Source organism: Fundulus heteroclitus, chromosome 13 (assembly GCF_011125445.2).
Source record: "Fundulus heteroclitus isolate FHET01 chromosome 13, MU-UCD_Fhet_4.1, whole genome shotgun sequence".
Lineage (NCBI taxonomy): Eukaryota > Metazoa > Chordata > Actinopteri > Cyprinodontiformes > Fundulidae > Fundulus > Fundulus heteroclitus.
The window spans coordinates 23,775,916-24,014,939 of record NC_046373.1 but is presented as its reverse complement, the minus strand read 5'-3'; the positions used below and the strand labels follow the sequence as shown (position 1 = coordinate 24,014,939).

Below are 239,024 nucleotides of genomic sequence, written 5' to 3'. Positions count from 1 at the left end.
AGACAGAACTAAAAATAAATAAATAATGTGAAGCTCTAAAGATAATATTTCAGATGGGCTATGGTATGACGTCACACCGCAGCTTTCTGTGTTGTTCTCCAGTCTCTCGTCTATGGAGCCGGGTCGGACCGTGCGTGTAAAAGCATACGTACGTGAACAGCTGCCACTCAGGGCGTAGCCCCTCCCTGTCCTAAAATACCACCATCAGAGAAGCACAGTCTTGGAGCAACATGGCGGAGAGCACTCTAGCAGATCGACACCTTCTCTTGCTAACAGCATTATGAAGTTATGATTTACATACTTCTTCACTACAAATGTTCTTCCGAAAGCTGATGCTGTTTTCCTGTCTTTTGGTCCCTTACAAATAGGAGCATATAGCAGGCGACGTATGAGAAGGGAAAGGAGGGGCTGAGTTGTTGAAATATCAGTCATTGCTCCTTTAACTAATTTAAATGAAAATTCAGATCAGGGTCTTGCAAAAGTATTTGCTGTTCTTGGCATTTTTCATGTTTTGTTGCTTCACAACCTGAAATAAAAACATCTGCTTCCGTGTGATCGTATTTAGCGCCATCCATCTTTCCCTCGACTCGTATCAGTTTCCCAGTCCCTGCTGCTAAAAAGCACCAGACAGAGTGTTCTCCTTTGTGGCAGAAAAGTTAAATTAGTCTCCTCTGACCAGAGCGCCTTCCTCGTGTGAGTGTGTGCGTGGTTGTTTGTCCTGTCCGTCTCTGAGTTGCCCTGTTATAGACTGCAGATCCATCCAGAGTGCACCCCGCCTCTTGCCCAACGACCGCTGCAGACAGGCACCTGCCCCCCTCACTCCCCCCCCCCCCTTCCCCCCTGCAACCTTCCATGGATAAGAGAGCAAAGAAAATGGATGGGGGGATGTTGACTTAAGCCAAAAGAAAAATATTGTGTTAAACATGCTGTAATTGTAAAAAAAAAAAAAGTGCACACAAATCTATGTGACCATAATGGATAACTTCAAAACATTTTTTCACCTTTTGAAAGATCATCTAACTTCTGCAGTTCTACTAAAGGACAACCAGATCTGGAAAACATACAAAAAGGTGCAAAAAGCAGAAACAACACATCTTATGCAAGCATTTTCTTGCAGAATTAAGATCCTGATATTTTTTTTTTTATCTGTGAAAGAAAAGCCACCTTCCACCCCACTTCTTTGTCCCGTCATATGGAGAACCAGAAGATCGTAGTAACATGTGGAACACGTGTTTTGGACAGCGAAGACAGATGGTTTGAGAGGGGTGGGTAAAGGAAGGCACATACGTCAAGCAAGAGAATCCATCTCTTTAAAGAGGAGGTCTCATTCCAGCTATCTTAAACCTACAGTTCAGCTAACCCACCCAGTTTCAACCTAATTTACACCTTCATGCATATGGCCAAGATGTCTCTCAGCAATCCAGGCTAACGAGGGACCTAACGAGTCCCGTTGTTAAGGAAGCCTGCTCTGCACGTGCCTAACAGCACACATCCAGCTATAAAGCTTGGAACTGATCTCACTCTTGTTTTGAATTGAAAAAAGCCTTTTATAATTTTTTCCCTAACTTGCTTTTATTGTGTTTATATTTTCCTACATTTTAATCCTGTAAAGCACTTTACATTGTCCTTGTACTGATAGTGTGCTATACAAATAAATGTGCCTTGCCTGTGGAAGCAGAGCAAGACGTCTTCACCGTAAAGCTGAAGTCTATTATTTTATATCTCTTCAGGATATGAAACACAGCCAGTAATTGATAGAAACTCCTGCAGCTTTATGAGCGTTGCCGTCAGCATCGTGGCTGCCGACCTGACCAGCCCGGCATTCATAATGTCGCCGTTGTTCCACAGTTTCTCCAGTGACTGATAACTGTCCTCACTGCGTCATTCTAAATACATAATAGTTTTGTTCTCATCTCCTCGCTGATGCCTTTCAACCATGAGACCCTATTGACATTTTGCAGTACATGACTTTCACTAAAGGATATGGATGAGGAAATGTCAGGACATTCATAGCAGGACTCCTGGACTTGCTTTCAGGTTAGTTGCTTTCAATTCAACTCTGCACACGTCACATTAAAGCTGGAAAACCTTTTGAAATGATCCGTCTTATTCCAAGTTGTATTTTGGGATATACATCACTACATTCATACATATCATACTTGCCGGTAGAAAGGAGTGTATTACAGCCTGTTAACAAAAAATATGATGAGAATAACATTAAAGCAAAAAGAGCTCTGGTATCGGGAAAAGTATCGGTATCGGCAGATGGCCAAATTCTGGTATCAAGATCGGATCGGAGGTAAAAAAATGTGGCATGGTGCACTTCTAATTATAAGGAAGTATAAGAACAGAATATCCTTTTGTTTTATGCTATTTCTAAGAGAGAAAGAGCCAAAAAAATCGGAATCACACTCATGCACCAACAGTGGTGCCCATATGCGCGCGCCCATATTTTACACACGCATACAGACGCATTGAGAACAGAAAACGGCGCAATGCTGACCCACTAACCCAAAGGCTCTGGTCTGGACACAGTAATGATATCTTTCCAAAAATGTATATAGCAGGTGCACGAGTTGTAGATGAGGGTATGTACGGATTCATGACAGGATCCCATCGTTTAACAAAGGTAGGCCTTTTAGAGTCGTAGCGAAGATGTGATTTACTCCACTATCTGATAAAAGTCCCACATTTTATGAGTTCATACATTATATGTAGGAGGATCTGGTTTCAACAATCGAACTGTTGTACATTTCAGGGCTGCTGTGAATACATACAACAGGTATTTCTCTGCCTTTGCTTCCATCCCTGTGGAGACTGCTCCCAGTGCTGCCACCGTTGGGGATTGTGGGATATCATGCTTAAAGATTATTTTGAGAGCATCAAATATCTCTTTCCAAAACAATCTGAGTTTAGGGCACTGGCAGAAAATATGAGTATGATGGGCAACATCTGTGCCTCAGTCCCTCCAACACGAGCTGGACCGTGTTGGCCCCATTTTAGCTGGTAATTGTGGCGTTCTGGAAAGTCTAGTTATTATTTTCCATGTGTTTGAGTTTGGGCCCAAGTGTGCCTCAGTGGACTTTAAATTCCAGGTATCCATTAAAATAGCTTCATTTATTTCTGCCTCCCATCTTTCCTTTATTGCCAGGGAGCTGTTTATCCATATATGAGAACATATGATATATCAATTATTTTGACACCTTAATTTTTCATTTGAATTTCTATGCAAAACTTGAATCCATTTGTCTTAATTAAAATGCTTTTTTTGTTCACTTCTCTTTAAGAAATTGTCCCAGATGTTGGAGGGATTATAATACTGCCACCTGGCTTCATTTAAAATCTTTTACCTTCAAATATTTGTTTTTGACCAGCAGATGGCAGCATAATACTTGAATTGAATTGGGTACATGATTGTTTGTTTCTCATCAGCAACGTACTACTTGATTTCTTAGCTTCTGACTTTAGGGTTATTTTCAATTTCATTAGATTCTTTTCAAATTTTGTCTTTTTGCAGTATTTTATTTATTTAACCAGGAAAAAGTCTCATTGAGATAAAAAAAAAAAAAATCGCTTTTACAAGAGCGTCCCGGCCAAGACAGGCAGCAGGCTTACAACATTCATCCACACATACACAATAAACAATTACAAACCAGTGAAAGTATCAAATGTCAGAAGCAACAGATTTTACAACAATATAATTAAAAACAATCAGTTAAAACAACTGCATGTTAATGTGACAGCGTCTGTGTCATTTAAAAGTATTTTCTGAGATCCTATAGAGACCAGCAGCCTCTGTTTTAATTTTTTTTTTTTTTTTTGTTGAAGGTTCCATTCAGAAGGAGCAACAAGCAGAAAACGCTCCTCTCCCAGCTCAGATCGGACCTTCTGAACTGACGATAAAAAAAGGTCGGTGGAGATTTAGTGATGGTGGCTGCATGGAACTGTGTTAAAGTGTTACGATTGCAATTAGCGTCACCTCTAAATGTTCTTAGAAAGCCTCCTTTACAGCCCTGACTACAGGATTCTGTTTCTGGACTTAGAAACTAGACAAAGACCCCAGTGGGCCCAGAAATGGACTGCTTATGCCCCTTCCATCAGCGAAAAGGTACAGGACAGTCAAAGCACCGGCCTCCTGTCAAACATAGACAGCATAGACTTTTATCATCTGGGTCAGGTTTGAACACCTATTTGATATCTCTTCTTGGGTTTGTTCTGCTTTGCGTTGTTTGCTGTTAACTGCTCTGGATCTAGACTGTTTTGGTAACTATAATGAAAATAAAGCTTATCTTTAGTTCTACTCTGCCTTTTGGAAAAAGTCGGTTTGAAAACTTTGGATTCCTCCTTCACATTGTTTCTCCTTTAAGCATTCATGCTATAATAACTAGTTGCCTAATATTTCTAAAAGAATCCTCAAAATCCAGCCTAGAACCCCCAAACTTTTGCAAGCGACCTCATAAAGCATTGAAACTGCTGCGAGAATTTAGCATTAGCAAAAGCCTGAAGATGATCTCAAGGATGAAACAGAGATTGATGGACTGGATTACACTAGGAAGGGTCTTTAGCCTGATTCCAAGTTAAATGATATCACAGGTTTATTTCAGAACAGCATATTGTTTATTTCTCTGGAGAGATAAAAACATTTATTTGACTGAACCGAAAATTGGATGGGGAGAAAACATTTCCATAAGCCATCAGGAATTTATACTTACGTGCTGACGTTGCCAGCTGAATATCAATCATATTGCAGGATGTAGCAAATCAAGATTAGGGAATGTGGTCGTGGCGGTCTACATAGGTAATACACATTGCTTAGTCTTTTCACTTTCATGTGGATGCATGCAAAAATTCAGAGGCTCTGTGACCTAACGGTACTTCTTATGAACCCGTTTTAGGGGAAAGATTTTAATGCTTTGCTCCAAACGGGAAAATGCTTGGAGGATATTTAAAAAATGCTTGGGACACATGGAAAAGTCTTGGGTTTGAAGTAATCCTGAATGGATTACAGAAGTCTCTTATGGAATTACAGGAAAGTATTCCCAAATCTTTCTGAAGCTTCTCTTCATGCCTGCTAAGAAGTCATGTTGGATTGCTTTAAATTAGATGACCTCTGAAATAACCCTGGTCAGATCTAGCAGTGTTTTAACCACCAAGAGAATATTAGCATAGCTTACGATTACGTCTTTTTTTTAAGAGACTTTTGCTGTAAAAGCCCAAAACTCATTGTACATTTGGCTACCTGTGAGGATTAAACACTTCCTTTAACTCTAGACCTTGATGGATCCCACTTTAAAACTCCTGCAACTTTAACATTTAAAGAATGTTTTTGCCTCCCTTTTGGAGAGCTCGCATTGTTTCCTGTACTGATTCCTCTTCCTTTGTTGCCTCACTAAAATCACTTGATGTCATTTGGATGCCCACCAAGAACTATTCCCTCATTGAAAATGCTCAAAACCCTGTTGGGTCATTTGGAAGACAGCCTAAAACCATTTAAAGAGCTAACGAGCTCAATAAAAGACTAATGCAATGCATAGTTGAGGACTATTGAAGCTAAGTCAATAAGTTTAAAGGGTTTCCTGGTGACGGACTGGCGGCCTGTGCAGGGTGTAGCCTGCATCTCACCCAATGGCCGCTGCAGCCACCCTGCGACCCTGCAAGGACAAGCAGGTGTAGATGGTACATAGATTGGTTTTCTGGAGATTTCTAACATTTTTGCAAATATGCAGCCACTTTACAGGATGCCAGAATGTATTTCAAAAGGGACATATCATCCAAAATCCATTTTTTTAGCCCTTAAATACATTTCGTTGTGTGCTTAGAGTCTCTAGGAATGCAGAAAATCTGAATGTAGTCTGTCCAGGTGCTGCATAGGTATCTTTATATTGTTTTTGGCTCGTATTTTTCAAGCTGTTCAGTTTTCTCTGTTTTCTAAAACCTTTTGAACACTGACATCACAGCAAATGTCACAGACCAAAACTGAACGATGAGCTGAAGACTGGCTGAGCATACAGGGCAACTTAGACCGTCTGGAGTCATAACTTCTCCTGGAAGCAAAGCAGAGATTCTGATGCAACATAGAGTCTCCCTATTTTTTACAGAGTAAGATTTCAAAAGGCTGACAGGATTACGACTGATAACGACTGGAAAACTATGTGACATGTACTTCACTCTCGATAAACCAGACCGCCTCGGTCCGTTTTTCAGTCTTTTGGTCATTTGTTGTAAGTCATGATGGACCTGGTAAAATGGCCCTAATAATGGCCCTTACAACAGAGCAGCTTCTGTGTGTGTGGTTCAGAGTTGTCATCATAGGGGTTAGTCTACAGAACAGAGGGGGTGACATGTTTTCATTCCACTGCAGAAAACCCCCCGGTATGTTAAGAAAACTGCATAAAGTTCTGGGTAATTACTGTGATAATTATCCATCCATCCATCCATCCATACATCTGCTTATCCGGGGTCGGATAACTTGATGTATTCTCTACTCTGCAGCTCTACTCTGAGTCCTCCCTGGATGACTGAGCTCCTCAGCCTATCTCTAAGGGAGAGCCCAGACACACTATGGAGAAAAGTAAAAGTAAAAAGGCTGCTAGTATCCGGGATCTCGTTCTTTCGGTCACGACCCAAAGCTCATGACCATAGATGAGGGTAGGAACGTAGATCGACCGGTAAATCGAGAACTTTGCCTTTTGGCTCAGCTCTCTCTTCACCACAACGGACCGGTACTGTGATAATTAGTTATTGTGATATCAAAGCCCAGTCTGTAAATGTGATATTGCACTTTATTACATCATGCAGAAGCGCTCGAAATGCTATTAGATGTTCACTAGTATTTTAAGTACTATTCATTCAGGCTATCTGTGCCTGTAATATATGTGGTGAAACTAGTTTTTTAAAGATATCTTGCTAAAAAAAAGTTTTAGAAGGCGAACAGGTGATAAGGCAGCAAAGACATTAAGAAACTGCAACTAAGTAGTTCTGGTGCCAAAACAGCAGGTGTCAGCCAGAAGCACCCTTTTCAATGACATCTTTATGTTTAGATGGAAATAATATTTTTTATAGATTTTCCTGTAACTGGGTAGACTACCGATTAACTGGGATCTATCTTCGCATTAAGAAAGCAGAGAGACATGACTATGTTTAAATTATTTGCTTATTTATCACAAGTTATCACAAGTAATGTCTTTATTGTCCTCATTGTCTAAGTCTATTGCAACATTTAACAATACTATTGCATATGTAATTTTTCCTTAATATTATGTGGCCCTAAATTGCATGAAAGAACATCATGAAGCGGGCAAGAACAGACTGGAAGTGATAGTTTTTATTTTCATATATCAACTAAATATTCTGCTGTGATCTGCAAAAAAATAAAATAAAAAAAAATGGATCAATCGCCAGAGTTGTCAAGCATGATTGACAAGGATACATAGCTCTGACATGGCTGCATATAAAACATGATACAGTGTAGGTTTTTAATAAAAAAAATAAAAAGTGAGATGTGCTGCAGCGAATGCAGCTCCCAGTTCACTTCCTCACAAGTCACAAAGTAAAGACCTACTCGCCGTGTTTGCTCTTCCTAGACAGTTTACTCTATTAACAGTGGATTTGCTGTCTTCTTTGTGACTACTCTACTGACGTCACATAAATAAGCCGGCAACACAAAACACAGCACCGATGTTCGGGAATGGAAACCAGCAAACGAGAAACATTAAAATGGATAATACATTATTTTTTTCTTCTGAAGACGATTATTATCCTATTCAGAGCTAGTTTCAGCCTCAGCTTCATTTTAGTATATATCAAACGTCTTGGATCATTAGAACCACATTCTGGCTCAGACAAATAGGGCCGAAGCTCTTGCAGCAGTAAAGCTTCCTCCATCAGAGCCGTGTTCCTCAGGGAAAGAGTCTGTGCGATTAGATAAAAGTACTTCGGAGCTCATTTTTTTAAATCTCTTATGTCGTTTGTCCACCATAGTGTTTACTAAAGTCAACAAATCACACTGAATCCCAAATCTTTGGGTCAGTCCTGGTTTTCGGTTACTCTTACTGTCTCCTGTCTGGCCTTACATCCCTGAATGATCCAGAAGTTCAGTACATAGGAATCTTAGATTGTTTAGATTCCCAACTTTTAAGAGCTGTTTTGTTTTTAATCATTGTTGAACAGAAAATACACCGTAAGCCAAGTACTTAAATTAGAGCTATTATTTCCTCTCTACTTGTTCTACTACCTGCTGTCAGTCAGACATGGTCTTTCTAATCCTTGTAGGCTTTGCATATACCAGTCATCCATACTTTTATTTATAGCAAAGTCTGGACATAATTACCACATTGTTTGCTTGAAGCAAGCTGGTCCCGGTTTTAAATCCTGGTGGAGGCCTTTCTTCATAGAGTTTATATATTCTTCCAATGCATAAATAGGTTTTCTAACATTTTGTGTTTAGTGCACTTTGGCTTCCTCACAAAGTCTAAAGGGATCCACCTTAGGTGACTGGCCAATCTAAATTGTCCTTAGGTGTGAGCATACATGTACACACATGGTTATCTGTCCCAACATGCCTGGTTATAGACTGGCGGCTTGCCCAGGGTGTACCTCACCCACTGACAATAGACACTAGTCCCCAACGGGAGCCTGCAAGGATCAGTAGAAATCAGATGGAAAAGCAGAACAGAGTTTGACATTCAAGTGTCTTCCCCCTGTGCTCCACGTGGTGATGCTGTGAGTGCATGTTCAGTTGTGACATAACGTCACAGCCTTCATGTCTTTGCTCTCTCCTGGCTCTCTCGCCGAATGTTTGCACGTTTAGCGGTCGGGATTTGAGAGCCACCAAATAAACACATTTATATTCAGGGACAAAAGTGCATCGCCATATAAAAATAAATTCTGTCTGTCTGTTTGAATGTGAGCTCCATCTCTAAGTCTGTCTTTATTTAAGATGAAAAGTCCTATTTTTTTTTTTACCTTCTATTTTCTGCTGGGATGCATGCAAACTACTGTTTTACTTTTTCACCACTTTTAGATTAAATCGTCCCGAGATTTTAAACGGTGGAATATCTCACTTGACATTTCTGTTTATGCTCATTTCCTTCAGATTGCTGGCTGGCTGTGTTTGTTGCTTGTCATGCAGCCAAAGCAAACACACTAAAGAGAGGCTCCTTTTGGAAAATTAAAAGAACCACTCAGGTACTTTTCCAAATTTGTACCGATTTAACCGAAGTCAGCTTTATTCTACACAATCACAGTCTGATTTCCAGCTCTGAATAGCCTAGATCTTAGGTTCTACACTGAGGCTTGTTACACAGCACTACTGTTTTAAAAAACATTACTCCTTTTGTTTTTTTAGTAATCCTATTAGCTTTTTCTAGAAATGCAATACTTTTACTTGGGATCCCAATCCTTGTTTAAGACATGTTTGTAATTGGTCTCAGAGTACCTGAGTAAACCAAACTCCTAATGCTTATTGTACATTTACTTTCTGAATGTATGTCTTCTACACCCACGGTGAGCAATGCAGCTATTATTTGCACTGCCGTTAGTAAATTAATGGCCATGGGTATCAAAGCTGTATTACAGGAAGTGCCGATTCTTTTGTTGATCTAATGAATCTGGGCTTTTCTTAACAATCTAGTGTTGTTCAGTTTTAAAAAAAAATTAAAATATATCAGCTACAGTGAAATTCTGATTGAAACAAACTCTGCTGGTTACTTCACCTTATTGTACATACGTGACCTGCTATCATTCACACTGTGCTCAGAGAGCTTCCAGCAACTCAGAGATCATCTGAATCACTCATTCTTAAAGTTGATGATGGCGACAGCATAGGATTAACTTTATGAAGCTGGTGAACCTTTTCTTCAGGTTTCCTTCCCACAAAATGATGGGGAACTGAAAAGTGTTACATTAAATTTTCAATTCATTTCAATTGTATGTACATAGCGGCAATTCATGATACATGACATCTCAAGGCACTTTACAAAATCAAATTCAATCAAATCACAGATCGGTGAAAAAGTTTCCTCTCTAAGGAAATCCAGCAGACTGCATCAAGTCTTGACAAGCAGCATTCACTCCTCCTGAAAGAGCGTAGAGCCACAGCAGACAGTCGTCTGCATTGTCAATGGTTTTTGCAGCAATCCCTCATACAAGCAACAGTGGAGAGGAAATCTCCTCTTTAACAGGAAGGAAAAACCTCCAGCAGAACCAGGTTTGGTGTGAACAGTCATCTGCCTCGACCAACTGGGGGTTAGAGAAGACAGAGCAGAGACACAAAAAAGAGACAAAAAGCACAGAAGCACACATTGACCCAGGAATCCTTTCTACGCTATATGGTAATAGCAGATGATCTGTCTTCCCTGGACGATGCCATAGCTAACAGAACGCCAGACCAGGTGTACCTACTATGAAGAGAAAAATGACAGAGAACAAAAAGGTAAAAGATGAAATAATAACAAACAAGTGAAATTGGAGAACAGTAGGAGAACTCAGCAGAGTGAGAAAAATAGATTGTGATGTCCTCCAGCAACCTAAGCCTATAGCAGCATAACTACAGAGATAGCTCAGGGTAACCTAAGCCACACTAACTATAAGCATTTACATGCCGACATGCTAACATTGGCTTAGCATGAGACCCAAACACGTCAATCGGATTGCCAGATGGAGATCCCTCCAGAGAACTCTTCTCCGCTGCTCTAGTCCAATAGAGGCATGATTCACACCACTGCATCCAATGATGTATGGCTGGGATGTAGCTGCTCAGCCAAGGAGACCCATTCCATGAAGCTCTTGACATACTGTCCTTGTGCTAAATTGAAGGCCACATGAAGCTTGGAGGTCTGTAGCAATTGACTGCAACCTCTTTACCCCCGCTCTGTTAGTATACGTGGCCTACCACTTCGTGGCTGTCATTCCCGAATGCTTCCACTTTGTTATAATACCAGTTGACCGTGGAAGACTTAGATGCAAGGAAATTTCACAACTGGGCTTGTTGCATAGGTGACATCTTATCACAGTACCATCCCTGAATTTACTGAGCTCCTCCGACTGACCCATTCTTTCCCAAATGTTTGTTGAAACAGTCTTCATGTCTAAAACCTGACTTTGATTATTTGGATGGGTGAATACTTCTGGCAATATAGTGTAGGCCTAAATGTTGCTTTCACAAATAAACTGACACTTTTGCATCAAGAATGTTATTGGTGAGTGATGTATTGAGACACAAGTACTCTAATGTTAGTAGACCATGTGATACTGATGAAAATTATAATTGATCTCAACATATTGTTGTATCGAAGAGCCAATCTTAATTAGACATATCTGACATATTTTTGGGGGTGTTTATTTGTTCAGTAAAGGCTTTTTAGCAGCTGTCTGACTTCCGTTAAGTACTTTGACCCGCTAGAATGAAGAACGATGCAACTGCTTCCAGAAAAAGGTGAGTGAATACTTATGTGTCTTTTATTGAAACAGAAAAGACAAGACATACCAAGGCTACTAGGGAATTTGCTGTCTGTATGAGTTGTAATAAAGTGTTCAGACACTTCTTTAACGGGCACGAAAACGGCCGACTCATACATACCCGTTTGTGACAGAACCAAGCCTCTGATGATCATCTATCTTGGAGTTATGTTGTTTCTTGTCTTGTAACCAGTAAAAATACATCAGTCGGCTACTAACAGTTGGAGATCAGAATCTGTTGTTTTTCATGCAAGCAGGACTTGCTAATTTAGCTTTTGGTTGCTGTAGACTCCCTCCTTCCAGGGACCAGAATGACACTGATATCTTGTTACTGCATCAGACAGTGCCAGTCAGAGAAGGGGTTCAGGTCAGAGATAAAGGAGGCTGATGTAACCCCCGCAAACACTGAGACATAAATCCCCCCTTCCGGCAGAACCTGGTGCTTTGGTCTCTTTTGTGGAACCCAAACAAAGTGACTCATTCTGGTTTAGAAACAGCTTGTTAATTAAGGCTTTTAAGACATGTAAATTTTTATGTGAGCTTCTTCACAGTCAGAAATCTGCTTCCTCACAGTAGACAGCATTGCTCCTGGACTCTATGTTGCATCATTTGGTGCAGAGCGTGTTCAGCCTAACTGTAGCAGACAGGGATACCTCATTAACAGTACTGCATCATCGCAGCTGTGTTATTACTTAAGCTGCTCTGGGGGAGCTTGTCCAGCCAGCTGAGTGAGCCAGATAAAACTAAAACCTGTGTCAGAATGCTTGTTGGGTTTAGTGTTAAAGGCAGAATGAAAAACAAAAACTGTCAAGTCATTGTTGCTTAACTGGAGTTTATTTATATCTCATATCTCAAAACACAAGCTTGTTTTCTGTTTTAGAGAATGAGAAATCACAAGCTTATTTTAAGGGTATATAGCCATGTTATATACTTAAAAAAAGACCAAAAACGGTTTGATCGTGATAAGATAAGGTTATATACACCAAGCCTACATCCTGATAATGTTTTGATGGTCCTTTGTGTGGATAAATATAGCTCCAGTACACAGGAGCGATTAGCAGATATAAACAGATGTGGCGCCATCTAGCAACAGTATCGCAGAACTATCACAATGCCAGTTTACTTAATTAATAAATCAAAGTTAAATGATGCTGGACCAAGCCTGACCATCTGAAATGCCTCGCAGTAAAGCGGCAGCTCGGCGTGATCGAAGACAAACTATTATTAATTAAATAAAACGATCTAACAGCAACTTTAAAAGCCTCATGTCAGAACATTCACTCACGTCAATCAACTCTGTGGTCACGTCTGAGTCTTGGTGGGTTTAGCGTCAACTTGAGTGAACAACGGCGTTCATATTGTATACCCAACGACATTCCAGTCTTATCCCTCTTGGAATCATATTTTTTTGCATTTTTTTCCCCACTAGATCTTGGAACATTTGTCATTGTTTCGCCTGGAGAAACAATGCCGCTTCCTTGTTTTAACCCCTGTTGTGCATGTGCAGCATGTACTTCTGTTAAAATCATAAATAAACACGAAAGGCTTTATTTACTAACACCAAAACACAAAAATAACACTAAAATAACAACTAATATGCCAGCAGGATGTAATAATCATTCATAAAAACTTTATATGCAACCAGAATGAGCTACTAACGTATATATATAAAAGGTCAAATAACATGGCTATGCACCTTTAATGTTGTATGCATTTCTACATACAGTTGAAACCATGTGTACAAACATTTAAAAAATATACAACCATATTTCCTCTTTGTCAGTAAATTGGATACAATCTTTTCCATATTTATGTCAATTATTGTTATTTAACCTATTTCTATTTCAAATGTTATTTCCAGATGTCTGAAGGTGCCACGCCCCTCTGTTCAGGCAGATGCTAACCCAGCCACTATGGCAATCTCTAACCATCATACCATGCAGTAAGGAGACAGGTTCTGTGTCTGAGAGATAAACAGGTTTTAGTGGGAAATGTTCTTATCTGCCCTAGAGTAATACTCATTGTAAAGAGGGTGAAAAGCTGATGAGTGAGTCCCATTATCCACAGTAACACAAGTCCTGTACCAACATGGGCAGGATGGCCACTCAGTAGGGAAAAAGCCATTACTCCAAAAGCAAAAATAAAAATGAAATTACAGTTTTCAAATGCCCTCTGAGATGCAGAGTTAAATTTTCTGGAGACATCTCTTGTGGTCTGACAAAAATAAAGTGAAAATGTTCGGCCCTAATAACCGTTGGTACATTTGTAGCAGAAAGGGGAAAGCTTGCAAGCCTGACAATATTCTCCCAACTCTGTGGAGTGTGGTGGTGGCAATTATGCTGTGTGGGTGTTTTGCTTCAGGAAGGACTGGTGCAGTTTACCAGTTAGATGGCAGCAGGAGGATAGAAGCATTATGTGAAAATACTGAAGCAATTTTTCAAGAATTTAACCACAAAGGTAAAACATTAGCAAATATGGATCTTCCAAATGGACAATGAGTCTAAACATACCACCAAGTTAGTCAGAAAGTGGTTTAAAAACAATAGTCTATCTCAAAGCCCCGATCCCAGGCACATAGAAAATTTGTGGGCGGAGCTGAAAGGTGTGCGAGGTGGCCCAAAAACCTGATCTGGTTTTACCAGCTCTGTCTAGGTAATAGGATAAAATTTCAGCAAACTTTTTGGTAGCTTGTGAAAGGATACCCAAAACATTTAACCCAAATCATGCTGTTTAAAGGGAACGGTACTAACTACTAAGGAAACTACTAACAAAGGGAGTAAAGCCTTCTTTAAAATAACCTTTCTTTTCTGGCTTTTAGTAACTAGAAATATGTTTGGTAACTGTCATTAAACAGGAACATTTGGATCATTTATTGTCAGACATTAGGAAAACAGGTTATGTGTCCTTTTACACAAATTATCTGGTTTCAACTGTATGATACGAAAACATACCATTAGGTGCCAAATGCATTTCTTTTCCTTCATACCTTAAAAATTGTTAACACAGAGGATCCTTGTTTGAATTGTTTTTTTCTACAACTGACCAACACTTTTAATGGTCCATCAAAGCTTATCTGTATTAAAGGGACATTACAGGTAGGGGGATACAGAGGACGGAAATACATCTGTTCATTCTCTGATACGCACACACGCTCAGACAGAGAAGCGCACATACATGCCAGTGGTGTGGGGGTCCACTAGGCCCGCAGGTACTGTAGCCTTGGTTACCTAATTCAGAGACATCGGCTAACGAGGCTCACCACAAGCATGGCTAACCTTTAATATAAGTGGCGAAGAGGTGGATGTGGTGCATGATAGCTGGCCCCGCTATTTTCTCAGAGTCTTGCATGGGCCCGGGGCCGCTCATGCAGGTGGAGACGACGTGAATCTCTTATAACTTTATTTAACACAATGCAAAGTTGCTGTCTTCAGTCAGAAGGCAGACCGCAAACCGAAAAATAACCAGTGACCGCGGAAACCAGGAGTTCTTAGCAGACACCAACAAAAATGGCGGCCCCTGTAGTTCTGGCTGTGAAACTTGTCCATACGTTTTCTGAAATTCTGTCGCTTAATGTGACTACTCCTTATTCCAGTATATTCACTGTGTAAAAAACGCTGGATTTTATACGTGGATCTCTTTAGTAATCAGCCAGTGGTGTGTAACTGGGCACAACATACCTGTGTTTTTCAGGTCATCTTAATCTTGCTACCCAGCTGTGCAGTTTCTTCAAAAATGTCCAAACTGAAATCATTGACATTGCAGAGGTAAGAAGTTCATACATACAGTATATGCTCACAATAAAATTGAGATTGGAGCATAGTCAACCTTTACCCTGCCTTTACGTTGCCATTCTTGGCTAAGAGCATAAACAAAAGAAATAAACACTGGCCTCATTTTTTTATCTGAACTTAAAAGCACTTTTTATCCAAAGTGAAACGGCAGATTCCCTTCACAGTTGGACATTTCTGGACCATCTGTGAAGAAACACTCCTGCAGACTACAGTGAGCAGGAGGCTGAAGTGTCTGTCAGAGCGAATAGATGCAAGGTGTCTCAAAAAAGTCTGACATTCTTATCTGGATAATGTACTGTCAAACCTGACAGATAATTTTTTAATCTTTTAATTTCCTCAGATTTGAGACACTTCTGTTATAATGTGCCACAGAACACAGTTTAGATCCAAAATCCTCTGTACTACATTAGATCAGAGATTGTAATGTCAACAATGCAGACGACTGTGCCTATGGCTCTACACTCTTTCAGAAGTAAATGCTGCTTGTCAAGACTTTCAATTCGATTCAATTTTATTTATATAGCGCCAGTACATGAAACATGTCATCTCAAGGCACTTTCCAAAGTCAAATTCAATCAGATTATACAGATTGGGTCAGATTATACAGACTGGTCAAAAAAATGTTTCCTAACTAAGGAAATCCAGTAGCTTGTATCAAGTCCTGACAAGCAGCCTTAACTCCTGAAGAAGCGTAGAGCTACAGGGAGAGTCGTCTGCATTGTACATGGCTTTGCAGCAATCCCTCATAATGAGCAGGCATGAAGCGACAGTGGAAAGAAAAATTCCCCTTTAACGGGAAGAAAAAAACTCCAGCAGAACCAGACTCAGTGTGAACGGTCATCTGTCTTGACCGACTGGGGATTAGAGAAGACAAAGCAGCGACACAATAGAGACAAAAAAGCACAGAATGAGTTTCTCAGTAGGGGTGGTAGAGAGTTCCAGAGGCAGGTGGTGAGACTAAGAGCTTCATTTGAAATTATTGCTGCTAGGCCTTCAGTTTAGCTCAAGGACAGTATACCAAGAGCTTTATGGAATGGGTCTCCTTGGCTGAACAGCTACATCCAAGCCGTACATCATTAGATGCAGTGGTGTAAATCACGCTGCTACTGGACTCTAGAGCAGTGGAGGAGAGTTCTCTGGAGGGATGAATAGCGCTCCTCCATCAGGCAATCCAATTGACTTGTTTGGGATCTGCTGTGTCGGCAGAACCCAGCTGACCGTTTGTCCAGTTTTGAGGTCTAAGTCACGGGGATAAAAGGTGCCTATCAGCTGCCAAAACGTAGGAATTTTATCCAGGGCTTTGCATGCTTTCAGAGAATTTACGTTGATTGATGATCATATATTTTAATCGCTAGAGATTTTAACATTTTTGTATGTTGTGAGACCAAGCCATTAACTTGAGACTTTTATGAACTTGATCAGCTCCTTTAATTTGATTAAGTGAGTGGTTCCACCCATGAAAAGGGTCACACTGACTTTTGGGTTGGATGGACGTGTAAGTGTTATATGTGACTCAGGAATATGCCAGTTTTATTTCCGTTTAATCTTTCCACTTGGGCCGTGTGTTATTGCGTGATCCCGCCGCCAGCGGGATCACGCTGCTCCTAAATGATCTTAACACTCTTTTTAATGCCATTTTAAATCTAAATGTTGTAAAGCAGGTACAGAGGCGTGGCTCAATGATCATACAAGAGTGCTTAGGTGCACCTGCCGCCGTGCTAAAAAAAAAAATGGAAGGACAGCAAGCTTCACATTTCTATAGAGATTCTAAGAAACTCGAGCTGAGCATCAGGCTGCTGTTAAAAGCACTCATACTCAGTTTATTTCAAAGTTTGTGTCTGATAACAGCGGCAAGCCTCGAGCTCTTTTTAACACACTGAAATATCTCCTGAGTCTAAGTGATTCATCTTACCTGCTTCCTTTTGTTTCATTTGTGAAACGTTTTTAAAGTTTTTTAGTGATAAAGTGCGTGCCGTCAGGTCCTCACCCTCTCATTCCACCCTTGTCAGAGGTAGTCAGGAAGCTGAAGTCTCCATTTAGGCCAGGCAACAGCCTTCCTCTGCGACCATTAAAGGAGGGCTTTGCTGCTGTAGGCTGGATCCCTGCTGCCTTTAAACATGCAGTGGTCCAGCCTTTTTAAAAGAGCAATTTAGATCCCAATGGTCTATCAAGCTTTAGGCCTATTTCTAGGTTGCCTTTTCTTTATAAAATGGTGGTTTATTTCCAACTTCAGGAGCAATCTACAGCTACATGTGGTTACTGAAAAAATATCTGTCTGGTTTTAAATGTTCACTACACAGAAACAAAGCTTCTTAAGAGTTTTTAATCATTTGCTCTCCACTGCAGATTTGAGAGGTTTTGCTGTTTTAGACACGATGGACTATGATATTATCATGTCTGGATAGTCTGTTGGTGTTAAGGGCATCATCCTTAATTGGTTTCACTCCTAATTGTTTATCAGAGATTTTTTGTGTCCAGTTGGGTCTGTTTTCCTCCTTCTAGGCCCTTTGGATTGGGGGGTACCTCAAGGTTCTAGCTTAGGACCCATATCCTTCTCACTGCACACGCTTCCTTTGGTCTCTATTCAAAGGGAAATTGGTATTTCATTATTTTGCAGATGAGCTACAAATGCATCTCCCGTTAAGAGCTAGTGGAAGCCAGTCAGAATGGAAACTGGCAAACTGTTTAAACGACATTTAAGATTGGAAAAACAAACTTCTTACATTTAAATGAAAATAAGACTGAGGTGGTTGTTTTTTTGGGAAAAACTGGCTTGTTATCAGAATGCAGCAGTATAATTGGTCCTTTGAGTTTAATTGTACTGCTGTCAGAAATTTGAGTGTTTTTTTTATAAGTTTGGAATTTAATAAACAGGTCAGTGCAGTGTTTCAGTCTAGCTTTTATCACTTGAGGTTAATAAGTAAAATCAAACCTTTTTACCTTATAGTGGCCTTGAAAAGGTGTTACATGCTTTTATTACTTCCAGGCAGACTCCCTTCTACCTCGTCTGCAGCCAGTCCAAACCGCTGCTCGGCTAATAAGCACCAGGAGCACATCATCTCCATTTTGTCCTCCCTGCACGATTTAAGATTGATTCTAAGATTAGAAATTTGTTTTTTTAAATGTTTAGGCGGTCGGGCACCTCCTTATTTTTACAGAGCTTTTAAACAAGCATGTTCCTAGAAGAAGTTTGAGATCAGAACTCCTGCTGCTTATAAATGTTCCTTGGACTCATTTAGTGACTCAAGAACAATATTCATCCGACCGTAACGAAGTTTAATACCTTAAGTCCCTTTTAAAAATGTATCTTTATAACTTGGCTTTTAAGTCCAGTTGAGCAGAAATTTTAGGGTTATTAATCTTTTATTTCCTTTTTTCAGCATTTTTCATTGGCCATTTGTTGTTTATGTTTGTTCTCCTAAATTTATGGACCTGTACTACGGTCACCTTTGAAGTGTAACGTTTTCTATAAATTAAGGTTTGATTGCTTTATTGGACGGAGTACTGTATATATCCCCTACAGACCAGGAAATGCCATGTGATGCCCCAAGGTGAGCTGGAAAGTGTCCCTGGGGAGTGAGTTGACCGGGTGACCTGAGAAATCAATGGATGGATGGAGGATTTCTGTACAATTTCTGTACAGGTAAAAAATAAAAATAAAAAAAACACAAAAGGTTATCCGATATCAGAATTTATTTGAGAAAACACTGATCTTACATGTGAACAAATAGTTTTGAGTTAAATGTATACAAGTTGTCATGCAGGTCATTTTGAGCTCCAGAAAGGCAACATCATATGGTGCAGACTTTTATTTCCCCCGAAAATAAAGAAATCGAAACAACCTTAAAGAACAATCTCCAGCATCACAGTCAGGTGTTTATATTTTCCATATATTAGATTTGAGTATACTTGCCTCTAGATGAGCAAACGTGTGAACAACTGATTATATTCCCATTCTCAAATATATTTCAGAACTAAATTGCAAATGCTGGCAAGCAGACTTAAACACTTTGGAAACCGATGCTTTGGAGGTACGTGGGTCGTTGTTTGGGTGAAGATCCGTCTGTAATCAGCTTGTGATGAGAAACCATGACTGATAAACTGGAAAAGCCTGAATCTAGCAGCCGGCACTTTAAACTGACTACAGAATCTTTGACATGAAATTAAAATATATCCTCCAAATGCTGCAGACGTAATGCTGTTCAAGAGTAAAAAAGATGCATTAGAAAGAAATATAATAATTTAAAAGATTAATTTGAGCCAATTAAGTAATTTTAACTCACAAATGATCAAAACGATGAGTGTTACGTTTACTGAAAGCATTAATTAGCCATTTGCAGCAATGGATTTTATCAGAAATCTTCCCTTGATCATCTACTTGGCCTCGATATTTATTTTTTCAGATATCAAAGAAAGCAGCATTTATCTGGGTCTGTGTTAATACGGGGGTAAATACGCTAATCTGGATCTCTGACTGCTCGGTTATAACACTTCAGTGTGATCTCATAACTCTTTTCCTCTGTTTTTGTCAGCAAAAACAGTTTTCAAGTCTTGGCTTTGAACAAATGGACTCTTCTTTTTTTTTCAGAAAGTGACCTTTTCTTGAAATTTCATTCCTCAAGAGTCAGATAAAACGGATCTGCCTTTTTTTTCCTGACTTTTTTTTGACGTGGTTCTGTGGAAAGCTATGCCGTCGCTGGACTCAAAGCAATCCAGCGGTCCCATACTCAGTTCATCTCAAGTCTGCATTTGTCCAATTCCCTGCTCTTTAAATATTTGCAATTGAAATCCAGGCCCCGTTCCAAGGTGCAGTGACTGGGGACATTAGATCAAAGCTATCATAAGAAAACTGCATTAATCAGGATTTTTTCCAGGCCACCTTGGGCCTTGGGAACTCCTTTTGAATCATTAACACCTTTCGCCCTGCTTCTGGAATGCTTCTCAGACGATTTCCCGTCTGAACTGGTTTTGATCCACATTTGCTGTGAAGAGAAAGTCTCCACAAGGAATCCTGCCCTGCAAAGAAACAGGTTTGTCTCAGTTGTGCCTCAGAGAGGCAACAAATGGCCTTCCGTCAGCAGCATGACAATAAGTACAACTGAAAGGCTGTGATAAGGAATCACGAGGACTGAAGTCTCGCTTGTCTTTTTGGGCCATCGGTGCTTATGTTGTCCCTTTGCACGGCCCCGGCCGCTGCTTCAGTGTTTTCCTCTGTGGGGGGGTATTGCAGCCATGTCCTGGTGGCGCCGTGTCCACCTGCAGTCTCAGTAGCTGTATTTCTGCACCTCTGTCACTGCAGACGTAGCTGTATTTGGCAGAAAAAGCGGTTTTGGTGGGATCTGCGGCTTTAGGGACACCGTTCTCCGGACGACTGCCGCGCGCTGCGCGTGTGGCCCTTCGCTGTAACTGTGCTGCCGCGTCAGACAGGCGCTGGCGACGGACGCCCGCTGGCCCTCGTTGTTGCTGCTGCTGGTGTTTGCATTAGCCGCCGAAGTTGAACCCGGGTGGCGGTTGCTGCTGCTGTTGTTGTTAGTGTTCATCCTGGCCAGAAAGTGCGCGTGCGTCCCCCGTTGGTTGAAGCTGTGATGGCGGGGAACAGCGCCACCGGCTGCGCCCATCTTGATGAGGGAGTGGCGCTGAGACTGGTGGCGCGTCACCGGGACCCCGCCCCCTCCGGGCCGCTCCGGGATCACCTGCTGTTGGAGCGGCGTGGAGGCAGAGGAGGAGGACGAAGAAGGGATGGAGGTGGAGGAGGTGGGGTTGTTTGAAGAGGAGGATGAAGACGAGGACGTGGCAGAGGATGAGGTGGAGTTTTGAGGCGGTGGATCCAGGCGTTTGGGGACGCCGTCCCTCGGCAGTGTGGAGGTGCTGTAATAGGAAGTCGGTTCTGTCTCCGGGATCTGCTGCTGGTGATGGTGGCTGCTGCTGCTGCTGCTGTTGTTGTTGTGATGGTTGCTGTGGTGATGGCTGTGGTTGTAGTGGTGTGTTCGTGTCTGGCTGTGTTGAGTGTGATGATGGTGCGTGTGATGGCCATTATGGTGCACTCCTCCAGAGGAGGACGGTCCGGGGAACAGCGAGGACGAGGAGGTCGACGTGAGGACCTTGATTCCACCGGTTCCTGACGCGCTAACCTCATGGATGTGTTTGAGCAGCTCATCCAGCGCCGACACATCCACCACTGTCTGGGGGAGGGACTGCTGGGAGTGGTGGTGATGTGGAACGCCGCCCCCTCCTCCTGCCGTGGCCGCCGCTCGCTCGTCATTTGGGATTTTTCTCTCCTCAAGGAGGTGCAGCGAAGTGGATGAGGCGCCCGCTCCATGGGCCGCCCCGTTGCTCAAGCTGCCACCATTGTGATGAGAAAAGGGAAACACTTGCTGACTCAAAGAATTGCCGACAACAGCCATGAAGCCCTGACTGGATTTGGAGCAGCTGGGCCCTGACTTGGGGTTGTTATCCTTGGCGTTGTTGCAGTTCTGGTTCTTCTCGAACTGATGGTGCCGCAGCGCCTTCATGTTTCTGAAGGGCAGCTCTGGGGTGGAGTCAGGCGTCGGCAGGCCGGAGAGTTCGCCATCACCCTGCGAAAGAGACTAAATGGAGGTTAGACCCATACATCTCAATACATACTCAGCTAAAAAAGGGATCATTTTTATTTGAAAAAGAAGCTTTAATTCATCCCAACCTAAAGATATGGGACAAATGCTGCCCCATGTAGGATTTTCAGAATCAGAATTAGAAATACTTTAATAATCCCATAGGGAAATAAACAGGGAGTGCAGTATTTAAAAAAACAAATAAAAAAACAAACAAAAAAAAAACTGGATGATTCTGTACTTTAAGGGACATGTGAGCATTCTACCTGCAGCTTTCAATAATATAATCCAATTTTGAAGATCATATTAGGTCATTTAGGGACAAGCTATAGCTACTTTGCTTATTGAGAAGTTGGCAACAATGCACAGAATCTCTTGCGGTGTGAGAGCTGCTTGCAAAATAAGTGAATGCCATTGAATGTAGAGCTCTCCTTCCACAGTGGCACTACTGTAATGCACTTGTATCTACAGCGCAACTCTCAATGTGTTAATCTAGTGATAATTTTATTCTGAAGTGAAGTTGCACACTTTAAACAAGTCTTATGCCACTGTAAATATGCATAAATTGTAGTTTGCAAATTTGTTCAGATACTTTGCAAACTGCAAACATTTTCTGCACCAACAAGGTAAAGTTTCCCATTAGGATCCTACGTTGTTAAGGGAAGTTCAATGCTTTTGATGTAGTGCATCAACTGTTGCTGTGTTTATTGAAGGGGAGGGAAACTCCTAAGTGCATCTGCTTATCTTTTAACATACTGTATTATCCCAAATAATATGTGATTATTAAAGTTCTCAATCAATGCAGACAAAATGCAAAGACTGCAGAAGATTTTTGGGAAGATTTGCAGGTACAATTGTGGAAAAGCCATCTCTCTTCACTCGGTGCCGCCTCCCAAGATCTCCTACCTGTGAGAGATTGAGGTCAGGGTCTCCCAGCTGCAGGCCCTGAGTTCCAGGGGTGTGAAGGTGGGGTTCGGCCCGCCCGTTGGGGATGAAGGAGCTGTACATTTTCGGCGTCGACACGTCCAGTTTGTCATCCTGGGGAAAGACGAAATAAGGGTGAATTTTAGTGGTTGTGCGCAGTTTAATGAGGGACTTGTTTAACTGTATATTTCAGCAAATAGGTCAGAGTTTAGCAGCAGCTCAGAGACGGTTTCTCGCTGAAGGACATTTGGAAAAATTATGGAATAATAATGAAACAGTCAGCTGTAATGACTGAATAAAACACCAAGGTGAATCTTATTATGCGTTTCCTCAGGGTGAGGAGGAGGAGGAGGAAAAGGGAGGCGATGAATATTAATGTCCCTTCTAAAAATTCAGGCAGTTATGTTGCCGCCTTCTCAGCTGCATCCTAGAGCCTAAAAAATCGGATTGAAATGTAATCGAGCAGCAGCGATGAGTGCATTTAAGTCTGTCAACCTTGCGTTTTCATTTAACTTCAGTCTCGAAGCATCTGCGACTTAATTTATATTAATGTGCAATTCAGCATCTATATAGCATCCTATAAGTTAAGTTTGTGGAATACTGCTACCTTAATTTGGAATAAAATCAATCAAGGACATTTCAGAATGTGAAGATTAACAAGATCATCTCCCTCTTTTCCACAAAATGTGGTCCACAAGGATACTTATCTTTTATTTTTAGGTTTATGAGTTTAAAATGCTGAAAGCTACCAGTGCTTCATTATTTAAACACATTCCATTTTCAAATAATAATCTTTATTTGTTATTTCAGCTTTTTCTTTTTGGAGATTTTTCATGGCTCTAGCGGCTCGCTTTTTAACACAATAGGCTGACAGAAAAGGGTGTGGACGAGGGGGAGAGACATGCGGCAAAGGACCGCAGGTCGGAGTCGAACCCGGGTCGACCGCGTCGAGGACTAAGGCTTCGGTACATGGGTCGTGCTACCCGCTGCGCCACCAGCGCACCAGTTATTGCAGCTTTTGTACATTCAAATTAATTTTTTCCTCTGCATTTACCCTATTCCTTTCAGGGAGCAGTAGGCTGCCACTGCGATGGACCCGGGGACCATTCTGGGGTTAAAGGACTTGCTCAGGCACCCAGAGTGGCAGCCTGTGGGATTTGAACCTGGGAACTTGCAGCCTTCCCAAGATGCAATAGGCCTGCTCTAACCACTAGGTCACCACTCCGGTGAGAATTCAAGGAGAAAAACAAGTTTTTAAGACCTTCTGCGTCAGTGTTTTACGTGACTAACCTTCGGCTGCCCGTCCAGCAGCCCGTTCAGCTTGGCGAGCGAGCGCAGCGACAGGGCGTGCGGCAGTGATGCTTCGGGGTCCTTCCCCAGCCTTCTCGCTCGGTGAGCTGCGCTTCGGCTGCAGTAACACGACACCAGGAAACCCGACAGGATGGCCCCCAGAAAGAATGCCACAAACACGCAGGCGATCAGCAGGGTGTAGTGGACGTTGGCGCTGGCACGCTGGTCCAGTTCAGGCGGACGACGGACGCCTTAAAGGTGATCGGAGAAAGGAGAACGGAAAGGGGTCTTTTAGGCTTCGAACTATATGTAAATCTAATTCAAAGCATGCATTCGGAAAATATATCTAATATTCAAGTCATGGTGATTTTGAGGGCTTTTTGTAGAACCACTGTCTTCACCTCCTTATGATAATGTCAATTTTTCATTTCAATTTTATTTCTACAGCACCAATTCACAACACATGTCCTCTCAAGACACTTTACAATTGCAGATAATGACCCACTCACTACATTACATTTGGCTTTTTTTCTTGGTAATTTACAACAGTAGTAGCAGTGCTTTAAGCGGAAAAAACAAGTGCTGGTACTCATCTGTTTTTTTTTTTTTCTGGTGGCGGGCGGAGGGTGGGGTGTTATATCATAGTTATAGTAATCATAATATCTGTATATTTAAAATAAAAATGTTTAAAGCATATTATATATAAGCAATACAAAAATATTTGCTCCAGAAAGAGATGGACATCTCTCCAGTCTCCCTTCTATGAGTCCAATGTATAATTGAGTAGTGAAAAAAAAGTTACCTAAGCTACAGGTGATACTTTGACAAGTTGATGAATGAAAAAAAAGGTTGACAGCAGAAATGTTACAGCACTGAGAAGTAATTATAGCAACAGCAGTAGCAATAATACAAAAAAGAAAGGATACACTCTCAGTATTTTCTAGGGCATAATTATTTACCACATTTTTCAGACCATAAGGCACACCGGATTGTAAGGTGCACTAAATATTCTTCCCAAGGGTGTAATATCACTCCACCCCTTCATCTAAACAGTTCTCTCCTGAGAGAGAGCTATCTGTCTCTGTCTGGAGAACAGAGTAGTTTGGCCCGCCCTATGTCCAGCTATTCGGCTCAAATAGTCAATCACATGGCAGCAACTAATCACCTTTGTCATTTCAACTTTGTACCTTCCGATGAAATGTGTCTTCTGCATTCAACCCATGTCTTAGGGAGCAGTGGGCTGCCACTGTGCGGGGCCTGGGGAGCATTCTGTGGCTAAGGGTCTAGCCTCTCAGTACCAACTGATCATTGTTTAAACACAACTGCCTACTTCAGGGTCATTGCTGACCATGTCCATCCTTTTAAGACTACAAATGGCCACCTCAAGCAGCATAATGCCCCACGTGACAAAGCTGAAATCTAGCAATGCCTTCTTGAACATGATAAAGACTTGTTGACCCTGGTGAACCTATGCCACAAAGAATTAAATGGTAAATGGCTTGTACTTGTGTAGCGCTTTAACTAGTCTTGACGACCTCCAAAGCGCTTCACACTACAGTTCAGTCATTCACCCATTCACACCCTGACGGTGGTGAGCTATGTTAGCAGCCACAGCTGCCCTGGGGCAGACTGACAGAGGCGAGGCTGCCATACACCGGCGCCACCGGGCCCTCTGACCACTGCCAGCAGGCAATGCGGGTGAAGTGTCTTGACCAAGGACACAACGACAGAGTCGGATCGAACCGGCAACCCACCAGTTGCCAGACAAGCTCCCTAACCTCTGTGTCACGTTGCCCATTAAGGCGACAGGGCACAATGTCAAACTAGGTACGAGCAAGGTGTCCTTATTAAAGTGGCAAATAAGAGTACATTGACTGTCTGGCCCAGTCCTGAACAAGTAAACTGTTGACCACACAACCCCACACAGATCCGTTGCCCCGCAAACTTCAAGATAACTCAAGATGTTTAGTTCATCCTTCACTGATCTCATGCCGTTGCCTTAAAAAATGGACTTGCTCAGTTTAAATGGGTGGTCATAATATTATGACTGATCGCACATATTTGTTCAGTAGTCGTGTGTGTGTGTGTGTGTGTGTCTGTGTTAGTGTCAGTGTATGAGAGAGTGTGTATGTTTGTCTGTAAACAGAGTTAAATTAAATGCAAAACTTGATTCCCTGCCAGCGGGCAAAGGCTTCTTTGGATGGATGAGCAAATATTATGCTGATGGTAAGTTGACAAGAGAGTTTAAGAGGAGGAGAAAAGAAAAAAAAACAGATGGACGAGAGGTAAAACCAAGGTGAGATGGGTGGAAGAAAGAAACGAGCGAACGACCGAGACGAGGATTAGACGTAATGAGAAAGAGGTGCTTCACAGGTGAGAAATCTGGATGACAGAGGGGCGAAAAAAAAAAAAAAGACAAGGAGGACACGAAGGTGGGATCTGAAGGAGGGAGAAAAGGAGAAGAAAGAAAAGGTAAGTGATGAGATGATTGGAGAGCGGGAGGCAGCGGGGCCGACAAAAGGATGAAGGGAGGAGAACAGAAGGCGGGGGAAGGTGTAGACGAGCGGAGATGAAAGAGGGAGTTTATTGTTTGGCAGTGTTCACCTCATCAGGTTCAGATACGCCATCAAAGCCTCTTTGATACAATGACTCATCAGTCTGTCCAGCAGTGACGCGCACACCAACAAACACGCGCGGCTCCGGATGGAGCGACAGGGCATCAATTCTGCTGCGATCAATACTTGGATTACATACCGTTGAGATTTTTTTTTAAAGGCAAAATAAAAAACAATAAATTATAGGTTTATGGGTGACAGAGTAGGAGCGGTGTCTTGCACAGCCTTTGGCCAAAAAAACACCTGTAACGTGTCCAGAAAGGGTTCCTAGTGCACCAGAAGCTACACTCTAACAAATAGAGTGATCAATCACAGGGGCTGATTACCTCTGGTACGGCTCCGTTGTGTCATTTTTCAAGCCCACTAGATGCGGAAGAAAGCGTGCTTCAGGAGTGCGACTAATACGTCTAATAGATTAAAGTTTTGCGGCGTAAAGGGCGATATTTATCAGTGCCATTTCAGACAAAACTTTCAAAGTTGTTGATCAGTTCAGATGTGTAATGCACTTATTTTAGTACCTGTGTTTTTGGTATTTGTACGGGTCTTCCAGTTTGTGGCTTACAAAACTGGATAAACTAATAGTCCTATTAAACCAGGGCATACTGACAACAGCTTCAACAATTAAGCTGTTTTTTCCCCCCTGCATTTAACATTCAATGTTCGACACGGCCAATAACTAAATTCAGATTTCTGTCAGTTATGTCCAAAACTGTGATTAAACCTCTATTTTGAAGTTTTTTTTTTAAAGCATCCTGTTAAATATAAAGTTTAAAATACATCTCATAGTTGTTCTTTGCTGAATAAACCAGCTATGTAAACTTCTGGGACCTGTATCTGCTACTGTGAAGCATTTCTTGGTCATTTCTGAATAATGTTGCTGTTCTTTAGCCACTCTAGCTGATGAATACCATGCCTTTCTCCATGTCTTTTCTTGTAATAACCTCTGTTTTTGTTTCTGAAAGCTTGACTGATTACCAACTTACATTAGCATCGTCCTGCCTCACAGTCCCAGCGACAGTCTCCCAGCAGACAGCTGTCCAGCCAGAAATTGATTGCTTGATTCGTCTTTCTGACACCCATTTGTCATCAAACATGGCCATTTCTAAATATCGTGACCTGGTATTTTAGACAAAAGTGTCTGACGTTCTGGTTCAATTTTCCACAAGGTAACTCAGTATTTTTTTTTTTTTTTTTGTGTGTCCTGTCTGGGAATGTAGCATTGAGAATTGTTGTCTTAGTGCCAAAGGGAGATTTTACTTTCACAAGTGGAGCCTTACTGTTTTCGTCAATGTCAAATGGGGCATAGATTTAGATATGCAAAAAGCTTTATTAGATTTTATGCCGGGACTATTTCATGTTCAAAGAGAAGAGAAACAGATGAGACAGAATGCTAAATGGGAGAAAAGATGAAAGAAAAAGAGGGGAGGAAAGGGAGAGAGCAAGAACCATTTCCACATAAAAACATTTATTTCACTCGCTTTTGAGTAAATGCTCTAATGTAGAACTTTTTTATCACAGACATCTCCCTTTATGAAATGTAAAACAGTAAAAAAAAAAAATAAAATAAAAAAAAAAAAAATATATATATATATATATATATATATATATATATATATATATATATATATATATATATATATATATACACATACATACATACATACACACACACATAAATACATATATGTTTACTATGCCTCTTTTAGATGTGCACCTCCTGCACATAAAGGGCTCATCAGTAATATTCTCAGGGTGTCTTGAGTACAGTAAGAGCTCTTCAACTGTGACGTTTCATACCGACCATGCTTGAATTTGTACCTGATTTCTCTACTCTAAAGCTTCAGTAGGCAACTTTTGTAAAAAAAAAAAACAAATAATAAAATAAAACAAATTACATATTTGTTTTATTTTACATATTTGTTTTATTTTATTTCACTATGTCCTTACAGTATAATGTGAGACAGATAATCTGCCAGTGGTCCTACACCTCTCTCAGTCAGAAGCAGACAATCAAGAATTGTTGGCAAATATCATGTTTTTAAAACCATCCATCCTCACATTCAAATACTTCAGCTGTGGTCTGAATTCTTCAACAGAGAAGATCAAGAGACCCCCATGGTAACCCATTATCAGCAGCCTCTGAGACCGTGTCTTTTTCATGCCGATTAGATGTAGCCTTTCCCAACCTACCCCTACCATCTCCCACAGTGTTCCACTCCATTCCCTTCGCCATTGTTTGTACTTTAATGGTGGAGATACTATTACCTAGGGCAAGAAACTTTTCGATTCCCAAATTTCTTTAAAAAAATCTCAGCTACAGTTGGGCTCACAAAACACTATAAGCGAGCACACGGCAAACACTTTGATATCTAAAATAAAGTCCGTTGAAACTTCACAGTCAGCAGCCGCTTGCCGCTTTGCTGTGTCCTTTGTTTCCACACTAAGAAGGAACCGAGCCATCGGTCAGATGAAGTCTGTGGGCAAATCCCTCTTCATTACTGGCAGAAGACTTTTCCCACTGACGCTAATACATTCCCACGAAAAAATAAAGTTTAATCAGGACAAGGTTCTGATAATGGGGGCCGGTGACTTGTGTGGGTTAATAAACACAACAACTGCACATTTAGACTTGTCCACTAACAGCTTTGGCATCCTTCATTTGGACTACAAAAAAATAAGCTACAACTGAACAAAATGGTGGGATTGCTTTACTTAGATGTTCCGCAAACAGAGCTGTGACGTAACAGCTACGAAAATGCAACAGAAAACAGAAAAGTCTGAACGGCCTGAGAAATGTGACCCAAAAAGAATCTAAAAGATATCTAAACAACACTTTGGAAAACTAAATTCAGCAACGGTACTTCCAGAGGCCCCAAGAACACACGAAAAAAGTTATTTATGGGCTGAAAAAGCAGATTTTGCATGTCATGCAATCTGAAAAACTAAACTATGAAAATCATATTTTTTAAGTAACAGTTTTTTAAGCGAAGAACTTGTTAGGGTGAAATTTAGAGATCATTTCTTTATAATATTTCTGATATAATCTCAAGAGTTTGATGTGCTCAGTAAAGCCCTTTAAAATGTACTAGATAAAATGCTACTGTGTTTAAAATAAACTCCTGTTCCTTTTGACTATCCTAACAATATGAGAAACTTTACTTGTAAGTATGTCCCTGTTTAGACTTGGCAGGAACAGGCATCCAGAGGCCAGCTGGTAGAAATTAGTGTGGCCATTTTTCTAAGCAGTTAAGTTTTTGCATTGAAAAGAAACATATTTAGTGGAGTTAAAGTTCCAGCTAAATCCCTGTTAGAGATAAATTGCCCAGACTGAGTTCATGTCCCTGAAACCCTGATCAAAGAGGCCAAAAATACTCCAGAAACAAAAAAGCTAATTCCATGCCCTTCACTTTTTGCCATTAGGGGATTTTATTCCCCGCTCCCCGATGGTGTGGGACTCAAAGTGGCAACCATCTGAAACCTCAAAGCCGGAGTGGCCTCTAAGCTTCTGAGGCTTTGCTTTGATACAAGAAGCCATGGAAAACACGAGTCTTTTTACGTAAAAGTACTCTTGAAATAGAGCAAGCAGTCATTACACATTGGGGCAAGAATTAACATACTCAATGTGCACAGGCACAAACACACATCCCATGTGTTTAAAAGAGACAATTTCATGTTCGCTATTTGCACTCTTTCATCTCCGTCCTTCAGTCTGACAGTTAAAAATAGGATGATGGAAACACACAGAGAGAAATATTATGCTAATTACAGCCCAACGTGGAAATGTTTCATTCTATGCCCCGTATTTCTTTTTTTTCCCCCTCTTCTGTCAATTTGAGCATTTCACTTTCTTTGCTGTCAGCCTAAAATGTTCAAGTTTCTGGCATCTGGGGTGAAAACTTCAGGGCGATATCCTGACTTCTCCCCTTTTTCTGTCACTGTTCTTTCTCATTCTAGGATTTACAGTATTCTGTAAGACTTCCCCTTCGGTGCTTTCTCAACCTACATCTCCTCCATCTTTCATCTTTCTTCCTCACATTCACTTTTTGCTACCTCCCATCTCTGCAGCCCACTGCTTGTTACCACCCCGCCGTCTGCTCTTTCTTTTAGCTTCAGCTGAAATCAATAGAGTCTGTCTGGGAAGGTCTAATTAAATCAATCATACAAATGAACCATATAACTAGATTCAATGAAAAGCCATGAGGAGAATTATTAAAAAGGATAAAAGCTTCAATAAAGACAGGTTCAATAAGCTGTAAAGTAGATTTCTACCAGAAGGCAGTGCAAAGTGTTTTGCATGAGACAAGGACATTAACACAATATCTGGGAGTAGGTGGGTCACAATGTGGGAAAATGTTCATTCAAAAAGATAGTCAAGTTTTGTTTATGCGGTGAGATCATTCATTAGGAACCTTAGGCATCATATTCCTCATTGCACACTTCCACAAATCTGGATTTCATGACAGAGGAGCCATTGCTAAAAGGTTATAAGATGTCTACAGAGGTGATTTTGTCAGAACATACCGAAAATAAAACTTTTGGCATCATTGCAAAATGCAAAAGACGATCCTGCACATCACCATGGACCCACCATCCCTGCAGGGAAATACGGTGGTGGCAGCACCTAGCTGGATGATGCTTTTCTCAGCACGGTCAGTAAAGCTTGTGGAGTATGGATCCCCAGAGCAAACGGGTCAAAGGCTGCATAAGACATCAGCCTGGGGCAAATACTCAAGCTTCCAGTAGACAAGGATCCTAAACAGAGACCCAGAGCTACGATGGATTGGTTTAGATCAAAGCCTATACATGTGTAAGAAGGTCCTAGTCAAAGTCTAGATCTGACTGAGAATCCATAGCAATGGTTGAAAAATGATCTCAACAGACCTTTTCCATCCCATCTGACTGAGCTTCCGCTCTTCTGTAGAGATGAATGGGCAACAACTCCCAACCTTTTAGAAGCACAAAGCTGGTAGAGACAAACCCAAAAATATTTGCTTTAAATTCAGCAAAAGTTGATTCTATAAAGCCATGACTGAGGGGCCCTGAACACAGATGCTCATCGCACTGCTCTCAAAACCACTTTTCCTCCATTGTGTTGAACTCTCACATAAAAAAAAACAACAAAATACTTGGAAGCTTGAGGTTATTCCATGACATAATGTGAAAAAGTTCATGCAGTATGAATACTTTTGCCAGACACTGTACATCGGTGCATAAAATACCGGTCGGGTCACTTTAAATCAGAAATAAAAAACGGCATTTTATTGATGTAGCATAAGTTTTGCAACGTTATATCGGGGGGGAAAAAAGAAAGAGAAGAAAAAGAAATCAAAAGAAAAGTATGACTTTAAGGCCAAAACAGATCCTCTGAACTCTGGAGTCAAAGCTTCAAATGGCTCTCTTATTTGCATGCTCTCCTGCCCACTGGCCTCCCATTGGTATTCACACGAAGCCAGACGCCGGTGACAGAATCCGTACAGAGCGAGGCAGCGAGCAACAAGGATGCCGACACAAAAACGAAGCGACGCCGGGATGAAGGCGATTGAGGGAAACACAGCTAGGAATCAAAACAAAGGAGCGAAGAACAATAAAAAAAAAAAAAATGTGGGAATAGGTGTGACGAAGAAACAGGAGAGAGCTTGTCAAGTCTGACTTTGTTCTTTTCCTCTGAGAGTGGTGGTCTCTCTTTCACGCACACACAATCCTGTCCCCTTTAAAGGTCGCACAATTCACACCTGAAACACTGCAGGTGTGTGTCAGGGGGGGGGGGGGGTGGGTGTGTGGATTAAGAGCGAAGCATTTTACTCTGCCGACGCCTCAACGTTGCTGCTCCTCAGCTCTCTAGCACTCTTTAGATTTTCATTTAGTCTCCAGTGTTCATTATTTAAATGAATGAAGTGTCACATTTATGAGCCGCTTCAGGGTGTTCAGCAGGCTGTCGCGTGGGCGGGAGGTAAACAAAGAGCTTTGGCACTCCGCAGCGATCTTCAGACAGCGGTGAAATAGAAGGTGTCACTGTTGTTTCTGTTCAACAGACCTGGGCTGCTGATGCAGAAAGGCAGACACTTCTACGGCGGAGAAATGATTTAAGCACCGATCACCTCGATGACGTGCCTAATAAACTGAGAACCGGGCGTTTTAGACAGCCGACTGATCCCTGTGCTTTTTGCACAAAACCTGCAAAAGAAGGCATGCGCAGAAAAGGCGATTAAGCAGCGGGGGTTAAACCATTCGCTCAATGTTTTACTTTTCTTTTAACCACAAAAACTGTTTTTTTTCTGTGCATTTTCAATGTTCATACAATTTAACTGCCTCTAGGTAAGTTCAAGCATTTGCCCTTTGAAACCCAAGCGTTCCCATGTTATTTCCATTTGTAGTTAAGTATTTTTGATTTTGGTCATAAATACCCTGAAATCTTACGTCTAGTTTTTGTGTTGCTGCTTTTTACTTTCTGCAGACTTTGTTTCTATTGACCCATTGTTCTCAGGTTTAGCTGTCTGTATATAAATATGCAAGATTATGACATCCTATCAAAGAAAATAACCAAGCAATGGCCAGATGAAATAGCTTTTCTTTCTGTTACATAACCACAGTAAAGACGACTATGAGGTCATTTTATAAAACTCCTTTAATTTATTAAAGCAGGTAGGGAATGTGGATCCTAATTTATACTCAGTTGGTATGAAATGTCTCATGGAAAAAGGGTCCTTCTCATATGCAGTTTTACAGATATGAAACAATAAAAATTGCAAATGAACTAAAAGGCGAAACGGCCAGGGAGACAATATATACACTGTGGGTAACAATGTTCATGGCAATTTATGAAACTGTCATAGAAGCAGTTTCTATATGTATATCAAGCAAACAAATTCTGAAGCTGAAGTTGTTTTCTTGAACTATCAAAAACACAGATTTGTTTTTTCAATGTTTATTTTTGCTTTGAGGCAGGGCAGCTTGAAGTCCACTGTAGCAGCAGCCTGTGTATCTCTTTGCTATTTGTTTTCTGAAGCTAACAGCTACTATCAAATTAGTTGCTTCATTCATTGAGTGCTCTCCCTCAACTCACAGATGAGGCTGCCTTGTTGGAGTAACTTTTTCTATGTAACACTGCTTTCAGTTTTATTTCAGGACAAAATGATAAACTGAACATGTTATATGAACCCTTTTAAATGAAGGTAAGAGACAATACTGATGACAATACTGATGCACATGGTTGTGTCCTTTCAGCTTTTCCTGTAATTAGGGCTTCCCTTAGCAAGTCAACCCAATTAATACAGACTCGGGAGCGGTTCTACGGTGGATGCCTTTTCTGACATAACAGGGATTCAAACCCTTGTGTCAAAGATGCAGACTTTACTCGGAAGAGACGGAAATCACTAATGTACATTCAAAACTACTTTTTTCAGTACTAGGGTATGAGTCTTTTTAGGTGTGAATCAACCCCAGAACAAACGCAAATGACCCTGTGAAGATAAAAAGCCCTCTGCTGACACAGGCTCCAAAATCAACATAAAATGTCATATTACAGTTTAAAAATGCACTCAGGTACAAAGATCTTAATGGTTAGAGGAGCGCCCTTTGCTCTGATCAGCGTAAAAATGGAAGTGTTTGGCCTCAATGACCAATGTTGCATTTCGAAGAAAAAGGGTCGGAGATCGGAAGCTTTAAGAACATCATCCCATTTTTTGCTTCAGAAGGGACTGGTGCACATCAGAGAAAAAAAGATGGAAAAGAACGTTATGTGCAAATATTAAAGCAACATCTCCAGACGTCAGCCAGTTAAAGTTAAAGTTTGCGCACAAATAAGTCTGGGAATGGGAAAAAAGTCCTAAGCACTCGGCCAAATTAGTTAGATTAGGTCAACGTTTTGATGCAAACATTAAAAAGCCCTGATCTCGGCCCCATAAGAGATCTGTGGGTGAAACTGAAAAGGCTTGCAGGAGTGAGGCCCCTGACTCAGCTCCACTCATTCTGTCAGACACTAGGTGTGTATGTAAACTTCTGACTTTTAAGAAAGTTTCAATAAATGCCAAAACGATTTTTTTCTTATTCTATAGTCTCTTGTTCCAGCATTTAGAAAACAGAGATAATTTTGGTAATCCACGCTGACATGTAACAGGAAGTTTAGTCAGTAGAAAGACAAAAAAACATTTCAGTGTCTTTTTTCTGCAGCGTATGCAGACGTTTGGTTTCAACATAGATTTAATTCAGTCTGATCAAGTTCAGCAGACTCAAAAGTCATCGTACAAAATGACGCTGCCCTCACACTGTATTTGGGACATGTTAAAACTACATGAAAATGCATAATTTTTCTGTATAAATACACTCAGCAAACATCGAATTTGGCAAAGTGATTTTTTATGCAATAATTGGACAGAGCTGGCGCTATGTAACAGAACATGTGTAATGTGTCATTGCAATGATTGAATGCCCAGTTTTTCTCTCTCATGCTCTTCCAGTCTTCTGCAAGAGCAGGACTATTCAACAACATTTGTAACAAAATGTGCACAACTTGTAGTAACTCTACATACATTAAACTAAGTAAACTGCTGCCAGTGACACCGCTGCTTATTATGGAATATGCTGCGTAAATGTATTTCAACGTTTGCTGACAACTGACATGAATTAATCCAGTGCATCGATGCCAGGACTGATTTTACTGCAAGTTCAGGGTACCCCAAAAGCCAAAGAAGTAAAACTATCACAAATGAATTTAGCCCCCCCAGAAAAGCCAAACTATAATATTAATGAAAATAAAATAAAATAAACAACATTTCCTGGTACACGGCCAGAGTGTAAACAGGTTGTCAGTAAAATCAATGTTTTCAGGAAACAAATCTTTGTCTAAAAGTAACTTCATGTTTTCATATTTCATTAATATGTGCTAATGCATCATGGAAAGCATGCTGATTTGGTTTAAAATTACTCAATGTCAGGATATATATTTAGCGTCAATTGAAGTTAATTTTATTTATATAGCACCAATTCACAACACGAGTCATCTCAAGGGATTTACAGATTAAGTGCTTCCAATTTGAAAACGTTCAAATACAGTTTCAGAGTATCGGACTTGCTGCAGGAATCACACAGATTGCCAGTCCCTTTAACTGCTGAGCAGAAACTGATTTTATTGTTCCAAACAGAGAGAGATTTGTATTACTCTGGTATTTAATGTGTGTAGTTTAATGATACATTAAGCACCAATGTGGTGATAATGATTATAGCCATGATTGGAATGAGGATGGGGTGGGATGTGTCTCTAAATGCTCACTAAGTGGCGTTAATGGACTGTTCACTCGACCTTTTAATGGTGATATTATATGTGATGATACTGATGCACTATAAGCGCATCCATAATATATGTTTTTTTCACGTTCATATTGAGCTTTTGTCCTTTTACCAGCAACATATGGGAATGGCTCCATGACAATTTGGGAGCACCGAAAAAAGGAATTACACTAGTTAAGCAATTGTATATAGCATTATATTATATATAAAAACTAGATAGGATAGACGGTAATGCTTTGCGTTTCCTAGCACAGTTTTGGTACATTAGGATGATGTTCAGGTAACTTGTTCATTATGTCCAGCATTTCCAATTTTTTTAAATTTTATTTTCCATTACAAAATACACCATTCTGTATACATGGTACTTTGATCTTTGGGATGTTTTATATGTGTATGGTATTATTCGAATAATTAAAACATGATACATTTCTCTAAATAAAAGTCCATTGATGTAATCTGGTCACATGCAGAATAAATTACTTAAATTAATTTGGATGAAAAAAAATTAGAAGCTACTTTATACATAATCTAAATTTAGTTCATTTACTAATTACATAAACTGGAAATAAAATCTCAACAGTTATTCTATGAAGTGGGAACTTTATTATTTGTTGGCCTCCTTAATCACACAGTCATCCAATAAACTGATAACATGGTTGGTGTTCCTGTCATATCTCTCTCTGAACCAGAGTGGCCAAAAGGAAATTTCACCTCAGTAACAAGCAGTGACAATAAAGCATCTTTGAATAAAGGATAGGGTTAGAGCTAGGGTCAGGCCATAGAAAGGCTTGAAGATGAATGGAAGTCTGTGGAAGACAAGGCACAGTCCTCACTGTGTACATTACACAAGGATGTGTGTGTGTGTGTGTGTGTGTGTGTGTGTGTGTGTGTGTGTGTGTGTGAGTGAGTGAGTGAATGAGTGAGTGACAGAGAGAGAGAGAGAGAGAAAGAGATAATTAGCTAAATTAATTAGTAAGCAGGGTCCTATCCCATATCAACCTTTCCATGCATTTGGCATAACAAGGTGAGTAAATTTTTATCAGTGCAGACAGAGCATATGTATAGGATGGCATGAGATTAGTCTTATTATCAGGTCCTTCATTTGAAATTTGCATAGTATTTTATCATAAAATCTGTCGCAGTGGTGCATGTGTCTGATAAATGAGCGTCTGACTTGAACTCAGGCCACTACAATTTGCAGCATATATCTTACAAAACAAAAATAATGCCACGCTGGGGTACCTGGATCAAACTGTGGAGGCTACAGTATGGCTGGTAGATGCATAGAAACTAAATACTGGAGTGTTAAAGTCGCCTATCTTAAGAATATATAGAAAGGTACGGCATTGAAAGCAATAATGTGACGCGGGAATTAAACGCATGCAAGGAAACGGTGTGCAGGCTGAATCTGACCGGTGATGGGGCTCTCTTCAATATCAATTACTGTTTGAATGCCAACATCCGGATGACAGGGGCTTCAGTGAACATCAGCAGCAGCATCTCCATTTAGCAGATCTGAATACCGTGATGTACCGCTGGGATGAGATTGAGAGATTGCCAAACTGAATGTTCAGCTGGCAGTCCAACGGAGACGAGATGATGAATCATGTTGACATGAAGTTGAATCTCAGAGGAAGGTTTCAAGCATATCATGAAATGGGAAAAAAAAAAAAAAAAAATTGGGCCAATTGAGAGAAGAGGCTCAGACCAAGATGTACGCTGCTGCTAAAAAACAAACACTTAACTTGCTTTATAGTCCGGTACTGCCAACCATCAATCGAACTTCTCCAGGTTCTCAAATCTCCTTGAATTAGTAACAGGCAATCATATAAAAACCATTTACCATGATACTTGTCCTTTGTATGAGTCACAAGAGGTTCCATCGAATTAAATAAAGTGCCAGTCTCAAGTACTGTAGTTTATATTTATATTTTAGCATAAAACAAATCAGATAATCCCAGTTTCTTTATTATGGTGAAATGAGCAGCATCTTATGTCGTACACAACAATGTTAGTAGAGACGTTTAGAAATATTCAATAGTTGGTTTGCATCCAGCAAATAAAACAACCATGGATATTACTTATATGGCAAACTAAATCCTTAGAGCATTATTGCGCAGAAAGCTAAAGTCACTTTGCTTTATACTAAAACCTAGCCACAAAAAACATGGAAATGTCATTCATACACAGAAACAAGGTTTCGTCATATAAAAGGAAGTTGTATGGACTATATTTCACTGATTAATTAAACTAATCGTAATATTTATACTAACCTTACACAGACCTACTACTACTACTATATTTTTTGTCCATTACCAAATTATAGAGCTAATTTAGGCCTTAACACTGTTGTCTCTCAGTACAAGAATTTTGATCTCAAAATTTCTCATAGAAGTCCTCTCTTCTTCTATGTGGAGTTTGTGTGTCTATCAACTCTAGGTACTGTGGCTCCTTCCTTCATCTAAAATAAATATTGGAAGGATCAAACCATAATGGAAGATAGATACAGTACGTCTAAAAAGATAGCTAAACATCATAATTAGGATGCATGAAAAGATTTATGTCCACACATGACAAAAAAGTACACATACTGACTCACATAATAGTGCCCACTTATACAATCATATGCTTTTTATAAAGAGCATTCAGCCAGGTCACAAAGATCAGCTGAGTGCAAGTAGCTTTCGGGTAGATCAACTGCTTAGCGTGTTAATCTGTTTAATTTAGTATGTATATTTTCCAGCTAAAATCAATATTTATTGCCAAATTATTCACTGTTTATTCATCATGGGAAAAAAAAAAAATCAACATTTTTTTTGTTTCACCACTGATGTAATTCTAGAATAAAGAACTTATAGCCAAACGGCACCAACAGGGATAAACAAAAGATGCTCTAGAACCTTTAACACTTTAAAGATACAGATAAAACTGAGACAATATAAAGTTATGTTGAATTCTATTAATTTCTATAGCTCCCAAGTAATCCTATCTCAAGGACAAATTATTCTGATTCTCATTGAGCATCTCTATTACGTATGTAAAGAGGAAATATGACAATAATGTATAATTTCACATCTATTTCAAATCAATGCAAAAATTAATTTGAAACTTAAAGAAGAATAAACAACAGCCGGCACCCAGTGAAATTGTGACTTAAGTTTATTGTTTATTTACTAATATTTACTCACCACTGATTAAATAACAAAGATGTACAACACTAATTTATTAACTGTCAGAGCCAAAGGGGGTTTAAACAAAGAAAACCTCATTCAAAATAGCAGCTAATTAACTAATTAAGATTTGAGTATTGAAGCTTAACTTGAAGCCTGAACCACTTGTACCATTTCAGTGTTGCCAACATCAGTACTTCCACAGCAGAATTAAAGAAGTGCCTAACTTCAGTGGTGTTTAGTTCTCTCAGGGAACCAGCTTGGATCTGGGCCTCTTATAAAACTAGAGCAACATAAAAAAGCACAATGCATATGAAAAAAAAGGCATCAAATGCAATTGAATCTTAAAATGGTGGTCAGTCTTCTCTCTATCACTTCCACTTCCAGGGCAACTTTTCCTCTTCTTCTTTCTCTCAACTCATCTTCTCAGAGGGATGCGCTACAGGAGGGACTGATCAGCCAATCAGAAGTGGTAAAGTGGAAACCACATCACATTAGACCGCCAAAAGTACCTCAGAGTTAAAAAAAAAATAACAAAAAGCCAACAAATCGCTTCAGCCATAATTTCTAGATTATAGTTAAATTAAAAAAGATTTCTAAAGTCGTCCTATTGAATAGAAGGCGAGTTTCCATTCAAAGTTTCCATAACAACAACTAATTTTGCAATGTATGTGTAAATATACATTATTTAAAATAATTCTGGACTTCTAACCTAAACCATCAGGTCATTAACCCCCATAAAACCTTTCATGCGCCTTCTATTGGCAGAACTTGCACTATTTACATGAAAGCTGCCCGTCTTTATGTAGAACATAAATGTCCTTGTAGGCCAATCGTGAACTAGAGTTAGGTCCCACATAATCTCTGGGAAAAAATGAACCAAAACGCAACTCCATTTAGATAAAGCAGGGACGTGCTTTTTGACCAATGTGGTAGAAGTTTTCAAACTGCTGGTTCTACAAGTGTATAATATTTATAACTAAGAAAGTCAGAAATATCCCCTTCATCACTCAAAGCCAGCTGGAGGCTCATTAGCAACAAACAGCCGCCTGAAATCCATCCAGTGAAGCTGCTTATACCCTTCGCCTCATTTTGCTCAGCGCAGGGAGAAGATGAAGACAATTAGCGTCAATACGGCCGCTTTTGGCTGCTTTCTAACACCTCTCATCCCTGCCTGTTCTGCATGAGCCACAGAACGCACTCAGTCCATTTGTAAGAGCTCCAGCTCATTAAAAAACACTTTAACACGCTTTGATGGCTCTTTTGCCTGCTCATACACGCACATTCATAGAAGGAAAAATCGCTCACCAAGCCATTGGCAAGCGCATTATCACACATATTTTCGACTTCCACATGATACAGGCAACATCTTTTGTTTCACCTTATTGTGTGTGGAAGTACATCAGAAACACTCATGCAGAATAATTGCGCTCTCTGTGTCTTTGTTATCCACACAGTAATTAGGATATTTTCTGTTACAGAGTGTGGAGAGAGAACAGTGCGTACAACTTTGGGTTTTACCACAAAGGTATAGCCTTCATCAGCTGGCGCCTTTCTAAACTACATAAAGTCACTCCTATACTTTACCTTCATGAAAGTAAAGTATAAGCAAGCGAAAAGGCTGGAAAACTGACTTCAAATTAAAGGGAACAAAACCTGGAAATTAAGTAGGTGAAACTTCTTGTGCCTCCTTTCCAAACTTGGAAATGTAATAGCCTTGTGGTCTTTTAAATCAAAATGTATTCAAAAGAGTAGTGCTTTTAAGGCAATTCGATAGTAATGACAGTAGTTGTCTTGCAATCCAAAGGTTGTGGTTTTGACTCCATCTGCCTCCTGCCACGCATAGATGTGCTCCTGGGCTAGGCATTTATACCCACATTTTTTGTATCCTGTGTATCGGTGTAAATGTTTGCGGATGAATGCAGCTCAAGTGTTACAAACATTTAGGGGTCGGTATGACAAGAAAAGCACAATAGAATTCAGTCCATTTCCCATCTGTGCTTTTTTTTTAAAATAAATTAGCTGTTATTTCACCGTTCTTTAGCCAGCATTTCAACAAAATGGCCCTTGATGTTTGCCATTACAAACATTAGATGGTACAAGTTTAAGTGCTTGATGAGCAGTTTTAAAAGCATGAAAAGTGCTGTTCTATGAGCGTCATTTTGTTTATCGTGGTTCCTGAAAAAGTCCTTTTTATTCTTTTTTTCCCTTTGTAGGTAATTCTGTGACCCCCAGCAGTCAAAACATCCCATACAGTAACACTGCACCAGCTCTGCTGCATTTGCTGTTCAAAAGTTTACTTTACATTTAATACTGACACACAGTATTACTAAAAGATAGTTTCAACAGTATCATTAAGGCAGCATTTGTAAGTTCATCACCTTGTAAGTGGTGGTGGATGAAGTGCCTTGTTTTTAGCATCATTATCCTTTAAATCTACTTTTAAATATTCTTTCTTGAGCTTAACACATTATCAAGGAAAATTAGATGAAGCTGGGCTTGGTACTTGGGGACTAATTATAGAATCAGTATAAGAGAATAAGTATAAGAGAAAAAGTAAAATTATTCAAAAACATAAAATAAAAAAAGTGGCCTGGACAAGATTTTTAATTATTTCACTATATATATATATATATATATATATATATATATATATATATATATATATATATATATATATATATATATATATATATATATATATATATATATGTTTAATATAAGTTGCAAAATAGTAATCACAAACGTCTTGCATGATGATCATAAATAATAAACATGCAGTGTCATTTTTTTACATGATCATTTAATTCAAAGCATGTGCAATACTTTCTGAACAATTCAATTAACCTAAAAGCATTTTTAGAAAAGCAGGTAAAGCATCCTGCGGTTGCTGTCCTGCAGCAGAATGAGGGATTGCTGCAAAGTCAATGACTTGAGGCAACCCGCCTTGCTTAGATAGACAGTTGTGTTTTACAAAAGATGATTATATAACTCACTAAATAGATGGAGTTGGGGGAAGATGTGAATTGGATCCTGAATGTTTTCGGAATAGTTGTATTTAGAAGATGTGAATTTCAAGTAAAATGGATCTTAATTTCCTAATTGCACATGAATTGAATCCATTTGTACTGTAAAGAGATTTGAAATAATGTCTCTCTGTGTGTGAAATGTTCCTTCTTCATGTAGTGCATGTGTCTGTGTAAAAGGTTTCAGTACATAAACTGCAATTATATATAAAATGGCTGCATCAATGAAGGCCTGTTGCATCAAAAACACAACAACACCTTTTAGTTTCATGACTAAAGCTTAATCCACAAACTTAGGCATTGAGATGTTGATGGCTACTTTTCAAAATGGATATGTGGCATTTTGGAAGCAGCTCTTTTAGGCTGAGTGAGGTGAAAAGAAGAAGCCTCACCCCTGTTTGCTGAAAAAGAGCTTTTTGTTTAGTTGTTCCCTTTCCTGTGGCAACAAGAGGGATCTAATGGAGATGTGCTGACCTCTTTTCACTGAGCTGCATCTTTTTGTCACTTAGATATACACTGGTGAATGCAGCTCATGCCTTCATCACACACACACACAACACACACACACCTGGCATTTTCTGCTCAGTTATCAACACTGGCTATGAAGGTGTCAGACACACAGACAGAACATTGAAGTTGGTTTTGCTTTTTGTTGTTTTTCTGCATCTGCGTGTTCAACTTTATATCGATGCTTGGTTGCTTTGCTGCAAAACAGTTTCATATATGTTGAGCCCAGAGCATCATGACCGTGACGTGTGAGAAACCGCACATTCGATGAGTTGTTAGTTCAACTGCTGAGCCTCTGTGCAGTGTGCCTCTGAGCAAGGCAAGGATTCCCAGCAAACAGCAGTGTGTGAGAATCATGTAAGTCCTGATGAAAGATGATGGTGATGAACCTTTAACGTTATGGCCCCAGTAGGGACATTAGCTATAGCTAATGTCCCTACTGTATACAGAAAAAAACAGAGACTAAACAACAAAAACACTAAAACCTACACTATAATACAACAACAAACATTCAGCAGTCTGTATGCACAAAATGCTAGCTGTAGTATTTAAATAGATCTTGGCATTTCAATCTCCTATTAAACATCAGAAGCATAACTTCCCCATGTAACCTATGCTCAGGGCAACAGATAATGTCTTGGTGCCAAAATTTAGCTTGTCTGTATAATGCATGGTACAAGTCAGACAACCAATGCTTTTAATGGCATAGCAAAGAATTCCTCTTATTTTTGTATCCTGATGAAAGACAGTTAAAGTGATGAAGCAATGGTAAGAATCGATTCCATAATAATCATTTTGGCCATTTTAAATGTAATAAAGTCAATGACGCAACAATCTGTAAATAGTGTAAGAAAGTGTACGAGCTACTAACATAATAAACATTTGGCCAACAGTATAATAGTTTTTAATTTATTGGGTGGCCACTATGTTAACAGCATAACATTAAGAAAAGACTTAACTGTAACAAGCGTCGCTCACAAAACAATGTTTTGTTTCTTCCTAAATTCTAGCAAATACAAAAAAGTGATCCAACTACCAAATGTACTTGACAGTCCTTAGAAATGTATTTGCACATAACATTATAAGTGTAGAATTCTTAGCTAATAAACAATATTCTGAATAAAGATTTTGAACAACACAAAATTAAGGGTTGAAAGTGCTGCATAGTAAATGCAAGCTAAAGATGTCAGTTTGAAGAAAAGTGACATCTGAAAAGTCAAAATATCATTAAACTATCTAAAGTCAAAAATATCCATTAATATATCATCAATCATACTGTTACCATACCGGGTTCGAAGATAGGTTCAAATTCTTTGGAAAACAATTTATTTTAATGTTGACATTGATTTATTTAAAATGGAATACATCAGAACTCTTTGTCTGACCTAGATGAGACTTGGACACTTTGTGATGTGGATTAATATTACATACAAGCATTTTAAAACAAACCATAACAGCTCAAACTAAACAGCAGTATAATCCCCATGGTGGCATTGTGAGAGGCTTTGGTGTAAAACCAATGCCAAAGCTCAAGTATTCATAGATATTTCTTATATAATTGCTCCTCATCATCAGTGAAGAATATTTACTAACTCAGCCCACTTCTAAAAACCTTTTGGTGCCCTAGGATTTATATTAACCCTCCTTAGGTCTGTGTTTTGACGGCACATCAAAGACTGTATGCACTAAACTGCTGATTATAATCCTTTGATCATAAGAATGTGCATAAGATATGCTAAATATGTGATGAATAAAATGGCAGGTTATTTTTTTTTTGGTCAAGGCTAAAAAATGCAATTATTTAAGCAGGAAAACAAACAGCAGACTAATGATCAACTAGTGAGTGTGAGTGCTTATCGTTTAATTAGTAACGCTCATTGATTCATGAAAAACAAAGTGCCACATATATCCTAAAGTAAAAATATAAAGGGTAACCATCTGTAGCAGACCTAGATGCTGCTTAAAGAAAGACATTTTAATATCTTAAAGTAACTGTTCCAGACATTTTCTCTTACATGATTCCTAGACTCAGTAAATGCTGTAATAAATGTCACGGCTACCATTTCTGTATTGTGATTAGTAAATTAATGCTTCAATTAAACAGCATTTGAGCGGCTTTAAATGTCAGCTTCTCACATTCATGTAATTACAAACAGAAGAAGCCGTTGTGCTGAAAATGAGTCACACCATCAACTCCCTCGAGGCAACAGAAATCCCCCCAAACCAGTGGAAAGAGCCGCTCTGAGATCAACAGCAGCAGAGTGAGGTTGAAAAACAGCCAGACGCTGTTGGAATAAATAAAGACTGGGAGCAACACACACTGACTTTGCCCTTCATGCATTGTAGGAGTTGTCTTAAAGTTAAACAGCTTCAAATGCCTGTAAAAGTTTTAAAGCGTGGCAACGTTAATGTATCAATGTCACATTAAAAAGCACCAACAGAGTGGTTGTTTTCGAACATCTGATATGAATACTTAATCTTGAAGACAAAGGGGAAATTATAGTTTTGCAGGCCGTTGGGCAAATGTAGCAATAATATATATATATATATATCTTCCGCTTAACCGGGGTTCGGTTCGCGGGGGTAGCAGCTTCAGTAGGGAGCCCCAGACGTCCCTCTCCCCGGCCACTTGGGCCAGCTTCTCTGGGGGAATCCCAAGGCATTCGCAGGCCAGCCGAGAGACAGCGTGTCCTGGGTCTTCCCCTGGGTCTCCTCCCGGTGGGACGTGCCCGGAACACCTCACCAGGGAGGCGTCCAGGAGGCATCCTGACCAGATGCCCGAGCCACCTCAACTGGCTCCTCTCGACGTGGAGGAGCAGCGGCTCTACTCTGAGTCCTCCCCGGATGACTGAGCTCCTCACCCTATCTCTAAGGGAGAGCCCAGACACACTACGGAGAAAACTCATTTTGGCCACTTGATCCACCTGGATCTCGTTCACTCATCTCTGTCAGCAGTGTTGTAGTCAAGTCACTATGCCTCGAGTCCGAGTCCAGGTTCGATTCACCAGTGTTCAAGTCCGAGTCAAGTCCAAGTCATTAAAAAAGAAATCCGAGTCGAGTCCGAGTCGAGTCCACTACTCATCCGAGTCAAGTCCGAGTCGAGTCACTATTGACGTGTGATGTATGACATGAAGCTGTAACATTCCATTGCACTAATAACTCTTTCGCTGTAGTTACCCTTGGTTTTACTCGGTAAAACTACCGCTTTTTCCAAGTCTAAGACGTCGCCTAACCATGGTTTTTAAACATTGTTGTTATGGAACGCGCAACAGCGACTCGAGGTACGCTGATAGGCCGCATATGAAGGATGTTAAAGCCGCAAGCGGCGTCGATCGGCCCTCGCAGCCAAGTGCACTCTGGCCTATCGCGCACCGCCGCGGTGCCGGCCGGCGGGCGGGGTTCGCACACCGCCGCGGCTCCGGGCGGCCGGCGGGGTTCGCGCACCGCCGGCCGGCCGGAGCCGCCCGCCCGCCGGCCGCCTGGAGCCGCGGCGGGGTTCGCGCACCACCGGCCGCCCGCCACCGCAGATGCTGTTACGCATTTTCCTCGCCCGTCCACCGGGCGATTCCCACAAACGCGTTCGGCAGCTTTCCCCCATGACTCACAACAAATCTGGTGTGGATCGGTCGATGCAGCGAGGAGATACAGCCGTTGGATAATGATAATGCATTTGGCCACCGGACCGGACTAAATTGTTCGGCGGGCCGGAAAATTTATACCGATTCCTGGACGGTGACTACAAACAGAAAAAAACGTCTGATGACGCCAAGAACGCCGAGCCGAAGAAAAACATCGACTTACCTTTCTATCAACTTGGCCAGTTTCCCAGTCTTTCCGAGCCCTCGACACTCAAGCCATCGTTTGAGCTGAATGTTGGTATGTTGTTCCACAGTTCTACCAGTAAAATGGGCGCCTGGACATCCTTTTGTGAAAGTTTAACAGCTGTAAAGTCGGTCATATCCTTGTATCTGTTGCATGTGTAATGGCTGGCTGCTACGTGCGCTCTCACACTGTTTGCCCTTCATTAGCGGCAAGGGGCGTTGCTCATGAGATGGTGACGTCACGTGCGCGGTACGACATTTAGATATTAAAATCATACACCAAATAATATTGTAATGACATATTAAAATTATAGCCTAATGATATTAAAAAAAGTCGAGTCTTTTTCTCAATTTCCGAGTCAGAATGATCTGAATGTAGGAGTCCGAGTCCAAGTTCGAGTCATCAGTGCTCAAGTCCAAGTCAAGTCACGAGTCTCTAAATTTAGCTAATGACTCGGACTCGAGTTCGAGTCTCGGACTCGAGTACTACAACACTGTCTGTCAGTCATGACCCAAAGCTCATGACCATAGATGAGGGTAGGAACGTAGATAGGCCGGTAAATGGAGAGCATCGCCTTTTGGCTCAGCTCTCTCTTTACCACAACGGACCAGTACAGCGGCCACTTCACAGCAGACGCTGCACCTATCTGTGAGTCAATCTCCAGCTCCATCTTTCCCTCATTTGTGAACAAGACCCCAAGATACTTTAACTCCTCCACTAGGGGCAGCACATCCTCCCCAACCCAGAGAAGGCAGGGAGGATGTCATTTGGGCAGGTAGAAATTTTATATTCATCAAGTAAACCTGAGATGTCCTCTAAAGTAATTGGATCAAACACATTCAGATACTGGGAAGGTGGAGAGATGGAAAAAAAAGTTTTGACACCTTGAAGGACACATGCTCCCTCTTCCATTGTCGACTTTTAACACCAAAAAAAAATTCTGAAGTCATCATAGTTGGCTTTTGAGAACACAGGTAAAATTAAAGAGTTTATTGTTTCAAATAGCACCTTTAAATTGTTCATATTTAAGGTAATAAGATTTGAGAAATATTTCATTCTGGCCGTTTTTAACAGTTCATTCAAATAAATAAGTTCCCTGACGTGGAGCCCGTGAACATAGAGCTTAATGGATTTCCACAAGAGTTAAAATTTGCCACACTCTTTTTTTGAAAATTTATACATATAACTAATCCCTGATTACATTGCTATTGTTTGTCCATAGATGTGCACTATTGGTTTCATTAGTGGAGAAAAAATACTTGTAGGCTATAAGAAAACAACACTGTCCCTACTGTGAAACATGGAGAAGGCTCGGTTATGTTCTGACGGAGCTTTGCTGCATCTGGTGCTGGGTGTCTCAAATCTGTGCAGAGTTCAATCACATCGCAAGACTATCAAGGCATTCTGGAGAAATAGTGTCATCTAACAGCATAGTGGGCCAAAACACACACTCTAAAAACACCCCAGAAATAGCTATATGACTATTCTGAAGTGGCCTCCTGTGAGCCTTGATCTGAATCCTATTGAACATTTACAGAAGGAGCTGAAACACGGCGTCTGCAGAAGGCACCCTTCAAACATGAGACAACCGGAGCAGTTTGCTCACCAGGAGTGGGCCAAAATACCTGTCGACAGGTGCGGAGGTCTCATTGACAGTTACTGAAATTGTTGGACCGCAGTGATTGCCTCACAAGGTTGGCCAACAATATATTAGGTTACAGGTACCATACTTTTTCTCCAGGCCTGGTTAATTAGTTTACTTTTTTTTAAAATGATTCTGTTGATGATTTTCATGGATTCATTTTCAGCGTTTTTATTTTTATTTATTATAACTTTGGTCAGGTTCAAGTTATTTGAGTGACCATTGACAGTCTTTCTTTCATTAACAGAAGGATAGGAACAATTTGGTCCAGGTCTGTAAATAGTTTGTCGTCAAGGAGAATGCATGGCTAATTAATCAGGAGGCATCCAGCTGAACAAGAGGAACGAATGAAGATGCAACGAAAGGGGTGTGCTTGGACATGAGAGATGGGTGGCAGAGACGTTGGTGAATAATGCATTTTATGGTTCATTCTCTTTGTACTTTGAAGTTGGATTTTCCAAGTTCCTTGTTTAAGAAACAACTAAACCGTTGCTAATAGTAGCTCGAACAAAAACCAATGACAAGCCCTACTGTTTTCCAAATTGCAACTGCAACACTCAACTCAGACGTAGCATCATCACTCAGACATCCGAGGCATATCGAACTGAGATTAGGAGCTGATTTGCACAAAACAGGTATACCGCTGTTTTCTTCTGCTGTTGTTTGCCCCACGGATGGCATGGTGTTTTTGTTTGGACCGGCTCCACAGCAGTGTTTCTGAATATAGCTGGACGTACTGGCAGGCTAAAAAATACCGTGCATATAACAAAATAATGGATCAAATGCAAAACTTGCATCCTGATGCTCTCACCACCCATCAGTAAGAACAACAGCTTGTTTTTGTTGAGAATGAATCTATGTTGTCAGACAGACACTGCAGAGCTGAGTGTAACACCGGGGGGATTTTTACTCCCTCAACAACTGAAGGCAGACACTACTTCATGGGTATCCTCTGGACATGAAAAAAACTGTTTCATTTAATTCTGTGTTTTTATGTATAACAACAAATGAATTACAATGCAGTACATGTCACTACAGGGAGTAAGAGAGGTCTAAGTTGCGGCATGTCTTTGGCCATGAGGCAGGTTTAATAGAGAGCAATTATGAAACATTTGACCTTTTTATGTTTATAGAAATATATCTGGGGGTCCAAACTGATTGAAAACTTAAGAACTCCCCTAAGATCACAAACCTGTTGATTTTGTGTGTGTGCAGACCCAAAGGTTCGAAAATTGTTAACGCTGTGAAAGATTAAAATGTAAAAAGGGGAAATGACAGGATATCCAGTTTCCAGCTCATATCCTCCAACCTCGTCTTCCTTCCTCACAGCATTAACTTCTCTGTACAGCACCTCAGAAGCAGAAAGTCAAGCTTCTTACTTCGAAGCGGCAGGAACTGGTTTTTATTTCACTTTAGAAACTAAATCTCCACATTGCTATTTCCATCATTCCGTGTTTATTTTACAATTAGAAATTGTGATCTAGTTCTAATGATCCATTTTATTAGTACTGATTTTGCTATTATTTAGTTATTGCTTCTTTGCTTCCAGTTGGGCTCATTTTGGTGTTGATAGGAATATAGATGATCAATTAAATATGTCACACACATAAAAAGTCTTCAGTCACAGAATGAAGCTGTGATTTTCCTGCTAAATCCATTACACAGCTTTAATACCAGTTTCAATATTTCTGCAGTACTGAATAAATATTGCTAAATTGGAGCACACGTCCACTAGTCACTGTTTTTAACCGCTGTAGTGTGGAAAAACCCCAGGAAGTTTGGGTTTAGTTCCAACAGAAGAGCATCTTTTTAAATCATATTTGTCTCTCTTGCTGCCGAAGAGCCTAACTGCAAAGTAATGACCTCGACCGGTAGCAACACGGCTGTGAGTCAGATCTCATCACCAACCATCAGTCTGAAATCCCTGCAGCTATAAAGACAAAAGAGAAGGAAACCGAGGGTTGTTGTTGAGAAGAGTATGTATTTTTAGCCAAGTGTTTCACCTGAAACCTTCATCTAACTGAATGAAATAACACTGGATACAGATGTGTGGAACCGCAGTAGCCTCAGATCACGGACGCACTCAGCCTAACATCCTCAACTTCCCGAGATGTCAACTTAAACGACTTTAATTGGGAATTATGAAGCCAGGCACTCTTTAGCTCACCAGCAGGATAAACTTAATTTACTGGATCGTCTGCACAACAACAAGTAATTTAAAGGTCACAGACTGCATTTATGTCATCCCAGAACCATTACAATTTACATTGGTACCACTCATTATGCACAATGTCAGCTCTCATCCGATAATTAAAAAAAAAAAAAAACAGCCCTGTGAAAGTACAGGGCCAATTTGTGTCCATTCAGAGCCTAAGACAAACCTATGGGGGTTGCCTTGTCAGTGCATTAAATAAGCAATCTACTGCAAAAACCTCATTAAGGGAATAGTTGCCCGGCAAATGATGTCATTACTGTAACGGTAACCAGTCTAGCGTACTGCAGATGAATAGTGGTGCACATTGGCTAAAACGGTCGCTCATTGTGTCTGGAGCCCTTCACACCCAGCTGCCCGACACCATAGAGTTAAACCCTCAGAGACCATCATGCAGAAAGTACCAGCTGACAGTTTTACAAAAAAAAAATACTAAAACTCTATTTAGTTTTGATTAATCACTGCAATTTTCACAATGGAAATACTAAAAAAAAAAAAAGAGCAAAGTAGAGAACATGGGTAATGTTGTGTGATGAGGCACCTGGCAGTTCTTATTGTGCTATAGTGCAATTAACTCCCCGGGTAAGCCCACAGGCCGCACAAAATCTAAAACTTAAATGACATAGTTTATTAAAACACAATTAAAACAAGTCAAGCAATTAATCCCAGCAAATGCACATTTTATCATAAAGCTATGGTTTCGTTCAAAGTACTGCAATAGATCTGATATATAACTGCAATCAAAACTGGGTTAATCTTTTCACCGGAAGGTGGAAATTTGTCTGCAAAGTCTTAATTATGCAAAAGATTTAAGGCATAAAGCTGCTGTTTCCTAATTTAGGCTGTGGATGGTGGCGGACTTTCACTTTATTCCACTGTGATTATGTGTTTGAGGAGATAAAGCAAAAAAAATTATAAATAAATTAGACGACTCCAGAATGTGTGACATCTGAGCAGCTTATAGGTTGAAATCCCTTTTTTTTTTTAAGGCAACATCGAGACAAATCTGCTCTTAGAACATATAAGAACAGGTGATATCAAACTTTTTTATTTGTATGCTTTTAAATGCTGCTAAATATAAAATTCAACATAAATTATAAATCAAAACATTCATACATCATTGATACATTTATCATGGTAAAAATCCTCGAAATAGTCACAATTATTAGCTTTCCATTCCAATTTCCTATTTCTATTTTTAGTATAAGACTGCAACGTAAAAACACTATAACATCTATTTGGAAGATGTTGAATAATAAATTTGAATGAAAAAAAACTAAAGGAAAAGGTTTAATTAAATACTCTCTAGGTAGTTAAAGCACAGGCGTGGACACATTTGCTGGCACCACTTGTAAAAGCAGAAAAAAAGATAAAACAGGGGCTGTATTCATAGAGAAATACATACCAACAGCAATGGAAATGAACAACTGTTCCTCTGGGGACTGAATTTATATATCACTTTTCTAGTCATACTGACCACTCACAGTGCTTTAGTTCATAGCAACTACCAATAGCACTCATTAACATGCACACATTCATACACCAATATGCAGATCAGTGGGCAACTTGGGGTTAAGTGAATTGCATGTGACAAAGGGAAAATGGAATCCATCCACGACCTTCTGATGCCAAGACGACTGCCACCCACTGAGCCACAGTCGCCCTCTGCAATCATCTCTGAACATCAGTTTTTTTTCCACTGAATACATAAAAAAAAGCATCAAATTAAACTTTAGATTTCTCTAAAGTTTCCAGTGCGAGATTACATGACTGCAATACAAGATGAATTTATTTTAAAGTTTTATTATCATCTTCGTAATGTTAATGCTATACAAAATGGAAGCGGCATTGTCATACCCACACTTAGGAGTGAATAAATTAATAGTTTAATAGGAATAAAAGGACACTCTTTCCTGTTTGCTCAAGTTGTTCATGCGTCATGCTCATTGGGGGAATCGTTGCATCATGTCGTCCGTCTTTGGTGGATCACACAGTTTTGCTTGTGCAGAGTTACGGTACTTTATGCCCTGAACATTATTAAAGCTAATAAGAATATCTAAAAGCATTATTGTACTAAAATCAGTAATGTTACAAAATGGAAACATGAGGTTTCCCGTTAGGACTTGAAAGTTCTAAATATGCCCAGATAATCTTTTGATCCTACACAAAGTAGAAATAAACGCTGTAATAAACATTAATGTAATACCTAATGAAACAGATATTTGTAGTGTACATCATTCTACATGTGCAATTTGCTGCTATGATGACTTCAATTGTTTTCCAAAACCTATCTACTTTTAAAGGCCAGGAAACAAATGCCAGCTGCCATGTTTGCAACCTTCATAAGATATGTTACTTTTAATAAGGGCAAAAATAAAGCCTCTTTTAAAAAGTTGTTGCCATTTCAAGCTTACCATTTTATTTGAAATCTTTCAGAGATTTGAAATAAAAATCACGGATAGTTTCAGTTGCTCCCTGGCTCTCAGTGCTCCACTTCACTAGTCCTTTACTAAAAGTATGATTTTCATTCTTGTCAACTAACACAGCCTCATTTCAATGCCAGGTGGGTGCAATTAAGTTAAGTGGTAGAATACAAAGCGAGCCGCTCTCTATGCTCTGACGGCTACAGGTCTAACCTTTGCTTTCATGGACAGCCGTGAGTATAGCTCGAGAGATGCTGCCTCTGACTGACTCAGGTTTGCTCACTTATAGAAATAAAAACCTTCATACATGGACATCACAATGTCAAATCGAGGCAGTGATTGAATTTGAAGAGACTGATAGAGAACATCATTCAGACCTGAATAAGGTCTGTAATTCAAAATGTTTTCAATACGTGGCGATAAAGAAAGACTAATCACTGATCGCTTTCATTTCCCTGATTCATTGTGCTCACAGCCGGACGACCTTGCTCTCCCTCACCTTCGTCCTCTTCATCAGCGCAGGTTTAACTGCTGACACTACGCAGCCTCTCGGGCTCAAGTGTTCCTGAAAAAAAACGAACTCGGCTCGAGTCAAGTAGACCACAAAGCAGAGATTTCTTTCTGGCTGTCCCCTCTCTGGCTTTAATCACAGGAATGCACCGTATAGACCCATAATGGGATTCACTGTGTGGGTTCGGCTGCTGCTCGGTGAATGACAATGATTCTGCTGGTTTACGAGAAGGACTCTTGACAGTCAGGTAGCAGCTGAGCTGAAGCAATGAATACAGAGCAGGTAGCGGGGAGAGGCTGGGCTTTGATCTGCTGGACTGTAAAGTGGAGGAAGGTAATAATGTCAAACTGAGCAATGTGTTACTGTACATTAACATGAGCCAACCAAGCGACAAAACGGGATTTCTTCCGTTTGTGTCTAAGCTTGTTAGTAAAGAGATCAAGCTGAGACAAGGGAGTTCTTGGGCCTCTTTCCGCTGGTTCTGGGTTTTGGCGGCTTTTACCAGAAGTTCTTCCTAGAGCTAATATGTAGAAAACGTAGGCGTAGAAGCATAGATCAAATGGTGCTTTTCGATAAACGGTCCACACTTGACCTTATCCAGATTCAATAAAACTCTTTACAGCACATTAATCTCCACCGCTGAGTCATGACAAACCTACACAAGTCTGAAGCTAAAAGTGCCGTTCCACTTCATGGAAACTGTGACCTTAAGTTTACACCACAAACAAGGGAATTAGAGTTTGTAATTTCTTCAGAGATTCAGTTCCCTTTGACATTAAATCACTGCATCATATCAGCAAGTAAACAACTAGAGTCTTAGACCATTATGCAATTATTAGGCATTATGCACTGACTACCTGCTATTACCATGAAGGTCTTAGACTGATGGACTCACAACTTGTCTCAAAATGTTATGAGTAATAGCATAGCCTGATATTCAAAAGGAATTCAACGCATTTAAAAGTGAAAAAAGGACATGTTTTACTTTACCATAGGCAGAGTCAGCGGCTGACTCCTGGTTTCGTGTTGTTGCCAGCACATCAGCTGTATGAAAGATAACAGAATAACAGTCAAATTTCATTGTGCCGTAAAGGCTCTGGGTCAAATCACAAAATGCTAACCCATCCTACTTTTATTTTGTACCCATGCACTTAAGCTAATTACTTTTGTGAATTATAGGAAATAATTATCAGGAAACTGCTCGATAGTGTTTCGTTACACTTGCAAACTTCTATATATTTTATAGTGAAAGTGATAGACCAACACAAAGTAGAGCTTAACTGTTAGGCGGAAAAAAATAGAATACATAATTACATTTTTTAAAGAATACAAATCAGTGTGAAAAGCACCCCTGAGTCAATACCTTGTAGAACCTTTTGCTGCAATTGAAGTTGCAGGACCGTTGGTCTCAATTAACCAAGAAAATTGTAAATCCCTTTTCCTTCCACAGCTACATTAGGTTGTTCTGCCACATAAAAGCCCAGTGCAATACACTACACTGTGATTATAATGTGACAAGACTGAAAAAGTAAAACGGGTATGAGTAGTTTTGCAAAACACTGTATGAGAGATTTGGACTTGTAACCTGCTGGGTATACAAAAAGCTGCAATAATGACCAACAACCTGCGGCAGTGGTGTCCAAATATTATGCACTGCAGGCCAAAGTCGGCAAGACAAAAGTACACAGGCGCAATACTGGTCTTTCTTTTTTCCTTTTATTAACAAAGGATTTATTGTGAATATTCTATTTTTTTAGCTGCTCACCAAAATTTTTAACACAAAATATTTTATTATAACAAAGTCTGATTTTTAAAAAAAGGAAAAAAAAATCCTAGGATATCACAATTCTGTCTTAATTAAAGTGTCTGCCTAAGTTTCAAAACTTTGTGTCAAAAGTTTTCTATTTTGTTGGTTGAGAATTTGTGTGTGTGTGTTCACAGCAACAGAAATGAGAGGTTCTGGTCTAAAACGTCTTGCTGTAGTTAAGTTTAGAAGATGGGTATTTGTTTTTGTCTGTTTTTGAGTAAAAAGTTGCTGGATGTTTGTGGCCCTACTGGCTGTGAAAATACAATTAAAGTGAAGAAACACTGCTAATAAAAGAAAGATACACTGTGTCATCACATTCTATTTAAGACAATAGAATAAGATAGACGATACATTTTTCAGTGAAAATAGTTTCCTAAAAATATTAGATTTGCTGGCGGGGCATATTTGTACCACTGTTTAACTGCAGTCACATATTTATGACATAATTATTCCAAAGGCTACAAATAGTGCCTGCAAAGCGCTTTGGATACCCTTACCCTGCAGTGACACATCACTTATTTGTTCATTTTAATCCAATGCAATATTTGTTTCATACAGAAGTGTCCCGATTTTGACTGGACAGAAGAGATATTCAGAACAGGTTCAACCAAAATGGAACATCTTTTGTCACAAACCCAAAATACGGTCACAATAAAAAAATATATATATATACATACATACACACACACACGTCTATACATATATGTATGTATCTATATATATATATATATATCTATATATCTATATCTATATATATATATATATATATATATATATATATATATCTATATATATATATATATATATATATATATATATATATATATATATATATATATATATATATATATATATATATATCTGACAAAAATACATACATACAAAAATCAAACATAATCTCTGAAGCATGAATGGAAATTTCCGCATTTGTTAAAACCAATAGGCATGACAATGGAGATTAAAACCAAGAAACCAAACACAGCTATTATCAAACAAAATGGCTGCCAACAAGCTGTATCAGAATGCTGCTTTAAAATAAAATATAGTCAACTCTTTAAACAAAGGAGGGGGAGGATTGCGTTAAACAGAAATAATAATAAAAAAAAAACAGTGGGGGCTTGCAAAAACATTTTACTCGTAGAGTGAAGACAAATGGATAAACGGCTTTTTAAATCATGAGAGACTTGAATATTTTTGTCTTTAACCGAGAGAAATCAGGCCAGTGCCTGACTGCTCTACAGACAGTGGTTTTGCCCTCAGGCACTGGAAGAGCATGGGGTCCCCATGGGGGAGCTGGAGAAATAACTGGCAAGGTCTCATAATGCCGCTCCTTCTCTTGGGCTGCTGCCTCCAAGACCAAATTCTGAGTAAGCAGGAGATGATGACCGTTACGCTTACAGCAGTGTGGTGTCCCAGTGCATAGTGAGCATGGTAGACAGAATATGAGGAATTTTACACTAAATGTGTATCTTTGGATCCCACCACTGCCTCAGTGTTTTTCTTAGAAGTAAAAACTGAACAGGGAACTATACTGCCCAGTCTGGGTTGAACTCCATGACTGGATTGTAACGTCCACTGAAACACACCCCAGGCTGTATTTTAACAATCCATAACCTTTACACCTCTACAGCTCATATCAGAACTCCTAAAACTGCTTTTATGGCTTTAAAAGAGCAGATTTATCTTACCGTGGCAGTTATCGGGGTAAAGCGAGTGGTCGCCCTCTATGTCCTGTTCGAACCCAGCCCTGCAGAGTGAAAAAAAACACAAGAGAAAACAGCATTTAGAACAAACTATCATAGAACATCTTGACCCAAACACAACATTAAAACCTGGCCTCTTCATCTTGGTGGAGGCTGTCAGTTAAAGCTTATCAGAAATTGTATCAGTGACTGAGCATCTATAAAAAGAAGATAGGGCTTTTAATTAGTTTTTCACCCATACCTCATGTCCAAGTTATTATTTAGTTTAAAGGACAAAGAATTTCAGAGGTCGAGAAAGGTGAAGCGGCAAACATCTTCACCTCCTTTTTGTCCTCCAATTAAAGTGAAAAAGGTGAAACTCGTCCAGACAGGAGACAGGCTGTGACAAGAGGTGAGCATGAAAAACATTCACACTCATCGTCAGCGGCAGTAAAGTGAAGCGGCCTATATCTGAGTGCAGCGGCAGTAAATGAAGCCATTTACCGTCGTCTGAGTGTCTCTGTCTCTGGGTCTGAGTCCCTGTTGTTTACTGTGTCTGCCTTTCTCACCGCTGACACTTCCATCTGACCTTCAAATCAATTTTTAAAGGAACTACAAATCAGGATTTCACAGCTACGGGGCGCAAAATTACTTCCGTAAAACAGAAGGTATCCAAGACCGGAGGCTTTGTGTTATTTTTACCGCTCGTCCATTTGAGGCAAAATAAATAATATCTTATAAAAGATAAAATTCATCTAATTATTCACAGACAGAAAAGTAAGACCTTAATCCGTGTCACTTTTCCTCCAACATTAATCCATTCCACAAATGATTGATTGGGTCAAAGTAAAAGAACAATGGGTCCTGGTGTTGCAACTGTAATCCTTTCTCATGTTTTTGCACTGGAATCTTATTTTATTTAGATGTTTGACCAAGAAATGTCTTGAAGTGGCAGTATGGCTGTCTTAAATTGGTCTACAGTCAGCATCCAACATAATGTAAAGTGTTTAATGAATTAATAAAAATTTCGCCAAAAATGGGGTCCTTAACCTGGTTTCACAATATTACAACATCAGCAATTGTGATATTGTCGCAGAAATATTGCAACAATGATGATTCTACTGTTGTTGTCAACCCACATGTTCTCTCTTTCAAACTTTGTGATTTCCTCTCAAAATCTACTGTCATGTAAAAAAAAAAGGAAAAACAGGAAACTCCATGACAGCCTGCATGTTTTTCCAACATATATTAATTTTAACCTTCACACGATTGAAAAAGCCTAGAAACATAAATCACTACAAACGGTAGAAAATGTGGCAGAAAATAAGTTAGTACACTGCAACTTTTATTTTAACTTAAAAAAGTTAATTGTTCATTGTTTAAACCGCAGACAGTTTGTTTTGCTCCTGACTGTGGAAGTGAGAGAGAACGTCATGGTGAGGTTCAAAGAGCTGTCTGAGGTCTTTAGAAAGCAATTTTTTTGGAATCAGCTAATGAGTTTTGTAAGGGTTTTTAAAAAAGCTACTCTACTGTACAGAAGATAGTCTACAAGTGGAGGACATTCAAAACAAAAACCAGTACGTCCAGGTCCGGCTCTCCACCAAATTCAACTTACTGCCCGTTTTTTACTACCGCTGACGTAAGCGCATGCCTCCATAGTGACAAAGAGAACGCACAGGTTTTACTTTAAGAGAAGTTATGTTTATATTTCCTAATATGAATGTCCTCAAGCAAAGGCCTTAAACAGTTGAATTAGTAGTTCAGTCTGATTTCCCCCATCCTCCAGGTGGACAAAGCCATCATCTGTTGGTATGAAGTGTCTGGAGGTGCTGGGTTGGTTTCTAAAAGGCATATCTAGGAAAGGAAATGTACCTTGTTTGTCAAACAGCTGTGATTTGTCGCAGTCATTAACCAGTCCACTTGGAACATACCTGTACAGGCCATTATGCATTAATATAAAAGAAAGCAATTGTTAAAAAGTCTTGCTTTATTCTATTAAACTGTGCACTATTACCGCTGTAGTATTCTCCCTTCCCATCGCTTTAATGTTCATAAAGATTCATAAATCTGTCCTAACCCTACCTCTATCTTCGCTAATTTTGGAGCCGCATTTAATTTCTCTCACCATCACCTTGTTTTCTTTTTACGCCTCTGCAGATTACGTGGTGTGATGCCGAAATCAAAAGTCTGTGGCTCAGCAGTCCGCACAGCCTGACCTAGGGTGAGTGCAAATGCCCATCCGCTCCCCAAATGTTCTGCTAAACAGAACTGAGTGCCTGGCTGGGAGTTGTCTGGATGTCGTTCAATATGCTGGGGATGTCTGCATGTACCGAAGACAACTTGGTTTTTCATTATTTTACTCATCATCCTTTTAGAATTACTGCCATTTAGTGTATTTCTTCATACGCGTTTATTGCCTGGTTAGAATATAGACAAGTATTCATTTGGTGGTGGTGTGCTTCATCAGAAATAATTTACAGAGCAATATTTAAGTCCTTCTTCTGGGATCATTTCAAGCAAAACAATGCACTTTGGGTTAAAATGTCATTTTGCAGTTATACAACCTATCAGAGACACTGCTGTTCCCCTCGCCACCATTTTGACACTTCTTGTGGCGGTAATGAACATCTGTCTGTGGTGTGTCGAGGTCTCTGGGCAACTCTGCACATTGAAAACATATGCAAATAGGTGCAATAACACTAGGAGCAGCAATAATATACCCAGGGGATATTGAGAGCAGGAATTTAGCACAAAATGCATCACTTTAAGGTAAATGCATGCAAAAAAAGTGAACAGAAAGCAAAGACCAAAATAACCACCCATTTCTTTTTCTGAAAATCTCTTGGATTAATGATTTTTTTTTTTTTTGTATTGTATTAAGTATCATATGAGTTGGATTTGCCTCCAAAGGCTTGAAATGTACTAAGATTTCAGTAAAATGAGATCTGATAATGAAAAAAAAAAAGTTAAACATGATTTTTGGGCTCGTATTAGAGGACCTGGAATCTGTCTTTGGATTCCTGTGTCTCAATTGTCTGTTCTATTTTTTTGGCTTATTTAGTTATTTTTTTCCCCTTCAAAACTCTTGGTGCTCTTCTTCGTCTCCTAATGATTTAAGGACCCCATATGCATCTGAGTGTGATTGGACCCACCTGTAAAATGGTAGGTTTGTTGTTAGAAATGGATACAGTCTGTCCTGCTGATAGTCAAGTAGATCATTGAATCATTCAGAAAGTGTGATTTACATTTTAGTAAATCACACTTAATTTGAAAATTTCTTATTCACTTTTAGTTTTATATACACAAAATCATACACACCAGCAGTGAACTTTAAACCTACAAGTTTGAAAGGTTAGCCATTTGCATATGAAATCCTCAGCAGTTCTTAGTGCCCTTACTGGACACCTCATTTTGTTCACTTAGAAAAGGCTCAGCATGTGAACCAGAAGGCTAGTCTGGAGTAAAATGTTTTGGTCAAACTTAAGGATGAAGATAAACATGATCCGGGGCCTTGTAGAAAGTTTGCGAAGGCACAAAAAAAAAAAAAAGTATGCCGCAATTTTTAAACGCCCAATTCAGCACGTACTAAAATCAACGATGCGTGAAAGTGTGCGGCAGCCACGCAAACTTCTTTAATACACAATACAATAAAAAAACAAAGTGTTAGGCTCACCAACATCCCCTGAAATATAACTCCATTCAGTTTTATTTAACCCCAGGAGCATCGAACCTGCAGTTTTTTTTTTTTCACGAGTTTGAGTTTTTATGTTATAAAACAGTACAAAGAAATAGAAACGCATTCAGCCTCCTACAATAACGCAACACACCTCAAAATGAAGAAAAGAAGCTCAATCAGACGTAAACTGTGACTATTCATCGGTTTTTGTCACACGGGGATGTAAATGCTCATCGGCCTGCATGCCGAGGAAATGCATGCGAGTCATCTAACAAGGTTTTTCATTCTCATTGAAAAATAAAACGGGGCACAATAATTCTTAACAAAAGAGGTGAGATGTTTTCTAAGGTAGGTAGACACAATCACACATGCCCATAAATAGCTGCACAAAGTTGCACGTAATTGTGGAACAGTAGCAGCGTTGGTGCAGCTGGACGACATCGCTGCTGGAGGAATGCAGAGGGAGCTTGTGTTCAGAGATCCAACTAACCTGCTGGCACATGACGATGAGTGGCTCTTTAACCGAATCAGATCGCCATTATACAATCCCAATAATTATAATTATTCTAATTATAATAATTGTGTCTGGAACATAATAAGACCAGGCTATGTGTGCACTTGCTGACTCGTATTTTATATGCAACATCCTGACTCGTCTTAAAGATTTAAAGTCCTTCACAAAGACTGTGTGGGGACCGACTTCCTCATCGAAGTTTGGGAGGCATATCTACCACCCTACAACGATTTGGTGTAGCTACATTACAATGATCAGCGTTAAATTATAACGGAGCTCAATGCAGCAGCCAGACAGCGGCGTTTGAATTTGATGAACACAGCGCAACAAAGCGGCTGCGATCAGACAGACTTTAGATTTTCAGCCATTTTCTTTAAGGAGTTGCTCATGTTACTTAAGAAGCTGCTGGTTTGCTGTAATTCACTACAACATATCCCAAACGCATCTCTGAATGACTGGCACAGCTCCGTTGCCATGGTTATCTGGACACGTCATGGTTGCCTTCTGGGTATATATACTGATTTGCATATGTAATTAGGGGCGGGGCGGCACTAGGGACATGTGTGGGTGCGTTCAATTCCACGCAAATTGCGATTTATCAAGCCGTCGCATGCGGTTACCCGTCTTCGCCCAGTTTTGTACAACTGAATTTTTTTGTGCGCCTACCGCCAATATTTTGCATGAGCTGTGCACTCCTTCATCCATGAGGCCCCTGGTGTTGAAGTGAGGGCTTACAACACACTTGGCTAAGAAAAGATGGCAATGACAGAAAATTCAATTAAGCTGTAATAGTGTGAATTTACTCCTCATATTTCCTTTTATTGTGCTCTTCTTAACTGTTTATACTGTATTTGCATGATGGTACAAACCTCCATCACACAAGCCTTAAGTAAATGATGTAAAAGAAAAGCAGGGGAAGTGGTAGAACACTAACTGCACGTTTAATGAAATGTAAAAGCATCATTTTGATTTCCTCTTCTCATGCACTCCACTTTATATCTCTGTACCTCATATTTGCTAACTCGTCCACCCCCTCAGGCACTCAATATTTATCTCCCTCATTGCTCGTTCTCTCTCTTTCCCTTCCATTGCCGCCCTTCAGCTTGAGCTTCATTTCCACCAGCGTGGGCTGAGCTGTGAGTGAGGAGAAAAGGAGAGAACAGGAGGAGGTCGATGCAACGGTGAGCCGCTATATATCCCAACCGCTCTCAGGCACCTGAACGCCTCGCTCATCTAGCGGGGAGCGACTCGGAGGAGGGGATGAAAATAGACTCGGTTGGAAGAGACAGCCAAGTTCTCAGACGCCGGCGTCGCCGCATTGTGATTTCACGTTCTCGGCGTCGAGGCTCTGCGGTGGAGGCGTTAACGCATTTTGAAAGACTGTGAAATATAATTGCGATGTATGCATGGCAGCGGGAGCTTTCTGTTAAATGAACATTCACAGGTTGTGTGTACTTCAAAAGGGCTGAAAGTTATTGAGACTTTGTCGAACAGCTTGAGGTCTACAGACATGACGAACAACTTGATTTGACACAGAGCAGCTAAAGCCTTTCGAATCAAATGACCCGAAGCAAGTGCAGGCCAAATACGGGCAACAAAAAAACTTCAAAAAACATGAATGTTCGGTAACCAAGAGTTTAAAGCAATTGGCAGACAGATCATGAGATAAAAACAAAGGGAAGGCAGAGTACGTTTAATTTGTTAGATTTTGTGAAATATGGTTCAGTTAGGAAGAGCTTTGTTAAAGACTGCACAACAACCATGTGTACAACAGATGCTTACATGCATGGAAATTGAGTTGTTTCTCAAAGGGTTAGAAAATAGGACTAGCATGACTTTTGGAGACGTCTCTACAGGGCAGAGGTCTTTGATTGTCCTTGCTCTGACTAGATGTTGGCTGAAAAACTAGTTGTCGTTCCATGAAAGTGAGGATGCTAAAATATATTCATAACTGCTTATATGACAGTGATTGGTCATAACATGGAGACAGAGCCCCACTCCCAAAAACCTGAAGCAGCACTTTAAAAGGTAGAATATTAAAATGGGGAGAGCTTCTCGGTATGACATTAGGAGAGGTTATTAAATACGCAGAGCAAAGAGTTTTGGGCTATGTGAGCTATGTGAAGGTGATGGAGAAATATTATGACTAAAAGAATCCTCATAATTCCCCTACGTTTGGGTGAATTATGAGTTTTTTTTCCCCCTCCTTTGGGTTGTGTTTTGTTCCATATAATACGAAAAGATATTACCTGTTTATGATTAACTCAGAAAGACTTTAATAATTTTGGAACGAAAGCACAGAGGGATTTAATATGAAAAGTAATTGCTAAGTTGGCAGATTTAGTAACGAGCAGCGGCGCCTATAAATTGTGAATTTATATAGCCTGACATTGGTTTTGGGACATTTGTGAGCCCCCATTCAGTATTGGTTAGTGTTTAAAAAAAAAATCCACTGAAAAATAAAACCCATACACGGATTATAATATTTATTATGGTCTCTCTGCAGCTTTTCTAATAAAATAGGGCAACAAATCTTAAAACAATCCATCACAGATTGTCATTTTGAAACGCAGGCGTTATGGCTTCAGACATTTCATACATTTTAATTTTAATACATGCAATTCTTTTAGGTCCAGTTTGAATTAACTCATTCATTAGAGAGTAACGACAAGTCTAAACATTTACAACAATCAATGCACTGACTATTCTAGAGGCTGTAACTATTCTATAATATGTTTACATCCGTTTTAAAACCAAAACATGATAGGTTCCAATTTTACCTAATGCTTATAGTTCATACTGGCAGTCAAGGCACTTCTTTGCATATTATTCCTGATTTCATGGAGCGCCTCCTTTCTAAGACCGTTCAGTTTTTGTGTCTGCATTTTCTGTCTCTCCAGCCGACGTTATGTAAGCTGTTAGACTCTTCCTCTTCAGCTCTTTCTATTCTTACTTCATCATCCTTCCCTCCGTGTCTTTCTTCTCCCTGGAGGAAATCTTTTACTTATCAGCAGAATTTCGCCAAGCTAAACTCACTTCAGCTCACAGACAGTCAAGCAAAACTCCGAGCCATAACTCTGCCCGTGGAGGCTGTTCTATATTTATCCTTCAATCAGCCTCACCGAGGTCAAGCCTTGCTGGGTTTCTATACTTGGTGTGATTTGATAAGACCTCAAGTCATCATTTGATAAGATGTGGTTTTACATTAAAAATCTCTGTTTATCTGTGGCATGTTTACTTAATCACTGAGATTGACACCAAAACTTCAAACACGCTTTATAGTCTGGCTCAGGTGCTTCGTGTCTGAAACGAAATTAGAGAAACATGCTTTTCTGTCTCGAGCTTGTAAACCCAATTAACGTTATATAATGTTGATGCCAAGTGTTTTTTTTTTTTTAAATCAAACTGTTTATATCGGAAAGTAATTGAAGTGTGAACACACATCCTCTTTAAACCATGTACTTTACAGATGTACTACAGGCACAGCATAGTTTTTGAATGAGTAGCAGGTACAGTGTAAACGGGGTCAGGATGCATTACATGCGTGACTTTTTCTAATTTACCCTGAGCCGAATTCATATGTTCAGACCAGGACATTTACTACACCTTCCTAACAGCAAGAGCATAACGGGCTGCCTTAGATGGACTCAAAATTATAATTTTAATGTTTTAACTGAAGCAGTTAACAAATAACCACATTAGGTCAAACATTGTATGTTCTTCAAAGTGGGAGGACTTAGTCATTCTCACCTGGATGAGTAAAATTTGATTGTAATCATAAATATTCCCTTTGCCCAGATGGGGATGCTGGAGATGCAGGACAGCATTGCAAAAACTGAACTAAAAATAAGTAATATCTTCTTACAATTTGTGTATCTGTCCTTGATTTGAGCAGGTAAATAATTGATCTGCTAATGGAATAAGATTGTTGCACTTAAAATAGGAACAACTCATCTCCATCGTCGTATTTCAAGTGCAGGATGTCTAATTATCTTATTTTAGGGATAGAAATTCTCATTCCATTGGCAAATAATATCATTTACCTGCTCAAATCAAGGACAAAACCCCAAATTTTAAGAACATTTTACTTATTTTAAGGTCTGTTTTTGCAGTGAGGGACCTGTGCCTAGAACAGAGTCTCAAGAGTTCGTCTATGAAGTTTGAGAGTTTGATGTTGAGTGAGGCAGACCGGAGGCAGGACGAGTGGGCTGCTGTGACTTATATTGCTGTGATGTGATGCTAATAGAGCATAATCACTGAACTTGGACAAACTTTCTTTCACTGCTTTGCAGAGTGCGCAAGACAAAAGAAAAAAAAGGAAAAACAGAGCCTGTAACACTCAGCTTCTTCACTTTGTCAGACGAGCTGTAATGGCTTATGAGGTTTATTACAGGGAATAACATTCGCCGGCAAATTACACAGAAGTCTGAGACTTTAGAAGCATGTCAGGTGATTTTAGTCGGGGAGCAGTCACTCTCACCTGGGAAGTCATTTGCGTTGATGTTTGCTGCCGCTTTACCCACACTCTTTCAGCTGTGTGCTTTCTTTATATCCGACTTGTGAAATAAAGCTTTCATCTTATCTTTCGACATGCAGCTCTGTGATTGGTGTCATCTTGTTTTAGCGTTACAATGTTGCTTTCTGATTTCAGTGTTTGTCACCTCAAAAATAGCTGTGGTTTAATGATTCCATTTTATGTAGGCGTTTTTTTTTGTTTAAACCAAAAAGCCAAAAACAGTAAACACCTAACCAGAAAAGTTGAATATTTTCACTTTCTTTAACAAAATAAAAAGCGCTTTTATAAAATTTCATAAGTGATGCATGGTCATTTGGACTTTTTTTTTTTAATGATACATTAAAACATTGTCAGGAGAAATATCAGATTTTTGGAAATTCCTGTGCAAATCAAAGTTTATTTAGTAGTGTTAATACCTCTCTTCCACATACAAAACACGTGTTTGGTTAGAACCCAAATATATATATTTTTTTCTTATAGTGAGATAATCTTAAATGTTACTTTTGTTCACTCATTATTGGTGATAGTCCCATCCAACCACTGCTTAGCTGCACTGTGTTTCAGTGGTGTTGGCGATTTAAAGGTATAGTGGATAATCTTTTTCGGCTTTGAGTTCCGGGAGAGAGGAGGGGGGCAATTTTACCTTATCTATTGGTTTTCCCAATAGATAAGATGGTACGATGTATCCGGTTAGCTTCGGAGTTAGCTGGTCAATTGTAGCTCCGCTGCTCTCACCGTACACTTTGAAAATGGCTGAGAGTCGCAGCGAACAAACTGTCTTACAGGTTTACGAGAAGAAGAAGACGTCAAAGAAAAAAATAAGACCAGATTGTATTTGGGAGATTTTTTTTCACACGGTCCCCCAGAAGAGCAGGTAGGATGGTGTTGTCCGCAATTATTAAAAAAAAACAAACACATGCCCGTTTCTTATCCCACATTTCCAGAAAAATCATCCACTCCACCTAAAAATTCAGAATCATTTTCCTACATCTGATTCTGTAGTATCGGTAATGTGATCTCTCGAGCAAAGCCAGATGGCCGCAGAATTGTTGGACATGCAGAGACAGGTGTGGCTTGAATGTTGTAACTCAAAGACATCACATATGCACCACTGCTACAAAGTTTACATAAATGCTAAAATAATGCTGTGCCTACAATATAAAACTTAATCGCGTATACCATGCAGATGTTTTGTCTGCACTGATGAAGACTCATACACCTGGGAATTATGAATGCTTAGAGCAATCAGCATGGTAGGTCCCAGACTGTGTATTTAATATTGAACTGTACAGTGTGTCTTTAGGCAGTAACACACTGTAAATGATGTCATTCTTCTCAATATGCATGAATATACATAAGGTGGTGCACAATAAATGATATGCATTCTTCATAGGAAAAACGGGACTGAATATTTTACTGATTTCTTTACATTAAGATTCACTTAAAATGCAATTTTGCGATAATGTGACCTTCACTGTTCCGATACACGACTGAGAAACGACCAAGTATCCTACATCTCACACATCTGCAACTGTTTTTCACTACAAACCACAACTGACATTATTTCATTTTTTTATTTTATTTTTTTTACATCTTTCTTTTATGCTAACAGAATAAAACTCTGCAATGTTTACTCTACCTTGGAGTATATCAAACCTGATTCATTCATATGCATTACTTGGCTATAGAATTATATAAGAAAAGAAGACAAAGTAAATTTCAGGTAGTCAGCCCAGGATTATATTTGTTTTTGCTCAGATCTCGTATTGCAGATTATACATGTTTCATAAGGTTCTCTGTAAAGCGGTTCAGACTTGGACTCGGTGTTAAATTCATGTGGACACAGATGAAATGACTAATCTTAGTTAAAATGTAATTTAAATGTTAGGTTCTCTTTCAATAAAGCTTTCTTCTTCGAGTCCAACGTTTTTTTAACAACCGCATTTCTTGAACATGAGGATTCATCAATAGTCTTTCAGGTTTAGTTATTTTTTTCTATACATTCTGTGTTTGCTTGATGCAGACTTTTAACTGAATCTGCCTCAACCACAAACAGTGCATTTAGAAATTATTGTTTGGTAGTGAGACGCTACCTACTGCATCAGTAGTAGTTATCTGATAAAACGTATATGGCAGTTAATTGATTTATCCTATTTGCTTTGGAAAATAAGATCGTGTTTTTTTTTTCTTTTAAGAAATTCAAAGTCCAAACTCATTTAAAGACACTATGTTGACTTACCTAAAAAAAATGCTCAGATAATTGAAAACGGAACCCTAATCTATAATTGCTGAGACAAAAGCAAAATCAAAAGCTCAGAATGAAAACAAACTGGCTTTCCTGAATCATCTGTCTATATCTGTCTTCCTTTTATTTCCTCATCCCTCAAGTGTCTGACACAGATATTGCTCTTGTTTTGCAATTTTCCGTTTCCTCTGTTTTGCCCCCTCTTCTTCCTTTCCACATCTTGCATCACAGCTTCGCTTCCCCCATCAGTTTCCTTCCTCGTCTCTTTTTTTCATCTCTACCTGCTCAACGTGTCCATTTTAATCTTCCTGCAGCGTCGCCTCTCCGCCCCATCCCCGGGCCTGTCTGTATTAAAAACTCTGAGCTGTGCGTCTTTTGTGCTGCCGCAGAACATATTGTTTGTTTCCTCGTGTCTGTGGGCAGAGGGGCGATTCTCTGAAGTTAGCAGAAAACCGTGTTTCGACTTGATTCGGCAAGCTTTTTTTTTTTCCAGATGAATTGAAATGTCTCATTTCAAAGGCGAATGAAGCAGACCAAAACAAAACTGTCTGCCAGCTTTTCCATCAGCGCCATCGTTTCAGCAGAGGTTCATCAGGCCCGAAGGGAAGGATTGATGAGGTTTTTAGAAATACTGTGGACATCATTTTCTCCCAGCCTTTGTTTCTCTCTACTGTTTCACAAATCTTTCTGAACACATTTACTCCTTTAAAACCAATCCGTCAACAACAAGAAACAAAAACCCTCCTCTCATTGGAGGAGGAAGAAACAAGTTTTAAGATCTGATTTAGCTGCCAAAAAGTTAAGGATTATGAGACTATGAGCGAGAAAATAAAACTTTTAGTGTTTAGTGTAGTTCAATGTTTTCCACTTTTCCGTAACTTGCAATAATTCATCATGTTTTTCTTAGTCCTTGAGGTCAGAAATAAATGTGTGATAACTATTTTAAAATACTGGAAACATTACAATAACAACATGTTATAAAAAGATTAAAACACAAATGTTGCCAGAAGGCTCCCTGCATATATCAATTTAGTTTAATTTAATTTTATATTTCTACATATTTCAGATATTTCAAATCTCTTTTTTATGAATTGCTGTTTTTTCCCCCTTTTTTTCTCCCCTATTCTAATCAAACGCTGCAGCACCAGACAATAGCCCTGATGAAGACCATTTTTAGTCCAAACTCAATGGTTAATTTAGCTTATTTTTCTTTTTAATCATCGAAAACTAAAGGGTTTTTTAAACAAACTACTATTGCTTTGTTTCATTTTGTCAGAAACAGATTGATCCCTCCCCACCTCGAGCTTGAATTGCAAATGAATATCTCATTTGTGTACGTGGACTGAATGCTATGAACATGGCTAATAAATGCGCAAGCATGTTCACTAACTAGGAGTATGGATTTATGGATTGACCTTTATTTCTCCGCTGACCACAGATAAGCTCTGAAGCATCAAGTTGTTATAATAGCTCCCTAGAGACATTCAAACTTTTCTACGCCAGCGTGTTTAAAAACTCGTTTCCTGTCATAATGACAAGATCTCATTAGAAACGCCAATCATATATCATTTCTGTAGTATCCTAATACTGTATGATAATCGCCTCGACAGGATATATTCAGGGAGCGAGAAACATGGCCTCCGCAACTGCAGTCCTTACCAACTCTAAAGAAAATATGATGACTTAAAGCATATTAGAGTCATTGGAAGATAGAAGCAATGAAGAAGAGCTTTAATTATTCAAAAATGATCTTAACCTAATAAGTGACTTGTACGGAGAGCTCCCGTCTCGTTCCGAGTATGTGCCCATAAAAAAGTCGATCAGTTAAAAGACAGACAACCCCCCCCCCCCCTCCCCCCCTCCTCGCATCGATCCATGTAAGGAGAAGGATCAAGAAGACGCGGGCAAACACAAAGAGCCGTCAGATGAGCAGCCAGATCAATACTGGGATTATGTATGCCTGCTGGAATATTTGTGTTTGACATTGATTATGTTCAGTTTTGATAGAAATATTGCTGCGATCAGACAGGCATGATGTATATACAAGGCAAGGAGAGAAAACCTCAAGATGTGCGCCGCTGTAGATCTTATAGGACACAAAATGACTCAAAGTGGTTCAATAAAACTCAATTTCCAACCTTTGTTCCAGCGGACAGCTTTGCTCTTAAATGGCATGAAAATGTGACATGAATATTTAAGGCATGGACGTTTTACTATATGCAGCCTGAAATATGTCAACAGAAATTTCTACAATATGCTGCTGTTATGTTTTGACATAATATGATAAAAAAAAGAAGCTATCCTAGAATAAAAAGCGAGGTCACAATAATGTGGTTCTTCGTGCGAGGGGACAAGCTGACCCTGTCAAATTATCTTGGGCCCTTGACAGCTCGGTCTTCGGAGATATGGGCGTCAGTCGCAAGCGTAGACACTGTCTAGACGAAAAGATGGTGAGAATATATGTTTAGAAATCAGCCACCATGATGAATCTCTGCTGAAATCAGCCTTCAACAGAAAGAAAGGTTTCACAGAGGAACATTTAGATATCTTTAAATCTTCTAAATACAGCTTTACAATAAATAAGAAATACAACGCAGTATGAATCAGCGGTAACAATATAGTTATTCCAATATATTTCACCAAACAGCTGTGGTCATTAGAGTTTTAAAACAAAAATGATTGAACCTTTAAAGTAGAGCTTCACAATTTTAGGAAAACAACATTACAATATTATCAGAAATTGCTATAGCTGCTTTTGTAACAATCAATCCACATTTTCCTCTGTACTTTCTCTTCCATCATCACAATATTCCCCACCACTCTCCCTAAATGTTCTGATCTCAGTCACTATGATATATATCAGCCTTGGGTGTAAAAAAAAAAAAAAAAGGGTTATTGGAAAGCAGAGCTTCAATGCATCTAAGCAATCCTTTAAAGTTATATTGCACACATTGATGACGCACGACTACTGTGAATGTAGAAAGCGTTTTTTTGGTTGGTGAATTTCACTTAATATTTAGTTATTATGCTTTTACTCAATTCATTTTAAACTTTCCTGGAGCAGTTTTTTTTTCCAGAACCTAGAAAAAACGAGATTAGACAACTTCAAGATAATATCAAATAAACTGTTTTTCCTTCTTTTGCAAAATCACCGGAGCCAACGTTATTAGCACACATACACAACTCCTATAAAATAACAGAGTAACTGAAGTGTTTCTTAATGCATACTTTGCTTTTTTTCAGTAGGTCAGAGTGTCTATGAGCGTAATTAGTGACCCATGACCATCTGCTTCCCTGGAGTATGATTATAACATAACATGTAGGGCCAGGTCTAGTTTTTTTTTTTTTTTTTTTTTTTTTTTTTAAATGGGAAAACACAAGAGAAACATCCCATTCAGGCAGGGCAGATGTGTGTTGACTCAGAAATCAGGATCCAGAATGTAACTTCTTGCTTAAACTTGTCTATATATATATATCTATATATATATGCAGAAATAAAGTTTAAAACGGCTGGAACTGTGTCTAACAGGGCTGTACGAGGACCCAGGTTTGTCCTGAGACCACATACAGAAACAGGGATGGTAAGGGAGATTAACAACAAGCCCAAGTTCAATGTTTGCCTTTTTTGAGAAAAAGGACTATTATGAAAAAAAGAGTACCATTATGTTACTGCAGTAAGACCATCTATGTCAGCCTGAGGCTTTTTATACATCTTTACCAGGGGTTTAAATGAATGAGGAGGATGGTGTGTGTTGAAATACAGAAAACTAAAGTAGCTTTGCGGGCAATGTTACTGCCACATCTGGTGCAGAGTTCTCTAGGAGAATGAAAAAAAAAAAACATCTTTGAAATACAGTATAAAAAATTTTAAAGGAGCAAAAATGTGTTTCAATAAATTCTACAAACGGACTCAGCAAAATTTAATGGGTATATTTTATAAACTATGAACAAATAAGGAAAATACGTACAGACTATAATTCAGGTTAAAAAATTTGAATATAATGAGATGCATTAAAAACACGTTTTCCAGAAGAGAGAAGCTAGTAATGTAGTTTCTAAAGGGGCTTTAAAACTGATATACATTTAATTGCATCATGCCAAATAAATACAGTGCATTGCTTGAATTCATTATCTTATTAGAATATACTGTATGTGTATACTGTAAAGATAGTCTGCCCTATTTAGAGACACTTTAGCAACTAAAGTCACCCCCCTTGTAGCCAAAAATATTTTTAAAGCAAAGATGATTATATCCAGAAGGCTAGGCCTTAAATCTGACAGAGCAGTTCAGTGATGCAGGGAAAGCTACCGGGCAAAATGCTGTAGACAATAAGAAGCGTTGTCACACAGGTCATCCTCCTTTCAAATCAGCCTCCTCACATTACTATTGTACAATTGTAACCCAGAAGGGACAAATCAGGCACTGACCCTGGTGAGTAGTAAATAAGGTGGATATGATTTAATTAGAGGCCAGTTTATGTGGTTAGACTGCAAAGTAAATTACACATTTAACCTATAAAGTTAGGAAAACGTGGAACTCCATGAATTCCCTGGTCCAATCTAAAAGAGACACTGAAATTTAGTCCTGAATACATTTGGCTTCTTAATGAAGCTTTTTAAAGTCCGTTCACTGATGCATCGGGCTGAGAAACAAATCTGATTTCCCCCTTCTTTGTGGATTTTAGGAAAAGATCGGGTTGATCACACCCAGCAAAAGGTGCCAGTGTATGATTCACAACCCAGTGAGTCCATTCAAGGTAATAAACTTGTAATGTGCATACCATTATGTATTTTAAGTCAGATATTGAGATACATGGACTATTAAATGGATTTAGTTTGTCTGCGTCTGAGTTTAGTGTTAATGAGTTAAACCAGCAGAGACACTCCTTTAAGTGCTTCTGCAGATTCCCAAACACTAGCAGCTTGAATCTGTATTCATACTAAGAGATTCTAGCCTTAACAGAAAACCCCGGTGCTTTCACATCGACTTCATCAATATTGTCAAGCAGTATGAGGTTTTGAAATGCATGCAGATATGCACAAACAAGCTGCAGGCGGCTAGTAACTTGTGAAATCCAGTGTTTGTGCCACCTCTCGATCAATACATCCTAAGTGTCAGGTAACTCGGGCTCACTATACAGCACTCCATGACATCGATCTGTGGCTATGGGTTATCTCTCCGTTCTGCCACTCCCCCGCAAATCGAACTTATATTATTTTCATAAACATCGCCAGAACAAAGGCTCGTTTTAGACCTCAGGGAGCAAGGAAGCACCTGCAGTGTCCTCGCAAGTAAATATAATCGGTCACAAACGCAGTGAGGTGATCAGAAACACCAGAAGCAAACAAAAATATAAAAAAAACAAAAACACCAAGCTCATAATAAAGCCTTGTTATTATGTGGTTAAAATGTACTGCATTCAAAACTGTCGTTAGCTATGATAACTCGAAGCACAATGAAGCAACCAGGAAGAAAAATGTCCTATGGTTGTATATGGGAAAAAAATATAAGCAGAAAATTAGTAACATTGCAAATTACGATTCAAAAAGCTAAAGAAAGACTCCACATTATGATATTACTTTGTGGGAGCAAAAGCCATTTTCCTTTAGACTTTAGGTCTGAGTTGATCGCTGTAGCTGTCATAGTCTGGAGAGTTTCCCCTCAGTATCTATGTTCAGCTGCACCAGCAACTTTTGCCTGCTCTGAAATCAAGACGCCTCTTTTAGAGGCGGCGCAGGAACGATGTCGGTCTCATCTGTAGATCAGCAGCACAGATCAGTGATCAAAAACCAGCCGCACATAAATGGCTGGAACGCCAGCCATCTGCCGGCGACGGGAAGCTGAGGAAGCGAATTCTCAGCACCTGGTGCGGCGTCGACTGAGAGAAACTGTGTCCTCAGATGATCACAGTTTCAAGTCTGGGAGATTCTGTTCTGTGAGGGGAGCTCAACACGTCGCTTTGGGTAACTTCGCTGAGGTGCAAGGCACATCTATGTCTGCTCCATGAAAAATAATACTGTAAGGCTTTGTAACAAAGTAAAGTTGGTGGTAAGGTTTTTTTCCACTGCAGAAAGCCTAATTAACCAAATTTGCATTTAATTCCAGTGAGAACATACAAGTTAAGTTCTGAAAATTGGGTTGGATTAGTGGTTCTCAAACTCAGCCGTGTGATGTTTTTGTCCTGAAAATGAAGTGTAACACCAGTAAAGAGCTCAATCAGAACATCATACATAAATCCTGCTAAATGGCACAACAGCACTATCTGCTGTTTGGTCTGCGCCTCCAGTCAATAGTATGAGTAGCAAGGGATTATGGGTAATCCTCAGAGCAATGGATTCACTGCCATGACATAATGTAGCTATGAATATCTGTGGACAAAAAAACGTAAATAAACAGAAAGAGTAAAACTTAATATAACAGTATTTTGTCTTGATTTTTGCAATGTTTTCAACTAATCCATGTTATGTATTGATGATGAGGTTTATGGCTAGCTAAAAGTAACAGGTGTTGTCTTTCCAGGGAGAGAACAATTAAGGAACATTGTAATAGATTTGATTTTAATAGCAACATTTAGAAAATATTTTAAATATTTTGCAGATAAAGGGGCCTCCAATAAAAAGGACACATTCCTGAACTTTGTATGGTATTTAACATTTGGTTGGAAAATACAAACAAATGTTCCAGTCAGCTTCTCTGTTTTACTTATTTACAATTCTTCCTGGTTGAAAGTTCTCTGACAAAACTTAAAATTGCAAAACTATTAGCATGAAAGAAACTAGTGGGACCTTTTCCCTGGTTCAGTGAAAATTCCCGTACTTTAATTATAAGTTAATAAAACTCTCTTTGACCGAACAGAGCTAAAGAGTTTGTGCAAGAGTCCCTGAAAGTGAAAGTAGCTACGGTTACATGGACAAAAGTAATCAGAATAAAGGGCCGTCTGGAATTAAAAAAAAAAAAAAGCGTCATGTAAAAAAGCCAATCGGAATATGATAATCGGATTAAGATCAATCCGAATGAGAGGGGTGGTTATGCTGATTGATAATCCGATCAATGTGCGTCTAAATCAGGCTCAAGTCATTCCAAATGTAGCAAACTGACCCGAGTGCACATGTGTGCCTCACGTAAACGTGACATATTTCCACGTTGGAGAGTGGCGGCTATACGTTGGGAGGCAAAAGTGTCGGGGCTCCCAATACAACCTTTCTGTTCGAAAAATTAAAGAAGCTCCAAATTGTTGCTTACACAATAATGTTTCAACCGTAATTAGAACATTATGCAAATCTAGTCTGGGTGCTCAGAAGACAAACAAACTCGTATAATACGGCTTTGTTTACCATTTTCGTGGTTTAGCAAAGACGGAACTTCTTCTTCTGTGTTTTTTTTTAGGGGAATTTGATAACTGCGCGTGTCAGAGTGGTTCTATTCTGAATAAAGCCAGGTGCATATACACACACATTATGATCGGATTAATTGTTTGTGTGCCCATATAAATGGTGCAATCCGATTATTTAATCCAGATACATTTTAATCCGATCATATAATTTTGTGCATGTAAACATAATGTGGGAGGTTTCACATCAGTATATGAAAAACAAATCACAAGCTTCTATTGTGCATATATTTTTTTCTAGAAAGATGGATCTTATAAGAAGGCCACTTAATTTGAAGGATATTTAATAATAATATAAAAAAATCTAAAGCAAAAGAAGTAAGCATGTAAGACTGACAAAAGGACAAATTGCTTGTCTGAAAGTTGGATGATTACTGCACTTAAAGAGTTTGTTTGTGACTCAATAGATCTTGACTTCAAGTGATGTATGCTAACATAATTCCCAGAAATCCTTTTCAACATTTGCCCCCTTTGCACTTTCACATTCATCTTTTCACTCTGGCATCATAGATTTACAACTTTTAGATGTATGACCCTTCAGCTGCCACGGCTGACGGATGAGCATGGCCTTATTGGCCATCAGATAGCAGGACATAAGGGAAAGGCAGAGTGACACAGTAAGAGAAAGATAATAAGGAACTGGAACATACTTGAAGCCTGGTGCCATGTTGGCACAGGTCCCGGTACGAAGCCAGATGCAGTAAGGATCACGGGAGGCCAGACAGGCCCTGGAGGGAGAGATGAAAGGGGAAAAAGAGGGTAATTTATCGTTATTAGAAGGTCCAGTGGGTTCCATTTGCTTTTTTTCCGTGGTGTGAAATTCACAGACAATGGCAGAAATTAAAGTAGTTCATGAAAGATTTAGAACTCCCTGCTTTCCAATAGCACTGATCCAATTCCTTTATTATCACATAATGATTTCTTCCTTCGCTGTTTGTTTTCATTGATTCGGCTCATCTAAAATGTTTAGATCTGTAAGTTAATAGTGGAAGCCAAATTGTGTTTGTAATCTCCATTCAAAGGACCAAGTTTAGGATGTGATAAAAACAGGGCATACACACAAAAAGAGAACAGAGGCACTGATCCAGGAGTACTTTCTATGTAGGAGAAACACAACAACGTAATGCCAGCACTAGTTCCTTCAGTGGCTTCATCTCGGAGAGAAACAGTTAAAAAGATGAACTCTGAGTCGGTTTTCTCATCATGATCTACTATGAATCATAGTTCACTTAGTAATGCTTTGATGGAAACAAATAGTTTCTTCAGTTTAAGCTCCTCCCTTCAGGTAGGAGATACGCCCTACCAAGGTGTTGATCCAACAGACTGAAAAACTCTTTTGTCCCTACAGTCACTGTTTTTTTAAACAAACTGTAGGGTCAAGACTTTTAATCAGGTCCTGATGTAAGGTCACTGTCTAATTGCTGCTCGTTATGTTTAATTTTAACTTTAACGTCAGCTTGTATCGTTAATCTTTACTTCAAGTCTTAGCCCCAGTCTTTTATCTTTTGCAAATGTATGTTTTAGATTGATTTCCTTTAACTTTTCTAAGTTGCGTCTCATCTTTGTGTCTTGTCTATTGTCCATATTGTTTGTGAGATTATGAGATGCTGCAACTACTATTTACTTACTGCAAACAAATTGCCCTTTGGGGACCTAAGAAAGTAAAGTCTAAATTAAATTAAATAATTTGGAGGGACTTCAAATGACAAAAAAAACTGTGTTTTAATTTCTTAATTTAAAAATATAATCTAAAATGTTTCTGGTGAAATACAGGCTGAGCCTCTAAAGCTGTCACTTTAACATAAAAGCTGAACTTCCAAATGGCCTTTTGAAGGTTGTCACAAAATATCCTCACAAGGCAGAAAACTAAAGACAGGTTCAAAAGCATACTCGCATTCGATATCAAGCACACATTCATAACAGAGCATCTAAAAGTCGAGCGTCTTTTGTTTAGAGACAGGGAGCTGTCATGCTGTCTCTTCATGTGTTTTTTGAAACACACACACAGGCAAACATGCCTGTGACAGCAGCTGCCATCAGGTAGCCGCTTCAAATTCAAGAAAACCCTCGGCAGCACAAACATCGGCCGCCGTCCCCGACCACATCGCACGCACGCACGCGTTCACACGTCAAGCCTCCAACGCCTTCATCCATTACCAGTCCAGTTTTATTTGCGCTCTGCCTATCACTCACGCACCAACACACAGCGGCACGACTCACGATCAAAAACACCGAGCCGACACGGGGGCCAGCTGAAGCAGTTGTGTAAGTGTTTACCAGTGCTGTCACAGAGTCGCACCGCAGGTCATTCTGAATACAGAAAGCAAGTCCCGGCAACCAGGTAGTGAGGTCAAGGCGAAATGTTTGAGTGCAAGAATGTGTGATTCCTGGGACTGAAAAAATAAATATTGTGAAAGGGAAAAAAGCTCTTTAAGTGTGTTTTTTTTTTAAAGTGAAACAAAATGTGATCTGAATGTGATCTTTTTCTCCTTGAGTTAAAGGATACTTGGTAAGCTGGCGTTGCTCTACAATTATATTTCTAAAACAGGACATCAGGAAATATGTTCCTGTTGTACACTAATCAGGTAGAACATTGTGTTCACCTGCCTCTAATATTGTGTTGGTCCCCCTTTTGTTTCCAGAACAGCCCTGAAGTGCCAAGGCACGGTCTCTATTAACCCCTGAAGGTGTGCCTTGGTCTTAGGCACCGAGACGTTAACAATCGATCATCAATCTTAGAAGTTGATGGATTTGATATTTGATTTTTTTTTTCACGACACCAGCATAGTATGACGTGGAAGATTTGGAGGACAACTCAACATTGTTGTACCCCTCAAACTATTCCCAAACCATTTTTGCTTTGGAGCAAGGGACGTATTGCCGACGCAGGAGGTTGCAGTCATTAAGGATTTGCCCAAAGCATAACACTACCTCCTCCTTCAGATTGCCTTCTTCCTATAGTACGAGCAGCTAGCTTTTCACTATTTCTAATGCTCACATGTCCATCGTCGGTCTTTTTGGTAGTGCTCATGGGTTCGCATGGGTAGTCTGTCTAGTCTGGTCCTAAGCAGCCCGACACAGTATAAACTACAATGCACTGTGTACTCTGACACCTCTCTCTCAGCCAAGAAAAAGGGCCCATTTTAACTCTCCACCTGTAAATGCATTTGGCATAAGATCCTCCTTCCACAAAAGGTTATAATAGGTGTAATGTTTGGTTGAAACAAGCTAAATGTAACCAAATGTACTTCAGCAACTATTTTCTAAATTAAATGTAACACAGGCAGGCAGGCATCATTTGCACTCAACTTTCTCTGTCGGTTTTCCCAAGTCTGACTTAGTTAGGTGTAAAACCCCCAGTGAAACTACCTCATGTGTCTGACTAGGAGCAAACAGTGTGTGTCTTTGCGTGATGGAGTTACAGCTGGTGGAAGCCTCTCTTTGCCACTGCAGCTGTTGCCACACCAGACTGGCTGGCTTTCATTCATCCTGCTCCGTGATTAAAATGAGCCTGATTAACGCCAGGGTGTGTGTGGGTGTGTGTGTATGTGTGTGTGAGAGTGTGTGTGTACACGTGCATCCCTCTCAAGTGATGAATGTGCTCTAATTTGGGCAGTGAGCTCTGTTCTTTTCAGCCCTAATGAAGTCTATAAATACAGTCCTTTTATTTTCATAAATTACGATTCAGATCCCCCCCATTATTACCCCCGAAAACACATGTGTTTCTACAATATTTATTATGTTACCAAATTGGGCTCGCTATTTTAATATTTTAATAGATTCCCCCATTTTGTAGTTCACAAACTTTGCCAAACTCATACCCACTATCCTCGTTTCAATTTAATATTTCAAAAACGTTTTGATAGGGATGCCCTTTTACTGGCATTAAAAAAAAAATAATTGGTTTAAATTCTGCTTTCTTACTTTTTACATGCTCCGTGTTCGGTGCAGCGGCTGAGTGGTACTCGGATAACACAGCTGGTAAAGGCAACAAACAATGCATGGTGGTCCTTATCCAACTCCAGTCCCAGGACCCTCCTGTCCTCCTGACCTTGAACGTTGCACCTGAGCGCACAAACAAACAGGAAACAGAGCGTTGCTCTCAAACTTGGACACAATTCTCATCACCTGCGGTATGCAGGCTCAAAAAGAGAAGAGCAGTACTTGGAGGGGTTATAGACGTCAATGTCCTCCAGGAGTTTAGATCCAAAGCTGTCATTGGGATGTGTGCTAGCCAGAACCTTCAGCACACGGCCATCGTCTGAGCCCAGGAACATCACTGTTCTGTCCTTAAGGGGACCGGCTGAAACATCAACCACAATCTGGGTCAGCTTGGACCTGAAACAAAGAAGGAAAAGAAAGGCTCTGTGAAGGCTCTAAATAAAGTCGCATGTAGTCCTGAAATTATAAGAACTTACAACAATGGCTGAACCTCAAAGTCCAAAAGTTGTGGAGAAACATTTAAATCATCTTTTTTTAATTAATTTATAGAATTTATTTTATGCTGGGATTATTTCTCTACTTTTCCTCTAAACTTGCGTTACAGTAACTTTCCAGTAGTTATTTTATGTAACTTTTTTTCAAAGGGAAGCCCACAGGAGTAGTTTGTAATTCTAATTTTGTCCATATTTCCTGATATTCCTGAAACAATGGGCCATAAAATCCAAGACGCTAAAGCTACTAAATTACAAATGCTGCAGAAACATTCCCGCTATGTGGAATTTTATTTTACTTTTAGTTAATATGTGAAGCCCACTTTTAATTTGACGAACTGTTAAATGTGTTGACAATCAATCTCTTTAAAATCACAAGCTGTGTTTCCATTGACCATCAAACTGCACAGATTGTAATTTGTAAAATAAATTTGCTTAATGGAAACGCGCTCTTAGCTTCCTCGATAAAATGTTGTTGCGCTATGATTTTTTTAATGGGTTATCACATGAACAAATTTACTAATGTGTAATTTTAATAACATTTCTTATTTAATAGAAATACCGCGACTGCATAATTGTGTTTTTTCGACATTAGCAGATTGTCAGTAAAGTTTTGCCACTTTGTAATGGAAGTTTATTTTATCATGTCAAAGATTTAAGTAAGTATAAGTTTTACCTGCTTGACACTCGTCTAAAAAGAGATAACAGGAAGGCAGGACATTTTACAACAAACTTGCCCTATTTTATCCTTTTTTTAAGTGTCTACTTCTAATCATTAAGGACTTTGTTGGATTGTGACACATTGGTCGCCTTCTAGAAATATGAGGGTGAAAATGAGGTTTGTCGTTCTTTAGCTATTTCTAATCAGAACATTCCGTTATAGTCACTAATTGTAAGTGTGGTAATTTATGACGAAAATACTGAAACTTTCCAGAGATATGCTAAATTCAAGATGAACAGCTCCGAATTGTCCTCCTTTGGCCACGATACACAGCTGACTACATGCGACCAGACAATAGGATCCTCTGCTTTTGGCATGTTATTTAAATAAAAGGTTAAATTGCAGCAAAATTTGGTTCCAAACCTCTACCTATTTAAACCTATTGTTAACATTGAAACATCTAAACTGGCCCACGCAAAGTAACAGATGGAGCAAATATCTTCAATCACATTCAGATGTTTTACATTATAATAAAAAAAAATCGGTCTCACAATGATACAAGATTAAACATTCTCCAGGGTTTAGAAACCTGCACCAATTCTTACAAAAAAAAATAAAAAATCATTAGCTAGTTGCCAAGAAAAACAATCATCAGTTGGACTCATTCTGCTGTGTTTTTATCATCACTTATCCTTGTTCTACATAAAACTCACATCAAAACGAAAACAAATTAAGCCTCGCGCCTTACTCTAGAGCTCCAGCGGGCTCAGACTGTCGAACTGACTAACGTTATATAAAAAGGAGTCAGCAGATCGGCGCTGCCCTTCGGATATCTGCATCATCATTATCTGGGTCAGCTCGGACCTCTCCAGCAGAGAGGCTAATTCGAACATGGAATTAAGGATCTCATTCTCATTTCAGACTGGTAATTAGAATCCATCAGAAACTCATTTGAAATCTGCAGCCGCAGATTAAAAAGGTCATAGAATCTCCGAGCTGCCGAGTCGGAGGGAGCTAGAGCAAAAACTTACTGTGAGCCAGCGACTAATCACGGCTGATGCTGATGATTATCCTCGAGCCTTTAGGTCGGGATGGTGAATTCACCGTCCCACACCGTGGCTGTAATTTTCTAACCTGCCTCTTATGGGTACACTTCACACTCTCCTCTTTCCTGTTGACCTTTCTGAATTATATTTTTATTGTCCTGGGCTTCCTGGGGCACTTGGTTTCAGATGTTCTCTTAGTGAACTACTCTCGCACGGCTACATTACATCTGACAATAATTACATGAACATATCTATGTGTGGATGCCAATTTCTGCCAAAAAGAAAAACTGGAAGAACAAGAAAAAGAGCATGAAGGTAAGGGGGTTTAGGCAGGTGTCATCTGTGGGTGTAAGCCAGTCAATACCAGCTTATCTTGCGAAGCAGATTCCTTCCCTTCCTTTATCTACGACAGCTGTAACCGTTTCTACGTTTTCTTTCTGACAGCAAACGACAAACCCAACTCTTGCCGCCCACATGTACGACTTGCCTATTGTTGTTGATTTGGACCAGGAGTGCTAACTAAAGGTCTAAAAAGAATACATTTTTCCCCAAGCCCGACATGCAAATTTAATCAAACATTACAGAAGATCTAGAGTAGAAAGTAATGGCTCCTGTATTTCCAACATGGCGCTCCTTGCACTCTTAGCGGGGGATGATATTGTAAAGCCTAATCAGTCACTTTCTCCGCCACTGTGATTCAGCCTCTAGACCTGATTCGCCCCAACCTGCGTTTCATGGCTCCAGTAAGAAGGCGTGAAGCTGTTTTCACCTGCTTGACGTTCGTGTGAAGCAGGGCCGGTCGTTGACAGAGGGTACCGCCTCGTCCATCAGAGGATATGACTTGATGAAGGTCAGCATCTCATCTGGGAATTGAACCGAAGATTTGTAGTCCGAAGCTGGACCATCGCCTGCACAAGTGCCAGGCCTGGGGAGAAAAGAAAAAAATAAAACTATTGACAATCTAATATGTCATTTACTTCTAGGGGCCACTGTTGCTCAGTCGGTAATCGTCCTCCAATTGGAAGGTTGTGGGTTTGATTTCAGCTTCCCCTGACATGTGTTAATGTGCCCCTGGGCAAGGCACCTAACCCCAAGTTGCTTACCAATATGCGTATCGGTGTATGAATGATTGTGCTAGTGAGTGTGTCTGGGTGAATGCTGTATAGATTCAGTCCATCCACACAACATTTTAGCTTCCTAGGTTTAGGTTTATGCTCCTAATTTGCATAATTATCCCTTACCTTGGTCTGGGAACCTGCTCGTCTGGCACTGGAGTCCAGGAAGAGTCGCTTGTTCGCTGCTCTTTGAACTTCCCGTTAAAGACTTTCTCGATGTCGTCCATATAGAAGGCACAAACTGCTGAGCCCGGGATACTGGGAGAGACACAGGGAATAAGGAAGGGAGGCATAACATCATTGTGTCCCAATTTTTAGTAAACTAAAAAGAAAAAAAGAGAGAATTTTGAAATTAAATCATGAATTACAGGAAGCTTAGACAACAAACACAACAACAAAAAATATGGGGTAAAACACAAGATGAACTGAACAAGTGGTAACTACACAAGACTCTCTGGACTTACAGTACCAGTGAAATGTTAACATATAGCTCACAGCTGTGTTTATTAAAGAAAATCCTAAATATTCCACTAATATATGGATAAATGTCCTTTACCCAAGTGCAGAGAAACCACAAACCTTTTGCAGCTATCAGCAAGCTTCTGGCATTAATCTGGCTGGACATTTGACAACTTTCCACGTAGCATTGGTACGGTTCATATTAACCGAATCAGGCTTTGAAGCATATTCTATATATTTTCAATTGATATGAGGTTAGAGACACTCTCAAAACTTAATGTTATTCTGTTTTATCTGTTTAATAAAAAAATATTTTATTAGCAAAGTTAGGTTTATCACCTTATGGGAACTCCCATTTGATTTGAAGAGAAGGTGAACAGTTTTTATTCCAAAATAAAGAAGAAGGACTTTGTGCAATGCATCAGTACCTCTAGCAGTACAACCAAGTGGAAGCTTTATCTTTACTAAACATACTTCTTGTCATCGTCTCATCAGGCCATAAACGTATTGTTTTTACCACAGGCGTTTGGCTCGTCTCTCTGGGCAGCGGCGATTTACAGTCAAGCCTAAAGGAGCTGATTTTGAAGCAGGCGCTTGATTCTTGGTCAGCTCCCAGTTGGCTCATGTCGACCACAAAAACCTTGCAATAATCCAACTTTGTCGCAACGTGACGGCCAGAAAAGCTCTGCAGCATTTTTGACTCACAACAGAATCCATTTAGCAATTTCAATTGTATGTTATCATAATGGCAACGAAAACAGACACTAACACTGGAGGCACATTTAGAGAGGACAGACCCCTGCATCAGTTTGCCATCGTAAACACAAGAATTTTATCAAATAAGCAGCAAGCTAATGAGGTCAGTCTTTCAGATTATTATAAGTACTTTAAAAATGGAAAGAAAAGAAAGAGCACAGAGGAATGAAATAGGTAAATGGATTAATTAATCGAAAATGGCAAGGGAAGAGAGAATCCAAGAAAAGCCTATTTATATATACTGTGAAGATAGCTATGTAAGATTGAACCTGAGAAGACCCTTTTTGACATGTTATTATCCCTGACCCAAATCTTAACAGGGACCCAATTTCTTCATGAAATCTTAAAGCCCCGTGAGTAAGAACCTGGGCACCACACCTTCCTAGTTTTTAAATGATGTCCTCATTTCCATAAATGTCTGCTGAAAAAAGGTGTCTTTGCTTTCCAACAATAACCACACACCTCCCTTGGAACAAAGATTTCCACGTCCACAATTGGTCCTGATTTTCCAAATGACCTCCTTAACAGTTTGAACACCTTTACTTTTTAACAGCCATAAAAAGCTACGCTAATTTCCTTTCATTTAAAGCAAGGATGTAATAAAAATATCAATTATAGTTCCGACATGCTTCACTCTTCTAAAACGTTTTCCTGCATATTTCTCCATAAATTCTCCAATTTGTAAATTAACTGTCCACTTTCTAAAATGCATTCACTTGAATATCCACTGTGCACATCTAAGAGCTTCCTCGAACTAATTTTAGAAATGCTAACACCCATTAATACACGTGATTTTTCCTCATGAGAAAATACATTAAAACTGCATATCGACACAAAATACCCAATACACTATAAAATCACCTAACAACTGCCTTTGTGAGATTACCTGTTGGACTGAGTGGTGAACACCCCAACGACAGCCGGCCTCTGGTTGATCTGCAGCACATTGGTGAGAGACTGAAGAACGTCAAAGTAGAAGAAGGAGTCTCCGGGAACTGAACAGTTCAGCCGTGCCTGAAAAAACACAAACTGGGTTTAGTGCTTGGCTGTACATATTAAACAACAGGATTGTGTTCTCTCCTGCTGAATCCTGCAGTGATACTTTACTAAAAATCAATGCAGCTTACAAGCTGTAAAATACACTACCCTCTTAAGAGTATTACACAGTATTTTTTTTTATTTAGATATATTAAAATCTGTGTCCACAGTAGCTGAAAGTGCACCAGCACAACTTGGAAATATATTACCTGACAGTTGTAATATTTGGTTTAATATGCAACGCTGCAGGATCCGATTTTCTTAACAGTGACAGATATTTTGTTCCAATCTTACCTTTTGCAGGTAAAACTCAAAAGCCTGCTTCAACATGTGATTATAACGTGTATTTAAGTCTACCACCATGTTCCAAAAAAGGAAGCTCCTAAATCGGCAATAGCCTAATTATCACATCTTAGATGTTTTCTTGCAGTGAAGTTTGTTTTAGTGCTAACGTCAACATGTTTCCTTTTGATTCAGATATAAATCGTTAATAATTTGTTTTGCAAAAACTGGAAATGTCATTATAAAGGGTCAAGAGAAACTGCACGATAAGCAGAACAGTGTGCATGAACTATAATACATGTATACCATGCAGACACTTATATAATACCCTATATTGCTGGATTGTGGCTGACAAAAATGACACAAAAGACATCAGGAATAAAGTTTCATTTGACAGTTCAATTAAGGTTATCTAAATCAGCTCTCTGATCCTACCACTGATCGGATACTTGGGATTGGATCAAGACATCCCTAACTTTGCTCAAGGAAATCACCTTCAGGAAGGAAGTCCAGTATCTTTCCAGAACTCTGGGTGATCCTCCGTTATCATTCTTGCAGACACGCGCAACTCGAGAAAACACAACCTGTGGAAATTTGATGAAAGAGGATTTTAGAGTGGAAGCCATACATTTTTTTCCCCGCAGCTCATCGGTTTTATTAAAAGGCTTTAAGAAATAAAAGTATCTTTTTGGAGTAAAGACACACACCAAGCTACTTTTTAAAAAAAGATTTACAGAAATATGAACACATCCTTTAGGGTTTGTGTCTGCTTCATTGTTTTAAAAAGTTTTAACAAACTTGGTGCCTGTTGCTGGAGAATTTTCTCACACACATACCTTGCCCAGGGCTGTGTATTCCACCGCGATCTCGCTCAGGAAAAAGTAGACATAGTTACCATAGTCGATGGCATGCAGGAAATGAGGCTCTGCAGAGAGAAAGGAATAACAATCACCTGTTTTATCTATTTTTGAGGTGCTCTATTCTCTTTTTTCCCCTCTAACATTTAACTACCTTCTATGTTGTTAAAACTATCCCTGAAATGATCAGGATGGAAAAGGCTTGTTCACTTGATTTTACTTTCCAAATGCTGACAGTTTGACTTCTGCCAGAACGCTTTTCAGAAACTCAGAGACAAGAAAAATATCTTAGAATGTTAAGGAGATAAATCCAACTGTGGCATTCGCCATCCTACTGTCTCTTCTAAACAGGGAACAGATCTGGTATTCCTGCAATCCTCCAGGGCAAAGCTGTGCTCCAAGGGTGGATGGACAGTTTCAAATACACATATGTTATGTTGATCTCTTTCTCTGGTAAGTGGACTAATAAGGGGGCAAATATTAACTTTGCTATAAATGAAAACATTTTTCTCTATAAATTAAAACTACAGATTTTGCTGTTCCCTGTAGTTTTGGACTTAAAAGCTTCTAAAAGTGCTCACACTAAACATACCACACATTTGAAGTGTTTTGACAGTTAAACCATTTTCCCTCATTTACTTCCTTTGAGGCTGAAATAAAACATTTGGTACATTAAATCTCAGAGCCTTGGCTTTGGTTTCAGCAGGTTTACATCATGAGGTGCGTGCTGGGAAGATCTGCGAGCACGCCGCGAGGGAACACACAAAGCATCCGCAGAAGTCTGTGTCAAAGACTTCAGGGAGTCATTGCCTACAGAGAATATTTCACACAACTGGTAACCATTGCAATTTATTCTCTTAAAAGCAATGAATCATCTTTAAAGTTTTTTTTTTTGTACTGATGCAAACTTATTAAAATTAGAACCAAGGCTTGGATTTAAATTGTAGCATTAAGTCTATAAATGGTTCTTGCTGTGACTAAAGCGGTGTTGCAGAATGGGGCGGTGCCTAAATGTGATGAAGTTGTTAAATATCAAACATAGCAAATTGCAGATGGTGAAGATAACTCCGGCCGTGCCGCGATCAAAGCCATATTCCTGCAAAATACCTCGGAGCCATTTGGAGTCGTATTTGACGGTCCTGAGTACTGGCCGGCCCTCGCCCAGGCTTCTGTAGATGACGGCATCGCTTGCTAGAAAGTCTGTCATGGTGGCCGAGTAGAAATCTCCCCCTGAAAGCAACAGGAAACTCACTTATTACTACTTTAGAAAAAATAAATACATTTAAATCCCATCTATAGCAGATATCTGGATGTCCTGAAAATAGATGAAACGTGAACACGGTGTCTTATTGTATTAATAATCCTTGAACCTTTTAAATTTTTTTTTATTTAAAACCAAAGCCCCATTTTGGGGATATTATGCAAGAGACCAACATGTTTTGTACAAATTATTTACCAATTAAAATGTTGGTGTCTACTTGGATGTGAGCCAATCTTGGTCAATACTTCTGCTGCAAAGGTTATATCTCTGTACTTGCTTTGCACTTGTAAAGACAAAACATTTTGGCCCATATTTTTTTAAACATATCTTAAGCTCAATCAGACAGGATGAAAAATATCAATTTGTCTCGGATTCTCAATCAGATTTAGGTCTGAAATGGCAAATAAATTAGACAACATGCTGTGATATAAACTATTCAGCTGTGCAGCTTTGGTTGTATGTTCAGGGTTCGTCTAGATGCCCAATTCTCAGTTTTTTTTTTTGCAGCCTAGCAGGTTTCCTTCCAGGCTTAGCCCAATAGGTCTCACCATCATATTTCAATAGATGTCTTGTTGATACTCCTTCTGTGGTATAGTGGGCACATTCTGTGTCACTGATACATGCTTGGCCCGGGTTCGACTCCCGGTAGTGTCAGGAGGGGCATGCAATGTAAAAGCTTAGCCAAGTCCATGTGCAAGTTGTAATCACTTGCTGTGGTGACCCCTGAGTAAGGGGTCAGCCAAATTAACTCACAGATGTCCAGCTGATCAATCCTTCTACTCGAGCTGTGAATTCCTGCAGACTTTGAGAAGAAAAAGCTGCTTTTATACTGACATTGCACTGCTCAGAGGGGGGTGGCTGTTTACCAATTAGGTTGCTTCTGAATGCAACTGATTGTACAAAATGTTATTTAGGTGTATCAGAGCCACTCTTTTTTAGACTTTTATTAGTTGGGAGTTTAGAAAATTGCATTTTTTCCTTTTGTTTTACAACTATAAACAACTTTCTGTTGGTCTATTACCTAATATCCCAATAAAATATATTTGAATATGACACTGCAACATGTAAAAACGTAAGAAATTGAGTAGGTAGCAATAGCTTTGCAAAGCACTACTTTTATTGCACCATCCTTCGGTTACTTGTCACTACATGTTATGCATATTAATCTTGCAGCTCTTGGGAGGAAATAATGTTAAGAACAACTTTTTGCGTCGTTGTTTAGTATCCTTGGTTTACTGTTAACCTACCAGCAAACAGTCCAACGTTGGACTGAATGGACTCAAACGGACAGCGAGCCTGACCGACCACTTCTTCCCCAACCTGCTCCAAGGAGGTCATCTGGAAACAAGAGAAGCCGAATCCAATTAATGGTTATCCGTCTCTAAAACAGATTAAATAACTCACAAGAAACATTTTAAATGAACAAAAATCTGTTGAAGCTTCATCTTTTTGTGAAGAATCTTCAGAAATATTCACAGCATGTCAGGAAAGAGGATAATAACGCTGCTAATCAGCCGCTGTCAGTCAGTGTTTAGCTGCAAGCCACTTTATGTTGCTCTTCCTGTGCTAATAATCCACACATCATGTGCTTGATCCTTTCATAATGCACTGAGACCGACGTTAACGGCACGCACGAACACATTTCAAAAACAAAAGGTGACCATTTAAAATGCATGACAAAGCACATCAGTTTGTAATGAATCCCATTTATTTATGTAGCAAACACCGCTGAAAGAAAAATCCATTAGGAATCTCAACATCTGTTTGCTGAGAGAGGACAAGTTGGTGTATTTAAGATTGTGCCCCTGACAACACTCTGGTTTACACGTTTAAGTTCATTATCATGCTGGTAGTGTCGGGGTTGACCTGATAGAGTTTAGATGTCATCTCTGCATCTTCCTGGCTGCTGCACCGACAGCAGTGTTTTCTGGGTGTGTTAGCTGAATCTCTAACAGAGAGTTTAGCCTTCCGAGAAGCCTCATAAATACACCTGTCTGCTATTCTCTCCCCAGGGAAACTGAATCGCTTTCCAGCTGCAAATGCTGAACTCTCTGACATGTCTGCCAACCTACTTTCCCGTTTTCGATTCTGAATCCGGCTTTCGGTTACTATACATTCAGTTTTATGAATCAGATCAGGACCTTTTTCCCCTTCATGCTTACCTTTACAATTAACAATTTTTTTTTTTTTTTTACAATCCCCTAATAATTTAAGCTGACTGAACCTAAAATCAAGTTCAATATGTAATCAATGCCACTTTTTTCCTTTTTCTTTGGCATTTATCTCCAAAGTCTCGCCTCAGGAGCCACAAACAAAGAAAATTTACCCTAAATTCCACCAGTATTATTGCTCATCGTCTGCCACTGTTGCAGCACTTGGAGACAATGGTGTTGATGAATTAAAAATCCTCCACAGGAGTAGGGCAGGCCAGACGAGCTTGCATTTATAATGACTTATTGGCCTGCATGAATAACTCTTAAAGGGTTTTGCATCATCATGGCCTCAAAACAAGCAAATTACATAAAGTTATCTGTACTTGCATAAAAGGGTTTTAAAATCTCCTGATTGTTGATTTGGCACAGCATAATCAGATTTTCAAACATACAAGCAGCATATTATGCTTGGAGATCATCAAGAGAAACACGGCATCCTTGTTTTCCTAAGTTCCAAACGTCTACTTTTAGATCCAAACCTTTTCAAAACTGAAATAAAAGCTCTCTGTCTTGAGGTGAACATGTTTTTTTTTTCTCCTCCACAGCCAGAGATTTCAAAAGCACATGGAGCTTCTGCTAAACAGGGTCATAAGCTGTCAATCAAACCTCCAGCGCTGCGGCAGAAGGGTAAAAAAAGAAACAGCCGCTCCTGAGTGGCACCTGAGAGGGTGGGATTTATGAAAGTTTGTTTGCTTTTGACGAGGCAGACAATTATAACAGGGGAGGAAAACGCCGTCAGAATCAAAGTCACTGTGTCCCTGAGATAGATTTCCGGCTTTATTATCTAAAACACAGGGGGGCAAACTGGGCTTGTAACTCAGTAACTGAGAGGGTAATTTATGAGTGAAAAACAATAAACTGACATAGTGTACACAAAGAGTGATATAAAATATACAAATGCCAGTAACAGCAACATTCTTACTCATTAAAGTAATAAGTATATAGAAAGAATGAAGTCGGGACTTGTAAAGAAATCTCTCTAAATTGGCAACCCGGACTAATCTAAACTCTCCATTTGTGCAGTCTGGGAAGTCGGTTACAGTCGCAGTGTTAACCAGATAGTCCAACAGATGAAAAAAAAAACAGCCTATTTTTTTTCACAACTGGTTGCACGATAACTTTTTAGGGGCATCATAACAAAGGGGGTGGACAGGTATGAACATATACATTTTCAGTACTTTATTTTAATTTGATTTTTAATAGATATTTTCCTCCTATCACTTCACCTTCTTAAGACTATGTATGCAGATCCATCACATAAAATATTATCAAAAAACTTCAGCTACAGGGTGGGATATAATAGGATAATAGGATTATAAAAACATGTATTATTATTATTATTATTATTATTATTATTATTATTATTATTATTATTATTATTATCTAATGTTAGCCCTCTCCAAATAAAATTCAAAGGGTTGCTTCTTGTGATCAGCACACATTAAGTATACTGGCTTAACGACAAATTATAAGCTTTCAAATATAAAAAAGTGCAATAAGGGAGTTCACAGTAACCCCATGATAGTGAGGATAGCTGTCATAGTTACCTTGTGTTCGGAATGACTCCAAAGGTGATTCCTGCTGCCTGCATTTTAAAGGCTCACACAAACTTGTGCGTACTTGAGTCTCGTTTACCCTGAGTCTTAAAGGTCAAACTGTCCCAAAAGATATCAACTCCCCCTTTCCTTCTCTGATCTATAACCCTTTTCGGGGGGTATTTGTTTCTGATGTAGCTTTAACAGGTGTACCTGGTTTGAGCCACTTAATGTGGAAGTTTCATTTGCAGAAATGTTGGATATTTTATAAAGAGATAATTAATACTAAGGCTACATTCTGTTTTTGTGCAACTCAAACGTGACTTTGACAACACAGTGTACATGGAGCTTCTCAGAAAGCACTGGAAGCTATTGCAGCTGTAAACCCCTGCTTGGTACATCACTGCTACTCGTCTACCCCCTTTGGGATTTCTTGTCTGATAATCTATTTGGCCGCAGAAGCAAATAAACATCAGAAAATAAATAGAAATAAATAGTTATTAAGACTTCTGTTAGCCTTTTCTGACAACTCGATATTTCTTAAGACCCTCAAACACCCAGGAGTTATTTCCCACCATTTCAGCCTGGAAACTATCAATATTTATTGAGCTGGGAAAGCGCTCTCACAGACTGAGCGAAAATGTGTAAAAAACACCTGTGGGGTTCTTCAAATGCACTTCTTATATTATTATTATTAAAGGAAAAGAAAAAAGTGATGACCGCATATACGGCAAGTCAGAGACATTTACCTTGTAGTTGCGGCAGGTTGGGTTGAAGGCATTTGTACCACAAGCGAACAGAGTCTCATCATTTCGAGGCACCAGAACTTTGACATAGTTATAGCACTCGTCCTGAAACACAAAGATTATGGCAATGAAATGAAACCATAAAGTCAAACTTTTTAAAACAGACGAAGAGTGAAATCTGAACGAGGTAGACAGAAGTCGAGCGTGGCGGCTGAACTCACGCTGTTCTTTCCCCTGACTGTACACTTGCTGACATCTTTGGATTTCCACGTCAGCTTCTGAAACACAAGGCGTGTGCACACTTAACATTATATTACGCTTTTACAGGAGCTTTGTCTGTTGAAGTCAGATGATTAGAAATAAAAGCAGCCACTTTGTTGAGCCGGACGAAGATGAGTCATATGTGACTGAAGAGCTGTTTGTACAAACACTTCAGGTCAATCAGGGGAGCAGCTGTTGAGGCTACGGCTCAGATAAACGAGAGAAAGGTTCGGACCACAAGTCTGTTATTAGTTTTAAAGTTTTCCGCTCTGAAGAGATCTTTCCGGAGAGGCAGAGGTGTGACGGGCATAGATGAAAATGTCACCTGTTTTCTGTAGTCCCATATATGGAAAATAATGGAAACATAGCGTAACGAGCAAATTCCGAACAAGGACATTTATTTTTGCAGTGAGAATAAATGAGAAAATAAAAATGCTCATGGCTTGGAAACTGACAGAGCACCATCCTGCACATTTATTTAGGTAGAGCTGTTTTAGAACTGCAGCTGGCAAACCAAGAACAGCATGCCTATTAAACAGATAATTGTAGGCTGGCTACCTCAGCAGACAGCCCAACAAATTAACCAGCTAATTTCGCTTTACATACTTATGTTACTTTGTAAACAACAGCATAAAGGTTGCACAGTAAAAGAAACATATTCCAAATTTAGATGGATTTTTTTTTATTTAGTCTATGCATCTATCAAATCAATCAGTAAATAAATTTACAAACCAATATATCTTATTTAAGTAGGAATTACTGTTGCTTCTGATTTTAAAAAAAGTCGAATGCGTTAAGATTTCGGTTTTTCCTGTAATTTATTAAGTGCAAAAAACAGTTTTTGTGGTCAATAAATGTTAAATGTAATATTCAACTTTAAAAGTACAATGAATGAAATCTTATCTATGGAACACCGTTTGACAAAATCCAGTTAAAAAATTAAACAAAACAATATGCTCGGCATGCTTATTATATTAGTGGTTCAAGCTTAAGAACAAATTTATTTTGTTCACATTCACAACTGCTAATTGTAACGACTTTGTCATTTTTAGCAAAAAGAACAATTCTCATAAAGCCAGATTATGTTTTCCTCATGGAAAGTTTGTCATCGTAAAGTTTTATGGGGAACACTGTGGTGACACAGTCAATATAAAAAAAAATCTTTTAGAAGTAGGGACATTTCTAACTTGTTGCTATATCAACTTTCAAATGTAAATATACTACGTCTAGGTCTGACAAAATTTTACCTTAAGAAAAGCCAGTGAGAAGCTAAACAAATATGTTATCGCAAAGATTTTAAATATAGGGAAATCATGAATTCCCAATTTAACAAGAACAACCTTTCTGTGAAGTTAAAAGTGCATGCACTCAGAGATACAGAGCAGGAGACCGTGCAGTCCTCGGACGCACCACTGGGATCGAATCATTGATAACGAGTGTAACATCTCACATCAAAGAGCTGCTGTAAGCCCACCGTCCCACAACACACTAGAAGGCCTATTACTGTCAGAAGCCACCCTGTAACCTTTTCCCTTTGATGAGGAGGAGGTGCGGAGATCAAAGAAAGCATGCCCTTTGTGGTGCCTCAAATATTACAAGCCGCTATAGTTTTGTTTTGCCGCCCTGATATTTAATAGATCTATTGTGCAATAAGGAAAAGGGTTCTTTGCTGCATTGTCAGCTGTCGGTTCCAATGCTGCTCCCCTTGCTCTGAGGGAGACAGTCTTACGTGAGACTAAGATGCAGAAGGATGGCGAACCAGAGATATGAAGCTCACTGACATGTTCTGAAGCAATCACAAGCCTACTAATCATTGTGTGGATGTGTAGGTATGCATGCATGCATATAATGATCTTTACTGAGAAATTAAACTGGAGTTTTCTAGACCTAAAAGTATCTTTTTAAAGAATACTAGTTGTTCCATGAACACTGACTGACAACACAGATTTTGAAATAAAAAGCTGAGCACAACAAAGTTAGATCTGAGGTGGGTAGTAGCTAGTTACATTTACTCAGTTACATTTGCTTGAGTAACATTTTGAGCAAAATTTACTTTCGGGAGTAGTTTTACTGCACTCACGTATCAGGCATCGCTACTCTTGAGTACAATTTTTGGCAACTCTACCCACCTCTGACATTGATATATCATTTTTGCTTCCACAATGTAAATTATCTTGCCCATTTTTTAAGGTTTCATTTCAGTCTTTTTAAGGCATGAAAAAACAACTTCCAGTTAATCTTTAAGTGCATCGGCATCTAAATATTCCTTTAAACTCATAGAATTGATTTGCCCATAAATATTTTTAATTGTTGTGTACCATATACCTACAAAACACTTACACACGTCTCTTTTTACGCAAACTACTCAACATAGTATATTTTACCTCAAATATATTTTAGTAGCAGTAGCTTTGTGGTTTATGCAACTTTTCTCCATAAGAGTACTGCATTTTTCGGGTTATATGGCATACTTAAAATCCTTAAATTTTCTCAAAAATTGATGGTGTGCCTTATAGTCCAATGCGCCATATATATTACAAGCATTGTACTGGTGCTTACAGACCAATTTTATGTGGTACGTTGCGCTTAAAAATCTGTTAAATGTGTTGCGTTCAGTGGATATTCGGAGCATTATGGTACAGAGTCACTGCTTGATCGGACCCCTGAGCTGTCTACAACACTGCCTGACTGTAATGTCTAAACTAAAAGTGCATTCATCTAAGGCAGCCCGCACCAGGATTATGCTCTAGCAACAAGAAACCTAGTAAGTTAGTTCAATATAAACATTACGTTTATTTTGGCCTGATGTTACAAACAGGGCAGTGTAGTCCAACAACTCTGTCCTCCCGACAGAGACGGATAGCTCTTCCTCTCAGGAGAGAGATGTGTACATGGAGGGGCACGCTGCAGAAAGGGATCTAAAAGTAAGCAAATATTTCTGGAAATGAGTATATTTTTCCTTGATTTGAGCAGCTAAATCATTTTCAAATGGAATGAGTATTTTTACCCCTAAGATAAGATAATTAGATATCCTGCACTTAAAATAAGATGGAGATGAATTGTTCTTATTTTAAGTGCACAAATCTTAATCCATTGGCAAATAGTCTTATTTAACTTCTCAAATCAAGGAAAATGTGCTCATTTCAAGAAAATTTGACTCACTTTTAGTTTCCTTTTTGCAGTGCGGAGTGATATTATACACTTCAGAAAAATGTTTAAAGCGCCTTATAACCCGGTGGACCTTATGATCCGAAAAAAAACGGTAGATAAACTTAAAAACAGGACACAGATATTAATTTCCACTAAAAATTTCAAACACTTTAGTTCTTTTAAAGCTCATATAAGGCTTTTTTCCAACACTTTTACCTGACACTGAAGCAGAATATCATCACTCTCCAAACGGCTAAGCTTTTTCATAGTATGAAAAATCACATGAAACAACATGAATAAACATGAAAAAACTGTATACAGTGGTGTTAATTCTTCAGGGTTTTGTTGCCGTGTTTCCGAATCTCATTTATTCTTCCCCGAGGAGACAATTATATTCTATTAAATAAATTTAGGACATATACTGAAAAGGGTTAAAAAATGAGTCACAAATAGGAAAAAGGGAAAAGCGTCATACCCATTTTACAACTGTAAGCCAAGGTATTCACGCACTTTATTCTCATAAAAGCAGTTTTTTGTAAGCACCTGCTTAACTAATTCAAAAAAAAAAAAAAAAGGGGGTGACATGCAGCAGCTCCGGGGCAGACAGAAGTATACAGTCAAAGTAATTTTGACATCCAGAATATTCGATGCAGACATGTTTGTGGTCTCTTGGAGCAACAGATCCAAAAATAAACTGTTTATCGTATAAATTTACTCACCAGCTGTGGAACAAACTGCTCTGATGCCGTCGTGAGGTTCACAGCAAACACATGATCCCTGAGGAGTTCAAAGCGTAGAGTCAGGCCCCGCCGCACACGCTAACATTTCAGAAGATGAATTCTGATGAAAGTGCTGCTTCAAACACATCGCATCTAAATACAGCCACATCTGTAAGGCTGTTTTATGTTCACCTTTACTTTGTCATGTGTAAAGCTACTTCACAACACGCCTGATTATGAACGGCGGTCAAAGCCAAGAATCACACGTAGGATTGGGGGGTATTTGATGATAAAGATCAAGAAGGATTAAAATGTGTTTCTGGTTTAACATGATCTGTCCATATCTGTTCTTTGCTCCATATCATTGTCCTTTAGCTTCATTAACTAGATTTATGTAGTAAGAGTGCACTTTAGATGAGGGTTGTGGCTGCTGTTTGCCCTTTAATTTAAAATTCACATTTTTAATCAGGCAAAACAGAGACAGAGTGTACTTCAAGTCCTTCATATTAAAAGTCAATTGCACTTAGCACAGGGTGGTAAATAGCACAAACAAAATGTTTTTAGCCCAAATGCTCTGTTCTAGAACTTTTCTTTAGGGGGTGGGGTTTTACTAAAAAGCCACAGACAGGTCAAACCAAAGTAGACAAAAGCACTTATCAAACTTTTAAAAAGGGGATTTTATTATAGTAGGCAATTAAATTATTATTGTATTGTTCTACTGATGGGTCTTTATCAAGACGGTCAAAACCTTGACACTTGACACTTTGTATAGATTTTTTTTTAAGAAAAAAAAAAAAAAACTGAGAACATGTAAGTGGAAAATAAGTAATCATCCAATTAGAGTTGGCAACCATCAGCTGATTAACCAATTGCTTAACCTTAGCCAGGGAAGTTTAACCTCTAAACAAATGATATGATTGGCAAACATCAAAATCAAATCTGCCGAATATGCACACCTATAGGAATACACACTTACCAGTAAATTTTTAACTAGCATGAAGGCCGATTGTTTGTTTTTTTTCTAACCAACTAACCTTGCAGCAATGTAAAGGATGTGATTGATCCGCAACATTCTCTGGAAGTCCAGACCCAGGCGTAAGGTGTCGTTGTCCTGTAGCAGACCCTGAAAGCCTGGATATTTGTCCGATTCTGCAAACAATTGAATATTTAGAAAAGCTACTTTCGTGAATTTGGAATGTCAACTTATTTCTTTTAAACAGACCAAACAAAATATACCTTTGTGTAAAACTCAGCATTCATACATTGTATGTTCTCTAAAAAAAAAAAAACAATCTATCCCAACGGATTGAAGCTGGATATTTACAGACACTGTACAAAGAAGGTAAAAAATATATATTTGTATGGTCTGTTATTAACTTTTCTAGTTTTAGATCAGCTGTGGTAATGAAAAAAAACATTTTTTTTTTAAATGAGCAATATTTTTTATTCACATTCTTTAAATTGAGAATTCTATATTTAAACAACATTCATACCAGAACAGTCCTTCGGTCCGTTTGTTTGGTCCGGCCCAAAAACGGACTTTATTTATTTCATTTGTCTCAGTTTGCTTTCACGTTGTACTTTTAGAACGTGAACTATAACTTGTAACAGAGCCACGTGTATGACCATCGTTGCTCTCATTGGACAGAAATGGCTAGGGTGGGATGTAGCTCAGATCTGGAAATGGGGGGAAAACTATTATGTTCTGCATATTTGTGCAGTTGTTGCAGCTGTTATTGCCTAATTGTATAGGGACATATTCATCCTAGCTATTCATCTTAGTTTTTAATAATAAAATTTCAAAATTTTAGAAAAGTAATGAAAAATATCTTCATTATTCTGGCTTTTAACAATAAGAAATTATTTCATTAATCCGAGGTGAAATAAAACAAGAAATATTTAAAATAAGGAAGTAAAAAACGAAAGATTAGGCTATTTTTTTACACGATGTATAAAAATATTTCAATGATGCATAATAACTATGAAAAACAGAGAGAAAATTTGCAGCATTAAAACTTTGTGATGGGTCAATTTATCACACTGCAAAAAGTGAACTAAAAGTAAAATGTTTTTGAAATTAGTGTATTTTTCCTTTACTTGTGAAGCTAAATTAGACCATTTCCCAATGGAATGAGTATTTATACTCCTAAAATAAGATAACTAGATCCTGCACTTGAAATAAGATGATGTAGATGAATTGTTCTTATTTCAAATGCAAAAATCCATTGGCAGATCATCTTAGTTAGCTGCTCAAATCAAGGACACATACATTTCAAGAAAGTTTGACTTACTTTTAGTTCCCTTTTTGCAGTGCAAGAGCAAAATGTACTCAAAGGGATTCACTCACGCTCCAAGCTGACAGAATGGAGGGGTTCCAGGTCTTTGGGGAAGGATGTGGTCGAGGCTGACACAGACAGAAAACACGAACGAAGCATTGGCAATGTCAGCAACAACGGCAGCCGCCATAGCCACAGCCACCCGGTCAGGGCCATTTTCATAGGGGACCTTGAGAATGAAGGAAGGTGGAGGCGGGTGGTGTCAGTGGGTCATCGCGAACATCCGCTGTGAGTGGACAGAGAGAGAAAAGAGGTTAAGGCTCTAAAAATGAAGGTGGAAAGCTTAAGAGTCCAGGGTTTTTCTCTCCTGGAGTCATGCGTTTCATCTGTAGCTGTAAATTAGAAGAAATTATCATTCAGCACTGCATTAACCCACAAGACCGCAGCGCACAACGTGCAGTCATTTACAAGCGGTAGCACACTGATGGCGTGTTAGTGCCACCACACAGAAAACACACATCTATCACGATAAAAGCAGCTCTACAGTTTCAAGGAGTTGGTTCAGAGCAGATCAGAGAATCAGATCAATCATTTACACATTCAGTGTTTTCACAGAATCAAAGCTTTGAGCCGTTTGTCACATTCAGCACAAGTGTGGGGGTTTATTTAGATAACTTCCGTTGAGCTGTGCTTCCGGTTTATTTTTGTTTTGCTTGTTTTAGGGGGAGAACTTCAAAATCGAATGTTAAGACCTCAATTATTTCACTTTGTGTTGAACTCCTCTGAACTGAAGTCGTATTTTAAAGAGAGACTTTAATTTATTCTGCTTTCTGTCTGCAAGTAATTAACACTCCTCCAAACCCTAAGGCAAGGTCAGATTATCGCATTGCATCACCGTAACCCCAGAGAAATAAATTAGTGGAATTATGAAGGTTTTCTTGGTTTCAGACTTCTTATTTTAATCTGGTTTTATAATTTTATTAATAATTTCTGTTCTAAAATGTATTATTAATATACATTTGGAATGACTTTAGTCATTCGTGTTACACCCAATGCATAACATTGAGTTTAAAACATCTACTTCTGGCTCCTCTAATATTCATTTCTGTTCGACTTTTTCGCCTCCTTTCTTCCTTTTTTATCATCACACGGAGTGACAAAGGAGAGCATGAAGGTGGCACGCTTTTCTCTCGTCCCCTCTTCCATCATCCTCCTTGTGTCATCTCCTCAATCTCTTGATTTGTTCTGTCGTATGAAGTGACAAATGAAAAGAAAATAGGTGAACCCAGACGTGGCAAAAAAAACAACAACTACTTCTTTCTCCTTACCATCCTCTAAGGAAATGCACCAAAAAATAAAAATAAAAGAAATGAGGAGTCGGTCTAATGACTTATCTATTTCTCCTCCCATTTTGATCTGAAAACATCACCAGCTACGTTTCGTCTGCACGTTTCTTTCTCTCTTTTCATCTCAAACTACAGACAGTCCCGGCTTTTGTTGGCGTCATCCCCTGGATTTATTTGATGCGAGCTGTACGGGAAAAGGGAAGGGGGAGAGCAATGATGGGCAAAGCGTCAGAAAACACACATTAAGTTGGTAACGGGGAGTGATGCAGTAATTCTACCTTAAAACCATGAGATTGACCAAGATTATCTTTGGAACGGAAGAAATTTGCTATTTTGTTCAGTAAAGGATATTGCTTTGAAAAAGCCCCAGGCACACAGCTGATATCTTGTTTCAAGCCGTGTACCTTTGATAAAACAGTTTCTGTGATGTGATGATTGCTGGAAATCTTGTACTGGAGGTTCGTGGCTCCGCAGCGTTTGAACAAACTGCTGGTGGTAATAACTGTCTTTCACTCCGTCTTTTGACAGTTTAGCAGAGCAGACCATGCAGCCCGCTTTCCTTTTTTCCTCTCCAGTTGGCATTTATTGGTTTTGTATACGAGACAATTTAAGCAATTACAGCTTCAGACCGAATTCCATTTAGAGAAAGCTCATTCAGTTACCATTGGTGGATTTTCCTCTTTCTAATGAGGCCAGCCAGCTACGTTGTGTTAAGGTATGAGCTGGTAAATGGCAAACAGCCTGATAGCTGTGTGAAGTAATTTAAAAGCTTGAAATAGCAGAAAAAATGGTGTGTCCTTTAAAAAAAGTCCCAAAATAATGAACACCCAATAAAAGTGACTCTTACAAAATGTCAGCTAAAAAGAGCACGTGTTCAATCTATTGTAAAAAAGAAAAAAGAAAAAAAAGTTGTTCATTGGATTTAAATCTGAAATTAAATTAGTCAGCTAAAACTACACATTTTACAACTGTAAATCTGTAACATGGCCTGTGAGCTAATTCCATCTGGCCCATGAAGTATTAAATTGCTCATAAGTCAAAAGCAGTCCAACACAGTAATTAGCTCGCTTGCTCACATCAGATAATTAGGGCCTATCTTGGACACTGGTGCACTGTAGCGATGTCCCGGTCTGTTCCCCAGTATTGCCGGTCATGGCATTTTTAGACGATCATTATTGGAGCCCAACCTTGACTCCTGATACCTGTTGCTAGAGTACAGCCTCTTATTTCTATGTCACTCATAAGTCACATAGGTGCAAACTTTTTTTTTTTACACCACCATATTTTCATGTGCACAGTTTGTTACACTTTTTGCTGCACAAAATATTCTGGGTTTTCCCTATTAAAGGTATAGGGGATGATTTTTCCAGAAATATAGGTAGTAAACGTCTGGGTCACTCTTTGAATAACTGTGAATGTGCAAGACCATCCTACATGCTCACACCCCCCTCCCATCATGTGGAAGAATCTCCCAAATACACTCCAGTCTTATTTCAGCCACTATACATTTAATGTAAGCTTTTTAAAACTCTTCACATTAAGAGATAATTATGCTGCAATTACAGCAGGAGGACACTGAACATGTGTTAAAATACTGGTCTGTGTTTGAGTCCAATGTAGCATGCCACACTGTGTCTGGTCATCTTTTGCTGCTTAATGCTATGCCATTCAAATTCTAATAGATTGTGCCATAAAAACATGGAAGAGGCTCGTCTGAAGACAAGCTACTATACACAGCACTGGCATCAGATTAATTAGTCAAAAAACTACTGCTGCCGGGACAAATGTGTTCAGATTTTGGTACTTCAAAGGAATCGTCTGACATGTAAGGACCCTTTAAAATATGGAGTCGAATATTTCTGATCCTGGCTCTTCCTGAGAGTAACGCAACTGCATCTTAGTAAGTCAGTGCAATACAAGAGAAGAGGGAAACCTGCAAGTGTAGCGAATAGAAAATACACAACTGTAAATAAATGAGACTGAGACAAACCTGGAGAATTTCTTACACCTTCAACGAAAAAGGAGTAAATAAGGCAACATATGCTCTCTGTTGGATGAGTCATATTTGTCAATAAAAATAGCCCCTTAAATCAGCGTGTAGGTCCCTATTTGTGTGGGTGTGTGTTTTATTCCTTAAATCATTAATTTGATGCTCTGAGCTAAATCAGCCATGATGTCAATTCTCATTCAACGAGACAAGGCCGAGACAAAGTATGTGCACTAACGAATGGCTAGTCACTCACTCAGTCATGCTTTTACAGCTCAGAGCTCACCTTGGAGAAAAGCCGGCTTTATTTAGTCCTTGCTCATGACATTCTGTCTAAAGCTGCGTCCCATTTCTCAAATGTAATTTACACCTGGATGTGTACTGCTGGATGGGATGGACTCTTGGAACGATTTCTTGACAGCTGAGGCATTACAATGTGTGGAAGGCCTGAAGGTACATACGCCTTTTGGAGTCTAAGATATAACATAGACTCCAAAAGCATGTCTACTTTTGCCACCTATATACAAATGCCTCAATAAGTTTGGTTCTGTTGATTTGACAACAAATGTCAAAGATGAGTCACTTGTCATTTAGGAAACCTGAATAATTTGGACAAAATGAAACACATAAAAGTTACATAGGCTAGTGCGCAGCTAGAACATTAAACCTTTGATTAAAAGATTTAATGTTCTAGTTGTGTAGCTTAGCTGTCCAGTTAGTTTCCTGGACCAGAAGTGATCTATCGTGCTTTGAATACAATAAAAACATTAATGCAACTGGAGAAAACACTCCATTCTCTTCTGATGGTGAACGGACACTATACTGCAAACACAGAAAGTGTACAATTTGTTTCAATTACACAGAAAGGCAACAAATAACTAAATACAAAAACTCAGAGTTAATACAGCAAAAGCCTCCACTTACAGGAACACCTATGTGATTCACTGCTTAACATTAGAAATAAACACATTGCCATCACCCTGGCAATTATTCCTACCATAAAGCTTCATTATTTTTGATCCAGACAGTTTTATGTACACATCTAATAGGTCTTTACTGCAACTGCCCTTTTTTCAGCTATATCTTTAACATAATACCAAAGAAAGCACAATGCTGCTCCAGTACATGCCATTTCAATATTCAGGACTGCTGCTATGCAAATTCAGTTAGCTATCCTTAAAAACTCCCTAAAATCCATCAAAGGATCCAAAAAAGCTGCAGCCAAATTACTCTCTTCTGTATGTGCCTCTCAAGATAAGCTTCCATGTACATTCTACAGTAGATTATCCTGTTAAAGCTGCTTTAAGGTGCTGCCAGTCATGTTTTGTTTTTTGACTGATCTGCTTTAGCACGTTCAGTTACAAAATTAGTTGTTTTTTAATGGTACTTTAAAAAAAGCACAGAACTGAGTTGAGGGTTAGCCTTGACTTGTTTGTGTTTATTTTAAAAGTGGATACACAGTATATGCATACAAATGCTTGTTGCAACCTTAACCTCTCATAGGCTTTTAGACACCTGAATAAGGGCTTGAAATTCTTTCTCTTCAAACATGAAAGTTTGATCAGTTGTAAACCTCATTAACAGGTCTGCCAGGAAAAAGAAAAATATTTGTTTGAAGAGAAACGGCAATTTTTTAGTTGTCGAAAAGCCAATGTTTAGACTAAAAATCTCTGGTCTTAAGAGGTTAAAAGATAGAGCACCATGATAATATCAGTAACATTTTAAATTACTGTCAATGCATGTTTGAGGGGGAGGGAGGATTATTTGAAAGTGGGGTTGTGTGGTGAGGTTATCAGCAATAATCATCTTACCTGCAGCTCTCTGAACAGTTGTGATAAACCCAAAACAGTTCAATGAGGCAATACCATGCTAGTCTACTGTCTGCTACCAGCTATGCTGACAGTGAAACACAGAGACTTAGGCCTAGACCACAAGTAGCAGGATATCTGAGAAAACAAATACATTTTCATGCGGTTAGGCTTTTCATCCACACTAAAAACAAATAATTCTAAAAACTATGACCACAGTGGAGATTTCTAAAAACCTGCGGTCAGCTGTTTCATGCCAACTATCCCTCACAATAGAGAGCCCAACACCGTTCAACATCACCTTTTTTTTTGAAGGATTCTGACTGGCTGACACAGGCAAGGTAAGTTTATTTATAAAGCACTTTTCAGTAAGAAGACAGTTCAAAGTGCTGACAAAGGTTTTAGCTTAGCTTACCCACTATGCGTATGGCATGTTTAAAACAACGCTCAGTGGAGTGTGCAGGCTTGTGTGGATGAAAATGTTTCTAAAAACAATCCTGTGTTGTTGTTGTTTTTTTTAAACGATGCGGGGGAGATATTTGTTTTCATAAAGACCCGGCCGGCTATGTGTGCGCAAGGCTTTAATCAAAGGAAAAAGGTACATAGTCTTTAAAAAAAGTGCACATTTTACACAGGTTCTATAAAAAACTATATTGTAGTTTTAATGTTATTGGTAAAAGCACTGTAAAACACCATTTGTCAGTCTAATTTTTGACTTGCATGTCAAAAATTAGATGCAAGAGTTAACAGGAACCACTACCTGTCTTTGTTAAAGTTATTGTTAGAAGATTTCAGAAATCCACTTTGCCTATCCACAAACTCTGAATAACTATTGCATGACACCTTCTTCCAGTTTAAGTGGGGGAGTCGTGGCCGAGTGGTTAGAGCAGCGCGCTTGCACTCAGAGAAGGATGCAAGTACCCGGTCCCTGCACTCTGGGTCCCTGAACAAGACCCTTAACCCCTGATTGCTCCCCAGACACCGCACAGTGGCAGCCCACTGCTCCCCAAGGGGATGGGTTAAGATGCAGAAGTGAATTTCTCCATTGTGAGATCAATAAAGTTAAATTATTATTCAATTATTATTATTTATTATTATTAATCCAATGTGGCCATTTAGAAAATCCTCTGCTGCAGGCAAGATATTAGATACTTGTACTTCTCTGCTGGATGCAGAGACTGGCCCTTTAACTGGAGAAAACAGACCACCCTCTTTAAGAAGAGAACTAAGATTGTCTCTACTAGTTTGTTTCTGTTCCAATCCTCAGCTTTGGTCATGAACTACTGAAAGTCACCAAAAACACAAAATCTCAGAGACAAGCGACTCGAATGAGCTTCCCCCATTGGTTGATCAGATTCAACTTTAGCGAAAGCTTTATGACCCTCATCACATGGGGAGCGCTGGGTGAAAGGGAGTCAGCTGTGTTAGCCATAGAAAAACGGCTCACAAAAACCAAAAAACTAGAATCTAAAGCTTGCCTGACCGAGCATTAATTAATTTTACACAGTATATATTGGTACTTTTAAGGCAAAAACCATAACTATGGCTAACAGCTTACACAGAGTAAGCATACAACTAACTGGGGTCTGAATTAGGGAGGAATTATGACAAAATGCATTCAGTTTTTCTTTTATATAGCCTTAGTCCTCCCATTATGATTCAGCCCCAGGCTGAAACCTGTTTATCTTTTCAAACAAAAGTTGATATTAACAACAAAGAAAAGCTCTTTAAAGAAGTAACTTACTTACCATCTTCAGGCTACACAATGAATAAATGTCACATAGTAAGCGATGGATCTGACAGGATTTTCAATTTAATTACTACTACCTTTCTAATTCTGCTCTTCTGTTTGGCGCTTATGCATGAAAAAATGTCACAGTGCTACAGTTTACAGTAGTTACAGCCCATTTAAAAACAAATCTATGTTTTTTTTTTCGTTTTTTATAGATGTCTTTAAATTCCATTTCCTGTTTAACCTCGTTTTCCATTTCTCATCAGTTTATTACAAGCATCTCACACTTTGGTTCTCCCAGCCTTTTCTTTTATTTGGTGGTTCAACCTTTGAACAATTTTGGTTTTCTTCCGTTGAAAAGAACACGAGCGTGACACTGAGGCAGAGGATTTATTTTTGAAAACCTTTTGTCAATCAACCAGGACCCATTTGGATAATTGAAACATCTTGTTCTCCTTCTCCTCGCTGCATGTTTTCTGCAGTCTGAACATGAGCGTCTATCTGGCAGGGACGATCTGTCATCTGAACAGCAGAGCTAATGTGCCACACAGGGTTCAAACAAGAGCACCCGTCTTTGCAGTGACATATGGTGATTTATAGAAAAGGCCAATATCGAGATTTGATCATAAATCTGATCTGGTTTGGCTGCCGTAGTCCACCCACTGAAGAGAGTTTGATCGATTACACATTTACTACAGGATTAATCAATAGAACACTGCTTCCTCAGGGAGTTAAGACATTAAGCTGGACAAGTTTAACCCTTTACTTCCCACCTTTCTGCCGCAGCACACCAGCAAGAACTCACACAGAATGGTTTAATACAGTTAACGTTTCATATATATGTAGATTAGGCTCTTGAGAGCATAAGCATTCTTGGGAAAGTTGGCAAAAACACCCTAGTTGGCAGAAGAAGCCAAGAAACTACATCAGATACTTTTGTGTATGCTGGTAAAGACATGGATAGGCTACAAAATGACATTTACATTGACCTCTAAAGATGCACAGTATATCTAATACTTTATTCTTTTGCCCTCTAATATGTTTGATTTGCCACCACAAAGCTTTGTATTCAGTCCAGTTGCAACGGCGGCACACATTTTCCTTTAGATCAGTCATTCAATTCAAATAAGTCGGCTTTGAAGGCAAGGGAGTATTTTTACTGCCAGCAGGCGTGTAGATAGCGGACAGTTCTTTTGGATAGAGGCAATCCACTCGACCTTGACATTAGTAGGATCAACTTAGATCCTTTTTCTATCATTCAAATTTATGGCTTTCCACATTTTTCCCAACTTTCTACTGCAGTCAGTGGTAGCAGTAATGTTTGATCTTTGAGTTGTATGATTTAGTTAAATAATCTCTGTGCAGAAGCTGAATCAGGTGTCTCTTAGATGTTTCACTGAGACTCGTGGCAGGTTTATTAGCTGTATAAGCTTAACTGCCAACAAGTTTCATGGGTTTATAGACAATTACCATTTAAAATGATGAAGAGATAGCACATATGCTCCTGGGAAACATGCTATACCAGAGAGGTGGTATTTAAAATATAGCACCAAAGACACATAACAAAAGGCCAAAGGTACAACTTCAGTCTGGATGAAAGGAAAAAGCTAAATATTTGTTCTGAGGAAATACTGCATTACATTAGCAAAGAAGAACACTTCTCAGGGAATACAAGGATGCACAGACTGCTTTAAATTTGAGGGGAGAAATTGATCAAACCTTTAAACAACAATTGAAAAGCAAGTTGGACAAATATAACCAACACATATTAAAATACCAATAATCAAAGGCTTCTCCACAACACATCCAAAAAGAAGCATCAATATGTGCATGTCTGAAGGGTCTCTATATTGCTTATGAACAAGTAGAAACTATGCAATTAAATTTAATTATAGAGACATTACACCAATTCCCAATTCATTATCTAATTACGTAGACATAAAATCAAAGCGATCCAAACCAATAGCATTGATAGATTCAAGTCCTATTACATACTACCATATACAAATTAGATCATTGAACAGTTAATTTATTTCAGTAACTCAATTCAAGTTAAACGAATCATAAAGACTAATTAGAAACTGATGCTTTCAAAACTTTGTTTCTGTTGATTATGATGATTTTCTGCTTACAGCTAATGGAAACGACAGGTAAAATTGTGATACTACAGAAAATGTTTGATACCCAAAAATGGGCTCAATAAAAAGCAGTGGTGGAAAGAGTACTAAAACAATGCATTCAAGTCAAAGTACAGTTACTTTGATAAAATGTACTTAAATACAAGTAAAGTTACTAGTGTAAAATGTCACTCAAGAAACTAAAGTAATTAATTTTCCTTTAATTAACAGCTAGTTACTTTTTTATGCTCCCATGCATTTCACAAAAGGAATGATAGATATTGATATCAAACTGTTTTTAATTAATGGAGCCCCTTTATAAAATTTAACTCTAGTTGATGTGTTTTTGCTAGCACCTCTAATGTCCGATTGATGTGCCTCCATGTCGGAATCTGACCTCAAGCTGAAGGACCACTGCTGTTACTGTTACTGTTTCTTTCTTTTTTCCTTTTTATTACTCGGTAACAGATGAGATTTTAAATGTAACTGACTAAAATACCTAAATCATACTCAAATACAAAAAAAAAAAAATCAGTGTAGATCAATTATACTTAATAAAGTAAAGCAAGTAAATGCAACTAGTTACTTTCCAATCCCGATGAAAAGTATCTGTAATACCCACTTAAAGACAGTTTTTTCAAAATGTACTTTTAATCTGATAAGAGAGCTTCATCAGAACACATATTCTAATTTATTTAATGTGACTGTATGGTACAATTCGCTACAAGCTGTAATAAAATGCTGTCGTGGTCAGTTTATACTGTCAACAGGTTTTTAATTAAAGACACAATAGCAAGAAGTAACCTCTGATAGATCCAGGCTAGGCAGGACCAGCACAAACACACACAATTTGTCCCAAGAGAGCTACATCTCTGTGTAAGTGGTGGGCTATCAGTGTAGCAATATGTGACTAAGGCCAGCAGTTTAATGCATTCCACAATAAAATCTGGATTGCAGCACAGAGTTTATAGTTTTTCCCAAGGCAGTTTCCAGTGGTTAACTAGGATTAGTGCAAGAGCCAGTTCTTTACTGCCTTTGCAAAATAACCAGTTTGAGTTTCCACAAAGAAGAAGCCAGCTTGGAGCAATGGAATTACAACAATAAACTATTTTTTCAAGTAAATGTTTTATTTAATTTTGCATGTGAAATGTCCAAATACTGACTAGTCAATCAACAACCATTGCCAGTAGCATTGCAAATGACTTAAACACAGCTTATAGAAAATATTTAACTAACTGTTGATATTTAGTGTCAAATAGTGGCCTACAAAATAAATGGTAATAATATAACAATAGCATGGTGTTATTCCAATACTAATATGGCTTTATTTTCATTACGATCAGTGTTTTTATAGTTCATCTTAACTTAGGAAGATCAAAAGCAAAAATAATTGGGGGTGTTTTAAACATGGTGCTCACATCATTTAGATTTGGTGGTGGTTCCTCATGAACCTGTCCGAGATGGTACCAGTTGTTTTAGTGCCAGAGCCAGCCTTTCCAATGGTGGAAAATGAAAGAATACTTTACAATACAAAACAAGCACCAGTTCCAAGCAAGCATGATAATTAAATGTTAAACTACTGCATAAAATCTGCTTGAACAAAAATTATATATGTTCAGTTCTCACATCAAAGGTCGACTATACCTTTAAATTAATAGTAACCTGTGTATGGATTGTGTGCTGGTGTAGGGGTGGGTGAGCGTATGCGTAGAATTAAGCATGTTTTGAGTGTGTGTATATGAGAGAGTTTATCAGCTGGAGGTGCATAGTTGTTAGTGTGCCAAGAGTGGTAGAAGGCCCAAGAACACCAAAGGACAGTTTGGACTTGGCTCCACAAAGCTGTGGCAGTCCCAGGCAGATATATACGAGGCATTACCCCAGAGCAGCTGTCTCACACAGAAGCAGGTTGTCGGTGAAGCACCGGAGCAGAAGCCACGTGCCCCCAAACCAGTCAAAGCCATTTCCACCTGCGCAGGTCAGGCCCAAACACCCCGGCCACCCAACACCAGGAGGGGAGCCTTCCTCAGAGACCTTAACACAGCGAGCAGGCACCAGCCTGCCGTGGCATCCAGAACTCAGAAGGATAAAGGCAGAGAAGGCACATTACCATCCTAGAGTGTTTTTATTCAGATTTTTTTTTTTTTTTTGTGGTGTACACAAAGAAACAAAATCATTATTATACCTTAAAAAACAAAATACAACAGGAAGAGAAACAACTTTAAAGAAAGCTTACTAAATAGTGAATTATGTGACAAACTAAATGCAAACCCTGATCAGCTCTGATTTGGAAAAGGATCCTAAAAACAGTGGTTTGGATGACAATAACAGTATAAAAAAAAGACTAAACTGGAAGGAAAGGTGCTGAAAATGGAGCTATCCATGGTGCTGACACAGACATATCTCATACAAAGAAAGCACAGAGAAATAAACAGATGGACATTTTCCTTCCTTTCATATCATGATCTAATTGCAATGCTAAAGAGGATTACAGTATTTCTTCTAAACTAAATGTGTTGTTATAAACTAGATATCCAGTAATTGAGTTGTTCAGGGTGTTTGTGTAGTTATCTTGACATATTTTTTAAACAAAACTGCCAGTAGGAACAACTATTTAGCCTAAAGGGGCAACCTAACAATAAGTGTGTCTTTGTGACTGCAGTGGTGGGTTCATATTTATATTTCGGTGGGGGTGAAATAGGTCTTGCAAGTATTTATTTCACAATGATTGCAGAAAATCTGATATGCTAAATCTTCAAGATGTAAAAGTTAAGTTTAACTCAAATTCTCAGTTTTACTAAAATAAAACCCATTGAACACAACAGCCTTGGATAAGAAAATACTAATGAAATTGACTGAAGCACAATTTTCAGCCACTCAAGTTTGTGAGTTTGTGTGTGTGTGTGTGTGTGTGTGTGTGTGTGTGTGTGTGTGTGTGCGTGTGTGTGTGTGTGTGTGTGTGATTAAGACGGATGAAACAAAAATATCTATTCTCCTTTAGGATTCAACAAAACTGTTGTATCTGATACATTGCATGAAGACAAAATGTTCATGCAACGCTGGGCACAACAATACACTTCAAAGATGTAGTTTTTAAGCATCATATGGAAGGCTCAATAGGCTCTTAAGATAAACCCAAATTATTATAATGAAACTCATCCTTACATAGGAAACCATGAGCAACCATTAGGCAAGGTCCCTAACAGCCTGCTGTCAGTGGCTGAAAAGAATTTGAAGGGGAAAAATGGCAACAACATGACCATTATCTGAACTAAACCTGATTTTTACTGCCATACTTCAAAATACTGAGTCAATTTATAATTTCCTAGTGACTGTCATTATAAGTGCTTTTCCATCATCCATCTAAAGAAATGTTCAATAACAATAGAACAAATCCTCAATGTGGCTTTTGTAACTGACTCAGGTTTTTAACTGCTGTGTCAACTAAACAAAGTTGCAACAAGGAACAAGAAAGAATTTATGAAATAGATGTGGGGCATTTGATTTTATACTATTCACTAAAACGTCAACAAAACAAAGAAAATGGTTAAATAGCTGTTGCACTGGTACCAAACATCTGATAAGAAAACTAAAACTACTTTCTACATTATTATATGAAAGTGACACTAGCACATTTACCATCATTTAACACATTTCTTGAGGCACTATTCAATTGCAAGTATCAGGTCAGTGTCGTGACTGTTTAAAAAAAAAAAGAAGCCACAATCAGTATCACAGTTTCCTGACTAAACTCAATCCCCAATATCAGTTGTGTGTGATTTTGTCAGCTGCAGCCCAGCAAGAAATGTGGTTGCAAAGTGAGAGGCCCAACTGTGAAAATCACAGCCAATTATCATAAGCATGGCTTGCTAAAATTATATTATAGGGTGTGCATTTTGTTTCAGGTTCACGCTCAGAGTTAGGGTCCTCTAATTCGATCCGTGAGTAAATTTGTTCTGACGCAAGACCACACTCATAGCTGTTGTATGCACTCACTTCTAAAACAAACCAAAACATGGTGCAAAACCCTTTTCAGTGTAATAAAAAAAGTTAATTAAAACGGGTGGGAGTCATTTTGTAAAATGGACCTGGCTATTGAGGTACCCGCTTGATGCACAGAGATGCTGGACACAGTTCATTCTCACCAGTCACCCAGCAAGACCATTTCAATATGGTTCAAGTAGTTTCAGTGAAACACAAGCATATCACACCTCTGAGAAAAAGTCAAGGCTGATTCATGACAAATCATGGTTATTCATGTTCAGTTAATGCGAAAGTTTCAGAAAAATACAATCTCTGATTACCGTTTTCCTGTACCACTTCACAATTAGCTGCAATGTCTCCTCCAATTATGGTCCATGAACACTTAGGAAACGCAGGCGACTGCCTGCCCTTCAATCACTGTGACATGTTCTTGATCTAATTATTCTGGGTCTTTTTCTAAGTTTTTCACACTTCACATTGACATTTGTAGTTAAAGACAAACTTTATTAGCTGCTGCAGCTCACGGTTAGAATTCTGATGCCCAAAGCAAAGCTCTGAGTTTAAAAAGCTAATTTTGCAGGTTTTGCCTGTAGATGATTAACTGGAACTATACTGAAACGTGGATAAAGCTGAACTACAAACAAGTCATATTAAAAATAAGAGCAAATTTGCAAGCGCTTTCTAACATTTGATGAAACTGTTCTGTAGAGAAAAAAAGCTTTTAGCTAGAGCAACAACTTTATTTTAAATCAGTTTCTGTGTTGTGAAAACTCGTTTCAAGATGAAATATTTGTTGCACTTCAGGAAACGGACAGTGACACATCCAGAAAGTCTTTAGTGCGCGAGTTAAGCAGGACACAATCACAGCACTACTATAGACCATGCAAAACTAAAGGGTACAGCACCTTTTAAACTACAGACTGTTCCAAGTATACAAATTGGTTTAAATGAACCATCAGACTCAAAAGTCTCGCAGATTTACCATTTTCTTCCAATTAAACAATTGCAGAAGTAAATCATACCACCTTTTAAACTTAGAAACGCCATTTCAGTACAAATAAATGAAGTATCTTAAGAATTTTACCCATTAGCATATAGTTACATTTAATGTCAGATATTTCCATCCTCCAATTGTTAAAGCATCAGAACCAATCACTAGAAACATGTTGATCTGTTTAAAAGTCTGCCGTCATAATTTTTTTTACAACTGCGACATTCTTTGTAAACAATTCTCTGCCCTTCGAGACACTAGACATGCTTTCATTTAGCTAATTGACAGAAATCATTCTGTGGCAGCTTCCTGTTTGTGCGGCAGATGAACAGCGCTTCACCTCTGCGGCCCGGTGGCTCCGGATTAACTGTTATTGGGAGAACATCAGAGCAACTCTGAGGTTTCAATGAGATTGGTGTCAGACGGGTCGCAGCGGCTGCAGCAGCGGTGATTATAGTGAAGGCTGATAAGCGATAATGAGATTAGGGTCTGCAACGTGATCTCCTGATTTGGTCATTTACAGCAACCTCAGAGGAGGATGGGTGACATGCTGTAGCTTTAGCCAGTTTAGAGAGAACAAAAAATTATTTACCCCCCCACACACACACACACACACACACACACACACACACACACACACACACACACACAAAAACTCATGATGCACTTGGCAGAACTTTACTTTTTATTTGCTAAAGATCTCTGGTGAATCTGTGATCTCTAGATTACTTTCCATATCTTCAGGTCTTTTTAAATATATATTTTTTATTTTTGGTAAACCCGATATGTCTGGGCCGAATACATTTTATATCTGTTTCGATGATTCAACAATTTGAATGTGTTGTGTCGTTCTTATGCATGTCTAAGCCATGCCTGTGTATGTTATTTTGAGTCGATTTGAAGAAAAAGAAAAAGTTGTGTTACTCTGATCTATTTTTTATTTTGGCCAAATTTCTGTAATGGTTCGAATATTCCCTTCACACATAGTTCAATCCCTCAATTCTTATTATTTTTTTTAGAACAGCTGACAATAATACCTAAAACAATACACTGATATTAACTCATAACTTATAATGAACATTAACATACTTTAACTCATTAAGATGGGCTTCATGATTCATCAGAATACATCAATATGCGAAGACACTTTTTGCTTTGAACATGCGAAACAAGTGAAATGGAGTTCCATCTTTAATCCCTAGAAGTCAATGTTTTTTTTATATATATTTGCCATGATGCATCTTTAGGTCATAAACTAAATCTATTTCATAGAGTTTTGTTTTTTTCTTAAGCTTTCCTTTTAGTTATTCTAAGCACATTATAGGAAAAAGCCTGTGTTTTGTTGTAACTTTATGATTACAATTGTCTGCAGGAATAAGCTTGAATCTAAATGACCATTTAATGTTTTGTTCCTATTTTTTGCCATTTGTTTGCATCTTTCTGAACCTGGGGGTTTTCTGAAAACTTCTTTAATGAAACTAAACTGTATTTGCGTTTTGTTCATGTACAGCACTTTGAATCGTCTTGTTAGTGAAAAATTATTTATAAATAAACTTGCCTTGCCTACTTTCCCCTTAAGACTCTATAACCAATTAGTGTAAATATGATTTAAAATTTTAAAGCAGCAGCTTTAGTGTACAGTAAATCACTGACCTTTACCTCACTGTTGTGAATGTTTTATTGCAAATATTTTGCTCATTCCTGGATCAAATGGTAAAAGCGTAGAAATGCCGCATCGGGCCCCAATTAACTGTGGAGAGTGCCTTTCAACTGAAAGGTATTCTCACATAGGGTCCATCAGTGAGCACATTTATTCATCTGGTTCTAGAGCTCAGTCTGTAACAAACCACACGCTACAACTTCAAAAAGGTAAAACTGAACATTTATGATTATCCTTCCAGCAGCTGCTAGTCTGATCACTGTTCTTGTAGATTTTTAACCTCAGGACTTCACAGTTTTTATTTGCTCAATCAATCAGATTGATCTTGGCTAAGTTTATTCTTCAAGGTGATGCTGTTTGGTTCCCCCCTTCATTGTTGAACTCATTTGAGCCTTTTCATTCCCGACTTTTTCAGGTAAAAAAAGGGAGCCATAGGATCTTTTGTCTATACAATGCATCTTTTTGTACATCTTTTATGTAATTAAGATTAGTTTCATCTGCTCTGAGACCGGATCATTTAAAGCATTTTTTTCCCATAATCAATTCATAGTCAACTATAAGAAAATGGGGTTATTTGGCTGCAATAATCCTTGTTTACCAGAAGGAGGTATAGTTACTTTGGTGGTAACCAGCGTCAACAGGTTTCTTCAGGTTTATGATGTACATTCAGACTGCTGTTTATTAATGCTAGTAGCACTGATGACTAATATAAGATGTTAAAAGCATATCTGGAATGTTTTAGTCTCTGCTTTGAAATAGTAAAAGCCTGCTTTAAAGTGGCTCTTCTGTCACACACACAGTGTGACACGCATAAATAAATACTAAACAATGCTTGCTCACAGAATCCTAGAAAGAATTTAAGCACTGTTTTTTTTATATATACACTTCTCCAACCAATAAATGGAATCTGCTACAACTGGTATTGGCAAGTCCAGGCTTTATAAAATTGGGGACCAGAAAGCGGCCACAAAATGCTGTGTGGTGCATCTGTAAATTACCCAAATGGATACAAAATGAAAGCATGTCTTCTTGAAATTGTAAGAGATGAGAAGAAATAAGAGCTATGAATCAGCAAATGAGAGACATGATCCAAAACCTGTTCAGGGGCATCTTCAGTCTAAGTCAGCATCCATCTAAACAGGCTTTTATTTTGTCATTCCTAACATAGTAAGACATTTTTTTCTATTTAGATCTTACTCAAAACAATGTTCATCGTTGACCTGCATCAGGTTTCCTTGGGTTTCCCCAAGTCTAGCTGTGTGTGGGACATTTGAGTGTGTGCTGGGTTGATGCCTCATATCCATGTTTGTGTGCTGGCTGGCCTTGAGTGGGCGCCCCGAGTGCCAGACTGAGAAAGTGGAATCAGTTTTCATCCTGACAGGCAATCCACCAGGTTCTGCCGCTGTGCGCCTGTGTGTGTGGTTGTGTTTTTATGCATCAGGCTGAAGGACAAATTCTAACAAAAAGACTTCACGGGTGCCAGAGTAACTGAAAGACTCCCTAAATGAAACCGAAACCATAATCGGACTGAGGAACTGATAGAAAGGGGGAAAAAAAGAGAATTGTTGCAGTCTTTTTCTTTCCTCCCCCGGGGCTTCTTACTGTTTGCTTTAAAAGTTTACTGTATTAATGAGTAAACTATAGATTGGGCACAAAACTAATCCAGGCTGTAATCAATCTGCAGGCCTCGGTTTGGGGAGGCGCAGCAACACATTTAGCTCTGTGAAATCCCGATTTCATGCAGCTTGAAATCAGCTCTTATGCTTCCCGTGGTTCACTGCAGGCTGAGAAGACCCCTGCCAACCAATTCCTGGCCTCACTACAGATTTGCTTTCTGTGTTTCTCCACACTAAAAGTCTTTAAGGAAATATATAAATACAAAGAAAGCAGGGATTGATCTGCAGTCTGGTGTATTAATGGAAATTAAGGAAGTCTGCGACAGACCAAAAATCTTAACCTAATTCTAAAGAAACGGCTCTTGTGTGTCACAGATGTCGTTATTCCTTTCCTGAGCCATCACATTTATTGTGTTTTGACCTAATCTTTAGGCATTTAACCACATAAGGTCTTGAAAAACTTGTCAGCAACCGAACGTAAGCGCAAATCCATCAAAACGGAAAACACAGCTTTATGTAGCAAGTGATTAATTGAAGAGTGTTGCAGATGGGATATCAGTATCTTATGTTTTGCAATCTGCGCCGGCAGATTTGCAAACGGGGTGCGCACATTTTCAAACAATATCTTTGTTCAGAGAACAGGATGGTGTGCCAATGTCTACATGAATTTACAGGCCACCCACAGCTGAGGAAATCAACTTCATTCCAGTCAATGCCTTGTGTTGAACAATGCCAAACTATGTAGTCGAGAAAAAAAAAAAACACCAGAACATGGCTGAAAGGCCACAGAGGAACGGATTTGTTTTTAAGTCAGGTGCTGAGGGTGGGATTGAAAAAGCCTGACAGCATCTCTTCTTTGTCATTTCTCACCTTCAAGCTACATCAGCGGTATATGTTATTTACGTACTTGTTCTGCCACCCAACGCTGTTTGTTGCCTACATTAATCACAAGAATTCATCGTAAACTGCTGTCACACTCTTTAAATAGACACATATTTTGGAAAATCTAAAATTGCTTTAAAATGAACTATACCACTAAGGAAGCACTGAATGTGGCATAAAACTAAACCCAATCAAAATAATGTTTTCAGATGTTACACTGGTGAGCTAAATTTACTCAAATCTTTCCAACTAGAAGAAAGAAAACATTTTCAAAACGTTTTGGAAGTTTTAAGCATTTTTGTAAGCCTAAATTGATCATGCACACCCAACTATAACAATAAAAAAGCGATTCATCCAAGGAGTTTTGAACTGAATTTGTCAAAATCCCTAAAATCTAAGCCCAAAATTAAATCAATTTATAAATTGATCTATCGTGCAATATGCACTTTGGCAACATATCTTACAGTTTGAACAACAATCTAACAATGTTACCCTTTTAGATTATATGGATGATCTAAAATAACTTGTCCTTTATCTGTGCACGAAATGTAAAACTGCTGCAAAAAATAACAATGCAACAGTGAAATGTTCAGAAGCAGGGACTTTCATTTTTTTTTTTCAGTCAATCCAAAAAAAAGGTTAAAAAAGCAACTGGACTTGTATTTTGAGGCTGAAGAAGTTTTGCTTTCCATCCAGGAAGCTTTCAAAATGTCTGGAGTAGTGTGGAGTTCTTTATAGAGTTTTATAGACCTGCTGGAAAGGCCTCGTTAGAGCTTAGATTCACATGTAGATTCACCTGGAACTGATCGCCTCAGTTCCAGGTGAATCTATATGTAAATCTATGCTTCCTGGATGGGAAATAAGACGTCTTCAGCTTCAGAATAGAAGTCCAGTAGTTTTTTTGTTTTTTTTTTTACTTTTTTTTGGATTCAGTGGCAGAAAAGGTACATGCAGTAAATAAACAGGCTGTATCTAACAGTTTCCTCGTGCCCATTTGTGAATGAGTATTTATCTGTATTTATCTGAAACTTGAAAAATCTAAAACAGTCGGTGGTGCTTCTTTATATGTTTGATTTACCCATAAAACTATCCAGCAGCTAAACATGCCATCTTTTAGTTTCTGCATTTATTGTAGATTTTTTCTCTCTTTTTTAAACACAACAAGTGTTATCTTATCCACTGTTTTGCCAAATAGGGAAGGGACACTTTTAATTTTTTTTTTTTGTATTTTTCCTTTTTTGCCCCAATTAACAAAGTCAATGTATTGTCATATTGTGATTAATATTCAATTAAATTAGACATTTATTTATATAAGATAAAAACAAAAACTCAGCTGACCAAAGTGCTTCACAATAGTTATTGCCTCACAGATGAGAACAAAATTAGAATAAAATAAAACTAAATGGAATAAATTAAATTAACTGTAAAAAAGTGACAAACCAAGATAGGCTCCATTGCTCCTTTATGATTTCAGTTATAATAATGTTCCAGTACTGCGATTAATAAAGTTCATAATTTTTAACTTGAAGGCCAGGGAAAAGAGATACATTAACAGTCTGGACAAAAACAAAATATTATTTTCTCTCAATTAGAAAGAATCCTTTGCCCTCAAAAACATTTGCAGAGCTACTGATAATGTAATCGAGGATCAAGTATTTTCCATAGTATTAGTTTCAAGATTGAAATTTTAGTTTAGTGACAACCCTACATCAGACACCGCAAATATTAAGGAAAATTTGAAATATTCTGTAACATGTTCCATGTAGAAAATAAGTCGTTTTAGGCTCTCAGGGGGTTGAATGAACAAGAAGCAGTGATTGAGTGCTGCATCAGACTGCCTGCCTTCAACACCCTCTCCTTGCTCCATTTCCGTTTTTGTAGTGTTTCTTATGAACAATTTCATTGGCACGCCATTGTGCTGCCACATAAGCGATGACTGCACTGATTGTGACATTTGGATGTTTTTTTTTTAACCCCCATTTTTGAACAAGGTCCCGTCAAGCCGAAACATTTTAAAAAGCACGTGTGCGAGTGAATGTAGCTGTTAGTTCTGTTAGAGGTTGCCAGATGTCTTTTTTCTCTGGATGCGACGGGTGAATGGAGTAAAATCAGGAAGGCAGAATAACAGAAACTGAGGGTCAGCTGGAGAATGTGTTAATGAAAGAGTTTAATGGGAAAAGAGGGAATTTACATGAAAATAAAGACAAAACAAATCCTAAATGTGATGATGCATGAACAGAGATTCAAAGATTAATAAGAGGTGGAAAGAGAGAAAAAGTGATTATATTACAGTTAGGATGAAAGATGAAGAAAAAGATGCAAAACCCCCCATCCAAATTAAAAGAAATAATATAATTACAGATCATGAAGAGTCAAACTAGATTAAATGAAAAAGAAGCGTAGGCAGGATGAGGAAGTGTAGAAAAAGTGACGGAAAGGTGTTAACTTTAGAAAACAGATGGAGAAAACGGGGAAGAGTTGACTAAAAGCCAAAAATACACAATTGAGTAATACATTACAAAGGTCCACTTTCATTTTAATTCATTTTAAATATCTTCTTCTGGTATATCTTATTAGAGTTCAAATTCTCAGTTGCAATACTGTTACTGCAACGCTTTTCTTTAAATAAATAATCTTTTAAAGCAAAACATATCAGAAGCAGACTGACTGAATCAGACTTGAAAATGTATACCATTAAAAAAAAAAAAAAAAAAAAAAAAAGGGCGGAAGAAATCTGCGGCCAGCCACTGGTTAATGTTTTGCTTTAGAGGCCACACGTCTGTTCAAACACTGCAGAGAAAAAGTGATCATCCAATTTTTACAGTGCTGTTATGGTTCGTCTGCCAGCCGCTACTTTATGTCTTCTTGTTGTTGTTGCAATTTAACACAGTTAGATCAAATAGATTGCCTCCAAAATGTTTCAGCTTAAAAAAAAAATGTGCAGCAGGAAAAAAAACAACATCTTGAATGAACTCTTCAATTTGGTTCATTTACACCTTTGATACTTCTGAACTACGTTTCTATAAAAGCCGAAACAAATGCCAGTGTAGAGTTCTTGCTCACAAAGTTTTCCCTGGGCAGCTCAAATGACTTGAGTATAAAAATTACTCACTGCAAAAACAACTAAATGAATGCTTCCTTTGATTCATAAGATGGTATAGTGTTCAGGGGTCAACAGGTTTAATGCGGACTGATAAATGCGGTCACTAAACGTACCTCTGTTTAGGTCTGAGATAACGAGACGCAAACGACAAAAAGGGACCTACAATCCCATACGTTTGGAAAAATATCCAACAAGAGAGACGCAAACATACTGCTCAGCAGTGATTCTCAACATTCGTGACACCTCCATAAAGACAGATTTTTCCACCTACCACCAGAGACAAAACAGAATGTTAACAAGAGGGAAAATCAAAGGCATCTCACTGGCCCCTAACCACAAAATCCAAGATGGCTGTGTGGAATAAGTAAACTAAGCAAAAGGTGGCGAAGCCAACATAACGGCCAATCTGCACTGTATGCCGCAAAACGTTCCACATACACTACTACCCAGTCTCATTTATTGAATGTCATGTGTGACTAATAATTGCCCTGAGAAACGCAAACCGAGTATTTTATTGCTGCAGGGTTTCTGAACACACTCGTGTAAAATCAAAAGTCTGCTTACGGTAAAGGCATACTATGCAACATTTTTCAGTTAATTAATGTGCTCCATACCGTTTTGGATGATTAAATGAGTCATTTCAGGTCGAAAAAAGGTTTTCTCGGCCGCCCTGGTGGTCTGTGGGGGAAATACCGTACTAGCAATTGCAGGAGCACTCGGCCCGCACCCAGAGGCTCAGAAGTCTGGTGCATCGCGAGAGTCGGTCTTGCTTTACGGCGAGAACTGCTACACGCCCCCAGTGAAAGGCGTGCTCGTTGGTAGCGCAGTGGCGATATTTGTGCAGTTATCATGGCGGAACCAGCGAGAAAACAGCGAAAGCCCATGTTGGAGCAGGCAAGAAAGAGGAAAAGGGCTCTGGACAGAGAGAGGAGTCGTACACGGGTGAACATCAGGCAAGCTTTTTCAAAATGGCGAGAGCTAAAAGAAAAAGAAGGCTGCAAGGCTGACGCGGACCTCGCGTTTCTGCTGATGCGATTGTAAGTAACATTGGAATGGTTTCTCTCTCTCTGTGTGCATGTTCATACTTTCACTGTGTTAGTCATTGTTTGTGCTGCCGTTTTTTCGACTTTTCGTTGCGTTCGCCTGTCTGCTAAGCTCAAAACAACCGCGCCTGGCTTGACGGAGAAACCAGGATCATCTTTACGACAGTGCACTTTTACTTTCACCCTGTGGGGGGAGCCTCGCTGGAAAATCAACCCCGGTTGCATAGTATACCTTTAAACAGACAAAATAAAGGCGTTTCAGCCCGTAACAGCTGGTGAACGTAACACCTGCATGATTGAAATGTGAGTTCATGCGAAGTTCATCAGGAAGAAGCTGCACGGACGCAACAGAGAGAGGAGGAACAACAAATCCGTTTTGCAAGGTTAGAACCACAAGCAACCCTGATGCTGCATAGCAGTATTTCAACAGATGCTGCCTAAAGGGATTCAGGGGAAGGATGCGAACCACAATCTATGACAAAAGCAGCACTTTAAAAGATAATGTGCGAGCGAGAAAATAAGGAAAACTGACGAAGCAGCAAAAGGAGGACTTATCAAATGACGCTACACACACATTCTCTGTCTCTCTCTCTCTCTCACACACACACACACACACACACTCACACACACACGCTGAGCAGATGTTCTTTGAGTTGCAGTTTTGTTCCATTTGTGTGTCTGATTGTAATGAGACACTGGTGGAAAAAATAAATCAGTCCGTGTTCATTTCAAAGTGTGATGCCATTGCTGCAGCTGTGAGATTCAGTCGTTCATTAACAGTAGCTGATCTTTTTTCATAATATTCTTTTAGCGTCACAATGAAAAGAACACATTTAGCAAAATGCAACAGAGTAATGTTTTAGTGATACCAGATCACTTACACTGGTAAAACCGAGTACTGAGTCATGATGAAAAACTGTCCAATTGTCCTTGTGAATCGATGCCAAGTTGTTGTTTTTTTTTTTTTTTACATTGAAGCACAATCACCTCAGAGTAGCCGTTCCACAGGAAAAATGCATAACAGCAAAGGCACGGCACAGCAGAGATTCCCTGCACATTATTTATGTAGCAACCTGCCAAAATAAAACCACAATTAGAATTCATTGATTTCCTGTTTTTGGAGTGGAGCACTATGGCCTCTCCTTCTGTTCTCTTGCTCTGAAGTGCATTAAAAGAGACAAGGCCACAGCTACACTTATTCTGCAATCCCATTACATCTTTTACACTTGAGGACCACGGCCTCACCACTGTAATCTAGCACCTTAAATACCAACTTTACATTTGGAAAAAGGAAAAGTGAAATAATCACCCTACTTCAGCTGAATAACCAGTAGAATGCCTTTTTAGTATTGAGCTCAAAGCAAAAGAGAGTTCAGAGAGAAATCGCGTAGTTTGTTGGTATAACAGGTGCCAGATAAAAGGACGCCATTAGACCTCAATGCAACTGTCCAGTAATTGTCTCCCAAACTCAGGACCATGACTGCACTCCTTACCTTCTGTTTTTTTGCCCCTTTCCTGCAGTTCTTTTTCTTTTATGACTCATTTTTTAAAACATGATGTTTAAATTGTATCAATATTATAAACCAAACTCTGTTGTAAAACACAAAAGCAGCTTACAGAAGTGTGTGACACTTAGTTCTAATAATCTGTGTATGGATAAAAGAATCATTCGTTGTTTGAAATTTATCAGTTTTTGGTATTTTTGGTGTCCAACTACAATCATAAATTTAAAGGAGAAAACTCTATATGGTATTTTAACTGATTTGGGGAAATTTACATTTTCAACGCACATCTATGAATGTATACATTTGAACACTATCAGTTTGACATGCTTTGTTCCGGCTGGTTGACAATTAAACCAGTGTTGTAGTTTAAATGAATCGTAAACTCACGGAAGACACAACGCTAGCAAAAGGTTGACGGTACTTACAGTGTGAAAGTGTGCTGTGTCACACAGGTGGCGTGACAGTGATGTGAACAACAAGGCAGGAGGCGGGGGTGGACCCCCTCAGTTGTTCTGCAAAAAACAAGAAAAAAGAACGTTTGGATTTGTATTAGTTTCTTTTCATCCTCAAACAGCAGATCAGGAACAAATGGTGTTCATATTTACACAAAACAGATCATTTCACTATTTTTTTCATATCTTGTGTTCCCCTTTGCTGAATTAGCCCACAGGTTTGTTGTGACGATGCTTTGAGATAAAATTATAGAGTTGTAAATAAAATCAATACACATCCCTCTGTTTTTAATTTTTTATTTCCCCAATGAATAAAATGAGGCATAATTACTTAATTGCCTCTCATTGTGAGATGACCACATTGCTCTGTGTATGGGGAAAAGAAAACACCTTTCAGATAAAGAGGTTTGAGTGTCAGAGTGCAACATAAATGATCTGGTCACCACCAGATTCTAAGATTATTTCAGTTTTACTCATATTTATACACAGCAGCCATCACATTATTACTTGTTTAACCAAAAGTGAAAGTGTGAAACTTCTCTGTGAAATACTGAGTCCACTACATGATTCTACAGCTTACAGAATGACCTTTATGTCTTGGAATAATTGTTTTCTTTATTACACCATCAGTCTTTCATATTGCTGTGGGGGAATTCTGGCTCTCTCTTCACTACAAGATTGCTTGCACGACCAACCTTTAGGCAGTCCCGCTTCACATTTGACTCTGGAATACTTTTGTACACAATGGAGATATTGGTTCAAGACTGCAGGGTCCTTAGGTTGTGTGGCTGCAGAAAAGTCCAAATTAACAACTCTCCACCCTGTGATGGTATATAGTGTTTCTGCTGATGTGCTGCATTTGACTTTCATCTAAATGGCAATAAAGTCAAACACCTCCACTTTAGTCTCATCAGCCAAGGATATTGTTTCAGAGCTCTTGTGGTTGATTCGGATGCAACTTTGCAAACCTCAGACAAGATGCAATGTCTTGAGCATAGAGGCTTGCTCCTGGCAACCATTTTCTACAAATTATAGTGGTTAAATGTTTCTAACTGCATGGTTACAAAATGTATTTAGCATGCCAACTTGGGATGAATTTGCTGGGATGTTAATTTCTGAGGAGATTTAAAACAATCTTAAATGTTTCCCATTTGTGAAAAATTATTTACCCTTTGAAATTATGACTTCAGATCATTTTTTAACACAACCCTCCGACCATCACCACAATATGTATATCCTCATGTAATGATATAAGTATGTACAAATCAGATTAAAAGAGGCTTCAAGTTACAGATAGAAAGGATTGTCCTACGTTGCCACCAGGCATGAATCTTCATGTTCTGGAACTAATCAGATTTCTCTGCTTGGAGGATTGGAGATCAAGTCTCTGGAGAATTGAAATCTCATCTGGTGGCAGATTTCCAGAGAGAAGGAAATCTAATCAGAAGGTGTTTGGTAAGAAGCCAATCTTAGAGCTGGCTTTCATTCCTGAAGAAGCAAGCGGAAGAGCCAAGGTGTGATCGACACACGTAAATTGGATTAACATGCAGGGAGGAGGAGATTAGTGACCAAGATGTTCTCCACCTTCGTTGAATCGTCTAGAGGTATGCAAAGCTTCCATGTGCTTAAAAACAGCAGCACTCCAACTACAGGTTGCTCAAACCACCACAATTGGCAAAGACTCCTGGATAGGTGTTAAAACGTACTGAGGGAGCCCAGCAGGGCGGAGCCTCATCAGTCCGAGCCGCCTGCCCAAGGTGTTGACTCAGCGATGCCAAAGCTGGGAGTGAGGGACAGAAAGGACGCATGTTTGACTGATAAAGTGATGCTAGCAGCTTCATTGCCAATGTGGGCTAACATTCATAGCTGTAACAAACACTAAACACTGTCGATTCTGACTGACCTACCACAGGGCAAATGACGCAATCAGATGCTTTATACCAGAACGCAAGGCAAGTCAGATTTATCTGTACAGCACATTTCGGGACAAGGGCAATGCAAAGTGTGAGGGCTACAGTGACAAAAGCATGCACCGTTTGAACCAATAGGAAAATTCAACTGCAATAGCCACTGTTCAACCCAAAGAGGGCAGCACTAAGACTCTTAAGACAAACATTAACTAACAAGTTCACATAAATCTGTAAAAAAAAAAAAAAAAAAAAAAAAACTTGCACAGTAACATTAAAGTCGCACCTTTAGGCCCAAATTAAACAGTTTATCTGCATAAAGGTTGATTTTGGGGAGAGTAAAACTTTACTCTACAATTTGACAACATTGAGGTATTTGAGGGAAAAATAAAGGTGGACCGAGCTCTAACTTCATGTCAGCGTACACATCTTTCAGCAGCCACAAAACGTGTAGCCCGCCATGCATTTAACTGAATTACTCTGATGTTATCTTTACTTTCCATGTAAAGATCAGATCTTGGAAAAAAATATGTCCAAAAAACGACATCCAAACAATTTCTGTAGCATCAAATCAGCCCAAACTCCATACATCTTGTAAAAATGCATTTGCAAGTTGGAGTAATCTCTGTTGACAAGTTGATCTTCTCAGCAGCTGCTTACACTGCATTGAGACATTTAAACACATTTTATTCTCAAATATGGGTATAGTCTTATATTTAAAACAAATCTTGACATCAACATTGACCATTTTCAAGTGGTTATATTGTCATATACAATCAAAGCGTTCCAAATACGTACTGAACAGTGACTTTAGCGATCCCTACTGCCTACACCTTTAGGCCCACTTGGTTTAGTTCAGATAAACTCACAACATTAAGTTAAAAAAGAAATCACATCAAAAACACTGTTTTCATTAAACGTGTTCCAATATAATTTTATAAAATAGAGCACATAGCTGCTCTGTGCTTTTCAAATTTAACAGCTGGTGTGTAACTCAGTGGGACACACACTGGCTTATGGTAATACAAAATGTCAAATAAAAGTCTGCAAATCAAACAATTTCAGCTAATAATTCCCACTGTCCCCCTGATTTGGAATACAAGGGGATACGATAGTGATCACGCAGTGAGTATTGTTTGACATTTTGTTCTTGGAAACAAAAATGGTGGTCGGTTCCAAGCAGACTCTGGTGATTCCAGTTCTGCGGCTCTGCCAAAACACTTTGTGATGGCAGATATATGCTGGCAAGGAGTCAAAAGTTAAAGTTCTAATAAATCCACCTGCTGTTGCTTCAGCTGCTCAAGAGCTGACTGTTTTTAACCAACTTGCGAAGTTGGTTCCATTACAAAGCAAGCGGCAACCAGATATGTGTCCAAAATATTTCTGCGCAGCAGTCTTAATAAGTGAGAGAAGAGATTAAGTAAAAAACAAACTGAAGTTGAAATATTTTAGATATCCTAAAGTATCTGAATCCAGGTAACAAATATATAAATAAATAATGAAATTGAGTAGGTTCTTCTTTGTTGAAACGTTACATTTGTTCTCCAAGAGGCTTCGCCTGACTGAAGTGTCAGTCTTATAAGCAGTAAGGTTGCATATTGGATCAACAAAGTTTAACTGTGACAATCAGAACTGGTGGTATTTTATATAAATCTCCTTAAACATACACAGTGGGAAATACCTAATCTGTCTATTTATCTCCAACTTTAAAGAATTAAAAACCAGAAGAAGCTCCTTAATGTGTTTCTCTCGCAAATCATAGTACATACTACAAGTGAAAGGTGTTGATCAGCAGCTCCTCGTCACCCTAAATAGGCTGTAGTTGATAATTGAATCTATGAAAGAATGAGTTGTGAACTGTAGAAAGTAAAGACAAGTCATCTTTTTTAACTCCATGTATCACGTGTTACAGTAGTTAAACTGTTTAGCTCAAAATAGTCTTCAAAATATCACATTCTTTTTTTAGAAGAGTAAGGTCACTTATCTTTCACATTTACTACCATGCAGGTCACATATCAAAGTTTAGTAACTTTGGTAAAGCGCAGATATAAAAATGTAATACTAAATCAAAATATTTTGTGTTTTTTATCGTTTTATACTACTGCATAGGAAACTTAAAGAGAAAGAAAGCCGGTAATTATGCGGGCTACACCCTGATAAATGGTGGCAGCCATGCTGGTTTGTCATTCTTGAAGAAGATCCTCTGTTGGGGCATGGTCTTTGGTTTCCATAGATACGATAATGATGCTTTGTGTCTTCACCTCTTTGAGGTTTGCTGTTATGTTTGTTCTCCTGTTTGAGCCTCACTCAGTAAACATATTAAACCTCTCAACAACAAATCTGATCTTTATCGCCCGCCTTACGCACCAACAGAAAATACACAACAAGGCAAATGGGCCGAGTCAGATTTTCATCTGTTTGTCCTGCTCTAATCCCATATGTGATCTTTCCATGGGTTAATCCCCTGTGCCTCCATCCGTCTGCTGTTGTGGATTTACTTTCATCACTACACAGACATTTACTCAACTTCTTTATCTATCCTTCTCCTCCTCTGCAGTTTAACCCTCCACCTCCTCCGTGTTCTCTTCAATTTCACAGCACTTTTTTTTTCTTTTTCTTCTTTTTGTCTCTCATTGCCCGTCTTTCAGTTTTATGACTTTATGTAATCACTGCAAATCCCAAAAGCCTAAAAGCTTTAATGGCAGGAGCACTGCGCTTGTGCCACCATATCATTCTGAATAACACACCAAGCAGCAAATAAGATTTACCAAAGAGAGCGTCTCTGCTGTTCCAATAAAAATACGTCAAAGGGTCCTTAATAGCGTTCAAACTCACCAGGAGTGCAGCTGTGGTTTATTGTTCCTGTAATGGGCCCTAAACCTGTCTATAGACTTCATTCATCATCACGCTGCTTGAACACAACATTCAGATCTCTGTTATAGGGAATCTTTGAAAAGACAACGTAACGTCGATGTTTGCAGCTAAAAACAACCGCGGTTGATGGAGTTATACGAAATGACACATTTTCATTAAGAATTACAAACAAGGGAAAAATATCATTCAGAGGCTAGAATCATGATAAAAGTTGAACTAAAGATTACATTAATTTTATGTGCCTTTAGATTCTCATAATCCCATCAGCGAGGACATTTTAATTAAATAAACTTTGAGTAACGTACACCTTCAGCATAAATAGTATTTGTGCCTGAATTGCTTGGTTTTAATCGCTGTCCTTTTAAGGTTCTAAACCAGTAAAAACTCTGCACTGATTGTCCAGCACTAATGTTGGAAGGTGGCAGGGTTGTAGGTATAACTGTGTTTGTTTAGCATTCCTTCATTTCTGCGTTGCAGGTACCCGATGGGCGGATCACGGCTCACCTGTGTTCAATCTGCTGCTGGTTGGTCGACGCCCGAGTGTCAACTAATGTGCAACCTCAAACCCTCAGACTTTCCCAATGAGGTTTTTGCCTACATATCATTTGATTCTGCTAACCAACTTTTTTGATTCCACCAATGTTACCTTCCAAGCCACCCTGGGAAACTAGTCTGAACCACCCAACCAACGTCTCATCCACAGACCTGCCATTCCCGGACCTCTCCAGAGCTCTCTCTGATTACAATAAACTTGTTAAATGTAAGTGCTTCCTAAGGGTTTCTCTGCATGTGGGTCAGAAAGCTTCTTTCTAACATGACAGTAGGGTTTTTATTCAGGATGTGAAAATCATGTCATTAAGCAGATATTATCCAAATCACACCATGGGTAAACAAAAAGCAAACAAAGAAATACCTGGAGGGAGACTATGTTTATCAGGTGCATGTTCCCTGAGAGATAGAGACTTACTTTGGAGTAAACTCTTTTTACATGTATCACACTGCTGAAAAAGTCATGTGATAGCTACTTTAAATAAACTAAAAATATATTTACAGATGGCACATAAGATCAGTGCACCTCGAAAGTAGGTACTAAATAGATTTGAGGTAGTATAACGGCAAATTGATTTTAGGGACCATAAACAAGAGTGTTGCCCTCTTGAGGCTTTGAGTTGCAGAAGGGAAGATCGCATTGTTTGTGATTGTGCACCAGCTCAGATTACGCATCCTTCGTGGAGTCTTTAAATGGTTTCCTGGAAGGGACGCCATCTGGGTACTCTGTTCTTGCCTGGCCAGCCAGACTGACTTACGCCGAAAACACAGCACATCGGTCTGGAAAGCAGCGGGTAGAGCCCAATTTCAAATGCGGGACCAGGGCATGACTAACAGTGTTGGTGAAAACAGGTTAGAACCAATCGCATAACTATGGATGTGACGCAGACTTTGTTAGTTAGCATCTGTTTTAGGCCTTAGAGCAGCCCGTTGTTGAGGTTGTAAAGATAAATCCAGCTCATTCAGGACATAATATAGGGCATTATTAAAACATTGCTCTGTTGCCACCATCTTGACTGTTATGGTTACAGAAAAGCACTGCTGCCTTATGGGTAGTTATGGCGCTAAGAGTGACGCATTGTAAATGTGTGCATATATTAAGAATTGTGGTGTTATTTCTTGGACACTCAAATGAAGGGTTAGGCCAAATTGTCAACAGATCACCCCCAGGCAGGTAATTGTATCCAGTGCCAGGGAAGGCTTGAGGGGAAGGAATGTCTCACATATATTAAGAAATATAAAGAGAGCAGTTCATACAATAGAGAAATGGTCATATAATTGGGGATTCAAATTATGGGTAAGTAAATCCTGTTATATGATTTTCACTAATAAATTTAATATTGATATAGGAGAAAAAAAACTACATGATCAGCCTTTAAAAAGAGTAGTAGAATTCAAATATTTAGGATTATGGCTAGATAGTTCATATACAAGGAAAACACACATTGAGCAGTTAGAAACAAAATCAAGAAAGTAATAAACCTCATTAAAAGCAATGGCTGGGAATTATTGGGGGGCTGATAAGCAGTCACTGCTGAATATTTAGAGGGCTCTTATGAGATCAGCAATAGACTATGGATGTATGGTATATGGAGCAGCAGCAAAATTAACATTACAATTAGCAGAGCTGGTAAATCAAAATGAGTGGCATGGGTAAACTAGGACCTTATGGAGATGGACCCCTTCAAGAAATCTTTAACTTACCCCTTCCAGTAGAGCTTTGCTCAGGTTTGAAGGGAAGTTTGGAACATGGATTTTTTTTTTTTTTTTTTTTTCCAGCTTTGCCACCTTATAACTTTTATTCCACATGTGACCTCTGGAAGCTCTGGCCTGAAAATCATAGGTGCAGGTTGGGGAAGCAATCAGAGAACTGAAGGTAGAACCACAAGATCTCCCCAAGCCAGTCACCATGTCCTATGCAGAGGGTGTAGTGTCTGAGGACTTGAATAGATGTGTGTCCATCATCATGGACCAATCTCAATACAAGCAAGGGAGAAAGAAAAGAAGTGCAGAAGGAAGAGTCGCTGGCTTAGACATAGCAAGCCTTCTATCATTGCCCTGATTTCCTGTTCTTGTTATATAGGAAAATACCTTTTTCTGTGATAAACATTTGTTTTACTTGTTTATTCTTCTTAGTTTTTCACATTTGGGTTGTTTTCTATGCTCCTCTTCTCCAATTATTTTTTCAGAGGTCATTTCTTTTTGTTTTGTTTTCAGATTTATATATAAACTATGTACTTTATGTTGTTTTCTTTCTATGTGTGTCTTAAAGCATCTCAGGGATTACTGGTGAACCTGGTCCCAGTCCTTTTGTTCGGTTCTCCATTATTTAAAGGTCATCATCACCATCTCCGATGTTATCTGTCCAAAACAACTGTCCAAATCACAGCCTAAGTCTTGTCCAACGTTTCCATGGTGATATCGAAATGGAAACTAATGAGCTGGATCCTTGTTGGGTCATAAAGTATTAAATCATTCCCGACGCTTCTCTCTTCCCGTCCCAATCTGTTTGAATTCTCTCATCATTTCCTTAATTAGACTCGGTCATATTTTTCTTCTCCAATAATCCCTCCTTTCTATTCTCTACTTTTCACATCCTTGTCCATGTCATCTTCAGCTATAATGAAAAGTCAACTTGAACCTCTTTATTACCCCCCCCCCATAAAAAAATATATCACACTGATCTCCAACTACTACTCTCTTCCTTTGTTTGCCATTTTGTGAATCAATGTGAAGTTTAGATTTTTTTTCTACTTTATCATATATATATATATATATATATATATATATATATATATATATATATATATATATATATATATATATATATATACAGCCCAACAATACTTTCTCATGCATTTTCACTCAGTCTTTTCTAATTAACTTCCTCTTTTCATTTAAGCTAGTCTCTTGAACCATTTTGATCACATTTTTTAAATGCAGAACTTGTCTCCATAAAGTTTTCTAACTATCGCCTTCTAAACCTTTTTCCCATCGACTGTATACTAATGTTAGATGGTAAACGGAAATCTAATCATGTTTTGTTTTTGGTTTTTTTGTATCTTATCTTTCTTTGCTACAGTTTGCCTCTGTACTTGAATCCTGTAGAGAAAAAAGGCAATACAAAAAAAATGATTTCTGAAACTTGTATTTTAAACGAGGACTAAAAGCAGCACTTATGAATAATCATAGAAATACCCAGTAACAGGCTCATTATGTCACGGTGTGTCAGTTTCGGTTTATGTTTGGAATTTTAGCTGGGTAAAATAATAGGCCTCGCTTATTTATGTGCATGAACCTAACGTCACCCCTGACTTAGACTTTTTTTTTATTCTCTACTCCCTTCCCATCTCCTTCTCATCCGTTCATATTCTTTAATTTCTGAAAATCGTTTTCTTGTCAGCTCATCTTTTCGAACCGTTTTAATTTTCTTCACTCTGATGAATTCATTAATTCAGTTTCTTTCTTTCCTTATTACGCCAAACTCTGATGGATCTTCATACTGTCTCAATCAGTCCATCTCGTCAAAATCCATCTGTTAATGAACAGCTCACAATTCCAATCATCCATCCCAACTTTCATGTACTATTTCCAAATGTCTTTGAAAAGGATGTATTTTAAGAAAGAAACTGCATTACAGTCACTTAAACTACTGCATTTGAAATCAAACAGAATTTTTTTGTAAATAGCCTCTCAGATGAATAAATGAGATGGTCAATGCACCGATTACAGCTCTAACGTGTTGATTCAGATCCTAGCGGACTATAAAGCAAGATTTTCAGAATGAGTTTGTCCCAGTCATTACCAATAGTGTGCAGGTTTCCAGACAGTAAACCATCTTGCTTACAAAATGTGAAACGTTATATTGATGTTTTCTGATAAATCTCAAATGGTTGAAAGCAGTGTGACAAAGAAATAAAAAAAAAAAAAAAAAAAAAATGCGTTTGCTTATGTTCGATCACAAAAATAGTTCTTGCTGATGAGAATTTATTGAAGACTTGGACTTGCTTGCATAAGGTCTACACATATGTTCAACTCACTGTACAAGGCAAACAACACTGACAAGAAAAGCAAGAATTATTCAGAGTATACTGGCTTTTGACAGTGGATGACATAAATGTGTGCAGTGATTGTGGTTATACCCCTATGTGGAGGTAAAACTTTACTTAATCTGTGCCTCAGGTTAATACAGATCCCTGCTGCTCAGGCCATCTTTGTTCCTGCAAACTTTTCCAACCTAACAATGAGTATTTAAAACTTTTCAATTATTCCTAAAAAAGCACTTTTTTGTTCTCCTGGCAGTAAAAAGAAAACAAATCTCCAAGTTAATCAATTTTAGCTCTCAGACAGCCCCAAATATCTAATTTTATCCTCCTGTTTTGGTATTAGCCCATAACTTGGTAAATATTTAAATGGACATACTACAAATGTAGTTCTTTTTTTTATTTTATATGAAATCAACCCACTTGAGTCAAGCACAGAAACCTTAAACTGTTCTTTTTTTCTGCTATGGAAGGTCTATAAAAGGTCTATTCACGAGGAGTGAATGCTGCAAGCCGATGACTCGATGCAATTCTGAATCATAAGCTGAACTTGACTACACTGATTGAGAACAAGGATCAAATTGAATATATGAAATCAACTTGGAATCCATCTGTATGATTGAAATTTAAATGCCGTTTTTTTTTTTTTTAAACTGCCTTGAGACAACTTGAGTTGGGAATTGACGCAATATAAATAAAATTTATTTCATTGAAAAGAACTCTTATATCTGTTTTCCTCCGATTACACATACAGTGTGTTGTTTCATATTTTCCCCTCAGTGTGTTGATTTCCTTCTGGTTGCTTTCTGCTCCCTATATTCTGAAGTCTTAAAAAAACCTAATTATTGCAGTGCTGGCATTAGCCCATCCATGGCATAAGTATCTTTTTAAAAGAACGAGTGTGTTGTAGTCAGAGATTCACCTAAGAGTGAATATAAAGCTTACAACAATAAACCTTGACCACATCTCTAAATCACAGTCCTCAATTCTAAATAAAATCTTTCAGAATATAAATCATCATCAGACCAACAATAGTATATCATTAAATCAAAGATAGAAGTCTGCTACTAAAATGTAGCTAACACCATATACTGATTGGCCATCTTTCGAAAACAGGCGGCAAAGCAGGGGGCAACTCATTTATTGTGTAGCTAAATTACAGGTAAATGTATCAGTACATTGTTTCTATACTTGAGAATTCAAAGACTTTTCCAGACAAGAAAGTGACATTGCTTAAGAAATGTCTGGTTGACGTGTTTGGCGATATCACAGCTCTGGATGAAAAACGTATTATCTGAAAAAATAAATCTTTAATAGCTGCGGCTACACTAAAAAATTTTTTTTTTCTTATTTTGAAAGAAAAAAAGACTCTGATCTCAAGCGCTCTTGGATGATGACAGGCACCTAAATTTAAAAAAAGCTGACGCAGGCACATTTACTTGCTGGATGCCGAAATATGCGGAGTCACACACTTCCATCTCACACACACCATCAAAGCACACAGAAGCAAGATATTGTTCTCCATAGATCCTAATGCTTCATCCACTAGCAGTTCATGCTTTAAAGCCAAAGAAAAAAAACAGTCAGTCAGACTTTTAATACTACAAAACAACACAACCAGAAAGAAAACTAACAGGGATTACAAGAGAGAACTTCAGGATTTTAGAAAACATTATGATAGCATCAGATCAAATTATACAGAACTATAAACAGATTTACAGTCAATTATAAACCAATTGAAGGATGTGTTCATTTCAAAATCTTTAGCTCGCTGCAAATGCAATGGAGAACCAATTTAAGCTATGAGATGGAATGGTCTAATTTGGATGGAGTCTGATTCACAAGTAGACCAGCACTGCTTCTGGAAATGATTTGAAGTTGGCATTTCTAAAAGGAGAAGTAGAGGAGTTGAGGAATAAAGTGGGCGGCAGGACTCTGAGAGTCCAGCAGTCAGTGAAAACAGCAGTCTTGGCTTTCCGAGTCTTTTCTGATTTCTGGATCATTTGTCTCAGCTCATCTAAAATAGCCACCTTGTTCAGCTTCCTTACACCTTTTCCATTTCTATAGCCACTTCTGCAAGTTCTATATAGCTAGATGGATAGATAGTTTAGACCCTGGAGATTATTTTCTGTACAGCATCAGTATTTTTGCTTTGGCCAAAGTGTGACATTTATTTTGTAGAAACAGTTTTGAATAATCTTAATATAGTCTTATTTTAAGATTAAAATGATAAAAATGTAATAAATTTAAAGCATAAAACTTAATTACAGAGTTCCCTCCTCTTTCTGCAGACTGCACCCCCGTGCTTTCTGGGTTAAGGACAACTATCTTTCTTCTTTTCTTTTGTAAACTGATGGTATTGTAATAATGCCCCCACTGCAGCTGTAGTACCGCCAACAGGGTTTATTAGAAATAATATTAGCTGCTATTTCCTGAGGCTGCAGCTCACGCCTCTAACAGAACTATGTGTGCTCGACTTCTGAATTTGCGGCTAACAACAACACCCGCACACACACCCCGCTTCCTGGTCCTAGTCCTCCCGCTTCTGATCTCCCCGCCCACATGGCATCACAGACCTATCACATGTAGTGCGGGAGCCAACAGCGTCAGACAGGGAAAACCCACAACACACACACACACACACACACACACACACACAACAATAAGGGTCGCAATGCAACTCATAAATACATAACGATAAGGAACCCCAGCAGAACCAAAACACAACATCGTTACAGTATGATTCTGGGATGTGGTGGGAGGGTGTGGCTAATATCCTAAAGTTTCTACAAAATGCAGAAGCATTAACTAAAGACAATAAATCAGAAAGCTGCCAGATGGAAACCAGCCCCGGTCATTCACGTAACAGAGCTTGGGCATATAGAATGCGTTCACTCACATCTACAACAGTGAGGGAATTTCTGGACATACTTTTTAAGGGTTGCATTTTGGGTTTTGATAAGGTCCGAGGGGTTAAACTGAGCACCTGCTCCTTTTCATGATTTAACCTAAATGAGAAACTGGGTCTAAATTTGGTTTTCTCATAAGATACTAAGCTAATTCCACAGACTTGTGTGTGTGTGTTTTTTTTTTTTTTTTTTTAAGAAAACGTTTCAGAATATGCAGCAACTTCAAGTAAAACTTTCCAAGAGGATGACAACACTGGCACCAAAAGCAGGATGTCTTGCACAGCACAAAAAAACAACAAAACAAACAAACAAAACTGAAACAGAAGGGTCACCACACTATGGAAACAATAAGCCTCAAGAATTCAAAGAACACACAAGACTTAAAAGATTAATTCGGCTCAGCTGATTGGACAGCATGTCACAGAACAGATGGACGACGACTCAAAACAGACTGAAAGCAGATCAGGAGATTCTCAAGATAAAACTACCAGAATATCCTGCAACTGTCAAATCAGTCATGTCATCTCAACCTGCACGGTGTGCATACGCTTCTATTTGATCCGTCACAAAATGAAAGTCATAGCTATGAAATTAAAGAGCCAATTATGCTAAAATGTGGATTTGTCTGGAGGTCATTATGATAAATATAGTCTTGATTATTCTTAAAAGGCTGTTTGAATCCTTGTCCAAGATTACCCTCTGATTTTTTAAAAACACTGTGTCAATTAACTGAGACCAAAGTAATGTATTTGTCCATAAACAAAGAGTGTCTCAGTAATCCTGTAAGTTCAATGTTTCAACTACATCAGGAATGATTGGAGAGGAAAATATATTCCTAAACATTTTATGATACTTCTAGGCTATCAGACAAATTTCCTGCAAGTTTCAGTAGTTAACATTTTATACTCTTTATAGACCTTTTTAAATCCATTTTTATTAAAGTGTGAATATTACATAAAGTAAAACTAGACTATCAATATTACAAATTCTCTCTTGATCAGCAATAATCTTTTTTCATAATATTTTTTTTTACCCAGGATAACTAACTTCAGAGCCATCTTACAAGATTACTGACAAATCACCGTTTTCAAGACAATTTAAGGCCTAGCACTGAGCATTTGCATGCCCTACAGATGATTACAGTCTAAAATTGAGTTTAATACAGTTTAGGTTTTAGACATTTTAGACATCCTACGGAAACTCTGTTCAGGGTCCCTCACAAGTTGAGAAAAAACATTATCCAACAACATTTTCAGTTTAAAATGGTGCTTCCTGGTGGGTTCAGCAGTTAAAGGTTTATATTGAAACAAAGATTCAGACGACATTCGGAGAGGGGTGGACTGACTATATAACCAGCTTCACTCCCTTAAAGCCGAGGGTTGTGGGTTAGAGGTTAAAGAATTTAGGTTATTTGTAACAGAATAGCTTGCCACCATTACAGGAGGAGGCAGGGCCACGGAGGTAGATAATTGGTGTAAAAGCTTTGAGGATTATTGTGGTCTTTATAGCAGTCAAGGGTCAAGAGGGCAGGACCCAGATGAACTTCTTGATGGCAACATACAAGTGTGCTTAATCGCTCTGCAATAGGTTGTCATTCCAACGTAAAAGACAGATGGGCAGGAGATGTCAGTACAGGCCCAATGCCTTTCGACTAGATTGGAAATAGCAATCAAGAAACAAGACTAAGAATTGCAACAAAAAGACCTTCTACAAGTGAAGCTAAACAATGTCAGTTATTTAATCAGTTGACACAAGTTGCCAACATTTCTAATATTGAATAAATCAAGTACCTCCAAGGGTGGGCGATGTATTGAATATATTCATTGCATCAGAAGTTTTTTTTCCATGTACAATGTTTAAAATGGCTATCCTAACCATTGAGTATACATTGTCACAGCAGTATTAAGGTTATGCTGTCTTAATGAAGCTGGCTGTGTCTAATTCACTGTGAGTTTTGTTTCTCCTACAAGCTGCAAAGGAATCATTGATCATTCATTCCAAAGCATGCATCAAACCATAGCAGCAAAAGGTAGCAGTACCTCAGATTTATTCCACCAACTGAAAAGTTGTCCACGGCAAAATGAAGAATGTTATGAGTGCTGCCTGTCAATGTCTCCTCACATAACAAAGAAAAGGTTAAATCAACCACCTGGGAAGCAGAGGACACTGACGTCTTCGTTTACTAAAGCTGTCCCGTGCAAAGGGAAAAAAAAGCACAAAGCGGAGGGGAAACACAGATGCAGAATCTCTGGAAACCTTTTGCATATTTTGCATTAATTAGACTTGTTCTCCATCTCTTTGGCTTCTTTGATTACAACTTAGCATTGTTTCCAAATAAAAATTGGCATGACACATGTGTATCCGCCCTCTTTGTTATGAAGGCCCTAAAAAGTTCTGTTGCAACCGATTACCTTCAAAACTCACAATTGGTGAAAGTCCACTTGATGTGACACCTAGATTGCACACATCTGTCAGTATAAACGCCGAATTTCTAAAAAGTTTTGCACAATGATTTTTATTTTTATTTTGACCCATTTGTTGTTTGCTTCACAAAACAAAACACATCTTTGAAGTTGTAGGCATGTTCTGTAATTAAAATGGTACAAACTCTAAAACAATCAATTTTAATTCCAAGTTGTGAGACAACAAAACATGAAAAAACCAAGAAGGTGGATAACTTTGCAAGGCACTGTATTTTTTTGTTGCCATGATCTTGTTTGGTAAAGGTCTAGTGTTTGAAACAGCATAAGACGTAGGCCTACATTCACATTTGGGGAAAATAAAAAAAAACTTCTGTGAACAATTGAAATCTAAAACACTTAAATTAATTCAGATTTTTGTATGAGAGCAGACACAATATGGTTGAAAATAGCATTTTGTTCTGGAGGTTACTTAACATTATATATATTGTGTATCGTGACATAGTAAAAAAAAAAACATTGCATTTTTGAGGGACGTGGTAGCTCTGGGACATAATGCAAATTAGTAACCCCATTTCACCCCCATGTATCTCAACTTACTTCCATTTCGTACCTCTAAACCAGGGGTGGGTGGATAGTTCAGTATTAGGAGCCAGAAAAATAAATCCAGCAGCATTGCAACGAGCTGCACGAAACAAAATGTCCACACTTTTTAATGACTAAGATGCCTTAAAACATATACCTATACAGTTTTTAACATTTTCATATCACATTCCTTATTCCTTAACTGATCACTTAAAGCAGCACAGCGTACGTTTTGACCAAAGAAAAAGCTTAATTTGAGATATCTTAAATGATTTTTCAGGTCAATATACAGCACTTGGAGCATATTGATGCTCTGTGTAGGCTGCCCTTCTCAAAAACCTCCCTATGTAACTTGAGAGGGTCTGATCAGTCGGTGAATGCGACCTAGAGCAATGCTTTGGGTCGCATGACCCATTCTTGGTCACAACAAAACAAAACAGATATGGCATTTAACTCATCAGGCATATTTTTGCCTCTCTGGTGTAGGATTTAATCTAGAGGGGTGAATGTAGCCTTGTCTTTACAAGTAACTCAATAACTTCTCCAGCTGCTGGTCCAAAGTGGTCTGCTATCAGATTCCAAAACACGGAGGGAGACTGTCTGATGTTGATGACTGGATAAAATATTTGAACACAGGCTGAAGTTTTTGTTGTTGTTGTTGTTTTTTAAATAAAACATATTTCAAAATAAAATACCCCAAAAAGTGCAGTTAAAATGAGAACCATAAGGGATCAGCCAAGTTGCTGTGAGGTGCACAGGTCAGGGAAAAGAGCCACATGTGGCTTGTGAGTCATTACTGCGGCTGCTCTAAACAAGCAACATATAAGTTGAATTCGCTTGGTAATTCAGTGATTTTATACTAAATAGCTATGAAAAGGTCCAAATGTTGTTGTGTGTAATCTAATTTAAGCGTGTATTATTTTCTGAAGATTTTATATTGCTCCCTGATTTTGGTTCTGTGGTTCATTTGGGCCACTCAACCTTTAGCAAAATGAGCTGGATCAAATAAAAATATATATATAAATATAACTATGAAATATCCTCTGACTTGGAGATATCATTTATGCCATATAATCCTATTTCCTTTACAGCAGTGTGTCTGAAAACATCAAACACGGAAAACCTATAAAGATGGTGGGGTTGGGAAAAGCTACCCGCATCAGAAGTATGTTTTTTTCTGCTGAAAACCTAAAAATGCTAACATGGGGATCCATTTAGGGTGACAAGAAGCTACTGACCCAAAGACTTCACAATCTATTTAATTCACAGAAAACTCAAGATCAAAAACATTTGAGCAAATAATTCAGTATTAAACATGCTAACAGTACTAACAGTTGTATCTTTGCTCAGTATGCATATTGCATCTGTTTTCCATTGTCTCCTCCACCTACTGGCACAAGCAGCATCCATCAAAAAAAAACTTAGAAGTCTCACATCCATGTTTGCCGAACACAAGACGTTCATTCAGAAAAAAAGTAGACTCTTCATCTTTCTCTCATTCTTTGAATCAAAGGCGGCCTTTTTTCACTCAACTGTCTGTCACTCATTGTGGTAAATAATAACAGTGACTAAGTGAACAGCTCGGCCTGAAGCGGGGTTTAAATCTCTGTTAAACCTCCCGGTTTGATCCGATTCCAACTGAACGGTGCCGTCACTGCTGAGCATTCTCCCCTTCTGTTGCTTAGTCTTCTGTGGATGTCTAGCAGCGGCGAGTTGATCAGTCACAAAGGAGACGGCAGCACCTGAGCGCAACTGCCAGCACAGCATTGTCAGTTTTAGCCACTGATGTATTTAAGTTTTTAAATGCAATCAAATTATTTTCCCTTGAGTGAAAAAAAATGGTGCCATATCATATCAAATCATAACAGCCAGAAAACAATCCAGTTTTATTGTTTATGGCTTTTTCTACTTTGGAGTTCTTGCTATTTTTACTGAAACTTACATAAAAAAAACAGCAACATTTTAGTTTAGAAGTGGAACTCCTAATTTCTTGTCATCAAAATAAAAAAGGGGAAACACACACACACACACACACATTTGTAGGTATAGGTGGGTTTCCATTCTAAAGACAGTTAAGTCTTGCCGTTCATATGGTTTAATGTATAAAGGCACCAATTGGGCAAAAAGCAGCATGGGAGAAATTTGCCCAAAGCCTCAATGATTAGCAATCGGCTGTTAGAATATTTTAAAAAACGATATCAATTTGTATTTTCTATTCTTTAGAATAGGAGAAACGTCTAAAACTGAAACTACAAAGCTAGTTCAAAATCTGAGCATATTGACCATGAATATATTCACAAACTTCATCAAGTTTAATAAACACCTGCCAGTCTTGTTATTCTTCCATTTTTGCTGTTTTCAAAAGGGCTATAACTACTAAAGAAGCCAAAGCATATTCTTTCATTTCTTCTAGTAATTAGAGGCTAAAAACAAAACATTGGAACTGGCAGGTCAGACCACAACATTTGTAATAGATTTAGTTTAATTTATGTAATACTTATCTGCACCATCATATAGTCCGTTCATTGTTGCAATACATTCTGCTGCTACATATACTTTCACTATTTGTATTGTCTCACACATAACCTTTCTGTACATAGAAAATGTCTTTAGTTTGCTGCGACGTTCCAACAAAGGAAAAATGCAGATATTTATAATATTTCTCTTTTGTCTTCTGTTTTCACTCAGAGCCTTACAGCGACTGCGGCTTGATGGGTTGATTAGTCGTCTGGCAAAGGTTGAAAGGTTGTGGGTTCAATTCCACCTCCCCCTTGCCACATGTATGAATCTATGCGTGTTAGTGAGAGCGATTGGTTGAATGTGGCTATATAGTGTACAGCGCTTTGGGAGTCAGCATGACTAGAAAAGCGCTATACAAGTTCAGTCCATTTACTGAATGTACTTCGGAAATGTCCAGTTGAATGACACTAAAGTCTGTCTAACTCTAAAAAGAGAAGCAAGAATTGGTATCAGCTAGGAAAAGCCAGATTTTTTTTAACAAGATACAAGAGTAACTGCAGAAATGGCCCAGGTTTTCTCCAGCTGTGCAAAGCATAACGTAGTTTTATCCCCACATCACCTGTTGCTGCGTGCTGCAGGTCAGCTGGCTGAAGGAATTCCAGAAGCTGTTTTCATGGTTACAAGAAAGTTCATTTGGAAATATTTCTGCTTGTGAAAAACAAAGCATGTACATTTTTTATTTGCAGCAGTGGAAATAAGGGTTACTCAGCATCAAAGAGAATTAATTAGCTCACATTTTACATTTTGTTTGAACAAAGCTGTAGACATCAATGACAATAGAAACCAAGTAACCAGCCAATTAATCTAAAACAAAACTAAAACTGGGAATGTGAGGTCTGACTGCAGGTGTCGATCTGATACTGCAATGTCATCGTACTTTGATGCATCCTGTCCTATAGGGCAGCAAAGGAGAAAAATTGAAGTTTATTTCTAGTTATCATGTATCTCTGTGCAAATCACAAGTGTTGTGTCTGACATTTTGTGCTGCAGCTTCCCGCTGTGAGAATGAGCACAGGGATGAGCGCATTGTACAGCTGAATGGTGTACAGCTAGTTTGATCTCCAGGCAGCAGAGGCAACGGTCCAGAGATGAAAAGATTACATCAGATTCTTACTTGCCTGATTATCTGCCACATGTACAGCGCTGTGTTTCCGCGTGTGCGCATGAAGGGATTGTGGTTTTATAAGATATTGGCAGTATTTGCAACTCACCATCGAGGGCTTTTCTGAGAATTCAAAATCTCTTGCTAGTCTAACCTTACGTCATGTTTAATACGATGCTGCTGGTATCTGAAGGACTTGCAAGTACAACTGTACACTTAAAGGTTTTCATGCCATATGTGTTTGAAGCAAGTGGCAAAGAACAGACGTCCAGTTTAAAGCTATAGTTGGTAATCCTGTTCAGAAAGACTTTTTCTTATACCGGGTAAAACGGTCATTCCATCCTGAAAAGAGTCAATACATTATGTATTCATAAAAAGGAGGTTAAAATGTCTGATCTCTGTGGGAGCTACAGGCCTGTAAAAACTCTAAGTGTTCTACAATTAAAATGTAAGAATCAACTATGCTTACCATAGATGGAATTTTAAATCATGTGTAGACATGGGGTAACTTTATCCTGTGTACTTTAACTATAAATTGGATATGAGAATCTGCATCAGAATTTAATGTTTCAATGATAAACAAGAAAAAAAAAATGACTGTAGAGACATGTTTAATACATCCACCCTGAGTGAAAAATCCAGCAGGTTTTAGCATTAGAATATAGCCAGCTCTTGTACTGCTGGGAAATTGTTTAAGATATTTTATGCTCTTTAATATAAACCATTTCCAAAGCCGGAACAGAAGAATTAAATAATTTGAAGTTAAAATCTGTAAGCTTTTTTTATACTAATAAACTACATTGTGAAGAACAGTTTAGTGTGTGCATCTGACGTGAGCTAGGTTGTATCCTGTCATCATAAATTATAACCTGACAGTAGGCCTGGAAGATTTTCATAGAAATAATTTGGCCATTCTTCACCCACTGACAGATGGACTTGATCTGAAATACTCTGAGGCAAAGCTAAAGAAAAGCTAAAAGGCTTCTGTCAGATCTTTCACGGCCCTGCGTCATCTGCCGACAAGAAAAAAAAAAAATTAGACTCGAGAGCTTAAATCTTAAGAGGAAGCGTTTGAGTTTCGGGCCTGTCAAGGAAAAATGCATCTAATGGCTAGAAATTGGAAAAAAAGTTGGAGCTCAAGAACTCTTTACTGTCCAACACATCTACAAGTCACACCACCCAGCTAAAAATATGGCAAAGGCAGCCCAACATAGACTGTTCTATTTTTTCTCCTGCATTTACACAATCAAAAGCTGCTCTGCCAACACAAAAAAGGCGCATTAGCAGGTTTAAATTTTAATACATGAACACAGGTCTGGCAGTTATCTAAAATAACTAAAGCTGCAAGCGGCATTGAACGCGCCTCAGCACCACACAACCACAGGTGTTCTGCGTCGCCACCTCAACGCCTCTTGTGAGCATACCCACCCCCAACCCCCGATTGTGCACGCCATTACTAGACAATACTTTATGCAAGCACGATTATTACGTCCAGTCAGGCTCAGTTTACCTCTGGTGAAAATCCTGGTTCTTTTGACCAAAGCCAGCCTTCCTGATGGAACTTATTTGGCAATGTCATTTAAACATGTATCTGTAGACAAAGTTTGAAACTTCTACAGACTGTTCTGGACGGTCATTCACCACAGGAACCTGTAACTATGCTCTCAGTGGGTGGGTATTCTGGGAGTTCATTCAAACTCCAATGTAATGCAATCATTCTGTTTGCAGGTTCACTAAGAGAATTCACATCCAGTTTGGAGCAAATCTGATCATGCATGTTTGGTTTACGCCAACCCTATGCAACCAGATAGACATCGAAATTCTCCACCTCGCACTCACGGTCCAAGCAACAGTCGCTGCAGAGTTGGATTCAACATCATCTTGTTCGGTCTCTTCAAATACAGCTTGAAACGTATGAATCAGAGAGTAAAAGAAGGACATCCACAAGCAAAACGTGTTACTTCCTGTTCTAAGTGGGTGGAGCAGAAGTGATGTCAGCAAATAACCATGTGAATGTGCTGAGTGCTGGTCTGTGGTAACACACAGTTTGCTACAGCTCCAAACCGCTGTGTGGAAGTTTTGACACCATTGACTTTTATAACGGGAAAGTCAAATTCTGAGGCTTGGCCACACCGATATGCTTTGATGCAGCAAAACCTTTTAAACCATGACCAACATGTTATTGTCTTCTCACACAGTTTAAATAAAGAATTATTGTCCTCTACGGGAGATTACAAACTATTTTTCTAATCGGAGCCTGAACCTACATAATATCACTTTAATTCTAAAGAATCTCTGTAAAGAGACAGGCTAATGTTAGAGGAAAAGTCTTATAATTTCAAATAACAGAGTTCAGACAACCGTTATAAAGCAGAAAGACACAAAAATGTTGTTTATATAATTTTTCCTCTGAAACTGTGTTTAATACAGAGATGCCATAAACTACACATTAACATATTCACACACAAATTCTGCCGCGCGACATCTCTCAGCCTAACAAGCTTATCCTACAATGCTAAACAGCGGCGCTAACAAAGAGATCCGCTGATGAAAATATTGAATGTCACTATTTGTGTGTGTGTGTTTTTGTCACACACTGCGTGACTCACCGTGCTGTTTGAAGGAAATGAGTTTTTGCTCTTTTTTCCCAGGATTCATTGTATTTTCACAAAGCCTCCATTTGTGTTGCTCTGACATCCGATTCACTCTTTTCATCAAAACAAAGACACTGATTTTCTTTTTTGGGAGGGATACATTTAATACATTCTGAAGTGCCTTCAACAATCACTCATAACAAGGCTAAAAGACATCATTTAGCTCAATCGTCTAATAGAAATAAAACTGGAGAGTGATTGTCTGTGAAAACTGCTAACTGTCAAACAAATCAAAATAAAAGTCTAGAGTTCTACTAAATCTCAAGCAGTTATGAAAAAATCTATATTTTACTTAATATGACTTAACTGTTTGATCACAAATCAAACTTTTTATTTTTCTTCTAACAAAAAATTAAATCCCAATTAAACAGCAGTTTACAGTGAGCAACAAAGCAAAGCAGTAAACATTTTTACTGAGAATTGCCTCCTAAAAAAGCAAAATATATGTCATAACTGTATAAAATGTTTCCATCATGTATAATGGATTTGTGAATATATGGAGATGCAATGACCCAGTTTTTTTGGAACACTCAAATCAGTTTTCTTTATCTCTGGATGTTTAATATCTCTTCACCAGATTATTAATCTACTTTTAGTGCACGACAACTATTAAATTGATGTGCTGTTGTAGTTTTAGAAATGCTAAATCTTTAGTAATGCTAGCTAACAGTAAACTCCATGTGCATTCTGTCTGTTAAGCAAAACATAATAATACATATGTTCTATCAACCACAACCAAATAAGATTAGGTAAGATTATTTAGAATTGACTTGAAGAAAAGACTTGCATCTTATGTTTAACTATAGACATTATCTTTGGTTGCTTGTATGTCTTGCACATATATGGAATTGCTACCTTTAAATGCGCAGTCATAAATCCCCAAGGCAACATAAACACTGTCATCCAGAATCGCATAAAAAAATAACATAAAAGGTTAAAAGTGCTACAGATTTAAACTCAAATACCAAGAAACACGCCTGCTGATTGCTAGTCTACATAATGCCAATTCTAGGATTTCATAAAAATCCCAATCCCTCCTCCCACTCACCCACCCATCCCCATACACACAGCTACACAGAGATTTACTTTAGAAGATAATCTTGTATAAACCCAATGCAATTCTGTCAGCTCTGATCTGTTTCTTCTGGCGCTCAAATATCAAACTAACTGTCTTAAGTGTGGCCGAGGTCCTTTTTTTTTTGTGCCACGAGGCTTCTCACAAAAGACACCACTGAAATAAATGAATCACCAATTCAAACATTCATTATGGTAGCCAACAATGATTAAAGTTTATTTGGCCTACATGTTAAACTTATGATGCATAGACCTCCCCCCCCCCCCAAGTCTCTACAGACTGAAAAAACATTCTCATATTAAATGTGCATTGCCTAGTCTTCATATAAATAATATTTTTGTAAATTATTTATTCAAATCACCATGCTTCAGCCTAATGTAAGACATGAACATTAGGCTGTTTATCTTTCTATTTTTCGGAACATTATGTTCAATGTGAACAGAACAGGGAATTTCCTTTTACTGGGACAAACTGTCAAGAAACATTTATTTATAGAGCCCATTTCATACGACAATAGTACACTAAATGTGCTAGGAAGGACCTAAATATTTAAATATACATTTAGAACATGAGTCCAAGTTAAATCTGAAGCCTTTGTGTTTATACGCCAAACCCTACGTGAGGTTAAGTCATAGACTTGAGTCACCAGTTCTCCAGTGATCTGGGCGCATGACAACACTCAGCCAATACAACTATTTTTAAAAAACGTCTCAAAGCCAGAAATAGCTGAGGATGAGTAACGAAAGCAGGAAAATCAACAAAACAGTAGTGATTCCCGAAAAAGTGGATTAAAAGGTGAGTAATGCTGTTATTAGTGTTTTGGCACTGCTATGGTTTGTGTTTCTTCTGCACGTTCTTTGATGAAACAATGAAAATAATGAATACTTGGAGAAGTCTGTAAGCTTACAGATGCATGCTGATGGTAAAAAAAAAAAAAAAAGATATGCGTGTGTGTGTGTGTGTGTTTAAATCACATGGATTATTGGTCCTCATTGCTAGTTATACTGAAGTGATTTTCCAGGAGAGATTTTAGAAACAAAGTATTTGCAGGCAAAGAGATGCTGAGACTTACGAAAAGGTGATAAAAGCCTTTTTTTTTTGTTCAGAACTGAGAGCACCCCACGTGAAAATCTGTCAAGGCAAGACAGGATATGCTGGTTCTGGCTCTTATCGATCAAGTGAAGAAGAGGTGAGCACTGCAGCTTTTTGAATTAGTAGCAACGGTCTTGACTTATTTCAGTAGAAAACGCTTGAAAAACAGAGAAAGCTACTGTGTGCAATATAGGATGATAAAAGAGTAGAATAAAAACTGGGCCGGAATAACAACAACTTTACTACTTTAAAGGCAGATTATTTTATATATATATATATAGATTATCACAGATATATGCAAATATTTCGAAGATCAACTTTACAGGTGGTCTGTATCCTCCAGTACAGAGAACAAAAAGTTCCACAAAAGTTAAATAATTCAAATAGGCCCAAAGGTAGGCTTTACCTTTTAACCATCCTCCTGCTTCTGCTGTGTCTAAGTGTTGTTATTTTAAGGTGCTTCTGCGGAACTAATCAGATGCTGGGAACAGTGCAGGGATCGTATTACTAACTTTAGCATCATGAACAAACCCGCTCGGCTCTGTCTGTACCTGCATTTATAGGTGGAGAGACTCTGGAGATGCATTGTTTATCTTCGCAAATTGAGTATATACCTCCCACACCTACTCGCCCACACACACACACACACACACACACCAACACTCACACTTTCCTCCTTTCACTCCCAGCTGAATTAACTGCAGTCCAGACCAGCCTACCGAAGAGCTGAGAACACATCAGATCGTAGCTCCATTAATTTGTCCTTCCAATAACATCCAACACACACGGCTAGCTCATAAATACTCAGCTGTGAGTGCAGACAGCATCTCACACACACACGAATATAATAAAGGCCACACATGGAAAGGCAGGAAGGCATGAAGCAGGAATAACCAACTGCCTGCCATAAGTTCTCTGCACACAATTTTATTTCTATTATTGTGTGCAACCTCTTTGATAAAATGCCCCCAACCCAGCACAAGTAAATGGCCAACCCTAACATCCGAGCTACTCATGGCAAGACATTAAGGCATGCCTGAGGTCTTTGTTTATCTAACCAGAACAGGGAAAACAAGACAAAACAACATAAGTAGTCAGAATATGAAACAAGTGCCTGCACACTTATGTATTAACGGTTTCATGATAAAACAGCGGCAAATCTGACAAACTGAATTATCTAAATATAGTTATGCCAGTACCAATTTCTGGCCTATTAACTTGGCCATCTGGAGACGTTTACTTGACAAGTAACGGTGTTTGATGGATGTCCACGATGAAGAAGCTCCGCAGTCGCTCTGCTAGCGTCAGCATAAAGCAGGTGCTGGTTTTAGGCACCGTGTAGTAGGAATGGTCGGCCTATCGATTGTCCCTCTGTAATAACAGGATACAACGGCGCTGACAAAGGGATTTGAACAGACCTGAGAATCTGCTGAAGAAGCTGTGCGAGAGTTGTTAGAATTCTGTGAAGTCTTCCTGAGCTTACAGAGAGGAAGGTAAATGGTGCTGATGTACATTTCTAATCAGCACCCATCGGGTTTCCAAAATAAGTCAAGACTTTGGCTGACAGAATGTGTCAGTGGAGCTGAAGAAGATTCTGAGAGCAAATACAGCAAGCTTGGGATTTCAACAGTCAAAGTAAGACCTGGATTTACAGAAGCTCTTAGAAGTTTTGGGAATTTTGCTTGATGTTCCTATAGGAAGCCGCGCTGAAAAGTTGGATTCTGTTCCCTTTAAGGCATTCATGCAACATGCTGATTGTTTCTTCAACAGCCCCATTTCTCCAGGTCCGAACCTGCCATTTCCATTCTTATGCTTACTATCAGGCTTTAACCATCCGTCATTACCAATGCCTTTCTCAGCTTCATGGCACCATCTTTTGATCTGACGCTGATGACATCGTCCTAACCTCCTTCACTCAACAGTCCAGTCGCCCCTTGGAGAGTGTGCTGTGATAGGGTTACCCTTTGCAGCTGCACTAACACCGATGAAAGAGGAAGGACTGGGACAAGCAAAGGGAGGATCGAAAGAAGGGACGAAGGATAGAGGATGAAAAGATGAGACAGGGATGAGACGGCGACACTCTGTCTAAACCTGAAGGAAATCAGATTTGCAAAGATCCGAAGAAACGGCAAGATGCACACACACACATACGCAGAGGGTGGCTCTCTACTGTTGGTTAATCAGCTCTTGGCCTGGCCTCGTTGGGATTAGAATGCCGCTGGGAGTCCCTAAAGAGATCAGCTCTACACATGTCTCAAAGAGAGCCGCGAGATTTTTAGATCAGTGTTGATCAAAGGATTTTTTTAAATGTGGTCAGTTTCAGCTCTATTAATCCCGCTCCACTTGCAAAATGTTGTCCATTTATGATAATTTGCACCAGAGAGGCTATAGCGTTACCTCCAGAGGAATGCATATAAGGAGAACCGAGATGCTTAAAATTTCCACAAACGACAGCACTGGCTGTCAAAACGTTCAACAAAGAGGCTTAAAAGGAATTTTTTTTTATTCCTTAAAAGGAATAAAAAAAAAAGAAAACACATGACAGTTAAAAATGGTAAAAAGAAAATTGGAATCTGAAAAATGTTGACTTGGTGAATATTAGATTGATGAACTCATCCAATTTTGTTTACAAACAGCAAGCTTTAAACATCAAAAAACCCTTATAAAGATGTATTATAACATTTTATTAAGATGCTAAGAAGACCTGTGTTTGAGCTTGTAAGATTTTAATTCACTTTTTTTTTTTTTACACTTTTTACATTTCTTGTGTACTACAAGTACTTTTGAACCACATTTTACTTTGCATTTCAGGATTTTGTTGCTCCTAATTCTTTTCTTCTTTACTTCTACTACATGTACAAGCGGACGCAAGATAAATCATTAATGACATAACGTCAGAGAGATTGATTTTCACATTGCAAGTAGCTACAGACTGGTCAATCTAATAATGCATAAGAGGAATGTAATTTTCCTGCAACTCCACTAAGCATTAAAAGGTTATCTTGTATTTCAAGCACCCTTAAGAGCAGCACTAACCCATTTGAAAAGAAGATGGGCCTTTTGTGTGTGCCACTCTTCTCAGTGTCAAAATGAATGAAACTCAAAAAAGCAAAGTTGATGTCAGTTTTTATAAATAAAGAACCCATGAATATTCATACATGCAACAATTTATTCAACCATGCAATATTTTTCATCAATTCAAAATTAGCTTCCATGGAAGCAACCTTAAATGTAATTGACAATAACCGTTTTAGTTGTTGTTTTTTTGCATATTTACATCATGTAATTTTCATTTTTTTCTTCAGATAAATTATTATTCTTAAAAGCAGGTAAAGTAAACAAAACCTACCAAACATACATAACAATGTTAAAATTTTGTTTTGCTATTTGCCATATATTACCACTTTGTGGTAGGAAAAAAAATTAAATAATGACGTTAACTGACACTTGCAGACAATCAAACACCCAGACATCTGGATTTGGTTTGCAATAAAACTGTCATTAGCATGAAAATATTTAGATGCAAAAGGGACAAATTCCAAATTAGGATGGGGACAAACTTCAAAGTCAGCACAAATTGTGCACGAAATTGTGAAAAGACTAGGTGTACACACTAACAGACTGTTTGTGTCCTTTTTGTGTCTTTCAGAATCATAACATAGGCAGGATTGCATAAATAAACATTAAAAGTCTTGTTGCCTGCTCAGGGATCACAGATCACAGATTTTTTTATACCAACTAAAGCCAACTGAGTGTAACAAGCTCTTGTGGAAACTCTTGCAAGGATGATCGTTTGAAGGAACAAACATACCACTAGCTGGAGGTAATACAAAATATTGTCAGTGTTCATTCATATTTATATTCCTTACAGGTTATATTGAGAGGTTGGAACGTGTATTGAGGTTGTGAAATTGTTTGTGGGTTTTGGAATGAAAAAAAAAAGTTATTTACATCTTAACAGACAATAATATGTTTGGCAGGATTGCGTGAACATTAAAGATCTATGATAAATAGGTTTGGTCTATGTGAAAATATTAATATCTGAGTATCTTTCTGTAGTTCTTGAGGTTGTTTGTTTATCACTACTTAATTGTAATTATTTAGGCTATAGTTTGTATTATCCCAGAATTACAGATTGTATAACAAGGGCAAATTATACCACAAGAAAAATTATTTTGTGCAGTTAATAATTTAGCATCTTCTGATTACCTACAGCTGAGATGAAGCTCATCAGGAAGGCCAGCGGTGTCCTAGGGTTCCTCTTCCATTAGACTGATGGATGGACTGTGGCACGTTTCACTCATTTGCAGTAAAAGAGCAGTCTACTTTCACAACTCCAGTTTTATATTGGATTTAAATCTTAGAAACTATGCAATACTTCTTAAGTATTGCATAAGTATATGGAAACACTATAAAAACTGTGGCATGATACACTTACATTATTGCTAACTAAACATATCACACAGAAACATAGCAAGGCCACTTCCTTAAAGAACAAACAAATGCTGGCAAGATAAAACTTGTCCTTTCAAGAAATTAATGTGCTTGATTTTTTTTGCCAGAAATTCAACGTTTTGCGCTTCCTTCTGTGAAGACAGTGTCCTGATCTAATGTAACTGATAGTGACATTTAGATTCACCTTTTATGTCAAGCCTTCAAAGCCAAATCCAGCCTGCAGGTGTGAGTACAGGATGCTAATGAGTCGACAAAACTGTGGATTTGCCAAAATACACACAGCTTGGAGGAAGGAAAGATGGATTGTATCATTACTTTAATCTCACGAATCTTGGGAAATTCTCTCTGCTTGGCAATCTTTCCTCATCTTTGTCCTCACAACGGATGCTTACTAACACGGGGCCCCAAATACTTAAATGGTTAAGAGTGTAAAACTAAGAAGCAAAGACAGCAAACACAAATTATTCAAGACTGGACAGTTTCCATAGTGAGATTATCTTTTTTTTAAGTAAAAAGTTTTGTTCCATTTTGTTCCAGAGGTGTCTGAGGAAAGGATGCGTTAAAGCTTACCAACTGTGTGCTGCCTTGCTGGCTCACTGATTTCAGTCAGGTTCAGACGAGTTAACCTGGGACATTCTCCGTCTCTGCGCCAGTACAGGAGACCATCTGGCAGATTAGCTGTTAAAACTCAGTGAAGTAAAGTTAAAGCGGCGCTGGCAGCTCCACTGCTTTGAGACTGAAGAGTTCCTAATTTCCTTCAAAAAGTTGACTTTTCAAATAAGCTTTGAGCCGGTGTAGTCAAGTAGAAAGTAGACGGTAGTAATATCATCCTTAAACACCCGTACAGCGTTTAGGTTTTTTGGTGTATTGATTATAGCTTGCAGTTAGATAAAAAGGATAAGCAGTTGAGAGGTCATAACTGGCAACGTTTCCACACAGCTAAAGGGAATTAATTTTTTTTAATTTGTGCTGCACTTGACTTATTGATTAAATAAATACAGTTTTGTGTGTCTCCACGTTGAACTGATGTATTAATATTTTTGAAATACCAGCAGTGCACCAGTCTATAATATTAGCAATCATCCTTTATCAAACTTTTATTTTAGATTCCCCTTAATCAACTTACTTTTACTGCATTTGCAAAGAACTAGACACATGGTTAAACGGTATCCTTGTGAACTCTCCAAGGACAATATTCAATTTTAGTTAAAAAAGAAAACATACCAACTTACACCCCCCCCCCCCCTCCCAACATGCTAGGGGGCTTAATAAAAATACATTTCAAACTTACTCTGTTAACTTTTATTAAAATAGTCCATACCATGTTACCGGATTCACCAACCTATCCCAATGAATAAATACAGGACTTCCGATCAATTCCATGGGCTCACATGTATAAAATGAAGCATCTCAGCATGCAATCCTTTTTACAAAGAGCTGGTTGCTCTCAGAAAAGTGACAGGAAGTCACTTGTGTAAAAAGTCTAGATATTAAATGTCAGTGCAGCTAAATATTTGACAGTCAAATGTCAGTGCTATTATAACATAAAAGCGTTTGGGACGAACACCGACACAACCACGAAGTGGGAGGGCATGGAAAAATGACTGAGCAGAATGATCTGGTGCTGAGGCTCATAGTGCGCAGAGGTCAGCAACTTTATGCAATCAATAGCTGAAGGTAGGGCTGGGCCTTTATTGTATCGTTTTATTGTTATTGTGACAAATTTCTTATGATAAGAATTTGGATTTATCTTGATAACGATAAATTCCAACTCCAGTGGTGTCTGAAAAACCCCAAAACTGCCAATATTGTCAGGATTTTTAATTTTTGCTGTTTTTGCTGCTGTTCAATCAATAAATACATTCAAATATAATTAATTAGTGATCAGTTTGGGAAGAGTCTTGATTTGACATTTTGAATTTTGTTTCAATATATGTTACATTTCAAATGACAGTATTTGTGTTTATTGGGCTATATTGAAATGCAGTCACAGCCAGTCAGTTACCTGAAACAGACTGCAAAAAAGCTGTAAATAGTCTTATATCATCACTTTTATCGTTATCAGAACACTACCGCAACATATCGTGATAAAATTTTAAAATCCATATCGAAGGACTCCAAATGTTACTTGGTCTTCAATTTAACTCAAGAACAGCACTGAGAAAATTTCGTAGCATGAGTTTCAATGGCGAAGAAGATGCATCCAAGCCTTACACCACCTAGAGCAATGGAAAACAGCAAGAAGCAGTGTTGTAAAGCATGCCGCCACTTAGGGCTAGGTAATATTTAGAGATTTTGAAAATATCAAGATTTTTTTAAAGATCAGATCTATAAGATCAGACTATATCATGATGGTCTATGTTGAGTTAGAATTATATTTTTATGTATTCACGCAGGCTATTTTTCAGCAGTTTTTCACATTTATCTGCAGCTGTTTGTTAAAAAATCTGCCTGTGAGACATTTGGGATGAGCTGTGATCTAGAGATGCCTTTTTATAATTACTTTATGAAAAGAAAAAAATCATATTGAGATAAATATATATCGGCATTCAGTCTAAACATAAAGATATTATTTATCCATATTGCCCAGACCTACTGCCACTGTACTCTGGAGCAATAAAAACTGGACTAATGAATCCTGCCGCTTGGTCTGTCAGCAGTGCACAAAACAAGGTCTATAAAGACATGGATAAGTTTAGTATCAAGAGCTTCATTGGCCTGCAAACGATCCTGACCTGAACCTGATAGAACACCTTCTGGATGGATGGAGCTGTTATACCTGCAAAAGGTGGTTTCACACCATTTCAACCCCTTTGATTTAAAGACATAATTCTGTGTGTGAAGGCAGACGTGAGTACTTTCGGAAGTACAGTGTATATTTATTTCATGTTATCTCCACGCTGATGCATTGAAATAGCAACATACAAAAACTCCAGAATTTAGATTTTATAGTTCACAGAAAACACTGAGGTTTTAAATTACACTCAGAGGAATATCTGGTTGGCAATGTGCACACACAAGCTTGCCAGCCAGCAGCATGAGGTCAGCCAACCCTAACCCTTAATAAATGAGTGCTCAGTTTCAACTTTAAGACCATTTTAACATCAATCCCTACCTCACACTTTAGCTTAAGAATAGACCATTAAATCTTAGGCTTTAACTGGTGTCATCAAGATGGATGTTAACACCACAAATTCATTTTAGTTGAGAAAAGAAATTAAATGTTTTTCTTTTTTTCATGTTTTTTTTAAATCCCCACACATTAAAATGGGACATTAATCTAGCTGTGGTCATTAGACACAGACTCCCAGTGCACCACAACCGGAGGACACCGTCTGACACAGTTGCCAGGCTGCAGACAGCCAGTTTATTTGTAGTTCACTGAACCTTTACTTGTACTTGTACCAAATAACCCCACCCTGTATAAGCCACTGGAAGGTCCAGTTTTTCTGGACCCCCTCTTAACTGCACCTCGGTTTTTTAGATAAGTGACAGGCAAACAAAAGCACTGAAACTTCCCAACAGCCACTACTGCAGCTCTGTCTCTAATGATGATTGGACTGAGAAGCCATTATGTTAATGATCCTGTCTCCACAGGGAGGTTGTGGCTAATGATCGATGAGGTGGACAGAAGGGGCAAAAATGGAAAGGAAACAGGGAGCGAGAGAAAGGTTTAGGAAGAGAGATGGAAGGAAGATGATCACAGAAAGATGATCTGTAAATGCAGCCAAATCAGGAACATCTTTCTTTAACAAGACATGGTTTTCAATGGGAATAATGTTGCATGCAGCTTTGGTTGTCAATTAAACTTACATACTTATGTAGAACAATGAAATTAGCATGGTGGTAAAGACAAACACAGAGAGAGATTTTTTTCCAAATAAAAGCTTTTAGAACATGGTATGGACTTTTGTTTTAATCTTTTGTGAAAATACCATGAAAGCTTTAAACTATGGGATTTTTAGCCAAAGTCATCATGCCTTAAGAATCTGATACTAGCATACATCTAGAACCCAGCCTGGCAAAACTCACCTGGCTGACAGCATAGATGTTAGTGCATTGTGTGACTATGTTCATTATTGACACATAAGCCATCAGCACCAAATAAGATTAAACTTTTAATTCCAGCGGAACAACAAAACATCACGTTTGGTGGAAGGAAACATTCAAACATTTGGTGATGACTAGAAATAAGTGTTTTAACTGTACTTGGCTGCTGTTCACCATCCAAACCCCAAAGGGAGATTGCTAAGCATTACTTAGTGCTTTATGCTGCACTCCTTTTAAATAAAATGTTATCATGATAAGTTGGTATACTTGTAAGGTTAACTTGCACACCTTGAGTGTTTCAAGAGTTCTATAGCATCGTTTGCTTAGTTTGTAATGGTTTGTTGGCTGGTTGGCGTCTGTCTGACTTTCTTCATACTTCAAGAACACTTTTCATCTAAATTATCTTCATGTCAGTTCCAGACGACGGGTGGCATTGCTTCAGTGAGGATGAATAGTGGCCTGGCAGTCAAACTCAGTCAGCTTTTGCAGCCATTTTCCCATTTTCTGCTCCATCACTGCCAACAATCTAACTTCGACAGAACGAGCTTCGGCCCCTTCAGCTCTCCCTCCCTCTCCCTGCCTCCATCTGCTTTGAAGGATTTTATCCCTTTTCCTATGAACAGCTGTTTACCTCATTTCTTTTAAAAACAATTAAGCCTATCCTGCATTTCAGATTTTAAAATGCAGAAAAAGACTAGAACCATCTTCAGACACTGAATAATGAATGTTAGAAGTGATTGCCAAAGAAAACTAGCGGCAGGTTATTATCATGCAGCAGCGTCTCTGGACCTTACTATGAAGCTCAGTTTGTTTTCTGTCTGACTGAAGGAGGATAAATATTTGCATCTGTGTGGGGATACGTGCCAGCTGACCCAATTATACCAAAGTATTCATATGCATTAGGAGGCCAGGTGGAGACGGACTCTCCAGGAACTCAGCAGTTAATTGCAGTTGCGGATTATCCCGTGGACCATTATGGTGATAGTCACAGTTCATTTCTCCCTGATAGATGGCCACATTTAATGGAACTGGAGTGACAAGGTGAAGAGCATTATAAAATGTAAGGTGAGCCATGGACAATGGGGGAGGAAAGTTACACGGAGACCAAATATATCTTAGTCAACTGGCAAAGCCTTGTCAGTGTGAATGATATATTTGCCTTCCAGTATTTAAATCCATCAATTGATGGATACAAAAAAATGATTTAAGGATGTTCAATAACATACCATAGATCTACTATAGCCCCATTTACACTACCCCACTACCGATCCATGCCGAGCTCGGACCGAGCTTGGATTAGTTAGCAGTGCCGAGCTTGGTTCTTATGACCATTTACACATCACACTAGCACGGTTCCTCGCTTCCTAGTGAGGATCTACAGTACTACTGCTCTCTAGGATTGAAGGAGGGACTCAAGCAAATCAAAATGGCGGCGCCCATAACATTCAGGAAGTTATGCTTGGTTATAAGTGTGATATTTTGTTGTTTGCGGAGAGTCAGGCGAATAAGGCAACCTTTGGTGAATTTACTTGACGGAGTCGGCTTTTGGGAAGTGGATAAGACAAACAGACGTCTAATCAGGGCTTACAGATGCAAGAAACGACAGACGTTGAGGTTCAAAATTAGTCAGCTGACTGTAAGGAGATGACACGGTCTGCTCATGCGGTCTTTGTTATCAGGGAAAACCAGGCCGAGCCCACCCATCGAACTGGTCTATATTTGGCGCAGTCCGGTTGTGTCTGGCACGGTTCAGTTCAGTTTGCGATCCATTTACACTCGAAAGTTATCTCACTTACCGAGCTCGGACCGGTCTCGGCACGGTTAAAAAAGGGTAGTGTAAACAGGGTATAAGCTTCAGTGTTGGATTAATTGGCCCAAATGAATTCCTCCATTCACAAAGTCACGTTGCTAATTGAACCCAGAAGACAAGTAGTTTATTACTATACATATTTATTATTTACTTTGACGGTTAGGTTTTGGTAAGTAAAAGAGTTCCAGTTTCTGATGACCTGGATGAAAACCACAGGCTGTGATGCATTGGCTCTTTGTCCCCCTCCATTCACTTTGGGAGTAGATAACGTTGTCTCAGAAAATTGTAAACTTCTAGACCCATCCTTCTATAGAGTATACTTCAAAGTAAAGTATTTGCCGTTTCAGCACTTAGCCAACCACACAGGGACCAACATCCATACAACATGGCAACGTAGGAGCATAACAATGCCAGCAAGTATGGTCACCTGCCAGTGCAAAGTAAGAACAATTCACAACCAAACCCTTTAATGTTGGCCACAAGCTTCACCTTCAGCAAGTTCTTTTTTAAAGTGAAATGACTCTGCATATTTTTTTAAACTGCAAAGGTGTGAAATGGAAACCAGAAAACGTGATGAAAGCAGCAGGGTTTCCCAAACAAAAAGCAGTCAGTTCATTAGTCCATGAAATTCATTCCCTTTTGTTAGCTGAATAGAAAAGGGTTCAAGAAAGTCTATTTGCTAAAACATATTTCTTCCCAAGAGACCACTTTCCTCCAGCAAGTATCCAAAATAGATTGATTTTATTTGTGTATACATGGAAAGTAAAGTAAAAAAAAATCCTACTGCAACCACACAGGAAATCAATATTTGGAGCGCATTAAGCTCACACCTCTTAATAAAGACATCCATTAGTTGCATCAAGGAGTTTGTGAACAACCATCATTGAAAGTCTGAATGTCCCGGCTATAATTTCAATATCAATAGGATCTCTGCATTTGAGCTGCTTAGCTCAGTCTCACATTAGAGCTGCAGCTTGTTGACAATAATTAGGCCTCATTAATACTAATGTTGATCCAGAAGAGCTGCACTGAGCATAGAGTCTTCTCATCAACAGTTGATCTCAGATCTGAACTGGAGCGTGCCCTCGTAAATACAATATTTAGACCTATTGATGATCTGAGGGAATTTTTAAATATCACAGAAAGAACGAAGGTAGATTATGAAAATCCAGCATAGAGCCACTTTATGAGAACTTACCTATTTGTTTCCAAAATGCTTGTGGGGTGGGTGGTGGGGTTACGCATTTGCACACAAACATATATGTCAAGGTCTTCCCCAGTTATATTATGAAACAGCTATTTCATGCCGCTTGGACTATAAACATCAGCTTGTCTCGTCTCTGCTGCCTTGTTTCCGATAAACAGACACATCAGACGGACAATTAGCACTGACAGAGGCAGAAATGGGCCGTGAGAGGCAGGGAGGGAGACGGTTGATTAGACGGCACAAACTAAAAATAAAGCCAACTATAAACATTAACAAGTGTGAAATGAAGGGAGGAGAATGAAGGAGAAGTAAAGGAGAGGAAGTGGTGGCATTTCACGTAGAATCAAATGAATCATTGTGCATATCTCTATTGAAGGTCCTGTTTTATTGCACAGCTTTTAAGAAGCAAAGAGTAATTTGTTTGTTTGTTTGTTGTTAAATCAGTATTAATTATTTTATGTATAAATGTCATTTTTAAAATCAGAAAACACGTTTTCCCTTTAAGAAAGAACGATCACGTGTGCCTAGGGTTTGGAAATGTGTTGCGACTGCACATAAATGTGTGTTTTTGTGTGTGTCTTTCCAAATTAATCTGCCCCCCTAAAGCTGCCAAATAAGATAACGGCCAATCAGATCTCCCCGCAATCCCTCACCGCTGTCCAAATTGAGCGGCGGGTAAGTGAAGGGCAGAAAGTTAATACAAGCGCACACGCCGTTCATCTGTTTAACGGCAGGTTTAAACAGGTGTGATCTAAATCCCATCAGTTCGTGGTCGCTGCTGGCTTACCTCCCTCCCCTAACACAAGCTATTATTTAAGAGCAGAAAAGTCCTGCAGTCATTTCTTCTGAAAACTCTCTGAAGAGACAATTTTTTTTAATCTGATTTATTAAATAAACCTTTGAATGGCAGACAGAGCCTAAGGAGGCACTCACAAAACTAAATAAGAGAAGATTCTTTTCATTTCCCTGTGAATATGCGCTCAAAGGAAAAGCTCTCAGGATCTGAACCATTTTGTATTTAGGATCCATATTTTCCATTTCACAGAAAAGAAAATTACAAATAAAACAAAAAGTTCTATAAAAAAGCATTTCTATTTTGTATCCAAATTGCTATTTTTTTTTTTTTTTATCTTTATATGCCAAGTAATAGACTGTCAGAACTAGTTTTTTTTAGGAGTGAAATGTGTTCTTGTCATTACTCCCTTGGATGATATGATTTTTAAACAATATCTCTGAACATATGACAGAGCCAATAGAGACCAATTAAATAAGAGAAGTTATTTCATAACGAGAGGTCAGTAGGAAGGATCTCGGGGAGTAAAGCTTGCTTAATGCTTGACGCACATACATTCCACGTGGAAATGAGGTATGCCGACACAACTTCTGCAGCAATATGCTCCCTACGGCTTTTCTACACAGTAGCACTATTCTCCTACACTCTACACAGTTGTTTCCGACATTTAAGCCTCTCTTCCAAGAGTGACGGTGATTTCTGTCCAGGAATTGTAAACAATTCATTTATCATGGTTATGTTTTTGGGCTGAATCATAAAGATGTCTATATTTAAGAACCTCCGGCAGAAGGAGCGCTTGCATGTCCTAACCACGCAGACGAACAGAGCAAAAACATTTGGCCACGTGGCGAGCCGTGGGAGCCAAAATGACATAATGTGGCCGTGCGGACCTCGCAGATGCATCAAGCATAAACCAGTCATTTTCTTTTTTTTATCTGGGGTTAAAGTGAAATCTCTAATTATCGATGTAAAGATCTCTAAAAAGGCATTAAAATAAATTCAGCTTTTAATTGGGAAGCATAATTTCCCAAACTTTAATTTGTCTATATTTATCCCAGTGGGGAAACAAAGTGTTAAGAACTAACTGGGGGGAAAAGAATAGAAAATCACTGTTGCTTTACTGATTGCAATCAACACTATAAAAACTGTCTATAACCCCTTTTGAGAATTGGACCAAAGGATTATCAAAAGGATTTAGTTATTTAGATTGTGATAACCCAAAAAGAAAAGTTTATTTTGTGTTTCCTTTTTTTAGGATTCACTCAAAAACAACCAGGTGTCATGTTATAAGACATTATGGAAATTCAGGAGAGTTGGTGATCAAAAGATCCCAACATTTACTGTATATCTCAAACTGATTTTAAAGACTTTTAAACCTCTCTTACTTACCTGCTCATTGTGTATGGTAACAACATTTACATGGATAACTGTCCAGCCTTGAGGCTAGTGAAATAAAAAGGTCTCATATTTATACCTCGAGGAAGAGAAAGCCATGGATTACTAATTAGAAGTCCCTTGAAGCTGATGAACTTAAAACACTCCATCCATTTTATTTAAAAATGGATTCTTAATGGTGTGAATTTTTTCTGAAGGATATGCATTCTGAAGAATGCATATGTGTGAAATAATAACCATATGGATAAACACGACTGATGTAGAATGACCAGTTAAAGCGATCAATGAAGTCCTTTCTCTTCTCTCGATGCAGGACCATTTTGACCACATGCTGGTAAGGAGCTGTGTAAATATCAGACTGCATCTCAAACAGTCTGACATTTACAAAACCAATTAGGCATTGTTTGACCAGGTTTATCTGCCACTGAGCTCCAGCTCTGATCAGAACATCCCTCCGTTTTCCAGGGGTAGCTGTTGCCCATCTGCTGCAGTCAACAGGTGAGAGATGGAGAACGCCGCAGGCAGGTCATCAGTCCATCAACACAGAAACATGAAGGGCCGATTACCATGTACACACTTACAGAGTGTGTACATGTTGAGTGGCAATGTGTGCATATTTTAGGAGTGTAGTAGAAAGCCAAGATCAGGGGCGGTTCTAGACAGGGGCCAACAGGGGCCTATGCCCCTGTAGAACTGTTCCTGGCCCCTGTTATGGCCCCTGTACTAAAAACATGATATTACATTTCTTAGGATGATAAATGCTGACAAAGATACCGTGACTGACTGGTCATTTGGATCAGTTGTATTTTTTTCGTTTATGTTTTTACCCAATAATAAAATAACAAAATAATAAAAAAATAAATATAAAAAAATAACAATAATTAAATATTAAGCTGTTTCACGTTAAGCTCCCGCTGTATTGAGAAAAGATCAGGGGTCTGCAACCTGCAGTTCCAGAGCCACAATTGCCGCTTTGGCTTACTTAATATATTAAACAATGAAATGTTGACCTGTTAAGTTTTTTTCCACCCCAATCTTTTGTTCTGTGCCCATGTGAAAAAACACTGGCCCCACCCTGGCCCCCCTGCTAAATTTGGTCTAGAACCCCCACTGGCCAAGATGGAGAAAAACCAATGCACTGCACAAGGAGAACATACAAATGAACCTGATACCTTCTCTAGGGCAACAATGCTTACAACTGTTCCACTTTACAAAACATCTAGCAAAATTAAAGCATTAGGAATTATATTTCAATCCAGATTTCCAACCGTCAAATGTCTCCCATATTCCGTGGTCCAATCAGTAATCTTTCACATTCTGGTCTCATTGTGCTTCTCTCGTTTTCTTTAGTGAAACATTCATTGTGTGTTTTGTTTTTTGTTTTTTTTATTTAAAAGTGTGAAAAGATTTTCAGGTCAGGTTGAAAATACAGTGCCTTACAAAGGTATCCATAACCTTTAAATCTCCTTACAATTAACCACAAACCGAGGTATAATTTGTGTGGCTTTTACGTGAGTTGCGTTGAAGAGTTAGCTAAACATAAGACCATTTTCCTTCCACTTCACAACCATGAGGCACTTTGTCTGTTTAAAAACCTGATAAAATATGTTGATGTCTCAGAGTTTAATGTGACAATGTGAGAAAGTTCAAGGGGTATGAATACGAATACACTGACAGAACACTGCGTCTTAAAGTAATGACTGTATGTTGTTATAAATGCATTCAGAAGACAAGAAATGGGAAAACTGAGTTTTATTTTAGTAGCAAATGAAAAGTCCTCAAAATGTCCAAACTTTTGAATGGTGCACATCAGGTCTCCGTGTGTTACTTTGTCTGTGCTCCAAAGTTTGCATCTGCATGAAAAGCAAAAGTTTACATGCCTTTACCTTCCTTTGGAAGGGCAAAAAAAGAGGATAAATCATTGACATGGCGCAGTCTTTCCTGTCACGCCATGACAGGAAGCCCTGAAGTGTTGTGTTTAAGTAGCAGCAGAGCAGCAACAGTAGCCTCTTCACACTGTCACTCTGTTCTTCCTCTCCACCGTTTCAGTTTGCTGTAAATGTCAGAATGATTTTCCATCTGAGGTGATGCTCAACAGGATGGCTACATCACAAAATCAGTCAAATTAGACAACAAACTCACAGCTCGACTTTTAAGGTTTGTATTGAGCCATCTGTACTGTATAGGGAAGCAGGAAGAGTCATCTCACATCGTACGGTAAAATAACTCTGAACAGACACAAAAAACATTATATTAAAATAGATACAACAGCAAGAGTCACAAATTTGCAAAATATGGCTACAGAGCCAGTCTAGAAAACAAAAAATAAAGCTTTAATCGCCTGCTATACACAAAGCTCTCTGCATATGAACACTTGAAAGGGCCTAAAACCACAAATAATTTAAGACTAAAGACACATGCTTACGTGACAGGAAGGTGTGAATAAATTATTGATCAGGGACCTGGTGCTGAGTCCCTAAGAATACAATAATATAATGAGTCACAGTGGGTGCCCTGCTGGCCTGGCCTGTTCACAGCCACAGCCGCCGCAGGCTAAACATGACAGACTGCTCACTGCTAGCAGCATTTATCAAAAAAAAGTTGCACGGTGTCAAAATGTCACTGCACGAAAAGACCTTTCAGTTGTATATTTGTCATTTAACGGAAATCCTTTTTTTTTTTTATCAAAATATAAATGGGTCTGTTTTTGAAGTTTTGAAGTCTTTGATGGCCACTTTATGGTCAAAGACTAGGTAGTTTAGGAAACAGAAGGTGTAAAGAACAAGAAACTGTTTAACTCAAGAGCTCGTTTGAGGATCTCGTTACCAGGGACATGAAACCCCGGGTGGCTTGTTGTCTGGCACGCAATCACACCTGGTTCATACTAAGAGTCATCAGATCAACATTTACCTTTAACTATTGGGATAATGTTAGCCGGTTTGTGATCAGGGTCAGATTTAAAGTTTAAACAATTGATTTCTCTGGAATTAGACTCTTTTTTTAGGGAGGTGAAGCCCCTGAGGCGATGGACTCTACAAATATGGATAATATGGATGAAAAGGTACATATAAGCTTCCATTTTGGGCTGGTATGAGATTCTCACTGTATGGCAATCTATAAAAAATACAAATTGTTTCAAGAATGAGAACATCAGGAAAGAGAGAAAGCAGTACAAATAACAGGACAAATATAGTAATATTTTGGGTATTGGCTATATTTTCAATAAGATTTTTAATCCCACTTTCCTATTGTACAATGTTCTTTAATAATATGCCAGAGAATGTGTCAGTCTGAAACGTTTTGAAACCTTGGCATACCAGAGTTAACCAGATCCGGGTATCCAGCCCATGTCAGGTCAACACTGTAGTTACCTTACATTTAAGATCCCAGTTCAGTTCAGGTTTGGTACAAAAGGAGAAATATGCCCTCTTCAAAATTTTTTTTTCCAAGAAAAAAAGAAGCCCAAGACAAAAAAAAAAGACCTCTCAAAATTGTCTGCCAGGGAAGTATCTGTAAGTACGCGGCGTTGAATTTGATTATTTTTTTCTTGTCTTTAAGGTTGATCAGTTAAATAAAAGCTTTGATTAAATTTTCAAGTCATAAAAACAAAAGAAAATTGAGAAGGACACGGGGTGTTTAATTTATTTACACAAAATATAAAAAGGACACAAAAGTGAATAAGTTCTCCAAAATAATACAATGTTTCCACTAACCAATGACCTTGTGGGAAATCAACAAATGGTGGCTAATTGTTTGTCACTGGGGGAAGACCCAGGGCCAGACTCAGAACTCGCTGGAGGGACTAAATATCTCTTTTGGCCAAAGAACGATCCCCCAGAAAGAGTAACTTTGAGGGATCTCTGATAAGTGGAAAACAATGGACGCGTGTAAGGAAGGTGGATTGGCAAGAAACTACTTTTACTACATGGAACTTAAAGGTAGATTTTTTTTAAAGAAAAAAGATCCGAAGGACTGCAACCATTTCTTTTGGGATAAAATCCTGACATCTAGATATATCTGTTATTGCTTTATCAAGATATAATTTGACGTTTAATAGAAGAAACTTACATATTAAACTATATCATCCATTCATTCACAGTTTTTGGGTTCAGGTCACACAATGTGACATAAAAATCAGAAACCAGAATGCCAACAGCAGCTCATTAGATGTCTAGACAGGAAAAATGACAAAGTTTACTGCATACAGTGAAACAACGTCATATTTCAGAAGCCCGCTAGAAAATTTCGCCTTGTTCAAGTTTCGTATCAAAACGTCTCAGAGACTGTTAAATTGCTGCGAAACGCGCTGCTGCAACCAACACTGCAATCAGATCCAAGACGGCGAAACAGCTTAATGACTCAGCACAAACAGACAGAAAAACACGTCATGTGATCAAAGCTGCCTAGAAATTACCTGGCAACAACAAGCAGAAATGATCACCAAGCAACCAGAGGCAGCATGAGAGGCAAGAAGGGAAGGGCCTGGATGAGGGAATGAAGGAGGGTTGAGGAAAGGGGTAGAGGAGTGGGGGGAAAAGGAAGCAATAAAGAGGACTTGGAAAAGAGGAGAAAAAAGACAGAAAGTTATGTTTTTGATTGAGGTTGAAACATCCTAAAACAGAAGTGATAAAAAGCATGGCTGAAGGAAACACAGGAGAAAGTAGGATGGGAAAAAATATGGAGAGGAAAGGGACTGAGGGAAGTGGGAAAGTAGGAATGAAATGAGTCAGAAAGAAGGACAGGTGGATTGAGAAAATGAGTTAGGTTGAACGACAACCCATAATAGGCACTATAGGAAAGGAAAATGAGAAAAAGGAGAGAAAGCGATAAAAGAACCGGATAGGAGTAAGAAATAAATAAACAGAAATACAAGAAAAATATATGGAAAAAGAAAAATAGGCATAGGCAAAAAGATGAAATATAAGAGATTGCAAAGAAGTAGAAAGGAGGCAGAAAAACAGACTGGAAACAGCAGACAAAAATAAGTTCTGATTTTTAAAAAATCAAAATGTGGGGATCAATTAATTTTTAACAGAAGTAACTGGGAAGCATAAAGAAAGTGAGAAATTAGGTTTAACCTCACGTTCTACTCCAACTGGAAAGAGAAAAAGTGCAACAAACTTTGTGTTCAAATTTAAAGGAAAAAAAAAATGAGGGTTTGAACTGCAGCAATTTATCAACAAACTACAAACCACATTCTCTGGGTCTGAGTCGGTGCCCAAGCCTCTGAACAAAATCCATAAAAAGCAAAAGTCAAAAGAAAAGTGTGTGTCTGTGTATGCTGGTGTGTTGTTCTTGTAGGAAGCGGAGAGATAAGCCGACACGCAGGAATGTTTTTGCTCTTTTTTTCTTCACAGACTTGATAAACTTTGTCCCACGTCCTGCAGTTTCCCAGCATTCTTTAGTGATGACCGCTCCACTTTCACACACGCACATGAAGCCCTGATCATTTCAACCACTTTCTCTACACAAACACTGCTCTTGCCCCCGGTGAATAGTGGCACTTTGATTGGTCAACAGCACTTCGGAGAGAAGATATCACACAAACATAAGCGGCACTCAATATTTGTCTCTTTCCTGCTAAAGCTAAGGATGGACAAGGATTTAAGGAAGGATTACTATCTAGCTACTGTTATTAAGTCAATTTAATTCCCTTACTTGTGCACTGCTGACATAACTGTGATATTTCTTTCTTGACATTTTGAAAGCCATTTTATATCATGCATCATGTTTCCTACAGAAAACATTGTCCTGATATAGATCAATGTTAGTGTTTTACTGTATTATTAATTTGATGCCCCACTGCGCCCCATCCTACCATGTATGCTGCCGTATTGAAAAAAAATATTACACAAATAGAGAATAACTCAGTTTACATGTTGAGCAACTGAAAGAGACTGTACGGGTAAGAAAATATTTAACGTCAAAACTTCAAAACTCACATATGAATGTGACCTTTAAGGTCACATTCATATGTTTCACAATGTAACCAGTCGGTTGTTGTTGTGTTGACACTTTCTGTGCTGTATTAATTAGATTATCGTCCCTCATCGGGAAATTCAGGTAGACAAGCAAAGTGAAAGGTAAATGGAAGCTCACAGATACACAAAAAGGTAAAATATAAAAAGAGACACTTTACAGTAAGGACACATTTACAACTACTACTAGCAAATTCAGACTAAAGGAATGTGTAACTGAGCAGGGCAACCCAAAAAATATACAACATGTGTATGTGTGTTCATGCACAAAAAAGAACAACATCTTTAGAAGAATGGAAAAATCTGCAAAAGCAGCAGGGATGTAAACACCTATTGAGTTTGTTGGTAGCAGCGATGGTTATTAAGTTGAACAGCTGCTGCGATGACGCTGTCATCCATCGTACGGATGAAGGGTGACACTAAAATGTGTAGTAATAAGCATGAACGCCTGTCAATTCTTTTTTCAAGTGTGGGTTTTGTAACATACAACTAGGTGTGAAGTAACTGAGAATTAGTTTACATAGTACTTTAGCTTGAAATGCCTAACTCTACTGGAAAACTGGCTTATTTTTATTTCAAATACCCTGAAAGTCTTCAATAAACTGCTAAACAAACGCTGGCTCAGGAACTACTTCTTTTTATTCTTGATTAAAGAGCTCAAATTAAGATAGAAATTTCCATAGATCCTCACATTTGCACAACAACTTCAGACAATCTTCCTAAAATCCCAACAGAAATATTATTTCAGATCAATACAAACAAATGTAATGACTTTAAGCAATTCTGAAATTGGAAAAGTGCAATAATCATCCTCCTAGAGGGAATTCACATGAATACATAGCAAGGCAAAGTAAAGCCTAAAGTTAAAGCAACATTACAGGAATAGCCATGAAAAATTACAACACTAACATGTAATCTGGTCTCCTTGTTGCCGCCACCTTCCACATTTTTTTCCTGAGTCATAGAAAAGTGCTGCAGTTCTCAACTTTTAAATTGCAAGCCTCCAGAATAATCATGTTAATGGTTGCGGCTCAATTTCCATCAGTGGGCCGCACAGAAACACTTTCACACTCGTAAAAAAAAGTTGGGTAAAAACCTATTCCAACGTAAATTATATTTCAGGTAGAGGTGTTTTATGTACAAACTAATCTGTGCAGAAGCTCCACTGTGTTGTACTCTTAGCCCCACCAGAGAAAAAAGGTCGTAACTTCCAGAATCGCTGAACAGCAAAGTTATAATGAGAAGTCTGGGTAACTAACAATGCATCATGGTACAATAATGAACACTAGCTGGTTATTTTATTAGTTTCACAAAAGAAAAATTTAAGAGCTATTTATGATGGTGAGACCCAAACAATAAAAGCAAATAAAATAGGAGATAAAAATATTTATTATATCTATAATATAATATATCTATAACAGAAAGTTAAACTAATTTTACTCAAATGTTTGTGCATAGCTATCCACACCTTTTACTCTTTTGATCAAGACTTTTGAAAAAGGGGACCCAACATGACCTTGAAGGGAGCCAAAATAATGTTTTATTATACAGATTGTGTTCCTGTAATTGTTAAAAACAGAAAATGGGTGTCACCCTGCATCTGTAAGGAACTGTTTATTTAGATGCACGCCAATACGTGTCAAATACAGATCCTTAAAGCACAGATTTATGTAATGACTTATTTTTGCTAGTTTAAACTTTGTAAACATGAAATTGATTTCATGTCAGTAAACCTTATATTTAGCTCCCAGTCAGTAATATCATATTTTGTTTTTGTTTTGGAGCCGCCTTCTTTTGGAAATACAGACAGCATGGGTTCAACCAGACTGTTTTTCGCCCCATGTTGTATGGTGTGCCATGAACACACTTTTAGCAAACTTCTCCATGTACAGCACCTGATGACATCAAAATGGAAGCAACTCCCTTGGCCCGTCTCATGCTGATAAAGAGAAGAGTCTAGAACAGAGCCTTAAAGAAAAAGCCCAATTGGACTGATCAAGCCTGATCCACTGGTCCATTTATGGTATTTTACTCACTGTTGCTTTTATTTCCCCTGCTTATTCTTCAAATTTCAAGCAAGCATTGCCCTTTTTGGCATAACCCTGGAATGACCTTGTGACTGGGTTCGAAACTATGTTGTGTCGAGTCCCAATGAGCAGAGTAACGGGACGTTCAGAACCTTCCTGATCATTGAAATGTAACATTTACAACCCAATGATTGAGGTTTGCTGGCATGTTATTCTTGGACAGCTTTGCACACATGCTGATGTTTGGACTTTGACTGGACCACACCAACACCCTGACTATCCTCTGCATCTGACATTTTACTGTAGAGTAGATGATGAGCCTTGGATAATCATTCTTGTGACCCTTGAATATAGAATATTTGGTATACAGAAGGGTTTATTGTCGAGCTCAACAACTGCAAGGTACCTATTTCACAAGGCTATAACGCAAACTCAAATAATTTCCTCTCTACCACCATTTTACATAATTACTGGCCGTTTCTTCAGATATCTGGGTTTTCTCCAAACATGGCACTGTATGATATAGTCAAACATCTGCACTTAGGTCTACATGCTCCTAAAGGACCAGGACACTTATTCTGGCTATTCAGATGCATTTCAATTTACTATATTCTAGCAAATTAACTTAGAAGAGAAGAGGCTTTGAATAAAACACTGTTTCATGTTTTAAGATAGAACATGCTTTCATTATCAAAACAACTTTTCCCAAAAGTAAAGTTTTTTAAATCTTCTGCCAATTGTCCTGCCATGAAGCATCTACCGCGCTAACAGAGCCTTCAAGAATTTGGGGTGGAGCTTTTGGGATTTGGGGGGAAGGGTGAGTGGGTTTCTATGCACATTGCAAAGTCTCTCCTTAGGGTCAATTTGATGAGTTGTCCACTCCTGGGAAAATTGACCGTCTTAAATATTTTCCTCGTGTGAATAATCTTTTTCTCAGACTTCAAACAAATATTTGTTGCAGGATTTGAAAGATACTCCCAAAAAAATTGTCTCCCAATAATAGAAAATTGATTACATCTGGACCGAGCTATGGAAAAGCCTTCATCGACTGGCATTTTAATTATTTTGTGTTTTGATGCAGATCAGCCTCACGCATTACAACCCCCTACCATAATTCTCCTGATATGGAGCACCACCTCTGTGTACCACATTACAGCTGACTAATAATCAGCCTTCTGAAGTGGGGTTAAAAGAAAATATACCCCATAGGAAAAAAAAAATCCCTTATGGCTCTTGCCATTGAATTCTGCTTCAAATGAAGTTGCTGCCACTCATCAACCAGCTCCCAAACACACTTGAAGAAAAGGTAGAGATTCCTAATGCTCAGCTAAAGCCCTGATTGCTTGCTACTGAGCCTTTGAGGGATAAATATTAGGAATCCGACAGGAAATACTGCCCGGAAACCTTTCAAGAAGCCCAGACTGAGAGGCGGACTGGCGCTGAAGCATAAACTTTTTGACAGAGTCGGTATGAGCCCTGCATAAGGAAATAAATCACTTGACTTTTAATGAGACTTTATGGCCAGGGGAGAAAACACACTGACAGATAGGGGGTTGATGGACGGAGCTGTTGTTTTCCAGGAAGATGGCTGGAAAACAAAGACGGAGAAGGAGGATAGAGGGAAAAGCTGAGGGGATGATGGGGGGGTGGGGAGGTGGACGCCTGAGGGGCCACTTAAGCTAATTAATGGATCGTTGTGCACATTCAGCGAGCGTGCACGTTGTGTTTTAAGGGGGCTTAAGTCTTCATCCATTAGACAAATGAGAGGGCAGGAGGGAGATTTCAAGTAGAAGTCTAATGGGCAGTACCACGCACACACTAATGGTTACATAAAGTAATCAGTCTCCTGGACTAATCAGGATTTTTTAATGAACATGCAATCTCTCACTCGGAGGCAACAAAACACACTGATTGAATTAGAGCATGGCTCGAGCCACAGCCGAAGAAGAAGCAGGGAGGGGAGGGTTGCTGGGGTGGCGGGTCGCGAAGAGAGGGACATTTCTTTTTAAGGGGAAGAGGGAGGAGAACCTGCACAAACAGCTGAGCAGGTGATTCACTTGGTGATTTAGTTTCCGAGTGAAAGTGAGCCCAGAGCCTCAGTCGCTCCCTGGTGTCACACCTAGTCACGCAGATATTTATGCATTGCCTTTTAACCCTTAACTGACTCCAACACATTTACAAATGGGCTCATCCAATATTTTTAGTCATTTTGATTTCAGCCTTAATGCTGTTCTAGCTGAATATCCATAAAGTGCTCGCATGGTGCTGGATTCGAAGTCCCACATGCTATAGTTTTCATTCCCAACATGTGTTTTTCATGGTATGTGTCGAGTTATTTCTGGCGCTTTGGCTCTTAATCACATCTTATATCATGCCAAGTTGAAGAGCAAGTCTGGCTGCTGATCCCCGCTCTGCAGGCGGTCTGTAAGCCTCTCTATGATATGTTTTTGGAAATGATAATCAGATTCATTCTGGTAGATTAGAGCTCCTCGTGGCTCCTTAAATACCCCAACTCACCCTACCCTGGCTGTCGACCGTCACATCAATGACTAAAAAAAAAAAAAAAAAAAAAAAATTCTCAACATTTCTTCTTTCTTCTTTTTTTTCCTTTGCATTCAGTACGAGGCGACAGACCGACTGTGAGATTAAACTGCGGCAGATTGAGCTCACAGCAGATCGCTGGGTTAATTTCCATGTGATTTAAATATTCACTCCCCTCTTTGAGGAAATGGAGCCTGACTGATATCAGAATCTGATCTGAAATAGCTACTCTAAATCTATGTGCACATTGCTGCCAGGGGAAAGGAAGATTTCAACCATACTCACATTCATCCGCCTATGAAAAACGTGGAAGGCTAAATATATCGCCGGTTTTCTGACTGGCAAAGACCACTTTGAAATCTCGAACCCAATTCCTAAAGTGAGATAAATAAAATGTGTGCTTTTCTTTAGGCTTAAGAAAGCCTAAAATGTAATCCTGTTTCATGTTACTTAGATTGTTTTTGCAACGCAGCACAGAGCAGTATTTATAAAGCCACAGTAAAATAAATGTGTTGGTTTCTACTACAGTAATATCTGCACCAGCAAATTCAGGTCTGTAGTTGAGGAGATATGCAGCTCAGGTTGTAGAAACACTTATGTCAAATTAGCTTTTTAACAATTGCACCAAAGCTATATTAGTCCAATTTGGTGTAAATAAATGTCTGTAAGGTAACAAGATATTGCAACATATCCTAAAAAAACTTTTTAGTTATTTAGACTAGAAAACGGAAATACTGCATGGCCAGCGAGACAAATGCCACACACTTTATTTGTTGAAAGTAAAACAGAAAATGCTTGTGCAAACTCAGTTATCCGGGTCATGGCAACAGAAAATGGGTTTAAATCGGGGGTTATCGGACTTTTGCTAGTTTTTTTTCTGAAAACCTTTCAACGCCTATCCAAGAGTCTTTATCAGTTCTGGCGGCTCGAACGTAAGCAGCCTGTAGTTCTAGTTGCTGCTGTTTTTAAGCACATTGAGGCCCATCTTCTGAGACGCATTCCAAGTATGACGCAAATCAACGAGCCATCCGTCACTCTCCAGGGTCGTTAGAGGCTGTTGCTTGGTGTGAGTTGAGTACTGCTTAAATCTCTGAACGTAGTATGATAACTCCACTTCTTAACAAGTCACCCATCAAAAGGAGAAAGATTGACTAAGTTCCAGTCTGTCACAAACTTTGAAAATGTTTTACTTACTTGCTTTTCAATAACGGATTCTGGCAACTCTGTTGTTTTAGTCCTTTTAGATCTGACCACAGCTGTTGATCCAGCGGCTCAATTATTAAAAATCTCATCTGGAGTTGGTGCGGTATAATGAGGACACTTCTCCAGCCTGTGTTAAATAGGAGCGTCCCCATTGATCTAGGAACAAATTCCTCATCACTGTACCGCTTAGCTTAGCTCCATTTTAGGCTCAATTCTATATTCATTCAACTGACTGGTTCTCTGCACACCCGGAACCAGAACCAAACATGGAGAAGCAGAATTCAGTTCTTATGCCCCACTTTCCTGGAACAAACTCCCATGAGACTGTCAAAGTGCTGAAACACTGAGCTCTTTTAAATCATGGTTAAAACCCCATTTGTTGAGAATTGCCTTTGAATATTCTATTTAAATTATTAACTGAAACATCATTAGTTTAAGATTGTAGTCCAAATTTTCCTTACCTACTTTGATTATGACACTAATGTACTTTTCTGTTTTTTTTATGTTGTATTCATGTAAAGCACTTTGAATAGTTATGTTACTGAAATGTGCTATACAAAAAAAAACCTGCCTTGCTGCCACAAAGATCAAAAATCAGAAAAGACAATGTATGACCTTAAACTTGACAATTCACTTAGATTTAGGAAGTCTTCGTAGGGCCCAACGACATGGAGAGAAATAGTAAATTTTCCAAAGAAAAAAATTTGCTCCACCATAACAGGACATAGTACAACTGAAAACGCTGTAATAGGTATGCCGGGCCCATTGGTGGCACCGTAACACTGCCACAGAAACATGTATATATATATATATATATATTTAAAAAAAAGCACCAGGCAAGCGCAGAAAACTTGTGAAGGAAACGCAGCAACATTCTTAATCTTCTCCGATGTGGATTCTGAAGCAGGTGATTCGTGTAATTTTCTGTAGCAAGTTGGAGTTCATGGTTGTAGAAGACGAGCAGCCAGCTTTTGGTCTGGTTTTAATTGAGTATGATACAATGGCTTCCAATTTGCTTGATTATTTTGTAACTCTATTTACTCATTTATTGGTTTTGTACACCGCTTTCTTTTTTTGGCTCCATACTTGGTGCAAGATTTCTTTACATTTTGTCTGTAAACAGACAAAATGGTGCAAGTGACATATTTAAATGTGCTCTATGAATTATATGGAATGAGATACAATTGGCTGGTGTAATTGTAAAACAGCCAGCCTCAGGAATAAAAAAGGGCATGCTGTTAAAGTGCTCCCAAAAGGAGAAGTGTGGGTCTCTCATTTGAGCCCTTTGTGTCCTTGTTAGACAAAATGAGAACACTGAAACATACTGGAACCCTCCATGTTGAAATTCACCTTCAAATAATGATATTTTTCTTCTTTCCCCTCCTCCCATGTGTAGCATGTCTCACTTTCACAATCAGTGTCTCCTTAGTGCTGGTTTTCTGGGTCAAACGGGAAACATTGGCTCTTTAAAATTTGGGACACTGTCCAAATAAAAAAAAAAGAAAATGTCCAATGTGGGTCAACACCAAGATCCAATGACCAACAGGAAGAGGAATATCCTCAACAGTCTCTGTGCTTTCCCTGTTGTTTGCTTTCTCAGAGACAGAAACAGTAGACATGATATATTGTCTTGTTTTGAGCTGCTTAGGAAAGAAGGTCAAAGACTAAGACAGAGATAACTTCAAGGCTGAAAAAATATCAACTCAAGATAACAGCTTGGCAGGAGAAATGTGGTATGAACAGAGATACAAAAACATTTCAATCAAGAAAAAGCTGATTTTGTCCATATATAAAAGTGCTGACTATCAGCGATATTAATCAGTTTCCGTTTTTGACATTGTTTCAGTGTGTTTATTCAATTAAAGACTACAATTTATAACTGAACTGTGGGTAGGACTCATGATTACACTTTCTAAGCCTGTATTAAGCTGTCTGGACTCATGGAGAGGCTGGATCCCATAAAAGCAATCAGTGGGTGATAATTGGAAAACATTTTGGAAAATGTTCTTTTTAACCCCATTTATTTCTACTAAGTTAAATGAATAAGTTGAGATTGTACAAAAACAGGTTATAAATTCACATGGAACAACAAGGTCATAGACACCTATGAAATAGAAGCAAATCTAGGTTTCTATAGGAAGGCATTTGTTGTTTGAATCATTTGGAGAATCTATGCGCTCCAGTCTCATAGATTTAATGGCCATGAGCCTTAGTATAAATCCTTAGCATTTCTGTATCTAATGCCCTAGATTTCTTCTAATGCTCACATAATCAGGGATTAAAATCATCATTTTCCTTTGGCTTGATCAAATGTTTTGTTTTATAAATGTTTGATGAGACACAAACACAGAAAAGCAAATAAACAGTTATTCCTTTGACACTCGGTGTAGCCATAACAGATATTGAACTCTAGACTGAACTGGTCTTTTGAACTGACAATACATTGGTTGTTTAGTAGAATATTATTGAATAAAGTGAACATTTCGACTAGGTGCAAGAAAGTAAACTCATGGCTGAATGATATTACTCTTTCTAAAAAACAATCAGTCCTGTTCAGCATCTAATTCTCTCACCTTCAGAGATGTTTTTCAGAGCCTTTAAAGAATTACTACAACTTTTAGGTCTCATTGCAGGACATTTTTTACATTGGAAGTTGTTTGTCACTCAGTTTGTTTTTTTCTTTTTATAAAAGAAATCATAAAATGATTTACCCTTTAAGAACCATATTGTTCTTTTAGCTTTTTAACAACTGACTAAAAAAAATTGACTTTGCAGCTGAATCATTACTGCAAAGATATGGAGAAGTCTGACCCGTAAATTGGCTTTCATGCAGGCATGATAATGATTTTAGTGACAAACTAGTCAACACAATGTCACTTCTGGGTACCAGTTTCAAGTTGTGGAGCTTAAAGTCATTACAGCGAGCTCTTTTAAAAGCATTAGAAACAAAGAGCAGAGGGAGTTTTAAGCAGACAAGACCTCAACATACCAAAAGACAAACATTAGAGCTGTGTACGGAAACTTTCAGAGTCATGTGGGGAGGGTTCAGAGGGTATTAGAGCATTTTTCAACAGAGGGGAATTAAGACAGGAGGGGGTTGGAGGTTGAATCTTATTGTGTTTAATCTAAAGACAGACATGAGGCCCCTCCCGAACGGCACCAACTGGTCAAGGTCACACACCAACATAGACAGAAACACACTCAGCCAATACGTTTAACCCTTTCAGCCATTTAAAGTTGCAGAGCAGGAGCTGTGTTCGAAGTTTGTTTTATGACTGTGAAATCTTAGATGGGATTCCATCATTATCCTCCATGTTCTGTACTATCAGTCATATGACCAATTTAAGACTGAGGCAAGTATATTAAAAGGTCCAGTATAAGAAATAACACATCTGAGTTAGTTTTTATTGCCATTCTAAAAGTAAACACTTCACAAAATGTTAAAAACATAATGCACAAAAAATGCAATCCTTCCGGAACTTCATTTTTTAATAGACAGGTGAAACGTAATACTAATTCAAGTACAACACAGTTATTTACACAATGCAAAAAGCTACTTTTCCTCATTGTTAGATAATAAAGTAGTGTTCCAAAAAAGAAGAAAAACAGAAAATGGAAAAAAAACAAAAACTGATTTAAGCATTTCAAGTCATACAATATGCAATATATCCTGAATCTCTCATCTATATAACTGATTTATTCCAGATTTATCAACACCGTTTTACATATAACATGACCGCAGAAGGAGGCATTCCCTTTGCTCTGGATACTGCTGAAGTCTGGTTAATGGTGTGATTACACATGGGTGCTCCCCTTAAGTCAGACTAACAGGAAGGTTTTTCAGCTACTTGACAGCAGAGAAACAACACGAGGTGGGGGATACTGAGCCCAGTCAACTGAATCAGCTCTTTGGTTAATGTCAAGGTGCTGAGACATGTTTTGGTTGCACTACTATTTCCGTTTACAGGCACAGTTTCCACAATGCTGCATGCTCGATCCGATCCTGTGGTTTGGACGTATCCGTACTTAAACGGCGAGTTGAATGCTACACCACTCTGACTTTAAGATTGTTGCTAGTTTGACATGTTTGACATGGGGTTCACTGTGCACTGGGGCGACTCAGGCCTTCAACAGGACAGAGATCAGATAATCCCTCTTGGTCTTAATCCTCGATCAGGGAGAGGAACAGTTGGGTGAGGCCAGCGGGGGCCTCACTATGTTGCCTCACTAAGTGGCGGTTTCTTTTTCAATTAATTTCTGACATTTCCACTATTTTGCTTTTAAATACATAGAATTTTTTTTTAAGACACTAGACTCGGTAAACAGTTTTGAAGGCTAACATTAGTGTAAGAGGTGCTGCTAATTGTAAACCAGATGTATGTTTTACATTTGGGAACCTTGGCCATGATTTGGCGTTCTTGAAATAGGATCTGAAATAGTTAGGTTAGTTAGACAATACTTAATAGAAAAAAAAAATAGTATGGAAAAACCCAGGCAGCATGTTTTAAATTTAAGTAGGCTTATTCACATATTAATTTAGCATGTGTTTGCATTAACAAAAAGATGGTTACTGACATTGTTGCAGTCTTCAACTTTACAAGTAATGTCACCCAGTTCAACACACTCCTGGATTTAAAATAAACAATAGAAATACAGTTCAATAAAAACAACCTTATAGTCAATCCAAGCCTGACCACAATGAACACACCTAATTATAATACATCCTGCTATCTTTATACTCTTACTATTACATGTAGAGATAGAAGATAGAGGTTTTTCTTTTATTCCAAAAGTTAGATTTAGACAATGTTCAAATTGTCAGAGAAAATTATCCTACTGCAAACTACAGGGTTGAAACACAAGAACAGCCATACGTTTTTTCCTGGATGTGCTCCATCTGGTCAAAGATGGCGGATTTCAATGTAAACTTAATTTTAGGGATGTAGCAATACATTTAAATGACAAAACAAGATATTGGCTTCCTGGGAGCCAATATCTTGGCTCTCAGGAAGCCAATAGCTTGAACAAGACAACATTTTTAGCAATTTTATTGTAGTTTATTTTAGAACTAAAAAAAAAGTTTTTTCAGAATATGTTTTACTTAATCCATAATAAAGTAAGAATAATCCAGTCAGGGCTTTAGTAGTCCATTTATCACATTTAAATTATTTTCTAAGGAGGTATGATGCCCATGAAAAACAATTAAAGTATTACTTCTTTATTTTACAAATAAAATAAGGGTTAGATAAATTTCAAACTGTTAAAAAAAATAATTTTAGCTTTTGAATTAGAGGTGATTACATGCAATTAAGACTAAAAAAAAGCTTTTTTTAGCACCAGCAGGACAAAATTAATGAGATGAAAAGTGGTGTTTTCTTTTAAGATATGTTCACACCAAGCGTAAATAAGGTGAATCGTTCATGTTGATCGCTTGACATTTCGCCTCTCTCTCGCAAACAATTTGCCCTGACAACAACGCAGTAAAATTTCATCCAGCTAGCTTCACTGCGGCATCAAATAGGGAGAGCGCCTATCCACGTACCGGTTCCTCTTGTCTGATCAACCCACTGTGGGGGACATGGATTCTCCCAAGCCAGCCAAGGTACTGTGCTTAATGTGAACAGCCGAAAAATGGCGTTGGTGCCCCTGGGTCCACCAGATATTCCAGAGGCGCACTCGGTTCGGCGAGTACCACCTCGTGGAGCTGTGTCTGGATGATGGTCGCTTTCTGCTTTCGTGCTTCCAGTTAACCACAGTAACAGGCCAACAGCCACTAGATAGCACTTTGCAACGCAGAGTTGACTTTGAGCAACACTGAGAAGTTACAATGTTGTGAGATCTTGTGCCACAAGTTAACAAACACCATTATTATTTCTGCTCCAAGTCATCGTCACATATCACCTCTTGAATGACATCACAAAGCTTTTGATTGGAGACCAGAGTTAAAGTTATTTGTATCTACACTAATCAGCAAAGAGGGAATTGCTTTCTGGATAACTGTGTCTGGCAATTAGCTATGTTCAGTGTTTCAACGATCAATTAAAGAAAATGGTTATTGATACTCCCACCACTACATTCAATCAATTCTTGCCTTTAAATTACTTTTAATCACTCAAAATATTTAGGTTTTCCTTCAAATGCTTTATCCAGTTTCGTTTCCTAAAACCATCCAAAATATTAATGCCAGTTTTTATAGAAAGAAAAAAAGCCTCTCAAGTAGGCTCGTAGGAGTTGGTGTGAAACTGATTTCATTAGTAATTTTAGGGGTGTTTGTTGGTACTTGGCCTGAGAGAAAAAGGTGCATGCTGGCATCTGATTCTCCGTCTTATCAAAGCAGGACAGGAGGAGGAGGGAACAAACTGAAGCAGCATTTGGTGTTTCGGTTGGGCTGAGTGTCTTTATTTGGCAGCACAAAAAGTGAAACTCTACTGTCAATAAAACCAAAATTTGGCAGGAAAATGTTGTGCCTGTTGTATTGGAGCCAAGAGGGTCAGAGATGAAAATTAGAAAAGCTTTTATTTCCAAAACCAACACACCTCTGAAGTGGTAGAGAAAATGCCCTAAACTATTCTTTAGGTAAATATCTCATTAGCCTAGGATTGGTATTTTTTTTAGGTTTTAGGTTTAACTGGAAAAATATAATGTCTAAATAAGCCCAAGTATATGTTACAAAAATGCATTAATGCACTAGTTTTAACTGTTGATGTAAAAAAATTAAACATTACTTTAGAAAATGGTAAACGGACTGAATTTATGTAACGCTTTTCTAGTCATACTAACCACTCAAAGGGCTTTATAATATATCTAAATTCACCAAACTGCATTCACTAATTTATTTTTACACATTTATACACGAGATTGGTATGCAACTTAGGTTAGTTGCCTTGCTCAGGGGCGCATTAATTTGTTTATTTTTGTTTTTTGGCAAAGACAAGCATTCCATCACCAAAGCATCTTTTTTTGTCCATCAGTTTCAGCATATATAAGTTTCAATCCAGCTTTCAAAAGATGGAAGGTGAAATTTTTACACAGTAACTATCAAGGCGTTTTTTTGGTAAACAAACATGGAACAGCATGTTAATAAAGGCAAACTATCACAATAGTGAAAGCTTTAGTTTTCTTACAGCAACAAAACATCTTTACGAGGATGGAAGACCTTAAAAATTATGAATACTTTCATAAAATACTTTAATGATTTTAAAAGTTTTAGCAACCATTTTTAGCTCAAGTTCATATTTCAATTTATTAACCCCTTTTTCCTTATGTTGTAAATTTACTCTTTACTGTTGGTACACCTTCATTTCCCCACTGTGGGACAATACGGGATCTTTTTATTCTATTCTATTCTCTTCTATTCTTTTCTCTTTTAAAACAGAAGCAATAGAGCATTTTTACTGGTTGCTCCAAATCTGTGGCACAGTTAATATTTTTTAAATGATTCACTCTTAGATCACTGATCATTTTTTTAATTTCTTTTCATTGCCTTTTGGGGTAAAAAAATGCCTTTTCTCCCTGTTTCAGTTATTTGTTTAATCTTTCAGTTCATGCTAATTTTCTGATTGTGTATTTCATAATACAATTTTTCTTTAAAATCGGCTTCAATTACTTTTTAATTTGTAAACCTGCCTTGGCTTAAAGTATAGTTTCCATCAAAATTGTGGTGTCGATTCTCAGTTCTTCAGGCCATAGTAGATCTATGTCTTCAAAAACAAAGAAATTGCACAAAGAAAAGGAAATAAAGATATTTGTTCTGACTACAAATAAATCTAATAATCTGCTCACAAGCTCAAGCGGAAAAAACAACAACAAAGCTATATGGTGTCATATCAGTTCGAACCTCGCCCTTTCCGTTGTCACTCCAATAAAAAAGACAAAAAACCAAAACAACAAACGCATTAAATCGACAGTGTCTGAGCTGGAGACATATATCAAAGTTGTTCCCAGTTGGAGTTTGACAAAGTGAAGTAAAAATAGAAAGAGAGACACTGTTATGACTGCTCCTGTCAAACTAGAAGTTAAGAGGAGAGAGTACACAGTTTCATCATTCCTGTATCACACACACACACACACAAATGAGACATCGCATCCTTTAAAAGGGAAGGCTTCTGAGATCAGTAAGACACAAACATTCGCCTTTTACTGCACTTCCAACAAATGTACATGACACCTGTAGCTTAACTTTTTGAAAATTCAAAAAAATAATAAAACTTTAACGTATTTTAGTCATATGCATCAGGAAACCTTTAAGATACATTTCGCTGGTGTCAATAATTAAAGTTACAGAAGCAAGGTTTATATACAAAAAACAAATCTACAGACAATGGTTGATGGGACATAATGTGTTTTCTTATGGAGTAAAATTGAAATATCATCTGGTAAACAACAAATTGCTTGATACAAGTTACATCTGTTAGTTGTTGTAGATTATACATGACATAATCAAGATTGATTCAAAAAGCCATTAAGACAAAACTGAAAAATGTGTGGTCGTTGTTATTTCCATAATGCACTTATGCCAAGACACTGAAAAAAAACTCTGCAGCATTTTAAACTCTCTGAAAACATCTGCAAGAATAAATCATAATCAAGTCCACAGTATTACTGCAGTGACTTTTATGAAGGATGGAGTTAATAGCAAAGAAGGTTTCTTTAATAAACTACACTGCAACACAGCCTTTGTTTGATACCAGGCAAGTAGCAGATTGACCATGATGGTCCTACCTCCTGCAAGATGTATTATCTGATGAAAACTTCAATAGCCTACAAACAGAAATGTGCTTAGAGTTCTGACATCCCCCCTGATGGCACTGTTCAGCCACTAAACACCGGAATCGTGTCGTTTTATCAAAAGTGTGCAGTGCAACATTTGATTTGGCAGCGAAGCAAGTCATGTCAAGAGAAATTGGAAAAAGACATGTCTAGAAAATGTTAAATAAGGGTTCCGGTTCATTGTATACATCAAAATATGAACATGTGTAAAGCAATGAAGACTCCCCAGCATTCCACCAGGGCCCAAACTACTTGGATCTGCAACAAGAAATCTTGACTAGGGCATTTCTTTTAGTGCCGTCTTGTACTCAGACTTAGAGGAATATTTTTTTTATTGTTTCATTTATGATTAACAGTTTTTATTTTTAATTTTCATTATTTAACAATAACAAAAATAAACAACAACAACCCCCCCCCCTTCATATGTCAGAGTTGCAGTTGAACGCTGCACCAAATCCCCAAAAGATTTTTACAAACCATCTGTATCATAATACAGATCCCCCAATGTGACCACAGCCTTCTCTTGTCATATCTTCCAATAAGTGGGAAATTTACCAAGTTGTAATTTAGGATTTAACCAAATACGTAAAGAGATATTTAGAAAGGGATCTTATTTATTTATTTATTTTTTATTATTATTTATTTATTTATTTATTTTTTTCCATTTTGTTTTAAAATGCTGTTTAGTATTGCTGTATACTGTTTTTTGTATTTGTATTTTACTGTGAAGCACTTTGTGATTTTTATCTGAGAAAAGTGCTATATAAATAAATTTTACTTACTTACTTACTTACTTAATTTAGTAGATAAGACTAGCATAGCCAACAGAGGGGCAACCACATTATTTTAAAATAATAGTGGGGAATTTCTGAGGGGAAGGAAATGTTGATTGTTTAATGCAGAAATAAGTCTAGGGTTCTGCATTGAAAGACTATACAGGAAGGATATCACTCCAGTTGTCATCACATCAGGCCCCCCAAACGTTGCCCTTAAGAACCACTGCCTTAAAGCTTTACTATAGCTCTCAGAGTTTGATTGCAAGCAACTTGGAGGACTATTATTCATTGTGCAAACAGGCTTAAATCAGAAGCAACCAGACTGAGTGAAAGTCCTATTGCCTCTGATTTAAGCCTGACACCCGTATAACTGAGAATTTGCACAAGCGTTATTCATTCCATTTATAAGTTGGCTAAATTGCAGCCTCATGGAGGACAACAACAGAAGTTTATACGTGGTCTAATTCACGGGTGTCAAGGGCTGCCGATCCTGCATGTTTTAGATTTGTTCTTGTTCCTACCCATCGGATCCAAATGACTGATTTACCAACTCAGTATGTCATAAAGATCTGCGGAGGCCTGGTAATAAAGCTCTCATTAAGTTCAATTGTGTTGAACCGGGACAATACCTAAAACATGCTGGCCCTTGACGACTGACTTTGGGCACAGCTGGTGTAATTAGAAGAAAAAGAAAAGAACTGAAAAATAGAAACACACAATTCCTCAACAGGATATTAAAGTTTTTTTTTTTTGTTTTCTTGGTATCTTTGTGGTTCCTGAGAAATATATTTGTCCAAATGTGGTAAACAACAGATGATCGCAAACTGCTTTTTGTAAAAACAAGCTTTGTTTTTCGTTTTTGTTTTTATTCTTTTCCTGCTTGTGGTTTGACCTGATGACAGTGTGCGTTTGGTGAAACCTTTTAACCATTTTTTTTTTATGGTTTAAAGTGTTAGCAGTTCTATGGACGTGCACAGTTGGCACACTCAAAAATACAGGCAGTACTCAGACATACACGGAGAGCGCTAACAGACCATGGTGAGCAGGTACAGATGCTGTAATTTATGTCAAAGACTTTGCCCCTGACCACATAGTAAAGATGTCCGAGAGGTAAGCGTTTGGTCTTAAGAGTAATTTAACCAACATCTCTACATCCCAAAGATCAAAGTTTTCCACTCAGTCTTAATTAAGGACAATTATCGTCCCTTCACGACAGTGCTTAACTAGTCTAAAAAAATATTTCCAAAATATGTTCCTTATTTCCTTGGTACCACTGGTCAAGAGAAATAATAAAATAAATATATAAAACAGGACGGGAAATGACAACAGACCTTCCCAGATGGCATAACAGTTCCTCCTAAATTCATTCAACAGAATTCTTATTAGACTGAAAGCTGTTAGGGTGACGATGTGAAGCAGAGGTACCTGATAATTTATCACGTGAAAACATGTAATGCTAATTATCTTTCTAAACTTGTTAATTTATTTTCTGAAAACCCTTCCATTTCAGCGCAGCCTTACCTGTTCAACACATTAGCTTCAATCATGTAAACTTAATATCTTAATAGAGCAGAAATGTCTTTCTGTTTTTGCATCAACATGCAGAATAATGCAACGATACAACCACGAAGACATCACTGACAATCAGATCATTCCCACCAGTAACTGAAACCATTCATTTTTCAGTGACAGATGCTATTCAGATGCTATTCCATGCTATTCATTTAATTTGATACATCTACAAAACAAGTGCTTGATATAGCGTTTTCTGTATTTTATTCTTTTTATAACGATACATCTTTACTTTGCACATATATGCCCACAATTTTCGAAAACTTATACTCTTCTCGGGCCTTTTAACTTGCAAATAACTTAAATCTGCCTCATTCAGGGTCCCTTGATGTTAATTAAGTACACTGAGCCTCTAAAAGATGCTCTTTTCACTTCACTTACAAAATGCAGAAAATGGACCAACTCTCATCTGGGTTTGAGTACACTATTTTTATACATCACTGCATGCAGTTTTTATCTCCTATCTAGAAATATCTGAATGCTGTGTGTGTGTGAGTGTGTGTGTGTCCGTTTTTACAAGTTCAATCAGGTCTTTAACCTTCACTTTTCCCGTGGGATCTCTGCAGTGCTTTGAGGTAAGCTGGGACCCACTCCAACTCCACTAACACACACACACACACACACACACACACACACACACACACACGGAGATCCTGTACATTATAGTCACACAAAGCAGGACTCCCTGCAAACAGCCGACTGGAGATTGCACAGAGAGGCAACACGTGTCTCTCTTAAAGCGGGCGGCTTGGACTGAATTCAGGAGGACAACTTTGATTCAAAAGAAATTCAATCATGTATACTAAGAAAATAATTATATAGAGAAATATGTTATTCTTCACCTTTTGTGAAATATTGTCGTGTCCAGTCTAAAAAACAGTCTTAAAAGTAACAATACAATTCTGCTGCATGAACTCAGACTCGGGGCGAACAACTGGTTTAGACTTGAACAAAGAAAAGGAGACAACCACCATTTATCAGACTGTCAGAGAAAATACATGAAAGAAAAACACTATTTTCAGTATTTTCCTTCTATTGCATTACTTATTTTTCTATGTTGTCGCCAGTTGCCCCTTAGTGTGTGTAGCCGTTTATAAGTCATGATTCAATATAGGCGCTCTGTAAAGAACGCAGCATTAACACTTCATTAAGTATTACTATAAGCCAAATAAACAATTTTAAGGACAAATCCAACACATCAGTCACTTTATATACAACTTAGAACAGCTCATCTTAAACATCACAGCTACAGTGTCATCAAAATGTTTACACATTTGATGAATAAGCTAACATTATGTGAAAAACACCACTATGGTGAACCGGGGAAAAATATGGAATATATGAAAATGTGCTAATTATTTCAAGTGCTGGTAGGAAATGCTTGCAACAGATCAAGCTTTATACATTATTAACACTTTAGAGTAACAAATTTAAAATAAAACTGCTGGTAAGCCAACGATACTGGTAATGCTTGCTACGCTGTGGTACAAATTTAGGGATTCAAATCGAGGCTGTGATTCACAAGGTTCAAGCAACTAACGCACAAACACACGCACTCATTAGGAATAGGAAAAACTTCTTACCTTAAACATGGGACTGTCAAGCACAAGCAGCTTCAGAGCAGAACCAGTTACAGAGCGAGGGAAGGCTGTTTCACTCCCGATTATCCCCGTTTGTTTAGAAATCTGCAGAGAAAAGGACGAGAGTGTGCCAGGAGTCAAATCGGTGCTCTCTTTTTCTTTTTTACCTTCACCCTGCTGCACGGCAGGATCGGTGCATCTTTTCCTGGGAACTGGAACACGCACATATCAGAATACAGCTCAGTGGAATATCAAGTTTTGATCTGGACAGGCAGGGAGGATGAGGGCGCTGGTCTGATCCGTGCTCATGGCTGTGCCAAATATCAGGCGTCACTATCATTTCACACAGACTAAAATGTGTCAGTGGCAGATTGCATTATCATGGAAGTATCAAAAACTGGGTGGTGAGTGAGACCCAAAAAAACAGTTTATTGCTGGTTCCAGGCAAAACACAGAGCAGCAAATCATGGAAATCCATCAACAGACCACATTTGAAAGCCTAGCTGTCCTTGTTATCCAATTCCTCATATATAATTCTCTGTCTTTAATAAGATGTAGGGATTTTTTTCTTTGTTTTTGAGATGCAAAGCGATGTGTGAAGATGAAGAAACTGAAAATACTCATTTTAATTTTTATGGGAGATGTATTTTTGTTATCTTATGTAAAATCAAAGGAACCCACATGTACTTGACTGAAAAAAAGAGGAGAGAAATGGAGATGTTGATGTTTAGCTGCCACAGACTGAAGAGGGCAGTTCCTTATAGAACTATACCCAACCCACTGCCCTGATATAATAAAATTAATAAATCTAGAATGGGAATAGTGATAAATTCTACTTGTTAACACTTTCCATTAAAAAAAGATCTGAAAGTGCTACAGGATAAAACAGTAGAAACTGTACAAAATAAAAAAAAAACAATATGCTAAAAAGGTGTAGATCAGTGGGAAATGGTTGTTTAAAAATCAAAGTCTTTAAGCTTGTTCTTTTTGCTTAAAACATACTGTCGCGCTTCATTATACCTGAGTGGTACCTAGAGAGTCTCTCTCTCTCTCTCTCTCTACAGCAATTAACAGATTTTTAAATAAAATAAAATAAAATAAAAAATAAAAAAAAAACAGGTGTGCCTCTTTTCAGGATCATTTGTCAGTTTTGTACCCTTTAGATCCACATTTCAGCATCTGACATTAACAAGCAGGATGCCTCATGAGTATGCCCATCTGCTTATAGCTGTTAGGGCTCCACTTGCTTGCACATGTCAGGATATTGTTTCCAAGATTATAAATCATCATTTTAGATATGCTGCATTTATAGATATAAGAACAGTTTGATAAATTATTAGTAAGTCCACAAAAGCACCATACCTGCACAAAACATAAGCACTTGATTTTATATTTTTTTGCAAAAGCAGTTCAAAATGTGCAAACACCAACAATGAGCATTTCCAAATATTTTTAGAAACCTATAAACTGCAGTCAGGCAGTTCTTTTTTCTATCATCTTGCCATGTCTGCTGTATTTGGGTGTCAACTGAAAGAATGTGAAATATCACATCCTCCCATGTAGATGAAATATAACCCTGTTTGTATAGTGCATGTGTATTAGGATGAAGGCTGTAAAATATATAGTGTGCTACTTCCTCATGATAGGTTTAATTTTGCCTGATCATCTCGAGATAAAAGTTCAATTATGAATTAATCAGGGATCAGGTTATACTCCCCTGCCATAGACACTCCATGCTTTGCCAAATTGACAAGGTGAGTGAATTAACATCTGTGCTGACGATGATTGCATGCAGACTATGCAGAGCTGTGCACGTTTCATAGTCTGTATGAAACATCAGATTAAGTGACGTCATCAGGTCACATTTTAACCGTTAACTACTTGCCTGTTCCTGCACGTCTTTGTTTGCAGACTGTGTGCAGAAGCTCAAATTAGTTTTGTTTTGTCCCATTTTAAATCAACTTTAATTGCATAGCTAATGTAAATACCAAACAAAAGAAAAACCTCAAATTAGACACAAAAAAATTAAGAGCTCCCATAAATTATTAGAAAATCACAGTCTCTCTTTTGTAACAGAATATGTAGTAAAAACAAATGTTCTCCTTTGGAGTTGCATTCTGACTGACCTGAGACATTTTTATTTCCAGTTCAGTCTCCTCATATTTGACATTCTGACATTTTTTTAATGAATAACATTTTTAGTATTCTTCATAAATTTGGCATCAACACTTCACACATTGAATCTTTACTTTTTTTTCTTTTTGCACACAGAATATATAAAACATTTTGTGGGAAAAAAAAAAAAAAAAAAATCAGAAAAATAAATTAATCAAATTATTATAGATTAATCAAAAACATTGTCGGCATGTTCCATTTTTAAGAAGTGGTGCCGACCCCAATATCCTTGGGCATATCTTGATATGCCATCAAAGCACAATGTTGATACGCAGTGATGTAACAGGGGCATGATGTCGTAATTTAAATGGCAGGTGTTTCAGTTTAGATGATCTTGGCATGCGCTACTTTGGGGGCTCTGGTCTCCTGGCGGTTTCTCAGAAATGTCATTGATTGAAGTCGGTATGTGAAGAATTTGTAGGCTGGGATAAAATCTTCAGACTCTTTCCCATTCATAAATAGTTTATTTAAGCCTCACTGCCTTCTTGATAGTTGCAAAAACAAGCATCTGCAGCCATGCAGAGAATGCGATTTGTTTGAAGAAATGTTTAAATATCTGAGTGTCAAAGGAAAAATCAATCAGATAAACCAAAATTAAAGTTTTCTCAAAAAATTCAACATTTTGTTCTGTTTTTCCACATACACCAACCCTTTAGTAACAGCTGGTGAATATATTATTCAAATGAATTATCTTTTTGACACAAGGGAAACAGCAGCAATACCAGGTGTGACAATGTTATTGGTTTGACCCTTGTTAATTGACAAGAATAAAGGGAAATTAAAAATCTAATTTCTTTTCCATCTTGAAACCAGTATTGACGTCTTAAACCTTTTACACCCATTGTCATCCGTTTCCTTCTAAGTAACTGAATTCGAAGTAAAAAAAAATATCTGTGAATTCATGCAACAGAAACACATAAATTGCAGGCTTTCACAGCTAAAGTCAAAAGTGACTCCAGCTGTACTTTGATAGTAGCAGTCTTCTTTTGCTCAGCCCTGGAAATCACTTTGCCTCAGTACTCGCTGTGAAATGCTCAGATGACTGGTTTGTCGTTTTTTTTATGTATTCCAGATACAGACTTTATGCACCAAAGAAGCTCTTTGAACTGAGGGGGAAAAAATTAAACCACCTGAGTGAGAAGTAAAATACCGTTGTTGCTCAGGAATCAGGCCTCAAGCTCAGTTTGCAAAGTTGGAAGTGTCCAGAGTCTGCTACTGTTAGCTGAATAGCAATAATATAACAAATAAAGTGGAACTGAATACCACTAAAACAACAGGAAAATGAAACATCCTGTAGCCAAGAGAGTAAACTAGTTTACCCTATTGGATTGAAAATGAAAAATATCTAAAATCATCTGATTTTGTGAAACAGAACAGCTCAATTTGCAACCACTGGCGCTCAGATTACAGTTTAAACAAACGGAGATAAGGGATGTCACAAATGTGCCTCACTTCCTAATTATTTTATATTTGGTTTTTATCTCGCAAATTTCACACAACTTGCATAACATTTCACGGCTGTTTGTTGCCATAAAGTGGAAATCTCACTATGGATCTCAGCTCTAATTAGCTGCCTTACAAGAGAACAAGGAATTTATAGTTCAGTACTGCTCAGAGCACCAAATCACATTGCAGTCAGAGTCGGTGAGAGCCAAGGACAAACTGAGAAACAGAACCGAAAATTAACTGGGATTAATCACATTTATTTGATAACTGATTTCAGTTGGACTAGCTACACCATAACCCCTGTTGAATAAAGAAGTCCTGTAAAAAGAACGTGTCTGGCAGCATGAAGCAGGCGAAGAGATCTGATCTAAAGAAATTCAAGAAAAGGTAAGCACAAAGTCGCTGGCATGTTTTAGTTTGGAAGATTACAAACATTTCTAAGGATTTGGGAATTCGTTGAACCACAATCAGTCATTACCCACAAATGGAGCCAACATGGAACAGTGGGGAACCTTACCAGGAAGTATCGGTCTACACAAATTACTCCAATCATGCATCAGCAACAGCTCACCCAGATGGTCACAAAAGAACCTAGAATAACATCTAAAGCACTACAAGCTTTGTTTGCCACAGTTAAGCTCAGTGACCATGATTCAGCAGAAACAGAGACTGGTGTCATCCATGGGTTCCAAGGTGAAAACCATTGCTCAGTATGTAAAGAAATGCCCCCTGACATTTCCAGGAAATATCCTGTTGATTGAAAAACCAAAGTGGGGGCTTTTACGAGGGATTCCATTATATTCAAGACATGATATAGAAATCCTCATACAGTCGAGCACGGTGGTGTGATGGTCTAGTTTTTTTTCACTACTTAAGGATCTTGAAAGCAGGGCGTAGTAGATGGAAACATGAATTTGGCTTCTGTTGAAACAGGCAAGAGTGACAAAAAAAAAAGAAATACCTAAGGGAACAAATACTTTTTCACAGCACTATGACTATTAGTAACTAAAAAGTAGTGGTGGAAAAACACAGAAGAAACTTGATCAGCAGGGAGAACTTGGTGCTTGTTTTCTAGCCTCAGAAGGTCAGCTGCTCCAGACCTTTTTAAAGTCGGATCTAAAACCTATGACTTTCAAAAGGTTGTCTGTTCTCATACTAAGTGATTTTTGTTTCAGGGTTTTTTTTTATTTACCAGTAAATAAAACAGAATCCACACCGGAGGGGCTACAACAGGATATTTTTCACACACCATTAGTCCTTTAACTACCTGTGTGTTGCAGAATTGTCGTAAACTTTTCATTTAAATCACAGTTGACACGTTGAACCTCCACACGTCATTACCCAGCAGCCCCTGCTGTGCTTCTAACACGTGAGCTCACAGAGTAAGCAAAGTCGGTTCGTTAATAGCCCACAACAACACACGTTGTGCTTCCATAATGAAATTCACAAAACAGCCGAGTTGAGACCAAATCAATTTGTCTCCATTTAATTTTTTAGTTTTTTTTTCCTCAGACATCATACATACTCGAAAATAAACAGTTTCCAGCTGACTCTCCAGGTGGTTGGAGCCCTCTGAGCTCCCAGGCAGTCTGAAAATAAATTTCACAGTGAGAAGAAATCACAGTTTATCTGCTACTATAGTTACAAGAAGCAGGATTGGAAGATGACAATCAAAATGTCAAATAAGTCACCATATATATTTTAAATGACATTTTTAAAAAGGAGGAGAGAATCCAGATAATGCTAGAACTGGAACCAGAATTGTGTTTTGCTTTTTGTACTTGTTCTAAACATAGAAATATCCGGAATTTCTATATTATGCCATGGCAAAAACAAAGATAACTCACTAAATGAATGCAGTCTTATTGAGTCTTATCTACCTGTGTAAAAACAGAGAAAAATTACAGTCACCAACTAATCTATTAGTATTAGCTGGTGGATTAGGTGATATATAGGAATGGAAGTAGATTATGCTTGGTTGGTTACTTTTGTTGGTAATAGTTACGGTAGGTAATAGCAGGTTAGAACTAGGGCTGGGCAATATAGAAAAAAAACATATCAATAAAATAGAAATAATATTGATAATTATTAGCAAATTCAAAACATATACTTTAAGTGCAGCCCTGACCATTTTATGCTGCTGCTTAGCAACCTAGTGTTAGATACAGAATACACAAACACTGAATTAAAACTCAAATCTTTATTCAACTAACTTTTTACCAAAACTACAAGTTTTTAAAGAAGAAAAAAAGAACGCGTTCTTTCTGGACTCTCTGAAGGGGGCGGGGCTTGGGGGCGGAGCATTTCTAGGTCTGCGTTTGTGATTGGTTGGGAGGATGTACTGACTGTAGTATTAACCTACATGGCTAGAATGCAAAAGGAAGGAAAACTGTTATTCTATTGAACCTTTTTTCTATCGTCGATATACGTCTATCGCTCGATATATATCGTTATTGAATTATCGTCCAGCCCTAATCGTGACTGTTTGGTTGGTACATATTCATGGAGTAGATGGAGATAGTGCCTAATAAAATCTTACTACGGACTCAAGTTGGCTCATTGCATCGATAACTGTGATCCCTTTAGAGTAATTAAGGAGAACCAAGAAAATATGCAGTCAAACTAAACACTACATCTCTAAAGCGCTGGCAGCAAGTGGCCCATGAAGCAATTAGGAGCTATGCATCAGAGCAGAACGAGCACTAAAGGAGTCTTCATTAAATTTGCAAATCAAGACAGTATTATCAGATCGAAAGAAAAGAAAAGTGACTCGCTCTCTGTCTCAATACTCAGCTTAGCGCATCGGCTGTAAGGCCTGGAACCCATCAGTTTAGATATTGACTGTGGGGGTTTGTGCGTGTCAGCTATGTAACGACAAAGAGCACAGAAGCCTTGTGGATAGCAAGTAGGGGAGTTGAGTAGCTGTTGACAATGGCCAGCAGGTAAAAAAAAGCTGTAAACAGCTTAAGAGACAGGACACGAGTTCAGACTGCAAGCACGGAAGCAGAGCAGCAGAGGAGGAACTTATTTTGGAGACAGTGGTAGAAGGAGTGAACAGACTGAACGTAGACGGGGTGAGGCAAACCCACTGGCAGCGCTCAGTCAAATTTCTCCTTTATGCAAACAGGGTGGTTGAATCTGATTTGATTGTGATTTGATTGCCTGCGCACACTGCCGAATGCTCCTTGACCATTGTGTTTGTTCTGGATGAGCCTGAGGAAAAAAAGATGTTCTGCCTTACTGGAAAACAAACCATGCCAGTCTCAAATTAAGCTCCAAACAAATACAATTTAAAAATGTCCAAAGCATTAAATTGGTGGGCGAGAAGAAAGCAGAAGGCAATCATCGCAATCATAACATATTTTAAGTGTTAAATGGTTCCAAGGAAAACAAGCTCCAACAAATAAATAAGCAGGCAATGGATTTTACAGAACTTCAACATTGAAAGATCAAAAGATCTAATAACTCAATTAAAAAAGGTTTTTGCTAATTTCCCTGATATGTTGCTCAGTTGGAAAACGATTATTTAGCTTTTTGATTCCTGAAAATGAAAATAAATCAGTCAATAGACAAACAACAGTAATATAATCAGATAATAATAAACAGCCACGATTAGAAATGCATCTAGGAAATGTTACACGCTTTAAAAAAAAAAGGCTATCCGTAACAAAAGATTCACTTTACCTTAGATTTTCAAGCAAGTTTTCCCAATTGTAACTTCTAACATAGGAGAACATACAATCGAAGAAAAAGGCACTGACTGTGAGGTGAGCATATGATCACGTGATCGCCACATCTAATTGAAAAAACAAAGTGAGCAGGGAGTGGTACCCTACTGCTAACCACTGCAAGAGTAAAAAGTCCAAACAAAACGCGTCTTTAATCATGACTTGCTTCAGCAAAACCACTGGTAACTCAAAATGTAGTAGAAAGAGCCATTATTTTTAGACCTGGCAATATTTATCAAACATGGACACAAGCACCATGATCCCCTTAAGTATTTGTGTCCAAGTGTTGCTTTTAATGACAGCAATCAATGAATAACTACTGAATTATGGTAGGGGAAACACTGATCACAATTGGGTTTTATTTTAATAATCCAACCTTCAGTACTAGGTTATCATGAGGTTTCACAACAGTTATGCTTTTAAAACTACAAAAACCTTCCGTCACACTTCTCCTACTGTATATTGTCCATTTAATGACAGGTTAGTGAAAAGGGCTTGAGTGAACGTAGCTTTATCTGGTTCTATGGTGTACACACATGTTGGTGCACACGGGATCAACAGTCAAAAAGACGGCTCCGAAATGTCCCTTCAAAAGAAAGACAATTTTAGCTGTTTTGGAATATTTCTAGTCTTACAAACACAGACAGTCATAGTGTGGGAAAACTAATGGAACACCATCCATCACTAGTGCAAAAATGGTAAAATGGTAAATGCCCTGCACTTCTATGGTATTTCATTAAGTCCAAGGACACCCAAAGCACTTAACACTACATTCAGTTACTCACCCATTGACTGACTGGCATTGGTGAGCTACTTTGTAGCCACAGCTGCCCTGGGGCAGACTGACAGAAGAGAGGCTACCAGACAATTGCCATACATGCGACATAATAGTGTAACACAGCGTAATCCACTGAAAAAGACAGTGGGTGTTCGAACCAGAAACCGACCGATTACGGGATGAACTCAGAGCTCATGCGCCACTGTTGCCCCTAAAGCACACTCCATGAGAACAAAGAGTTTTTGTCTCGTTGTCGGGGTGGGATGAACCTGAAAAAGGTTTGTTTTGGTTCTGTCAATTCTTACTTCACAAGACGCTCGGCTGCAAAAGTCAGCCCAACGTCATTGCAGAAAGTGGGGGAGGGGAGCTTAACATTGAGTAGCTGACATACAATAGCTTGCGGTGTGCTTTGGCTCTATTTGGAAAGACTGTGCACACTGCAGTGCTACAGGGGCCTGCCCCACTAGGATAACTTAAAGAGCAAGCGCTGTAAGTGGGTGGAATTGGCATGTTCGACTGCCTAAACCACCGGAGTTGAACCGCGGGACTGCACGACCGCAGTTCGACAGGTGTGTGATATTTCCACTTCTCCTAACTTGGACAGGACCATCTAAATCCTGTAGTCGGACACCTATAGAGAAGAAGGTTCTGCCCAGGCATGTCGAAACAAAGCAGGGAGACCCTGGCTGAGAGATCAAAATGACATCATTCGCTGCGGGAGCGAGACAAATTGTCTCAGTGCTCTCTGAGTATGTAGAGGCCTTAAAAAGGTACTGCTGTATTAAAATTACATTAAGCAAACCATGAGTGGCATGTCCATCCTGCAGCAGACTGCAGACTCTAAGCAGATAACCTTACTCTTTGCCCAGCACACATCAGCGTGTTATAAGTCTATGTAGACCAGAATGATATTGTTCTGTCCAATAAGAACCTGACCCCACCACTAAATTTAGCATGCGTTTAATCTTTTGCGTGTATCAAAACCAAAACAAAAAAATGTGATAAGTAACTTAAATATGATCGCAATAATCAAGACATCATTTTAGTAGCAGTAGAAATAATTGGTGCTTTTCAATTTTAAATAGATGCAACTACATCATCATATCATGCTTAAACATAACCTATATGTTTAAGGTTATGTTATGTGTATCCTCACATAACATACCTTAAACATATAGGTCAGAAACATATAAATACTGAATGTGCTGGTATAATAGGTTAAATAAAAACTGGATAGTTGCCTGCTGGTTGAAAGATACTCCTATTCCCTCAGTGTGCTGTTAATACATACCATGAAACACATGTAGCTCTAACAGCATGGTGGCTTTCTGTTGCCAGTTAAGCGAGATTCATTCCAAACCGCACAAGCGGACTGAATCTAATCCCAAGCATGAAAAGCTGCGGGGATCCAGGCACGGTTACACCCGGTCCCGCTTCACGCTAACACACACACACACACACACACTGCAGCCTGCGTGGGTTAATAAGTGTAAATCTGTTGCCTGTGTCTACAGGAAAACTGTCAGATCTGTCACCTCATGCAGATTTACTACACCAGCGTCACAACCTCAGCGGGTTAACATGCTGCGCACGCGCTCACCAAGTGGCCCACAAGCTGCAGCTTTAAATCTGACCGCTCACCTTTGGCATATATTCAATGACACACACGGTTGCCACACACACAGACATGTAAAATGGTTATTATCAGGGCTTCAGTGAAGAAACTGAAAAAAAATATTGATTTGACAACATTTTATTGAGGAAGGATAATGCACAAGTAATGCAACTGTCTGAGGCTGCAATATAGGATCAGGAATTAGCAAGCTCTAATGTACTGTAATTCGTTTCACTTGAGGCCAAATCCCATTTCCTAGTGCTTCCTCTATTAATAGGGACTTCATTTGAAGTAAAAACAAAAAAAAGTGTAATAGCTCAAATATAATGCTGCAGAATGAAATCGGTCTTGTGGATGCTGTCATTACTTTTCATGTAAATAAATAAATGAGGTATCAGTAACACCATTATGTACAACTAATTACACTTTTTTTGGCCTATCAAATCTGCAATCACACTGTTTCTCATCTTGCCACACCCGTTGATGCATCTAAATTGGATTTTTTACATGTGTTAAAAGGTGAGGAAAGCAACCACACTTTGGATAATTTCTTGAATATAAAGTATGTGTCATTTATGATGCCACTCACCAGCCACTTCATTATGTTCATCTTACTTGAACCATGTTGGAACCCCCTTTGCACTCAAAACTGCCCTAATATCTCACACCACCGATTAATCAAGATTTTGGAAGAATTTCTCCAATTGTCCATATTGACCTGACTCAAAATGCAGTTGCTGCACATTTGTTGTTAAACAAACATCATGTCAATCTTCTGTTCCACCATATCCTAAATATGCTCAATTAATTTGAAATGTGGTGACGGTGGTTGCCATATGAGTGCAATGAAGTTATTGTCACATTCCATATAGATTTAGCAAGTGGTTACTTAAGCCGGTTTATCATCTTTAATCTTTTCTGCTCTTTCATCACTGACATCAACAGTGGTCCAGTCTCTCTAAACCCGAGGGTTGGCCTTGCTGGAGAAATCCAATGGATCAGGAGTTTCAAAAAATAAAAAATAAAAAAATCACACAGACCAACCAATCTGATACAATTATGGTCTATTAAAAGTCACTTAAATTCACTTTCTTCCTTGAGCAAATCATCTTCACTGCATCCAGACGCCTAAACGCATCGAGTAGCTGTCATGCGGTTGGCTGATTCGCCATTTGTTGCACAAGTTGCACAGGTGTCCCAACTAAAGTGGCTGGTGAGTGTGTATTGCAAGGTACAGGGTGGAAAGCCTCTGGTGTGGTAAGACGTGTGGACAGAAAGCCCTTCGCTGTGCAGGATAATTTACACACTGCAACTAAAACTCAGACGTAAATCTACAGAGATCAAACCCCACAGTAACAAAGTACAATAACTACAAAGATACAACAAATGCTCTTGGATGCCTACAAGACAATGGAGAACTTTAAAGACATAATTACAGACAAGCGACAAATGGACACAAAACTACAATGAAAGTCATAAAGTACTTGTAATACTTTAATATTTTTAGCTTGATATGATTTGTAGAAAGGAAAGGGAGCTTGAACACCTTTGTAATCAGCTTAACCTAAATCTTTAATAGGCAGATAAGGTCAAATTAAGAGTCCAAAAAGTTGCTAATTGAATGCTTTTTTATACCCTAAACGGATTTTGAAGACATTTTTAAAAAAAACTAAACATTATGGCACATTTAACACCTGTGAGTGATTAAAACCATGTGTTCCCATCACAGAGAACATAGCGTTGTTGGAGATGAATACTCAATAGATTTTGAACAAATGCTTTTTGTTTCCTGCACTAAAAGGCAGGTAAATCGCCTTATTAGCACACACACAGAAGGTTGTAATAAATGGGTTAATCCCACTATTGTTCTCACAATGTGTGTCTGTGTGTGACTAAGCGGAGCTTTAGACCTCGCGAGGACATTTTTCCCAGACACTCACTTTTGAACCAGTCCTCAAATGATCGTTTCAGGGCCAATTTCAGATTAATTCGTGGTTGGCACAAGTCTTAAAAAAGTGATGCGGAAAAAGCGCTGTCAACAGCCCCCTAAAGGGAAAGGAAAGGACCACTTCTTGTATTCAGTAAAAGCAGGGGATAAAGGCCCAATTTCAGATAACCTCGTACTGGCATTGTGTTGCTGATATGAATATGTAGTCCTAAATTTTAAAGAAATAACGTGGAAGAAAAAAAAAATCTGATTTCTGTTTTTTAACCTGAGTCAGTGCAATAAAAGACAGATCCTGTCATTTCAACAAAAGCACATATCTCTATATATCTATTTGTTTCAGAGTCGTACTGTACAGTTTTAATGATTAAAACAAAAAGGTAACGGCACAGAGCTGCAGCATAAAAAGGAAAAACATGAGCAGACAAGTGAAAGGGCAAGAAGCAAACACACTCAATGAGGCACACACTGGGAGTGTGAAATGCGCTGCGGCGATCCTCCGCATGTTTGGCTGCGTTTTGATCCTAGCAGCTTAGAGGTCAGTCAAATATGCACGGAAAAAAAGGTCAGCCAAATAGGGTTGAAGCTTTGAAATAAGGTTTTCTGAGCCTCTAGCATTCCTAAACACTGAAAATTGAGCCAAGAAAACACGGCGGAGCAAACAGAGGCGGCAGCGTCTCTGACGAAGAACAGAGCATCTTTGAGGTGGTACAGGCACACTGAATAACTCGCATTCCTTTACTATTTTGTTTTTCACTACGAAGTTTCCTCCACCACATCCTTATGTCTGGCATTTCTTTTTTCATTTCAGCAGTGAGAAATACTTCAGAACATCTCTGCAGATGCTCAGACATGAATGCAAAGTAATATTCTTTGTTTCCCTTTTGGACAGGGTGTGTTCATACACTGATTTTGCATGCACAAAAGGTAGAAGCTGATAAATGAACATGGTTGCTGTGATTGGGCTTTTTGATCTGAAGGAAGGAGCAGCTGCTGACAGAGCAAAAAAAAAAGCCCTACAAAGGAAACCATTCCATCTTTAAAGCGAAAAGCTCATTCCTCTAGGAAATTTAAGGGGGGGGGGGGGTTTATGGATGCCTAACTTTATTGTGACCTTGTAAGAAAAAAAATAGGGGGAAATGAGAAAACTGCTGCTGTATAAATCAAAAGGCCAGTTAATTAAATCTTCCAGTGCCCCAGAAAGAAAAAATACTATTTTCATTTAGGATTCAGCACCAAAGTGTCAGAAACAGGTTCTCATTTGCTCTGGAGGATGAACGCCAACGCCGTTTCATTCTTTACAGCCCCAGCGTGCGTCCTGATGGATCTCCGGCTCCACACCTAAAGGTCAGACAAATGAAATCACAGAAAGCTGCAGGACATGTGTCGAAGCCGCTCGCACCGAAGAAATTCCATCCATCTTCATCTGAGAGGCACGATTTTACCAAAGACCTGGGTGACTCACGGCAGGGGTGGGAGGGAACGAAGGACGGGGGAGAAAAGGGGACCTCTAGGCAGGGAAGCGGAACGAGAACAAAAACAGGACAACAAGAAAGGGAAGGAAGAAAGTGAGGATAGATGTCTGTGTGTGAGCGCAGACAGGCAGAACATGAAAACAGTGGAAGACAGACGGCATGACCACGGAAAGAGAAAACCCGAAAAAAAGAAAATAGCCTCATAGCTGCAGTCTACAGAATTATACACAAAAATAGGAAAATAAAACATTTCCCTTGCTTATTTGAGCTCACGTTGGTGCCGGAGAGAGAAAGGCATCAATATATGTCTGCAGTCATCTGATGGTACTCAGCCAATCTGAGAGGTTAATCTAAAAATCATTAATGCACATAAGTAAAATCGTTCATTCTTTTTGATTAAGAGCTACTGCTCATCTACGTTCTGTCCTCTTCAGGAATGGCCTAGTTCAAGGCTGACAGTATCATGACCTTTAGCATAAAAACATTCCAAGTTATTTACACAAAAAAGTCAAGGCAAAACTTTACAATTTATTCAAACTGCTGTTACTTAAAGTAACAGCAACTAATTACTGTTAGTTAAGCAGCTGCAAAGAATATAAAACATTGATTATTTGTCACTGTTAACATCCATGTGTAACTATTTGGATTTCAATAAAAAGACTTAAATAGAGACATGCTAAATGAAGCTTTGGTTTTCAAGTAAACACACCTACAAAGTGTATACTTTTCCGCCATGCTGCCTCAGTATAACGGTTAATGCTAGCTGACTAAATAGTTGTGTCATCTGTTTGGTAGTTAGCCTTCAGTTTTCTGCTAAAACAACAAGCCGCTAATAGCTTGCACATAGTAGCTTTAAATTAAACTTAGTTTAATAAAAGCCAAGTTTGTGCAAACAAACATGGAATCTGACTTTGATTCCATGTTGCTCTCAATTAAGACATTTCAAATATAATGAGTTAAAATAAAAAAGTTATTTTTGTAAATATGCATGTCTGGGTCTTTTACAAAATAGAAAGACTCAGTTGAATTAGTGCAAATATGCATGGTATAGATCTGGCCATAGACTGGGGGTTTAAACAGTCTCTGCAGTGGCTGTTTTTTTTTTTTTGTTTTTTTTTTTTTTTGTTTTTTTGTTTTTGTTTTTTTTTACAAACAGTGCTTAACTTCAGGTTTACCAACCTGAAGTTAAAAGTAACAGTTTGTGTCAAGAATGTGTGGGGTCTGCAGAGAAGTTAGATGACCTTTTCCTGACATTAGACTGGTACAAGTCCTGGATGGAGTAAAGGTCATCCCTTATGATCCTATTCGCAAGTCTAAATGTTCATTGTAGTCTAGACCTGTACTGTTTTGTGGATGAGACAACCCCCACAGTGGGGCAAGAGTAGCGCAGGAGCTAAGAATTTGTCCTGTAACCATTGGGTTGCCAGTTAAAAACCCCACTCCGACCATCTTAGTAGTTGCGTCCTTGGGGAAGACGCTTCGCCCACCTTGCCTGATGTCGGTGCTGAGAAGGTGCAGTTGCGCCGACTGTAAGGCAGCCCCGGTTCTGTCAGTCAGCCCCAGGGTGACTGTGGCTACAATGTAACTCACCATCATTAGTGTGCAAATGTGTGAATGACTGATTGTAGCATAGAGTACTTTGAGGTCCTTAGGACTTGATATACAAGTTCAGAGCATTAACCATTTACCACACAGATGGAAAAACAAAGGGCAGACTGAATAATGGCAGTGTAGGAGAAGACCATTAGCTCCTGTGGTGGAAGGCTGTACCTCTTGAACTGCCACAGGAAGTACGGTTCGGTGGTATGACCACACCAGCGGAGCTAATTCAAACCAAAGACAGTGGTGTCATCTGCAAACTTCACTAGTTTCGCAGAAGAGTCTGCCGAGGTGCATTGACTGCGCCTTCTGCCAACCTTTTTGCCTGGTAAATTAACTGCAAGGTGTCTAACAGGGGGCCTGTGATTTCTGTCAGATGCTTCAACATCAAGAATTTCATCCTGACCACAAGCGTCAGGGCTACATGCCTGTAGTCATTTAACCCAGTCGTGGTGAGTTTCTTGGTGAGCAGGATGATGGTGAAACACAAGAAAGCCCTCATACAGCTCCAGAGACTTGTTGAAGATCCAAGAGAAAGTAGGAATCAGTTGGTCAGGGCAAGCTTTCAGGCATGAGGGGGAGACACCTTCAGGTATTGTAGCCTCCCTGGTGTTCTGACACTGAAAGAGCCTATGGACATCTTTCTCAGAGATCTTACTTACAGGTAGGAGGGGTCTGGAAGGGGTTGGAGTATGTGTGGGTTTCATTGGTGCAAGAGTAGCTTTTGTGTCAATCAGAGGTAAAAACAGGGATTCTTGGTTTTCTCCAAAATATTGTTTAAGGTTATGCATTTTCTTGTTCTTTTAAACCCAGTATTGGACATCGTCTGATCAGATGAATGTATAATTGAACCACAATTGCATCCAAAACTCAACAACAATAGGCTATACGCCTTGCTGACAACACATTATAATTAATTTTGTCCAAGGCAACTGATGGAAAAAGGATTTAGTCCATTTACAATTAAGCCAAACATCATATTCTTGTTGCTTGGTGACTAAAAGGAAAACTAAAGGAGAACTACTAATAAGCCATCAGTTCACGCCTCTAAAAGTGTTCAAAATAAAAAATAAAAAAAAAACGTACCAAATCTGAAAAAAAAAAAAAAAATAAGACAAAAAGCCACACTGCATGTGTTCAGGACAGCTTTACTCTGAAATCTCATGATATAACCATAAATCATCAGGAAGGTCTGTGTGAAGCAACCTTCAGTGAAAATTTAGCATAAAAAAACCAATCTGTTTCAAAATGACTAAAAGAGCAAAGATACAAAATAATGAAGGGGGTCAAATGAGCAGCAGCCAACTGAATTTCTTTACTCCAACCATTATTACAATATGAAAATTTGTATTGATTAGGAGCCACAAAAGAAAGCCCCATTGCTTTTAAGCACTGAAAACCTCAGGGGAATGAAGCTTTTAATGGGGACCATATCCTTTTGTTTTCTATCAGAACACCTCTCTTATTTGTTACCCTTTCTCCCATTTAGTATTTTGTCTCATCGTTTTCTCTTCCTATATCCGTCTCTTTTACCTTTCCGTCGTTGTGTCCATTGAACGCAAAATCCTCTCAAAATAATATCTAATAAAGTTTTTTGCTTATATATCAAGCGGAGCTCTATGGTGAAAGCAGTAATGCTCCACTTGTGAATGTAAAGTCTGTTGGGCTCTCTTTGGCATTAAGACAGCAATTCCTAATGCTACACTGCCAGACAGGACACAAAACAAAAGACAAAATAACACCAGGATGATCCAAAACCTTAAATACTGAGTAACCACATTTATATCAGCACCAAAAGCTTTTATAACCCAGGTGTTTAGTTTGCGTTAAACTGTATTTCACATATGTCATCAAAGGCTGATAGCGATGTCAAATGTTAAATTGTTTTTATATCAAAATATCATTGTAATTGCTGAAAATTAAGCACTGTTGTAAAGTAAAAACAAAAGGGCAAACGAGTAACTGCCAATATTTTAGAGTTCAACATACTGTTTCACGAAAAACATGAGAAAATATATCCCAAGGCAAACCAGGAGGAGGATGAATGAAGAGGAAAATTAAATCGCACCCTGCGGAGTGAACAACTCTTCTAAATCGTCAAGGCTTCAGCTCCAGCATCCATCGCTCCGTCTCCCCCCCGTGCTACAAACAAGCGACGGCAGCGCTGATGAGACCTTCACAGGCCAAAAGCCTCATCTATTATACTGCTGTCAGACTGAGAGTTTAACTCTGCACCTCTTCATATAATGGGCTTCTTGATAATCAGCGGAGTCTAAAGATCAGCTTCAAAATTCTGTTTGACAGAACTCTAAAAGCCTTTATGAGAATCGACTGTTTGAATTAAAGGAGTCTCTGGCAGTGTGCTTACAGTAGTCGAGGCCTGGCGTGGTGCAGAGACAAGGTGCAAAATCATTTTCAACAGTAGCTTTACTTCACCGCTTCACTGCAGAACAACAAAAGCATCCAGCCAGGGCAGTGATTAGTTTTTGTTTGATTCGAAACAGATTACTGTGATGAAACAAATTACTTCAGGGTCTGTTGCTCTTCTCAGAGACCCTACACTTATTAAAGGATGGTCACCGTTTTCATTCACATGGACATAAGGAATCAGCACAAATACAGGCGTGAACTGGTAAAAGTTTTTTTTGGGTTTTTTTTTTGTGTCCTGTCTGGCAATGAGGCAATAAGAATTGTCTTAATGCCAAAAACAGCCCAACAGATTTCACTCTCACAAGTGGAGCCTTACTGCTTTCGTCATAGTGCTCCGCTTGATTTACATATGCAAGAAGCTCTATTGGAATTTATGCTGGGACTATTTCATGTTAAATGGACACAAACAGGAAGGTAGAAGAAAAAAAGGAGAGGAACAGATAAGACAAAATACCAAAAGGGAGAAAAGGTGAAAGAGAAAGAGGAGAAAAAAGGAGAGAGCAATATAACATCGTCTGAGTCTGCTTCTTCACCTGCAAATAGAGATATAAAAAGAACAGCAAAACTAACCCATAAGGTATTACAGGTACAACCAACACCTTGTTCTTGTTCATTGAGAAATGAGAGTTAAAAATAGTCACACCAAACATTCTAACCTCCTAATTAACTTAAACAAAGAGATTTATAAACTAAATAAACTCAAACACCATTAAATCCATGGAGGCTGGGGTAGATGCTGACTAAATAAAATTTACCCTGAATACTTTATTCCGGCATCTATAAGATTTACCTTATTCTGTAATGACCCACCACAGCCAAGGCAAGAAAAATAAACTTTAATTTTTAAAAGGCCAAGCCTGAAGCATTGCTTTTCACACCTGCGCTCTGAATAAGCACACACGCCCACAGAGAATCCAAACTTTCTAAAGAACATTTCCATAATGTGGAAATTACCTTTCCACACGCTGGCTGTAAATTGGGTTTATTTCTGTCTTCTGCTTATTTATTTTTTTTATTTGGGTAGCTACATGAGTCATGCGAATACAATTTTTACCTCCACTGATGCACCTTGTTCCGACATAAAAAAAACAACATTTACATATATAATTTTAAAGGATTAATAAATCCTGTGTATGTTTTATTTTGAATTCTGGAAAAAAAAAAAGTTGAAATGTATTATTGCAAACTTAGAACATTAATTGAACATTCAGTCCTGAAACAACTGTTTAGCATAAACACCCCCATGTCAGACTGATCTGTTGATATAAAGGGGGTGTGGGAGGGACTTAGTGCTTATGAGACTCACGGTGCAGAGTGCTTTCCTGCTCTAAAATATATAACAAATTATCAAATAATTTCCTCAGAATGCTACAAAGTTTGGTAAAAGTCTAGTAATCATCCATCAATCAAAACATAGCAGGGAAGAATCCAGGATAGTAAGGTGTTGTTCAGACCCAGAGAGCTGAGGTAACAGGAACATCTTATAAATGCCTGGTATTGATGTGAATCATAGAAAATTAAGATGCAAGACCAACTTAACAATGATCATTCACTTGGCATTGAAGCTACCCCAACTGCTTAGATCCCAGTTTCCTGCTTTAACGCAAATAAATGGTGACCCCTTTGCAGAGGTGGATATGAGTTGAGCTATAAACAGAAGATCAACAGGTCTACTGATCACTGATACATTTAATTATTTAACTATTCAGACGTCACATTTTGTGGAGTAATTTTTACTACAAATTTTTAATGCTGCATCTTAATAGACATTATAATAGAGAGCTCAAAGAGAATAATCAGATAAAATATATAATTTTAAACCCGGCCTGCATTAACATACTTGATGGCTCGCTTGCACACCTTCATTAGTTTACACACATCTAGCTGCAAAAAACTGACAGGAACTTCCACATTTAGGGAGGTTTGATAATTTGTATGAGTAATTTTATAATGTAACGATTACAAGGAGTAGCCTAAGACAATAAAATAACCTAAATAGTTGAGTTGCTATAGCTGAAGTGCGAGGCATCAAGACAACTCTCCAGCTTTAGAGGATGTAGTGTGTTCAGACTGAAACATTGGAAAGAGGTCTGAAGAAAACCACCACCGAGTCTTGATTGTGCCACACCTCGGTCCGAACACGATTGGATAAGCAGAGACTAGTTTTAGTGGCAGGTGAGAATAAGGTCTAAAGGGCCACTCACAACCAGAGAATCGGAAACATGTCAAAGAAATTAATAAATACCGCCTCATAATTTTCTATCAAACAGCCCACAGCTAATGTGCCTGGTCGCCGGCCCTCACTACAAGGCGCAGCACTCCGTGACCCTCTTGAAACCTGTCGTATTCAGAGGTGTTGACACTTCTGATGAAACTACACAGGGAAATAACGTGTCCTGCCTCAGGGTTCTGCAGCACAACACATTTAATGTGTCTTAAAGGTGCCAAATGGCGCATGTTAATTGGCAAAACGGTCCCAATAAGTGATCCCCTTAAAAGTCCCTGACTGTAAAACACCATGTTAAGGTCTAAGTGAAAAGAATATCAGGAAAAACCCGCACATCATTTTTCCAAACGCCATATTTTAGAAGATATATTACATTATTTTTCAAATTTTTATATGGACACTTGAATGGAAAACTGGTCTGGGAAATGAGTGACAGTGTGTTTATTACATAGTAAAATCAGGAGAAGTTTGACCTTGGTGGGTACAAGTGTACCAAATGTCTTGGTGAGTAAGAAGGGGAGTTATTGTCAGCACAGCTCCTTTTCTTTATCATTTTCTTCTCTTTAGCTCTACATTTCTCTGAATTATTTTTGAACAATCGCTTTTCTCACTGGGTTGGTTCAAAAGCAGAGAAACGTTTGCCAACAATTATGGCTGTTATAATCGCAAATATTTTAATGACAACAGCTAAGTTGCTGATACTGTAATTCTGAGGTTTTATTCCCAACAGCCTGTTTCTCAGCACTTCTTTTAGCCTTTTTAGTGATAAAAATACTAATTAGAAATTGTGCTTTTCAGAAGAAACGTGTAGGTATTTAGCTCAAGGCATCTTATTAAAATGACTTTTTAAATATGCTCTTTTTGGTGTTCTGAAACAAACAAAGTAAAATCATCAACTTGGATTTACTGGGTATTTTAAAATAGGTATTCTATCTATAGGCTTATATTTGTTCTGTTACACAAACCAACATATTTTAAAACAAAGCAGCACGGTATACAGTAGTTACTGCAATATCAACATGTTGGATATATTTGCTAAGGACATTTTGGATGGAATATTTGGTAGGCTATTTTATTTTAAACGTTATGCATTAAGACCTGATCATCAATAATGTATACAGCCAGTTGGACAGATTTTCCACTTCGCTGAGTGTCAGCATCTGATTCAGATTTTAGTGATGAAAATATAAAAACTGACAATGCGGGGCGGATATAATGATGATGGAAAAGAATTAGGCGTCATAGGAAAATGTGGTTCAATCAAAACCAATTTTGCTATTGCAAAATTCACCAAAATCATGGTTACTTATTTCCTTCATTTATCTTCTTGACATGTATTCTAATTTTAAAAATGCTCAAGGATCTATGCCAGGCAAGTAGATAACAAGTCGACCTTAATACCTCAGGATACATTAGAATACGCTGACCATTAATTAGGACTTTCCTGAAACAACAGCAGCTGTTTTTCTTTGCCGTTTCAGCTTTACTTTAGGTGATTAACCTTTCAGAAGGCACAAGGTTGGTACTGAGGTCAATATTCTTTAAGAATCTCTTTTCTTGTCCAATCAGTTCAGGGATCATTTTTTCTCAAGTTTATACTCCCATTCTATACGCATGTAGCAAGTTCTGAGAGATTCTGACTGTTATAAAACCAAAATAAACTTTGATGAAAACCTTCTGTCATCAGGAGTTCAAAGTTACATAATCACACTTTCTCATATTAGATAATTGGTATATTATATAAAAACCTATCCAAGGAGAACAATTAATCAATGGTCAGTGCTTAGCATGGAGTAGCAGACTGCTCCTTCTTGTACTCATAAAACTCAGGCACAAATAACAAAAACTGTATAAGTAGGACAAGGCAAAGAGGCAAAATGATCAGCATCCCATTAAACTTGTGTACACAATTGTTTCACCTATATTAGTACTTTGGATTATGTTGCCTTATCTTGCCTTATTACAGACAAATGTTACAAGAAAAAAAAACTATGTAGCCTCCAGAGTGACTGTAAAAAGCAAATCCAGCAGAAATCTCAACAGGAACAAAATTAAGACCAAAAATATTAATTTCCCTGGGTGAACTGCTTTTAAAACTATTTTTATTAAATTAAGATACTTTCTTCTGATTGTAAATAACAAATTCATCTTTAAAAACATAAATGCATATATAGGAGATATAATTTTTGGAAGAAATAGAAAGTCTCTGTTTGCATTTACATTGTAATGAATTAAGATTGCATGTCAAACCAGTTACACCATTCTCATTACGCAATGGAAAAATATTTATTGGCATTACAGTTAGGCCTGTCGCGATAATCAACAAATCAACTGATCGCACGATAAATTATAGTCACATGATTAAATGAAATAAGCGTGATAATTTACGTAGGCATTGCTTGCTTATTTCCCCTTGTGTCTCCATCTCCTCTCTCTGAGACGGCGGGATAGCAAAAAGTTTTTAGTGCGCTGCATCGGTGTCTGCTCACCCCTCCTTCTCGTTTCCTCAGTGTATGGAGGGGTTAAATCTTTCCAGGGTTTCCCACAGAAAGTTAGTCCAGACAGGAACTTTACTGACCACTTCAGATTGGCACATGCTCAAAGTTAATATGAGAGGGAGAGTCAGAGAAACGCTAGTTTGAAAATAAATTAAATTGGTGTCAAAGCCTAACACGACCGCTGCAGGGTGAGAGTTTTTTGGATTTAAACCAAATGACACCATCCGCTTGATTTGTCAGAGCGAGTAGGTCAAGAGGATATACTTGTGTTATGAAATTATCATATTAGTTGAAAAAGGTATCCAAAATCACAATAATATGATTTATCAAAATAAATTTTTGAAAGAATTATCTTCCAGCAAAATGTGTTATCGTGACAGGGCTAATCACAGTAGTCAAACCCTTCATGTAATTGCTGACCAGCGTTTGGCACGTTTTCACTGGTAGCAGTTTATCTTTGGTCATGAGTTTTTGATGTTGGAAAGCCTCCTTGAAGAACCCTAATCTTTAGCTCCTTCCAAAAACTCTCTATACGGATACAAGTCAGGACTCTGACTGGGCCCCTTTAAACCTGTTATTGCTTCCAGTCAAAAAAAAACATACTGGTGATGTTAAAACTTACCACTATATGTAGGGGTATGGATAATTGTAGATACACGTGAATGGTTATGGTCAATTTAAGGCAAATATAGTATTTGTAATGAATGCATACCATCAAAGTATGGGATATAGTGCTTTTATCTTCACATTTATTTGTGTCCACATCCCAATTTAATGTTAGCCCTAATAGCTCCTGCACAGATCTGTACGTACCTGAATAATTGAAGTGGACTCATAGTGCATTTCTCTAGGCAGCCGACAGACGAAATGTCAGGAAACATCTTCTTTTGTATTGATTCTTTCTCTACAGGCAGCAGGAAGTTTGCGTCTGCTGTGAGCCAGCTGTCAGTACACTGCAACACACACACCGACCAACACACACCCACACAGGCACAAAACACCTGCCGGGAGAGCGATGTGTTGTGCTGCTGATCGATAAAGATGGAAGAGAAGCTTCACAGAGACACAGAGGTCACCTGTGCGTGTGCACGTTTAAGGATATGTGTGTTTAACACATGAGCGTCGTTGCCAACTCTGAGAGATAGGTGGCGTGCTGACGCTTAACTGTTTACACACAAACAGCAGTTTAATCAGGAGCAATAAAACCCATGTCCGTCTTCTATATTTTTCTGTTTCTATTCTTTCGCTTCACTCTTACTTTCTTTAAAACCGAAGTGAGTCCCATTAGAATGGGTTGAAATTACAATGCCAAGAAGAAATTTAAATTTGACTTGTGCTTCAACAAATTCAACTCAGTTCACAGAAAATGTTCACAATATGACAGCATCAGGTCTGAATATTCTCTTTCTAATATGGATATCTATCAGTAAACCCTAACAGTCTCTGAACATGTAGAGGTCTTCTATGTTAAGCAGCTTCCAAGTCATATTTGATAACATTTAGACAGCAATCTCAAAAGGTGACAAATCTTAACTGTTGCATTAATGGTCCGGGATACACCAGTACTAACATTCTTCACCATGTGGTCTTTGTACATATATCAATGTAAAGAAACATTTGCCAAATGCCTTATTGTTCTGTCGCTAATATCCACCGCCTCTAAATGAAGCCCAAATGAATTTCCTCGACATGTCAACCAAAACCAAGGGTTAGCTGTTTAGTGTCTGGAAAATCCTAACTAATACTGAGATTGCGACCTATTATTTTTTCTAATTTGATCCATTTTCACATTGTTTCTTTTTGCAGGGGGAAAAATGCTGTTCCATGTACAGAAACAATCGTATTAGAGACTGTAGCAAAACAGTAAGAAGGAAAATCATAAAAGGAAAATATATCTGTTGTAAATAGTTTAGTGGTCTACTTTTCAATTGTTACTTTGTTTGGCACATAGACTTAACCAAAGTTACGGAGAAAACTGCTACATTTAATCGTTTTTAAGTGTTTATAGTTCAGAAAACTATATGTTTGTCCTTCTGCTCTTCATACAGTAACAGAAACAAACCCTGCAGTCGGCTGCCTGAGAGACAGGTCGTTCATAGAGTGTGGCCATTAGATGTGATGGACCACTCCTTAAATTCCCACGGCACAAATGTCATTTCTTTGTTTAATGAGAACCTATTTCAAACTCTCTTAAGAAAATTAAAAGCGTAGTAGCCTTATTTTATCTAGTTGACCAGCAGTGCACAGAAACCGGGTGATGAAGAGCAACTACAAAAAAAACAACATGATTAAACATTTTTTTAAAACAGTTAAACTGAAATGGAATGACAGCAAAATAATTTCTTCCCGGAGCCATGGCATACCTTGATATGGATAGCTAGCCAACATTTAGTGTGAAAATGTGTCAGTTGTGAACAAATGTGCTCCTTTGGCTCCTGAAAACTAATAACAAGGATATGAATAACTGTTTTCTTCCAACTGTGAAGCTACTTTAAAGCTTATATATATATATATATATATATATATATATATATATATATATATATATATATATATATATATATATATATATATATATATATATATATATATATATATAGCAGAGGTCTAGATAATTGATGCCAATAGGACTTAAAGAATTATGTTCACAGGGCAACTAGACAACTGGTATGACCACTTTAACAAAACGTACAAAATGTTATTGTCCTCTTAGAGAAGTACATTTTCATTTTGTTCTTGAAGCTTTCAAAGTGCTTAACCCCAATACATGACTTCATATGCTGCACACCCCCACGAGTGAATCTGGAGAGGACCAGCTCATTGAACCGCTGCTTTACCATAAAATATGCACGCAACTATGAATGCGTTATGCTTTCGAGCATAATTCAAATTTTATACACCCATTTGATCGCCTGAGGTGAAAATAGATTAACAAAGGAAAGAAAGCTGACAGATGGGGGGAAAAAAGTATTATTTAGTGTGCTCAGATGAGCAGTTCCATTCATTACCTAAATACTATAATTAACTGTCTAACAAAAGTTAGAATCAGTCATATGTGTGTTCTTTACACCATCTGAAAGGTGTCATCACAGTTTAGGGGGTCGATCTTGACCCACCGCTGTTATGCCTCTGATCTACCTCCGAAGGTGGTCAACAGAGCTGTAGCCACCATGAGATGAAAGGATGTGTCACAAACATGGAGCAACTGTGACGAAGCGACAGGATTCAAAGCGAGGACAAAAGCCACAGCAGCATTAATACGGTCTTGGCTGCAGTGTCTGTCTAATATGGGAAACACATTGAACAGCAGATCCAAAACGTAATATGAGGATGGCACAAAAGTATGTGATTAAAGTGCATATATCATAATATCTAAGAGTAACAAATCCTATAAAAAGTATGAAAAATTAAACAATCATACTCCATCCATCCCCCCCCCCCCCCCAAGTGAATAAGTACTTTTAAAACCCAGTTTTCAGAAGCAGTGTTTTGAGTCATTGCTATGGAATAGTGAACATGTCCGATGTATGTATGACTGTTCATTGGTTTCAAAGAAATATATACCGAACATTTATGAAAGAAAAGTATTGTCATTGCAGGAAGATGACTGATTTCTCCATTTAAATCACATGATTTTTAAACAACAGCTATACTGTAATTACGGGGAAGGCACAACTCAGGGAAGTGGACAACAAATAATGCCACATGATAGCCAGAGTAGGTTTAAACAGACCACTGATATTATAGCTGGTATTTTTGAGCAGGAAGTTTATTAGGCAGCAAAATATGTCGTTTTATTAATAATTAGCTGAAGTGACATCATTCTTTTTCCTCGGCATCTGAGCAAAATGGCAGAGATTGCAGATGCCATCTATTTTAACTCCCCTTCCACCCACTCTATGTGTAGCATTAGCTTGAAGAGGTGTTTTATGGGTCCAAACAGAATTTTGTAACATTTAACCAAACAAATCTCTTTTTAGTCAGATTTTTTTTAGCTGAGTCAATATTTATTTTTCTCTGTTTTTACCTCTGACTTGCATTTTACTTGTTGTGCAGCACTTTGGACAACCTTCGATTTTATTCATTTTATTTAAATTGATGACGGGTTTAGTGTTTGTCCCCAAAATAAAACTGTAACAGTTATATTACTTTGACATGTACGAGTAAAATAGGTAGGGAAAACCACTGCAGAGCTGATTAATATGAGATATTCTGGTGACACTTGCTTGGAGAAACAGAAATGCTGGACTTCAGAGCTGAAGCACAAATTGCGATTTCTAAAAGGAACGCTGCCAGAATTTGATCCTTTTGAATTATTTTTCACAAGTGGGCTCCACTGTGGTGAATTACATGCAGAATGGGCTCACCACAGAGCGTTCATAAAGGCCTCCATAGGCTCCCTCTTTGTCGCCGCTACTTTTGTCTTTGGTGGGGATTGATGCTCGAGCTTGGAGCACCATCATTCTTCAGCAACTCTAAGCAATACTCTCACTACCTTGTACTCGCCGGTTTTCCCCTTTAAGCTTTTTTTTTTAAACCCATTTCTCAATTTCAAGCATGGGAAAGTTGTAAAAATTATATATGCCCTTTAAACTCATACTGTAATTTCAAGCTTTTCCTCGATCTAATTCTTCTTTTAAAGTCCTATTAAGGGTGGTAGCACTCCCAAAAAGAAAATGCTGCTTTTTAATGAGCATGAACTCAAAAGGATTAGATAATTGAGATTAATTGTTAGCATTTATATTTTCTTTTTACTTTTGCACAAGGGTAAAGAGAAAAGTTGTAGTCTGAGCAAGTGAAAAAGTATTTGTTGGCCATGCCTAATCACTAAAATGATCAAAAACAGTACTCTGTCAGGTGACTCATGTGACAGGATCCTTGGTCTAGAAATTCAGCAAAATATTGGTGAGGTGTTAGTCATGGTAGAAGTCATTACTGCTGCAGAAGTCAGCAGTTTCAATTTCTGGAAGCTGTGTGAGAAGTTTGATCATTTTAATTAGGGAGCAGTTCACAAGGTGTAGATCTACCCATGAAGGCCCTGTCCGGTGGATGTTGGGCACAAGAGTCTAAGCATTTCTTTTCAGAATTTTGAATCAGTCCTTTACTTTTTTCTGAGCGTAAGCCTTAAATTTCATGTTCAAAATTCTAACCAACATTAGTAAAATCCCCTCCGGGCTTTGTTTGCAGCCAGTTTTCATTAAGTTGCATCACCAGTATGAAGCGTTTTATCAAGAAAGCGATAAAACAAAAGAGGCCGGAGATGATCACAGAAAGGAAGAAAAGAGGATCAAGAGAACACTGCTCGACCCAACCAGGTAGATTTGATGCATGACACTGCAGTGCCTCACAGAAATGAGAGGAAACTGGATACAAGCATGCACACACACAACCCCTGAGTCCCTTATTGTGATTTAGTAGGCACCGCAACACATATTCACACTGAAAAATGTGTATATCAGGATACTCTGACGTGAGAGCTGAGCATGATGCAACTTACACAGGCTTTTGAAACCATCAGAGCAACTCCTCTGTGCTAATGAGGCTTAAAAAAGTATAAAGAGGGAAGAAGAGAACCCCTACATCCTATTTGAAATTTTTAGTAAATTTTTATTTGTGATTTGACATTCCACACATTAAAAAGGAAAACCTAATTTTAATGTGAAGCATGTGATATATAGCATTATTTCTGTTGATTTTCAGTCTCTGTGTTAATAAAACAACAATCCCAAAATAAAATAAAATTGGAAAATGGACACTTTTGAAGTTCACATTTGGTGAGTTAAAATGACAAATTGGTTACTTTGACAATAATGCACCGTTTTGCTATGATTACAATGTCAAGGTAAGAAAAGAAGAGGAAATTAGCTTGAACAGGCTGCCATTTTATTTAAGTCTTTGACCAATTACTGCAGCTAATGGATAATTTTTCCATTTTTGAAGAGGCTTTATCCCGTGTTCTGTCATCTAATGCTTCATACGGATACATTTTTATTCAAGATGTGCCGATCACATTTTAAGAAAGATTCCCACTCACCAATTTTTGAAAAGCGCTGCAGTTCTGGTCAATTCCAAACTCTTGTTATGAACAAAATCAGTAAAACAGTTTCCCATTTTCTGAATAAGGTGAACAATGAAGTGTCCGAACAATAAAATCTTTGTAGCTTAGGCTGTTTTGGAGAAAATGGCTTTGAATTACTATAGAGTTGTTTTTCTCTGAATTACTGAAAATCTACAAAAAGTAAAATCCTCCAGGTTAAACAGGAGAGATGACATAAAAAGCTGCTTTATTGTCCCACAATGGGTAAATTCAGGCATGACGATGGCACAGACAGAGTTAAACACAGTTTACATTAATGTAAAAAAAAAAAGCTAATCTAATCTAAAGTTGGTTCTAAAGCAACAGAGAATAAAATTTATCAGAAACGCAGAGAGGTATCTTTACAGGCTTAATAAAAGGAATTACAGCAAATCATTGATCCATTACAGAATTAGTTCATTAGTCTTAGTAATGTAAATGCAATGTACATAATATTACAATTGTGAGTCCATTTGGCTGCTCCATTATTCAAGCGTTGCCACAGCGAGTGATTACACCTTACACACCAGGTCCCCCACATCTAAGGCTACGTTCACACTGCAGGTCTTTTTGATGCTCAATTTTTTGGACCGTTCATACGACTATTAAATGCAGCCATCATCAGACTTCTATCTGAACGGTTCAAGACCGCAAAGTGGCCCGCATGCGCAGCTAACAGAAGGAAACGTCACACAGAAGGGCGCCGTTTATGAGAGTAATGGTGAATGTGATGGTTTCTAGAAGTGTTCAATAAAGCTTTCTTAAAAAAAATAAAATAATAAAAAATTCAGATACCAGCCAGCATCTCTCCTTGTTATTAGAAAACTGTTGCGCAATGGGAGCCAACAATATTAAGACCACATCATAGCACGACCAAGTAAAGTAAGAAAGCAGCACAGCTATTAAAAATAGTCTTGTGTGAAGACCTAACTGATACTACAGTGTGTGGTTGTGTAGTTAGAGCAAGGAAAGTGCCATCAAAAATGGATAAAATGCGATATGACCGTTCAGACTGCAGACACTTTAATAATATCCGATACATTTTCGAATTAGTACCACATATGGAAGTGGCACAAACTGACTGTTTTTGGAGGGTGAAAAGATCTAAATTGGCCTGTTCACACTGCCATGAAAAAGATAGATATGGGTCACATATGGGCAAAAACATTTCCCCGCAGTGTGAACGTAGCCAAAGACACACGTTTTGCCCGCTAGTGCAAAACCCTGGTACCCATCTCCTGCAGTCATTGGACGAGAGGCGGGGTCAACTCTGTATAGGTCATCACAGGAAAAACAACCATGAACACACACTCACACCCAGGGGCAATTTTAAACAGACTAATGAACCTAACACAGCCGTGTTTTATAGCGTATTGTTGAAAATTCAGGCACCAGTTTCGCGTTGCGGTTTTACTTTTCAATTACAGAACAGAAAGTAGGAATGAGAGCATTAAAATAGCGCTGTGACTGCAGAATACTTTCCAAAATAAAGCTAATATGTTTTAAGCAGTAATCCAGCAAAATATTTCAAACTTTGCAAAAAACAATGGAAAAAAAGAAGTGTATCTCTTATTACAAATATATATTTAATGAACAAAACCTTGCTGCATATGCTAGCAGGGCATTAAGACACTTTGCGCCCTTTGTGTAGAATCCACGTTTCACCTGAGTATTTGTGGGGTATTTTCAGGTACTTTGGTTTCAGGCCAAGTCCAAAAACACAACTGTTACTTTAACTGGAGATTGCAAATATTCTAGAGGTGGGAGCAAGAATGGTTGTTTCGTCTTCCCCTGTTGCCTTCCTTTCACCTTGTGACCAATGGAGATAGGCACCATCCTTCTGCTAACTAGAATGGGATCAAATTGGTGTATATATAGAAAATATTCAGACAGGGACATATCTATGAATGATGTATGCTAATATTGTGAAATAGGGCCAACTAACTGGTTTAGATGAAGTGGTCACTAACAGCCATGCCTGTGCCAATAAAGCAACCATACAGATCTGGTGTACTGCAGCAGGGAGACATCTAAAACAAGCAGGACACTTTGCACTGAGGACCATGGCTGGGGACCACTAATCTCGTCCACATAGCCTTCATAAAAATACTCTCAGCTGTCAACTTATCAGTAGGCAATGTGCTAAATTTAAGAAAGTTGGAAAAAAGCATAAATAAGCCTACACTGGAATCTTGGTATTTCAAGAAACAGGAACGAGGCAACCGCGTTTGTAAAAAAGAAAGAAACTCTGTGCCTAAAGGGAGAAACACAGACCCAATTGATTAGGAGTAGACCAAATAAAAGCGTTCTGGCAGCAGTGAGTCTGATTATGGAGGACAAAGAACAAAAAACGGTCAGATCTAAAATTAAAAAAACCCTAAGGACTTCCAGTAAATAGAGCAAGAAAACTGACTAAAGCATATATACGTTTAGTCTTCGAGAAATCAATCGAGTGATTAACAACTAAGAAGGACAGCAAAGAGTATGGGATTGTGGAAAAGATTAACTTGGAAACTTTAATTGGAGAGAAGGTCACAAGTCCCCAGAGTCTCAACACACACTAATGAGCTGTTAGCTGATTACCAAACTTTGTTTGAGAGAGACAGAGAGTCACATGAGGACCGAGGAGGTCTTTAAAAGTCACAAAACTAGAATAAAACCATGTTTGTGCAATGAACACGTATCCATGTCGCTACCTGAGAACTGACCTTTATTTCATGAAACCTGTCTTAACCACTCAGGACTCAATAGGTTCCATTATTCCAGTATTAAATAAAAGAATGAAGCCACTTTGACAATAACTAACAAATCATATCTTTAAAAGAACAAATGAAGGAACTACTAATTAACAAAGATTTATGTATGTATGTATGTTATCTGCAGCTAGTCATCAACTGGACCCTCAAGACCTAGCGCTTCACTGACAGGCATTACTTAAATCAGACCTGATGTGTTGGATATATACTTAGCAATTAAATAAAAACCATATGCTATCGTTTTTACATTTGTCACACTGGTTCAAAGGCCAACTCATAAAAATCAGATGAATCAGACAAAAAATATAAAGCTTTGAAAAGCTTTAAAATAGCGTTTGTAGTCGTCCACATTAAAGTGTTCTCGGACGCAAATGGATCAAGTCATTCCTTTTGAGCATTATATAACAACAGACCTTTAGTCCTGTTTAATACAGCCATAGAAGCAGGCTTAATGTTCACTTCGCTAACTTAATCATTCCAGGAAGAATGTGGCTGTTTCTGAAATCTAGGATGCATTTGGACAGAGTGCTGCTGCATCAGTGGCTTACCGGGGTTCTTCTGCCAAAGTCGTGTTGCATCAACCTGGAAAACAGGAGCGATCATCCATTCAGCTTATCGCCATTCCAAGTCTCACACAGCCAGTCACATTTTGCTAATGGTTGCGCTGACACAATAGACTACAATTTGTAATTACAAGCAACTAATGAATTTATGTATTCAGCCACTGAATACATTCTCAAGCAGAGGTCGTACTGTACTATGTGCGCAATTTACTTATTGAGTCTGTAAGTAAGATCTGCTTACTTAAAGTCCATTATAAGGACATTTAATGGATGCAAGTGATATATCGCACTCCAAGGTGTAAGTTGGTGAGAAACATAAAAGTAACCAGGATGGAACAGCGCCTTGTGATTCTTGTGATAAGCATGTATAAAGGTTTCTTTATTCTTGACGCACGTAGGTTCCGCGCCAAAATGAGACATATGCATTTATGCAGCATTTATGCTCCGTGCGGCTCTTCCTCTGAAGTAGCACTATTCTCCTAGACTCTAGAGGGCAGCGTTGCACTCCTACACCAAGTATACGATACCCCATAACACATAAAAGTAGAAAACACAGTTGTTTCCAACATTTACGCATCTTACCTTCTTCTAAGAGTAACTGCGATTCCTGTCCAGGAATTATTGACACTTTGTTGATCACTGTGATCTTTTTGAGCAGAATAATAAAGTTCTCCACGCAAAACTGTCTGTGTAGTTAGAAATGTTCGCATGTGCGTGGAGTGGAAACTTTAGGCCGTGCGGAGGGGCGTGGAAGCCAAAATGACGTAATTTGGCTGCGTGAGCCTTGCAATGTGTCAAGCATAAAGCAAGCTTAATGCTTCCCACCTCACCCCACCGAAACAACGATGGCCTATCAAGTCACTGAAAGCTTCCATACGTTAAGGGTTTTCTTCCTTTTTTAGTAATTTCAAACATTAGACTTTTTCTATTATGTTGTACAACTGGGGAAAGAAATCCTAAACCATATAACTAGAACCCATCCCATCAGCTGTGACAGAAACATTATAAAAATAAAAAACAAAAAAGGGTTTTACAGTAAGATCAAACTCATAACTGTATTTGTTGTTCACAATGTAGAAACATGGTTCTTAAAGAGATACTTATGACAGACCATTTAAGCTGCAAACTTCTCTGAACAGATTTTAATCAGTTTGCCAAAACCACTCAGTGAAATACAGGTTTGCCAAATAAAAGCTATCTTATAAAGTTAAGGCAAAAGAATAGCAATAAAGCGACGAGTCCATGAAAAAAGCATAAAGCAGCTATGTGTTGAGCTGAAAACCAGATATTTTTATAAAGTGAATAAAAAAACAAGAAAAAACACTTTACCTTTTTAATCTCACTGACATCAAATCTGACCATGACTTTTCAGGTCATTTAGGATTACTGAAATTATTTCTATTCGTTAGAATAATCAGATTTTTTATTTTTTTTTTTTTTTTTTTGGGGGGGAGGGGGGGTTAAAAAGAAATATTTCATAATCAGAAGTTCACATTTTCTTAGTATTTGATGACATTTGCTTTTAAACTGTAAGAGAAGAAAAAAATACTGTTTAATTTTATACAGTTATATGGTTCACCTTTATGTGTATTCTATACGGAACATAGGGGACATCAAACATACTTCTTCTCTCTTTACCATCTATTAGGTGCAGATTTCATTGCGTAAAAAAACAGCTTTACCCAAACACAAATTCAGAGGGACCAAATCATTTTACCATCTAAAAGACAAAGACAGCAGCACCAGGGGCCTTTGTAATAGGAGCACTTTATCTGTCACAGGAAGCGTCACATACGATTACAGTCCTATATTATGGTGGAGAGACCTGACAGTAAAGCGCGGGCCTCAGGACTGCAGTCGTATTTTCAGGCCGATTACAGCAGCGATTTGGCCTTCACGCCTCATTCTCTGAACCATCCGAGGCCACGATGCCTGTCTGCCTCCTGCGGTTTTATGGAACAACAATCCACCTTTGAGGCTGTCTTTAATGCACCTGTTACTCATCCGGATCTGCTCGCCAGCCGGGGTGGGTGGTTTTATGGAGCAATCCACTGAAATGTGTCACATTCTATCCCAGTTTCCTGCAGTCAGACTGCCACCTTGTTGTTATCTTGCAAAGAGAGCAAACTACAAACAAGATAAGAACAGGGAGAAGGAAAGGGTTGAAATATGTCTGGAGATATAAATACACACTGTCCAAATCAAACCTTTCAGTTTCATTGACATATCTGTCAAAAATAAATAAATATAAACCGTTCAGGGCTATCTTAAGGTTATGTGCCAACTATGAACTTCCAAAACGCAGGCTCAAAGAAACTTGGGTGAGAGTATGAAACAAATCTGATTCCTACTTGACTTGTATGTAAATTCAAGTCTCCAATTTAAGCTATTTCTAGCACATCGGTCAACTGTTTCTGCCTGGTGCATTTCTGCTGCTGCACTTAAAAGAAGTAGGCATGCTCCATTGATGCTTAGTACATAGCTTATTACTTAGCTTTTGTGGCTCGCACCTCTTCAGCAGTTTTGGCTTCGACGTCCTAGTCAAGTGCAACGATCAAACCTCGCAGTCACAACGATGGCATATATTGCCAATAAAATATACCTATTGTAAGGACCGTATTCCTTTCAAGCTAATTTTGCACATTTGCCTCTTTAGAAAACGCAACAGCAGCTTCTGATATACAACTGCAGAATTCATTTGTGCAATTTAGCCAACTTCTGTCAAGCGCTGCTGACATTCATTAAAAGCACTGACATACGTAGGGCTTAAGCTACACTCAGGCTTGGACTCAAACATTCATTTTAATTGCAAAGGTAACCAACGTCTGAAGCGATCTGTTGACGTTGCTGAACTCTTCGTAGATGAAAACATGTTTATAAAAGACAAAAGGAGAGGTAGGAAAATTAGAATTAGAAAATTAGAATGATACATCTGCACAAGGAACTAAAACAGAATTAGACAGGATGTGCCTTACAGAGGGTTTTACAGTCCCTCTGCTACGGCAGACAATTAAAATTCTCCCGTCTGACAAAATTAACCCTGAATAAACCAACAAGGACGGAAAACAACCTTGAATGGTCACAACAAACTGCCTTGTATGCTGTTGTCGAGGATGGCAGATGAGGAAAACATGCAAATACAATAACAGTGCTAAAAAAAATTTGCAATGATAATATCGATCGTATTTAAGATAAATTTTCTTGATCTATCTGCTTATTCCCTTATTGCAGTTACACCCACATTTTCTGTAAGCTCCAGCACCTCACCCACAGAAACTGCACACATGTTCTGCATCAAGAGCGTTTAGGGACTGTCCCAAGTGGCCAAATGCAGAGTGTCCATGTGGATTTGTTGAATAACCATGTTTTGCAAGTCAAAAATTAAATCTTAATTTTGCCTTTAAGACAGCGAATCAAACAAGAACGACAAAAACATAGACTAACAAGACCCTATAAACAAAACAAACAAAACATGCAACATTTAAAAAGGACAGTGCTTATAATCAGCTATGTTTATCTTTAAATGATCAATATTCAGATTCACTTTATTAGCCATTTGCAGTTTTACCTGCATTGGAAAAAAATGTGCAAGTAGCTCAGAGTGCAGAGTCAACGTAAACACATCAGAGGACACAACATAGAAAACAGACAGACAAAGCCACATGAAGCCTCAATATTAAAAAAATGCCCATATAAAAGTAAAAATACTGTACAATAAAATCCATACATATATACATACAAGTGCCTAGTTTAAGATGCTTTGTTCAAAGCAATCACAGCTTGTGGGAAGAAGCTGTGTAAATGGCGATCAGTAGTACATTTTGCAGAAATTTTGCAATAATGCAACATGTTACAGTAGCTATGGTAATTTTTATTCACTTCTCAGGGAGAGCTTCAGCATGGCAACCTTCTTCATCTCGACACTGCTTTCAATTGTACACAACCTAAGCTTGCATTAGGGTGAATTCAAAACTATTTAATTCTGATGTAAGGACGATCGTCATCACTTGTCATTAAGTTTCAAAATGCATCATCCTCAGAGTTCTGTTGGCCTCTTTGATTCTTTTACTCGTGTGGCAAAGTTTCTTCCACGGGGACGATAAAAGGAAAGGAAATTAACATTTGGAGAGAGATGCACCCTAGACAATAGCTTATTATTTGTGCTTGATTATGTGTCCTGTAGTCAGCCTCTGCTACATCAAAACACACGCAAACACGCACGCACACACAAACACGGGATTAGAACAAAAGGCGAGTCCCGCGGCACAGATTTGCTCAGAGAACATAATAGCTGATGACATGCGGCAGTTTGGAGGCTTTCAAAGCGACGCGGCTAATCTTCCTGCACTGGAATAACATTATTTTCTCTGCTTCCTCCTCCTCGTCGCCCGCCCACCGGGGACCCGCGAGTTATTGTGTCCAAACGCACCCCAAGGTTAACCCACACAATGACTGGGCAGCGGTGAGCCGTGCAGCCGGCTGATCGGGCCGCCCTGCTGATAGATTGTGATGAGGCAGGTGATCGTTCAGAATGGGGATCAAACGCAACAAAGAGATATTTCAGATTGTAGCACCTTCAAACTGAACAATAAAGCAGAGAGGCAAGACTGGAAGGGAGATAAAAAAAAGAGGGGGGGAGGGGAAACAGCAGGGGACTGAAAAAAAAATTTTTTTTTTGGTGTCAATCCAGGTTTATATTGTTTAACAAAGAAACGTCTGTTCTTTGACCTCGTGCTGAAGACACCCAAGAAAAACAATGGCCTGGAACAATGGAGGGGACCCAACAATAAACATTTCATTCACAAGTTTTTGTAGAAACTCGAAAAAAAAATAAAAAAAAAAACATAATCTGAAAAAAAAAAAACTGCGCTTTGAGATTGGATATAGAATAATAAAAATGTTAATAAAATCCCTGAATAAACCTGCATTTCAGATGAACAATCAAATTCAGGAAAAAGTAAAAGTAACAAAAACGACTAAATGAAAATCCCAAAATCCTTAGTAATGTATTTTGGAGTGCACTTACTTTTTCTGGCATAAACACACCCAACACCATTACAAACAATTAGTAAAATAGTAATAATATAGATTATTCTCCGAGGAGGACTGTTAAAGCCCAAATTTTGACAGGTCCAAAATGTGGAAGCAAGATCTATTTTTCAGCTCTAGAGTGCAGCCGAAGAGCGTTTAATCAGTATTCAGTCCAACATGGAAGAACTAGCAGTAATTAATGTCTCAATCTACTCTGGTCCCGATCTGTATCAGTGTTGATAGTAACACAACACCAGGATGGTGAGGATGAGAAATAATGATGTAAAATTTCAATCATGTAATGTGTACTGATTGGGATGCCGATAAAATTGAAAATACAAAGAACTTAATCAGCCTACTATCACTGCAAATGCATTACTGAACACAAGCAGAGACAAGTATTGATCTAAACATAAAACTTCCCAATTATTAAAACTCTTTCAGTTACCTTTAGTCGTGTATCTATATAGGAAACACCTCACACTACATTTTAAAAACATAAAATCAGCATTGCTTGAAAGGAGAAATTAGAGATGCATCAGTCAGCTGTTGAACGGACCAGCCTGTGTTTTCTTTTTTTACTCCAAATTTGGATATTTTCCCAATAAAGCAAAGGCACCATACACAACCTTTACCAAGGTGTGCAGACAACACCGCTCCTCAGTGGAGAAGTTGTTACTGAGTGACCAAGATTAAAGCTTTTCAGAATCAATGAGATGGTTTTTAAAAAAAAAAAAAAAAAAAAAAAACATGGGGAAGTACTGTAAAGGTGCGTTCACATTGGCGTGTCAAAGTCTCCACTTTTGCTTGATGTCAGCAATTAAGGACATGAAGCGACAGCAATTGCACAGCAGGCTTGCTGCGTTCTGGACTTGTTTCGGTAGTAATAACTGGTCGAGTCCTACGCTATTATCAGTTTTTCTCCCATGATGAATGAAGACTACTCTGTCTCCGCCGAAGTCCTTCACCCCACGTCACAGCCACATCTAGTTCCTGATTGGTTGCCTTTTTAACTCCAACAACTGTCGCTTTGCGTCCCTCGCAGGTTTCGTGTCGTCCTGGCTTTGCTTTGATCGGCAAAATTTTGCTTTTTGCATGGCTAGAATTGCCTCTGTAGCCTCGCGTAGCATCGCTTTGCGTCACGCCGCTCCCGAGTAGCACCTGTGCGTAGGGATATCGTGTAAATCTGTCGCTCAGCCTGACACAGTCACGCTCGATGTCAACGCACCCTAAGAACATGCAAGAACCTCTGTTTTCTACAACTTGGTGAGATCATTCAGGGTGTGAGAAAGCACAACACCTAAAGCTGATTACAGGATGGCTGAGTATAGTAAAAAAGCAGAAAGTTACTGTTTATACTTCTGAGCTTCTGAACTTCAGTCTCTGCTGTGAAACAAGCTGGGTGTGAGGACATTAGCAGCAGTTTGGTCATCTCAGAACTAAGGAAAGGAGTTACATTCAAGGCAATACACACAGGGAGGGCCAAGTCAGTGATGCTGGCTCAGCTAACCTCACTAATCGCTAATATGGGACGCTGAAGCCAGTTGGAAATGTTGATCTTTAATTATTTAGTCTGACTTTTGAAATAATAAAACCCTGTTTTAGAGAGAACACAATATGAAACATGATGTGGCTTCTTCTCTGCTCCTAACATCATGTTGGCATCATGCGAGTTTTTTGGGGGGGTAAAACTGTTATTGGCCAAACAAACATTGCAATATTTCCCATCTCTGTTGGATGCACGTGTTACTTTCCAAAACCTGTGCAGCTTTTTTCCTCCAGAGATGATAATAGCCACACCGTGCAACACGGCGGCTCTTTATCCAACATCACAACTCATGGGCAAGAACAAACGAGAGGAAATAAATTGTTGCTTATCTTTAAGACGGCTGGCAGCTCAAGCCCCATCCTGCTGCTATGTGGTGTACAAGTTTGTGGTCAGATCATTAAAAACAATCCAAATTATCTCTGAAGTTGAGCCTATCAGATGCCGTCGAGCTTGAAAGTCGAGCTGCAGGACAAAATTTAGTGCCATCCATTCATGTTATCATAGCTTACAGGCTTTTCCCCCTGGGAGGCATTAGCAGTTATGGGCCATAACTCCAGTTTTTGCTCTTGTCATAGCCCCTTAGATCTCCCAGAAGAATCACATATCAAGTGGTAAAAGGTAATCATTTAATGGTTTCTTTAAAAAGAGGCCATGTGCCTAAAGACAAACTGTTTTGGGTTTAAAAACACTGCTGACCTAACATCGAAGTAGCAATGTGCATTTATGTAACAGGCTAACAAGTCACACCTACTTTAACTATTTGTTAAAAAAAAAAAGACCATGCAAGTGCATAGCTTTTAAATATTTACAAAAAATATCCCGTGGAAGTACAGCTGCAAATAGCAAATATGATGAATCCCAGGAATCCCTGTATAAAAAAAATGAAAATAAAACTGCAGCAGTCACTGGTGCAACAGGCCGTTTTCTAACCGTCGCGTTTGTGTCTCTTGTTTCAACCTCACATTATTCTGCACACTCAGATATGATCAGCTCATAAACATTTATGTCCGGCTTTTAAATCAGATACCGCCAGCAGTCATTTTCCTTGTAAAATAGCGGTAAATGTGTATTTAACCTCCATTAGACCCCATCTCCTCCCACATATATTAACTTGTTTGCATTCGCTGACAGATTACAGTCTGTGCCCGACATGCAGCAGTAACTCTGCGCGCTGACTTAGTCTTCCGCAGCTCCGCCACAACTCCGATGCCAAAAAACATCAACGCTGACATTATCAATTCAATGTCCCGCCCATAAGGGACGGTTAATTGGTGGAACAGTGTCGGTCCAGAAGCGAGCGGTGGGCTCCGCTTTTTATTTCTGAACTAAAGTATAAAACAACATAAATGAAGAGGATGACCTTCAGAGCAGCTGCTCTTTTACCTCCAGTGGTAAAAGAAATGAACTGTTAATGCTCATCAATCTGCACGCAGCATGGCTAATGAAAGGCCGATGGATGCCAATTAGGGACAATTTAGGATGTTTACTCTGAAATTTTACCCTTACGTTGCCAAACAGTGTCTACATGATGGCTGATATTCAATATAACACGGTGATATTTAGCATTAGAAAGTTTTGCAGACTTTGTGGAGTGCTCCTGCTGTCCTTCAGCTCCCCGCAGGGGTTGTTTTCTTTTACATGGTTCTCTGTGAAGATAAAGATTAAAGAACAAATAGAACAGCTAAAAGGCATCTTGTTTATCTGAGACACATATTGCAAGTAGCTGTTAAATATCACATGCAGGTCATATGTTAAGCGATCCTATTCCAACAAGGAGCTTAGATGGACAGATGTTATGTCAGGTTAATAATGTAATCCCAGAGCAAATTGTTGATAGAATAAGTTATGCAGTGAGCTACATTAAAAACTTAAAAAAAAAAAAGGCTGGAAAAAAACAGTCTGTAACAATCTCTTAATCTGCTACATTAGTTTATTTTTATCCCCTGAAAAGATTATTTTAGCAACTTCCTAAATGTGAAAACGGTACCCTACTGTTGTTGACAAAGCTTGGATATAATTTTTTGCCAAAATCTTAACATCTAAAGACAAGTCAGTATTGGGAGAGAGATTCAGAAAGGAAAATTGTTAAAAAAAGAAAAGAAAAATCAATTTGAGGCAATCATCGTGACTTAAATGAAATTATATTCATATTTGTTGACAACTCTTAGTCTATTTTTTTTTTCACGTGTCCTGTCTGGCAGTGTAGCATTTTGCTGCCTTAATGCCAAGAAGAGCCCAACAGATTTTACTTTCTCAAGTGGAGCCTTACTGCATTTGTCATAGTGCTCCGCTTGATTTATACATGCAAGAAGCTTTATTAGATTTTATGCTGGGACTATTTCATGTTCAATGGACACAGAAAATGGGAAGGTAAAAGAGGAAAAAAGAAGAGAAAAAGATTAGAAGAAATGCTAAAAGTGGGAAAAGGTGAAAAAAAACATCCACTGAGTCTGCTACTTTCACAATAGTGCTCCACGATAGATAGATAGATAGATAGATAGATAGATAGATAGATAGATAGATAGATAGATAGATAGATATTTATTCTAGGCAAATTTTCTAACAAAGACAAACATGCTGCCTAATATGAGCTCTGGGCTCATCATTGAACAGATGCCCTTTTTTTAACTGTGGAACCAGGAGATGCAGAAGTCATCCACCTCATTACCAAAATGATCAAAATCCTCCACCCTAAGGCTATCAACCTGCCACTGCTGTGTGTGAAGGTGAAGACAGTGCAACAGCAGTGTAACCCCCCCAGGAATACTCCCCGTGAAACAAACTGTTTTAAGACAGCATATCACTCCAAATGCAAAATTAGATAAGGTGCTTAGAAGCCCCCAAAACATATTTAAGCATGATCTTCCCGACCACACGCCCGAAATCGAAGGTTGATCGTTTCACTAAACGGGCAATAGGAAATATCGATCGCTTCAGCGATTGGTGCTTTCAGGAGACTAAAGTCCCCCGTGAATGAATCATTTATGAGCATAAACGTTGCCCGCAGCTGTGCGCCACCAGGTACCTGGAACCAGAACAAGAGCAATCCTGGACTTGACTCAAATACCACCTCTGCTGAGCTAAGAGAGGGGTTCCTCTGCGGCTGTCAGAGCACCAGGACCGAGCCAGCCCAGAAACACGGACAGGTTCACATCTGGGAGACCCATCACTGAGCATCCACCTTTACGCCGAGGGGAAGACAAAGAAACGCACCCACAACGGCCGCGCTAATTCTGCAATTAGGGATCGTGGAGAGGAACCACTGACTGGAGCCTTTACACCCCAAGCGCCACCACCCCCCACCCCTCAAAAGCCTCAGCATGACAGCATCAGACAGGATGAGACAGGAGTGGAACCATGGCTGGAGGTGCGTGAGGATAACAGATACACGTGTTTTCCGAGGTTATTAGTGCAGCTGCGCGCGCGCGCTGACGTCCAGCTGACTGACAGCCGTCAATCACAGGTGCGAAACGCGCACGCGCACCGTCATAAAACTACGAGAATAAACAGAGGTCACGCTACTATGGAGAAAAAAACAACTATTTAATGTGTCCATCGCACAAACGCACACTCTATAAAACTACATTCACTCGGCGTGCACGCACACGCACGCACGCACACACACACACACACACGCACAGTGAGGGGAAAAGACCGTTTTCTGTAAGAAAAAACAAAGAGAAACGCACCTGTCTGTCGGCGCATCTCCAAAGACTCCGTTAAGACTAGGTCCGTTCAGCCCCGAAGACGAAGCCCGGTTCACATTAATCCACAGCCGCTCCACTTATTATTTCCCCCAAATCAAGCCGCGACCGAGCCGGTAAGAGGATCCTTTCCCAGCAAGCACGGCGAGATTCATGCAAATAAATCCACCAGGAGAGCGAGCTCACGCTGAGGCAAAGCCGGTGATGAGGTGAGCCAACTCCGGGTCAAACAACACAATGAGGCGTTTCTCAGCCGCCCAGCGTCTCCGGGCCCCCGAGCCACGCCCTCCTCATTAACATAATAGATTCACCGGAGCCAATCAGAAAGCGGGACAGCGGGCATCAGCGTACCTGTCCCTCAAATTAAAGTCGTTATGAATATTACCCACAACTTTCTGAGAATATTCTTTTAAGACTATCGTGTGCTTTATAATCTGGACAAACGTAATTGAAATAAAAGTTAAACGTGTCATTTTAAATGTCTGGATCTAAAGGTGGCTGGATGTTTGTTTTTTTGTGGATTTCACATCTAGAAAGAAAGAAAGAAAGAAAGAAAGAAAGAAAGAAAGAAAGAAAGAAAGAAAGAAAGAAAGAAAGAAAGAAAGAAAGAAAGAAAGAAAGAAAGAAAGAAAGAAAGAGAAAATTCGAATATATATAATTTTTTTCAGCAAAGAATATTTTTTGAACTTTTTTAAAAAACAGAAACAAGACAGCAAACCCTCAAAAACAGAAAATAACACAAGGAGGGAAACAAACAAAAAAAATAATTATCCGGGTGACAAGGCAAAAACATACTTATAGTCACACAAAGCAAAATAAAAGAGAAACAAAACCAAAAAAAAGTCCACAGTGGTTATCCAAAAGACATTCAAGAAGAAAATAAATCTTATTCAGAGTCAGAATGCATAGTTGGTTGTTCTATATACAGTAGATAAATGGGCGCCATGTCAAATCAAACTTAGTCACTGATCCATTCAGTATCTCATTTTTTTTTGTTTAAAAAAAAGACATAGCATCACATATCCATCTTACAAATGAAGGGGGGACACTATAATCTTGTTTATTCAAAAATGAGGTAAGCCAATTCATATATGATACAAAAAACATAATTATGCCATTTTACGCAATGAACACAAAAGGTATTGGTAATGTATTATAAAACTGAACTATAAATCTTGTTTTGATATTATATATATGATATTTTGAACATAAGGCGTCATTTTCCAAACAGTATAAAAGCATGCAGAACAATCGCTTATAACTGAGTTTAGAGCAGATATAGTGCTAAGATATAGTATATATCACCCTAAGATGTATTAATGATGCATTGTACAAACTTTGCTCCATCGCCCTATACAGTTTGGATGCTAATTTACCTGTTCTATGTGCTTTCATAAAGCCTGCCGCCAATCTAATATTTTCCAAAAATGTACGGCATGGGGTGGGGGAGAACAGCAGAAGAAGCCATGACAAGTGGACGGAAAGCAATCGCCTGAATACAACAAAAAAATAAGTCATTATTAAAACAAAGAGTAGCTGAGTGTAGTTAACTGAACATTCTGATGCAGAGCAAGACTGGAGGAGGTGTTGCAAAACAGGCTTATATGGAATGAATACAGAGGAAATGATCATGAAAACAAACTAAACTCAGCTAATAATCATGTTTTCTTCATTCATTTAAACTTTTTATGTTGTGATTGCTGATTGATTATTTCTTTGTACCTGTGATTTTTAGCATCTGTAACTGCTGAGTGAGTGGGAGCCCAGTGGTTAGAGGTGCTTGTGAGGCTGCCAGTCAGGGTCCCGGAGTAAGACCCTCGGCCCCAGATCCTGGTTGATGAACAATGGCAGCCCACTGCTCCCTAAGGGGTGGGTTAAATGCAAAGGAGAAATGTCATTGTAATGTACCAAGTTGCAATTATTATTATTATTGTTATTATTATTATAGACTCAGCAGGTAAAAAAGGTACATATTGTAGCTGTGCTCCTGACATGGAATTCAGGTGTCAGAAGCAGTAAAGTCCATAGTCCATATATAATGTGTAAAGACTTACAGCTACTCAAAACACAGCAATTAAGATTAGATTACATTACACCAATAAAAAAAAACACTTTATCCAGAAATGTGGGCTTGATAAAATGTTCAATACATGCTTAAAGTTTATTATTTTCAAACGGTACTTATAATCTGACAAAAGAGCCTCGTGAGAATGCATATACTTATTTATTTGCATGATTGCATTTAACACATGAGCACATTACAGTGCAAAACTGTATAAATAACGGAATGAAATCTGTCTGTATTTGAAAAGCAATCCCGCACCCTAAAACTAACATCTAATATCAGCTTGTTTAGTCTTAACTGATCACCTATAGGCCATCTATTTAGAATAAGCCCTCATTACCAAGTTATCGCACATGACATATTCCATTATCGGTAAAAACAAAGAACTCTTTGTAATTATCTTTGCAACCTTACTATTACAAAAACAGTTTGATAGCATTAGCTAAAAATCTGGGCTTCCTTTTGTCGGAGCCGTAATCCAAAAAGAGTTAAGAACATCATTTCACTCGCATTAAAAAACCACAACCAAGTGCTCCTCACAAGATATTTGACAGAAGAGTCAAACAAATAATCCAAATATGCGCCCAAGAGCTGCTCACAGGGAGATTACAAACATACGTGGAATTAGCAGGCACAGTTTTTTGGTTAATCAAATTTCTTTTCATCGTAACAACCAATACACACAACTGCCACGGCCTCTATACATGATTGCAGGATTTCACTGCAGAAGAAAGATCATGTTTGAAGCTCTTTTAATAAAGTTTAACAAGCCAGAGGAGTTCAGGGACAATACAATGAGGTCAGACGACCCCGTTCTTTTCTGAACGCCACTCTGCACATTGTCACCACAAAAACACCACACAAACTGTCAAGTTTGAAGGTGGGAACGTCATGAAGTGGGGTTGGCTTTAAAAAACGACGGTGATCCTTTAACATGTAAACCTTTAACTTGATTTAATTTCTTTGCAGGCGGGGATTTCTTGGGTTGTTCCTGAAATCTGGTGTGTTTTAATGCCAACGGCTCAGAGATACTGAAGAAAAGAAGTTGACGTGTGCAATACTCATTATCCCCGCTGTACAGTAACGGTGTGAGCTGTGTAAAAGTGAGACGTCTAATTTCTACAGCACTTGCTGGCACTGTAACTACTGAAACCGGTATCAGTAATAAGAAGAGGCCTGTCGACTCCGGAGTGCTCCCCACTGTTGTAAAATGATTTCCTGCAGGAAACTTCAATTAAATTTCCGGCTCACAAACTGAATTTATTTCTCAGCAGGATAATTAGAGTCAAATAAAAAAAAAAAAGAAAACTGAAGGAGGTACTGCAAATGCCGTACCTAGATTAGAAAGCAAATCCCCTCTGCTGTATCTATGTCCATTTATCTGTCAGTCCTTCTTCAGATCCTCCTCCTTCTCCTCCTCCTCCTCCCTCTCACCTCTCTGTTTATGAAAAACAACAAATTAAAGGATATGAGACATGCCGATATCTGGGGAAATAAGTTTCCAGTTGTGGTTTGTGTTAATGTTCCTGTGTGCCTGATTAAACTGCAATCTCTGCATGATCACTCCCCCCTCAAACAAAACACCGGCCCACATTTTCACCGACATGTAGAGAGACAGGATACAGCAGGAGGTCCAGGTAAATCAGAAGCTCTCTTTGGTCACAGCAGAGGCAAATTCACCGATGTAAACAACAACTGTCAGTCTTCTGATAAGTTCAAAACAACTTCAAGCCAATTTTCAAACCTGGTTATGTGGTTTTTGGTAAGAATTTCTCAGGAATCTGTATTTACTAAAGGAATAAACGGAGAAACCTCAGTCACAGTTGAAATATTGTTTTGTTTGAACACTGAAAATATCCCACATTGTATATTATTGTATATGAAAACACAAAAAACATTCCTCTTGGACTGATATTACAATATGTAGAGTTGCTGTCTTATGTTTTATTTTTTTAGGGAAAGAGCCGCAGTATAAGTTGTCTGTAGTCGGATCAGAACTGTAGATTGGAGCACCTATATACAGTCCAAATATTAGACACCAGCTGGAGCCGATGTTTCTCACCGAGACCCAGAAGAATGAAATGCATGACATAAATAAATGCATGAGCGTTTCCATTTCTCCCAGCCACTTCGGCAGCTTTTAGTCGTTGCTCTCGTCGGAATAGAATCAATAAATCAAACACGTTCAACCCCTCTGGGCTCAAACACAGACACTAAATCACATCAGCAAATGTCATAAAACACACACTTTGAATGAGTTTCATAAAGGGGAGCCTTCATCGGATTGCGGGAGCGGTCCCGCCGGAGCCACACAGAGTTAAAGGTGGAAGAAATGCATCAACCTCTGAGCAAAAAACGGTGTTGCTGTTTATTCGTCGTGTTTCTTGTGTTGAATGGAAGGGGAGATTAGAGCGAGCTGGATATGGCTAAGAGGCAAAAACGTGGCTCCATCTGAAAAAAAAAAAAAAAAAAAAAAAGCAGGAAATGTGGCTCATATGGCACTTCATCAATATTAATGTGGACATATAAAGCACACACTGATCTAAGGGGCGAGGGAACAGCTGCTCAGCATATAACGTGATGGTGGGTGAACCTCAAATAAAAATGTAACATCTGGAGAACTTTGCTGGGAGAAAGCCAAACTTTCCAGCGTTTGGTGTCTTTGATGTCAATCATTTCTTTGTAAAAATGTCTATAATTTCAGAGGAAACAAGATAAATACCGATGTGCAATAACGGCATTTCTATGTATTTACAGAGATCTTTGACATATGTGTAAATGTCATCCATACATCCCAATCTTATCCCACACAAACATTAGAACACATATTTTTCACATTGTTGCAAGGTGCTGCTTGCAAGAGGCAATAGCATAGAATAGAATAGAATAGAATAGAATATACCTTTATTGTCCCTCAGTGGGGAAATTCTGGTGTGCAAGCTGCAAAGTGGTTGGCAAAACTTGTGTTACTGTGTGTTTGCTAAAGCAGACAGTACTACTTCATAAACTTAGTTACAAAAAAAAACATTTTTTTTTCTTTGCAGTTTCTAAATCCCACCAAAGATTTGTTTTTCTGAGTATAGTGTATTATCAATTAACCTGACCCTAGCCAGATTGATATCGCTCCGCGTAGCTCCGCCTAGCTCCACTCACATCCATCTGGGACCTCTCCCACAGAGAGTGATTTCTTCAACCAATTTTGTTGTCCAGCCAATCAGGACACAGGGCTGGAGTTTCATAGATGTGACGTAGTGGAGAAGTGACCGTGACGTAAAACTGTTTTGATTCAGACAACAATGGCGGCTCACATCGAGGAAGCAAGCGTTAACATTGATGCTGCTATTTCCTCCGTGTTGTCCAATCTACCTGATATTGTTTCATTAAAAGAACATCAGAGAACGCCTCTGAAGGCTTTTGTTGGTGGAAACGATGTTTTCGCCCTTCTCCCGACCGGATTTGGCAAGTTTTGTTTTCCGGGGCACGCCCATGGCGGAGCGGTTAGTGCGAAACATATTAGGAGTCCTTGAGTCCTCGACGCGATAGGCCCGGGATCGACTCCGACCCGCGGCGCTTTGCCACCTGTCTCCCCCCCTCTTCCTGTCAGCTCACTGTCAATAAAACGCGTGCCACTAGAGTCGCAAACACATCTAAAAAAAAAAGTTTTGTTTTTTTCCTGCGTCGCTCTCACAGCGTCACAGGTTGGCTTCGGTGTGAGTGGTTGAAATAGCACGTCGATAAAGATGACAGACAAGTGGCTTATCCAATCATATGCAAGGATTTTTGATAAGGCCCAGCCTTCTGAAACGCCATTCAGAGTATAAAAACAGACATAAACTGGTTGGATATCAGTGCATCCTTAGACAAATTAATACCCCGATACTGCCATGTTGCAATTTTGTCTCTACCTGTTTCCATTTCAAACCCATAAAAACGTTTTCCTGTGCTTACTGTACTATGATTTGTGTAATTTTCATGAATTATAAATAGTCAAATCTCAGCTATAATTTTATTGATTATTGATTATTTTTACAAACTCTGTATAAAAGCTTATTTCCTTTGACTATGGTTCTGATTCATGTTTGGACCAGTTGACTCTTACGAAATATGACGGAGAATGATTTTTGATTAAACCAAAGTAGCTCTCAGCAAACCCCTGCTGGTCCATATTTATGGGATTTGCATAGCCACATTTATAGTATAATTGACTGTGAGAAGAATACATGAAATTACATTAAACACCCCCTGACAAGCATTAATTGATGCATACTTTGAAAGAAATGTCTTGCGGCAAACAGCTCCATGTTGCACCTGACAAAGTTGTGTAAAGACTGAACAAAAAAATACAAAAGGTAGAGGTGGGCGATACCGGGAATTTTTAATCGATCCGATACCAAGTAAATACAAGGGGCAGTATCGCCGATATCGATCCGATACCGATACTTTTAACATTTGATTTTTATTTTATTACTACAATTAAATAATAATAATAATGTTATGTTCAGTGTTTTTTCCTAATCCACCTCTTATATCTTTCAATCCTTATGTAATTTTGTCTGTATTGTGTGCACCTGCTTGTTGCTTTAATCCTATAATTTTCCCCGTTGTGGGATAAATAAAGGATTAGCTAATGTTATCTTATCTTAAATAAGACTTTTTAATAGGATATATGTACTGGGTTCTTTCAAGGTCTTAATTACATTTTCTGTGTGGGCTCCAGTAACATATGATAGATAATATCTACTTTGAAAATTAACATGAACTGCTGCTCTGATCTACCTGGATGTCCTCCGGAGGACTGAAACGCCTCAGTCAGTGACGTCAGTCTGTGGGTCTGGTCTGTCGGGGCAATCAGAGAAGTTTCCTCTGTCGCTTTCACTCTTTCCTCTGTTTGTTGTGTTTCCACTAAATTTAACCAGCTTTTTACTAAACATGTTTCTCTCTTCAAGTTTTTGCGCTCTGGCGGTCTCTCTCTCTCTCCGTGTCTGAACAGGAGCAGCGCGCCGCGCGCGGCGGTTGTTTGTGTATGTTGAGTTGAGAGAGCACAGTGGGCGGGACAGGCTGAGCCTGCGTGCTGATTGGCTGGCGCCGCTGAGCCATGTATGAGAGGGGAGGGGGAGCAGCAGCCAGCAGAGTGCCGGTGTTGGCACAGAAGGGGAGACTGGTCTGGTGAATCTGCTGCAGTCAGCGCGCGCCGGAGAGAATAAAAAGGATCGATCCTGTTAAAAGAATATTGTTCAATATCAATACCCGCGTTGGTATCGATAGTATCGATCCTAGGATCGATCCGCCCACCTCTAACAAAAGGTACATATCGGCGCAAGTGAGAAATTACCAGCACCCAGCAGGGTCAGAACTTTTGCTGTTTTAATTGAACAGCTTTCACCTCTTGTCGTTGAGGTTATTCAGATGTTTGATGAGATGGCTTGACATCTCCATCTGAAGGTTTTTAATGGCTTATCCCACTGGATGTGGAGATAAGCCATTAAAGCCCAGCCCAGACTCAGACTATTCGTTCCCTTACTGAACCTCGATCTGATAATATGTGCACTCAAATTTCAAGAAATGATGCTTATTTAGGAAGTTCACAAATTTAAAATGTCCTCGGCCAAAGCTGGAATAATAGTGTCACTGTAGCAATGTCTGTTACGGTGGGGCCTTCAAAATTCCAGACAAGAAGTTTGCTGATGTTGAATAAACTCACACTGAAGCTGGACTTTATTTCACTGTTAGAAAGTAAAAATTATGCTGATGTTGTTTTCTATAGTTTTGTGTGATTATTAGGCTTTCTCGGTGTTTTGTCATCTCTTTTGACAGACAGAGGTAACACCCCCTTTGGGTTTATGTAAAACGCTAATGATGTAGTAGTTGAGACATTATGTTGTTTTACAATTGTTTAACTTCCTCTATGTTTCATAATAACAACACAAGGGCCAAAAACAAAAGTTAGAAAAGATTCATAATTACTCCACTGATCAATAAACCTATGTTGCTCCCTACAGCCCGATAGACATGATGGGTAAGCCCACCTTTTCCACACCGACCTCTACAATAGATGACGGTCCTATAGAAAGTGATCCACCTGCTGAAGAAGTCAAGCACATGTTGATGTTTGAATAAACATGATGTACTTATTTTCTGCAGCAGCTGCACAATGTTCAACGACTCAACAAGCCTGACGTTTGACACTGTAATATTTCACCTGAATTGTACGTGCTAAGACTTCATATAGAACACACAAACCCATATAAAGCTTACAAACCTCATAGACAAGCTTGCAGTCGTTGCCGACTCTGAGATGTACAACCAGTGGCGGCTTGTCATCAGGGCGGCGCTCTGGTGCTGCAACGGCCAAAACTGCATGAAAAAAGTGAAACAAAGTAAACAGAAATTACTGTCTCTGACTTTATTTTATTCTCTCTTTTTTTCCATTTTGGTTTAATTTGTTTGTTTGTACATACAGGGTTTCTAATCCCCCCCCCCCCCCAAGCTGGACAGATGTTGTAACACAAGTAGCACCATGGCACTTTTAGCCACTAGAAGGAACTAGACCTTTAACCTCTAGGTGCAGCACACCCTGAAGGCCACTGGCAACACTGCACTGTTGTAAAATTAAACAGTCTCCGTGTTTTGAAATCTGATAGCAAAACCCTTTGGACCAACAGATTGAAACGTCATGGAGTTACTTATAAAGATAAGGCCAGCTTCACCCCTCTAGATTATCCTCAAAGTTTCCCATTGAGATGTGGAGAGGGAGAGGACGAGGCAGAGCCAGGGGGGAGAGGGAGAGGGTGGGAGCTCAAGGAGCTGTGGAAGAGAAGGACAATGCAGACAACAGGCTCAATCATCTGACAATGAAAGACTGCAGGAACTTCAACAGAGAAGAAGAGCTGACATGCAGGTTTGTGAGCTATATTTATTGTATTTTGTAATAATAATCATGGCACTGACAAACTTTGACTCGAGGATGAGAAAAGTAGAAGCACGTAAGGTTAGCTCTCAGGTTTAAGATTGAACATGTGTTCATCATGTATGGACATGATTATGTAAACATAGCAATTTACTAAATGGATAGAGGTTAACACTTTTGAAATATTTCTATTTCCATTTTGTAAAGTAAATCTTGTGCATTCAGCTCTGACCCATTTCTCTGCTCACAGGGTGGATACAATCACACAAAAGGCACCTTTTAAGTTTCAGTTCTCTTCAGCTGCGATAATTTGCTGCGCTCCAAAAATAAATGTATGTACTAAAACCAATTCACTAAAAGTGCAATAAAAGGCAAAAGTGAATAAAATCAGCATTTGTCTTTACAATATCAATAGCCCTTTCCACAAGAAATTTTAAAACGATTTACATTGTAAAGTTATACGGCAGTCGTAGGTAACTTTATGTGACCTGGAACCATTATAACTTAATTTTCTTTCCTGTTGATAATTTCCAGTTAGTTACAAAAAGCTGAAAATATTTTGGCTACAACAATAAAACATTGAACATTTCTTCTGTCAGAGAAAACAGCTTTCAAACTTAAGTCCGTAAGGAAAGACAGAAAGTAGTTTTATTCAAATAGCTTTCTTGTGATTAAGATGCATTGAGAGCTAAATAATTCAGACGCAAGATAGGACTCAAGGCACATTCTTCAAAATTAGAACTGTGTTGAATGCTCCGAGTGGGTGGGTGAATTGTAACTGATTGCTTACATAAGCAGAGAGGTGAGTGTTGGAGGAGTATTGTGGATCCCAGGGTAAGATCGAGAAACATGGGGGGAATTCTAGATGAGTAATGGACTAATTACAGGCAGGCACACATGTAGAGGCAGGACTGATTGAGACGGGTGATCAAAGTAGCGCGAACAGGTAGGTGAGCATAGAGGAACATGACGGTCTGACCAGAGGAGGTGATAGGATAAAGAGATGGCTGTTTAAACCATTCACTGTCCCTTTTAAATTAAAGTTCATACTCATACAGTCATGTTGTTGAGTGTTGGAAATGGACTGAATTGCAGACAAGAGGTACGGAGCCACATGATGAGGTGAATGGAGTTTATTAATAATGAAATAGCAAACTTACTGGCAGGCAGGTGAGACATCAGTAACCGGACAAGGTGGAGGCCAGGACAGGGGTGGGTGGATATACGGAGGACCTGACCATGTTTGTGAATGAACTGGCTGAATAAATTGAGGAGGAGCCGGAGGGAAAGGCAGGTGGAGCAATTAGCACAGGTGAGAGATGTAATGTTAATTAAACTGACTGAGAGAGAGCAACGCTCTGACAGGGACAGGAGGAGAGCAGAACCTAACAGGAAGCCATAGGGGAATAAATCAACTCGCTAATGCAACAGAAGACAGACAGGCAGGGAAAAAAAGGATCTAACAAAAACAACAAACAGATTTGATCACATTTATCTATTTAAATGTGAGTGGCGGCGGAGTTAGGGAGTTTATCCTGTAACCGATGGGTTGCTGGTCTGATCCACTGCTCTGGCTGTCTCAGTCGTTGTGTCCTGAGGCAAGACAATTTGTCACATTGCGGTGCTGGTGGTGGTCTGAGGGCCCGGTGGGACCAATGCATGGCAGTCAGTCTGGTCCAGGGCAAATGTAGCTTATCACCATCAGGGTGTGAATGTGTGTGAGAATGACTGAATGCACTGAACGCACAGACAACATGATCTGCCAATGGAATGAGTATTTTGATTCCTAAAATAAGATTAGATATTCTGTCCTCTAAATAAGATGATGGAGATGAGTTGTTCTTATTTTAAGTGCAAAAATCTTATTCCATTGGCAAATTGTCTTATTTACCAGCTCAAATCAAGGAAAAATGCACTCATTCAAGCAAATTTGACTTATTCTTTCTTTCGTTTTTGCAGTGTGTAGCTTAAAGCATTTCTGTTTTATATATATATATATATATATATATATACATACATACATACATACATACACACATGTGTGTGTGTTTGTGTGTTGTTAGATAGCACTAGAACTATTTAACAGCAGGCAATGCTGATTCCGCATTATTCTCCACACAATTTTTCTGGCTAAAAATGGGTTAAAACATCGTGCTGTGGGTCCCTCCAACACCAGCCAGCAAACACAATAAAATTTGAATAATGAGCTGGACAAAGTTTCACATTTCAACGACAGCGATCACATTTATCATTTAGATTGTCTTTGTTCATCGTCGCTAACAGAGCGTTGATTACACCACATCCTCCTGGAAGGCTGCCGTCTAGCTCATTGAATATTCAGGAAACGGATCTCATCAGACCTCCCGTCGCTGCACCTTCATTCCCTTAATCCCCATTCTTTCCAACTTTGTCCTTTCCTCCTTTTTTCTTCCATCATTTCCCCACATCCACGTCTTTTTTTTCCCTCCCTATCTTTATCACCCTTGTCTTTTTTGCATCTCCCACATCCTGAATAGGATTTTGATATCACAACATTGAAGCCAACACATCACAACGCGCAGCAAAACAACGGGATGGCGTATTATTCTATCATAATTCCACACATAATTTAATCTTTGTGTCAGAATGAGATCTATTCTTTATCTTAACTCCTATCTGTTTTGTGTGGGAATGTGTGTTGTGTTCCTAATGCAAATCAATTCCAAGCAGCTGCATGCAGGAGAATAAGAGAGACGAGACCTCATTATTCAAATCATATTTTAGATTTAAATCTGTGTGTGCGTGTGCTCTTATGTGTGTGTGTGTGTTTGTGTGCTTGAGCATAAACTTCTGTGTGTTGTTATCTTAATTCTCATCAGATTGCAAACCATTGTGCTTGCAGCATTTGGCATGTGTGTCCTCAAGACTGTGTGTTCACAGCAGCAGCTTTTGTTGTAGAGTCACCTTGAGCTGAGGATGCAGACAGCAGAAAAGACCAGTGTCTGTGAGGCAAAACAAACATACATTTCTAGGGAAATGAATGATACTACTTTTTAGGACTCATTGTTGGTGCAATGAATTTGTCTTTTATTTCTAATTCAGCTTTTTAGATGTGTTTATATACGTTTGGGTGTGTAATTTGGGTGTCCAAAGTAAATTCTGTCTCAAAAAGTCGGTATAAAATATGTTATTCTGATTTAGATTGACAAAACTAGTTAAGAGTAGAGGCAACCAGCTCTACTAACCTTATCTTATTCCAAATCCTTCTACATCTGTGGCCTTTTTTCTTTAACTGTGTCAGTGTTTAAGCAATAACTGAAGACCAGCCCTTGTTTTCAAGGCACGTTTCTACTGCGGGTGATTTTCCCGGGAATCATGGTAGTTTTCTGGAGCCTTTCTTGACCCCAGAAAATTGCCCTGTTTTAGAATTACCCGGGACCTTTGGGGCCAATCGTTTTGGAGGGAAGGAGCTAGGAATTTCTGAGTGTTATATGTCATTCATCAGTGCTTTTAAAACTGCCCAGTAGTTCATGTTTTCCCTTTGACATTAATTAGACTTTGATAGATTTTGAAATCTTGAACTGCTGCCAGCCATCTGAGGAGACGAAGCAACAGAATACTAGGGTCAAACTAATATTTTAAAGTTTGAAACAATTTCAATTTTGAGACACAAATAAAAGCAATGACCACTCAATTAAACAATCACAACCCCAAAAATGTGGAATGCTGTCAGATTTCAAGTTTAAATGAAAAAAACTGTTCCGTTTTATTTGAGTAATGCTGCCTCTGGATCTATCTGGCTTAATTTGTTAAATCTGTTAGTCATATGTTGTCTCCAAACCTGGAGGAATTTTAATTGTGATTCATAATGTATTTGCTGTGAAAAAAAAATCTAAATTATGGCTGTAAAATTTTAGGCTTAAATCCAGATCAGATCTCTCTTTCCTATCTCTGCGACAAATCAATGTGAATGTGAAACTCTTCATTCTTGAAATTAATCTAAAGTATAATTACACCCTTTTTTACAGATGGAGGAGGAGCTATCCTTTCAGTCATCAGAGGTGATCAAAATAAACATATAGTCGAGGGTAATCATTGGTTATGGGAATGAAAGTTCGGGGTAGCCTATTGTAAACACAACTTTGTAGACTGATGTTCATATGCATCTGTTAAATAAAATTATTTTTTTATGTATTCATTTTTGTGTGTGTGTCCTGTCTGGCAATGTGGCAATAAGAATTGTTGCCTTAATGCCAAAAAGAGTCTAACAGATTTTACTTTCACAAGTGGAGCCTTACTGCTTTCGCCACAGTGCCCTGCTTGATTTATACATGCAAGAAGCATTATTCAATTTTATGCTGGGACTATTTCATGTTCAATGGACACAGAAACAGGAAGGTAGCAGAGGAAAAAAAGAAGAGAAACAGATGAGACAGAATGGTAAAAGAGATAAGAGAGAAGATGA

General features: G+C 38.6%; 1 protein-coding gene across 5 annotated transcripts; it reads right to left on the bottom strand.

Annotated features, from left to right (window-relative positions):
- Positions 1-18,923: 18,923 nt before the first annotated feature.
- LOC105918472 (semaphorin-6D) lies at positions 18,924-225,878 on the bottom strand. Of its 5 annotated transcripts, none has more exons than XM_036145465.1 (23): positions 225,594-225,878; positions 184,017-184,118; positions 122,101-122,187; positions 97,976-98,190; positions 96,663-96,777; positions 95,629-95,686; positions 91,720-91,776; positions 91,502-91,603; positions 88,252-88,342; positions 86,851-86,973; positions 85,723-85,811; positions 85,381-85,470; positions 84,453-84,580; positions 82,478-82,609; positions 82,006-82,161; positions 79,261-79,434; positions 79,021-79,161; positions 75,747-75,824; positions 56,761-56,819; positions 54,256-54,309; positions 24,053-24,303; positions 22,745-22,876; positions 18,924-21,823 (listed from the first exon to the last, which is right to left on the bottom strand). In XM_036145465.1, the coding sequence occupies exons 4-23, from the start codon at positions 98,124-98,126 to the stop codon at positions 20,513-20,515; spliced, it is 3,492 nt and encodes a 1,163-aa protein (XP_036001358.1). In that variant the 5' UTR covers positions 98,127-98,190; positions 122,101-122,187; positions 184,017-184,118; positions 225,594-225,878; the 3' UTR covers positions 18,924-20,512. The 5 variants fall into 5 exon arrangements, with proteins under 5 accessions (XP_036001358.1, XP_036001355.1, XP_036001356.1 ...); XM_036145462.1 differs by having other exon boundaries at positions 18,924-21,835; positions 225,594-225,877; XM_036145463.1 differs by lacking the exon at positions 225,594-225,878 and adding an exon at positions 189,160-189,180 and having other exon boundaries at positions 18,924-21,835.
- Positions 225,879-239,024: the final 13,146 nt, after the last annotated feature.

Excerpts from the sequence above, each read along its gene's own strand:
- LOC105918472 (XM_036145464.1), bottom strand. The coding sequence starts at position 98,126 with ATGAAAATGGCCCTGACCGGGTGGCTGTGGCTATGGCGGCTGCCGTTG. Across the intron at positions 95,687-96,662 it reads ATCCTTTACATTGCTGCAAG|GGATCATGTGTTTGCTGTGA; the intron begins GTTAGTTGGTTA and ends TGAACTCCTCAG. Across the intron at positions 82,162-82,477 it reads GAGCAGGTTCCCAGACCAAG|GCCTGGCACTTGTGCAGGCG; the intron begins GTAAGGGATAAT and ends TTTTCTCCCCAG.